This window comes from Haliotis asinina, chromosome 14 (assembly GCF_037392515.1).
Source record: "Haliotis asinina isolate JCU_RB_2024 chromosome 14, JCU_Hal_asi_v2, whole genome shotgun sequence".
In the NCBI taxonomy this organism is placed as follows: domain Eukaryota; kingdom Metazoa; phylum Mollusca; class Gastropoda; order Lepetellida; family Haliotidae; genus Haliotis; species Haliotis asinina.
Window position 1 is genome coordinate 43,789,099 of NC_090293.1, and position 260,000 is coordinate 44,049,098.

The 260,000-nt window shown below is 40.4% G+C and overlaps 2 protein-coding genes across 2 annotated transcripts in view; both read left to right on the forward strand.

Moving 5' to 3' along the window:
- The first annotated feature begins 93,727 nt into the window (after positions 1–93,727).
- On the forward strand, positions 93,728–225,678 carry LOC137261703 (uncharacterized). Its single transcript, XM_067799484.1, has 9 exons — positions 93,728–93,910; positions 148,877–148,998; positions 167,978–168,102; positions 185,606–185,979; positions 199,674–199,727; positions 215,314–215,452; positions 220,903–221,018; positions 222,288–222,381; positions 224,364–225,678. The coding sequence occupies exons 1-9, from the start codon at positions 93,872–93,874 to the stop codon at positions 224,642–224,644; spliced, it is 1,344 nt and encodes a 447-aa protein (XP_067655585.1). The 5' UTR covers positions 93,728–93,871; the 3' UTR covers positions 224,645–225,678.
- Positions 225,679–252,646: 26,968 nt separating this feature from the next.
- The window catches only part of LOC137261767 (atrial natriuretic peptide receptor 1-like), a 25,887-nt gene continuing 18,533 nt past the window's right edge, over positions 252,647–260,000 (forward strand). Inside the window, exons 1-6 of the mRNA XM_067799549.1 lie at positions 252,647–252,793; positions 253,373–253,480; positions 254,315–254,453; positions 255,222–255,358; positions 256,701–256,809; positions 259,895–259,976. Of these exons, the coding sequence (XP_067655650.1) occupies positions 252,647–252,793; positions 253,373–253,480; positions 254,315–254,453; positions 255,222–255,358; positions 256,701–256,809; positions 259,895–259,976 (722 nt within the window). The remainder of the gene's footprint in view (positions 252,794–253,372; positions 253,481–254,314; positions 254,454–255,221; positions 255,359–256,700; positions 256,810–259,894; positions 259,977–260,000) is intronic.

Consider the following 260,000-nt stretch of genomic DNA (forward strand, 5'->3'; position numbering starts at 1 on the left):
ACGACTTGCTATGTTTGTGTGCTGGCGATTAGGTGCCTGACTCTGAGGGTGCGGGTTCGAATCCCGGATGGGACTCAACCGAAAAAAGTACTAGAATTTGTACTTTACTAAGAAAGTGAAATCCCAAATATGACATATGTTACATGTTAGACTTGCTATGTTGTCTCCTGCCATGGCCCACGCGTTGGAATTTCATTCACCCTTACTCGATAGCACCAGACATTTTAGCAGTGGTAGTGAGTGATTGGTGGTACTGATAAAGCAGGGCAGAAAGAGACTGTGCTCCAGGAACCTTTGATCACAACGTCTCCTCACAGCTTTTTATTCGCTAAAATCATTTTCAAGTCATTCAGAAAGTATACTGACAGGAATTTATTAAATTTAACACACTTCTCAAGCCAGCGTGCTATGTGTCATGACCCATACCTGGAGATTTTGTTCCTTTTCTTTGTCTCCAGACATTTAAAAGGAGATAGTGACTGATGGGTAATACTGGTAAAGCAGAGCAGAAAGACACCGGATGTCATCACTACAGTCAACGATCCATGAACATTTTACCTTTCACGTCCCAGGCATTCAAATATTCAAGTCTAATTATACCTAAGTGTTGACGTCTTAAATCACTTTGTGAGTTTGACCTAACACGTGCTGCTCAACATTATTAACACTCCAAGCAGCGACCTGTGATCACCGTCACTTGTCAGACAAGGGGGTTTAGGTCAGAGACAGATTTTACCATCTCCAAGCTTGTTTCATGACAAACCGGGGCGATGGAGTAGCCTAATGGTTCAAGTGTCCGCTCGTCATGCTGAAAACCTGGGTTCGATTCTCCACATGGGTACATTGCGTGGAGCCCATTTCTGGTGTCCAACCACTTTGGCATTGCAGGAATATTGCTAAACCAAACTCACTCACTCACTTCATGACAAATCGAATTAAGAGGGTGTTCTATGGTCAAACTGGGTGTCTCACTGGTATGGCATCACATTCGCCCAGCCACAAGATCGAGCTTCAAGTAAATTGTTCTTATTTACTGCAGTAATGTAATGCTTAGTGTCACATTTCAAATGCTGATGTATGCGAGGATCCACCAAAGAAATGTTTAAATGGAACTGGGATGAATATTTCTTGTTAGTAACATCTAAAATATATCCCTCCCCTCCACCCGTCCCATCCCCCTTCATAAAGTAAGCAGCATCTGCTTGATTTTGCAATGTTCCATAAGAAATCAGCGTCCATAGTTCACGACCAACCACTGCAAAGAGGAGGCATTCAGAAGGAGATACTGCTGGACACCCACAGGAAACCCGCAATCAACATCACCAGACGGACACTAACATGGGGGCAAAGAAGGAGAGGCAGATCCCAAAACACCTGGTGATCCGACCTCGATGGAGATATAAAAAAGTAGATTCTCTTGGAACCAGCTGGAGAAGAACGCTCAGGACAGGCGAATCTGGACATCTGTAGGGCACAACATGTGCCCTGCGAAGTGTGTCAGACCTAAACGAAATCAGGTGTCTGCGTACTAGAAATATGTCCTATGTCAAATATACAGCGCTACATATCCTCACTGTACACGCCACACAATTATGCACATGATGCGTCTACTTGTTTTCAAACTTGCAATGTTGTGTAATGTTTCTGATATGATGATTAGGGCCATTATTTTACGTCCTGTTTTAGTGGCAAAAGGTGAATAAACATGACAGGATGCTATTCTGAACCATTCAATCTTTCTAGCGTAAGCCAAAAAACAGACATTTATGGATCAGTTTGACAGAAAGATCCCATAAAATTTCAAACTGTGATAAACACAAGTGATGTATTGAAGACAGCGCGGAAAACACAGCGAGGCACATAGGTGCAATAGTGTATGAAATGTAGGACAGCGATTATGTAATGAAGACAGAGGGTGCAATGGTGTATGTAATTTAGAAACAACGATCATTAACTAATATGACCGGGAAAGCAAGAGGGCGACTAACATTGAATAACATACGTTCTTGAAATGGGGAACGTTTGTCCTAACGTTCAGGTGCAACAGGGGCAATGCGCTGGTCATAGCCTTCCTTTCTGTCTTCTTTGCCCTTAGATTGCTATCGTAAGATGCGTCTTTAACACACATGCCTTCCAAAATGAATTATCTTACCACACACATGAATGTCGCTTTCTGATTGGCTAAGCGTCATTCTATTGTTTTCAACGCTGAGAATTCAGAACTCTTCTGGTGCTTCATGGTAGTACTTCTTTCTCTCGAATAACATTGAATCACGCATGGCGCACGGAAATTACCGATGTTTTGCGATTGAAACCAGTGCACGGGAGATAACTCTAAATCTGTTTACCTTGTGTCTGCAAAATGGCGATTCGCCTCGCATTCAACAGAAGTGCTTCAAACAGTTCAAAATTAAAATTCAGGTGTTCGGTAAGTACGTTGTTCACTGGTCCTCCGGGGGCCTTGCGGGCTCGAACATAAACAAACCTCGACGGTACATGAGCATATGGCCCCCTTGTGACCAGTGAACAACTTATAGTACCCCTCTTCAACCAGTGAGAGTGTTCTCCCGTGTCTTAGCAAGACCCATCACTAGAGCACGGCATGTTGTAATAATATTCAGTTTCAGAGCACATTTCGTAACTTATGAGCATCACAGTCATTGCACTTCCACACAGAACTGGAAGTTCAAAATTATCAAAGTACTTATCCTAGTCCACTAATCATTTGGTCGTCTGGTTTGCTGTTTTCTCAAAAACCTGGTGTCATTAATGATTTTCATATCCAATCCTTTCTGAAAGGATGTTCAAGAAGAACTTTCATCTTGCATCCGACATAAGACTGCGTTCACCTAGCTTCACCTGTCCTTCGTCTTCCATTGATCAATTCAGATCATATACACAATTGTTTCCCTTTTCATCAAGCGGAAAGTGTCTCTGATGATAGTCTAAGACAAGACAGAGTTTCCTCTGCACTGACAACATAGTCTTTAACACAAGTTTCGTTGTTCAAGCTGTCCCTTTAAGACATGCATTCGCGTGTGAGTACAGAAGGAACGTGTAGTATAAAGACCATCAAGGCAAATGGAACCCACGCACGTCAGTCGAACACAGTGGCCAGTCTGTACTATCTGTAACAAGAAACTATTGGATTCCTGTAACAATATGCATGTAGAATATTAATATTATTTATCTGATGTTTAATACGCTTTCAAGGATGCCAGACTAATTATTGGAAATTGTGATCGAAATAGAATCGAAATGAAAATATTTGCTGACATCGTGCAGAGGTTCATGTGTGTTTGCTCATAAAACTTGTTTAAGTTGTCTGCAAATGATCCAACTAAGGGATTTAATGATAAAAAAGCCTACAAGTTTGCTTAACCTGATGTCTATGTTATATGTGGGAACACAATTAGGATCTGAATACAAAGTATACGGCTTGTTTGAGAACCCGAGATCACGGCAGCTTTTGACGTCTGGTCTCTGCCTTGACAACTGAGGTTCCAGGTGTTGATCAACGCAAATGTCAATACTAATCCCAACCTGACACTATACTGGCTCTTCTGTTCGCAATGTATCATGAAACTCGGTATACTTCATCGTTTTCGAATATTTTGACATTATATATAATTGCACTTACTGGCTTGGTACGAATAATTCTGGTTCGGTAATCTCATATTCATCAGCAAAAAGGCTAGCTCTAGCTGCAAGTACCAGACAGGCTCGAGGTTAGGACTATGCACAGTTTTCTGCTTTGTTTTTACATACATAATATGTTTTTGCATCTTTTTATTTGTTTGCAAATTCTGCCACTTTACCTCAAATATACAACACTGCATCTGTTACAGCTTTCTAGCTTTTTGTATATGGGAAGGTCTAACCATCCGCAACAGATTCACACCACCCTTCTACTGAATTATCGCATGGAATACAGTCTCAAGGAGAGCACATGCTGTGCAACCACAAACGTCAATAAAATAAAGAATCTCTGTGTTTGGTAGACCATCACATTTTGGCAGCGCGTCAAAGCGAACTTCGTTGTATAACCTTCAAAAAACATACAGTGCATTGAAAAACGTATCCCCACAATTACAAAATCAATTACATTGGGCTCGCCTCTAACAAAACACAGTAAACATCTAATGTCTTCACAGAGTTGTCTATGCTTTTCGGGGATTTTTCAACAAGGCACACTCCCGTTTACTGACGTTTATCTAGGTCTGGATCGTTGTATCTGTCAGCCGCAGCAGAATCAAAGTTAACAGCAAATGATTGATCTAGTTGGAATCCTTTTTTGGGTTGTCTTTGTGGTTGGTATTTCAAGAAATATTCTTTGTGAGCCAGGCAAACATGGATGTCTTCTTCAGTCACACTGGAACCTTGTTCATCCTTGAGAAAAGGCACTTAAGACAGTTCATTCTTGAGGAAAGACATACAGGTAGAGCAGTGCATCCATGATGAAATAGATGGAAAGAGTCTACTTCGGCAAGCGTTATGAAATGTTGGAACACTGATATCTTTTAAACTCTGTTTAAAAGGGAATTGATATCCGCCTCTACAGAAGCATCAAACGTGTAACACCTTCCGTATATTGTGGGTGTGACAAAATGTTACTGCATTGCCTTGATAAACTACCGTTATGGAGTGAAGTCTTTCTGGAAACCTACGTAGTACAGATTCATTCATATGTGCTGAGTCAACGCTTTTCTCTCTAAGCATGAATTCCGTTACGGAATGCTAACTAATCCACAACCAAATTGCTGCCAAAGTTCAGTATGGTGCCAGCTCATCTTTCACGCAATGTAGTTAGTGAACATAACAAAAGAATTCACAACACTGTGTTTCTTTATCAGTGTTGTGAAGCATGTTTTTTTCCAGTAACACAGTCATAAAGTACGCCAGTTAAACGATTCCCAAAGCTGTAGCAAGGTGATTTTCTTCGCTGTGAACACCAAAGCTTTGCTCACAATCTATTAAACACAATGCCTCACACCTTAATGCAATAACCAGTCACCCCTTGTCTTTTTTCAGACATACAGACATACAGACAGACAGACATACATTTTTTATTCTGTATAAAGGCCACAGGCCCAAAATACAAACATAATTCAATTACAGTCGCTGAGCATATTTTAAATGGATCCTCTTTTCAGCATGAAAGAGGAAATGTCCAACATTATGGAGAGTATTTGTGTTGGGATCTTTAAAAATGTTAACAACAGACATGAGGTTGTGTGGTTTCTTTAGCGTATTACTAAGGTATTTCGTTCTAATATCTGCATATAGTGGGCATTCCAATAAAATATGGAATTCATCCTCAATGACATTTACATTATTATTTTTGCAGTGGCTACACAGTCTTAGATGTCTATCAGTATTAGTGTATCTTCCAGTTTCTATGGCAATTTTGAAGTTTGAACATCTAAATGTAGAAATAGCAGTTCTTACATAAAGAGGTAAATCACATCGTAGGTACTTTTCAACATCCAACAAAGATTTGTACGATTTGTAGAGGTAACATTTGGGTGAAGACTCTAGAGAGGAGTACCATGTCTGCTGTAAATTATCACATAACCGCTGTTTGAACATAGATATGAAAACCTTTGAATCTCCAACATTGTGACTTAACCAGGCATAACCAAAACCAAACTGGAATAGTAAATGTTTAACCTTACTAGCCCATGTAATTCTCCCACACTCATCAAGTGCCTTAAGCATCATGTAGGACTGGTATGGTATTCTATCTTTGGGTAGCTGCAATAAGTGACACCAATACTTAATAACCTTTGTTGTGTACACACGCTGTAGTGGATACCTACCACATTCTCCTAAAACCATATTTGATGAAGTGGATTTGTTGACTTTAAGAAAATATTTGCAGAAAGCAAGATGAACAGACTCGACAGTTTTACAATAGGATAATCCCCAGACTTCTGAACCATAACATAAAATAGGGGTAATCATTGAATCGAATATCTTAAAGAGGTCTGGACAGGAAATATTACCAACTTTCCTCTGGAAACCATTAATTGCTAATATTGCCTTGTTTGCCTGGGATGCTAGTATTGTTTGCGCCTTACTCCATACAAGTTTCGGAGTAAATGTTAAACCTAAGTAACGGTAGGATGAAACTACTTCAATAGGATCTCCCTTGTAGTACCATTTCTCATAAGACCTAAGTGGACCCCCCTGTCTAAACACAACTACGTTAGTTTTTTTCAAATTTACACACATACCTGTATTATTACAAAATAGTTCTAGTGCATTTATCTTTAACTGCAACTGGTTACAACTATCTGCCAGAGCAGAAACATCATCTGCAAAGATTAGGGCATACAAGTCATCTACATTGTGTGAAATAAACACCCCTCTGCCACCTACATCCTCCAATAATGTATACAAATGGTTAATGAATATGATAAATATCTGAGGACTTAAGATACAACCCTGTCGAGTACCGATATTACATGCAAATGATTGAGACAAACCAGTGCTTGTTCTCACACAGGCAGACAGACTGTTGTACATGGATGATACAATGTTGAAAAATTTCTTTTTTCTGTCAAGATCAGATGTCAGATGGCTTCAACTATCTCGATAACATTGCCCTTGAGGATGGGTAAACATGCGCTGCGCAAAAAAAGAATTTAGTATCTCTATAGACTTATAGAACTCACACACCATAGACGTCAGGTTGGAGTTTGTATGAAATCACAGAGCTTTGATGGTTCTGAATAATGAATTGTGCGTGGTTTCTATGTTAGGTTTTCAATGTAAACCTGGAGTGACCAGTGTGGGTTTTTTATATGATAGTGACATGGACAACACCACTACGTGACTGACAACCAGAGAAGAATATGAAAGACCATAATGGACGCATCAGTCTGTGACACTGACACGACAACATTCACAAGGTTGGTAGCCGTGTGTGAGTGTGAGTGTGAGTGTGAGTGTGAGTGTGAGAGTGTGTCTGTGTGTCTGTGTGTGAGAGGCCTCTCTAAAAAACGCCGGTGTTTTAGTGCTTGTGCACTAGATTGCCTTGTGGTGAGCAGGGCATCTGATCAATGTCACCTGACGACTTCTAGAATACACAGCGTAAATTTGGGTCACTTTATCGGGTCCTTTTGCCATAGAAATATATAAATAAAAGAAGTAGCTATATTTTATGAGTAGTTTTATGAATCAATGTTTATGAATTAACACCAGAAACGATATCAGAATGGCCAAATATCATACTAGAATTTAAGAGAATTTTATCAATGCAGACTAAATTCCCATGACAGCAACTTAAAAGAAATAATGGCTAATGCTGAAATCGCTTATATTACATCGTTCTTTATAAAAAACAAACAAACTGGGTCAAACAAACCTGTAGACTGTATGACCGCCATGAAAATTTAAATTCAGGTGTTCGGTAAGATAAATAAGTTGTTCACTAGTCCCTCGGGGGCCATGGGCTCATGTACCCTCGAGGTTTGTTTATGTTCCCGTCGCCCTGGGGGCTCGAGAAACATAAACAAACCTCGAGAGTACATGAGCCCATGACCCCCGAGGGACCAGTGAACAACTTATATTGGATACATGTAATCTGTTTGTTTCATTTCTGAAACTTGTATGAGAATACATATGGCTGATTCTAACGCAACATTCAAGTCAATACCACATTATCTACCTTTAATTGTTGCTACTTCCAATTACTGTTCGTGAAGTTTTGCCAAAAACAGCTACACTAGTTCACTCCGTGCTATCAGGTAACACTCATTACTGAGAGAAAACGTTACAAATATGTAAGATTAACTCTGACGTATGGTGCAGTTGAGCAACAATATATATTTTGAAGTCAAGTCAGGTGTAGAAAATTAATGTAAAGTCAAATCAAAATTACCTGTGTGTCATTGAGATTAAGACTAATTTGATTATCTTTATCTAACCTGATAAGATTTCGTGAAAACACCATATGACCATCATGTCCCTTACGTAATCTATATACATTGCAACCTTTTGTCCGGAAGTCCCACCCTCCTGAAAGTAAGTACAACGCATCATTGATTAGACAACAAGACAATGTTAATTTAAATCATCTTACTGGTAATGGAGACTAAAAACCGCGGTTTGTATGAGTGAGATGTCACACTTGACGAGTGACTGCTTTCATTTGCCATTGTACAAACTATATACTCGTTTGGGAGTTATCATGACATTGTAAAAAACTTTCAGTTATCGGACCGTTCGAACCCACAACTAAAATATCTAGAATTCTGAAAAGGTGACTACGTTGGCGAGACGCCTAACGTGATCGGGTGGTCAAGCTCGTGGGCTTGGTTCACACGTGACATCGGTTCCCAATTACGCAGATCGATGCTCATGTTGATAACTGGATTGTTTGGTCCAGACTCGATTATTTACAGACCGCCGCCACATTGCTGGAATATTGCTGAGTGCGGCGTAAAACTCAACTCAGTCACTCACTGAAAATGTGACACTTATATTTAAGTCTGCTGGTTAGGAGTTTACACTGCCTCAATCTCGCATTCCCTTCACGGAACAGGCCATTTGCTAAATGTCACGAGTCAGAATGAAAATCAATAAATGTTTTCAGATTCATGATAAACACAATTTGTCAGACATGAAACTGCATGGCAATAGTATTATTAAATGTAATATCCAGCTAAAGATGGGCTTTTTCTTTGATACAATTATGCTCTCTTCATCCTAATGACATCGGAAGAAGAAAAAATCTCCAAGAAAGGATCTTAACAACTTGGAGGCTGTCATGCGATTAATCAATAAAATGACAATATTTAAGAAGTTGGTATCTACATAGCACAGAGGAAAGTGGTTTAGTATGGAGGATTTCCACATACTAAACCAACACATTAACACCACACGGTGCTGGGCGTTGCCAAGGAAAAACAAAATACCGATCTCGACAAACTTCTTATCAGTGGTAATTGGTAAGGTACTGTTGCGAAATGTGGACTTCTGGCGGTCGTGGAGGAGCCCGGCGTTACCATATATGATCTCCACTACTCATATATCCGCTTGATGTCTCACAATCAGGTGCGCTGGAACAAGTGGGAGGTATCTGCTCATTTCGCAACACGCATGATGTTGTGACACTATGGTCAGGTTGGCTTTGTATTGAATACCTATTGTACTAAGTCTTGTATTGAATACCTTCCAGTCTGGACTTGACATTCCAGTGATCAGTAACATGAGCATCACCTGCCCATTTGGGATACGATGACGTGTGTCAACCAAGTCCGCGAGCTGGACCATCCGATCAGGACAGTCACCCTTCCGTACCTGAAGACCATTTCTAACCCGGATCTTCACACGTTTACGTTGAGGTTTGACACATGTAATAACTTAAACCATCAGTTTCATTGTAAATGATGAAATCCTAATTGAAATGCCCACACCCGACTGCTTTCAACCATTACCAGCTGCTACCTCATTTTGTGCAGCAGTCGATAAATATTTATGACAAAAGCGTAAACACAGTGTTTTAAGCCTGAATTTGGCCTAACTGTTTCATTGCAAAACTTGAAGATGCAATGAACAGTTTCAGAGCACAACATTCTGCGATTTTTCAGTTTTATCGATGTTTTCGTCTACATTATGATCTACCCCAACCGATTTCTGTAAAATATTGCAGCAAATAACACTTGTACGTGCTTTTGATCAGTAGCTATTGACAATTAATTAGGAATATAATGGCGCTTGAAGAACATCTGATTCGATCAGCGATGAACTTGGCCAGACAATGTACAAGAGTATAAAGTGGAAAATATTAAACAATATACAAGGCAAATTTAATTCATTTAAATCGAGAGTTGTACGAAAGGAGTAGAATGAAACATTATTTCAATCACTGAGTTTCCTGAAGCAATTCCATGAGTGAAAATATTGTCCCCATTTCCAGCAAATCACAAGAGTGGCATAGAATGTGCCAAGCAATTGATGGATAAGTTGATGCATGGCCAATGCATACTGAGGAAATCTGTCGATTATGTCATTTTTCCTTTGATGAAACGAACAGTGATTTGAAGCTGCATAGGATCTAGACTGTCTATGTCTAATAATGATAAAGCACGAGAGACATATTGATCGAAGTGGAGAACTCATTTGGAGCAGGTTTTGGGAGATGAGGTCACTTCTGTTAACAAATCACTCACTCCAATGTCAATGCTAACCACCTGTGGTATTTGCATGTTGAAACTAATATTCGTTTCAAATACGAATTTAAGCGGGACATAAGTACATTTTTTCCGCACTGTCATCGTGATGACCAACCTTCTCGATTATCCTTTGACCAATCTATGATTAGTGAGGCAACACCTCTATGCTATCTTTTGCAACCCATTTGAAGCTCATTTCCGGTTTTTCACTGCCGGAATACTGCTGGAATACTGCTAAAGACAGCGATTTTCCAGCTCACTGACTCCCTTGTAGATGTTTATGGTGGACTGGTGTTCCAATGTATTTACAATGTATTGCATGCTTAGTTTGAAACAGACACATGTTCATCAAAACGACCGTAACATGAAGGCTATCATAACTCACGAATCTGGAACAGACTATCCAGTGATCAACAGCATGTACATTGATTCACGCAACTGAGATACGATGATGATATTTTGTCAGCCAGACTGACCACGCGATCACGCGATAGTTTCTTACGACAAGCAATTCGTACCCTGACCTTCACGGGTCCCTGAAAGGGTGTGTGTCTATCATCAAAAGTTCTGTTTGAAAGCATGAAAGATTCGACAACAAAAGCGTCAGGATCACTTCTGGGTGTCCAGGGATATTGCATATGTGAGTATGATCTGTCAGTTTTCCAATGGCCTATCAAATTGGAAGAAAGTCCATGCTTACTCGTCTGGTGAGACACCCAAATAACGTGATGGCAGACCAAAATGTTGTTGTACTAATACAGGATTCCAATCCTTGGTTCTAGCCACCAAAGAGCTCAGACATTATTTGGCTCAGACAATATTTGCCATAGGACTTCAGTTCCATGCATACAGTAAGTGCATAAAAGCATGTTCCCTGAACATGGTCTCATGATGACGTGACGATTCGCAAATGCGGTGGGGTTACGTAACGTTGATTACAGAGATCAGTCACATGTATGATCTGTAGACTCCTAAGCATTTCTGTGTCTTCGATCCTGTCCATCGCCGAAGCATATGAATCGTAGATGGTGTCTTCTATGAAAAGTAGCATTGTTCAAATTATGCATCTGTTCACTCTGCAATGAACCTTCATCCAGGCAGAAAGTAACTTTTATAAGTGATTACGATTACATCTTATCCAGATGACATCCAGATAACTTGACACGTATGACATCCCAATAGTTTTCTGTTTTTTTTGACAAATCATTCAACTCTTTAGATTCATTCAACTAGATTCTTGAATTGTTCTTGGTTTCATAAGTCTAAACTCAGGAGGAAACTTGGCTCTTGAAAGCTTCAAGGAATTCAATCCTGAACCGAAACGAAGTACTTATGATACATGTGGCCTTACCTTAGGCAAATTGGTTTGTTCAAAATTGTCTCTGTTCACCCAGCAGGAAATAGGTGCTCGGGAAAATAAGTCGTGAGAGACGATTAACCTTCTAACGTCTAACAGGCAGTCTGGGTTATCTGGGCTAAAAATGATCAGATTGTGCGCTTTGAGCAAGATATCTAGCCTGAAAAGTTGTATATATTCTCATCATTACTTCTATATCTAAACTGGATCGTTGCTCATAGTAGCAATTGATTACAACAGGAATACACATGAATCCTGGTTGTTGCTATAGAAACCAACAAGCATGTTTAAAGAACTTAATTTTACAAGTCGCTTGCCTTCGTTGTTCGATATTTCCTGAAAGTCATCAATGATTAACTCTTCTGTTCATCTCATTAATCCACCTCATAAATCTTCCGGCTTGCTTCATGTCTGTCACTGAATTATCCTTTATTATGTCTCCTATTTATGAAGCAGTTAAAGACACTTACTCACTCGCACACGCTCACCTTTGTCGCAACCACATGACGTCAAAAATGTTTGATGTCAGTTATGTCTTCGTTAAACTGAAACTGCTACGTTCTCTCGTACATTCAGCAGCATGGTCTGGCAGATAACTGAGACGGGTTATTCAGTGGCAGTGAAGTCCAGTATACTCAGCCAGTCATGCACAATTACATTTGAATTGCTACCTGTTGACTAATAGTTCTGGAACACCCCGAAAGCATCTAGCGGCTTTATCGTGAGCATGACAGGATTGGGTAAGGAGGGGCTAAAAGTTCTACATAAAATTTACATTAACAAATGGATAGTTTCAGACCTTCAGTTTTAACAGAAACTGATATAGTCTCGGTATTTAGGACAAGACTTGAAATGCATGTGTTTTTCGTTCCAGATATTTCACACACCTATTTGAACTTGTTAAAGGACGCAATTGTTTATAGGTTGCCTTTATATGGCAGGATAACTGCTCTGTGACAGCTGGCTTACCATGTGCAAATACCTGATGCTTTCAAGATTTCGGAATATTTTCTATTTTAGTTCAAACATCATACGTTAGCATTTGTTTAGAACTTGTGCAAATTTGTTTCAGGTCCCAAACGTATACTTTGTTACACCTACGACAAACATCCATTAACTTTTGAATGTATAACGAGATGCTCTAGATTCTTATAAAAGGAGATAATGGCAGTTGCCCATCGTAAACAGCCTCTTGCCACCGCACTGCGATAATGCCGGATAAAAACGATGTCCTGTTTCAATGAAACTTTCACGCTATGCAACCACAAATGTCAATAGTATCAAGTGCCCATGTGCCTTACTGACAATCACGTTTCGGACGTGCGTAAATGCTACATCCCCGTACACTTTACAAAACCACACACTGCATTGAAAACCCCATCCTCACAATCACTAAATCAATCACACTCGCCTTTTGCACACAAAACACAGGAAACATCTTATGTCTTCACATTATGATGGATCGTCACACATAGTGTTGGCTGTGCTTTTTTGTGGTATTTTTGCAACTGGAAACATACTTACTTGTATCATTAAGGAAGCTGATCTGGGTCCAGATTGTTCTATATGTCAGTTGCAGTAGAATCATGGTGAACAGCGAATGATTGATCTGGTTTCATGTTGGTTAACCTCAATTTCAAGAAAACATTCAGCATTGGAGACCCAAGCAAACATTAAAGTCTTCTTTAGTCACGCTCGAGACTTGTTCCTCAGTGATTTACGACGTTGTTGATGGCGCAGTTCCGCTTTGAAGAAAGACGTTTTTAGACAGAACATTTCCTCTTTGATGAAAGTTATTATAGGTAAAGTAGCTACTCTTCAACATGGCAAACTCAGAGATTCCCTTCCAAGACATTCTGTTCTTATAACAAATTAGCAGTACTGATATCCTTGAAATGCTGTTCAGCTTTCTTCCAAAGTCTATAAAGGTACTAAAAGTATCAGTGATAAATCATAACCTTAGCCATATATATTTACAACTTTTCTTATTTACATTCTTTTTATATTATAGTTCTAAATTTAACGACGTTTTGTGTCGACACAAATGTTGAAACATGACTCAATGTATTTATGTGTGAACTCCAAAGCTTTGCTCACAATCTACAAAACTCAGTGCTTTCACACCTTGATCCAATAACCAGTCACCTCATAGCATTTTTGTGGAGATCAGATGGCAGATGGCTTCAAAGATTCCGATAACATTCCCCATGAGTATGGCTAAACATGCTCTACGCCAACCGTAATTCACCATCTATCGTTACAGCCTACACGCAAACAGGACGACTAATGGAGCTCACACAGCAAATCCTCTAGTTTTTACTTGGACTGAAATAACAGAGCTTTGATGTTTCCATATGATGACTAGTACGTGTTTTCTGTCATCTGTTAGAGTGTGAAAATGGCTTCTATTCATAATACGATAGTCTTTAGCGTGATCTATATCGTTGAAGAAAACCAAATATTTTCCCATTGACTTCTATAGTAACGTTATAATGTGTTTTACATGAACAAGACTCCCACATCTATAACATGTATATGTCATGTCAGTATGTTATCATGTTTATGGATAGTATCTTTGTTGTGAATGATGAATTTCATCGTACGTGTGTACTTCTAATCTAGCAGTATATTTCTTAGGAGATATCTTTTGATCTCACATAAGCAATATCTCTGTTGGGATATTTTGGATAATAAAGAATATAAGATACTTCACAAAAATTACCTGAAAGAACATTCGAGGTATCCCGTTTTATATGTTATAACGGAATGCATTGAACAAACTTTGCATGACCACTGCTATTTGCTTTGGCATGTGTCATGTTTGTCCAGTTCTCGTCATTGGCGCCTGGCTGCCGAGAACATGCGAGAGAACATGCCGATGTTTTAGCTTCCAGAAGCAATGTTAATGGCACCTACATGTACCAAAAGAATAGCCGTAACACTGTCAGACTGAAACCTCTTGTCAGAACCTTTATCAAACTGCATCCGTCAGTTATGCCCAGAAGACCTGCATGTACATCACTGTTCACATACACACGATATACTATCCTAATTTGTACGACCTTTTCAAGACAGGGCTGCGGTATCAGACAGTCATTTTGCAAAAGGAAACTCTAAAGGCTGCAAATGTACTGTATTAGTTAACTAAACGCACTGTTCCAGAAACGCATCATTTCCAACTTCTCAGCATAAGACATTTGTGATTTTCTTTTCCATATTTGACGTCTTTGTTCCTCAATTCCTCAAAGAGTAATTGTCCCGATTTTTTCTGTAATATTTGTTGTAGAATTATAACAATTTTTCCGCAACGTTTGTTGTAGAATCATAGCGATTTTTCCGCAACGTTTGTTGTAGAATCATGACGGTACCTAATTGTGGTCGGTACAGTAGGGACCTATTAAATGTACACCAGTGTGAGAATAACTAATAAAAGAAGTGCAAAAACGATCTCTGTATTGACCCATATATTGGAATGAAAAGCCAGATAAAAAAGATCTTACTCTCGTTATGATTCAGAGTGACTGGGCTTTCACTTTCACAGGTAGTCTGGGTTATCTGGGCTAAAAATGATCAGATTATCAAACTCCATTCGTTGGTTATGCTCAGAAAAACTGTTCACATATGCACTATATACTGTCCTAATTTGTACGACAGATAAAAAATATCTTACTCTCGTGATGATTCAGAGTGATTGGGTTTTCACTTCTTTGCTCCATAATCTTTGGACAGTCACACGTGATGATCACACGTGAGGGTAAGTCCCACATTTAGCTGGAAGTCGGAGCTTCAGTGCCATATTTCCCATTTGCACAGTGAAAAGTTTAATGTTGCAGGTCCAAAACCCATCCCTCCAAGTGTTTACTGATTAAAATATTAGAAATGATATGGCATCTCATAATTGACTCTTTAATTCCGAAATGTTGATTCAAACTTGTTGGATTCTCTTGTAACGTTGGTGCACAGACAATGTCATCTGTCACATTTCACAAATGGCTGTTGTTGAGTTTCATTGTCAGTGACGGAACTGTCATTTTCTGTCTTGATCGTATAGCGCCTTTCAGTCACCAGATGTTTCGTCTATAGTGAGCTACATGTCTTATATCATTGGCATGTAAACACAAATTAGCTATTGCTTGCTTGAAATGAAACACTTTCAGAATTTTATATTTGGTCCAAAGTGACAGAGTCCGATGAATGTACACGTGTACTAAAGTGAGTGGATGGTTTTAGTTTCAGCAATATTCAATCGATATCACAGCGGTGGACACCAGAAATGGGTTTCACACATTGTACCCATGTGGGAACAGAACACAGGTTTTCTGCCTGACAAACGAACGCTTTTACCTCTAGGCTACCCAACCGCCCACGTTCGTCTATTGACATATTAACACCACACGATGGTAGGTGCTGGCAAGTTAATTGAATGGAAGGCACGAGACAAAAAGTATATTTCCTTATCAGAGGTAACATGCTTGGCACAAAGAACCTTTCGATTGCCGTATGTACATGTTTCTGGTTTTTTTCTAGTGGTGGTAGTGGAAACCGTCGTTACGGCTGAGTCAGTTCCTGGTTTATAGACCCGTGAAGGTCCCGGGGTAGAATAGGCCTACAGCAACCCAGGCTTGCCATATAAGACGACTATGCTTGTCGTAAGAGACGACTAACGGGAGCAAATGGTCAGGCTCGCTGACTTGGTTGACACATGTCATCGGTTCTCATTTGCGCAGATCGATGCTCATGATGTTGATCACTGGATTGCCTGGTCCAGACCCGATTATTTACAGACCGCTGCCATATAACTGGAATATTGCTGAGTGCGGCGTAAAACTAAACTCACTCACTCACTTACTCACTCACTCGTGGTTTATATGTACACGGGGTTCCAATCACGAATCATAATGCGTAGAAACATCTGGGAATTACGTATACCCCTTCGTATCACAATATGGTCGCAGGAAGTAGCACACAATATGGTTGCTTTAAATGTCAACCCATGTACATCTTCTAACTTTCAGCGTCAAATTCTTATCGTGAGAGGCGACTGACAGGATCGGGTGGTCAGGCCTGCTAACTTGGACGACTATGTAATTGTAACCCAGTAGATCGATGCTGATGATGTTCATTACTGCATTGCTCTGTCCTGAAGCAATTATCACTGGTCGTGCGGGTGCTCAGACTGGGTAACTCCGATGATATAAACTGTTAATAATTAAGTACCTTGGGTTGCATTTAAATAGCTGGCAAGTACATTCCTGCTTGACAAAGGTACAAGAATCTTTATCAAAACGTCGCACTCTCGTAATAAAGAATTTTATTAATTATTACCTACTGGAGCAATAAGGTACAACAGGAATAAACCTTAATAACTGTGGGATTGAAGTTTCATATTCATCTTTTCCATTCGCGTTTCCATAATTGCTACCCGTATTTATTATCATTGCTTGAATTGTAAGTAGTCAATTCGTAACGTAACACGATAATTATCGTGTTGTTCAATTAATCCATGCGTTTAAATTTTGTATTTTGCGCGTTTGTTTTAGTATTATCTTACTACACAATTATATACTGTTTCAAAGGGGTCTATGTACATTATGCCTTGCTTAGAAACATCATCCGGATCGTGTTACAGCATGTATTTGTTTATTTGTTTATTTTTTCCGTTAAGGCGTTATGAACATGGCTTGAAACAGGGCTAGGACGTGTGTTACTTGACTATGAAAACACCCATCCCAAAGTTACGCACATAAACAAGAAATATTCAACCTCACATTTCCAGACTCTAAAAATACGCCACCAAATGAAAAATGAAAAACAGGACCTCTTACTGTAGGTAAACAAACGTTCGTTGACAATGAAAACAAGCATGTTCATAATGTTTTCATGAAAGAATGCTCATATTACGGTGGTATATTATTTTAATAAGGTTCTGTTTTGTCGGCTAATAAATAAAGGAAGATTGGAGTAGACAAAAGTGGGTTTATGGCTATTAAGAAATATGTTTCGAAACGCTTAAGATGTTTGTGGCGATGTACATTTCTATATAGTGTAGAAAATTGACGATCCTTCTAAACTGTCTAGCAAACATATAGACCCATGCAGTATTTTGGTGACTGATATCAGGCGATTAACGGTTTATTTTTTTTTGTAGCATTTGATGTTAATACATATTTTCTCCGAAAGTTCTTGCTGGCAAGACCCGTTAAGATCCGGCCTGCTGTGGCCCAAGCTGACTTCTAGACTTCTAATTGTTGAGGTCCCAAATACATCTACTCGTCAGATCAGTTTCTTTATTAAAGATTATCTCTTGACTCTACAAGTCCAATTATAAATGATACGATCATTATTAAGAAAATAACAGGTAATGCGGGAAGATACTGGAGCTGGTCTGTTATTATTTAATATCATCATAATAAAAATGGGGAATTTACGATGTGCCTTTCCCCTGTACACGGCACATGCTCAAAGCTCTAACACCCAATCTGATTATTTTTAACCCCGATAGCGTGAGCAGCCTGTGAGGCGTAGATGCTTATAGTCACATGGCTGCGTGTACAGGGTGGTGAAAAAGAGAAACGTGTGTTTTCATAAGATGTATGTCTTAACGTTTGTTAACGGTTATACTTCCTATTCAAACTGAAACTTCAGATTTTACCCTGTACCTCACACATCGACCATACGCGGTGTTCTCTGGAAAGAGAATACATTCACAATATGTAAATATATTACCCTGCAATGACCATCCAAACCCCTAAAGAATGTGACCGAGTTCGAGTCCCTTTCCATCTGATTAACAAGATCTGAGAACTGGTTACTCAGGAATGTTCCTGGTTTTCTTGTTTTGTAGAAGATTCTCTCAGAATCTATCATTTCTTTGATGCGCCCTTGGCTTCCCATTGACAATTCAGTAGGTGGAGAGTTAGAAAACGAAAACAGTCTGTAATCAAATATGGTCTTCAAAATGGAGAGAAATATCTCGACCCAATAGATTTCTTGAACCTTGCATTGGGAGACGTTTCATTAATATCGCATGGAGTAATGCAGCGATAAGTGGTACATAGAAAGTAAAATTAGTGCAAATAATCAACCAGGCGACATAGTTCTGACAAGCCTCATAAGCAATGACATTTCGCCTAGTCCTGGTCACACAGCGAGATTGAGGCTTCAAGTCATTACCTTTAATGTCGCTCCATGTAAATCCTTTTGTTCCAAAATTGATTTCTTGCATATCGAATATTGATCTTCGGACGAGTCCCTGCTGTGCCTCCCATGCTCAACAATGAGATAATTAGCCGGTTTCTTCAGACTCTATCGCGAAGAGCTCTGGCCGTCGTGATTGGACCTTCTAGCAACTATGTCGTCTCTTCGCCCATGGGACATTCCCTGCCCTCACACGACTCAGCCAAATGAATATTTGTTTATTCCATGTGTTTTATTTACCTATTTTTGATTGAAGGGAGAAAGGATTTTTTAAAAAAACATTACCAGATCATAGTCACAATCCTTTCACTATTCATTCTTGAAATCAATACCATCATCCTCATCCTCATCCTCATCCTCATCAACAATAACAACAACAATTGTCAGATGATTATCCGTTTACACACCAAATACTCATTCTCCTTGTAAACACGCCTGATTGTCAAAACAATTTTGTCAAAACAAAGTATGGAACTCCCAAATGCTATTTCAGAGGACGTCTGGGATCATTTGAAGAGCATTCAGGACGTTCTGACTATATTCTAGGAGTCTTCGAGGTATATGCTAGCTGTATTCCAACTTCAGTCGAAATATTCCGTTTGGCTTGGGGTTTTTTTACTATTCTTCCTCGAATGCATTCAGAATGTTTAGAATTGAGTTCGTCTGGTGATCAGAAATGTGAGTTGTGGCTGTTGACACTTGTCAAGGTCATTGTATGTATACTCAGTATACATATCCCTTAGAAAAAGTTAAGCAACACAAATTGTTAGTCTCATAACATTTTCATTTATGGAAAATGCAAATTATACAATGATGCAATAGAAAGGTGAAACATATTCAGGACGTTCTGACTATATTCTAGGAGTCTTCGAGGTATATGCTAGCTGTATTCCAACTTCAGTCGAAATATTCCGTTACAATTGGAGCATAGTCTACCAGAAGTTCAGCAGTAATCGTGATACATTCCAACTCATGCATTCGAGACATTCTGACATGATTTGGAAGTGGCTTGGGGTTTTTTTTACTATTCTTCCTCGAATGCATTCAGAATGTTTAGAATTGAGTTCGAATGCACCTCATATGCCGTTAGATATTTTGCCACTATGAATGTACCTTGAAAGTTTTGAACATGTTCAAGACATTCGGACATGTAACAAGAATTGGCGTGAATAGTTGGAATGCACTCGGAGTTTCCACTATTCTGTGTCAACCAAGTCAGCGAGCCTCACCATTTTTGCTCCCATTAGTCGTCTCTTACGACAAGCATAGTCGTCGTATATGGCAAGCCTGGGTTGCTGTAGGCCTATTCTACCCCGGGACCTTCACGGATCTATAAACCAGGAACTGACTCAGCCGTAACGACAGTATTCCGGGTCATTCCATCTCAAGTGTGAAGGAGGTATAACACACGTTCAATTCAATATCTGGCTTCCAATCAGTGTTGTTGATATTGCATGACCACGAACCGACAGTGCAAAACCAGATCATTCAATGAAGTCTTGTAACACTTGTTACTACACGTAGTCATTATCCATGTTAGTGTCTATTGCACAGAATATACTTGAGATTATGCCTGTTTCGTCGGTAATTCACGAATCACCCAATTCCGTGAACTCGACTCATTTGTTGGAATGAAAAAACAAATAAAGAAGGCTTTGGTGTCACTTAGAATGAGACACGTTCGGTAAGTCTGGTGATCAGAAATGTGAGTTGTGGCTGTTGACACTTGTCAAGGTCATTGTATGTATACTCAGTATACATATCCCTTAGAAAAAGTTAAGCAACACAAATTGTTAGTCTCATAACATTTTCATTTATGGAAAATGCAAATTATACAATGATGCAATAGAAAGGTGAAACATATGCACACACTATTAGCATATACTATTGAACAATAAAAGAACCTACAAATCATCAAAAGTGTGTACCCATGAAACAGTCGTACACAATTGATGGAGCAAAATGTTAGCATTAAAGATTGCTTGTACTCTAGGGGGTGCAAATACATAACTCACTTATTGGCATCGTTATAAACGAAACCCCGTCATTAAAACTGATATCTTTAAATACCTTAAATCGACCTTTTTGATAACAGTGCACAATTCTTAGCCGCGAACGAAATTTCAACCAATCAGAGCGGCGCGTCTCCGTGACGAAATATGAGGTATAGATATGAGGGCCTATGCAGAATTTATTTACATTTCAGGGAGTAAACTATTTCGTTTCCCGAGAAACGACACAATGTAATATTACTTGCAATGATATTGTCACCTCAAGCGCAACCTGGAAACAAATCTCAATAACATTTTCTATCATGGACGCGAGACACGGGGCGGACCATCCGATTTAGGGAACCAGAGTGTTTAAAACCTTGTTTTGAGATACACGGCCCTAAAGATTTGTAAGGCTGTAATTTGACTAATGTTATACCTAATCGTATGTCATATGGAACTAGGAAAAACATCACATATCACTGATATTGATGCCTTAAAGTACCAAAATATTGATTCGAGGATAAAAGACTTCTAAATCCAGCGGAAATTTTATTTAGTTCATGAGTGTTCGATGTGCCCCTAAAGGCATTAAAGGCGAGGAGAAACACACAGAAACGTATGCACACCAGTTAAAGAGACGTTTAAGTGTGTTTCAATAACAACGGCATGAAGAGAAAATTTGGCAAACATTGCCTTAATGATCAACATTTGAAAACATGACAATTTCAAACGGCACAACCAATGTTTGCTTCTAATAATTTGATAACCAAATTTATTAACTAAAAACTAACACGCAACATCTTTCACTTTGGATCACATATTCTGAGGTGTTAATCATCTTGTCATTCAAATGATAATCCCGAATAAAACATGTGTGCATAGTGGATATGACATGAATCTAGTCACGAACAGTCAATAACAAAAGGGTATGAATGTGCAGTAACATCAAACTGCATCTTAACATTATCTTAGAACAATAAACGTAATCAGTTCAGCTTAATGACCAAGAAAACCTCAATTTTTAACTCGCTTTTTGTAACTGTATTGGAACTCTTTTAAAACACAAAACTGAATCTTTGACTGTAACATCAGTAACATCTCATGATCTGAACAAGCCATCATTTCACTGTGATTATGAGATTACGTTGCTAATGAACACTCTGTCTGTAGGAGTCATGAGCTTTAACACTGACCTTATGTCTGAGCTCCATCATCAGAATCATTTTTCTTCAGCATCAGTTACCAAAGCTAAAACCTGATCAACGTCAAACACTTCAGACATACTTTAGCTTATACCAACAATCAACAAATTCTTCCTCGATAAAGTATGCAAACTGTGCTTCATTATATGTATCGTCCAGGCTTAGATAAAAACTGTAGAGAAGGGAAGCATGCAATATTTAAAGGTTCAGTGCAATCATCTAGAGTGAACTTTATAGATGAACTTTACTCCAAATGCCTCCATTTCTTCTTGAACTGTGTATAATTCACATTGCGGTGTTCCTGATTTTTTGCCTGATTTTATAATGATAAAATATGCATCACATTAATGGGTACAGTATTTAACAGTTCCAGATTTGGTAGACTCACAAGAAAACCAAGAGTTGAAATCGTCATGTGTTTTATGTTCAACCACCGTAATGTTTCAGCCTGCAGCAGACCTGTTACAAATATGTAATCTGTAACTGCTAGTGGGCAGTCAACTTCAGTGAATGGAATTTGTAAAAGCCTGAAATAACGTGACCTTGAAAAGAGACCTTGAATCTGAATACATGTCAGTTTGAGACCATGAAACTCAGTATCTTTCCAAATCCGTTCTGGATTAGTTCATTAACGTATTTGTGCACGCTACACACATTGAAACGTAAATTTTTATGTGTACAAAACCTCAAATTTGAATGGTGATCTCTTCCGATAGTTTTGTCAGCATTTGTCATCATTACTTCAGAACTGCAAAAGATATGAATGTATTTTTTAAAACCGAAAACGATGTTCAATGTCCCTGGTACACAGTAATACAACACTTCATTTATTTTGAACCAGAGTGTTCCATCTCCATTTAGAAAGTTTACGGGATATTTCTGAAAATATTATATTAATAATAATAATTATGTAAAGTAAAAAAAAGATTCCTGAATGTTAATTATCACTTATTTAGCATTTCCTTTACTTAATATTAATGTTTTAAGAAAACAGTGTCAAAATACTACTCACCGTTTCAAAGTGTCTAGATACGGTCTTTGGTTTAGAGTGTCTTACCTCTATGTCACGTGACAAAATGGAGCCTTTCAATTAGTTAGTGAAATAGAACACTCTGGAACTGAATAGCTGTCTTATTTCTGGAGATTGAACCTGCGCACATACGGCCAGATACGGAGACAGAATACACCCCAGTAATTATCCTGGACACCCTAGCTCAATTTTCACCAAAAGTGGAGACAGGACACTCTGGAACTCAGACGACGATATACCACAGGCTTAGACAACGCTCGCTTCGCACCCGCAAACAACCCATTTAGCACAAACTAAGGAGTCCGGTGACAATCTGTGCATAGTGACACCATCACCCGACCGAAAGGAGCAACTAACGGCAACACTGCAATTATTCGGCATGTCTTTGTTGCCGTCGAGAAATCAGCAAAATTACGAGCTTCTTATACATTTTCTGTACTACTAACTGAAAATCGTCCCTTCTATTACATCACTGTAGGGCTCTGGCGAAAGAGTTACTTAACCTGTGTGGGGTTTCTTTGGCGGGCGAGACTCAAGCAGACGACTTTTGGGCAACTTCTAGTCGCTCGGTATGCATTAACCACAAGTCTTTTTAAAGAATGAGTTTGGCTACGACTAACCACAAATCTCCCATATGAATTGGTTAAAAAAGTACAAAAAATTGAGTTTATTCGTCCTTTAAGGTTCAAGTCGGTTTTGGACAGTAAAGCTGTGTTCAGTAACGCTTATGACCAACATGAGCACAAATACAAGCTTCTTGTGCGTCTTTGCATTGACCAAATAAACCTTTAAGTTGCTGTTATGGAATGTTCTGCCATTCTCTCTTTTACGACAGCCCAAGGTCAGAGACTAGAGGGTGGGGGCGGTGGGCTGGGGGTGAACATGGTGACCGTAAACACGACTCCCAATAATGCCCTAAGCACGTTCAAGGGGATTAATATCAAGTGACTGTGCAGGACAGTTCGTATGTGTGATGGTGTTGATCTAAACGACGTCGTTAACAACTCTTTCTCGGGCATTATTATCCATGAACGGGATTATCATCCATGATATTGAAGTTAGGACCCCTAGTGCCATAGGGATGATTACAGATAGGTTTACACCAATCAGGGTGCATGTGTGATAAGTGGAGCACATTCTTGAAACTCATTTTGCATGTTGTTTTTGAGGATGGTTGTGCTTGAGTGATGTCAAGCTTATCGGATAAATAAATTTTACAGTCACTAAATGTTATGTATTCTTTCAATGTTTACGTTTCAAAAGCACCTCTCGGCAAAAATGGCTATCTAGATAGGTAAACATAATACACTGAAAATACTTGTTGCTTAATTTTGTGTGAGGAGTATGTGTGGTAATGGCACTGTAGGAACTGTATATTTAGTAAGAACCATTCAGTAATTATTTAGGTAGCAATGCCATTACAGGATCTGTATTATATAGGTAATAATGACATCCCAGCAACTTTTCAATCATCAGATTGTTAAGAACGCCTTTCCAAAACATGTGACACATGCACAAATACAACCTGATGTCACCTTTAGTATTATAGTGAGTCTGCAAGTTAAGAGGGTAAGATAGTTGCAAACTTTACTTTCACGTCATGAAACTGTCCCTTGCTTATAGTTCAGCTTAATTGCAAAGGATCACAAGCCAATAGTAAAAGCAATGTATTTTTTTCTGCTTTAGTTCTTGTTTTTTTTTTAAATACAACTATATTCTGTTATACTAAATGATTTGATGAGATACTGTTTAGCCAGGTCAAGACTCAATGTTTGTACATAACTGAAATATTGCTAAGTACGACACAAAACAACAAATAAACCAAGAAACCTATCATTCCTATATCTCAAACACAATTCTGAACTAATCCTGCTAAGAATACATTTGGCATAAATTATTTGCATTGCCTGTATCAACCAAATGGGTACTCTTTGAAAAGAGCGTCATTTAATCCTACATGTGTGTTTATGCTTGGGATGAGCCTGACATTGTGGATGGGTATCGCATTGGTAACCAATGAGCACTGACTACTCGGGAGCACAGCTTGCGAACTTCGATGTTTATTGGTCACTTACGCATGTTTCAAGCCCTCATGAGTAAAGCAACTGTATCATTTTACGAGACAGTCTTTTAGAGAGACATTTATATATTTTAGAAATTATCATTTAAACTATTAATCATTACCCTAGCGATTTGTGTAAGTCTACTGGCCACTGTAGAATGAATACTGGTGAGTGTGGCATTAAAAACGAACAGAAGACCATAACAGGAGACCAGAACGCGCTCGCTCTTATCGCGTCAGTGGTTTTCCGTTCCGCATTCAGTTAACTGACCCCGCCATTGGTAGGTTTTACATCCAGTAACTTATGTTTTAGCTGACAACCGAGATGGGTTATTATGTGCCATTTACGTTTCATATTGTTTCTATCAGCCGTTCACGTATCCAACTCAATTTAATTGCTGTCTGTATTTATTGTTTTACCTTGCCCAATAAATAAGCAGATCGTCTCATCATGGCAATAAACACAGTAACATTTGTGGTTTACTGAATCAAGTATTCATCCTATATTGGGGACTTTTGCGTAACATATACACTTAAGTTTGTGATGATTACTTTCTGGCGTCAATGGGTTCATTATAGTCAGTCAGAGTTGTTACATCCCTTTGTTCATTTCCTGTCTTTTCTATTTATTAATCTTCCTAGATTTTTTCATATCATATATATGCATACACACGCCAATTTCTTGGTGTTCAAGGAATCTTTACAAGGTTCCAGACGAAACTGCTACAACGTGGATTCTGTACACTTGGTATTGTAAGAATAGGTCAGATAATCCGACTCTAGTACTAATACTAATACTTACCGGAAAAGGTGGTGATAAATACGTTTGTTTTTTATGGGTTTGTTTGGTTTGTTTTTTGTTACTTTTTGGAGTGAGTGAGGGGTGTGTGTGTGTGTGTGTGTGTGTGTGTGTGTGTGTGTGTGCGTGCGTGCGTATTGATGGTTTCACTGTGTGTATCATGGTCATCTTATCACTGCCGTTCCGTCACATATCTTACAGCTTGTTCAGCATGACCTGATCCAGTGGATACTAATGTATTACATGACCGTATCACAACTCGTTAGGTCTATCATTGTGAAGGGGCACCTTTGTGCACCTTTGTCAGTGGACTGTTAACATGTCCCAGACATGGCTGCCGTCTGACATATCAGTTTTTGGAAATTGCAAGCAATGTCTTAATGCTCTTTAAAAAAGAAGCTACAGATGGTTTCATGTTTCCGATGTATGCATGCTTCGAACGAAATCAACATTTATAACATTCTCTGCTTCCCTATCTAATGAACTCGACGGCATGTGTAGAGAAGCACGGGTCAACCTGAACAAGCTGTATTTCTCCGTTTCACTTTTCTTAACCTGGTGAAGGAGTAATAATCTGTAAGTATGTAAGTATGGCGGCAATTAAGTTCTTCAGAGCCAGGAAGTATATGTTCATTGGCTCTGAAAACATTCCTCCTGAACCTATGCATAAAAGTATTTAACTATGCTCTTAATAAGTATGTAAATTCACAATGAAAGTTCAAGAAGGGGAGATCTTTCTGGAAGTACATAATTGCAAACAAATATTTTTAGAATGTTTTCATGAAAGGATGTTCATTCTGCGTTTCTTATTATCTTAATTATATTTTGCTTTGTGGGCTAATATCTAACTGTATCCTTGAGTAGGCGGAAGTGGGTTATAAATGCTAGACACACTGTTTACAAACGCTTGAGATATTTGTATCGTGTGTGTTATTGGTGATGCAAGTTCCCGATAGTGTTTTACACAACAAACGCCTATACACTATGTTGCTAAGGAGTGAATGGACCAATAGCTGTTGAAAGCAACTGGTTATTGGATGGTGATGCATGTGTTACGGTAAATACTTCTACTGTGACAAAAGGTGTGAGAAATCCCCTATCCACCAACAAAATATAACAAATCTAAAATAGTCAATAATATGCATTGACCAAAGAACAAGATACAATGATTCGCAATAAAGGTTCCTAGTACAATGCAGCTGAATCAAATCTTAAGTAATGGTTCACAAATATAATATCAACACACCACTGTCTTGGTTTTAAGTGAAACAGTTCTACTAAATGTAGGTTGAACGTTGACAAAGAGGCAGCCAGATGTAAGTAGGCCGAATGGTGAAACAACTGCAGTGACACTCCGAGTGTACGTCCGTGTGAGTGTCGTCAATACAACAACCAGCTTATATATACACATTCACTAACTCCTAAGCATTCCAGCGAAGTATGTAAACTTCGAGATCAGCCTGGTATTTACCAACAGTTAAAACAAACACCCAACGGAAGAGTGCCTAAAGGGAGGCAACTCTAAAGCGCTACCTTATTAAAAGCTGTGCCGCTAAAATACTATTACCGAAAATTCGAAAACTCTAAACAAAGTGACCCAACAATAACTATCACTTAATCAATGATAATACTCTCGTAACACATGTCATAGCTGTGAACATTTGCAGTGCCTACAATTCGTATAAAATGCATTGCCGTACAATAATCCTTTTTATTTGTTTTTCACAGTCTACTAATAGTTACTCACACACATGATGTGAGGAAACACGTTTTGAATTTTCAAAATAACAAACCATCAAAGAGATGAATATTAATGTTAGTGATGTGGTTGGTAAATGTTCCGTGGTAACAATGTTTTGCACAGTATTATTGTGCTTTCTCTGGAAATATACCTTCTTGTGATACCTGAAAGTTTTTGTGGCATCCAAGACATATACAGAAACATAATCATGGCATCCGTAGATGAGTATTCACAGAATTACGGTGGACATAAACATGCCATAAAATAATACTGTTTTTTATTTCTTCCATATTCAGTTAAAGTCATGCAAAGGGTATTTGCTTTCAGTGGCCAGGCAGTTTATAAAGTACCCTTTCCATTAACTCAACAGATCCGTGTTGCTATAAATAGTGCACCTAAGAGTATCGCCTGTTTCTTAGCGTTACATCTAGGTCCTATTTTAAACCATACTCTCGTGTTTCATAAAAACAGATAATGCACATCAATATTTGAACCGGTCTATTGTCCATGAACAGACGAAGCTCTCTACTTGTCATGGCTGCTCCGATAAACAGTTCCATCTTAATAAACAGCCATGTCTCTTAAACATTTCTTCATCCTAATCCCAGCTAAGATGTCTACAAACTGATTGTCATCAATCAATGCCAGTCCGCCTCTAGTTTTTTTTTCTCCTTCTCCATAAATATTTATAACAAAAGCCTAAAAAGAGTGTTTCTAAAACGTTATATTACGCTAAATTATTAACAGTTCTGTGAACCACTGAAGATGCTACCAACATTTTCAGAACACTAACATTGGGCAAATAGTAATTTTCAAGTGAATCAATATTGTCGTCTAAATCATGATTTATCCTGTTCAATTTGGATAAAATATTTAGGCAAATACAACATGAAAGTGGTTTTGATCGGTACCAACTGAAAGTAATAATTAGGAACGTAATAGAAATTGGACAAAATCCGACTCGACTGGCGAAGACGCTCGTCAGACAATCAACAACCACATAGAGTCGACTTGAAAAAAGGCCACTATAAATAAACTAGGCGAATAAAATTCATTGAGAACCGGATTTGTACTCAAGGAGCACAGTCAAAGATTATTTCAATCACTGAGTCATATGATGGTAAACCCATGCGTAAACATATTGTCCTCATTTCTGGCAAATCACACAATAATAAATGTAGGAATACGCCTCAGCGAATGCTGATAGATAGGGTGATGTATATTGGGCAAATCTGTCGAGGAAAATGGCTTTTTATTTGGGTAAATGAGCACTGATCTGAAGTCGCACAAAAGTTGGGCCGTCCATCATCAATATGGATGAAACATTAGAGAAATATTGATCGAATTGGTGAATTCGTTTGAGCAAGTCTTGAGAGATGATGTCACCGAAGCCAACAAACGCTAATTCGAATCTCAGTGTTAACCATCTGTGGCATGTGCATATTGAGTCAGGCATTCGATATGATTGGCTCCTTCCGGAAATCCCCACTGTAACTTTGGCACTGTCGTGTTGAGGAAATTTGAATTATTCTTGGGGAATCCACTGAAATCTGATTGGTAAGACGACACCTTCATGCGTACGACAATTGAGGATCACCTAGCGTTTCTTCCAGACAGCCTAGGCGTACGGGTAACACAGTAGTTCAAGCATTCATTAACGACGCCAAAATACCAAGTTCCATTCCTAACTGAGTACAGCTGATTTCTTGTGTCCCTTGTTCCTTCACTGCTAACCCCGCTCACTGACTTACTTGTAGATGTCATGGTGGATTGGTGTTTACTGGATCTATTGTCATCACAGTTTGATACGGGATCCTCGGATGTTTTAATCTTTGATATATTAGTAAGATTATCAACTAATATAGTGAAGAGTGTCACATGGAAAGTGCAGATGCATTAAACATCAACCAATCACAAACGATCGACAAGTCTAATAAACAATGGCATCCAGTCCATTCCTGGTCACACAGCAAGTGTGAGGTTTCACGTCATTAACTTAATTGTCGTTCCATGTAAAATCTCTTAGCTGCCAAATTGACTTCTAGCATATTGAATATTGATCTTCGACAGAGTCCCTACTGATCTGAGTCTCACATGTTCGATATTGATACAATAGTCAGTTTCTTCAGGCTCTAATGCAAGCTGCTCTGGCCTTCATGATTGGATCTTCCCGCAGTGATGTTGTCTCATCACCGATGGGAAATCTTCTGTGTCCTCGACGCTCTGCTGAAACTAATTACTTTTCCTTTGATATGTTTTATGTCCTCTTCATCTCATTGTCAAGGAAGAAATGAAACTTTTCCTAAAACATTACCATTTTCGTAATCACAATCGCTTCATCATCCTCAGCAGCAGGAACACAGTAGTGAGTCGACTATTTACCCCGGTACATCTTTTTATTATTATGTTTCACAGATTAATATAAAAATGCAGCAGAGAGGGTCGGGTGATCGTGGCAGAGTCAGGCTGGTTAGGCTAATAATCAGCTCATAGCACTTCCCCTTCTACATGCAGCCCAGGCTGCGAATGAGACTTCTCCCAAGAAACGCTGCCTAGCCAAAACCATCAACAACTTTCCGGAGGATATATATGAAGGTCTTCTGCATTAACCAGAGTGTCAGGAGGGCTGTATATATGCTCCCAGTGGAGAACCCGGGCATTCTCCTGATCTGCGCCAAGAGATCAGGAGGCACCAAATCAAAGGCACCGAGAACAAAAGACAGCCTGACGACAGTCTACTTGGGATGCAAGCGAGAAATTTCAACGGCGAGGTCCTGATATTTCCTGAATCTTGCCAATGACGTTGCTGTCAAAAGGGACAGAAAAGTCAATGATATACATAAATTCGTTGGCTTTATCAAATATCAGCTTCCTTGCGGGAATTCGTCTGAGGCTGTATATTGGCCTATTCCAAACAAGTTTAAATGCATCATTTTCCCTAACGCCATGGACATGTTCAGGGTGGAACCATTGATGGATCTCTGGGTCAAAGCCGCAATAGTGGAGGTGACGGTAATAAAAGCGACGGTATACACAGATCATAATAACTGAATGCAGAAAAGAGGAATCAGGTGATCAAAACAGACGAGTAAAACTCATCAACCCTCTAGGACAGCGAATTATCCAAGGAAGTGTTGCCTAGTCGAATCCAGCAGGACTTTCTGGGAATGTGAGGACTTCGCAACACAGTGTCTTTCTGCTTTACCCATATCATTACAGGATATTTATATTCACACTACAAAAGGTCATGCTTATAAGTGTACTTATTTTCAATGACCCCTTGAACATATTCTGGGTCGACGAACATCCGAGTCAAAACTGCAAACATAGCGAAGACGGAAATGTAATTTTATTGTCATGCAAGCATGTTATTCAGACACTGTGAATGTGTCCCAAGGATTTGGACAATCTCCTCAAATCGAGAACACAATCTAAATTGCATGTTTATCATTTAAAGGAAAGGCAATATTTGTACTGTTTCGAGTGTGATGTGACTTGTCGTTACCAGTAAACAGAAAGGCCTGTGTTTTCTACTTTCCAGACAGAGAGAGCAACTGGCTGCACCTTAAGTCAATGCAGTTCTTACCCTTGAGAAACTGAGTGCCGATCTTTAATGCAGCACATCGACCAGCAATATCGGGAACTACTGACAAAATCAAAACTGAGAATGAGCTTGTGTCATCGTGAGTTCTGAATTGCTTCACGTGCGCAACCGTGCACTATGTAATTCCATCAAGAACATGCTCTACACTATTCAAACCACTCCCTCTCGTTATAACAACTAAATAAAGGCGACTGGAGAAAGAGTGAGGGTGATCTATTGCCAGTATTCTTCGTGTAATGTCATAATCATAAATTTGTTTCCTCCAAGCAGCAGCATTAACATTTTATGACAAAAGAACGGGCAAAGACGTTAATGCAAGTATTCCGTTCTGAAGTCTGAGTCCTTATTTGTTATTATTTTTTTTTTCTTTTTTTTGGATTATCTCTAAACTTCATCCCTTAGTTCAAATAGGCCTGACCCTCCTCAACATGGTATATAGCTCCTCCCTAAAGTTTATTAACAGATGACTCCTCTCGCCACGCTTCAGATGAATAATATATTTTAGAGACCCCGGGATATGTTATTAACACTGAAACAGGACTCGACAGAAAGAATCATACTTTTCGTTTGGATACCACGTAAAGGCAGTGCGTAAAGTGTGTAGGCCTTTCTAAGGTGACCTAAAATGACAGACTTCCTTGATAACCTGTAAGAATACACTGACACACAGAAAAGCAAAGAACTTAGAAGGTCGCCCTGACAATGCCTCTTCATGTAGAAACGTATTCAGAGTTCACGTTTATGTGTGTGTGTGTGTGCGTGTGTGCGTGTGTGTGTGTGCGTATGTATTAGTGGCAGAGTAGCAAAATGAGGAGGGTGGAGAGTGAGGAAGATGTTTTGTTATTCTGGATGGTATCAAGTGGGATTTATTGTGTGTATATCATCGTAATTATCATTTTAAATAATATGACAGTATTGATAATGGTTCACTCTTTTGAACATGCTACAGTTGAAATTCTGATGTGTTGTATCAGACATTCGAAACATATGAAAGCTTCCCCTACGCTACATGCTAACCCGTTTAATCAATAATAATTTCCAAGCGCTTTGAATTCGTAAAGCTATACTATTATAGTGTAATCTCCGCTAGGCCTTCTGGCTATCACATCCATTACGCTGTGTTCAACGGTAAGCTAAATTAGATATATGCGTTATACAAAAGAATCACTGGTTGTCATTTTCACTATGTATCGATTGCTAATAATGCACTGGCTTTCTGTTCATCATGCATGTATGTATGCAAGGTTTATGGTAATATTATATTTCTCTGCTTCAAAACTACACCGCCTAAGGTATCAATAGCAACCAGATAAGAGGTCAGCACTGCTGTTGGATTCCTGTTAAGCCGTGTACGGTGAATGAGTGCGTTGGGATTAATGCCGCTTTGGGCAGTATTTACCTGCAACATGGTTTGTTGGCTTCGTGCTGGAAACCGTTTCTTAAGATTATCCATAATGTCAATTGCTGTACAGTCAAACACCATATGACGCGTTTTACACGAATCAGTTCTGTAGGGTTTTTTAAAGAGCATAAACAATACGGGTGGCGTTTAACGGTAATGTATTGTCTAACAGGTATCCATTGTTTGCAATTGAGGGAATTGTAAGGTACCATCATGGACGTTTTACGGGTATTCATCTTGGATGATATTTTGCGAGTATCCTACAATGAATGAATGAATTATAGTAAGATTTAACAGCAAGACTTATATGTGATTGAGTGAAAGAAATAATAAAAATTACAGATGTTAATGAATGAAAGACTAAATGATACGCCACGGTCATCCCTCCCAAAACATGTTTCAGAACGCAAAAGTTTCGCAAAAGTAACTCAGCTGTCTTTTTTCAAGAATCTATTTTGAGACATTTTGTTTACATTAATAATTAATTCAGATATGCTACTGCATGTGGGGAATCACATGGACATTAACAAAATGTTAACTGACACTGTCACACACGACTCAAAAACAGAAAGTTTAAAATTATCACAAAGCGTTATAAACACCTTTCCAGTTTTGTCAAATATGATCAACAAAACACATTAAGATCAACAAGAAAGAAAGAAGTTACAGATATATAACCCTCAAGCATCACCAGTATCAATGGCGGATCAGATCAGATCGTCATATTTTTCACACATATGACATGCGCCCCAACAATGTTTCACCTGACGGTATATTCCCTTCATAAAAATTAAAGGTGTATGTGAAAGATGTTCTAGAATAATAACTAGAAACACTGGAACAACGCAGTGTAGTATTTCCATGGCTGATCAGGTCAAATCAGCAATATGTCACATTTTTCACACACCTCAAGTACACCTTAACATGTGTTTTTAGATGATGAAACTATCACTATTACTTGCAAAAACATTTCACCTAATAGTATATTCCCCTCATAAGAATAAAAGGTGTACGGGAAAGATGTTTTTTGATGCAATGACTAGGAACACTAAAACAAGGTCGTGTAGTATTTCAATGGCGGATCAGAACAGATCGGCGATATGTCATATTTTTCACACACCTCAAACAGACCCTAACCATTTTATTAAGTCATAAAATTCACTACTACTTGCAAATACCTTCCAAACAAAAGTGTGTTTCCTTTCTAAAACTTAAACGAATGTGTGAAAGAAGTTTTTTATCGACTTATTTTAGTCTGTCTTCGTGGTGAATCGAGATTGGAAATCAGTAAGCTATAACATACCGACTTGAAACTTGAAACTACAAATCTACTGCCCCAATACTGACACTAATAACACTTATTTGACTTAAACTGAAGTGACAAAATAGTTAACTTATCTTCTACATATAGGATTTCAGTTGTCAGAACACTCAGCGAATGTAATCAGCTGTTGAAAATACACCGGGCTCAATCTTAAATACCAAGATGCCGCCATATTGTCTACACTGGTCACGTGACGAGGCGAGACATACGTTCCACGGCTATTCGAGGAGTTTCGTCTCCTCTGTATAGGCTCCCTGGTTTAATGGATGGTACGCGTGAAGGTCCGGCTTAGAATACCGCCTTCAGTAACCCATGTTTGTCTTTAGAGGCGACTGTCGTGATCGGGTGATCAGGTTCGATGACTTGACTGACACGTCATCGTATCCAATTGAAGTTCATTTACAGACTGCCGCCAGCACCCGTGACCGGCCACCTCCTCGTGGTGGGTAACGCCAAGAGTCGTTCAAACCCTAACGATTTTTCAATATGATGTTTTGAACTTTGCCGAGAGTCTTATGCCCAGAAGACGGTGGCTCATGGGCCATTCTGGTGGATGTGTTATTTATTCCTCTGCTGGAGTATATCATCCGAGTATCCTTGGTGGTGCAAGTTGGAGACACCACTTGTTTTTAGCATTGTCCTTGTGATACTCCGTGGTGGGTGGGGAGCTCGGATGATGAACCTTAAAACACTAGCCATGGCTTACGAAACCCCTATCACCAAGAACAAACGTCCTCTTGACACAGATCCTGATAATTATGAACTAAGACCGTCCACATCTATTGACTATTGGCCACGTTTTATAGTACTTGAGACCGTTGACAAGGCACCCTTGAAGTTGAACCCTTTTGCTGTTTCAAAAGGCATACAAGGTATAGCAGGAGATGTTAACGTTGAAAACGTTAGAAGTTTGCGTTCAGGTTCTCTTCTTACTGAATGCAGTAAGAGACAACAGGCAACTAACCTCCTGTCAACTAAATCTTTTGTCGGCATTCCCGTATCAGTATCTCCCCACCGAACGCTTAACACCAGCAAAGGCATAGTGAGAGACCGAAACCGCCTTTTTGCTGATATGCTGGACATTGATATTGCCTCTGAAATGAAGGAACAAAGTGTGCTAGACGTAAACGTTTCACTACCCGGAAACACAATGAGATCCAACAAACGAATACCTGTTTGTTTTCTTTCTCTGCTCCGACTGCTCCTAAATCAACAAAGGCTGGTTGCTGTCACATCAAAGTGGAAACGTATATTCCAAATCCACTGAGATGTTTCAAGTGCCAAAAGTATGGGCATGGCGTAAATACTTGCACATTGTCTGTTGTGTGTGCTCACTGTGCTGAGAAGACACACACAACAGAAGATTGTGACAGTAGTTATAAGAAATGTAATAACTGACCATTCTCCTTTTTCAAAAGAATTTTCGATTTGGTAGCAGCAGATGGAGATAAACAAACTCAAATTAGTTTTTCTGAAGCAAAACAAATTGTCAAGAGATCTAAATTAACAGAAACGTATGCTTCAATAGCTAAGAAATCATCTGAGGCGACCAGGTCAAACAGATTTGACGTGGGTGAACACTAATTCCCCACAGACGGTTGCACCGGCAATATCTACCCAAACTGCTGATTCACTTCCTGGCACGTCTCAAAGTCAACCAGAGTCAGATCGTGATCATAATGCGTCATGTCAGTCTACCACAAGGTCTCAGTTGTGTAAGGTAATTACTGAAGGCAAAGTAAACCTAGATCTGATTTTTCCCAAAAACAAGTGGCAGAGCCCCAAAAGGGGCTGAAAATAAGACTAAACTTTACAATAAATATGGATCACTTGAGGACATGGACGTGTCCATATGTCCATTCTAGGGCACACAGCTTGTCTCCCGCCAAAAGAGGGCGGGGTAGGTGCCCAATAAATCCCCCGAAAAGATAGTTTACTCCCACAATATCGCACAGTGGAATTGCAGAGGACGAAGGCATAGGACTAAGGCATAATTATAATGAGTTACAGTTATTGGTCCAGGATTGTACGCCGTCAGCAGTCTGTCTGCAGGAGGCTTATTTAAAGCAGACAGATCCTTTTGAGCTACGTCATTTTAATGCTTATCATTGTTTCTCACCTTCGGGTGACAGAGTCACTGGAGGATCTTCAATCCTAGTCAAACAGAATGTTATCCATAGCCCAATTACACTCACTTCTAATCTTCAAGCAGTTGCCGTCCGACTCACTTTACATGTTACGCTCACATTATGCTCTTTGTATGTCTCACCGTCTACAGCTCTTCAGAGGACTGACCTTCAAATCCTATACAATCAACTCCCCAAACCGTGTATTATTATGGGAGACTTGAATGGCCACAATCCACTCTGGGGTGGTACAATTACTACTACTAAAGGTAAAGTATTGCAAGAGTTCTGTTCAGATAACGATTTATGCTTACATAATGACAGTTCTAACACATATTTACATCCTGGCTCGGGAACATATTCAGCTCTTGATCTATCAATTACAGACCATGAACTATTGGGTGAATTTGAATGGTCAGTCCATGATGACCTTTTTAGGAGTGACCATTTTCCAACGGTCTTAACATCTGTAAACCCATCTGATACTACCCCATCTTCGAGCCAGGATGTAAAATTGTGATCCAACAAACGAATACCTGTTTGTTTTCTTTCTCTGCTCCGACTGCTCCTAAATCAACAAAGGCTGGTTGCTGTCACATCAAAGTGGAAACGTATATTCCAAATCCACTGAGATGTTTCAAGTGCCAAAAGTATGGGCATGGCGTAAATACTTGCACATTGTCTGTTGTGTGTGCTCACTGTGCTGAGAAGACACACACAACAGAAGATTGTGACAGTAGTTATAAGAAATGTAATAACTGACCATTCTCCTTTTTCAAAAGAATTTTCGATTTGGTAGCAGCAGATGGAGATAAACAAACTCAAATTAGTTTTTCTGAAGCAAAACAAATTGTCAAGAGATCTAAATTAACAGAAACGTATGCTTCAATAGCTAAGAAATCATCTGAGGCGACCAGGTCAAACAGATTTGACGTGGGTGAACACTAATTCCCCACAGACGGTTGCACCGGCAATATCTACCCAAACTGCTGATTCACTTCCTGGCACGTCTCAAAGTCAACCAGAGTCAGATCGTGATCATAATGCGTCATGTCAGTCTACCACAAGGTCTCAGTTGTGTAAGGTAATTACTGAAGGCAAAGTAAACCTAGATCTGATTTTTCCCAAAAACAAGTGGCAGAGCCCCAAAAGGGGCTGAAAATAAGACTAAACTTTACAATAAATATGGATCACTTGAGGACATGGACGTGTCCATATGTCCATTCTAGGGCACACAGCTTGTCTCCCGCCAAAAGAGGGCGGGGTAGGTGCCCAATAAATCCCCCGAAAAGATAGTTTACTCCCACAATATCGCACAGTGGAATTGCAGAGGACGAAGGCATAGGACTAAGGCATAATTATAATGAGTTACAGTTATTGGTCCAGGATTGTACGCCGTCAGCAGTCTGTCTGCAGGAGGCTTATTTAAAGCAGACAGATCCTTTTGAGCTACGTCATTTTAATGCTTATCATTGTTTCTCACCTTCGGGTGACAGAGTCACTGGAGGATCTTCAATCCTAGTCAAACAGAATGTTATCCATAGCCCAATTACACTCACTTCTAATCTTCAAGCAGTTGCCGTCCGACTCACTTTACATGTTACGCTCACATTATGCTCTTTGTATGTCTCACCGTCTACAGCTCTTCAGAGGACTGACCTTCAAATCCTATACAATCAACTCCCCAAACCGTGTATTATTATGGGAGACTTGAATGGCCACAATCCACTCTGGGGTGGTACAATTACTACTACTAAAGGTAAAGTATTGCAAGAGTTCTGTTCAGATAACGATTTATGCTTACATAATGACAGTTCTAACACATATTTACATCCTGGCTCGGGAACATATTCAGCTCTTGATCTATCAATTACAGACCATGAACTATTGGGTGAATTTGAATGGTCAGTCCATGATGACCTTTTTAGGAGTGACCATTTTCCAACGGTCTTAACATCTGTAAACCCATCTGATACTACCCCATCTTCGAGCCAGGATGTAAAATTGTGTGCTGGCGATTAGGTGCCTGACTCTGAGGGTGCGGGTTCGAATCCCGGATGGGACTCCACCAAAAAATGTACAAGAATTTGTACTTTGCTGAGAAAGTGAAATCCCAAATATGACATATGTTGCATTTGACCACATTCTAAAATGCCATCGTGTAATCATAGCTTTCGGCCGTGGGAGCCGTGCAAATTCATACTTACCAGAGGTGTACACAAAGTACGCAGTCTAGACTACCTGTTGTCCGACTTTCATTTTTGTGGAAGTCGCGGTGGCTGAGCGGGCTAGGCGGCTGACTTTGTGTGCTGGCGATTAGGTGCCTGACTCTGATGAGGGTGTGGGTTCGAATCCCGGATGGGACTCAACCAAAAAAAAGTACTAGAATTTGTACTTTACTGAGAAAGTGAAATCCCAAATATGACATATGTTGCAGTAAACATCTCAGAGCCGGAGACGAATTATCAACTAGTAAATCTGATATTGCAAATAAACTTGGAGAAACTTTAGCTAAACACTCTTCCTCGTCGAATTATGTACCTCAATTCCAAAAATATAAAAAAACAACAGGAAACAAAAACAATTAATTTTAATTCAGATAATGGGGAAGACTACAATGAAATGTTTTCTATTCATGAGCTTCATACCGCTCTGGAACAAGCTCATGATACTGCTACAGGAGCTGATAACGTACATTATCAGCTCCTGAAACACTTACCGGAATCATGCTTAGAGACTGTCGTAAACATGTTTGATGACATTTGGACCTCTAGAAACTTTCCTTCTTCATGGCGTAATGCTATCGTTGTCCCTATCCCTAAACCTGGACGGGATCATACCGATCCTTGGAACTATCGACCTATTTCCCTTACCAGCTGTGTTTGAAAAACCATGGAGCGCATGATCAATAATCGACTTGTTTGGTACTTGGAAACCAATAACTTAATTACAGTATTCAATGTGGTTTCCGTAAAAACAGAAGTACCTTTGAATTATTTGTTAAAAACTCTCTAATTAATAAACAACATGCAGTGTTTATCTTTCTTGATCTTGAGAAAGCATATGACACAACCTGGAAATATGGCATCTTAAAAGATTTACATGACTTTGGACTACAAGGTCGTTTACCTCGATTTATATCCAACTTTTTAAATGACAGACAGTTTCAAGTTCGAGTGGGTTCTACCCTGTCTGATCATTACAATCAGGATCAGGATGTCCCACGCGGGAGCATATTGTCTGTCACCTTATTTAGCATCAAGATTAACAGTTTATCAAAGGTTTTAACCGATTCAGATGATGGATCATTATTTGTGGATGATGTTAATATTTCTTGTCGTGGGAGAAACATGCATACTATTGAACGACAACTGCAGTTATGTTTCAACAAAATAGATAAATGGTGTCTTGAAAACGGCTTTACAAAACCTAATTGCATACATTTTTGCCGGAAATACAGACCACATAAGGACCCAGAACTGTTTGTAAATGGCACTACCATTAAAGTTGTCATGGAGGCCAAGTTCTTGGGTCTCATTTTCGACTCCCTTTTAACTTTTCTTCCACATATCAAATACCTAAAAACTAAATGCGTGAAGGCACTTGATTTATTGAAAGTCGTGTCTAATTCAAAGTGGGGAGGTGATAAAGCCACCTTTCTACACTTATGTAGATCACTTGTCCGTTCGAAGCTTGACTGCGGCTCCATCGTATATGGTGGAGCCTGCAAAAGCAACTTAAAACTATAAGATTCTGTCCATCAGCAAGGTCTGAGACTTTGTATTGGCTCCTTTCAAACTTCACCTATTGACAGCCTGTAATGTCGAGGCTGATGAACCATCTCTTGAGCAGCGACGCATAAAATTAGATTTACAGTATGTAACAAAACTGTACTCCAATCAGTCAAACCCTGCATATAACTGTGTTTTCAATCCTCTGTATGAGGAGTTATGTAATAAGATATCATCTCTTGTTCCGCCTCTTGGTTTAAGGATAAAACCATTTGTTTCTGCTACCAGCATTGAGCTGGACAATATAGCCCCTTCCCGTCTTTTTTCTTCTCCTCCTTGGCAGTTGGTTAGGCCCCAACTGGACCTAACATTGACCACATTTTAAAAATCGGAAACGAATGAATTACAGTATAAATAAGAATATAATCAATTAAAACATAAATATAGCAATTATAAATCCTTATTTACACATGGGTCCAATGACAGTGGCCCAAGCCACTGCGCCACCGTCGTTGGATCCAGAAGAATATCTTCTAGATTACCGGATAATAGCTCTATTTTCACTGCTGAAGCAAACGCCACATTAACATCTCTTAAATATATTAAAAAACACCCTAAACATAAGCAGTATACAATCTTTTCAGACTCTTTTTCTTGCCTTCAGGCTATTAAAAATATTTCTTGCAAACATCCACTTTTAATTGACATTATTGAATTGTATAATAATCTTGCTACTGGCCAATACGACATCGTCTTCTGTTGGTTACCCAGCCACGTGGGCATTTCCGGTAACTCAATGGCCGATCTTGCTGCCAAGGTAGCACTCAACAAATCTGTGACACCACTTCTTATTCCATACACTGGTTACAAAGCTAGCATTAGAACTTAAATCCGTGATCTGATGCAGAAGAAGTGGGACACCCAAGTAGGTACAAATAAATTACATGAAATAAAACCGTATATTGGTTACACCTACTTGGGCTGTCAGTCCAGATTTGAAGAGGTTATTTTAAGACGATGTCGTATTGGCCATACACGATATACTCATGCATACCTATTCAAAGGTGAGGATCCTCCGTTTTGTTTCCCTTGTGATGGGGGAGTCATATCCTGCTTGACTGTGTTGAATTCTCTATCACATGGGATAAATATTTCAATGTCAAAAGTATCAAGGATATTTTTACAACTGTTAGTTCTCATTTAATCATTGGTTTTTTAAAGGACATCGATTTCATGGTTGAATTGTGAGCACTACGGTGCTGTAAATAGATGTATTTTAAAAATTGGTAGTTTAGATTAGTAACTAGAATTGTTAGTGGTTGTACCCTCAAAGGGGTTTGAAGTACTGCTTAACTATTGTCCTCCCGAGAGGGTACGTAAGTCCACAAACATTCAAAGTAAATTCTAAATTTCCAGGTTCTTTATCGTAGAATCGTCTTGTTTATTGTATGGCTAGATTTTCCGAATTGCTGACGGCTGAGGGAATGATGTAAATCCAGCTAGGGTCCATGCAGATAGCAAAAGTACTGTAAGTCCCCATGGTCCCTAGTATGGTGATCTACCTCCAGTTGTTGGCAATCTAAATAACGCACTGGTCCGTATGTAGAAAAGAAATATTTTAGGAAGAGACCTCCACGGTTAAACACTTGTGTATTGCGCAGGCAAACAAAGAAACCGACGGAACCGTGATTCGAAGCTCCTGACGTACCCAAGGGATGCAACTCTGCAGAATGAATTGCGGTGTCTTTCACAGCTTCGACAGTAGATGTACGAAAGGTGAGTTGAACGCATGGCTTTACACATAACAGAGGAATTTAAGGAAGGTAAACATGACCACAGGAACATTGTCATTAGAAAATATACGTATTGCTATGATAATGATTGAGTTATTAAGCATTGTTGTCAGAAGAGTGATCACGGCTACAACACTGGAGGCCTCAGTAAAAGTCAAAACTGTGTTTTGCACTAGAAAGAAAAGATTTCTTCTGATTACGTATAAGTGTTTTTCCCGCGTCTGAAGCGGCACCACAAACGCTATAGATATAGACAAAAGTGTTTGTCAAATACCATTAATCTTATTACAAGCTGTTTCAAAACGTATCTCTGGACCGAAAGATGGTTGTATTCGTCTTGAAAGCACAATTGTTAAATAAAAAAGGATATTCATGCATGACTGACACGGGTGTATGTACATGGCGAGACGGTGGGGTAGCCTAGTGGTTAGGGAGTTCGCTCGTCAGTGCCAAGACCCGAGTTGTATTTCCCACATAGGCACAATGTGATATCACGCCGTGATATTACTAAACGCGCCGTAAAACTAAGCTCAGCCACTCACTCAACATTGAAGCATTATTCGATGTAGGGTCTAATGATTTCATAGGTGCATTAATACGGTGTTCAAAAACAAGGAACGCGTAGGAGCTAATGGGAATATTGGTTTTGTTTATTCATGAAGCATTCAACACAAATACAATACTTTGATTGCACATGTCAGAAACATCTTACTCACCTGGTGTTGTGAACACAAGCAAGCTTTCAAAACTTCGAAGCTTTTTCACAGCAATATGTTACACGTCTCTCCTAAAGTATCATAGAATGAAAATACAAAGCATTCTGCACGTGCGAGTTGTATTCTGCAACGGCAATGACAATACAAGGTCAAATGTCAGTCAACATGTTGTCATACATTTGCTCTCACTTTCTCAAATCTCATTTATTTAATCTCAAGTTATTAATTACGACATCAATAACTGATCAACTGTAGCAAGCGTTGTGCTATATATGTATTATCTTTCATGAAATGTGAAATGCTTTGTAATAAAAAATAAAATTAACAAAATATTTTGTCATACTCCAAGTCGACTTATTGAAATTTAGGAAGAAACTGATTTTGTTGCCAATCGCAGCTCCGACATAGGAAGATTTGAAGCAGTCTTAGTCTGCAGTTAGACAACGCTGCAGCGTACACAAAAAACACACTGCTTTGTTTGCGGGATTTGTCCTCGTGAAAATTTACGTTTTTCACCGAACTGCGTTCGACGTATCGACAAATTAGCTAGTGGAAGTGTAGCAGTGTATGAAGTCATGTACAGCACAAGGAAACTTAATTTGGATTTGTTTCAAGCAAATGTGACCAAATTTTCAAATATTAGCTTCATCCTATTACCAACAGATCAAGGTAGTTTTTTCACGTTTGTCATCCTTCACAAATAAGACGCTAGTGGTTTGCCATGGCCGTCGAGATATCCTTATTTAAATTCTTTGAATATCTAGGGGGCGAACTCCGTAGATGTCAAGGTCAACGTCAACATGTACTGTCGATATTAACACAACTGATAATGGCGTTACAAGACGCGTGGGTGTGAATTCCAATAGATATAATCCGCAGATGTATTCGCTTAGGCTGTGGAGGTGTTGAGGAGTGACAACAGCATATTTTGGTCATATCAGGTATTGGTCGGAAAGCTCCCTCGTGGACGTACGTGTCTTGTAACAAGACAGTGAGTTTTGCCATTATGTTTGCAGAAGGGAGGGTGGTGGGCCAGGCCAGCTGCAGAAAACACCAGGCAATTGATCCAGCGAGCTTGAGGTGCCGGGGTCGAGCTCACCTGATACCGCGTGTAAAAACTTTCCTGTCAACTTTGGTATGCAGACTTCTTTCAGTATTGTCACAACCCCTAGTGTTAAGCATCCTAAACATAGCCAATATATCATCTTTTCGTATTCTCTTTCATGTCTTCAGGCTATTAAAACTTCTCCTGTTAACATCCACTTTTAATAGAAATTATTGAATTATGTAATGATCTCGCTACTGGCCATTTCGACAGCGTCTTTTGTTGGTTACCAAGCAACGTTGGCATTTCTTGGAAAACAATGGTCGAGATTGCTGCTGAGGCAGCACTCAACAAATCTATGACACCACGTCTTATTCCATACTCAGATTATAAAGCTATCCTAGAATAAATATATCCGTGATCTGATACAGGAGAAACGGCACACCCAAGTAGGTCAGTGTTCCCGGCGGTTTTGACAGGGTCTGAAGATTAGTATAGTTTTTATTCGGTGAGAAGGTAATCAGTATTCATAAAGAAATACTGTTATTAAATGTTTTGCAAGGAGTGCTGTGTGTTGCTGTGGGTTTTTTTTATTTTGAGAATATGTTTATTGCACCTACATTAAATACAATCATCGATTCGATCCCATGCTGAGACAATGAGAAAACGATTTCAACTTCATTGAAGAAATGTGATCAGTATTTCATCAAATATATTGAATAATAAATAATAATAATAAATAATAATAATAATAATAAATAAATAATAATAATAATAATAAAATGATCAACAACATTCATAAAAGTTGTCACAAAAGTTGTACATATAAATTACTATGTCCATCCTTTTGTTTGGTCTGAGCTCTTGAAAACTGAATTTGTCCATCAGATTACTGTTTAACGTTACTCAAATACATGCTTGAAATACGTGTTAAAGGAACATATTGAATAGGATACTCTTTAAGACATGATCATCTTTCAAAAATAGTTTGTTCTTTCCTTCATTCTTAGCCCCCTGACAAACACAGAACTAAATTTATATATTCTTACCTTCACGTTCACTGTCATTACCACTATCCACTACTCGGGTCCGACATTACAGCGATCCCACACTATGACAGCCATCAGTCGGATACTTTTGTGCAGACTTCCGATATGGTGAGATCTTAACGTTAAATACGTAATGATGTTATAAGGATGAGCTTTGTTATATAGCATTTCAGGAACGTTGATGCTTACAGTACCTGAGTCTATATGAGCACATGGCCTTGAACAGGAAGTCAGATAAGAGTCATCCCTCTTAAATTGTACTGCTACCGTACAACTAGTAACAATAATATAATGTTTAGTGAGCCTCTGTTGGTCAGACATACATACGTTACATCAGTAATTATGACAGAGACGATTGGTTGGAAGAATATAATTTTCATATATCTGGGTACTTTCAGTACCTACTAATCTACTCGAACAATTCTTCCTATACCTGCATGTAAGAACGTCATCAATGCGCATCAATCTATGCAAATACGCAACAACACATAGCAGTTACGGGTGCTTGTTATTATTTCTTGCGAAATTAATTAGTCAGCTACATATAAACATGTGTGGCATGTGAATGTATACAAATATGTGTGCCCGTAGAAATGGATGGTTATGGACGTGGATGCGTATGTTTGTATGTGTATGCGTGCGTATGCGTTATAGCGTGCGCGTGTGTGGTGGGCGTGGGAGCGTGCGTGCATGTTTATGTTGTGTGAGTGAGAAAATGTACGTGCAAGGGTTTACATGAACGTGTGCCTTTTACCGGGTCGTACGACAGAGTGAAGTTGGTTTAGAATTACACCATATTCAAGCGAAAAAGAACACGGCGAGGGACATCAGGGGAATCGAACCTGGTTCTTCGGCGTGACGAGCGATCGCTTTAACCACTGGGCTACCCCCACAAAGCTCTCAGTGGTTCGTTGCTCCTTCGACTTCTTGATACTCTGAGGACTGAGTCAACGAAATTGTTGTACCGATCATCTTAGTCGCATGTTTTCACCATTTTGATGTAGGTTATTTATAAAGCGTATTCGTATACGGAAGATGTTTTAGTTACTTACGCTAGAGTACGGTGCTAGTACTTACTTTTCCAGAGAAATGCCTACAACAAGTTCATGTCAAGTTACTCTTCAGGTCAAGTGCCCACATGTCGTAGAATCTATTTTTCGTAGATTGGCCGGTTTGTTGACTCAACGATATTCCGCTCTGTGGTTGTCATGAATAATCAAATCTTTGAGTCCACTTCCATTTGGCCGAGCGGGCTAAACGGCTGAATTTGTGTGTTTGCGATAAGGTGACTGACACTGGGGAAGTACTAAAATACAGCATGTGTTAGAGTGAATGAGTGAGCAATATTCCACCTATATGGCTTACTTACAGGTAAGTAATCGAGTCTTGACCAGACAATCCAGTGATCAACAACATGAGCATCGATCTGCACAGTTGGGAACAGATGACATGTGTCAACCAAGTCAGCGAGCATGACCACCCGATCCCGTTAGTTTTACGACAAGCATAGTCGCCTACATGAGTTGGAAATCGGTTATGTTACAATATAGAAATGACTATATAAGTAATATAGAATTATATATATTCACTGCTATTTTCTGGATTTACATCTGACATTAACAAACTGCATTTACGTACAGTGGGATTCAAATAATATTTCTTTCTATCCACAATTCATACACGACCATAAAATACTTTCTTGACATATAGCAACATGAAATAGACATTGTAACGGATATTATTTGCAGGCTTAAAATAATGTTACGATGAAAAATGATAGAGATTGAAAAACAGATAACGGAATTGGTGATTCCATTTAGTAGATTTTGTGGAAACTTGATGAAACAGTAAAAGACTAACCAATATATATATATATATATATATATATATATATATATATATATATATACACACATACATATCTGTATATATATATATGTATATATATGTATATATGTATATGTATATGTATATATACATACACACATATATATATACACACACACATATACATACACACACATCATATATATATATATATATATATATATATATATATATATATATATATATATATATATATATATATATATATATATTTCTGTAAAAACGATTCCATCAAACAAAGATTGTGGTAAATCTATAAGAAAGCGGAGGTCACTGCTCTACAGATCTCTGCTCCTCAGACAATACATCAGCTCAGTGTTGACAAGCCTATGTAGGCGTGATGGATTGTCTCCCTTCATCTTGGACACGAATCTTCCGGTACTTGCCACGTTGATCCATTGCACTCAAAGCAGAGTATGCCCCGAAGTTTACAGTTTGGGGAGAATAATATTTAGATTACATTCCAGGTTATTCCTGAGATGAATTGGAATTTATTTTTTCCATCAGATATTCATCATGATGAAGGAACCCTCGAAAATCGATATTCCATATGATGGAAAATCGTGAAAATATTTAACACGTTTAAAGGAAATGAAATAAATATTCATAGGCTCTAATGAACACTCATATCCACCATCGAGCTGTTGTCGACTTTGTTTTGAATAACGTCGAGTTTTGGCTTCACGTGACGAACATTATCTCATGATCAAAACTCATCGTTAACTATTGTGAAATATGTGCCAGTTGTAATTTTTTCCGAAGCATCATTAGTTTTTACCAAAGTGCAGTGACATCCACAGCAAGATCCTAATTCACGCCCTGTGTATCAGGCATAAGATATGGTTTATATCTCATTAAAAATCGGATCCGTGAGAATTCGGGTTAGAATTGGTCTTCCGTAACCCATGCTTGTCGTAAGAGGCGACTAACGGCATCGGGTGTGGTCAGGCTGGCTAATTTGGTTGACAATCGATGCACGTGTCGTTGGTCACTGGATTGTCTGGTCCAGACTCGATTATTTACAGCTGCCATATAGCTGGAATATTGCTGATGCGGCCTAAAAGTATACTCACTCACACAGGACATGGATATAAACACACTTTTTTTTGCAATACTGAATATACACTTATATTGGTGGCGTATGGATATGGTTAATGGTCCGCTGTAGATTACAGTGCGTCTTCCAGGTATTCTTTCGAGAGGGTGAATATAATTTTATTTGTTATAGCGGACACTTTTATTGAGTGAGTTACTAACATTTTACCTGCATGGTGATTCGAACCTGAACCTTCGACCTGACGAAGAGACGCTTCAACCATACGGCTACCTCTAATCAGTGTGAAAGATTAATGCAGTTTTCATGTTTTAGGTCATATATCACACTACATGTGGACAATATTGAGAAAGTGAGTTTAATTGTAAGCCTACGGTGTGAATTGCATGGTTAATCTTTCTTCTTGTTAGTTCTCCACAATATATACTATAAAAAAGAAACGCATAGACGAGAAATCTGTGGCGATAATGTTGCATTTTCAAACATGTATAACTCGTCCACAAATAGACTTTAGTGCATGAAATTATGCACCAGTTTAGAAGAGGTTCATGGCTGTACAACCAAGTGGATACTTTTAGATAACGGAGACGTTGAGCACGATGGTGACGACGTAGCACGAGCCTGACGTCAGGTTTCATGGCTCTCAGACAATCTCTTTAAACCTGTTCCGTACAGTTTGACCGGATATCTTCTTGAGTCTAGGCACCTTGGCTGCTGTGCTCACATCCGTGGCAGTACGATCACGCAACTGTGGTACCCGGGATGTGTCGATCTTTGGCTGCAGTGGTAACTCGAGGTCTGCCTATACGGGGACGGTCCTTTGTTGTAGCTGCATGATATCTTGCTCAGACTAACATTCAGACGCCTGGCAACAGAAGACTGGTAATCTCCAGCATACATTCTTGCAATGGCGATGTTCCGTGTTGCAGTCAAGACGTGACGTAGTGAGCTGATCTTGAAACCCTTAAAAACGAATGCCAATTTCTGAAAGTAATCTGGAGTTTTATTGCCAGACAGTGAATGCTCTTTGCTGCACAATTTCATCTGGAAAGTGATTTCTGTTACATGTGGCGATGCCTTTATAATCCTTGTAAGAAGTCTCATCAAAATAAACACTTTCAGGTAAAATGAATATTTTACTTATGCAACTGTGTAAAATCATGTTATCAACACTTTTGTTACATATTTTTACAATTGTCTGAACACAATAAGTAAATTTAATTAATGGTTTTTAATACTAATACTCAAATGGCCTGTGCATTTTCTTAGGATAGTATAATATTTGGTGAATGTTGGGCTGAGCTAGTTGGGTGTAGGACTGAGCTAGTTGGGTGTAGGGCTGAGCTAGGTGGGTGTAGGACTGAGCTACTTGGGTGTAGGGCTGAGCTAGTTGGGTGTAGGGCTGAGCTAGTTGGGTGTAGGGCTGAGCTAGGTGGGTGTAGGACTGAGCTAGTTGGGTGTAGGGCTGAGCTAGTTGGGTGTTGGGCTGAGCTAGTTGGGTGTAGGGCTGAGTTAGGTGGGTGTTGGGCTGAGCTAGTTGGGTGTTGGGCTGAGCTAGGTGGGTGTAGGGCTAAGCTAGTTGGGTGTTGGGCTGAGCTAGTTGGATGTAGGGCTGAGCTAGGTGGGTGTAGGGCTGAGCTAGGTGGGTGTAGGGCTGAGCTAGTTGGGTGTTGGGCTGAGTTAGGTGGGTGTAGGGCTAAGCTAGTTGGGTGTAGGGCTGAGCTAGTTGGATGTAGGGCTGAGCTAGTTGGATGTAGGGCTGAGCTAGGTGGGTGTAGGGCTGAGCTAGTTGGGTTTAGGGCTGAGCTAGGTGGGTGTAGGGCTAAGCTAGTTGGGTGTTGGGCTGAGCTAGTTGGATGTAGGGCTGAGCTAGGTGGGTGTAGGGCTGAGCTAGTTGGATGTAGGGCTGAGCTAGTCGGGTGTTGGGCTGAGTTAGGTGGGTGTAGGGCTAAGCTAGTTGGGTGTAGGGCTGAGCTAGTTGGATGTAGGGCTGAGCTAGGTGGGTGTAGGGCTGAGCTAGGTGGGTGTGGGTGGTGATGTATTGATTGATTTTTTACATTATTTGTATGTGAACGCAAAGTAGCTCCTGCTTGTTGGAAATGATACATTTTCAGAGCCAGAATTGTAAATTTGGACAATCTGACATATTTCGATGAAGGTATACGTGTACAAGAGTCCATGAATTGAGTTTGACCTTTATCAACATGCCTGCAGAAGATCAAGGCAGGGGACACCAGAAATAAAAAAACACAGTGTACATAAGTGGGGAATCGAACTCGGATCTGTGGTGTAAGAAACGTCCCTTTAACTTTTAGCCTAGCCCACCGCCCCTAAATATCCTGGAATTTTACCTTAACATAATTTCACTGAATAATTGAAGGGTTGATACCTGCAACAACAACAACCATTCTGTCATTTGGTAATGTCACCCCTATTATCTTACAGATGTTTAGCTTTCGAGACAAACCCAAAACATTGTCACAATTCCCAATTCAGGTTATCTAATTTGCATAATCACGTCATGCATGTCTATATGTCACGCATACATATTTCATTTTAATGATGAATTATACTAAGTATTTGAACCAAGATATATGGGAATTAATAACATCAGAATGACCGACTCTCTAGCGATTGTTAAAACCAGAGAGGTGGGGTAACCTTGTTGGTGAAAGCGTTGGCTCGTCACGCCGACCGTGATTCGTCACATGGGTACAATGTGTGAAGACATTTCTGGTGTCACCAGCCGTGATATTATTGGAATACTGCTAAAACCGGCGTAAAACCCAATTCACTCTCTCAAGATCACTGGAGGTCGTAATACCTAGTTCAGTCATAATTCCTACTTCAATACCAATACCGTCAGTAATAACGATGTATTATATACCCAGTACTACCATCTGTTTTTACGCTTATACTATACCTATGTATAAGGAATGGGCGCCTCTACCATTATCGATCCCAGAGCCATCCGAGTGCTGCACCAGAAAAGGTCCTTCCTGACAGTGAGCGAGGATAACCTCATTGATTTGGGCTGACCATAATACAGGGTTCTTGTATGTAAACTCAATTACCCCAAATCTAAACCAATAATCCTCACCCTCAATTATAGAAGATGGTTTCGGAGTGGACTAACTCGATGCTACTCAACTAACTGGTACTACCGGTATTAAGTATCTAGTCTCGCTAACTCTGTATCTAGCCCAGCCTAAACTGTATCTAGTCCAGCCAAACCTGTATCTAGTCCAACCAAATCTGTATCTTGTCCAGTCAAATCTGTATCTAGTTCAGGCTAATCTGTATCTAGTCCAGCCAAACCTGTCTCTATTCCAGCCAAATCTGTATCTAGTCTAGCCAAGTCTGTATCTAGTTCAGCCTAATCTGTATCTAGTCTAGCCAAATATGTATCTAGTCCAGCCAAATCTGTATCTAGTTCAGGCTAATCTGTATCTAGTCCAGGCATTTCTGTATCTATTCAGCTTAATCTGTACCTGGACCAACCTGGTCTCAACATAGTCAATATCTTGCCCCAACCTAATATGTATCAGGCCTGTTGAATTCCGATTAACCCAGTAGGATCCCGTGTCAAGTCGATCATCTTCATCTTGTCCAAATCTAGTGTTTATCCCATTTATTTCCAGTCCCCACTTAAACGATACTGTCCATATTTAGTCAAACCAACTCTTTATCCTGTCTCAGATTGAACAACATAGTCTTGTCTTGTTCACGCTTGTCTGTACCTGGTTCCAACTTGAACAAAATAGGTTATGCCTAGTCCAACCAACTCTGTATCTAGCCCCAAAATTGTCTGTATCCAGTCCCAACCTTCTTCATATGTCGACCATCCTTCTCTGTATCAATTCCCAACCCAGTCTGTAAATAATTCACCCTAGCCTGAATCTAGACCAGGCTGTATACCGGCCAAACTAGGCTGTAACTAGTCCCAATTCGATTTGTATCTAGACCGACTTAGTCTATCTCTAGTCCTGAACAATCTAGCCTATACGTTGACCAGCTCTTTAGCACATGTAAACCAAACTCGTTCGTACCTATACCAACCCAGTAAGTATCTCGTTCAGCCAACTCTACATCTCGTCTCCATCTAGTCTCTATGTAGAAAACGTTACAATCTAGCCTCTATCTAGTCCCAGTCTGCAACCATGAGAACCCAGGCCGTATTTGATCAGGACAAAGACTGTATATGAAACAACATAATCTTTAGTAATAGAAATGCCATGACCAAACATTGGACTTAAGGCAACAAACAATTAAGCCGCTACCTGGTATTTCTTCACAGGTTCACGAAAAGTCTACCTTAATTCTATGAGCACCTGATTAAGATACTCGTATCTGTTACAGTAATTAATCAATTAGCAATTAAGCGACACCTAGGGGTGTAAGAAGAGTGGCAAGCTGAAGCACATGTCTTCACCTGTAGTTACCTGATAGCTGCCCACAATTGCCTATACACGCCTGTGTTCACCCGTACACACATGTAACCTCTTCTTGCTACCTGAACACACCTGTAGTAACTTGTTGTCACCTGTACGTAATCATCAGTACGCATCTGCAGTCACCCTTATACTCCTAATGCTACCTGTAGACACCTGTAGTTACCTGTAAGCACTTTGTATTACCTGTTTGTCACCTTCACTCGTGCTGAGACAGCTGCAGCTATTGTGTTACCTGTAGTCATCTGTATACACGTGTAGTCACCTATAAGGAGCCTCAAGTTACCTGTTATTTTCTGTAGACACCTTCCTATACCCGTGACGATCTGGGTTCAGCATGACATCAAACAACTCCTGCTTGTCGTCGAAAGACTCGACCCTTGAGTGTTTCTGACTTTTTATTTTATTTTATTTTATTTGTGGGGATGGGATGGGGTTATGTTGTGTTTGTTGCTGTTGTTGTTTTGTGTTTTTGCCTTTCTATGGCCAGAATCAACCACATGCACGTGCACACATTCATATTTTAATATACTGTTCAATAAATCAAACAAAATGCCGATCCTTTGCGCTAAAATGAGGGCGCTATAACGAAGCAGAACTGAACATAAACTTCAACCCCCAACACACAGAGGAAACACCAAAATTATATGTAAACAACCCAGCTTGTTAACAGGCACACCAATCAGATTGATCAACAGTGACCTTTCACCTTGGTCCTTTGTCGCCGGTGGGAACGGCAGCTCCTCACCACAGTCATCTCAACCGTAATATCCCGATCCTTTGAAAAGACGTCGTAAAAAATTAATGCCAGCAATCAAATCATTCCCCTTGAGAGAAATTTGAAATCAATAGGGATGCTCTCTGTGCTTCGCGCTGGAGCATCAACACCTCCGACAAATACATTCTTGACGTGGGATTTCATATTGACGTTTTATGGCAACGTTGACTCATAACGTCATTCGTAACTCACCGTCGATGCGACCAGCGTTCCATAAAACACATGGGCTGCGAGCTCTTTCCCAGACTGCATTGTTTTACCCGCCTTTTATGTCCGATAGTTTTATGTTCTTTTTTTCGTCTGTTTCTGTTGTGATGAGGAAAGTTTTTGACGATGGCTTTCCGACATAATTCAACACGGAATAAAATTTGAAGTGTATTTTCATAGTGTGTGGATGTTGTTTTACATCGCCTCTAATGTGAATCACGCGGAGTAATACGGGTAAAATTACATGCGTGTCTGCGTGTGTGCGCGTGTGCGCGTGTGCGCGTGTGCGCGTGTGCGCGTGTGCGTGTGTATATGTCTTTGCACCTAAGCACAGAGGCTGGTTGTCCTAAATAGGTATAGTGGCCTTGTCCGTAAGAGTAGCAATCATACCTGTAATCAAGGCTCAATAATATGCTGTCTTAAACAGGTGGTGGATTTGTCCGTAAGCGTGGCAGTCCTATATGAAATCAAGGCACAAAATGTGCTGTCTTAACCAGGTATTGAACCTGTCCATAAGCGTGTATGAAATCAAGGCACAGTAACATGCTGTTTAATAAGCAGTGGGATTCCTCTCCGCAAGCGTAGCAATCATACATAATACCAAGGCACAAGAACTTCCAACGGTCCTCCCCCAATGTTATGAACGGAAAACTAGACTCAGCAGTGTTAAATCCATTACTGTCCACAAAGTATATTTACTCTGTGAGACAAACAAGTCTCCAAACATCGCCTTCACACTCAGATGACTGCATCCTTGGAGTCCTTGGTATACCACCCTAATGTTTTGAACGGAAAACTAGACTCAGTAGTATTAAATCCATTACTGTTCACAAAGTATATTTACTTAGTGAGACAAACAAGTCTCCGAACATCGCCTTCACATTCAGATGACTGCATGCTTGGAGTCCAGAAATATGCATGTGACTGATCATCCAAGAATTAGCTCCCCCGTCAATGGCAAAAAGACCCCGATTGATCCCCTTTTCCTGACGTCACACCTGTACCTGTGTTCCATTTGGACAACGAATACCCGGATGGCAAGCTGCACACACTCATTGACAGAGGAATTACCTTTATAACTGTTACTTCCAGTGTGTTAAGCTTGTAATGGATGAGGAGTAAGAGATGTTGAATTTTGGCAAATACAAGACGATATCAATGAAAATAGCCTTGCACTGGCACCCTCTATGCAAATTTATTAAGGGAAGAATATAGTTGGGGATGCAAATATCAAAGCCTCGAACCAATATTCGAATGCTAAACTAATATTTCCTAAACAGCTTCATAAGGCAATGATCCTGAGTGAAAAAAGTTTACTTTTCATAATGTACTTGTTGGTGGACATTCCATGGAAACAGAGACGTCCTGTGTATGTGCTTTGAAGGTGATCCAGTTGGATTAACATATTTCCGGATAGTTGAAGTCATTAGGGGATAAAACATCCCAAGAATAACTGCCGAGGGGGTTGGAGGTAGAACAGATTAAGGAACAACTTGTCACTGTATAGTCAGTATGCTGATCTCCGTGGGTTACATTTTTTTTAAAATTGGCTTTAGTCAATTGGGTTTTGTTCAAGCAGCCCACTCAATGTTCAAAGGCAACCCTAAGATCGCAGTTAGTACCTCTGTTAACCTCACCACTCGTCACCTAATGATTCACCTCACCACTTGACCTCATCTCTTGTCACCTGACCTCACCTCTCGTCTTGTGACCTGACCTCATCACTTGTCACCTGACCTCACCACACGTCACCTAATGATTTAACTCCCCACCTGACACCATTACGTGTCACCTGACCACATCAATTATCACCTGACCTTATTACTTGTCACCTAACTTCAACACCCATCACTTTGGTCGCTGCTCGTAAACTGACCTCGACACTTGTCACCTGTTTCAGCACTTATCAGCTGACCTCACCACTTACCACTTGTCTCACCGTAATGTTCTGACGGGTACCTTACCACCAGATGACCCCACCACAAACTCAACTCGACACATTAGAACTCATCTGGGAAAGCTTTCAAAGGAATTGTACTGAGGTATATGAGTTTGCTGATTCCCTCGGAGTATTATAACTCATACCTACGTGATGCTGAATAATAGCGTATTGATAAACAGTACGGTTAATGTTTAAATTTAAGAAACTATTACTAGTAATAAGCTTAAATGTGTCGCCCATGTTTAATGCTTGACCTTGAAGAATGTATGTTGATACGTTTGATGCAAACGACACATACATTGTTAAAATGTGTGGATAAGGAATGTGGATAGTTCCCCATGAACTTGCAAGACTGGACATCTCGATTAAATGTTTCTAAGAGCCATGGCGTTCTGACATTATTGATAAATAGCTGATTACTGATATATCGAATTGAAATTTGTGTAAATCGGTACACCAGACGAGTATGGTAGTGTGTCAATGATCCCCTTTATAACTGCTGGTACTTCTTCAAATGTACAATTTGCGTACTGAGGCGTGGAGCTATCCGACTGGTATCTCTCCTTACCATACCAGAACGTTGCATATATTCCATATCTGCTCCTTAATGTTTCATGTTAATGGGGTTTCTCAGTTCTCCAAAGCAATTCCGACCAAACATTCAAATAGAACGTAATAAACAAGGATGCTGAAACACAGACGTACGTCATCAGTGTGGACTGCCATGTTGGCAATTCTCTGGATCTGGATTCCTGGTAAATGGTATGTCAAACTCTGGCTTATCTTATAGAGAAATATCCAAGTCATTTGAACTGTAGAGCATTTGAAACGTAAAGCTGCATCAAGACGTGGAGAAGATGCGCTTCAGCGATACTTCACTCCCTCATCACGTCAGTTGTTACATACTGAAGCAGAGATGCAATTGGCCACACGCCTACTCCAATGTAAATGTAACTGAAGACCATACTTGTGAAGTACTAATTCATTGCATTCGGCTAAGATCATGGCTTTCCTTCAGCAATAAAAATGCTCCACCAGGAGTGCAACCACGAAAAAGGTCAACATCCAGCTGCGTTGAATGGTAACATCAGATAAGAATAATGACTCTTTGGTTTTAAGGAGAAAGACATTCATCACGTTCCCAGTCCATGTTGAAAGTTGGAGTCAGCCATCACGGCTGTACGTACATTTTCATCTGTATGTTATGTCTTTCACACTAACGTATTTTATCAAGGTGTCTGATGAGGCACGAAACAACAGTTTAACAGAGATTAATTCATACAGAGAAACTTCCACTGTCATAATGATTTTATTAACATCCAAACGAATATATCAACACAGGACACGTCTTTATGAGAAATGTTTGAGGATACCATCAAGAGTAACATCGGAATGTCAGATTGGAAATTGCGTCTGTTGCAGTAATTATTTTTCATTCAAACAGACTTAAATACTTCAATTTAAATGTGTTGGTTTATTATTATTATTATTCGCCCATTGAGCCAATAAAAGTCTACTTTATTTCCACGTAAAGCGTATTGCTTTTGGGGTCATTCAAGCAGTTTTACAAATTAGTAAGATGGCCACTACTTTTAATGATCCAGTTATTTGTTTCACATGAACTGCAGTTTCAATCCATTGATGTGAAAATCGTTAGCTTGGCGTGTACATGCATGTCTGTTAGAAATTAATAAGATGGGCAGTGCTTTGGCTAATCCACTTTTTCACATGGATTTCAGTTTCAACCAAGGGAGATGAAAATCGTCAGCTCAAACTCTACAGACATGTCTGTCAAAGGATGTGACAGCCGCACTCTTTCTGTAGGTCAAGCAAGCGCCAAGAGTATAATCAGTCTATTGACAAAGCAATGATTAGTGGCACATTAATCGGAATGTCCGGATTCGTATGTGTGTATTTCCAATCATAGCTGGAAACTGATGATTACTCTCAAACCAAAAGTAGCAGGCATTCAACCAAAGTTTGACTTTGTTGACCAAGCTACTTTCATTTCGGAACTGATGAAAACCTAACTTCATTACAAGACGTCAGCATAAATGTGTCGTCAACACTCTGAGGAAGCACTGTAGCGTACCAACTTGGGTCATTCGGATCGGATTGAAGTTCATAAGGGTTTTAGGTCAGAACATGTGACCGAGAATTCGATACGCTGTGTGGTGTCAGTTGATTAAGATAAGACGGCCAGTTCTAAGATACGAAGGAGTGACGATTCTGACCAATGTCTTTCCTAAAATTGATGTTGTTGACATGATCTATTCCACCTTCTTGTGTGAATATACCAAGCTTCGAACAACTATGCTTCCCGTCAAAAGTTTAAAATCACAAAAAACACGCACTATATGTTATGTGTGTGTGTGCGTGTCTGTGTGTGCGTGCGTGTGTGTGCGTGCGTGTGTGTGTGCGTGCGTGTGTGTGTGTGTGTGTGTGTGTGTGTGTGTGTGTGTGTGTGTGTGTGTGTGTGTGTGTGTGTGTGTGTGTGTGTGTGTGTGTGTGTGTGTGTGTGTGGTTACATCGAAGATTGATTTCTCCACTAACTTGGGGGTACCAACTGCAAACCTTAGATTTAAATGAAATGCACGCCGATCCTGCATCATGTCTCTGAGATGCATGTGCAAATATCGTGCATTGAACAGTTGCGTTTTGGTGTATAGTGTTAATTATTACCAGATGGCAAGTTTTATCATTTATTGATAAACTGATGACAATAGGCTTTTCAACGCTACGAATGTGTCTTGCATTACATCAGTTCATATGTAAACAGTACCTTTTAAACGATATGGAATATTTTGCAAAATTTAGTTTAGAACTGCTGACCGAAGTATTAGATGGGTGGTATATATTGTTTGAGGGTTTGTTCTTCATTTAAATTCTAGAGAATATTCGAGATAGAAACCATGCTTGTTGTCAGAGGCGTCTGTCGAGATCGTGTGGTCAGTCATCTTATCACACTTACTAACGATGCTATTGGCATTTTCCGCCATATTACAGGCTCTTATCATCCAAAACTGTATTTCACAGGAGATATCACTTGTGTGAGATCAGACGATATTTCCTACGGCAATGCTATGACGTCATGAAGTTGATGACGTCACAATGCTTTGATCTAATCTCAGTACTTTGTTCAGAGATGTACATTTTTCATTGAAATCTATTGAATGATTTTGGAAGATAAATAGAATCTCACCCTCGAGTCTACTGATATCAAATATATCAACACTCGCTGATAAAGGTAAACATATCCTAGGCAAGCCTCAGATATTTGTTACTTTATCAACTCGTGTTGATACATTTGATATCAGTAGACACTTTCGTGAGATTCTCTAATTGTCTGACGAAGCATTTAAGAATAGAAACATTTTTTGACGCTGTAGACATCCTTTGTAATCGTAGGTTTCGAGGGGCGGGTGGAGCCTAATGATTAAAGCGTTCGCTCGTCACGCCAAACACCCAGGTTCGATACACCACGTGGGTACACTGTGTGAAACCCATTCCTGGTATCCCTTGCCATGATATTGCTGCATTATTGCTGTATACTAGGACATACAATCACAGTACTTTGTCCATGTTTACTGCATGTTGATGTACCCGCAACTAGGTATCTGTACGTATTCGAATGGCCACCTTCTGGTCATATACCAACGGATTCGTGTGCTCTTTTCCTGTACACTATGGATTGCGACAACACCGAAAGAATCTGCAGACAGTTGACTCCAAGGTTTCCACACCCGGTCACAGGTGGGCTCGATCGCGACACCTGTCTCGCTCGATCACTTGTCTTAGCCTTAGCCAGGTCACCCACCATGCATGCGTTGTCCTTGTTTCATCTTTCAAGGTGCATCACAGGTTATCATCAATCGCAAATTTACGTCAAATTTAGGGTCACGTTGCGTCTGAAAGTAATACTGTTATACTGTTAGGGGAATGACCGTCTTCAATCCAATCAAATCCTCCTTCACTCCTGGAGATTTGTGGGTCTCGGTTTGACTACATATTCAGCGTCACCCTTCGAAAAACATGGGCTGATCTTGGCATGAACATTTTTTCAACGGACCTCATAGAACTACTATTCCCAATTGTCGTCTTTGAGTATAACAAGATTTGACCGACAGTAAAAACGGTTGGTGCTATGCACGCCCAGCGCAGTAAATATCAGAACGAATATGACATATATTCGATATGTAGAATTGCCTGGCATAAATAATGACCTAGGTTGTGTGGGCGATCCCCGACACCATAGGATTTGCTCATTACCGAGATAGTTTGGAAGGCCCGTTAAATCACACTGGTCACTATCGAGGGCCTGGTTTCATTGTAATATGATCACCGAGTTATATTCTGTCTAGGTCTGACATTCATACCCTCAGTTCATGTTTCTCAATGCTCGATGGCGATCACACTAAAATATTCAAGCAGAACGTCATAGACGCGGATTTTGAAACACAAGACTGGTCAAGTACGTCAACGTAAGGGTCAGATTCGATTCCCGACATGGGTAAAATCCATTATGTTGTTTTCCTCGCCATGATATTGCTGGAATATTGCTAAAAGCGGCGTAAAACTATACTCACTCACTGCATCTTTCACAGCTGTGTATTCCAACAAAGTCGTGTATGAGGCAGTAGATGCCAGTTAAAGGGAGACTATATCACACGTCGAACATAACCCAAAAGAAATTACAAAGGAGAACCCGTGAGTCTGTCATCCGGGAATGTTTATTTATTTTGCATCTATCTGTGTGTGTGTGCTGGGGTAGTCTAGTGGTTAAAGCGCTGGCTCGTCAAGCGGAAAACTCGGATTCGAATCCCCACATAGATACAATGTGTGAAACCCATTTCTGTTGTCCCACGCCCTGATATTGCTGGAACATTTGTAACCGCGGTGTGAAAAGACACACACTCACTCATTCATTCTATGTGGGTGTTTATCAGTGGATTTCCATATTCTGATATTAATACGATTTGTTTTAATCTGAGACAATCGTTTAATGAGAAGTAAACAATATTATAAAATCCTGTAAATGAGTCAATAATTCACATCCTCAAGACAATAAATATCACCTCTATTGCCAGTTTTCTTCAGCTTCAGAAATACTGTTTCTTGATTCATTGAAGCGGTAAACAAACTTCAACACAGTGACGCTTCGTGCGTTTTATTGGATTTGGGTAAAGCGGAAGGAGGTTAAATTCATTAGCTCACACTATTATATCTATAGCTGTCATCGGAAGTGGCAGGAGCGCCCCCTAGAGGTGCAACAACTGTCAAGGGAGGTAATCTGCCTAATACCTCTGTTGACCAAGCACTGATTGGTATAACGTCAATCGACTGACAGAGTGTATTCTTTTCTGCTCACACTCTCTACTCGATGGAGAGCTAGGCGTTGAAGACCAAACTACCTTCAGTTGGTGTTTGATAAAACTCACTTGATTATATAAAGTCTTCATGAATTGTCATTGATTTAACATGCTAAAGAAGACGTCACCCGAACACGGACCGAACGTGCAAACACAGGCAACAATCAAATATAGTTGGTATTTGTGTATTAGATTTAGGTGCTAAAACGAAATAGGTCAGAAGATTTTACCTTAAATTCTTGACTGTAAATTATACCTCATCGATTTTAGGGGATTTACGGTCTAGAGTGATTTGCTTTTTTGTGTCCTTTTGAAATGATAGAGCACCTTTAAAATATGTCTTGTTCTCATATTACAGGATGGGTGACATGGCTGACACAGGTCATCGTATACCATCGTAGATCAATGCATTTTGATCAAGAAGTGCATTTTGTCGGTGCCAAAACGAACACAGAAGTGTACTAAAACAAACTTCCATCACAAATTAATTTCATATCTTTATGGGACGGATTCCTTTCGTAGGTTCCTGCCTCCAAGGGGGTGCAGGCTTTGATTTTAGCAAGATTTGACTGTTCACGAACAAATAAATGAGTGAATTAAATTTTACGCCGCGTTTAGCAAGATTCCAGCAATATTAGGTCGTGGGACACCGGGATAGGCTTCACACATAGCACCCAGGTGAGGCATCGAACCGGTCTCCCGCGTGACAAGCGAACGCTTTAACTACGAGGCAACATAACCGCCCCTAGAAGTTCAAGAAAGTGGAATGTGTAGAATTTCGTTTTCTGTATACATATATATCAGAATGCGTTGGGATTTGGTTATAACTAGGATAGTTTGGATGGTCAATATCTGTATTGACCACTGGTCAAGGGAGGCGTGGCGGACTGGTTTAACTGTTGCTTTTCTCGGGGTTATATTGTAGAAAGGTGTTGACCTGCCTTAATGCCCTTTGTTAATGGTGTTTCCCTGTTCTCCCAATAAATCAAAACCACACAGAACATACTAAAAAGAACATAAGAAACGCATATTTTGAAAGGGGCCATTGGTAATGGAAGGCATGCCATCCAATCCCCCGACTCTGGGGTTTCATTAACTGGTGCGTGAAACTTTGCCTTCTCTTTCAGAGAAATGTCTATTTTACCTGAACTGAAAGCCTTCAGAAATTTAAACCTCCATGAAGAGGTTGAGACGATAAGTTACAGCATTCATTTACAACCTCTGCAAGGTTGGTGGGGTAGTCTAGTGGCTAAAGCGTTCGCTCGTCCCCCTGAAGACCCTTGTTTGATGCTCCACGCGGTTACAATGTGTGAAGTCCATTTCCAGTGTCCTCCTCCGTGATATTGTTGGAATATTGCGGCGTAAACCTAAATTCACTCACTACCTCACAACCTCATCACATCGTTTGTCACATTTGAACCCTTTCGCTAGTCCATATAGTCACTGCGGTGTAGATATAACAGTACATAATCAAAAACTAAATTAGTGACGCATTAGTTGATAGCATTAGTTCATCGTTGTTTTCCGTCAGCGACAAAAATACTACACAACGAGCGCCACGATGGGTAAGGATTTCTCGACAGGTCGAGATTGCCCTGCTTTGAATGGAAACATCACATGAAAATAATGCATTTTCGTTTTACGCAGCTAGGAACACATTCATCACGTTCCCAGGGAGTGTTGAAACGTTTCATGTCAGCGTCCACGGCAGTGTGTAGTTTTTCATCTGAATGTTATGTCTTTCACAATAACGCACTTCAACAAAATGTCTGACGAGGTACTAAACAACAGTTTAACAGAGATTAAATCAGTCAAAGCTATTGTAACAACTGAGGCTGCTTCTAGCAAAAGAATGCAGTTCACTAGAAGCATGCCGTCTGGATGTGTTTCAACAGGGAAACTTCCACTTTCGTTACAGATTCATTACAAGGCCGGGCAGTTGCGATGGCTAGTGGTTGAAGAGGTCGATCGTCACGCTGAAGACCCTGGCTCGATTCCCCACATGCGTACAATGTGTGAAGCTCTCTCTCTCTCTCTCTCTCTCTCTCTCTCTCTCTCTCTCTCTCTCTCTCTCTCTCTCTCTCTCTCTCTCTCTCTCTCTCTCTCTCTCTCTCTCTCTCTCTCTCTCTTATTCATGGGTATTATGAAACTATAGAACAATTAAATTACATGGTCGATGATTTTGCTGGAAGATTATTTTTCACACACGGGCACGAGTTACCGTGTGCGAAGAATGAATCGTTCAAAGTATATATACTCTTCAAAAAAGTAGGGGATAATGGACTTTCAGTTTGAATAGGAAGTGTAAACGCTAACAAACGTTTTAAGGACAGACATCTTATGAACGCACCACCATATTCCTCTATTACCTCCCCTTAACGCATTAATATCGACGTGAACAACGCAGCAGCCCCGTACACGTGCATGGAGTCGCATTCTTGATTTTCACGTTTTTTTTCAAGGTCGAGAAATCACTTAGAACATAAATTTTGACACTCATCTTGCATGACACATTTGTAAGTGTTTGTTTCTAGCTGTTTGTTTTATAATGAAAATCGTATACATGCACATTATATGCCAGACACCAGTCATCTTTCATAAGCGACTACATTCAAAATAACTATGGTTGTAAGGAAATGCAAATGTTGATGCACACTCAAAACATTCAATAATGTCATATCAACATTGATTGACTCCGATAAATCTCATAACTATTTTTAATCGTAAATATTAAGAAATGAAGATCCCCTACATTTTTTAAGAGTATATATTGCTATGGCCATTGGAAGCAGGAACCGCGCCCTCTGGGGGTCAAACAGTTGCAATCTAGAGGTCAACAGCCTGACCCTGCTGTTGACAAAGCTAGTATTCGTACTTCAACAATCAGACCCGTGAAGGTCCCGGGGTAGAATAGGCCTTCAGCAACCCATGCTTGCCATAAAAGGCGACTCAGCTTGTCGTAAGAGGCGACTAACGGGATCGGGTGGTCAGGCTCGCTGACTTGGTTGACGCGTGTCATCGGTTCCCAATTGCGCAGATCGATGCTCATGTTGTTGATCACTGGATTGTCTGGTCCAGACTCGATTATTTACAGACCGCCGCCATATAGCTGTAATATTGCTGAGTGCGGCGTAAAACTAAACTCACTCACTCACTCACTTCAACAATCACTGTTCCTGAGATCACATGTGTGTATTTCCAATCATAGCCGAACACTGATTATCTCCCTCTATTCAATGGTGGCAGGTTTTCAACCAAAGTTTGACTTTGCTGACCAACTTACCTACAGTTTAGGGCTGACAAATAGCCTTACTTGATTACAAGACCTTCACATGAGTTTGTCATCAATCTAACACACAGACTAACAGACAGACAGACAGACAGACAGACAGACAGACAGACAGACAGACAGATAGATAGATAGATAGATAGATAGATAGATAGATAGATAGATAGATAGATAGATAAACCGCCCGAAGATATATGCTTTAGATATAACTTCAATATTTGGTGTTCACTGATCAAATCAACTGGGATGAGACTGGCTGCCGACGGCTCGACTTGCACGTGTTTGCACGCGCTAACCGTGCCCTGCACGTGAGCTGTCCGCACTACTCGTCTAAGCGAAAGGGTTAATATTAGGGTTTGAAACCGGATACCGGCACAACATGTTGAAAACTGTCAAAAAATGCCATATTTTACGGTCATATTTACTAATGGCAAGACAATCTTCAAAGCAAGCATTAATTCAAGTTCAGGAGCACTATCCAAATAGTTGCCCGAGGAAGCGAGATTGTATCAGATTTGAGGAATATTACGAAAACAAAAGTGCCCCGCCCCTCCTCCACGAGAACAATGGAGTGACGCCACTGTAGGTTTATGATTTCAGAGAATACACCATATATGATTCATATGCTTCTGTGATGGACAGGATCGAGGACACAGAAATGCTAAGGAGTCTACTGCTCTCTGTAACCAACATAACGTAACTACATCTCATTTGTGACCTGTCACATCATGCATATATATATCACTCACTTTGCTTTGTATAGTTTTATTCTCAGTTAATTTGGAAGTGTGGGTAGCCGTAGGGTTAAAGTGACTTAGATGACTGTTCGTTTCCCTACATGGTGAGTAAGTGATAACATGTTCCAGTGTCCCCATTGTGACTGAGTTATGATATAATTATGCTACCATTGTTACAAAACTACACACCGCCATACAATATCGCTGTATGAGGCGCGTCAAACACCAAAATACAAAGAAAAAGAAAAACATTAAAACACTGACAGGCTCACTCACAGTTCATGCGTGACTGTATATGTGGTTCAAATTCATGGTACTAATTGTATGTGTTATTATCACCTATCTTTGTAAGAATATAATAAAGTTACAAAGGTAAAACGCGTACGAATTGGAAACACACAAACCAATACAACGTCTGATTTCAAAAGTTGACTATATCATCATCCTAACAATTCTGTGATGCTTACAAAATTATACGTGCCCCACTTTTCAGTCTTCAACCCAACCCCTCCTCTATCACTCCCAGAAGACTGGTGCATTTCAGTCGATCTTAATGACCGTCACCCCTCAAAGCACATGGACTGATTAAGGGAAGCCCGCTACTGCAGGGATGTCATAGGACCACAATTCCCATTTGGAGTATTTGATTGTAACCACATCTGACTGTTAGTAAATAACGCTGGTGCCATGCACGCCCAGTGCGGCAAATACTAGAATGAACATGGCATATACTCGATATGTAGAATAACCGTGGCATATATAAATGACCTTGGTGCTGTGGGCGATCTCTGATGCCCTAGGATTTGGTCATAATTGAGATGGTTTGAAAGAAGCGTCAGTTATCAGCCTGAATCACATTAACCATTATAGGGGGGCAGATTTTCCCATCGTTTGATTACCAGGTTGTTTATCAGGATGTTGACCTGCTTTAATGTTAATGGCGTTCCACAGCTCTCCCTAGCGACCTTACCTTCCATTCAAACAGAACGCACTAAACATGGATTTAAGAAATAAACGGGTCATCGCAATACGAAGAACTGTTAGATAACCGATCCTAGCAGTCTCAATTGTCATAGATATGTATTTTTTTCGTTCACAGAAATAACTACACTATTTAACTGTAGGCTTTCTAAATGGAAAACAGATTCAAGACGTGAGTATGCGTTGCAGGAATAACTTCATCACATCAGAAATTACATACTGAAGCTCTATCGCAATAGTTCATATACTCACTGCGGTGTAAAAATAACCGAGGGGGAGATTAGTGGTAAAATCATTCAGAGCATTCGGTTAAGATCGTGGATTTCCGCCGACGACTAAAATACTCCATAACGAGTAATAGGAGTTAGCCGACAGGTCGACATATATATTCTTGGAAAGATAACATGAGATAAAACTGATGACCAAATATGATTTCTTGATACAAGGGTTATATTCTGTTTTCCAAACAACCAATTTAAACTACTTCAAGGTGTTTTGGGTTTTTTTATTTGCTTGTTTGAGTGTTTATTTCATCACCCCATTTTATTTACGCATTGAATCAAACACGACCTACTGTATTGTATAATTGCTGCATCACAAAATCCTGTAAGTGATGTAAAATACATACTATTTCTATTTTCAATGCCATTTCTCTTGCTCACCAAAATGTCGCTGTTGGGTTCAACATTTAATAACATGGCCTCTGCTTTTTCTGGTTGATTATTTTACATGGATTACAGTGCAGATGTAAGTAACTAGTGTAGGTAGATTAAAATCAGCTCATGTTAACATCCATACTCCCTATCGAAAGTGGCAGCAGCGCCCTCTAGAGGTCAAACAATTCCCAAGGAGGTAATCTGCCTGATCCTTCTGTTGATCAAGCAATGGTCAGTACAACTATAAGTCGAAATGACATAGATTGAAGGTATACTTTTCCAATCACTGCCGGACACTGATTGTTACCCTCTATTCGTTGGTGGAAGGTTTTCAACTAAAAGCTTGGCATTGTTGACCAAACCATCTTCACTTCCCGGCTGATAAATAAAAGTATCTGATTAGAGGATGTCAACATGAGTTTGTCACCAATTTACCACACTGAAGAAGAGATGACTCGTATTTATGCAGTAAGTGTCAAACGCTCAGTCCAAATTTACGGCGAAATGTGTGTTAGATTTCAGGCAAACATGGATGACGGTCGGGGAAGGTGACAAAGAAATCTTTATAGCATCTGATTTCAACTCAGTTCAAACAATTTTCAAAATTACACCAATGTGGTTAATTGATGTGTTTATTCAGTCGTGAACTGATTTTCAGACATTGTTGACTGCTGTCTGCCGTTTGTGTGCGTTACTTGTAGGTGCTCAAGTACGTGTTTTATGTTAAACACACAGTTTTACCCTCATCTGCCGTGTGGTGTTGGTGGTGGTGTGCGTGCGTGCGTGCGTGTGTGTGTGAGTGTGTGTGCCTGAGAGATAGTGCGTGCGTGCGTGTGTTACGTGTAGGTTTTATAGTAATTAACACTAAGATACCCTGCAGTAGTGTAACCCGGATGCCCCAGTTAGACAAGGTATACATGCCAGGCAGGGTAAATACAAGTGTAACGCCATTTCATGGGGCTGGCAATCGAAATTCTGGTGTCAGTGCAATAGACACATGCACTAGAAGTCACGACAGATGCTGCATCAAACATACGTGGCGGCTGATGAAGCATTCAAAGGAGATACTGCATCCACACGACGTCCAGAAAGATGCAACGTGCACAAGACGTCTATGAAGATGATGCATGCACATTAAGTCAAGGCAGATGCTGCATCCTTCAGACGTCAATTGCATGACAGGCGACAAAGTTAACACTGACGAACCACGTTCAAGAATAATTATTACACTTTAACAAATAAAAAAATGAGTATGATACATTTTTATCCACCAAGTAAAACATTCGATATACGTTCTATTCAATTTCTTCCCACAAATGTGGGAACATAAAGTTTTACCATCCCCATTTTGAGAAGGCATGTAAAAGATGCAGTGGTAATGTTAGCTAATGTATTTCTTTTTTGTCCATTTTTTTCTTCCTCCTATTTAACTTTCCACGAAGGAATTCTTCGCATCTACGGAAACGCCAACTTAAGAAATACCATTTCCAGATTTATCTCTATGGAAATAACATCATCAGCATTATCAAGCACTCCAGTTTCACGACATCAATATCTTTGCAGTGAAACGTCAAAGGGGTTAATGATTACACTATTAATTTACTTGGCGTAATGGTGAATGCGTACCAGGAGGATAGGTGTAGTCCATCAGATAACATTCCTCAGAAAAGCAGAGCTAAATGAGCTGTGATATATGTATATAATTCTATATACTTTTTCTCAAAAGGTATTTATAAAGAGTTCGAGGCTATGGTGCACAAAGACTGCAAAGCAAGGGGAGATGACTGACACATAATCAACAATGGCTATGGCACAAACATACTTTCCTTTTCGCATCATACATTGACATGTAATTTCATTAATAGGAAATGTGTGTGTGTCCGCGAGTGTGTGTGCATGGACGGGTCCGTGCTTGTTTCTGTTTTTTCGTTTGTTTGGGGGCGTTTTAGAGGGGAGTTGTTGTTTTGTTTTCTTTCTCATATGTTGTTGTTTTCAATTCTTTGTGTAATTTTTAATCATCAGCATCGTCATCGGTGTTGTCGTCGTCAGCATCAAAATCATCATCACCACAATCGTCGTAGCAGCAGCAGGACTTCTACGTCTCGGATCATATTAAAACTGAAAAAATCACGCTTCACCGTGGATAAGATCAAGAAGGACCAAATGCTATATATTATGGAATTACTCTTTGTAGTTCTTACATACAGAAGCTCTATTGCAGTAGTCCATATATGTGGTGTAAAAATAGCCAAGTGTGAGATTACTGAAGAAATCATTCGCAGCATTCGGCTAATATCGTGGATTTCCGCCGACGACTAAAATACTCCATAACGAGAACAACTATGAATAGGAGTTAACCGACAGGTCGACATATTTATGCTTTGAAAGTTAACATCAGATAAAACTGATGAGACTTGTTTTTAAGCAGAAGCACATTTGTCAGATTCCCTGCAGGATGTGTTGAAACCTGTCGAGTCAGCAGCCACCACTGTTATGCTCACTTCTTCTGCTCTTATGTTTCAGGTGGGGTACTAAATAACAGTTTATTTGAGATTAAATGTATGATATACTCTGTGAAAACAAATAAGAGTTCAGGGCAAGAATGGGGTACACTGAAAACCTACAAACCAGGCATGATTTATTCCGGGAATATTAATGACGTCTGGGAATATTAATGGTGTCTGTGCCATTTTAGGTTCACATACAAGAAGCGAATCGGCAAACGTGTTCATGCGGTGTTAAGCAATATTCTTTCTGTTGCTCACTCACCACACATACAACGGTCAATTGTTCATTTCACACTTTTCACGAAATTATTTTGAATTATCCTTGGAATCAACAACAATCATAGACATATGTTTGCCTCATATTTTGTGTTATTTAATATATAATGAACTCACAAGTCTATTGTAGAATGCATTTTCACTGTGATTCGAAATACACAACTTATTTAGAATTAACAACCAGATTTCAAATATGCTTTATTGATACAACAGTTATTATATTCCGCTTTCCAAACAACCATTTAAACTACACCTAGACCTTGTTTGGTGTTTTCGTCTATTTGTTTATTTGTTTGTGTTATTAACCCCACGCTATTTACACACTGAATCACAACCTACTAAATTGAATAATTGCAGCATTACATTACCCTGTAAATGAGGCAACATTTCACGCCCTGATGAAAATACATTCCATTTTTATTGCGATCCCGTACTCATTAAAAATATTGTTGTTGTGTTCACTGAGGCGGTGAAACAAATTAAAAACATAGCTTGTGGTTTTCTAAGACTATTTTTAAATGGATTTTAGTTACAGTGGCACGTACGTGTTTTACCTATTTCACAGACATATTGTAAGTAAGTATTTTATTAGTGTAAGTAGGTTAAAATCAGCTCAGACTTTACATCCATGTTCCTTATCGAAAGTGGCAGCAGCGCCCTCTAGAAGTCAAACAATTCTCAAGAAGGTAATCTGCCTGATCCTTCTGTTGACCAAGCAATGGTCAGTACAACAACAGGAATGCCATAGACTGAAGGTATACTTTTCCAATCACTGCCACACACTGATTGTTACCCTCTATTCATTGGTGGAATGTTTCCAACTTAAGGTTTAGCTTTGTTGACCAAACCATCTTCACTTCACGTCTGACTAATATGATAATTTGATTAGAGGAAGCCAACATATGTTGGTCACCAATTTACCACACTGTTTTGTCACCAATATACCACACCGAAGAAGAGATGGCTCGTATTTATGCAGTAAGTGTCAAACACTCAGTCCCAAATCATGTTTAGAGTATAAAAGACTCAGAATTACATCAACGTTTAATCAACAATTTTTACTGACTGATAACACGGCGTTCTTATATCCATGTTGCTTGTGTTTTTGCATGTTTAATGACACTGTGTGTGTATTGTCTCTAGATTTTGCTGCATCCACTGGACACTTAGGCAGATGCTACATCAATTAGTCGCCATGGCAGGTATTGTATCCATTAGACGCAAAGACAGATACTGCATCCACAAAACGTCAATGCAGAGGCGGCATCCACTTGACGTCAAGACGAATGCTGCATCCACCAGACGCCAAAGCAGAGCCTAACGTAAAGGCATATGCTCAGAACAACTAGACGCCAAAGTTTAAGCAGATCCTACATCAGCTAGACGTCATGGCAGATGCTGCATCCAGTACACGTCAGGGCAGGGGACGAACCTTGATACGTCAAGGCAGATGATGCATCCACTAAACATCAATGCAGGAGACGAAACTTGAGACATGTCATTTTGAACACTTCAAGTAATAAAATGCCTGTAATATTATTTTAATCAATTTAATCATCCAGGTGCATCATTTAGCCGGTTTAATAGTGTGTCTTATCATCGCCATTTTGAAAAGGCATGTGGAATATGCAATAGTATTAGCAGCTGAAGTGTTTCTGTTGTTGTTTTTCGGGTCCCTATTTAACCTTCCGGGAAAGAATTCTTCATATCAAAGGAAACATTCCACATCAAGAAATACCATTCCCAGTTTTAGCTCGTTGCAAATAGCATCATCAGCATTATCAAACACTCCAGTTTTACGACATCAATATCTTTGCAGTGAAACGTCAAAAGGATGCTTACTTGAAATTAGTTAATGATTACACTATTAATTTACTCGGAGTAATGGCGATGCATACCGGGAGGATAGCTGCAGTCCATCAAATATGAAAGACATTATTTCTCAGAAAAAGAAAGCGAAATGAGCTGTGAAATATGTATGCAATTCTAAATCCCTTTCTCAAAAGGTATTTACAAAGAGTTCCAGGTAATGCTGAACGAAGAAGGGGAGATGACTCTGGCACATACTGAACAATCGCTAAGAAACTTATACGCTTTGGTGTTTTTGCACCGAAACTATTTTTGTTCGTGTGTACTCCTGCGCGTTCCCCTTTCCTTTTTTTGTTTGCTTGTTTGTCTGTTCGGTTGTTTGTTTCGTGCGGGTCTTGGGCTTTTTAGGTGGCTTCTTTTGTTGTTGTTGTTGTTGTTATTGTTGTTGTTGGGGAGGGGGTTGTTTTCTGTGGGGTTTTTTGCTTTTATTTTTTGTGGGGTGGATGGGTGGTGTTTTTTTTATTATTATTCTTGAATGTTCTTATTATTTTTTGCTTATTGTTTCTTACCGAAGCGCTGAAGGGACCTGATGAAATATAATTTATCTTGAGCGCACGAGTTAGTATGTTGAGCGCACAAGTTAGTATGATGAGCGCGCAAGTTAGTATCTTGAGCACACTGGTTAGTATCATGAGCGCCTAACATCACGTTTAGCATCTAGTGGTATTACAGGAACGCACGTTTGCTTGCTTGCTGGCTACATTGTACACACTTATATCCTTTATGAAAGATTTCAGACGATGGAAAGTATGGTCGAGTTAACTAGTTGCTTATGATGAGACCATGCAACAGTATGCATAATTCCCATGAACATTGATAAGGTTTATGTAAATGTAACTTTTTGCCTAGCAATACTTTTCTTTGTAACATAACTGGTTTTACCACTTTTTTGCTTTCTCAGATAAGGCAGGTCGAGCTATTTGTAGTGTCATAATAAGACACACATACAGCACACATACAGACTATATTTCTTACTAATATACCACATTCAACACCATTCGGGTCTAACACTCTTAGCAACGACCGTGCAGTATTCTGTTTCATGTTTAAACCACACCGGATACATTTTTTTACATCAAACGATGACTATGTTGTCCGCAATACAGTCTGAGAGACAAATTTGGTATCTGGTGCGAAAGAGGTACATGCACCTCAGAATACACTTCAAGTGGCATACTAACCGCACTGTATCATTAGCTTTGACAAGATGATGTGTTACACCTTTGTATTGGAACTCAAGACTGAAATAAGCTTGAATAAACTCGCGTCTCCGCTCCTACATTGCTTCGACATGAACTGCTTATTCAGCAGTGTAGATACTAAGTTGAGCGCTCAACAAATTAACTTGTGCGCTCAGTATATTAACGTGTGAGCTCAAGATAACTAACTTGAGCGCGCAGTATATTAACTTGTGCACTCCACATACTAACTCGTGCACTATAAATAAATAATATTCATCACGGCCCTTCAGCGCTTCCGGAGTTTCTAAATATTCTGTACTGCATTTTTGCAATAATTGATTCTACCAAATATTCCATAGTGCAATATATAGGGCAACATCAACATGAAGCCTCATTGCAGACAGTCACTATCAAATAAGCTTAAATTCTACTTTCATCATCTCCAGGTGACCCTAGACTCAGCTCAATGCTATAATTTGACAGCTATAATCTGGTTAACGATCCGCAATATAATTGCAAACCACAATGCGCCCAACCTCTGGTGTTAATTTGCCCAGCGCTAGTAGGTTCGGCTAATAATTGTATTTACACCTGACTGCAGAACACATGGTCTGCAACGGCGGAAGGAGGATCCAGTAGCTCCATTGAAATGCACTCAACATCAGAGGCTGACATCACAAAACTATTGCATCCTTGAAGGCGCATTGTCGAGTTGTCGCGTTGCCGCTGTGTCGTCTTCACTAAAACAAGCAAAAAGTGTCAAAATTAAATTCGAAAACGTACATAGGATTTCAAACCAAAATATTTTTAGAGCTGGTTTTGCAATAAATATTCATCATCGTCGTCGTCATCGTCTTCGTCGTTGTCGTTGTCGTTGTCTAGTAGTAGTAGTAGTAGTAGTAGTAGTAGTAGTAGTAGTAGTAGTAGTAGTAGTAGTGGTGGTGGTGGTGGTGGTGGTGGTGATATTAGTGCTGGTATTAGAAGTACACCATTGTAGTGAAGAATGCTTTTTAGCAATACGTACGAGAGCACTGTATTTTAGTTCACCGCGTGGATGAAAACTATGCTTAGAAAATGTTACATTTTATATGCATGTAATACTGACGACACCAAGAGCACATGCGAAAGCTGGGTTTGTCCTTTTTTTGAGGGGGCAGGGAGGGGGGTTATTCTGTTTTGTTTTGTTTTGTTTTTGGGGTGTTTTTAAACCATTTAAGTCGACGTTTATTCAGAACTGTAAAAAGGGACGCTTTCCCACGGATAAATTCAAGAACAAATAATGTCTATGCCATTTCACAAGCATCCGTGTGTTTGACTAACTTAGACGTGGATTTGATATCACCTCCAAATGTACCCTGTGTAATCAATGTTCACAGGTCGTGTAAACATGTGTATCAAATACAAGAACGTGTTATTTAGATGATAAAGCTTTAAATTATTACCATACAGCAAGAACGTTATTCCGACTCCAACTCGAGCTGTTCCGAGGACTGAAATAAGGCGAAACCTGACTGGCTGACGCCGGACTAACTGTCCGCTAAGATTTGTTGTTAGTTGACGATGGATTGCACGCTTAAAAAGCCGACTCACTTGAAGCTGAGAGTTTGGGAGCATTTCGGCTTCAGGAAGCTGATGGAAAAGATTCGAAAGTGTTATTCTGTGTTTATACATCAGAACCACTTTTTTACATTCCTGATTTCCTTGTCCAAATTTGGAAAGGGTTTTCAATGTGATATGTTATGTTTAATATACTCTGAGGGGTCAGTCAAATCTGTTGTTTTTTACATCTGTGAAGAATCGAATCGAAAATGATCGAATTGAGCGTCCAGTATCACACATCGACTAGAAAGGAGGTCTGGACGAATCGTTGCAACCATAGTTTAATGTGGAAAGTTTGCTCCCTTTGACGATATTGTTGAAGTTAAAGAGGCGTGTAACCCATATCGCTCACTCGCTCGCTCACTCGCTCACTCGCTCACTCGCTCACTCTCTTCAGAGCATTCTTTTCTTAAAACAAGACCCCCTTTTCTTGAAACAAAAAGGCACCATGTTTGTATCACTTTCATTAATCGCAACACATTGTCAAAGTCAGCACTGGCTACCATGCTCTTTAAAAGATCTTCATATCAGCCTATGTGTTCATATGTTAGGAGTGAATGCTTGATTTTCCCTGGCAAGTGTTTGTGACTTGTTCTGCCGGCGCGTCAGGCTACACGCAGCGACACCTGCCAGCATCATGTCATAGTGTGTCCTAGACACAACCTAATCATAGCGTTGGAACAACCATGATCTTCGCCTTTCCAAGACATGATTCATTACTTTTATCGCTCTATTTCTGCTCTGACCAGATTAACTCCATACTCCACAATAACGTGAAAAAACACGTCCTTAACATTCGTTTCTGATATTATCTTAAGTTAGTTTATTTTTTAACTGTATGACCCGTGAAGATCCGCGTTAGAATTCATCTTTAGCAACCCACGATTATCGTAAGAGACGACTAACGGGATCTGGGGGTCCAGCTCGCTGAATTGTTTGACACGTGTCATCGTATCCCAGTTGCGTAGATCGATGTTCGTGCTGTCTATCGCTGGAGTCTCTGGTTCAGACTTGATTTTACAGACCGACGCCATAAAGTTGGAACATTGTGGAGTGCAGCTTTAAACTAAACCCACTCACTTTTGTCTGTATATTGTTTAAATTATCACTTTGCAATATTTGTTTTTTCGTGAGTGGTTTTAAACCAATGGTTGATAGTATGAGCAGTGCACCATGGAAACAGCCAAGATGACATGGAATTGGTCATCTTTATAGGTTACAATGAACTTATTCATTGCGGATCCCGGATCCCGGAGTGACATCTCCCATCATCTATATTGATGCTTCATCTCAAACATACGATATAATAATCACGTCAGAACAAAAGAAACTCGATTTATAACGCATACATACACAGTCCATCTCTTCCTAATATCAAAGTCAATAAAACATGAATAAATAATACCTCGGACTAAACCAAGCATCAAAAGTTCCATCAACCGTAATAATGACTGTCTGGAAACGAGTACATTCCGTTTCAATAGGACTGGCCTGAAACAGCAAAGAGACGTCAACATGTTTCACGGAGCAACCTGGCAGCCTGCTCAAGTCCTGAGTGGGCACATTCTCCTGTGAAAATTAGGGCCTGAAACTGACCCCTTTGTCAAGACAATGGTCAGAATCAATTGGTAAAATCATCAACATGATAAGCTCTTTGTTAGCACAGGCAAATGGCGGTAGTCGCCGGAAATGACCATACGTCCGGTTAATTTGGCGGGTCACCCTACAGTGCCAAAGTGCGTGTACAATGATTGGCGTGCTGCACGATAGTGATCATCTCTGACGAACGTCTTGGCAGTGGAACAGAGGGAAAGGAATATACAACAGAGGGTTTGTGAATAAGTAAAGACCTTCACTTTTAATCAGACAGCTGTTAGAGGTCACGAGCAGGTTTTTATTTCATTTTTTAAGCTGAATTAGGCACATGCAGACAGTTTGATAATTGGGAAATATAGTTTGTGAATGACGTGTGATACGTTAAACAGTAATGACTTTTAATTATTGTTTTTGAGAGAATCAAAAGGGAAGCAAGTGAATGTTTTGAGAATTGCAGAGACAAGTGTGCAAGGTGAAACAAGATTGTGTGTGTTTGTGCCTCTATCTGTGTTAGTTTATTTATGGACTTTGTTTTGTTGTTTGTTTAATTCTGTTTCTAATTTAAATGATAAATGAGTCAGTACTTCGTTGCCTGTGTGTGAATAAGTGTGAGTCGGTGTTTAAGAATGACAATAAATGCATAAGCGGGTATCTAAGTGAGAGTATTTGTGTTGTGTGCGTATGCATGCACACGTGTGTGTGCGGGGGCGTATAAGGATATGTATGCGTATTTATGCATGCGTATGTGACGTTATATCTTAAATGTGTGTATTTATATTACGTCAGCTGATAATTATGCTGGAAATGGTACTACTGTGCATTTCGACTCTGAGATGAGTGATTTGTCAAGACTGAAAGCGGTTTCGTCTCACTGAAACAACCGTACATAACTATTCTCTAATATTTTTTTGTCCACAAAATATATGAAATACTTGTTATGTTCAAATCGCGATATCGAATGACACTTGTGCTCAAGAATTGAACACACGTCGACCGAACTCTATTAGTGGTCATTAGATGATGGTACAGAAATCTATCCACAAACAACCGAAGTCGTCTGACGAGGTTCCATCATTGTAAAAAGTCTCAGGGATGTATGGCCTTTCGGAAATGAGCACATCTAAGAGACACACAGTACCCTTAATGGTTTCAAAGTGAGGGTGCGAACTCAGCAAACATCGTAAATTCTACTCCTACATTTTGGGTTCGCTATCTCAGATGCCATAATCACATTTCTGCGCATTATAAGATAGGTAAATAGTTCAACAGTCGTTTTCTGATCCACGACTGACGTATTTCAGCGTCATAGTTATAACGATACGGAAATAGGCGCCAGATCGATGGTGGTCCAGATATTGGACTTTTCGATTTAAAAGTGTTCCACTGAATGATATATTCGCTCTATGTTTGTACTGCAACAGTTGCAAAATTTTGTTTCATCTTATTATTTGAAAGTATACGAAATATTTTTTTAAAGCATGTAATATTTACCTGATGTTTCAGTGCCACTGGTGTTCACTGAAACCACTGATTGTACTAGTCTGGCGTCAACATAACATTCAGGTGCCAGATAGCGTTTCAATTTCATCATGAAAACAACAACATATGACGTAAAGTCGATTATTCTCTACAAAATTGATACTGGTCGCGTTAGATGTAAATGAATTAAAATATTTGTGAGTCGTTTCTTTTTTTTTCATGTATTTTCTGCCAAAATACAATGTGTTGAAGGAGAAAGTTGGAATCCAGTTAATAGTAATAACACTTTGTATGTAAATCGAACAACAATCTGAGGCAAATCCCTGCCTTAGCAGGAAAATGTGCAGTGGAGAATTATAATTTTAAGCTTTCCCAATCTGTTGTAAGAAATTGCACTTCGGTATGGGTACTTATCAAACTGAAAGATTATCATTTTTCCTGTAATTTAAAAATATCTGCTTCATCAAAGTGTTTTTACACTGACGACGGGCACCCTTTGTATAAAGCTGACGTTCAAATCTATCTAGCCAAAACCTTCTGTGGTAATTTTGGCACACTTCCCTAAATTCTTTATCTATCACAGACAACCTTGGTAATAATTCATCGTTATTCCAGCATGGGTAGAAAGTGCGTTATACAATGTCTACAAAATCAATAATTGTCGATCAAAACTTGATTCATCATATGTCAATTGTACTGTCACTGATCGCTACTGGGGACAAAAAGCCAAACGCCATTGGAGATATTAACTATGCATTCTTCATTGATACAGTTTACTTCACTGTATACGTAATGAGAATATAACCGCAAACTGATTCTGAAGTCCATACCATACTCAATAACGAACACAGAATATGCTACTTTTATGTTAATATACCAGTCCTCGGAACGAAAAGGGTGGAGCATGGTATTACACCGTTCAATTACCAATTTATAGTTAATTCCAAGAATATGACACAGTGATTCAGAATATTAATAGCGGTGCTGTGTTTTCAACCACTTGCACGATAGATCACTTCTCATGTACTGACGAGGGCTATTTCGAGATTGCTGAAGTAAAACCTTAAGTATGAAACCAGTGGCCCAATCCAATAGAGTGATTTCCCAAATACTTAAGAGGTACTTCGGTAACAACTGTACACGTCTTCACCGTCCCCGGTGGCGCACTGATGGCAAACAGTGATGAGTGTTTGGCCTGAAAATCTCCTGATACTTAAACGGGGTTAAGATTAAGATTGGACAAGGGTTTTTGCACCTTTGATCATAAATGCGACACCATTTCAAGATTTTCCAGTAGCGGTCGCCTTGAGCTCTCTCATACAACAGGTTAAACTTCGAGATCAATAGAAAAGCTTGAGAAAACGACACCGAGAGCTTATTAATGATAGAATGACTAGTTCTCCAGCGCCCGGGGCTACATTGGAAGGCAGCAAAACCTTCCAAGCCTTGGGGGATTTCAAAAAGACTCGTTATTCAAATTGGGTGATACACAGCCATTGAACGGCCTATCAGCTGGACTGTTTCATTTTCTGGCAGCCGTCGAGACCACTAAAGCAGATTGGAATCTGGTCACGCTATTCTGGGTATTTACGGGTTATTTTATAGTCATCTTTCATTAAATTCACTCCATTAAAGAAGCCTTCGTCCTTTATCAATGCATAGTTTTAAAAATTCTCATTTAAAATAAAACCCGGAGTCTTAAGTTTACTTGAATTTAAAGAGATACAAGTCTGTATAAATGTCTTTTAAAGAGATCGTTGTGATTGAGGTATTTCTACTTCACCTGAGATAGATTCTGGAAGGTTTGGAGTATTTTTTCCATCAACGTCTCAGATCTCAATATTTGACTCATCTCCAAATATCAGAAATGGCAAAAAGCAGGAATATATGTTTGTACAAAACAAAGGCGTCTCACATATCCATAATTCCATTCCGCTGCTGTTTAAAAAATAGCTTGTATATTCTTTGGGGATCATCCACATAGAGATTTTTTTAAATTATTATTCCATTCTTAGGGTAGGCAAAGCACTTTTACATCATTTTTTCCCACAGTGTGTATGTGTGTGTATGTATGTGTGAGAGGGGAGAGGAGCAGGGTGAAAGGGGGACTTTGCCAGCTTCACCTCACTCTTACCATCTCATAATTCGTTTCGACAGAACACACGAAAAGTGGATCCCGTTTGTAATCTAAACATGTTCCTAAACAAGTCGACCCGTGAAGGTCCCGGGGTAGAATAAGCCTTCAGCAACCCATGCTTGCCATAAAAGGCGACTCAGCTTGTCGTAAGAGGCGAATAACGGGATCGGGTGGTCAGGCTCGCTGACTTGGTTGACACATGTCATCGGTTCCCAATTGCGCAGATCGATGCTCATGTTGTTGATCACTGGATTGTCTGGTCCAGACTCGATTATTTACAGACCGCCGCCATATAGCTGTAATATTGCTGAGTGCGGCGTAAAACTAAACTCACTCACTCACTCCTAAACAAGTCCATTCGTCTATACTCATTTCTTTCAGTAAAGAGAAAGGAGAGTGTGTACCCTGAATTCTCGAGAAAGAGCATGTGATCGAAAGGGCAATGCGGAACAATGCATTGATCGGCACTAATTAAGCACGCTGAAGAGTCAGAGGTGCGTATGTCAACTGCCGACTTCAGCTGCAAGAAACCTATTGCCTAAACTAGAGCATTCCATAACGTGACGTGACCTAGACCTTCGGATTTGAGAAGGTCAGAACACGATGAAGACAGGAGGACTGACATTAAGCATTCATAAAATCAATAAGTGTTGGATTTTAAGCATTCTTTTTGTTGGAACACCATATATATGCATGTCACAAGGATTGCAATTTATGGAAGTTTTCGACATTTAAATATCCAGTGTTGTATAAGGAAAAGAGGAGTATGGTATCTTAGTGATCATATATATCAGATATTGCGTTTTGTGCACCATGTAAAGCGTTCAAAATTAAATTTCCCTCAGGTTTATTTGTTTGTTGTTTAACGCTATATGACCGCGGTCTGAATATAATAAACCTGCATGCATCAACTATATACATACTCTATCAATATTAATGAATACAATATATTATAACTGAAGGTCATCTGGACTTGTAGCGTCATTGACTACTGAACGCTATATATGTATACCACTTCAAACTCTAACGAGTGAGTTTAGCTTTACGCCGCACACAGCAATATTCGAGCTATATGGTGGCCGTCTGTCAACAATCCAGTCTGGACCAGACAAACCAGTGATCCACAACAGGATCATCGATCTGCGCAAAACGATTGCGTTAGTCGCCCCTTACAAATATAGATTACTGAAGACCAATTCTAATCTTGTTGATATGGGCGTATACATCAAAATGTCAAAAACGGAAAAGGGAAAGAAGAATTTTGTTAATGGCTTCCTTATATCCTGTTTCCAAAGACAGAAAACGCCTGATCTGGTTAAGATTAAAGGTACGCTGAGTACTGAAACAAACGCATTTATAATGCACGTACGTATGCTGTCTTATTTACCAAACACAATCGTGTAATCAGGTTTGTTTTATGTGTTTGATTTAATCACTATCGTGTAACATGCATATCTATACATACCATCTCTCCCAACAACATATGTATTAGCAAAAACGTTTACCACACCTCCTTGTCTATGTGTCTGTTGCTTCTTTTTGCTGTCTGCAGTTTTTAGGATGTGATCTTGATTATCGGGTTTAATATTGAACATGGGAGCTTTCATAACTCAATAATACCAGACCGGTGGGGTGGCCTAGTGGTTAAAGCGCCCTCTCGTCACGGGAGTTCGATTATGGGTGTAATGTGTGACGCCCTTTACTGGCGTCCCCAGCCGTGACATTACTGGAATACTTCTGGAATATTGCAGGAATATTGTAAAACCATTCTCACTCAGTCAAACATGCCAGGGTTGTTTTTTGTCGAACCATTCAACGATACCTGGAAGAACGAATTCCTCTGCCACGCAAGATAATTTATGATGTCGTATAGGAAGAATGTCTTTAACCCTATGATTTAACAACGGAATTTCGTTTGTTTCAAACTATGTTAACTCGACTGTTAAAGCCGATCTTGAAGAATTTTGGTCCAGGAAGTATTGCTGTAACATGGTAAGGTAGGTAAGTAATTAAAGTAAACAATTTACACATACTTTGGCACACACAGTACACCATACATTCACACAAGTGAGCAATTACGTAAGGAACTGAGTAAGTGAATGGGTGATATTTCACTGTCAGGGGTAACGTGAGTTGGGGGTTGCACTTAACGCGGTTACAAACCCTCGTTTCACACAATATGAGGCTCGAACCCGGGGCTTCAACTTGAACTCAAACCTCCCCAGCTGTGAGAAACTAATACTGTGGGCTTCACACATTACTCTCACAAGGGAATCGAACCCCGACCTTCAACCTTTAACCATTAACCGCCCTTACTACGCCAGACACAGGTACAGGTACATCCAAATGGAACTTACAACAGTGATCAATATAGAGTTGTGTCCCTTAACCATTAAGATCCAAATGTCGTGAGAACGAATACAAAATTCAATCTCATATTTCAGACTTGGCTTACAGAACCATAACTTTAAAGCTTGTTTGTCGGTTTTACCTAAATGTGCATACCTCCCTCGAACACGTAGTCATAGCAACGTATATGGTTCAAGGTCATATGTGGTTATGTATGATTAAATCTACTGGTTTTGCTATAGATAAAGCTCCGTTCATTCATTCCAATAAGCTGCTGAGTCATCAACATTTGCCAGACTACATGCCAAATATATACAATATATATTTATTCAATGGCTATGAATACCCACTGAGGTTTTTGACTGGCAGTGAGTGGTTCGTGATTCTCAGATTCAGAATGCATGGGTTCAGCTTCGGTGACCTTTAACAATCTCAAATTAACCTGCTGGCTTGTTTTAAAAGGAATAATTCATATATCCCTCTGATGACTGCATGGGATCTATCGAAAATTGCGTTACTCATTTCACTCGATCGCTTTAAAAAAAGCACTCAGTGCGCAACTGACCAAAATCTCGTAAACTCTCACGCAGTACGAGACTTCAGATTGACAAAGATTGCAGACGTGTTTACAACTAAATTACCTCTACAATATTTCAACTGAATTATTTTTGGAGCATTTTAAGGAGCTTTCCGTTAATCATCAACCACAGACATTGCCTCGACCCCACGTTTATTCTACTTTTAATCTTCGTGTAAAGTAGCATCGCTGACATTTTCGTAGTTTATGGCCAGAATTTAGAGTGCAGTATTCGTGTTCGTATGTTTTTACGTAATTGTAGTGTGCATCTGAGTCAATGCCAAGCAATGTTTATGGAATTATGTCTTTCCTAACAGGTTTCTCTTAAGTTTAAACACGGTGTATGTTCCGAATAATTTTGAATGATTAAACAAAGAGGGATGTACGGGTCTTGTGAATGTGAGTTTAAACAGACAAGGCCCTATTTATTTATTATATTTTTAGCAAACCATTTCATTTAGGAGAGTCACGCATCAATACTGTACAAAAAAGAAAATCCACACTTGATGAAATGAATTATATATATTACGTCCATCAACTAGATTTTTCCATTAGCAACACTTTGTTCTAATGGTATTGCTGGGACTATAAACGACACATGTGAAGTTTCTTTTGTTGTTCAGTATACTACAGCATCACGTATAACTAAACCATTACTCAAATAAGCCTTAAACCCAACTTACTCACGTCGTATAACTAAACCATTACTCAAATAAGCCTTAAACCCAACTTACTCACGTCGTATAACTAAACCATTACTCAAATAAGCCTTAAACCCAACTTACTCACTCACTTACCTATTTATCCTTAAACTCACAGTCACTCATGCAGGTTGACCCATAACATTATACAAGGCCGGGGCGGTTTCCTAGTGGGTAAGGTGCTCGCTCGTTTCGCTCTATGCATTGGTTCGAATGAAAAAAGAACGTACAGAAAGGAGATCGTCACCCTTCCTTATCTGGAATTGCTAAGAGACTCAGCATGTATGTATTTGTTTGTTTGTTTGTTTAACGCTCTCAGAAATATTCCAGGCATATGGTGGCAGTCTGTAAATAATCGAATCTGGACCAGACAATCCAGTGACCGACATCATGAGCATCGTTCTACGCAGTTGGGATATAATGTCCAGCAAGTCAGCCAAACTGACTACTCAATCCCGTTAGTCGCCTCTAATGACAAGCCTTGATTTCTGGATAACCAATTCTAAAGAGGATCTTTACAGGTCCAAATGTATCTATGAAGGTCCGGGGTAGAACAGGTCTTCAGCAAGCCATGCTTGCCACAAAAGGCAATGATGCATGTCGTAAGAGGCGAATAACAGGATCGGGTGGTCAGGCTCGTTGACTTGGTTAACACATGTCATCGGTTCCCAATTGTAGAGATCGATGCTCATGCTTTTGATCACTGGACTGTCTGGTACAGACTCAGTTATTTACAGACAACCGCCATATAACTTGAATATTGCTGAGTAAAATAAACTCACTCACTCACTCACTCTTAAATTGAATTATCCTTCACGTAAGCTATAGCACCCTGTGTTACAAGACACGTAAAAACTCCCCGACCCACAGAAAAGTCAGTCGTCTAAGTTCGTCACGCAGGATTGTCTTGGAGGGCTAGGGTCAATTCTGGTTGATGTTTGTAGACGTCTTGCCATCTTCCACTCTCGTGGCGCATAGGCATATCTTGTTTTGCCCAAGTTTTCGTTTACCTCATAGGACTGTATGTAGTCGCGTACGTGCAGGAGCCAATGCATGCTGCGCGAAAATATACACACGTCAATATTACACACCCACGCCTTTGCTGATGTTTTTTTATGTCAGTTTATATAACACTATTAGTACATCCGCTCCATCAACCACGTTCAAGATATCAACCGATAAATGGGTTTACTTGTGCCTTCGTCAAGCTATTAAAAATATCACCCAATTTAGCAGCATGTGGTGCGGTTATTCTATCAACGCCTGTATCATTTGCTTCGCATAGTCTGTAACTATGAAAACCAATAAATATTTATTTGATTCACATGGGAAGAATTTTGCAGACGGCTTCTTTCGGTTTAGTGTAAAGTGTGGAATGGATTTGGAATGGTGTTTGGATTGGAATGATGGAATAAAATTTGGAATGGAATTGGGAGTGACTCAATTTTTTTCTTTATAAACAAGTCTTCATTTTAATATGCTAAGACAGTTTGTACACAGCTGGTCACTGATATAAGTTAAGTGACATGGGTGTCAGCTTCTCTCTTCAGCTATGGCCCATATCCATGGCCACCAAACGCTCAAAGGGAATAAGTTTAAATTATACTTTACAGATTACGTAGATAATAAGAACACGATGTCCAAAATTAAAATGGTTTACAGATCGTGTATGTGATTCCTGTGTTAGGCTTTTAGGTGGACACAATGGAAAATAAGACGGTTGAGGGACTGTGAGACAGGCTATTGCCACACCTTTGCCTGCCACTAGTCTTATCCTCTATCTAGAGGGGTGTGAGTGGGAGGGAAAGTGTCTCCCGAACTGTTTACTTTTGGTTTGGAGGCCGTCACAACTTTGTTTAGTGCAAAATGAATATATTCCATTTATTCCCACTCCAAATTCCATTCCATCATTCCATTCCAAAATCTATTCCATTCTTTACATTTTCTTTGCTGCTTCTTCTTTCCTTTTGAGGTTTCGTTGTGTCGAAATCGCCAGTGACGAAACTTTGACAGTCTATGCATGCGATTTCATGTGCAACTGTATACAGTGGGTCGTCTTTGTAACGGGTGAGCAGTGTTTGTAATGATAGTTGGATGTGTAAGTGAATGAGTATGGTTTTGCGCCACTATTAGAGATATTCCAACATATCAGTGCGGAGGACATCAGAAATAAACTTCATGCATTGTACCCATGTGGGGAATCGAACCCAGGTCTCAGGCGTGACGAGAAGAGGACGCTTTAAACACTTGGACGTGTAAACGAGAGAGTGTGGCTTTTGCGCAAAATACAAACATCTCGGCGATGTACCCCTAATCGGCATGATACATTGTACGCATATAGGAAATCGACCCTAGATCTTTGGCGTGGTACCTACCCAGCTGCTTTAATATAGCACGAACACTGTTGAAAATGTGTTTAGTTCAGTGGTTGTCAAGATACAATGTAAGGCAAGATATAGTCAAAGGTTAGAGTGAGTGAGTGGATTAATATGTCCGTGAGTGTATGAGGGAGGACAACCGTGACTAATGCAGATTTTATACGTTTAACGTATTGGTGAAACCAACGAGAAATTTGCTCATCTCTCTCGGCAGGTCAGACTCGCTGACATGGTTGACACATGTCATCGTCTCATCTTTGTGTAAGAGGCGACTAACGCGATCATGTTATCGTAACCATTTTGCGCAGATCGACAACCATGCTGTTGATCACTGGATTGTCTGGTCCAGCTGATCTTAATTAGGCGCTATGTGGTAGCCTAGTAATGTCTGCTGCTGATCTTAATTAGGCACTATTCGGTAGCCAAATAATGTCTGCTGATCTTAATTAGGCACTATTCGGTAACCAACAACTGCCTGCGGACACTAGCCTGGCACTGTTAGATAAGAAACAACTGCCTGCCGTTTCTAAGTAGACGCTAATAGGTAACCAGTTTCTTCTGACTCTAATTGGGAATTAACCGGGAATTAATTACGGTCTACTGACAGTGATTACGACATATCCCATGACAGCTAACATCTGTTGAACTATGCGGTAGCTGCTACGTGTCATGGACGCAGAACTTAAAGGCAACCGTAAATGTCCTTTCACTCTCAACAGTAGCAATGAAGCAGCGAATACAGTACGTTGATTCTAATTAGGAGCTATCCAGTAAGGGCTACTTTCGTTGGACTTTAATTTGCACTTATTCGATAATCAGCCAGTACTTGCTGCCTCTGATGTGGATCAATTAGATAGCATCTTCAGACAGATGCAACTCCTCTACTGTTTGTCTTGATTAATGAAGGTGATAAATGGCGGAACTGTCTTCTGAAGATGGAATAGTGAGAAAAGGAAGCGACTGTACAGCTTTATCCTCTCATTTGTACATCTTTCTGTACCTTGCACAGCTGTACTGCACTATATTTACACTATCCCCTTATTTGTACAGATGTCTATGTTTGTACAGTTGTTCTGTTAATCTATAGCCGTCTTTATATTGTACAGTATCGTCTCAATTGTAGTGTGTCTGTATCTTGTACAGTTGTACTCGCAAATGTTCGACTGAATATTCTGAATAGTATCCATCCACATGTGCATCTGTCTGTATGTTGTACAGTTGTACTCAGTTGTCATTCCGCATTTACACCTGTCTATATACAGTACAGTATCCTTAATCTGTACATGTATCTATTCTATATACAGCTGTCATTCCGCATGTAAACCTGTCTATATACTGTACATCATCCTTCATGTGCACATGTCTCTATTCTTCATACAGTTGTCATTCCGCATGTTCACCTGTCTATGTACTGTACATCATCCTTCATCTCTACGTGTATCTATTCTTTACACAGTTGTCAATCCGCATGTACACCTGTCTATGTACTGTACAGTATCCTTCATCTCTACATGTATCTATTCTTTATACAGTTTTCATTCCGCATGTAAACCTATCTATACACTGTACATTATTCTCTCCTTCGTACATTTACCTTCACAATGTACAGTTGTCATTCCACATGTACACCTGTCTCTATACTGTACAGTATCCTTCATCTCTACATGTATCTATTCTATATACGGTTGTCATTCCGCATGTACACCTGTCTATATACTGTACATTATTCTCTCCTTCGTACATTTACCTTCACAATGTACAGTTGTCATTCGCATGTACACCTGTCTATATACAGTACAGTATCCTTCATATGTACATATATCTATTCTTTATACAGTTTTCATTACGCATGTACACCTGTCTCTATGCTGTACAGTATCCTTCTTCTGTACATTTATCTGTTATTTATATATTTGTGTTCCCAATTGTACAGTTGAACATATGGTGACCAGATGGCCCAATACCGTTATCTGCACCACTTGTTTTGCAATCTATTCATTAGTTAGCAGTTTCGACTTCAGCAACGTTGCAATTTCCCGTCTGTTCTTCAGCACAGTCGGTTAGACACGGGCACAGCAATAATATCTACAGGCACCTGCGCTGCCACTTCCACTAGACCTCCATGGACCTTCAGCTTCAGAACACATGAGAATAGCACAGCCTCATCTTCGCCACGTAATGATAACAAGGACTGTTTCGATTCACACGTTCCCATTTGCGAGCACCTGGTATCATCCAGCGTGATAGAGATGCATAAACACATGACTTTATCATAAATATATAATGGACTCCGGGTTTTAGTAGACATGTCTCTCGATTTTAAACATTGTTTTGGTTGCTTGTCTTTATCTAATACTTACATCTCACCTGTTTCACGTAAGTATAACGGAAGACGGAAGTGTTCGTTATTGAATCTCTTAAACATTACTCAGCCCACATTGCAAAACCTCAAATCAGAGGTAAACGAAACCGGATCCCAGAAAAATTACAGTTACGCGGACTGTTTCAGAATCTACTTCCTCAATCTCCAGCTGTTCGTCATATTTACAAGAAACACCACAAAAACTGAAAACAGGAAGGAAGAGTCCTTCTATTTCATAAGGAACATTTCGTACATCATGCATATGTTTTATATCATAATTTGTCGGTTATCTCCTAATCAAAACAACTATGTGGCCTCTAAATGTAGTTACAGTCTCTGGCGTAACCACAACATATACACCAGTCAAAAAAACTAGGGGCTATTGGATTGACAAGATTGATAAAATACAAATGATGAAGCTAAGGAGGAAGCAGATGATGAAGAGAAAATAACGGAAATGTGACAATTTATTCCATTCTTTGGAAATGTTTCATCTGTATGGGTATGTATACTTCTACTCACATGCATTGGCATTTCATAGTGGTATGCTCGCAAAATGGAATATCCCCTACTTTTTAATGTCACATATAACTGCTGAGATACTGTACTTTAGACATTTTACATACACCATTCAACAAACACTTTGGAGTAACGCCCATGGTTTAAATGTCAATCCAATAATAATATTTGTCAATATATCAACAGATATTTATTAAGTAACATCTATTTCAATTTATCAAATTAAAAAAAAGTGTTGTTTATCTAAATGTTGGAGGGGTTTTGTAAACAGGTTTTCTTGGATAGTTTTGGTCGATGTTCATGGTTGGAAAATAGCGCGTACATCGATAGCTCGTGGCGGGCGGGACCAGTCTCTGACGTAGAAAATCTTGAAAAGCTATTGCAGTTAGTGCGTCGGAGACCTTTAGTAGTTGGAGAGCGAAATAACGAATCACCGGGAGATCATTAAAGGTACGACGGACAAAGCAATAGCACTACTTTACCAGTCATAAATAACTCCCCCTTGCCGCCCAACACATGTACAGCATCCTTGATGTTTTCACAGAAGATGAACGCCGGGGGAAACATGCATTATTTCGTGATTAAATCACTGATGTAAATAGGCGGAGATTTATTTTAGTGAACGTAATTTGCAGTCTCAGAAAATGGACAATTATCGGAACAACTAGTAAATATATCGGATGGTGATAGCCATTGTTCCTGTCATCACAGCGGTTTGAATCCAGAATTAAAAATCAGCATGTTGATGTGTTTAGTATGTAATAAACACTATGAAAGCTATGTATTTCTAGCAAGCTTGGTCTGTGGCTTCAAACAAATATAAATAAGTATATATTTCACCTGCTTGCGTAACAGGAAATCATTGTAGTGATAATTGTGGTTCTTTGGTGATATACACTAAAAACAAAATAACGGGACATACAGCACGATTTAAGTTTACTGGTGACCAGAATCTTTGCTACTGGACATAGATATTGATATATTGCGATGAGAATTTTCAAAACATCTGTTTCTATTATGTTGCTAATTGTTGGTACTGTATTACCAATCATGTGTTAGAAGACCGTGCCTTTCCCAGCACACGAACATAAACATCGCGATGAGAATTTTCAAAACATCTGTTTCTATTATGTCGCTAATTGTTGGTACTGTATTACCAAGCCTTTGTTAGAAGACCGTGCCTTTCCCAGCACACGAACATAAACAAATCTCCTGGATATAGAATAATCTGAAGAGGATCAGACTAATTGGCATTTCCAAATGCCGGTAGGTCGACGCAAATCGCATTTAACAGGGTTTATACGGACTGTTCCCCAAATACCGCCGTGCGAGGTTTATGACGTCACGGCATTGCTCACGTAAGATTGGCGTAGTACATGCACTTTGGCGGCCACTTTTTTCAACGTACCACCCACGCAGTATTTATTCGCTTGCTACCGACAAATTGCTCTTGCAAGTAAAATCACATATTACTTCATCCCATGCTCAATACGCGTAGTGGCGTATATCTACGATGTCCGTATCCTTACTACACACTGTCTACGATGTCCGTATCCTTACTACACATTGTCTACGATGTCCGTATCCTTACCACACTGTCTACGATGTCCGTATCCTTACTACACAGTGTCTACGATGTCCGTATACTTACTACACACTGTCTACGATGTCCGTATCCTTACTACACAGTGTCTGCGATGTCCGTATCCTTATTCCACAGTGTCTACGATGTCCGTATCCTTACTACACAGTGTCTACGATGTCCGTATCCTTACTACACAGTGTCTACGATGTCCGTATCCTTATTCCACAGTGTCTACGATGTCCGTATCCTTACTACACAGTGTCTACGATGTCCGTATCCTTCCTACACACTGTCTACGATGCCGTATCCTTATTCCACAGTGTCTACGATGTTCGTATCCTTACTACACATTGTCTACGATGTCCTTATCCTTACTACACACTGTCTACGATGTCCTTATCCTTACTACACACTGTCTACGATGTCCTTATCCTTACTACACACTGTCTACGATGTCCTTATCCTTACTACACACTGTCTACGATGTCCGTACCCTTACTACACACATCTACGATGTCCACGCGTACTGTAATCTCTTTTCTACGGTGCCTACGCTTTCTTGCCCTTAAAGGTCCGAGGTAGAATAGGCCTTCAGCAGCCCATGCTTGCCACAAAAAGGCGACTATGCTTGTCGTAAGAGGCGACTAACGGGATCGGGTGGTCTTGCTCGCTGATTTGGTTGACACTTGTCACCGATTCCCCATTGTGCAAATCGATGCTCATGCTGTTGATCATTGGATTGTCTGACCCAGACTCGATTATTTACAGACGACCGCCCTATAGCTGGGATATTCGACACTTCCTACACACTGTCTACGATGTATACGAATACTATACCCTCTCTTCTATGATATCTACACGTACTTTAATCCAACGTCACTGTCCATGAGAGCTTCGCGTACTTCACGCCCTATGTACAATCTATACTCGCGCTTCACACTCTACGATGTCTACACGTAGTTAACGCTATCTATGTTCGATGTCTGTACGTATTACACACACATGCTACGGTGGATACACTTACTTCACACTCTCTGTCTACGATGTGTAAACTTACTACACACTATCTGTATAGACATCCTTTACACTCCCCGGTGTATATGTGCTCTCCACAATGAACAAACGCACAATACACACTCTATCTACGATGTACAAACCTTCAATACACGCTCTATCTACGATGTCGACACGTATTTTACGCTCTCTATCTACGTTGTATACACATACGACACACACTCTATCTACGATGTACAAACCTTCAATACACGCTCTATCTACGATGTCGACACGTATTTTACGCTCTCTATCTACGTTGTATACACACACGACACACACACTATCTACGACGTACAAACGTACAATAAAAGCTCTATCTACGATGTCGACAGGTACTTTACGCTCTCTATCTACGCTGTACACACGTACGACTCACACTCTATCTACAATGCATCCACATACAGCCCGTGCTCAATCTAGTGTATATGCAAGTACTAACTTCGCTTTATGCCCTATGTATACGCCATGGACTGTACACTAAATACTCTTTCTATACGACATGATCCCTTTCTGTTCTAATCCCAGAAGCACTATGTTCTTACAGTCCATGTAAGACCCGCACTCAGTCCTAAAGTTGCTCTCTTTATGTCCTGTTTCTGTCCCCCATCTGTCCCTACACTGGACACATGACGTTCATGCTCTGTTTACATATGTTCACGTTCTGTTAAAATGCAGTTCACACATGGTTCATGTTCAGAATCTATTCACGAACAATTCTGGTTCTGTTCATGTCAAGCTCGCGTTCTGTTCACTTATTGGTCACATCATATTGATGCATTGTTCATGCTCTGTTCACGTACAGTCCACGCTCATCCTGCCATTGTCCATGATATAAGACTACGCTGCCCGCGTTCTATACTACCTACGGACAGCCCCCTTAATGACACATGACTTACCCAAACACTATTATCCACATATCGTTCCGTACACCTAATAACTTCTTCGCACGAACTGAGTTGAAATATTCTCCTCTTCTTCCAAAGCAACGCCACTGATGCCAACAAACGCTCACAATAGCATAGAGAACAACGTTCAGGTTCTAGAGAGAAAGATGGGTTTTCTTAAGGCTAATGTGTTATTCCATGGAAGTCATTCCGTTTAATGACTTATCCATCTCGAGGATGAGGAACTACCACCAAGGTGATAATCAAGTGAACTAGAGAATTACTCCGCTTTGTTGTGAGGAAGGAGGATGAAGAGGACCTGCGAGTAGATTGGCAGTAATAGTGTACAGGTGTTTGGAAATCGAGATAACAACTGAAGAATCTGTTTGAGCTTCCGAGTGTTGCCACTATTACTCCAGGAAAATCGCGTTGATTTCTGACATATGTTTTGCGAAACGTTCACGTGACAGAAACTGGATATTATAACATGACCGTACCTCGTCGACTTAATTTCGTTGTGCTTAGCATTGCTAGCAGTATTTGATATGGTGAATATTTCTTACCACTGTTACCATTCCCTCATATAATACGCATTCTAAAACATTCCTTAATATCGTTCGCATTTGTTTACTTTGTTAACATTCCTTTATATGGTTAGCACGGTTCATATGGTCTTTAACATTGTTAGTCTTCATTAATGCTGTTAGCCTTCCGTGATATTATTAGCATTCTATAATATGGGTAGCATTCATTAACGATGTTAGCATTTATTCATATGGTTAGCATCCCTAAACATTGCTAGCCTTCGTTAATGCTGTTAGTTTTCTTCAATATCGTTAGCATTCTATGATATGGGTAGCATTCCTTAACATTGTTAGCATTCCTTGATATGGCTAGTAGTCCTTAACGTTTGGTTAGCAGCCCCTAACGTGTGGTTAGCAGTCCTTAACGTTTGGTTAGCAGTCCTTAACGTTTGGTTAGCGGTCCTTAACGTTTGGTTAGCGGTCCTTAACGTTTGGTTAGCAGTCCTTAACGTTTGGTTAGCAGCCCCTAACGTGTGGTTAGCAGTCCTTAACGTTTGGTTAGCAGCCCCTAACGTGTGGTTAGCAGTCCTTAACGTTTGGTTAGCGGTCCTTAACCTTTGGTTAGCAGTCCTTAACTTATCCAGAATTCCGTGATGTGGTTTGCGTTCCTGAACAGTATTAATTAGTATTCCTTCATATTGTAAGTATTCCTTGACACGCTTAGCACATCTTGATTGTGTTAGCGTTACATAACACGTGTAATGTTAGCAGTCCGTTAGCAGCGTATTTTAATAGTGTTATATTTATTACTGTTCCCTGACAGAATTAATGTCTCGAAATAATGTTGAGATTTACTTATTTTTTTAGCATTCCTTAATATTTTCTTATCCGCCTTAGTATTTACAACCTGCTATATGGTTTACAACAAGATAGTGCTAATATTCGAATGAAACCTGCAACATATGCATAATGTTTTAGAATTAATGTTCCCAAGAAAACACCAACGAATGCATTTGCACTTAACGTCCCAATGAGAAACACCAAGAAATGAATATACAATTAACGTCCCAATGACAAACACCAGCGAATACACATAGTCCTAATGTCTATGTGGCAAACGCCAAAGAATGCATATTGTGTTATAGTTAATATGTACGCGACGAAAATCACCACAGAATATAGATAGCTTATCGATCGTATCATATTTACTCACAGGATGCTCGCCAATACACCCCTGCATATCTTTTCTTATTTACCTAAGCACCGAGTTTCCTCTGAAATCAGAAATACACGGGTCGAATTCAACATCAAATTGTGCAAATGATGTAACTTTTCTTTGTTGTTTCCCCCAACCAGTCCCCACATATGAATACCCCTATCCCATCGCAAGTTTACTTACCATGAATGGTTCCTCAAGGAAATGGAACCTTTACCGGTTCCAGAATTCGCAATCATATCACAGCTTATAGTGACCGTTATAAAACTGAAGGATAGAGTGTATTTACAGTCTTAACTGCTGAGTACCTTTCTTAGACAAAACAGCGCTAAAACGCTGTACCAATGCCCGTTTCACCTATACTGTGGCGTGAGATTAGCCAGTGCTACACTACACCTAAAGACATCTGCGTTAGCCTGCCCAGTATGTCCCATGTTGAAGGATCAATAACCAGTTGCAACACAGTCCTCTCCCTAGTAGTACAGCTAGTCGCTCCGGTCCAGCCACCGATGATCACACGAGCCCAACGTAGCTACCGAAGAAACGCGAGTGCTCCTGGAATCGTGTATAATGTCTGTTGTTGAGGAGCGAACAGTGTCTTGAAGTTAGGTTTATGAAATATGTTCCTTCCTGGAGGAGGATATCAGGTTACATTTCACCCTTCGAAGGAAAGTGGGAATTACCTTGAAGTTCTCCAAGGTGTTTCCGTAGATGTTCGATTTGATGGTTCCAGGAAGCAGAAAAAGCGCCAAGCCTTATCAAATTTTATAACAGATTGTAAAAACACCTACCAACGTCAGATCCAGGATCGGAGGATTTAGTCAACAGGAACTGATGTGAGAATTCCCTGCTGATTTCCTTTCAGGAATTGGAGAATTGAAGCGAGCGTAAAGGTGCAGACGTCTTCCACCTGCAGAGAAGCGAAACAAAATGTTTTGTTTTGTGATTAGGTGGTCAAATTATTCTCTTGGGCATACTCACTGAGAGGAATTCTGTAGCGTCAGTATATATGTGAAATGTATTGCAGCTTTATGTGTGGATGACACGTGTTGTTTATCAGTGTTCCACCCACCCGAGTATGTAACAACCCACGGTCACGATAAGAGTATATGTTTGCTGATCATTCCGTCACGTCTGTCGATTATTTTCAGATCGATTTTGAAGTCTGAGGTCTCCTCTTTGGATGAAGCAATTTCAGGGATATCGTTCATGCACAACTGTCTGATTAAGTGGCTGTAGTTGCAGGGATTAGTGCTTCTGTGTCGTGTGGATTAGTGCTGGATTAGTACTATGCTCGACTACTGAGCTGTCGTGGGAATGATCCACTGGAGTTGGTCTTTATCGTGTGTTTGTGTGACTGTACGAAGCGATAATGCCGCGATATGGAAAAAGGAAGGACAGTGCTATAAGGGTAGGTAACATACAGCTATTCATGATTACCATAATATCATAATGATATTCATGATTTTGTTCTGTCACACATTACAGTATATCTGGAGTCAACTGGGTAAACCACGTCTGATAGACGTCAATCCAATACAAAATATATGTCTGAATACATCAATGTGAACTAAAAAGAATGGTGCTACATCTCTGTCTGTAGGACGAAACATGAAGTCCTTCATAAAGGCCCTTCAATTATCATTCTTGAGTGTATGGGACTTTTTCTAGTTTAATCAAATACTATATTTTTACACATACGGGGGCTTGAGGCATCGTTCCAAGGCCAGTAGACGAGTATTGATCCACATTTCTTCTACAGTGCCGTGGAAATTCAAAATGAATGACTCTATTTGTTCCTGGTCCTTTGGTATTTACAAGCAATTGTTCAGCATTAAGAAGTGTTACAGGTGATTAGGAACATCGACCTGTATTTGTATGCGATTGTTTATACAAACATATATGGTCTTCTTTGTTACTATTTCTGTAATTTTAAGAACAGCATGATAATGTTGATCTTCAACACAAGTGACCAGGAACATTATTGTTATTGTTGGCGAGATATTAGCATCATAATAATTCCTTTTGTTCCATACAAATGGCCAATTCAATGCCGAATCAGCATTTATTTAATGCTTTACATAATCTTAAAGAAATACGAAAAATGAAACTAGGTTTGATCAAACGCAACTAAAAACCAATCGTCTGATTCCACATAGCTTGTCTTTGTGAGCAAGCTCTATATTGATAATGAAAAATCAATACCGATGCTTTTCTTTCTGAAATGATGAACACAGTGCACAAGCACTATTACAGACTTGGGTGGTGGTACGATACCTTGAAATATTAATACACAGATAATGCCAGAGAAGCTTTATTTCTTGTCTAGTAAGCTGAGCTCCACCATTGATATTGCACAACCTTTCACCATCCAAGCTGCCTCCATCGCCTTGACTCTTGTCACTCATATTGATACTGATTAAAATGGATTATCCAGCATGTCTCATTATTATTTTACGAAACGAAACCATATCCACTTCCTTTGAAGTTGAAATGTGTGTACACAATACACATAAATTGTTAATACGATATATATTATATATGCACGTCTCCTTAACATAACTCCGTTTTTAAGTCAGTTACATGCCCTGTGACTATTCGGGTTAGAAATGCTTACCACTGCAGAGGGTAACATTTTCACTTTATGTTCCAGTTCGTTTTTACTTTAAAACGTCACCTGTTATCATAATTCAATAAATATTATAAACAAGACATGTATTTTATAATTCCTGAATCTTTAAGTAAATCCCGACAAAGCTTTTGTGAACGTTAATAGAAAGTATGTATCAAATTCCTTAAATCAGTGAACAGGATAATTAGATGTATCTGCTTTCGATAAAATGGGTTAATGCCTACTCAAGCAATATGATCACAGGTGGGAAATTTATTACGAAATTCCTATTTGCCCGGTGTTAGATCCTATATCAGTGCCATGCATAGGTGTACGTGGGTTGAGAGGTGGCAGCGAGTCGGCACTGAAGCGGTTCTCTGTATGGTAGCAATTTTATAACAGACATATTGACATGATGAATGCGGTGATGGCGAATGAGCGAGCTGGTTCTACGGTATTACTAACTATCACGTTCCTGTAGGCAGATAACCCTGTTTTGCCATGATTGATCTGTCGAGAACTATATCACAGAACAGCGTCTTCATAATCAGCTGAGAGGATTCAACAGCTTCTATAAGGCATTCATCATACAGCCTCTTACGATGTGTGACGCATGTGTTACTGAATTCGCGAATCTTGCGTAATTTTATTTAGATTGTGTCAGAAGAAAACGTGTAAATAAGGTCAGGCTGACCCAAGACGATGACGTAGAAAGCCGTCGCTGCTGTCTCATCTAACGCTTTGCTTGAGTTGTCGCTCTCAGTAGAGAAGAAAATGAGTCGTCTAGATCTGGAAGGCCACTGCGTTCTTGATGGCCAAATCACGTCAGAAGCCAGCAATTGTCAATGCGTCGTTGTGGGTCCGTGATGATGGTGTTCTTGACGTTGTTGTCTGAGTTAGAAACCGATTTAGAGAACAAACAATCCAAAACTTCGGTTAAGATCTATTTATCCCGAGTAGTATAAACACCACTATGTTTACTCTGTGGAACTCGTGTTCCATGAGTATGGTTAAGAAGGAGGGATGTGTTTCGAAAAATTCAGCCCATAGCCCAACATTGCAATTTAGGAATTGGCCAATGGCCAATACTTGAGTCGACAGTAAACCATTCCAGTGGTGAAATAGACCCTAAACAATCTACTGCTGCTCACAATACATTTGTCAACAGTTCAACTGATAATCTAATGCTGCCTCCAAGACACTTGTCAACATTCTATAATTGTAAGGTAGAAATGGTCACTAGATAATCTTCCGTTGCTCCCAAAGCTCTTGTCAGCAGTTCAATGGATAATCTACTGGTGCCCCCTCAAACTCTTGTCTATAGTCAACTATTCCAATATCGAAACTGAAGCCAGATAATCCAGTATTGTCCCCAATACTTTTGACAAAAAGTCAAACATTGAAACATATAAATAGATGATAAATAACCTAATTGTTAGTCCAAACACTTTTACCAACTATCAAACATGACAACGTAGAAATCAACAAAACAATCCGTATTTGCAGCAGAGTAAAGATAATGTGCTTGACCGAAGATTTGTGTTGAAAATCAAGAAAAATAAAGAAACACGTTCACTAAGTTTAGCACCAGAACTTGAACATGCCAGTGTTTGAGATAAAATATTTATGTAGGAAAATGTTATGCCACCTTACCGGCGTTCCATTCCGGTGTTATAATGAGGAGGTTCATTCTTTCCGCTCACCTTTGTACTGTCAGGGTACTTAATCCTTGAGAAATGTCTGAATTATTTACGAAATCAATGCTGCATACCCGATCAACATTATTCAGGGTCGCTTACCACACATCGTGTGTGTTAATACAAAAATCATTGTGCAGACTACAAAAAGCTTGGAGCTTGGTAGGACTTGGATGAAAAAACAGAGCTAACCTCGGGCTGACTACGTATTGACAAGACAGGATATGAGAATGTGCATTTTGGATAAAAACAAGACTATAAATAGATCGGCGTGACGTCGGGTGACTATTTCTGTTCCCTTTGCGTCACTGACATCTGCAGGACAGTATCAAAGAAAAAATCATTTAGCTATGTCATATATAGCGCACTGAACCTATCTCTGTTGTTTTGAAGCGAAAGGTCTTTTTGTGTCAACCTATTCATTTCCGACAGATACAGTAATGGCACAATTAGTGTCTTTCTGTTGTGTGGACTGAAGATTGATGTGCTTAAGCGAACTCACCGTGACTCCTGTCTGACGATCTTCTGAAGCAACTGTCTAACATACGATGATGTCCATGTGGTTAATTACTCTGGCTCTAAATACATGAGTCCAGGCACATGTGAGCTTTTCTGTGGGGTTAAGGAGGCAGGCTCATGGTCCCATCTATCATAGCATGAAGTTGTCTGGACGAATGCTGTTCAGCTGAAACAACTTTACTGCAGTACCATGCTTGTAGTAATTACACATTGCTCACAGGGCATTGCAGATCTTACATTCAGAACAGCCAAATACCATTTATTTTTATGACAGATCATATTATCATGACCCTGCTTAGTTAAAACTGGCCTTCTATAGGATACTGATGAGGTCAGGTGGTCAGACTCTCTGATTTGCTTGATGCAGGCCATCGTATCCCATTTGCGAAGAGCGATGACCATGACGTCAGTCACCGGATGGTTTGGTCCAGACTCAGTTACAAACCACCTTCATGTAGGTTGAGTATTGCTTGAATGCGACGCTCTACAACAAGCAGTCATATGACATTAGTTGTATTTCACTGCCAAAGTACCACCAATATCTGATATAGGACGGATTCCTATTCTTCTATTAGAAATTTACAATAATTATTTACAAAAATTACTTATTTTACAACAATCATTGATTTACTTTACAGCAATCACTGACTTATTGTACAGCAATGGCTGACTTATTTGCAACAATGACATATTCTACATCAATGACTTATTTTACATCAATGTCGTATTTTAAAAAGAGGTTCTTCATGTGGTTGGTGAAAAGATTGAGATGTTATAGGAATGCTCATATCATGACTAGAAAACTAATGATTGATAGAGTGAGCATCGATCAATAACAGTGAAACACGTAGCAGACGAGTAACACTAGTCAAAGCATAATCCACAATCCTATTTCCACTTCGATGTGTTTGAAGTTGGACAAACATTAAAAACAAGGGAGGAAAATTGATGAATTAGATGTGAAAAATGTGAATTTATGGACCTTGAAACATGTCAGTAAAATGGATAAAAACCTCCAAATGATTACCATATAACAGACTTATAAATACAAAATGGCTCCTGGGTACCTCTTCGAATCCATTTTCTTCATTAACACCAATACGGTGAACGTGTCAGTAGTAACTACATTTTATAGTATCGTGTGTAGCAATCGCCAAACCTCTGCCTAAAACAAAAAATATCATAACAGAAACTCTGTTTATGACATCCGGGGAAGTGATATTCATATCGTTCAGAATTAATGCTGCAATTTAACGCCTCTGGCCTATGGAACCTGTATATTATAGATATTCCGGGACTACACGAAGACATTTGTGCATGTTCCATTGCAATCTTCTTGTATTTTCACGGTAACACAGTCTCTCCTCTGTTGTGTTTATTACCATGTAATCTTGTGTTCCCTCTTCATCGTTTGCTCGCTCCCGTTATGTTAGACAGGTGATTAAGACGCTGGATGACAAGCAGTTATCAGCGCCATAGTGCCATGAGAAGCTACACAAACCAGCCGAGAAGCATCTTGGTGAGAAACATCAAGATAACTGGCATCACGATCTGTACAGTTGATCCATCTTGGAATCAGTACCATTAATTTACTCATTATATGATTGCTGTGAGCCCTGTCTTGTTTTAATGAAGTTGTTCATTACTTAAGGAATTTTACTTCACACTGAAGACTTCGTTCGACCCCGTAATGAGAAAGTTTATTTTTGACCCTTTTCGTCTTCAAAAGCTATGCTCATGCATACTGGTCGGTTTATTGGGTCATAATCTGACGCGCAGAGTTACGTCCCTTGGTCATGAAAGCAACCCGCGATTGTGGGTTCGGATCCTTATTCTCCTAGATTGCGTTTCTAGGTTTGATAGCGCCGAACTCGTGCTCGAAATCGTAACAAAAGAGGTAAATACCTAGGGTCTTCTTTTCTTCGGGCTCTCGTCAGAAAAAATGTTTAAACAAACCCATTTTGCTCACTTTGCTTAATGGCATGCGTAATAGCAACGGGGGATTAAGGAAGATCATATATGACCCCTTATTCAATAATCACTTTGCATTCGATATATTCCGAGACCTGTATACCAGGATCGTCATTTAAAGGATAATTTGAAAATGTGTTTTTAATTCTTGTCATTTATTTGACATTTCATTTCTTTGACGTTTCATTTCATTTCTCTCAGAGCTGTAAAGATGAAGGCTTCGAGCATAATTTAGCCAACATTGGCTAACTGTTAATATCACTGCTGAAGAGCTCCCAAACGTGATGACTATCAGCATTACCAGTATCTCTAGTTGCCATGGAGACGCTAAAAGGAACTTAATCTATTAGTAATAAGAGAAAATCAGGAGGCAACTAATATACAACTATAGTATCCATTTCAGTTCCATCATCCTTCCTCTGAGAAATATGCTGTAACCTATTTGATTATCTGGTTGTCGGGATATTTACATAAACGAGCAAGCGAAGTCAGGGGTGGAAGAAATTACTAGACATGGTCTAAAGTATGTTCACACTCTGGACTCGCAGTGGGATGATACAGAATATAATAAAGTGTTGGAGAATCGTAGAAAATTAGATTCATTGGGTACTGACGGAGTTGTTTAATATGCTTTTTCTGTTGTACATTTCATTTGATTTCATTTTAGTACATTCATGATTGATGTGTTAGTATTACAGCATTTGGGAAAAAGCATCGTATGAGTTCCGCCAATCAAAACAAGCAATTAAACGCTCTTTTTAGCATTTTTTTCAGTTGTATGGTTTCCTTTAATTACACAAGCAAACCAAAATGTTGATTTTCTAAGTGTATAGGCGCCTAGTATTATTGATTGTGATATTTGTGATTGTAATGTATGATTGTTGTGTGGTGCTGTAGTGCGTGTGAGTGAATGAGTTGTTGATCACTGGATTGTCTGGTCCAGACTAGATTCTTTACAGCCGCCACCATATAACTGCAATATTGCTTTGTGCGACGTGAAACTAAACTCAACCAGTCAGTGCGTTCTCTCATTCTCTCTCTGTACACATATGAATATTTGTTAGCGTGCGTGTGTCATTGAACTATTTTCGTTGTTGAAAAGTCACCTCTATCTTTTTCACAACTGGGCAAACATTAATAGCACCTCCCGTGAAATTAACGATATATCTATATTTACAACAACCTCCAACAAAAGCCAAAATGAAATATCCCCGCCCAAAACATTTTATAACTGAGAATGGGTTACCCGTGTCTTTTTCTCAATCTGACAAACGGTAAAAATGTGACACAGTATCTCATAAGTTAGTAATGCTCTCCAACACTATGTAGTGACGTTGAAGGACCAGCAACATCACCTGTTTCCTGCAGTACAGACCAAGTACAGACCAAGCTGCCAACTGTTATGCACGCATTCCGAAATCACAACAGACTCTAACGGTTAAATCAGAATAAAGTAAACGCGAGTGTTCCATTATCACGGTAATGTCATGATCAATCTCAGAACTCCTCTGGGCAATAAACAGTCTCCATATATCACCCGTCATACTGCACTCTCAGAGAACATGCCAAACACGACGGGTCTTATACACGAGCTCCTGGGTCTATCTTGACGTTTCATCACGCTCTGCAGTAACACCCTGCATTTCGATCAAGGCACAGAGTATCCAAACCAGAATAAAATATATGCTTGTGTAAAAGCCAATGGTCTATTTCCATTGTCCTCCTGGTCAAGTACCAAAGAACAAGACTGTTAAACGCAAGATGTTTACAAGTCTATTCTTGTCCAGCTCGTCTTGTAAGATGAGCACCTGTTTGGGTGTCTCCGATGCGGCTTTAATGACGATTGACTATTCTTCCCTCGCTGCACATGACCCGTTGTAGAAGTCGCTCCACACCATGTTGTCAAGGATGCCGTTCCTATCTCAAGGAATGAGTTGTCTAGACGAGATGCTCCAATTTCTCTATTGCTTTATACACAAGAGAAGTGGATCTCATTCCAGCCTTACCCGCTGACATGTTTCACCTTTGAGTGCATTTTCAATCATAATGGAAGCTTATTGGGTCGTTTTCCTGCTGATCGATCGATTTCAGATATATATCTTTAATACAGCGCTGTGTGGTCACTGCTTGTAAATTGTGCTTAACGTTAGTTGGTTCCGTCGGTTTTTGTGGGTTCTAAACCTCACACAATGACAGGGAAGGGAAGGAACGTTGAGATAGTCTTTGTATCGTTAAACCTGTAATATTGTTTTGGAGCATTATCCGATAGTCCCTATGATAGAAACGTCGAGAAAGTTAGAAGGTTTTTGTGAGTCTTGTTAGTTCTGTTCAATTCCTACTTTCCCACCCTGCCACGATATTGGTGTTGGCAGAGTAAGTGAGTCTTTTTTTAAACTATGTCCAGCAATATCACGGCGAGCGATACCAGAAATGAGCTCCACACTTTGCATCCGCCTGGCCGGCCGTCCCTGTTGTTGGTGGAAGCTGACTCAGATACAAGCATGTCTTAAATGCATTACTTTGCCCCATTCATTTGCTCAATGAAGATTCTATTTTCGTGTGAGTAAAATGAGGTTCGGGTAAAGGGCATGTGGTGACGTTTATAATTAGGATGGTAAATGAGGTTCGTTATAGAGATCTGTCACAGCAGTTTTAAAGACATGCCTGACAATAGATTGTTTACAGACGTACACGATTCCATGCCAACTGCCATTAGGGAGAGGGATGAATCATTAGAGGTATATAAGCGCGTTATATGACACGCTTCATTGATATAGGTGCTTTCATTGTTTCACAAAAACTTTGTAAGAACGCTTTGTCAAAACAGGTGAGTTGGGTTTTAATATTCCAGCAATATCACACGACGCAGTACACCAGAAATCGGTTTCAAACATTGTACCCTTGTCGGGGATCGAATCCGGGTCATTGGCGAAGATATATATAATTATATATATCCAAAGACACGAGTTTGACATTATATTTAGCATACAGGATCGCGCTTAATTTGCCATTCTTAAGTAAGGCCCCTCATGTATACAGATGTACGAACTTACAAATAAGAGTAATCAGCAAAGTTTGTTTAATTACATTCACCAGCTAACACAAAACGTTTTCGCAGGATTGTAGATTGGTAACGTTTTCACACAAGGTCGTCACAAGGTTAGTATTACGTCATTTCTGAAGTTGTCACAAGGTATTAACAACGTTGCATATTTACGTTTATGATACGTCAAGTTTTGGGCTCCTCGCAAAGTTTCTTACCACTTGTCACGACACAGCTTTCTGTAAAACGTTTCACGTGAGATGCCTTCTTCCCAGTGCAGCTGCACAGCTTCAGATGACACACGATCAAAAAAACATGTATATTGGCGAATCGACAACAAAGTGAATTCTCTTTCTTACAAACTGTTCACTACCGGGAAAACTCTTCAACCATTAACGTTAACTAGACCGTTAAGACAACGAAAAATACGTTAGCATTAAACAACTTTAACGTCTGGCAACGAAAAAATAAAGTAATACAACGTTAGCCAACAACGTTATGACATGGTAGTTGGGAGTATACAGAACAACGTTAGATGTATCAACAAAGGCATGACGTTGTGATAACGTGAAATTGTTAGCTGAGCCTCAAGGTCACCGTTCGGAAGGTAAAGTTTCATTATTGACGAAGTCCGAACAAACGCCAATTCACTGTATATTTGGTGCACACTTCATTAAATTGTGCAGATCGATGCTCATACTGTTGATCACTGGTGTGTCTGGTCCAGACTCGTTTATTTACAGACCGCCCCCTTATAGTTGGAATATTGCTGAGTGCGACATGGAACTAAAGTCACTCTCACTCATAAATCAACATCTTGAAATTGTCTGGGGTTTGTCAACAGAAACCTGAAGTAATACAGCAGCTACTGTCCATCGGATTCGGTGCCGTGAATCACGCTCATATTCACTTCAATGAAATGCAACAGTGCCAAAGTTCAAGAGACTCCCGTGCATAATCCTTTTGTCGAGATGTTTCTATGACAAGTTTTTTGCGTGTTGCAGAACATTTTTCCAATCAACATTTAAAACTAATTACTCGTCAAAGACTTTTTCCTTAAATGAGAATCCGGCATTGTAAATGTCACTAATGCATTTTCTGGAAGCACACCATATCGTGCTGTACAGTTTTGGAATTGTATTGATCGGTGTATCACATTTAATATCACGATTACCAGAAAGATGTAAATTAAGAAATAAATCCCTAAACATTAGGACTGCTCTTCACTTGAAATGCCCTTGACCTGGAGAAAATCTTCTGGAAATGCAAGCTGTTTACGCTTTTCTTATTGCAAGACGTTTGGATGACCTAATTAATAGCACATGCTCGTCGCTCTGGTTTGATTTCCCTTAAGAGTATAATGTATGAAACTGTATGTTTCGATCCTCGAGGTGGAATTCTTCTGAAAACAGCAATACGGGCGGTGAGGTGGTCCAGTGATTGAAGCGTTCGCTCGTCACGCCGATGACCCGGGCTCGATTCCCCACAATGTACAAAGTGTGAAGTCCATTTCTGGTATAACCCGCAGTGATGTAACTGGAATACTGCTAAAAGTGGCATAAAACTAAACTCACTCATTCATTCACCTTCGAGAGCATTTTCGTTACATTTGGAAATAACTGGCTATTCATGATCAGAATTCATGTTTGGTTTCCGACTTGTTCCGACAAGCATGCGCTTGGCTCAAAGACTACCGTTTCGGGTCCCCATGGTAGAACGTAGGCTTGAAATTCTTCTGCTGAAACACATTTCAAACGACGCAGTTGCTAGATCGTCAGGAGCAATGGTGAATGAATTTAGTTTTACGAAATGTGGAAATACTCCAGTAATATCAGGGCAGGGGACACCAAAAAACTGACTTCACCTGTGCCCATGTGCGGAATCAAACACATGCTGAATCAAACACATGTCCTCACTTTGACGAGCGAACGCATTACCCACTAGGCTACCCATCAGCCCCCATGAGAAACATATGCACCGAGGACAGCAGGTTTTCCCATACAATAAACACATCCTGCTCTACTCTTAAAACCGTCTCGCATATAACGGTGAAAGTTGAGATAGAGAATACAGCGTGGATGCTATAGTAGTCGATGGCATCAAGCATCGTGGGGATAGCGGACGCGTAATAGTGATTTCCTCTCACAGTTCTAGACAGACTTAACATAGGTGAAAAATTAAATGCCAAGTGCCTCTCATAAAACCTTCTCAACACTCGCAGCCCACACATATTCATTATATAGCTGCGTGTACGTATTTTAACAAGTGCACGTATACCAGAGGATAAATACGTGTATAGATACTGAACAGGAAAAAGAGAAACGCACCTCTGACTTTTTTCTCAGGTTTTTAAACAGAAGATAAAAACATTAAATTTTACTTTTGTGAGATTTCACTTTTTTTTAACTTTTGCTGTTTCTTCCGTTTCTTTTGCTGTCCTGTATATTTGCTTGTAAATCGTCACAACGATTAGCATGTACATCGTATGATTTAACTATGTTAAGCTTTTGCGTAAAATCAAGCCTTCCATGACAACGTAATTAAAGTCACCATGGTGACGCAGTTGTCATCATGAGAGCATCGCTCCCGAGTGAGTGAGTGAAGATGGTGCCCTCTGTCCAACTCAGGCTCTGCCTTTCTCGGATTGCTTAAAGTTTATAAACTGGGTTGAGCTTATGGTCCGAACTTCAGGCATCGATATAAGAAAGTTCTGTGTAACTCGGATTGATGGCTAATTGGGACTTCTTAGTCGGTCCCAAGTCGGCCCAATTTGGGACTGCTTAGTCGGTCTCAAGTCGGTCCTATTTGGGACTTCATAGTCGGTCCCAAGCCGGTCAGAATTAGACGGTGGGGACACCAGAATTGAGTTTCATCTAAAGCACCGGAACTGAAACAGGATCTTTGAAGTGACCAACCTATCCACCCGCTGTCCCTCGTTGTTTTTGTAATGGCCGTAAAGGTACAAATTGTATTGGCAGCACTGCATCATGGTAAAACCCACGACAGATGTCTTGTTGCAAGATTACAAAGGCATCTAGGACAGCAGCCTGAAAGCTTCTGAGCATAGTTACGATGGACCACGGGGGTGGAGTTTGTTGTTAATTAATTTTTAACTTAATCTTCTCCGCGGTCTGTCAAGGACGGAGTGCCTGGAGTACATTGGTGTAAAATGTTTTCGTCTATTAGTTTAAAAGCTCACCTACCGCAGAAAGGACGTCGTTGTAATAGGCGTCAAGTCTGCCTGTTTGTTTGTTTGTTGGCTTTGTGTTTGTTTTTTGTTTGTTGTATTTGTTTCTTTGTGTTTTGTTATTTTTAGGGTGTTTTTTTTTTTGCTTTGTTTTTTTTTTTTTTTTTTTTTTTTTTTTTTGGTTTTTTTTTTTTTTTTTTCCATTTATTTGTTTTCTTTTTTTGTTTGAAAGGTGGCATGCAGCCATGGCGACAACCGACGTCTTCTCTGGTTTATTTCCCTTTGTTTGGACACATATGTATATCTTGATATTCTCCTGCAGTTGTTTAAGGGAATCAATAGTCATACTGATAGTCAGACACCTTTGACACCTCACAACACCGAAGCCATCACATATGGAACATGCTTTCTCTTTCATTTAATAGGACACTTCTGCTGTTTTGACAGTCTGTTAGTCTTGCAGATCGAAGTGAACCTAAGATTCATCCATGATCACAAATCATACAAGATCAGGCGTCCTTATCAACACGAAGTGAATTATCAAGGGTGATGATGAACATGAACCTTTAGCGTTTCCGATCAGAAGTCAGGAATTATGCAATTGTTGAAACATTTGTCATGCCTATTTCATACTGAAATCTCCTCACCTTTGTGGAGAGATATCGATCAACCATAATCATATCACGTATTCTATCCTTAGTGGAGGCAGCTTAATGTCGTCCTGATCTTGAATCATCTTCAAGATTTTCTTCTCTTCCTCACGTGACCTCAACTGGCCAGAAGGAGCATCGTCTTCTGATGTTGGAACTCTGCCCGCATAGATGAATGTAGGTGTTCGCCCTTTTGATCGGTCTGAGATTTGTATGCGGTATTCAATTTTCATCTATATTCATCAACAGAGTTTACTGCAGCTGGTAACTTTGATGTATACAGAAATATGCTGCTGTGTGTATATGGTTCACTTTGGGTCTCTAAGCATGAAGCTTATTGTACTTAATTCAACCGAACTGTTACGAGCTTACTCACACTTTTCGCAGTTGACCCCAGAACATTTCAGCTACCCCAAGTACATATCTACAAACTGTTAGACATGCGCAGTATATAAACGTCGCGTTTGTTTGAGTTCCCACCTGTATAGGACGATTATAACGGAGTCAGACACATATGCGTGCACGGATACTTCATATATATTGTCAGAAGTTAACTATGCACTGTTCGTTTAATCTCATTTCTATCAGTATCCAGTTTAGTGGCACATCTGAGTAAGACCTCGGATCGCCCAGTTTCAGTGGTGACTACCGCAATCCCAGGAGTCTGGGACACAAACAATTAGGTTGGCTCTGCTCTATTCCTCCAATGGGGTAGTAACACGCTAGGTAAAACTGCATCACTGATATCAGCCTTATGGTAGAGACTTTTAGATTGCCCATATAATTCAACAGCCGTTTCATGTCTAAATGAATAAATGCATTATCTATTATATGGAATGGTTGTTCTTCCGAACATGGTGATAGCATTAGTGACCCAAGGGAGGTGTCCTTTGGCGGGTCTAAAAAGAAAGTTGGTCAGACAGATCCAGCCGAGGTCGCTGCGTATATCGCAAGACATCTGTCTCCAGCAAGATCTGTCTACAGTTCCCTTAACCTCATTCAGATGTTGCGCTTTGGAGTGAGTGAGTGAGTGAGAGTGAGTGAGTGAGTGTTCCAGCAATATCACGACGGTGGACACCAGAAATGGACTTCAAGCATAGTACCCATGTGGGAAATCGAATGGGATCCTCTTCGCGACGTGACACATCTTTACCCACGAGGCAACAATCGCTGTGTTGTAAGAAATGATCAGCACATTAGAGGTTAATGGTCAGTAACTTGCAAAATCATTGAGCAGTTGTTTTGATTCCCTTTCGTAGCAATGTCACCTATTCACTCTAGCCCATTCGGCTTATGAACCCTTGAGAACAGATCATTAACGTTGAAATGAAGCATGTTTTGACTCAAACATGTTCCACTACATTTTGAAATGACAACATGACATCGCTCTGCAAAGATCGGAGGGAGGGAGATGCATGTGTGCGGTGGAGGGTGGGTAGGTGATAGAGGCGTTTTTGTTCAATGTTTCGAAACAAACTCCGTTTGCTGACATTGCTATGCTGATTTATGTTTTTAACCAAAACAAAAAAAACTTTTAGAACAGCTGGCCCTTATTATATGTTTTAACAAAGTGGTATCGTTTAGGGTGTTCCACATCAGGCTAAGACACTTCGAAATAAATGGGAAATGGTTGAAAGTGGAGATCAAGCCGACTTGACAGAAATGGGAAATGGTTGAATGTGGAGATCAAGTCAACTTGACAGAAATGGGAAATTGTTGAAAGTGGAGATCAAGCCGACTTGACAGAAATGGGAAATGATTCAAAGTGGATATCAAGTCAACTTGACAGAAATGGGAAATGGTTGAAAGTGAATATCAAGTCATCTCGACAGAAATGGGAAATGGTTGAAAGTGAATATCAAGTCATCGCGACATAAATGGGATATATTTGAAAGTGGCATTAAAGCTAGCCTGACATACTTGAGAAATGGTTAAAAGTGAAGTTAAACCCAACTCGACATAAATGTGAAATAGTTCAAAGTTGAAAGTAACTCGCGCCCTCGGAAACATCATAGACAATGAACATCATATTCTAGGGATAAAGCCTATGAACATACCGGTTTCTTGTGGGAAAAACACGTGATCGGTTCCTGGTAATGGGAAATAGTACAAACTGGAGTGCCTGCTTGTCGAGATAACTCGTTTCATGTCTAAGTGAATACATTCATTATCTACACAATCTGAAGGTTTGCCTATGACTTTGGGGAAATGGTTATCAGACAGCTTCAGACGAAGGCTCTGCACCCAATACAAGAGGTCCAGTTCCTACATCGATTGTTACAACCCAATTCAGCTCCTGTGTCCTGTTCGACAGAAACTATTTCTATGTTGCAAGGTTTGCTTCTGCCCTGTAGGTCAGACCTCTGTCTGTAATATTCTTTAAGAACTCGCTTGTGGTGTCGTTGAACTGTCAGCTCGCGTTTAGATGATCTGTATTCCCCGTGCTCATGACTAGGATATCCTGATATATAGGTCTACTCCGCCATGTTGTTTCACAGTATAGTGTGTTTGATAACCGCAGAATCTAAACTCCCCAATGTGACATCGGATTTGCAAAGAAACACGCTACCTCTTCGATCTGAAAGGCGTTAGAGCAAGCAAACAGAATACAAGTATCCGTTACGTTATACTGGAGATAAATGGCAGTAACAAGTATGGTGCCACATACTGTTCGCCCTCTTTAACGCAAATCCTTTGGGAATCACTAAACATCGAGTTATTGTGTCAAAACAAGAGTCTCGGAGACAGAGAGTCACCAGAACACGTAGCGTTATAGGCACAGCCTTTCTGAAAAATGAAAACTGAGCCAAATGCAAGAAATATGAGCCCCATGAGAAGGTAGAGTCAGGGCGAATGGAAAATAGTGTAGTTCAGGACCTGTGAGACACCGTAGTTTTTAAGATGCAAATTGATCAGGGCAGATCGATTTAGTAAGGTTCGTTTTAAAGTACATTTTTACAGCTTTGTTAAATGCTTTGGTCAAAAATCAGGAAACGGGTAATGAATATGTTACATGTCACGGCAGGGACACCAGAAATTGGCTTCACGCATTGTACCCAATCTACCCAGACGTGAGAGTTCGTCGTGACAAGCGAACGCTTTAACCACAAGACTACCCTACATATTAGAGAAACTGCCCGTGATTAGTAATGACAGCTTATGATCGTAGGTTTCCTTCCAGTACGAAAAGTGCACCGAAGGAAATTACAGGTACACATCACCACATGAGGTTTGTATGTCATGTGGTTATTGAGATAAGATTATATTTTTTGGCATTTATACATGGTATTTCTAAGATAATGTCTTATCTCCAAGATAGATACTTGATCAGAAATGTTAACTTATCTATCGCTGGAGAATGTTAATTAGGATCAAGGCCAAGTTCGAAAACGTGATCTTGTTGTCAGGATTGTTTCACGTGTACGGACGGGCAGTGTGGTAGCCCAGTGGGTAAGATGTGTCAAGCCCATTTCTTGTGTCCCTTCTTCATATTGCTGGAATAAACAGCATAAAAGAAGGGATGTCTGGAATGGGACTCACAGGTTGTTCGCTCATAAAGCTTCATATTAGGTCCCATGGCCAAATCTTAACCATTAATTTCCCACCAGTAGTTCAAGTCACAAATACACGGAAAGGCGAGTCAAATACTTACCTTTACAAGCACGGCACCATGATGTAAATAATACAAGGAATTGCACCGGGCACTATCTTGGTAACCGATGTCAATATCGGATATGTCCTCCACGTGACCATATGTTTTCGAGGGTTGGAATGAGTTGATCCAACTTTTGATGTATGACGTTCTTTGAAAAATCATACTTGATTGTTCATTAGAATATAGACATCATACTGTGTAGTGATTATTTCTTCTTCTTCTTCAATCAGCACAAGGAGACCTAAATCTGACAGACTAAATGGTTTCTTGCCCCTTACTGTCTAGTTGTGTGTTGTAGGTGTGAGGATGGGTGGGGGTGAAAACCAGTGGGGGACGAGGAGGTGGGTCTTTGACCATTTCAGAGTGATACCAGATCCGATTACCCACACAGAGCGATGTCTCGTCGTTGTCAAACAACCACGGGGCGATGGGGTAGCCTAGTGGTTAATGTGTTCGCTCGTCAGGCCAAAGACCCGAATTCCATTCCCCACATGTGTTAAATGTGTGAAGCCCGTTTCTGGTGTCCCCCGCCGTGGTATTGCAAGAACATTGCTAAACGCAACGTAAAGACAAACTCACACACTAACTAAAATAACCACATTGTGTTCCATTTCTTAACAAGATGGTCTTCAAATATTGATTTGTTTAACCTTTTGAAAGATAGGTGAAAATGTAGTGTTTGACGCATGGTTAATGTTTGACTCTATAAGGGACATGGAGTAAGTGAGTAAGTTTAGTTTTACGCCGCACTGAACAATATTCAAGCTATATGGCGGCGGTCTGTCAATAAATCTGGACGAGACAATCCAGTGATTTATACCATGATCGATCTACGCAAAAAGGATACAATGACATGTGTCAACCAAGAAAGGGAGCGAGACCACCCGATCCCGTATAGTCGCCTCTCACGACAAGCATGTGTTACTGAAGACCAGTTCTAACCCGGATCTTCACGGGTCTAGGGACAAAGAAAAGCCGTTTGTAGCCAACAATGAGTAATTGTCATCACACAATATATCCACATGCATCTTTAATGCTCCAGGGTGTACAATGTACACAAATCCAAAACTTCCATTCCAGTAATTATCGTCACAAAATCCCCCAATCCCCTTTTGTTTTGAAACATAACATGTCCCAGGTTTTACATGTAACATGGAGAATAATTGACACCATTGACGCAACAAAACGACTTAATTCCAGTAATGGTGCTCCAAGAGCCCGTGTATATTCTGCACTAGAAAATAATATCCATATAAGACAAAACTCCAAATCAATCAATATTTCAACATTTCGTTGCTCTCGGTGGCTCTAGCTGAACATGAACGCAGGCATTAAGACAATTTGTAGGAAATCAATGAATGCGGTCTATCTCCAAAAATCTTCATATACTGTTACGCTTTCAGATCGTTCATGCCCGTGGAGGCATCTCTCTGTTATGTTAAGGTAATTTGTGTTGGTTCACTACGGCTGTTTTACTTGCCCTAGTTATTGCTTACAAATGCTGTTAGTAATTGTCCTTCTGCCCTGCAGTCAAAACTTTATTACTGGGTCATGACTGACATGCACTTGCAGAATGAAGGATTTGGTTGTATTTTGTGTGTATTCTTTGAAAATGGTCGATGTATAGCTAAGGTATCCGTTTTCTTTGGGAGTACAGATGGATGTACAACTGTATGTCCATTCGGATGAACTGAAGAAGACGCCATTTGTTTCTTCGAGGAACTCCCGCATGTTATGTAAGTCAGTCCACGTCGTTGTTTCGTTAAGACTCTTGTTATGGGTTCGAATCCAACATTCTACCATAATGTTTGAAATTTTTAAGTTAAATAAGCTGACTGATCCATCTCAAGTCAAGAGCCCAACCCCTCGCACATATATTTAGCATCATCCTCCCCATCTCCATCTTCCCCAACCTCTTTGATTCTCCCCAAACAACCTTACCAACGCCCACGACCACGACCACGGCCAAGACCACGACCACGACCACGACCAAGACCACGACCACGACCACGACCACGACCACGACCACGACCACGACCACGACCACGACCAAGACCACGACCAAGACCAAGACCACGACCACGACCACGACCACGACCACGACCAAGACCACGACCAAGACCACGACCACGACCACGACCACGACCACGACCACGACCACGGCCAAGACCAAGACCAAGACCAAGACCAAGACCAAGACCAAGACCAAAACCACGACCACGACCACGACCACGACCACGACCACGACCACGACCAAGACCAAGACCACGACCAAGACCAAGACCAAGACCATGCCGTCTCACCCCACACCTCACTTCATCTCACTCCAGCCCTGAAGTTATGTCCGTTTATTCCTTCCATGACATATACTGATGTGAAAAAGAAAGCATACAGGTTATGTTTTTGAGTGAAGTTGAAACTGGATTCTTTTTCTTAAACTTGATATTGTGTCTAGTTAACCATCACTCGTGCTAGCATTAGTTAATGAAAAGTAACCTGCGGCTTTGCCACTCTGTAAACATATATAGATTTCCTTACGACTCGGGTAAAATGGATCTGCGACCATATTACCCACTAACACTTGCTGAAAGCCGTAAATGTTTGATCAAACTTATTGATTTTCAAAAATATGATGTCTAAGATATTAATCAGTATTTGCATATGCGATTGTTTTCTATAATTCAAAAAGTATTGAATAAACAAGTTTAAAACATAACCATTGATTATAATTCATTGTTAGGTTCAAAAACACAATTGCAGTTTATTTGTTTGGATACAGAATCACTGAACTTAAACCTGAAGATATTTTCAACTGAATATCGAACATGATAAATCAGTTTAGGGGTATACTTTTATGGAAATATGAGAAGTGCAGAAAACAAAATATCCCAGTTTCAGCATGGATTCAACTTTTTGCAGTTTTATTTTCATAGGCGCTGAATGAATGGCCTTTACTTCATTTCCGTTCTCTATTTCTCTTATCGTAAATCGAAGATGTGGAAATGCAAGGTTCTTTATGACAAGCATGACTTTCATGACATGAGTTTGCTTTGCCCATTATCTGATGTCAGTTTCCCACGAATCTTTTGCAAAGTCATGTTACAAACGGTCCATACATCCACACACCTGAAGCCATTTCGAATTGAAACCAAACAACAAAAATCCATTAGCTTGATCCACGCTTTACCCCTGTAGTTATGCCAATAGACCATTACATGTTCGGGCCGTTAGTGGAGAGTACTATATTCCGGAAGCGGAAATGAAGCTGGATTCTAGTCTGCAGCAAATGTTAAGTTTAGTCTTAAGATCAGAGAGATATTGATTAACTAATTTATAATATTAAAAAAACACTGACTGGAAAAAAATTATTCATCATTTTTGCGGTTATTCCCGGAGTTCAGTTCACAAATTTTACACGGATCAGAAATCGGTGAGGAAATTTTAGGGTTGCAGTTATATGATTTCTCACATGGGACAAATAGTGACAGCCTAGCGCTGGTGTGCTCGTAATGAGATGACTGGAACTGTGTTGTCAGCAATGTCCTACATATCACTCAAACACCATCTATGTGAGTTGAATTCTCCAAAGGGTTTAATGAGACTTTTATGGAATCACCGCTGTGGATTTTGCTGTGGTAGTGGTGAACAAACATTGGCGTGATATATGAGAGTCGATGTTGATTAACAAAGGAGAGTTTGATAGAGCACGGTGGAAGGGTCGGCCGGTCATACAGTTTGAACACCATGCGTCGTGTATTTCAAGCAAATTGTTCAGCAGGAATCCTATATTTCCGATTCCAGAAATGCTGCTTTAAGTCTTAATTACGCCTCTTGTCTCAGGACCCGTGAAGGTCCCGGGGTAGAATAGGCCTTCAGCAACCCATGCTTGCCATAAAAAGACGACTATGCCTGTCGTAAGAGGCGACTAACGGAATCGGGTGGTCAGGCTCGCTGACTTGGTTGACGCATCGGTTCCCATTGCGCAGATCGATGCTCATGTTGTTGATCACTGGATTATCTGGTCCAGACTCGATTGTTGACAGACCGCCGCCATATAGCTGGAATATTGCTGAGTGCGGCGTAAAACTAAACTCACTCACTCACTCTTATCTCAGTATCTCATCTCCTCCATATTATTAAAATTTAAATCCCGCCTTGTCTGTATTCCATCTCAGCGTAACGTCTCCCAACGTCTCCCAACGTCTACATCAATTCAACGTGTTCCCAACCTCATCTCAACATCAGACTATCGTAACAGCAACCTTGTTAATGCAGAAACCTCGACTTGCGGACGTCTGATTTGTTTATTCGATTTTTGGTCAGAGAGGATGGTGTTGCAGTTATTGATAAAATTTTACAGTCCGTATGCTACTGATCAACAAAGGCACATTTGAGATATCCATCCCCGGCTTTAAATGTACAATAGTCATCATATAGAGCCGTGAGTTTCCTCGACTGCAGACCCGTGAAGGTTTGGGATAGAATAAGCCTTCGGCAACCCATGCTTGCCACAAAAGGCGACTATGCTTGTCGTAGGATCGGGTGGTCAGGCCCGCTAACTTGACATGTCATTGGTTCCCAATTGCGCAGATCGATGCTCATGCTGTTGATCACTGCATTATCTGGTCCAGACTGGATTGTTTACAGACCGACGTCACATAACTGGAATATTGCTGAGTGCGGCGTGAAACAAAACTCACTGACTCACTTCATCGACTGATCATTTCGAAGTAAGAGGAAGTTGATGGCCACTCGCACAGAAAGTTTCGGTAGACGATTAGTCATCCAGACACCTCTCCAATGACGGTTTCCAAGGTAGTCTTGATTTACATCAGATCACGATATTTTCGCATGCATCTTATTGAAGCATTAAGCAAGTACAGAATCGAGGGTCGTCGGCGTAGGCGTTTGAGAAGGTCGTTGCTGAAGCATCGAATTCAGACCTAGTGCCCTGACTGGCGCCGAGGGGTTAAATTTCGTCACCTGCCTGGTTATTAAAGGGACAGCTCATTGCGGTGCCTTAGACGTATAGCTCCTTCAATCGTTAGATAATGATATTGCTAGACGACCTATATCCTGTTGTATGTATTGGTAATTAAATGAGAGCTCCTAGACGCTTGGTGCTGTGCGATATACCGTTACGTAGTAGAGTAGTATATATACTCGTCAAATTAAGTAGAGGATCCCCCCGCCCCCCTCCCTTTACACCTCTTTTTTGCAATATTTAGTAATATCACAGCGGGGGACACCAGAAATGGGTTTCACACATTGTATCTATGCGGGGAATCGAACCCGTGTTTTACGCGTGAAACGGTGAAAATATGAATACCAAGTAATAAATGAAAGTGTTACGCGTGCCTGAGATGTCATTCCCGAATTTAACACTTTCAAATAAAGTCGGTAAAAGTCTGTGTGCTGTTATTTCACCAGAAACAGACTTTCACACATTGTACATATGTAGTGAATGGAACCCGGATGTCCGGCATGACAAGCGCACGCTTTAACCACTGTACCCCACCTTTCCAGTAACGAGCCAGTTGGCAACTTGCAGCACCAAGTACAATACTATCGGGAAAATCTTTTTGCAAATTGTCAGTATACTGAAACAAATCAGCTTGGCCTACAAAACTAGCTGGTACGAAAAACACATGGAAGGATCTCTAGAAATTGATGTTGACACCAGGCGTGCGAAAAAAATAATATTATGACATTTTCCCTAGCTATTCGTACAATTATCCTCCTAAAGGTAAATGCTACTGAACAAGGTGTCAGTGTGTAGATCAAGTAATTGGAGAGTAGCATACTTCATTTTGACGACCTGTCCTGTTTAGTTTTCTCCTGGCCGTGTACAAATCGCTAAGGTAATGATTAATAGTTTAAATAAGAATTTCTAGAAACAACTGACAAAATTAAATAACTGACTGGAGTCCTTGATGTACTGTCCGCTTATCTAGACTTGCCCCTTTGAAAAATAGAATAACAATTCATGCATGTGCTCCGCATTTAGTACAGCCTTAAACAAATATAACTAGTGTATTCCCTGAATGGCTGTCATATATAGACGTGACTTCAACTGGTTTTGAGATGAAACGCTGGCTTGTTGCTGTTACCATGGAGTGTTTCGTATACCTGAATAAAGTGTATATGCTCGAGACTACCTGTGTGATTAAAAATGTGGAATCTATAAGCCGGGTCTGATACAGGTGTTTTCGTCTATTAATAATCGAGACTAAATAATCGAGTGATTGACATCATCAGCATCTCTAAATGCAACTAGCCACGTGGTTCTGTCAGCATGGACTGCTGAAGACTAATTTATAGCAGTAGCAGATTAGTAGTCTAATCTTTGAATATATAATTTTGAATTTAACAAGTAAAGTTAAAGGAAAAAGGATACCCGGGAAGGCCAGAGAACCCGAGAAAACTACACTTGGTTCATTTAGAGTTTTAGCCTTGCAGGCAGGGATAGGTTGTAGGGAAAATAATGTGGTTCTATGAGAGACACTACATTGTAGGGAGGGCTGGGTTCAAATAATGTGGGTTCAGGGACTGTGAGCCAGACTGCATTTCAGAGAGGGGTGAGCAGTAGGGAAAATAATGTGATTCAGGGACTGAGAGAGACCATAGTAACATCGGTAGCTGTAGTTATTCCTTATCATTATTCCTATTGTTAATTTCATCGTGATAATTAATGACGTTTTAAACATTCCTTTGTTGGCAGTGGAACTTTTCCGAGTGGGGATTTTGACCCGAACCATCTGCCATAACCTCTTCAGATCGTGTCTTTCAGAACAAGTGTGTAGGTGTGATCTAGACATCAAGACGAGCGCAATCATGTTTCACATCCTAAACGCGTTGCAACATGTTCCGATATCCCACGCTGAAGCAAGATTGCTTTCTTGAAATGAAGAAACGGTAAATAGTCTTGTTGCCATGGTTACCACGAGACCGTGTAGGTGCATCCACCCACCCCCAACACCGTTAGAAACATAAACATCCGTGCCCAGATATATCACATCAGTCTTGTTGTCACGAAAGCTGAAATCAAAGATGGCGTCAAGAGGTTTAGCCAGATAAGCAATTTAAATGGACACAGCTACGTTAAACCCACGCCTAATCAATTAGTCAAGAACGCAATACTTTTTTCAGACAGGAAACTTTCACATGAAAGTAGTCGCGAAGAAAGATGTTGTTTCCCGCCAGGTTAAACTGATCACCTGTTTGCTATTGAGGATATGTCCTCATGAATGAAATTATAACAAACCATTGCTGCACGAGCTTACATATTTGCCAAGGTGTCAAGGGGTATATTCATATGGAGAGCAGGTCTGATATATTTCGTATAGACAGGATAATATGTTTTCTCAGATACATCAGTTCTGACTGGAAGCCTCATCCATCACCATCACCATCACCATCACCATCACCACCACCACCACCACCATCACCATCACCATCACCATCACCATCACCATCACCCCTCGCACCTCACCCCATTCCCAAACGCCCACCCTTTCTTAGTCAGATCCATTGATACCTGAAGTGTCTGAATGAGCCAAACCTCTATAGCCGTTGAATATTGTGCAATAGACAGCGGGAAAAATCCGTCGGTACGCAACCATTGCACCGTTTGCACTTACAAATGTACCTTTGCTGTTTTTCATTTAACTAATCAAAATGTATGCTTGTTTTAGTTGTATTCTGTAATGCTTCGTCTTCCGTAGAGTTAAATATGGTCGAATCTGATCGCAGTGAACGTATCGTAGAAAATGGAAACAACAAAAGCAACAATTAAATCCAAAACAATAATATTGACAAGAAATGCATTCTTACACGGGACAACCGATAAACAGTTCGGTGTGGTAGGGTAGCCTGGTGGTGAAAGCATTCACTCGTCTCGCCGAAGATCCGGGTTTGCTTCCTACCATGGATACAATGTCGTGATATTCCTGGAATATAGTTAAGAATACTGTGAACACATGGCCTTAGGATATACTGATCTATTAGTGAAAATACGCATGCTAAACCAGCCTACCACATCATCCCAGCCTACCGGGTACCCACACAAGGATGGATGAATTTTGAAAAGAGGCAAATCTCGAATTTACGTAATGAGCTTTAACATGGAACGTGAGCAAAATTACTGAAAGACACTCATTCGTGCCCCTCCAATTCTTATCTAAGTCCTTAGGTTAGCCTAGCTTAGTTTCTGTGAGCAATGAACAGTGTCACGTGTCACCACCATCTCCATCCTCTGTGAAACTCATTAATCCTACCTATCTATGTTCTCCTCTGATGCAAAATGATTTTTGTCTCGTTTAATTCGGAATTCGCTCTCCATGTGATACACCATATCACTGGCATATCCCATATCTTTCTCGCGTTGACATTTATAATATAAATATTCAAATCATTCTCCAGCACCTGTTAATTTTGCGATAATGAAATGAAGGCAGATATGATTTATGATAAATATGACGGTTAGAGGACCTTGAATTCAACGCTCCACGATGCTCCATGAGTGGTCTGTGTAAGCTATTATAGCGCTGATAACTGCTTGTCATCCAGCGTCTTAATCACCTGTCTAACATAACGGGAGCGAGCAAACGGTGAAGAGGGAACACAAGATTACACGGTAACAAACACAACAGAGGAGAGACTGTGTTACCCTGAAAATATACCAACATTGCAATGGAACATGCACAACTGCCTTCGTGTAGTCACACAATATCTATAATATGTAGGTTCCGTAGGCCAGAGGTGTAAAATTGCAGTAAAATGTGAATATCAGTCCCTGGATGTCATAAACAAACTTTAAATTATGATCAGGTTTTTTAAGGCAGAGGCTTGGTGTTTACTACATCCTATTGTTGACCCTGGTGTTCCTTTTGAGATATTGTGTTAATAAGAAAATGGATTTGAACAAACGCCCAGCCGCTATCGTACCAGTGTATTAGTGATAAGCTACGCAGTTTGACACACATGTATGGATGTTTTCGAACACTTGTCTGACACGCTTCTTTAAAGAATGATGACAATTTTATGGGTATACAACTTCTTTATTCTGTGAAAGAAGGCGTTTCGACATAGATTCACCAATTGCTTGACAAAGACATTTGAATATATGTTGAAACGTCGCCTTTTACAGGATAAAGAAGTTGTGTAGCCATAAAATTATCATCAGCTTCTAATGCATATTTTAAAAATTGGATTTGTCAGTTTGTCATAAAAACAAGGCAGAACTGACAACGAACATCTAATGAATAAATTAGTGGTTCTGACTCCAGGATTGTTATGATGTGTACAGATCGTAATGTCAGTTATCTCGACGGTTCTCAGGAAGATGAGGATGGTTGGGTAGCCACTGGTTAAAGCATCCGCTCGTCACGCCAAAGACCCGAGTTCGACTCAGTACATCGGTATAATGTGTCAAGCCCATTTCTGGTGCCCCCGCCGTGATATTGTTGCCTTATTGCTAAAAGAGACATAAAACCATACCCACACACTCACTCACTCACTAAGAGGCTTCTCGGTTGGTTTGTGCAGGTTATCATGGCGCTGATAACAGCTTGTTATCAAGCATCTTAATGATCTCCCTAATATAACAGTAACAGGCAAACGGTGAAAAGGAAGCAGAAGATTACACGGTAACAAACACAACTGAGGGGAGATTGTGTAACGGACGAATGTGACAAAAATATAGCAAGGCTGCAGATGAACTAGCACAACGGTTCCAGCTAATCTCTACAATATGCATGGTTCCTTGGCCTGTAGTGTAAAATTGCTACATAAATGTTAAAAGATATGAATACTAATATTCTGGATGTAATAAAGAAGCGTCTGTTATAATAAAGCTTTTCAGACCGTTCCTTGGTGAATGTTGCATCATAGTGTTGTCAGCGTCAATATAATGACTACTTGTAGCTCGGAGCACCACTCTGTACGAAAATACAATCTTCCTTTCACTGTTTAACGGCAAGGATTTCGCAACGAAGTTCAAATTACTGTCGTTATTGCTCACGTGGAGTTAATTATGATTAAATATTTCCTTCATTGTTTGGTGCATGTTATCACTTTTTGTGTAAGAATATTTCTTACGAGTCTTAGTCGGGTTCGATTTCCCATATGGGTACAATGTGTGAAGCACATTTCTGGTGTCCCTAATCATTAGTCTACTAGTCTACTATAAATTAGTCTTCAGCAGCCGAAGCTGACAACCACGTGGGTAGTTGCATTTAGAGATGCTCATGATGTCAATCACTCGATTCCTCACTCTCGTACAATGAGAGAGGCGTAGTTTCAGAATACCTCCAGAATGGTATACTGTAATCAACAACTTAACAATATAATCACTCTCTTATACCTCACATACTGAAAATAACATCGAAGATAAGCTATGAAAATCTTAATTTGTATAAAAATGCTAATTAAATTTCGATCCGTTTAAACTGAAAACATCACTAACATCTAAGGAAACCCTATAAAGCTATACTCAACGTGATAAAAAAAATTTCTGAGTTCAGACAAACCCTTACTCAAAGTACATAAGTTGCTTAGCAATCAAATACCAAGGAAAATTGCTGTCTGTTCATTTGTACATGAACTGAAACGGTGTTAAAGAAAACAGCAACTTTGTGTATCATTCACTCACTCACTCACTCTCATCCACAACCATCCCCACCCATGCCCATCACCAGTCCACTCATTCACAGCCACACCCAACCCCAACTATGCCGGTCACCAATTCAGGTCGGTTTCAGTCCCTTGTTTACACTCCACCACTCATCCACTCAGTCTCATCTGCAACCGTCATTACAACTTCCCGTCACGCTTCTAGTCCGTCCCCAACACATCAGTCCCACCCATTCCCGTCACCTAGCCTCTCATTTCCGTCAACAACCATCGCCGCCTATACCCTTTACCATCCCTTGACGCAATCCCATCCATAACCATCTCGAGCTCTGCTGGTCACCCATCCATCCACTCAGTGCCATCCACAATTTTCACCGATGCCCATCATCCATCCATCCTCTCATTCCTATCCACAACCATCCTCACGGGGCCTGTCATTCACCCATCCAATCCTCCACAGCCACAATCACAACTATTTCCACCTGTGTCCATCATCCATCACTCTCTATCCCAGCCACAACCATCCACAACCATTACCGTCACGCTCCCTCTAAAAAGACATCGAATCCACAGTCATCCCCACTTCTGTCCATGATTCTGGTAGACGCCAACACTCCAGCCTCTGCCATACAATCACCCATCCACTCACTCTCAACCACAACAATCCCCACCCCTGTCCGCGCAGTCGATCCCCGCTGCGTCCACTCTAATTTCAAGCCACTAAGCGCTCGATCCTCAACAATTGTAGTCCAGCCTCGTACAACGTGAAAGGTAAATCTTGGAATTAGCCGTAGACGCTGTAATCGCCTTAGCCAAATACAACGTCTCCTGCTCCGTCGTCGTCGTGCTGTCAGCATCACCTGCTACAGACAGCAGTAACTGACATTTCTCTGACTCCCAAATGACTCTATGTAGGCCAGTGATGAAAGTCGTCATTTCTGAGAGGATTTACAAGCACTATGATCGAAAATGTCATCGAGGGCTGGTCCTTCCGGGGTACTTGAACGCCACTACCACAGGCTAGTGGGAGGGTCGATTGCCTGAAGGGATAGAGTAGGGAGGAGTAGAGTGATGAAGGAAGGGTTGTGTGTGTTGTGTGGGTGAAGAAGGGATAGGATTTGTGACCGAAGTCCACTCAAAGGAAAATGGTCAGGAACACTCACTGTTGCAATTTCTGGGAACAAAGAGAAGTATAAATGGGTTCTGATGTGACCTGTTATCACTGTCTGTTATTACAGGCACGTCTCTTCAATGTTATTGATTGCAATGTTAGCAAACAGCAATGTCAGCAGTTTTGTGTAGGGTTTGAATGTTCCTTTATATCAGTGGTATTATAAGGTTGAGGAAGTGATTTTACGGCAATATCATGGCGGAGGACATCGGAAATGGGCTTCACACATGTCCCATGTAGGTAATCGAACCCAGACCTTCGGCGTGACGAGAGAGCGCGTTATCCACTAGGCTACCCCGCCGTCACTGGAATTATTGGAATGAACTTCCAGTTGTGATATTAGGTGCGATAAGGTAGCCACGTGGTCAATGTGTTCGCTCGTCACACCTTCGGCATGGTTTGATTCAGTACTAGAATAAAAGCATGACGTAATATATTAATAATTAAACATTCATAGATTTGAATTTGGCAGAAGTATCTTTAAACATACTCACTCACTGAACCACTCACAACCGTTCCACGAACCACCCCAATCATTCATTCAACTACACAACCATGGCCACTCCATCAACCGCTCTGTCACGCAACCACGACTGCGTTGAGGATATCAAGTGTCACTGTCACGTGAGTGCGTTAGTATGCTTTTACGCCGTTTTAGCAGAATCCCAGCAATATCACTGCTGATATGAGCTATACACATAATACTCATGTGTTGGATTAAACCTGGGCCTTTGGCGTGACGGGCGAACGCATTAATTTGCAGGCTGGTTAACCTTGCAGACTTGGTTGACACGTCGTCGTATCTCAATCAGTGGATTGTCTGATCCATAATCGATTAGTAACAGACATCCGCCACATAGCTGGAGTACAGTGCGGCATAAAACTAAACTCACTCACAAACACCGAGACACCAACACAACGACGTGTTACACGTCAAGTTATCCCAACCAGTCAGTCCAGCAACTGATCAGAATGTATCATCAAATTCCAGCTTCCACAAAAATCAATTTCGTATGAATAAAATATGATTGTTACAAACATCACTGATACGGACATAACAGAATGACTCGAAATGAGCCTAACTAGATGCTACACATATATTCACGCTATATACACGCTACACATGTAGCCAAACTAAACTCGTCTCAAAATATCAAGGGGAATTCACACAAATACGTCTGATATATAAAGAGGCAATGGAGTTCAGATCATTACTTGTCCTTGATCGCTAGTTGCCCGATGGCCAGAACAGCTCATCTAAATAAGCCTTAATTGCAAGGCACACCACAGAACGGGGGTAAATATAATTATATATCACCATTACTCACGTTCTGGCAAGGATGGACTCTTCAAGAGCTCTCCCTTCACAATGATAGCTCAACGAGAACTTATCCAGCGCGTAATGTGAGACATCTGGATGATAAATATAATCAAGGTAAACACAGGGTGTTATCGAGTCAGAAACAGTGTATGTCTTGTATCGGCGCTGTAGTTTTCAACTGCTCAGTTTCGTTTTCTAAATAATGGCAATTCAACCTATACACGAGTTTTCAATATTTTTTGCATTCTTTATGTGAAAACAAAGTTACTTTATTCGGCTGTATACCTGGCCTAAAAAGCAATTTCTGGAAGTCACAGACATCGAATTACTTTTTAACGATTTTCGCCATTCCAGTGAGTAGCATTAAAGTAGCATCAATTGAGTGACATTTTAGAGTGAGTGAGTGAGTGAGTATGGTTTTGCGCCGCTGTTAGCAATAGTCAAGCAACATCACAAATGGGCTTCACACATTGTGCCCATGTAGGGGATCGAACCCGGATCTTCGGCGTGACGAGTAAACGTTTTACCTACTACGCTACCGCCATCGGCATTTTAGAAGTTGGAAAATACAATAATGACAAATTTCGTAATTGCGACGGTTCGATACATATTAAGCTCTATCATTACACTGGTACAATCTTTGTAAAAAATGTTTTAGGCATCTAAACCTATTTTGTCTGTAGGTACTATACGAGTCGCTGTAATTGTATGTCTGAGTTAACTGGACTGGTCAGAAGTTTACTAGACTCGCGCTACATAAAATTTTCAGACCGCTGACATAGAAATTGTACAGATATCTTGTTATTCGTACGTCAATTAAATTCATAAGCTATTCATTTTTAGATTAATAGTTTGAATGAGGATTTGATTTCGGCATATATAGGCAAGTCTAATGCATTGCTATTCTACAGGTACTGTAATTGGAATTCAGTTTCAAACTTTCTATTTGACCTAAAATTTGTCCTAAATGGATCTCTTCTTCGAGATACGCAAATGTGGACAACACGGCCTCACGAAATCCTAAATGTCATTTGAACGAGATCTCGCGTTAAGAGTTCGAGTTACGAGGTTTCATTTTTGCAATGCTCCTCCTTTTCAGCAAATATGCGTTTCGTCTGCCACCTTCTAATTATGTAAGTAACTCCTATGTGCAGCACCTTGCGATTCCTTAGCGTAATGTCCGGTTGAAGGCAAGCATCAATACAGGGTGCGTGGCAGTGTGCAATTACCGTTCCTGGTTTCACAGAAAACTCCGTAAAGTGAGCTATGTATTGACTGTAACTGGGTGATTCACCTCGGGAGTCAGTTAAGTCAGACAGAGAGGGCAGGGGTCAGAGGGGAGGGTCAAGGGTGAATGGACTTAGATCGAATTAATAGTATACAGGACACGTGTTTGGAAACATCCCAATAAAAGCCAGAGATTTTTTTCATAAATCGTTGAATGGAATCAATATGAATGGGTCTTGGAAACAACAGAACAATACACTTGTTCTAATTTCGAAAAACAGCATGCTCTGCAACGTTCACCGTTTTTTCACATGGTTGTTTGTGTTTTGTTTTCTGCAATGTCCAATGTCCCATTTACAAGCAGCAGATCATCCCAGGATATACGTAAGGAGGATATTTCATGAGGATATACGACTCTGAATTATCTGGAGCAACGGGGATAGCCAAGAGGTTAAGCGTTCGCTCATTCGAAGGGAACACCAGAAATGGGATTCACACATTGTGCCCATTGGGGAGAATCGAACTCGGATCTTCGGCGTGTCGAGCTAATGCTTTATCCACTAGGCTACCCCACCGCTCCTAGTGCTTGACGAAACCAATAGCGATCGCACACCTTCCAACAAAGCGTGGATAAGGTTGGAATCAAAATCGGGACTCATACGTGACAAGCGACTTTTACACGCAATCAATCAGTCTTTACTCTCTTTTCAACCATCCACACTCTACAAGAGCAATGAATATATATTGCGCATAGATTTGACTATGTTGTTGGAAGGCTGTTACATAATTTACAGTCTCTGCGTAGTTTTAACACGATTATTGGTGAGAGATATAGACTTTGATAATTTCTTAAGAGTAGACAGTTTGTTGGATGCGAACAATGATTTCATCTCATACAAATTACCGAATGTACATCAGTGTGGATTTAGACAATGAGATCTAATTTGAGCAAAAAGAGAGCATTTTGATATAGAGTTGAATTCATCAGCTGTTGAAGGTGATTTACACATATCCCAGGTTTCATAATTTTGCAGGATGCGTTTCCAACGGCCAGTTTCGGGAGATATTTCGTTTGGTAATAAGCGATAAGTTTCAAATGATGGGGAATCTTTCAGGACACCATAATAAAATCCTTTGAACTGCTTATGTTGTCACTTTGCCACCATTGTAAGAACTGATCGTTATGTACATTTTCAAAAGTTAGAGAAATACATTTCGTTGTACGATTAATCGGGTTTTCAGGTAAGTATGTTATACAGCTCAAGATAAAATGTGTAAAAACATGTGTCTGAAGCCGCGGTGTCAACCGCCGTGATATTGCTGGATTATTGCTTAAAGGGCGTTAAACTAAACTAAATGAAACTAAACTAAATTATCTGTCCCTATGATTCTGAAAGAAACGCGCTGAAAATACCGTTTAATTCTTATTTTGCCATGAGTTTACAATTTACTCGATTACCAATTGATGTCACCTCTGTGTATGTTGCTTACTGTATACATGCACCTAGTGCACTTTGCCTGCCATTCTATTTCAGGTTATAGATTGTATTACTGCAATGTGTGCTCGGCAAGTCAGAAAAAAAATATACATTAACTTTCGACAAGGTGATATAATTGGATTGCTGTATGGAATCCACGAAATAGTAGGTCTAACATGTTCTGTCTAAAGCACGTCCTTTGGAAAAGGTTGTTATAATTTTGTTTCCTCAATTTTAGATGGTTACGTATGGTGGATATCAAGTTGATTCAACACGTTGTACCTTGTGTGATCCAAAAGGGGTATTTTTTTTATTTTTTTTGCGAGAGGCGAACGCTTTAACCGTTCGGCTTCAACTACTGCTGCCTTGATGAGCGAAGACAGTAGCTTGTCAGCTGTTCCGACACTGCTACTTTACCGTTGGAATGCGAACGCATGTTCCTTACTATGTGCAGTAAACGACCTTTATAACGAGCATGCGTATGCCGAACATACGGATAAAACGAACTCTTGTTGTCATAGCTACTTCGTGTGGAATTTAGTCGTTATGTGTATCACGAACAAAGGTCGTTACGAGCTAGACTTACTCGTCCCTTTGAGTTCGTTATGAGTGTTGTTTATTCTCTACTTAACGTAAGTGACATCCATGTGCTGGTAAATGAATCTGTGTGAATGTAAACTACGTTCTCAAGACCCTGGGAAGTACACAACCCATTAGAACACAAGCCCACATCACCGCATATGTCTGATGCAAAATAGTTTGGAAAAGTACAAGACAAGGAAGAATAATTTAGAGTAATATCTGTCGTGCAGTACAAAACCCTAACTAATAGTCTGGGAATCCTCACATCCCTATGTGTTGACATAATGCAGGGGTATTATTGGCATTTTTTCCAAATGGCCCAGGGCACTTTGGAACCAGAGAGGGATTTGCCCTAAATGCTACACAAGCAGGAAAACCAGACCGTGATAGAGGTTTCCTAACCCTTGGTCTGGACCGTCAGGTTGAGCTTGTCCCTTCCAGTTCAGAACTGCTGTGGAACCTTCTGGTAATCAATACCTGGATGAAGAACCCTAAGCTTGAGAATGCATTACGACACTTGAGGTGATATGCTCTGTTCGTACCTAATGGCCTTCCAACACTTCAGTGGGTCCCATTTCAGCTTCTCATCGCGGCTCAGAGCTAGTCAATATGGCATCTAAACTAGTAATTTGGCTTCACCATCTAGCCATACACCTTCTACAGGCTTAGGGGAATATCCCCATTTAACCCTCAGGTCAGGTATGGAGTCTTGCGTCAATGAAGAGGCTCTCTTCAGCTTAGGGCATCTTAATGTCTTGACTTTTCGTGTCACCTTGCTGCTGGTCGTGTGTTGGTGCGAGCCAGACTAGAAATCAATGATGTGGTGCTGAAGGTATTGACACGGGGATGTACTATTCTCATTGGCTGGGTCAGTTTCAGCAACAGCATCACGGCTTCGGGAGTCGCCTTCAGTCAGGAGAAGGTTGACACGGGAAGAAATAGCCTTAAGTTAATTAAGTGTAGTACGACCCCCCCGTGTCATGACCATCTTGTGTTTACAGAGAGAACACCATCAGTGATATAGAGTACTTAGCCTTGATTGACATCTACCCTCCGGGCTAAAGACCAAGAATAAAGCATTTATTGCAATCTACCCTACTGGAGAAATATTGACCAAGGACTTAGGGTAATGATTGATGACATGGCAAACAATGTAACTTATGATGGATTCTTCGGATCTGAAACCAGATAAAAAACATTTAATAGACATGTTTTTGCTTCACGATCAGGTGCGGTAACAACGCAATGGATGATCAATTATACCTGAAAAATTTAACTTTGGTTGAAAACATGCTGGATGATTGCGAGTGCTCATTCCAGGTGCAAAAACCTGGTGCTGACCTGACCGATGACCGACTACCGCTTTCTACTGACTGATTGGACGGTGTGGCAGCCAAGTGGTTAAGTCGTATGCTCGTCACGCCTTGACTTGATGATTCCACACATTTATTCAAAATGTGAAACTGATTTCTGGTATGCCCAGATATTCCCGGAATGATGCTAAAGGTTTAACAAAAAACCAGTTCACCCCCTTTCATTCCCCTCTGTTATGTTGCATCCATGTAACGGAAGGTGTCACGACCTTCATGGTACCAGTTCTGATGCAGCGTTCTTACGATTGTTCTGGATCCAGGTACTCTAAGCTTCCTACGTCCCCATCTAATGACCGACATGAAGAGAGTGCCTGGATTCGTTGGGGAATATTCACATTCTATGAAATATTCTTGGTGGTTTCGACTTGGCGCTTCCCGGGAGTCCCATTCGTTGTCCAGAGCTGACCAGCGTGTGAAGTGGGTGCCCTGAGACCATGAGCCTAAAGCAGTCTGACTACCCCTGGATCTCACGAATCCACTTTGCTTCATATACATAGATAGTAATCATTTATATGTCGGTCCCTTTTAACAGCAGTGGGATTGGCAAGATTCAGGGGAAAAAAGCATGATAAATATTGCATATGCGGACCTCGCCTTTGAAATGTCTCGCTTGCCTTCTAAGTACACTGTCGTCAGGCTCCCCACTGTCCTCGCCTCCCCCCCCCCCCCCCCCCCCCCTTGGTGTGGTACCTCCTGGTCTCTTGGTGCAGAACAGGAGAGTTCCCAGGTTCTCCATCGGGAACACAGCTCTACCGGCACTAGGTAATGCAGAAGGATGCACTGTTTAGGAATCTTCTTATTCTACTGAAAGTTCTTGGTGGGTTCGACTTGGCAGCGCTTCCTAGGAGAAGGTACCTGACTTGATGATAAGCCTTGCCCACCGGACCGTGCCAGAATTACCCAAGCTCCCTCTGCTGTATTCTGTGTTTTAATCTGTAAACCATGATACGTATAATGACTTCGGACTGTTCGATACAATTAGTGTGCGTTCCAATGGTGATGACGAGTTTTAAGCCTCGGTTAAGGGTTAATCAATCGAACATTTGACAACCTTCGAATCCAATGACATATTTCATGTCCTCCATTTCCTAATTGAAGATGACAGATTGTGAAGATTGACGCAAGTTCTCGCAAGACCGCTTTCATGTTTCAAGGTGTGTTCCAGTAAATTGCCAAGTAGAAACCCTCCATGGTAATTACGATAGTAATATTAACCCTTGTAAGACTTAAGTTATCACTCATGTGTCAGATATCTAAGCAGGTAGTGATTAGGGGGAAAAAATCATATTCCTAAAACATTTTTGGTTCTTAGCAAATTGGCTTCATACACTGGCTACACTATTCTATTTCACAGTATCTATTAGTGGGCAATATGTGTGCATTTTCCTTCGCTTGTTTTTTGAAAATTTCACGTTTATGAAGTTTCGGGGCTCTCAAAATTTTCCCCAGATCATTGACATAGGTTGGTCGTTGTCAGCTCTATTTTCCGAATTCTGACTTGAAGTAAAGACTCAATTATTTACAAGCATGACGTTCTTAATGGTTGTTACCGTGAGGTAACAAAACACCAACCCACCTTTATCGGAAGCCGATAACAGTTGCTTCATCTTTCAACCACAGATTAAGCGAGTGAATAAGTTTACTTTCATGCCGCGCTCAGCAATATTCCAGCTATATGTCTTTAAATAATTGAGTCTGAACCAGACAATCAAATGATCAATAGCATAAGCATCGATCTACGCAGATGGGAGTCGATGACATGTGTCAACCCAGTCAGCAAGCCTGACAACCCGATTCCGTTAGTCACCTCTTACGACAAGCATGGGTTAGTGAAGATTAATTGTAACATGGATCTTCATGAGTCGTCATTTTTCATCACCAACCCACGATTGTCAAAAGAGGGAAACAACGGGATCGCGTGGTAAGGCTCGCTGTCATGGTATCCGAATTAATTGCGTAGCTTGACGTAACGTTGGTGTACTTTAACACACTTACCGGCAAGGACAAATGTTGTAGACATCAAATTTTTAATTGTAGTTGTCTCTCTCGAACACGGAAAGCAGCCTGTGTCACAACCCAACAGAAATCATGATTAAGTCTATAATATCTCGACAAAACATTCACATACATGAGAGATGTCATAAATATGTTGTTGTGTATTCCACTGTTATGAGCAGTGGCTCATAAATCCGAATGGTATATGTACCTGCGTCATGTCAGTGAAGGTGTCTGGTTCCATGTACAGCTGACGGGTCAAATCCAAGCCAAAGTCAGCAACGCTGGTTCCATGTCGTCTTCGGCTGAATGGGTTTGTTCGGCATCTTGGCTCCAGAGAGTGCCAACTTGGCTCCAGCGAGCGGCGGCTTGGCTCCAGGGAGATTCGAGGCAAGGGCAATGATAAATAAGCTTTGAAGATGAAATTTTGCGTAAAATGTAATAATCTATACAAGTGAACAAGCGTGTGCATTATTCTGAAACCCATTTACAAATGTATTCAGACATAGCAGCGGACATAATAGGGCGTGATGGCAATTTCCATTTGCTTCAAATTTTAACGATAATATGAATTTTTACTTTACTTAATTGCAGCATTATAGCATTTAAGCTGCGTCTTTTCGAGGAATGGTTAGAGCAATATTGCAGACGTTTTTGGAAGGATGATCTTGGCAAAACTTCACCATCCTACACCTATGTAGGAGAAAGTGTGAAAAACAGACCTTAGCTCTGCCGCTGGACCAGAGTTGCTGTCATTTTGTCTTGAGCATCAGTTACCTCTATGTCGGTCAGAACAAGCCGGACACCATTCGGGTTCATGGGGTAGTCACTACAGACCTACGTCAAGTCAAACAGTTTCATAACTGAAACAGACAACATAGTACACACTTGTCATCACCTGTACTATCGACAGTGTCCGCCACAAGACATATTTGATCATAGAATTCTTTCACGCCTAAGGAGGTAACTTAGGTAATATTGACCAACAAGTGTGTAATAAGTTAGTTTAATGCTTCTTTGAACCGCACTTACATGACCGGCCATTTAGTCATCAAAGATATCCAGTGTGAGACTGTCTACCATGTACCTAAATTCAGCAGGCAGAGCTTTGTACTCTTACCATGGTCTTAAATACATTTTCCATGGATAGTGCTCTGATGAAGGTGGGCTTTGGTGTATACTGTCTTTCATATATTCAGGTGAAAATGAAAACATTACAGTCTGATGAACGTCTCTCACTGGTGAAGAACATAAGATGCCAGTCTTTTCTTCTCGAGTGTGGGCGGCTCCTAAAAATCCACTAGCTTGTCCTGTCAAGATAGTAAAGAACAAAAATACTAGGCCTGGTGATTACAACCATTCAAATATTTGTTTTATCGTGCCACGTCGTGTAAGACGCAGCCGAAACTAGATCAGCGTGGGCTGAAGCGCGTGGCTGCTGCTATACCTACTCGTGTTTCACACACGTAACGTTTGCTCAAACATTTCCAGTCTCAAAGGTCTCACACACTAATTTTGTTCGAAGATATCTTCAAGAAAATTTGAGATTTTTCCCTCACAGATTGTACCGAAGATATCTTCAAGAAAATTTGAGATTTTTCCCTCACAGATTGTACATATGTTTCAGCGTATGTTTGTTTAAAGTATTGACACCTATGTCTAAGTTTGGTGAAGGATATTTTGAGTGACCGTATTTTGAATAACCTCGACCCAAGGGTGATTACTCCAGCCTTGTCTTCAATTACACCGCCAGCTTCACACCTTCACTTTATAGCACACAATCACTTACTACTGTAAGTCCGCCATCCAGGCCATGAGTAGCTCCGCTCTCTCTTCTGTGGATCAATACACGAGTCTCCAACATTATTGTCAGGTTCGGCAATGTCACTGCCACACACAGAAGGGTACAGGCGTCCTCCTAACAGAGACATAGATAAGAAGGGTGATAGACATGCATGCACACAACACACACACACACACACACACACACACACACACACACACACACACACACACACACACACACACACATTTGAGTGTCCTCTAAAGTTTACCAAACATTGTGTACCGTCTGTATATTTACATGAAACAACCAAATGTTCTCTATCAGAACAGTGTTAATTGCAAATTAGCCAAATCATTTGTTCCTTATAAACTAATTAAAACTTGTATTTCAGTCGTGAATATCAGATCTTATGGTTTTAGTGTTAGGTGAGCTATAAAGCTTTCTGGAGCCATGTTTTGTTGCGAGACATAAAGTTATTGATTTAGACTTCGTGTTCGGAGTTCTGTCCATTCAAGAGGAAGCATTTGACAAGGGTTGACTCATTTAATGATTTTATGCGCTTCAGTCAGTTATCATTTGTTGACTCAGCAATGTCATTTTGCAAAAGCCATATTTATCACAAAGAAATGTTGTATTTGCGGTACAATTTTTATCCCATTTATAGACTTAATATCCTGAATTAACCTAATATCAGTTCTTATTCCTGACCTAATTGGCAGTTTCTGACATTGAGCAATTATTTATAACTAGACCCATTATTTCAGGAACCATATTTTTCAAAAGTTTATTGGTCCTGTTGCACACGATGGGGAAGCATTCCGGCAACTGATTGTTACCTCTTTAACAACAGTCTAATAACATACTCAACACATTCCGTTCTGGTCCATGGAATGTATTTGCAATGTTCGATATTTAATGACGTCAGAGGTTTTAACTTACTTAAACAACCGCGTCAATCATTTGTTAAGTCTTTGTTGGGTACACTGCACTGTGTCAGCTTATACGGTTTGCATTCTCGTGGCAAGAACAAGCAATGCAGTCTCTTTAATGGCCAAGCAAAGTGTAATATTGATCGTTGGATTCTTTCAAATCAAAGGGAGATAACTTATGGCAATATTGACCAAAAAGTGTGCAATAAAACTAAGTTCAACCGAACCCACATTTTGTCATCAAGGTAGGTATTTACGAAGGTAGGATGATACAATGTATTAAAAATCATCCCGAATCTGTTATCTGAACAAGCGACCACTGCGAAGATAAAACAAAACATTAGTAAAAGAATTATACAATCCAAATGCATGGTTATAGATGTACAGACATGTACAAAGTAACCACTGCTGTCAGTGTATGTATGGTGTGAGAAGAATACTACAGAGCATTATTCAATAAGGATAGACCACTTAACATGGCGCTGCGGGCGGAACCTGCCGCCCTGCATGATTGGACATTTTAGCAAACAGGACGGGTGAGACGACGTATCCACCACCTCAGCTGGACTGTCTGGGTTTTAGTGTTTGGATAAATCTGATCAGATGTGTTTTGCCCTGACTCTCTTGCGATCTCCAACTAAGCTGGAACATTGCCCCATACAATCAATACATTTGGTCACTTTGATAGACGTCATTTCAACTGAGAATCTCCTGATTATGTAGAGTACTTATCGGTGGCGTCAGTGAAGTTTATTGAAGGCAGTGTCTAGCGTGCATGGTGCATATATTTACGTGTGAATCATGGCTTGGAACTGCCGCTTGCATTGTGACCTATCCGCGTTATTACGTCATGAATCCAGTATCGATAATTTGCTTCAGTTCCCGGCAGACATTACCCAGTCATCCAAGTTGATCCAGACAAGAAATGCCTATATTCAATTTGATGGTCACTGGTGATCATCAGGACTCGATGGCAACTATAGTCTAACAACCCGTAGGGGAACTAGAGGAACAATTGGTCACCAACGTTAATACCTTGGGCCACATTCCAGTCATTGGTCTACCACTGATTCCGGCAGTAACGACATGGCAACAATTCCCTATCAAACATACATATTGCAGTATTGTAACACCAATATTTCATTACTGATACCTATTGCAGAAATGTGACAATGATTCTTCATTGATACCTATTGCGGCAATAACACAACAACGCTTCTTCATTAATATCTATTGCAGCAATGAGATAACAATGATTATTCAATAATGCCTGTTGCAAGATAAAAACAACGGTTCATCAACCATATCCATTGCAGAAAGATGACAAAAATTGTTCACCAATGATAGCTGTTATAGAAATAAAACAATGGCTCATCATTGATACTGCAGAAAAATTACAGCAATGGATCATCATTGATACCCTTTGCAGAAAAACTACAACAATGGCTCATCATTGATACTTATTGCAGAAAAATTACAGCAATGGATCATCATTGATACCCTTTGCAGAAAAATTACAACAATGGATCATCATTGATACCTTTTGCAGAAAGATGATAACAATGGTGATGGAACAAGTTTTATGGATGATCAGCTTCTTTGTTTTCACAATGGCGACGTTTCGGTATGAATTCCTATACCTAAACGTCGCAATTGTGAAAATAACGAACTTGATCATCCATAAAACTTGTTCCTTCACCTTTAGCTCAGCAACTTCTAAAATGTCTCTAAAACAGTTCAATAATAACAATGGTTTATGAATAATGCCTATTGCAGAACGATGACAAGAATGTATGAATAATGCCTATAGGAGCAAGGTGACAGCCATTGTGCACTGATTCCTTTGGCAGCGAAGAGGCACGAAAGGTTCATTAATGGTACCCGCATAAGTAGGAAGACAAGAACGTCTCCCAACTGACAATGGGTGAGTGAGGACCATAACTTTCTCGACAGGAGAAGATATCATCAAGATATCTGTTTTATGAGGGTAAGATGACAACACCGGTTTATCGGTGGTACCCATAGGGACAAGAGGGGAAGAACGGGTCATCAGTGGTACCAACATCAATGCGAAGGTATCATTGCTCCAAACATGGACAGTATTGCCCAAACGGAGGATCACATCATGTGTTTCAACTACCAAAATGATGGTGATTTTTTCAAAGAAATGGCCTATCAAAGAGGAGAGATTTTGGCAAATTGATTCCAGAAATATTTGCTGGTGGTTGAATCATGTAAAAGCACCACAGCCTTTGGAGGCAGAGCTTGTTTGGTAAATACTGTACAGAATGGTAACTAATCACAGGATGATTAAACATCTTGAGGTATTAAGAAACTAATTTCATGTGAGATAAAATGACTGTTAGAATCGAACGATTGCCTGTCAGTCTTGCTTCTGGACTTTGGACGTGAAAGGAATCAAACACCATTGAGGTCAGAACATAGAGGCTTGATCGTTTAGAATTCAGTTTGGGCAAATCGGAGCAATATTTCTGATTATGTTCTATGGTAAGAAATGCCTATCCCGCTTTTAGTTGCTTGTTTATTTGTTTGGTTTGTCGCTTGGTTTATCGGTTCGCTGGCCGGTTGGTTCGTTGATTGGTTCGTTGGTGGAGATGTCGTTTCCTCTTCATTAGTAAACCCCCAAGAAACATACCAGCTGTATGAAACCCGCAGTTTATAGAATCTGGACCATATATACCAGTGACTGACATCAAGAGCAAAAATCTAAGTATTCGGGATGCACACCCTAGCCATAGAAAATGATCCCGATATCCCGTCAGTCGACTCTAGCAAGCACGGTGTCTTACCCCTTCTTCAAAGGGCACTGGCAAGTGAATTTGTTTCTCTAAGCACGGTAATGATAGCTGACAGGGTTGTTGATATACTACTGGGGAAAAGTAAATGTGCTCTTGTAAGTGAAATAAATGAAAATTAATAGTAAGTTCGACGATATGGACTATACGGCTCGAAGGATTAATCAATACTCTGTGTACACATCAAACCATTTGTCAAGAGGTTTTGGGTCTATTGGCAATTTCTACGCGTACTGGGGATGCATCGATTTTCACACTTCTGACATTTCTTTCCCACTTAGGTTGCTGTATATCGGCAACTAGAAATAACTGGAACTGTCAAGACACATGCTATTGAAACATGTCCAAAGTTTGCAGTTTTTTGCTAATATCGAAAAAGCTAATAACATGCATCTTCAGCCCAGCTGAAAGTACAAATAACCTGCCATCGTATGCATCTAATAAAATGAATGCATGAAATACAGATATGGCATTGGGAAGTTTATCATTAAGATTTTCAAGTAACAAACAGTTCCAGTTACTCAGAGATTTTGGTCATGCGTGCTTCATTGTTAATTTATCATATATATAATGATAAAAATGCCTTTATCATGATACTTATTACCTATTCATAACATAATACGCTACTTACAGTGTTTGATTGCATGAGGTCAATATTTCTTTAATAAGGTGATGTTCGATACTGTGTAGGGATACAGAAAGCTAAAGACATACTGAATTTCACACTGGTAAAGTTAGACACTGCGTAGAATTACACAAAGCTAAAGACATACTGAATTTCACACTGGTAAAGTTAGGCACTGCGTAGAATTACACAAAGCTAAAGACATACTGAATTTCTCACTGGTAAAGTTAGACACTGCGTAGAATTACACAAAGCTAAAGACATACTGAATTTCACACTGGTAAAGTTAGGCACTGCGTAGAATTACACAAAGCTAAAGACTTACTGAATTTCACACTGGTAAAGTTAGACACTGCGTAGAATTACACAAAGCTAAAGACATACTGAATTTCTCACTGGTAAAGTTAGGCACTGCGTAGAATTACACAAAGCTAAAGACTTACTGAATTTCACACTGGTAAAGGTAGACACTGCGTAGAATTACACAAAGCTAAAGGCATACTGAATTTCTCACTGGTAAAGTTAGGCACTGCGTAGAATTACACAAAGCTAAAGACATACTGAATTTCTCACTGGTAAAGTTAGACACTGCGCAGAATTACACAAAGCTAAAGACTTACTGCATTTCACTCTGGTAAAGGTAGACACTGCGTAGAATTAAACAAAACTTAAGACATGCTGCATTTCACCCTAGTAAAGTTAGACACTGTATAGGATTGCACAAGCCTAAAGGAACCGCCCGATTTACGACATAATGCCAAATGATTTACAACCCTGTTCTTTTACAAACATACTCACATACCGGCAAACAACTGTCTAATCATTCAGGGAACCGTTTGTAGTTTAAACTACCACACTCGTGTTCAAGGCTTACTAATGTAATTCTCGGTAGGTGTCCTGGTCACGGCTGCACAAAGTGATCGTGGCGCTATAACTGTCGAAGGTTTTACTGCACTAAATCAGAATGAGTGGTTTTACATGCAGTTTTCTTTGGGAGCCCTCAATGCAGATGGTATCATCTGGCAATTGTGACTGGATGGTTAGTGCACAAATTTTAGAGCGGTATTTTTCAAAGTTCATAGCATAATTAAAAATCACCATGCTCTATAATACGTACAGTTCACAACACGCTGAATGTGACCACAGATATTTTCAAGTGTGCGGAACTAGTTAAGCTAGTCATTTCTATTTATAGCTGATTTAACACCAGAGTGTACATGTAAGTGTTCTCACTGTTCCCTATCAAAATAGAGCGTCGATATCGCTTGACTGCAATTGATAGTTTGTTGTTTATCCCAGCTATATGATTGTACATAATCAAGCCTGGACCAGACAATCCAGTGATCAACAGCATGAGCATCGATCTTTGCAACTGGGATATGATAACATGTGTCAACCAAGTCAGCAAGCCTGACAACCTGACCCTGTTTTTCGACTATTACGACAATCATGACTTACTGAAGATCAATTCTAACCAAGACCTGGAAACCTGGGTCGTTAATATGTAAGTAAATAGCATATTTTTTGTGTGACCTATATAGCATGGCAGTTACCATGAACTTAGCGCTACGATAGCTTAGTGCAACCGGACCCATTCCTGTATCAGGTTTATTGTATTTGTAGACTGTATCGATAACGTTTTCCATTGTGTGATAAATCAGACGTTAATATGCTAACTATTCATGGACAGCAAATAGTTATACATCTGGAGGACCAATCCAGTATCAGATTACCTGTTCGTGAAATGCTTTAGAAAACACACAAAATAGTGCATGCGCCCTTAAAGTTCTTTAAAATTTAGATTTTACATATTAATTCCATTAATCTTGCTATTTTTTGTCACGGGAAGGATATCGAAAGACCTTAAAGCATGTGATTGCCATGGCAATGTGTATGGGTGTATGGTATTGACATAAGATCACGGAGCCGGCGAGATTAGACGAGACTTTATGACAGAATACGAAATTAATGAATATTTACTACTTTATCAGTCTACTTACACATTCAACTGAAACACGATAAGGTTTTATTGTAGCATTGCATGGCGGGCGTGAAGGATGGCTCAATAAATTATTAATTGATCAGTAAAGTTCTTTAAATTGAAGTGAGGGTTGTCATGATAGCTTACTGACCTATGCATCAACATGGGTCTTTTGAAGCAGCGTTGGAGGGACAGCATCTTCGTCAGTTTTACGCTCTCGGATAGTAAACTTTTCATAGTGTGAGAAGAAGGAAGGCAAGGATGGTTGATTTTACGTTCAAGGTTCATGTCCCTGTTGTACGACTGTGAGGCCAACTGCAGGAACTATACTGCTCGTAATCGATGCCAGTTTTCTTACCAAGTTTCAGGAAATGAACTTAATTGAAGCTAGGCGTGAAAAAGAATTCTCCATGAGACCACCAGTTGTGCAGGATATGACTGAACACACGGGCAGCACCTAACATCATCACGTTGTTGATTATGTTTTGTTTCTACCGCCCTGTAGATAATTTACCTCACATTAGGGAAATATTGCAGAATCGATCGGCTGCATCAACACCCAACACCTGGGTCTTAATTCCGGAAAGGAATTGTGTTGCTGTGGTTGTCGTGAACGTATATTTATATATGGGAGGTACGCAGGTCACACAGAATGGAAAGGTACGACAGTGCTGACCGTGTTTTCGTGACGTAGCTTGTTACTCATGCAGTCTCATACAGTTACTGTATGTCATATATGAGTGAGTGATTAATAGAGTGAGTGAGTAGAGGGGCAGAATGAGTGAGAATGATGGGTCAAGAGAGTGATAGAGTCGGTGACTGGGTGAAAGGGTTGACACATATGAGACCAGAGTGAGTGAATGCGCCAGTGAGCGATAGAGTGACTAAATGAAGCAAAGGAAGGAGTGAGTAAGTGAGCGAGTGGGGAAGAATAGTGACTGAGTGAAAGAGTAAGTGGATGGATGTGAGTGAGTGAATAGATGAGACGATGTATGAAAGAGTGAATGAGAGGGATTAAGGCTGTGAGTGATAGAATGGGTGAGTGAAAAGGTGACTGAGGTAGGACGGGTGAGCATGTGACAGTGAGTGAGTGAGTTTAGTTTTACGCCGCACTCAGCAATATTCCAGCTATATGGCGGCGGTCTGTAAATAATCAAGTCTGGACCAGACAATCCAGTGATCAACAGCATGAGCATCGATCAACACAACTGGGGACCGCTGACACGTGTCAACCACGTCAGCGAGTCTGACCACCCGATCCCGTTAGCCGCCTCTTACGTTCTACCCTAGATTTTCACCGGTCATGTGTAAGAGTGAACAAGAGAGGAAGAGAGTGACATATTATATCCAGTAACTAAAAGCGGGTAAAGTAACTCTTTTGGGTTTACAATGTTACATCATATGTTTACCAGGTTAGAATCGGGAAAGCCAAATGACACCGGTCGCAAACGTGTAGCACACGTGCCATACCTTCCGGAAATTGAATTGGTGATAAATACTGAATCGGCATTTAGTTCACCCCATCCTCTTAAATCACTGGAGGAATCCAAACTGGACAGTTTGTTTCACTAGTTCACGTGACAAAAGACAGTCTTAGAACACAATCCAAACTGATGGCACGTGTGACCTTGTATACATATATTATTCTGCTATCATTTTGCATACCCACACTGTGCACCAGTTTTGGAAGTGTAACTTTGTCATCAACGGTTCCGCTGTTTGTTATGGGGGAATGATGCTCCTAGGCACAGGGGATACCTACGATTGTAGGTTCGAATCCCGGTTCAGCATGATAATGTGTCTTTGTTTTTTGAACACCATATCATCGTAGATTTCGAAGTTGTAAACGACAGACACCTATATCCCATCAGGCGTCCCTCACATGATGACAAGGGAGACAAGGTAGCCTAGTGGTTAAAGCGTCCGCCTATAACACCGAAGGACGGGGTTCGATTCCCACATGGGTTCAAAGTGTGAAGTCCATTTCCATTTCTCCATTTCTATTGCTAAAGCGGCTTCAAACCATACTCACTCACTCACGCACTTATTCACTGACATACCGTTACTGGAAAACTGTAAAGGCGTCTATAATTTCAGGAACCCGCAGACACATTAACGCAAGGCTGTGGACCATATGGCTGTAGGTAAATGTCCATTTGGGCGATATTTCGCGAACCCTGGCTTGGCTGACCAGATTTTTCATTGTTGGCTGCACTTAGTTGTTGGTTAAATGAGGAGACTGCATCACGTAGAGGTCCGTTGTATTTACAAGTGATAAAAATGCTCTTAATTTCAGCGGTGATTAATCATAAAGTAATACTTCATTAAAAATTCATCGACATTTTGTTCTAGTTTTGACTCTTGAACGGCATCAAAGAACAAACACATTTTTGTCAAATTGGGTTTTGTCGAGACATACCGACGGCAAAACGGGTTTTCCCTTTTCGCGAATGGCTGGTGTCACTATGGACTTTCACTGATCCATTCAAACCGATGAATGGATGAAACGTTACTACAAATTCCGTTTCAGCATATTGATGTCTGTTTCAAAGAATAATAATTGCGACTGGTTATTTCCTGGCGCTTACTTTCAATTTTTGGGGCACGATCTGGCTTACTAATCACAGTGACACCACTCAGTGTCAGAACGCAAGCGAATCCGAATTGTTAAATAGCCTAGGTGACGGAGAACATCGAGTGATTCTGAATGATCAACAGCCATATTGAATCAGCAATTATCTTCTCCTTGACAACTATTTAAGATAAACTAAGAACATATAATACATACTACGTAACAGATTTAAAGTAAATGATTAATAGATTGCCATTTAACCGTGTCATTCGTCAGTATTAGATTTTTTCAATGTCGTTAAAATACAGCAAAGACAGATATATTTTTTTCCTTCAGAAAGGAACTTGCTCATCGATGCTCGATATGATTCCTTACTGGGTATATATCAAGTTATTTGACCACAGGGGGATTAGTTTAGTTCAAACATGCATAATCGTTGAAAATGAGTTCAAACAGAAAGGGTTTGAAGCGAGAGGTGGGTGTTTTGTGTCAATACTATTCCCTCAGATGTCCACAGATGTCTGTACAAGTGTTTACTTAACCAGATCCCGGGGGTTAACAACCTGACCATCGAGAATACTTCGGTGGTGGTACCGTTACGGTGTTAGTTGAGGTCTCCCCAGAGGAAAACGAAAACGCCAACGCCTAAGAATAATCGGTCTGTAATGAACAGACAAACAGATACCACAGGCTTGATAAAATAAGATTGTCCATCAACTGCGAATGAAAGCAATTTTATTTTTTTAACAATAAAAAGGATGCGTAATTTTTCGTGAGCGAACTTAGTTTTACGTCCCACTTGACAATATCAGAGCGATTTGGCGCCGGTCTGTAAACATCAACATCATGAGGATCGATCTATGCAGTTGGGATATGATGGCATGTGTCAACAGAATCAGCCAGCCTCTTACGACCAGGAAATGTGAAGAATATAATGGTTAGAACTGCGCATAATACTCACTAGTGGCTTATAATATCTAATAATGAGTGGTTGAGTTGAGTTTCACGATTCTTTCAATAATATTCCAACAATATCACGGCGGGAGGATACCAGAAATGGGTCTCACACATTGTAGCCATGTGGAAATCGAACCTAGGTCATCGGTGTGATGAGCAAACGCCTTAACCAGTAGGCGTCCCCACGGCCCCGTATAAGCTTTTACGGTGCGTGCGTAGGTGAGTTTTAGAGGTGGTTTTACTGCCGTTTCCAATCACACCGCGTCCTGTCAGCAAACGACGGGACGAAAACCCTGGTGATTAAGATTAGTGAGATTAGATTTACACCGTTTCCGAATTATTCCAGCACTATCAGAAAGAACACCAGAAATAGGCTTCACACATTGTACCCGTATGGGAATCGAACCCAGGTCTTTGGCGTGACAAGCGAACGCTTCGGCCACTCGTAAACCATCGCCCCGAGGAAATGCAGATCTCAGATATTTATCTTATTGAAACCATCAAGCACAATTAGAAACACTATCAGATCGAAGTGGGATTCGAACCTAAGAATTGGCGAGCGCAAGACCTGCATCTCTGAACTGCATGTTAGAGCACTGTTAGTCATTATTCCTCTGAACGTCTACGAAAGGTCTGAAAGTACTTAACCAGGAGATTCATGGTGGGATCGTGATTGAAAACCTTCGATGTGAGAGGTCCAAATTAACTTGGATTACGTTCAGGTTTAAAATAGGGGGCTTTTAGCAATGTTTAAGTCATTGGGGACATCAGAAATGGGATTTACGTATTTCAGGAATCGTTCATTCGGCAATGGGAGTGAGGAACGAACGCTAAAACCACTAGGCAACCCCACCACCTAGGCTACCCCACCACCCGTTATCACTAATAAAGTTCAAATGGGCAAGCGTTGTAAGTCAAAAATCAACTACACAAGATCTGAGTAAAAACGTTTTAACAGAATGTTTGACATATGGTCGGTTACGTATCTCTTTTTCAGCAGCACCAGCTTACAAATAACCATACAGTTGTTATTTAAATGTTTTAAACATGCATAAAGAAAATCTCACGGTAATCAATATTTATCATCATCGGAAAGGAACGTTACAGGGCCGTATCCTCGATAGTTCTTTCATGAAGGCAACTCCTTTTGTTTTCTGCCTTTACCTACTTTTCTGAATTTCTGTTCTACCTTTACCTACTTGGAATAAGAAATAATGAGTAACGTATGTATAATGCATTTCGATACATACATTACTATATAGTTATGCTGTTTCACACTACAAAGACCCATGACTAATCCAAATGTTATTACAAACGTACTATGTCTGATAAGCTACTAAAGTACCTTTCAATTCTATATCAATTCTTCCATACCATTAAACAATCAATCATTCATTTCAATATTAATATCATTGAGAGAGGAGGCCTTCTCCTTACAAACTCATAGCTCATTTTGTGAAAATAAAACATCATTAAATAACACAAAAAGCAGATATAGTCAAACATCAATTATAGTGTTTTTTAACACTTAATTCCGTACTCTCTACTCACGTATGTATCGGGTACGTATGTTTATTTTCAATGGTTTTCATTTTCACTTTTGCTTATCTGTGCACGCTACTGATCGCGACATAAGCTGTTTTACAAGTGGTTAAAGCTTTCGCTCTTCATGCCGATTACAGAAGGAACGATTCCTCAGATGGGTGTAATGCATAAGGCCTATTCGGGTCTCCGAATAGTAAGTATGTCATTTTGCTGAAATATTCCAAGAAACCGCGTAAATCCATATTCACTCACTCGCTAAAACAGGACCGACATTGACAATGGTTTGCTCACGACAACGGTTTTTGAGTTCCATCACTGTCACAGAGCTTCCCACTTTCTAAGGTTTGTGCACCTTTGGTGATGCTGAGGCAACGATACCAGGGTTAAACCATACTCACTGACTCGAAATATTCACCTTCTCTCATACCGACATGTTCAAGTGGGACTACTTAGTGTTAAAGAGTCTTTAGATTAGCATCAGCGTAAGAGCCTTACATAAAACCTTCCCCCAGGCAGTACAGGTCACTTCCTAATACCTAGACTACGAGAATTAAAGTAAAAGCCATAATTACTCATTACTGGCACAAACAACCCTAGGAAGACGACCCAGAACTGAGATATATGCATTACGGCTTTAATGCTGATTTATTTTGTATCATTAAGCAAAATAAAAAAAGACGTTCACAGACTGGGAATTTCAAAAGACGTTGTAAAAGCCTCTTCACTTAATTTCAAACCATGTTTGAACGAGTACAATGGGACTTCCGGGTTTCAATGAATCTGCAGAATGATGAAACGCATCATCAAGTTTGAGTAAAAAATCATCTTAATTACCATTCTCGAAGTAAGCCCTTTCGATTTATGCTACAAGAGGCCAACATTTGCATCCCAAATGCACTATCTGCTGTTTTTAGATATGAGCCAATTACGTACCTGCCTGGAATTCTCCAAGTGGATTCACTGGAACTGGCTTGTAGTGAATTCTCCTTGTGTGGGGGTCGGACGAGTGTAAACTCGTTGAGCCTATGGCGGAGGAACCATTGGATAAAGAGCTGTGGCAACTCCCAGAGTTGACGGTTTCCGCGTTCCTGGCCTGGCCTTTGTGGTTGAGGGACGGTAATGAGGTGTTGACAAGAGTTTCATCTGCGGTATATTTTCCCTTAAAGGATATTCCGGCGGGCATTTCGAGTAAGACGGAATTGACCCTCATCTCTGCAGCGACGTCCGTTATAGTAGCAACCTCTTTTATACACCCCTTTGGTAGCCATCCCTTCTAGGATCTCTTTAGTAGCTGACCCCCACTGGTTTCATCTCATTGGTAGCAGCCTCTTGTAGCATCACTTTGGTGGCAGCCTCTTCTAGCATTCCTTTGGTAGTCAGTCCCCTTTGCAGCATCCCTTTGATAGCAACTCCCTTGTGGCATCCCTTTGGTTGCACATCCCTTGTAGCATCCCTTTGATAGCAACTCCCTTGTGGCATCCCTTTGGTTGCACATCCCTTGTAGCATCCCTTTGGTAGCAACTCCCTTGTAGAATCCCTTTGGTAGCAAAACCCTTGTAGAATCTCTTTGGTAGCAATACCCTTGTAGCATCCCTTTGGTAGCAACATCCTTGTAGCATCCCTTTGGTGGCAACATCCTTGTAGAATCCCTTTGGTAGCAACACCGTTGTAGAATCCCTTTGGTAGCAACACCCTTGTAGAATCCCTTTGGTAGCAATACCCTTGTAGCATCCCTTTGGTAGCACCATCCTTGTAGCATCCCTTTGGTGGCAACATCCTTGTAGAATCCCTTTGGTAGCAACACCCTTGTAGCATCCCTTTGGTAGCAACATCCTTGTAGCATCCCTTTGGTAGCAACATCCTTGTAGCATCCCTTTGGTAGCAACATCCTTGTAGCATCCCTTTGGTAGCAATACCCTTGTAGCATCCCTTTGGTAGCAACATCCTTGTAGCATCCCTTTGGTAGCAACATCCTTGTAGCATCCCTTTGGTAGCAACACCCTTGTAGAATCCCTTTGGTAGCAACATCCTTGTAGCATAATAATTATTTCAGGATTAATAAAGCAAAGAGAACCCAAGGAACATTGCAGTATTAAACAAATTTTAAAAATAACTTGATGTGATACCTCTATGCTGTTAATACCTAACGCATTCCCTGCCCTTGAGGTATTTCGTGTCTTGCTGAGTTGTGGAATTGACCTGATTTTCACTAGAACTATTGTTAGAATAAAATCTTGTTTGCTATTCTTGTGTCAGTATTTACTGTTAACAAGATCATTCCAGCTAAGGTAAGGTAGGTTTGGTTGGGTTGTTCATACGTAGTCACCTCGTGGAATTCCAGCTAGGGATGGAGGGTTTTAGAACTCCATCAAATGAAGGAGTAATTCCAAAACCATAAACATATTGCAATTTTCCGGAACCAGATAATTCAAAACATCCTTCTGTCACCATTGAAAGCGAACAACTGACTATTGGTGCCTACATGAAAAGCTGTTGTTGTAAACGCTTCATAAGCCCATCTTACATACTCTGTAATTTAACTATAAAATGCTTCCAAGATAAACAAGCACCTTTTTTCACGTTACTTGAAGACGCTTCAATCCAGTATCAATGCTAACAGTGAAGTCTTCATGAGATGTCATGCGGATTCAATTCCCGCGAAACAAATGAGTTCTTAATTATGGGCCTTAGGAACAAGGAAGCATTTACGGTTTACATGTAGCTACAACTGCTTTGCGAAATTCCAAAACCGTTGATGTTATCTTCAGGGCTAATAACATACATTAGATGAAAGATTTTTTTCTCAAAAAATCTTGTTTGCGCAGGTGTGGTTTAATAGATAGAGTTACCCTACTTTCACTGGCATCAGTTCCAACTTGAAACAGATCGTTTGCATTTATTGATAAAAACAAATTCCAGTCAGTCAAAAGAGGAAAATTCATTATTTGAACAACTTTTAAATATAAAAAGGTTTGCAATTGCAAGTAAAATATGCTTAAAATATCCACATATAAGGTTCTCATATTTAAAGATTGAGTAAAACAGAGTAACGTTGTTTTTATGCATCCAGATCATATATTTTGCATTAGAACCGATGTATTATGGTTGCTAAGGTGCTAAGTCAGTTCCAAGAGGAAAATTCATTATTTGAAAAAGCTTTCAATATAAAAAGGTTCGCCATTGTAAGTAAAATAAGCTTAAAAAGTCACAAATAAGCTTCTCATAAACAAGATTTAAAAGTAACCATCTTGTCTTACATAGCGATACATCTGACAAAACGTTTCGTATTAGAGATATTCTTGTGCATGCATATGGCTGCATTACATGGCGTCAAAAGCAAACACACGTTGCTCGCCTCCTTGTCTTCAGACTGAACATCTAGGTAGAATGGTTCCAGTCCTCGACCTCTGATTGGCTGAAATGCACCGTGTATCACGTCTAAATTTGGTAATGTTTCTTTGAAATCACTGGAGGCAGCGTTAAGAAAACTAAAGACTTCGGGGACGGCGTGGGATTTTATTTTTCTTTTTTAAATTCACTATCGATTTATGTTTTAAGACCAGTCTGACCAGAATCTTTGAGGGAAGAGCATGCTTCAAGTTTGGTCTGTAATTAAAGAAAAACACAACTCATCTGACTTGGTAGCATTACACTGGCGACGGTGAAGTTTTTCTTCAAGAACCCAGTTAACATTGAACTCAGAACTGTTCTACAAATATTACCCGGACGCCTAGCATCACAGATAACTGGGCGGTGAATCAATGTTGCTTTAGCTTGGATTGTATTTTTCACAGGATGTTTTTAAACTGTTAGCGGTGCTGATAATTACTTGTTAACGCCAATTACATGTGTTTTTATGCTGTTTTTTTAATCCCGCACAAAAACAAGACACCTCGCAGCTGTTCAACCAAGTGACGTTAACAAGTGATAATATGGCACACCCGATTACCGAGATTCGTTTTTATCAAATCGTTGATTAATCACACTTCTTAGACATCTCCAAGCTCCTCTGCCAATCGAAAGTGTGAGTGAGTTTATTTTTACGCGCCATTTAGCAAGCTTAAACAATACCACGGCTGGGACACCACAAATAATTGTTTTACCTATCTGGGGAATCGAACCCAGGCCTTCGGCGTAATGGGCGAAGGCTTTAACCACAAGGCTACAACACTGTCCCTCGGGCCGTAGCAGGCTGCTCAGTGGATCTGGTGGTCAGGGGGCGGTGGGGTAGCCTAGTGGTTAAAGCGTTCGCTGGTCACGTCGGAGATCCGGGTTCGATTCCCCACATGGGTACAACGTGTGAAGCCTATTTTCTGGTGTCCCCCGCCGTGACATTGCTGGAATATTACTAAAAGCGGCGTAAAACTGAACTCATTCACTCACTGGTGGTCAGTATCGCGACGTGCAAGTGATTCATGACGAGTCAGCGTATCCTGAAGACTAACGTAAATAGATGCTCATAACATCAACCACGTTGCCATGTAGCTGGAATAATGTTCATGTACAAAACGTCCACCCCGTCATCTTTAACACCTGCCATTCCAAAAGCAAAAGACGGCTGTTAAACATGGAGAATGAAGATGCATTCACGAAGAAAAACCTTTGTACTTAATCAATGTCCGTTGTGAACTTCTTTACCCACCTGTCGACAAGAGATAGACCATGGACCGTTAAACTGTCTCTATCTTGCCTTCTGAGAGAGTTCCAGCACTCAGCCTGCCATTCAGGAGTTCTTTATACAGGGTCCCCATTTCCTGATGTGTTAGATGATGTGTATGTGCGCCCCGATGAGGGATAATCGTTCACAATTAAGTCTAGATTCCACCGGGGCTGAATAAATGCTTGTTTAAAACTCACCAGTTTCTTCATTTCTCACAAAGCTGTTAAAGGTATCAGACATGTATCTTTTTTTGCGAAACCCCAAATGACATGTCCTTGTCGATTTGCAATCCTTCCAGAACACGCGACTGGTCGTTATCCTAGCGTATTTTAACCCTTAATGTCGCTATTCTATGAGCTGAGATGCTAGGGTAGATGTCCGTTCGTTAATCACTATCAGTCTGTGCTGAGATGCAAACGCGGATCACTATCAGTATGAGCTGAGATGCTAGCGTAGATGGCCGTTCGTTAATCACTATCAATATGAGTTGAGATGCTATCGTAGATGGCCGTTCGTTACTCATTATCAATATGAGCTGTGACTCTATCGTAGGTGCCTGTTCGTTAATCACTACCAATATGAGCTGAGATGCTAGTGTAGTTAGCCGTTCGTTCATCACTGCCAATATGAGCAGATGCCAGCGTAGATGGTCGTTCATTAACCAGTATCAATGTGCTTACATTTTAGCATAGATGGGCATTTGTTAATTACTATCAACACATGATCTGAGATGCTAACGCGGATGAACGTTCGTTATTCGGTAGCACTATGAGATGTGACGTCCACTTTCACTGATATTCTGATATTCTTTTCATTCATTAGCAGTGCGAAGGTAGCCATTGATTACTTCATGGGCTGTGATCACAATGATGATGGAGCTTCATCACTGGACCTAATTTCTACAGTCAATACAGTCCGTTTGGGTTCGAATATGAACGATGAATGATTAAATAACTAGAAACACGGATACGTGCACAAAGCATACATAAAACACCTGGTCTTGAAACCCCTGTACCCTTTGATGCGATCTCACCTGTGTCAACAGGTACATCCTAATATTTGTTCAAGGTACTTTTTCAGACATCACGCATCAAACTCTTCAGCAAAGATGTGGTTACGATTGACATCATAGTAGTATATGTTGTTAAATAACCCACTGCGTCCTATGGGTTCGGGGAGCGATGGGGTAGCCTAGTGGTTAAAGCGTTCGCTCGTCACGCCGAAGACCTAGGTTCGATTCCCCACATGGGTACAGTGTGTGAAGCCCATTTTCTGGTGTCCCCAGCCGTGATATTGCTGGAATATTGCTAAACCCATTCACTTACTCCTATGGGTTCAGGAGATGCTACGTCTTATCACCGTCCTCACCGTAATAATGAGCGTTGATGTTGCAGACCCTGGTAGCGGAGACTCTGGTTCTGGCAAAGACTCATGGGTATGTGGAGAAGATCGAAAACGAACTCGAGGAAGAGCTCCGAAGAGATCAGAAGGAGCCACCGAAACAAATCGTAGCCAGGTGAGCTTTATTTCTTTAGTCAGATAGTCAATATTGGTTTTAGCCTGTAATCAAACTGGAATACAGCAAATAACCCGTTTGATCATTGCAAGCCTAAAGGCTATCAACCCTGAGAAAAATATGTCAAATAGATCTACATTGAACATGCCTGAACAAGTGCCCACCTACTTTGGAAATACCTTAAAGAAGCCACACCAACATTCAAAAAGTGATCATTTACGTTGAAAAAAAATTGAACATGTGACATCCACATTCATAAAAATTTGAGCAGCTGATTATCCATATTGACAAAAACCTGAACAGGTGACCATCTGTACTGACAAAACTTGAGTGTGTGAATATATACATTGACAAAAGCCTGAACGTGTGACAATCCGCATTGACAATCATCCAGAGCAGGTGATCATCTATATTGACAAAAACCTGAACATGTGGCCATACACACTGACAAAAACCTGAACATGTGACCATCCGCATTGACAAAACCTGAACAGGTGACATGCACATTGACAAAAACCTGAACATGTGACCATCCGCATTGACAAAAACGTAAACCTGTGACCATATACATTGACAAAAGCCTGAACTTGTGAATATCCACATTGACAAAACCTGGACAGGTGACATCCACACTGACAAAAACCAGAATAAGTGACCATCCATAGTGACAAAAACCTGAACAAGTGACCATCCAGTGACAAAAAAATCTGAACAGGTGACCATTCAGTTTGAAAATACCGAAGTTTTTATGATTAGATCAGACATCAAGGTATAAGAAACGTCCCCCACATTTAACAATTAACTGGAAAATCAATCATCCAGAATTACGAATCTCAGAGCAACAATTCTCCGTGTCTGGAAATTCAGAAACGGTCCTCAACGTCTGAAATCGCTTATGATGAAGCTAGAAAAGCTACACCTCGCTATATCTTGGTTCTTCCATGTTTTGAATACACATCGCTTACAACGAAGTCACGATAGCTGATATACGCAGTTCAAATGAATATACAGTCTTGGCTTTCCAGAGAAACACATTTCAGTTGGTGTAAAGGTCTACACTGAAAACTTTATTCGTGGAAATCTTAAAGTCCGTTATGACAACGGGTCTTCCGGGGTAAGCAAGCCCTACACTGCTCTGTCCAGCTGGTAGCACCTGACACAGTTACGTTTGCCGAGCAGTATCCCCAGAGTCCGATGGCTCACAGAAGCTTGGCTATCTGTACCAGACCAGATAACCAAGTGACGGATGTACTTCGGACAACACTGTACACATGGTAACGAATTTGTCTCGACGAGCACCCTCACTAAGCGCATTAAACCTCGACTGAAAGAACGAGACAATCAAAATGGCGACCGATTGTGTCTGTATACCTTTATTTAATTGTGAACGTACAATGTTTTGGTTCATACCATCGTATTCAGCACGAAAGGTTCGGTCTTGTTCCGTGCAACGGTTCTTGACTGAAATAAAATAGTCACACAAATTAGGCAAAAGGTTAGTTTGAACGGTCACGTCACCTCGTGCAGATATTCCACCTTAGATACGGTGCAAAAGTTCGAAATCCACGCTGTCATTCATTGTCAGACTTTCTGTATGAAAAGGAACTCTCAAATAACATGTAACAACGAAGTTAACTATTACTCTGTTAACATGAAACTTTCATCAACCTCGGGTTACTCGAGGTTTGGTCAGCATGACCTGTACTGGAATGCACAAACCTCGAAGACGACACTCGCATCAGACTAAGCGAGGGGTTACTGTGTTTACTGCAACCGAATGTGACTGGGGGATTGTTTATGGTACACTGTTACAGAAGTGGTATTTGTGGCCAAGATGTTACAGCATTTCTGTCGCTGACACGTCTAGGTGGAAGTCAACGCATCGGTCGTAATCGCCGCTTGCAAGTGTCATGCCGGACCGCGAGTCCAATGGGAGAAGAGAAGGTGTGTGTATGGTGAGTATGTATACTCTCCTGTGGTCAGCGATAGTGTTGAGCTGCACCGAAGCGACACCTCGGCGATACAGTGGCCCCTGTGGTATGGACAGAGTGATTTTTGTGTACTGAGGATAGATTGCATCTCTTGTTTGGCGATGTTCTGGGTTTCTTGAGAGTATTGACTCCAGCGGGAACGTTGCAATACCAAATTGCTACAGCGTCTTGTGTGTGTTTACAAACAATGCAAACAAGGGAGATAACCCTTGACAATATGGTGTTACTAGGGACGCGTACCCACGGTACGTAACCGGTTTTCACCAACGGGTAGCCTACATTGCTGTGCAAGATAATGTAGTTTTTCAATACAACCTCATGTATCCATGGATCCTGTGGACGATTACAGACTGACTGGCGGTAGTGTTGGGTTTTTTTTCATTTAAATCATATACCCTGGCATGGACGCACTACACCTAGGGTACTATAGAAAAAAACTAGCTTGTTTTATGTGATTGGACATTGAAGGAATTGTTTTCAAATATGAGCATTCCTGATTGACTAAACTGACGAGCAAAAGAAAGTTCACAGGCTGTGTTTGCACCGTTAGTATAAAACCAACAAATCCATTTCATGAGATGAAAAATGTATATTGACGCACACTGCAATACACCTGTTTTATCGGCAAAATGGCATTGTAACAATAAACAGCGATAGTCACTGCAGATGTTTCCTACGATGCTGGAAGGTCAAGTACGAGTACATTCAGCGCAGCGGTCGGTGGGTTCATATGCCAGCAGCACGAAGTCGTCTTGTCACTGTGAATAGGCTCTCGCGAGGAGCCAATGATGTGACTGGTGATGACGTCACCGCCAACATCTTGTTGCGTAGGTGAATAAACCGCAGATAGCGATCCTCTTGGGGTGTTGTGACTCTGGGACGACCAATTCTGGGTCGATGACATGTCTGGCCTGTCATATTGAAACGGTTAATCAGATGAATTATGGTTTGTAGTGTGCAACCCAAATACCTCGCAAAATGACTGTTGGCATTTTCTTGTGAGACTTTTGTCAAGTGATTATTCTGCCTTTACGAGAAACACGATTGATACCCTCTATACGCAAATTCTTCGTGCATAGGACAATAATCACAAATTTTCCAAACAATTCATGCAAAACACGTACACATGTTGTCGGTTGCATTTTGGCAAATTAAACAATGTGTTTTTTTTAGTTAGAACGCAAATTTGTGATTACAGCTACAATTACACCTGTGCACTTTCTTTTGCTCGTCAGTTTATTTCCCATTCCAGCATGGCTCTAATACGCGGACTGGGACTGGGAATACTGTCTTAAAATATGTTCAATTAAAGACTGGTGTAAGAAATTCATGACAACCACATGCCCTCTGCAATGTTTTAAATTCAAATTTCTGCCAACAAAATCTGCTCCATCGCGTTTTACAGAATCACTCATCCACGATACCCGTGACCTGTGTACTAATATTAAAACACACGTTTTCAAAATGATAAATAAAAATGTGAAAAATAAGCACAAATACAAGCTTTTAGTGCTTTCAGTACAATTTGTTAACAGTTTCAACTTTCAACTGCTAATCAAATATAGGAGGAGTTGAAGTCAGAGGACGAGTTGCCCCTCAGTATGTCCCTGCTCTGTAGTCATCAGTATCGTTTTATCCAAATGGAAAATCGGCGTCTAGACTTATGAATCTTTTGTCACACTATCCAATAACTATCCAGTTATTTCTATTCGATGGTATTATAATCGGAATGCCAAGATAATGGAATTATTTAATAAATACTTTACTAAATGCATCACTTTATAGATCCTTTCAGAATTGGTCTGGATCATGATGAAAGTCACTGTGTGATAACTCCGCGAAACGTACAGGTTGCTGTCATGCACCTAATGTAAAGAAACGAAATCTTTAATATTCTGATATTAAATATAGGCGAAATACCGTTTTCCATATAAATCAGAAACCTTGTTCCTACTGTGTTATTCCCTGTACATATTAACTATGCTTAGTAACCTTTGTGAATAGTCATGTGCATAGATCTCAAGTTACAAATCAGGTGAAAGTTGGGTGCGGAGAGTCTTTGGATGGGTGATGGTGTCAGGCAGATACATGTTGTGCCATGCAGGCAAGTAAGTGTGTTCACACATTGCCTCTGTTCACCCAGCAGAAAATGGGTACCCGGTGGAACAAGTCATGAGACTATACACTTCCAGCACCTAACATACAGCTTGGGTTATCCTGCTTAATAATACGTTACGACAAAAGCATGCTTACCAGCTTGGATGCGTGCGCAGTATGATATGCGATATTTATTATTATTTATCAGTGATGATACCAGATGACCGTGTGAATATGCCCCAACATCACAAACACACGCACAGGCAAGTCAAGCGTTCACTTGAACAAACCTAGAAACATATTAAGAAATAAGTTCAAAAGGGATGGGTCATCATTCTGGTCACTGATTTGTCAAATATGGAACGTTAAATGTAACCTGCATCAAACACTCTGCCTGGCATCTTTAAATCTAAAAAAACGTATTAATGGCGTGCTTTAGAAGGAGATTAATGGAGTATGGCAAGAAATATCGGATGATGAAGCATAAACCTTGCCGCTCACACCCCATAACAGAGCAGGACTCCTTGACCCCGTTGCAGCGGCAATGTTAACTTATGTACAATACAAATCAATGAAACCTCAATTTGGATGATGTGCAGACTGTTGAAAGAGCCCATCACCTTCACCTATGTTGCGCTGTCGTTAGGTTTACACGGTGAGAATGGAGACGTATTACAGCGATGCATGGCATGGGTCGAGAAAGTACTTTTCCCGGGTCCTCCATCGAACGTGTTGGCCTTTGGAACCGCAGTAGCAGTTAATATTGATCAGACAGCTAATGCTTCTCCGCCATCCGGAGACTACTAATTTTTTGTCCACAGAGTCTTTTCATCTCGGAGTCGTATTACGTCATTTCTAACCTCGGTGAAACAGCGACAGGGTCTAAATCAAAAAGAAATCCCAATTCCTTGTTCAACTTTATTCAAATGCATCAATACCGTCCAATATTTTTGTATGAATATTGAAATAGAGTTTTACTTGATCTCACTACGCCATATTGATGTATTTCTACACGAAGACAGGATGGTGTTTTTGCAGCGGTGTTTTGACGTGGGACTTTGGGCCATGTATAAAACTTTGCCAAAGCCAGGTTTAAGCCTGTTTGTTCAACGGAGTTAAGCATTTCATTGCGTCAAGGTGATTATTTGTTATTTGGGTTGAATGTTGACTATTGGTGTTATACTGGCTTTAACATGTTCAGTGTTGACAAATGCGTTTCTAAATGGCCAAGATGAACAGATAAAGAGACGCGATGTTTTCACAGGAAGCTGAATTCAGCTTCATGTGTTAATGTCATGAATCCGAACTGCCCTTCATTAAGTCTTCATTTTGTACGCTGGAAATATGTACTAACGCAGAGCCAAGTGCCTCAAGACTCTGCATTATGTTTGGCAGATGTTTGGCCTCCCCTCAGTACGTTAGGATCCAATGACTGCTCGTTCAAAATTTAGAATTTTTTCCGATAATGATGGTTGTTTTCTCACTCTTCTCGACCTGCCCCCGGTTCCTCCCTCTATAAATAAATTAATAAATAGTAACCGCCTGCGGTATTGCTCAAACACTGCCTCGAAAAGTTTCATTTTTACTTTTAAAAAATACATAAAATATTACCCGAAATGGATTTTCTCAAGGTAAAATGCTGTTTCAAGACCTTTCTATTTCAAACACGTGTAAGTGTGGAATCCTAGAAGGAACGTTGCCAGGGTTCCATATAAAGGATAATATATAAAGGATAATATATAAAGGATAATATGTAATGTACGATCAATTACAGTAGAGTAACCTGAACAGTTTTGATCTAAACCTACATGGCATGATGGTATGTGTTGCTGATGCAAGATGCCAATAATCCCTGTGCAAGTTGCTCATGTAACTGAAATTTCTCTACACACGTTTGTGGATCACCTGGCTGTTCTACCAGCAAGTGGTAATAAACTCATAATAAACTAGCAAAATGTGACGTCAAACTAATGCTGTTAAACAACTATCCGGGTGTCCAAAATTATAAGACAAATAATCAGAGCTGGGTTTGTCGATTCCATGTGAAGCTGTGGTTGTGTTGCAGTTATTAGACGTTTTGTTTGTGAGAAATTCATCGGTCTCTAATGAAATCAAACCGACTACAACTCGACAACGTTGCTCCTTAGTATTACTATCAGGCCTTCTGAAGAAAGCCTTCCCACTTTCTGCAGAAAACCACAGAAATGCTCTCATTAATCGTGGAAATAGCTGCATAAACGCATTACCTTGCTAGTGAAACAGCCAAAACGGCAACGAAAGACTATTACATCTACTGCACATGCGCATTTCAATCCGCGTGTCTCTCAATTCCAGAGTAACCGTGCGTCGCCTCGCGCAGAAAATGCACTGAATATGTCAAAATGTGTACTGTCAATCATTTTATACGGATGGAACGTGAATGTATCAAGGTAGAAAGCAAGCATGATGATCATAACTGCCAAATAACACAACAGAAATGCAAAAAAGGAATGTTTAAACTGGAAAACAGCAACCTGTGGCGGAAACTTTCTCTTCCATGTGCGCATGCGCAAAATCGAAGTCCCAGGTTTTTTCGGGTTATTTGCTCCAGTTTTAGCGATTTAAAGCTGCCGATTTTACTGTTTCAACAGAGAGGTATTATTTCCACGATTATTATTTCTACGTTTATCTGCACAGTGGGAGAGTTTTCATTGGTGGGCCAGAACATTGGACCATTGGGCCATTGGGCCATTGGACCATTGGGCCATTGGGTCATTATTGGTCTGATCTTTGACAACCCCACAGCAAACATGAGTTGCTAATGATCAATTGCAACCCGGACTGTTCAATATTAGTCATTTTACTCTCAAACACTTGTAAGTGACGTGTCTTTCGTCACTTGAAACCCAGTCTAATGTATGTTTATATACACGTGCGTATCCAGCGAAGATACACCACTTGAAATCAATGTAACAACGTTATTCGCTTAATCAATATGTACATTATGTTTAAAATATCAGGAACTTTACCGTATGTATTAATCTCCCATTATCTCCACGGTTTCGGAACTGTCTTGTCATCTTAGGGTAAAGGTAAACACGATATTCGATTCAAGGTGATGGGGACAATACACGGAAGATGCAGAATAGTTACATGATCAATATTTTCTTTATAACATCCATTATCAGCGTTATTTATGTGTGATATTGTTCTGTAAGGTAAATAGTACATACGAATGGAAATGGTAAAGTTTACATCTTGATCCAAAGAGGGTTGCTTCAACTGTTCAAGCGGTATTGAACATATTCACAGGACTGTGCATCCCAACAGACTTGCCCTAGTGCATTCTCTTAATTGCAGCAAAATAATCAGACATGGTTATCTACCATCCAGTGTGAAACGGTTGTTTTTGTTGATTGCCATGACTCAAGTTTTGCTACGATAAAGTGAAACGTTCGTGGCCTAACAGGTAATGCTTTGTGCAATGTCAGTTTTCAGTATGTGTATTAGGAATGTTCAGCTTGGCTTCTTGTTCAACGCAGTCTAAGTAAACTTAGCCCCAGCGTTATTTGTTACACTCCTACACCTTTGAGCGACCTATGACAGTCCAGTCAAATACGAGACTGCTAAACGGATTTAACCAATCAGACAACGGTAACTGTTTAGGGTTTGGTTGGACTTACAAAACACACCGGTCACTGACAATGATCTCTCAACAAACGAAAATCCGCATATAACACCGATACTTCAGCTGGAGCATATACGCTTTTTGGTTTCTGTTGACATAGTTTAACTTACCATTAACTAATATTTTCACCAGCTGACGTCCTTGAACCTTTCCAAAAACGCTATTTTCAGCGATTGTTTATTCACTGTATTGGCATGCTCTATGTGCATTACCCGGAAGCTATCGTAGGGAAAATAGCTTTCGGAATCGTTCGGGTACAAACTTTTGCGTGAGTAAAAGTTCAAAAGGTATGTGCGAATGTCCACTTTCGAAATTCGGTAAGATGTGCTCTGATTGGTCAATCTCAAGGGTTACCTGATGCGACCATCTACTAGGTTGTTTAGACGGAGTGTTGGAGTGTAACGAATAACACTGGGGATAAGTTTACTTAGACAGTTGTTCAACACTCAGCAATATTCCCTGCTATATGTAATAGTCGAGTCCGGACCAGAAAATCAAGTGAACAACATCAAGAGCATCGATCTACAAAATCTGGATATGATGTCATGTGCCAACCAAGTCAGCGACCCTGACCATCCGATCCCAATAGTCAAGTCTTCCGACAAACATTGGTTGCTGGAGACCAATTCTAACCCGGATATTCACGAGATATATAAGGAATGTAATTATTTGGGAGACACAACTTTGGGATGTCAACGAGACAAATACCTTGATAGGAGTGAGAGAAGAGGGTAAATTAAACGGAAACCTAACAACAGGAAATAACACATGAAGATATGAGAACCATTTTCGGACGGGTCAAAAGTTGTTTTGGGCAGTTGTTCCAAAATATCGTCCACAAAACATTTCGATAATATGTACGGCCAATGCGGAGCACCTCAAAATCTAGGTAGAGCTACGTTGAACTGCTGACATGAAGTCTTGTAAAGGTGGCACCATCTTCGTCCTCCCCTCTTCCACTCTCTCTTCCTCCTCTTCTCCCTATCTTATCCCTCTGATCAGTTGCCTTCTTCTTCTCCCTTGCTCCCACTCTCTCTCTCCGTCTCTCTCACCTGTCTCTTTTTCTCTGTGTCTCTCTTTGTCTCTGTGCCTCTGTCTCTCTCTCTGTCTCTCTCTGTCTCTGTACATGTCTTTTTCTCTCTGTGTCTCTGTGCTTGTCTCTTTCTGCCTCTGTCACTTCTCTGTCTCTCTCTGTCTCCCCTTGTCTCTGTCTCTTCTCCATCTCTTACTCAGTCCCTGTCTCTTTATGTCCCTCTCTCTCTGCCTCTGTCTCTCTCTCTCTCTCTCTCTGTCTTTATCTGTCTCTCTGTCTTTATGTCTGACTCTCACTGTCTCTCTCTTTGTCTCCCTCCATTATCTCTCTTTCTCTGTCTCTTTCTTTCTCTGACTCCCTCAGTGTCCCACTGTCTCTTTCTGTCTCTCTTTGTCCCTGATTTTGTGCGTGTTTCTCTTTCTCTTGTCGCTCTATCTGTCCCTCGGTCTCTCGTGTAAATCGTACTCTCTCTGTCTCTTCTCTCTCTCTCTCTGTGTGTGTGTGTGTGTGTGTCTGTCTCTCTCTTCCTCCTCCTCCCTCTCTATCTCTCCACAATGACTCTGATTAAACCTATCCACCACCACCCTCAGAGAAACAGTAACTGCTGGCTTGTAGACTGAAAGTGATGAATTGCAGCGCAGCTTACTCACAGGTCAGTCGTAATCAATAGTGGGTGACTGAGTTAAGTCCAGTCCACAAGATAAGGAGACTTCACTGTAATTATTATCGAAAGAAAACCTACTCTAGACAATAGATTCATATCATATTATCCAATTATAGCCTTAACGCCGATGTGTCTCTAACTTCATGCAGATGTATGTTTGTCTGATGGTAGGTTTGCACAACACAGACTTCTCGATTTGAATCAGTGACTCAACAATAGTTCATTCACCAACCAGAACTTAACAGGCAGACAGGCAGACAGGCAGACAGACTCACAGGCAGACAGGCAGACAGATGGACAGGCAGACAGACGGACAGACGGACGGACGGGGTGGGGAGCGGGCGGAGGGAGAAGCACACAGATAGAAGGACAGACAAGCAGATGTATACAGAGACGGAAGACAGACAGACACACACTCACACAGACAAACAGACGGACAGACAGTTTCATTCAGTAAAAGGCCACTGGCCCATAATACCAGTCAATAACAAGATCACACATCACATTAGTATTACACATGAATTTACAAAAATGGTCTGCTCTTAATTTTAATAATACAGTAACTATACAGAAAAAACTGTCATTCGTAATCACATCAACATTGACATATTGCATGATATCTATAAAGTTGTTCATCGCAAGAAACTTACTAAAATATTTCACGATATACTTCTCTCGAACATACCAAATGTCAATTGTGACTATCTTTATCAGTGAACTACATTTCCATGTGTGTCCACACTTGCACATTGTGTATTTCATATTATGATTTGCTTATCAGAAAGCTATGAACAGATATACATGCAAACGCTGAACAATGTGTATGTCAAAGAATGGGTGATTTCTTTAAAATGCTGTGAATAAAGTTCAAGCAGACACCAAGAAAGGACATTTGCAGGAGAAGAGATCACTCCAAGCTGTAACCAGTGCTTATCTTCACCTTGACACCCTGTTACCATAAGCAGTAAATTACTTCCTCTTAGACTGTCGAAGGATTTTAATAAATATTTATAGACTGCGCACCGTGTTTATCATCAGCAGTGAAAAGCGTTAATTTCAAATTTTGAAAGTAAATATCTTTAAGTGTGCATGTGTATCAGAGCTCATCTCCATTTGTGAAAGTGTAAATAGTTTCTATGTTTCGCAATGTGTAGCGACTTTGTCCAAGAATTAAACATGTGAAGTGACATAACATCGAACCGCAACCTTCACAAACAACCACTGCGAAACAGTATCTACCGCGTTGCTGAAAGGAACACATTGTGTCAACACTGATTTTTCTCTTTTTCTGCAAAATATTTTTCAAACTTTCTCAGTGATATCAAAGATTTACAGCATGTCATGGGAGCTTTAAATGCGTATAACACAATATTGGTTGAGGGTGTATTTTTGATGACGCTTTCAGTCACTTTTGCTTTTTCACACAGCAAATTCTTCCACAATATTGATCCTTGCTTCTTGTTGACAACGATAATACCTTTCCCCACAAGACTGAAGCGAGAGATGCAAGGTTGCACTATCAGCCATGGATCGTCATCCACATCTGGTTTGACAGTTCCTAGTCAGCGAAACCAATACAATTCCACTTCCTCCTCTTTCAAGGCTTGGCCATTTTAAGAAACGATTCTGCTTTGAAAAAAATAAGTAAAAAATACATCCTGTCCTTGGAGGGCACTGTTTTCCGATTGTTCCTCTGCCATTACGATTATGGTTTATGAGAAGATCTGGCGTTAGATTGCCAAAGGATTTCCCCATGTTTGGCAAAGGTTCAGAGGATGTCTTTCTCCTTTGTTCAAGTCCTTCTTGTACCAATGGGGCCGTCATCAGAAGAGAGAACTGCCATTGAGGATTAGCTGGGCCTCGTTCACTGTCTAACTGCAAGGAGTTTCATCCTTTGTGATTGTATTGAATTAAAAAACAACTCCCATAGGGCGGCGGATAAAATCAAAAGGAAATATGTGATGGTTGTGTTCCACGGGACTCGGTGGCGTTTATGTCGATAATCTAAAACTTAAAAAGGAATTATAGATCTGCAATAAGAAGAACGATCGAAGCACCTTGGTCGTATTTAATCGAAAATGAAACATTAAGACTGATCCAATTCATGAGAGTGTACATGGAATTTGAAGAAAAAATGGTTATTTTGGAAGGTGTGAATGTATACAAGTATTTAATGAAGGGTCAAAGCGGGATAATCGGAAACTACGAAAGTCAATTACGGTCAAATGATGACTGATTGGAATTGGTTCAATTCATAGGTTAACAAGCTGAAAATATGTACACGGCTTAATGCTTTTCCAATATACATGACATTTGGTGCAGTACACACCACAACATGTCAGAATTTCAGTGTTGCCATTACTTCCAAATGAGCTGTTTATGGTTTGCGGTAAATCAATCTTGAATACACAGTCTTGCAGCCATTTCTAAGTTACGAAATCTAATTTCCGGTGGTCTTGTATGAAAGCGTAGATTTGTTTCTGTATTGAACGAGCAAGAGTGTGAAAATCATCACCACTCTGCTGGATGCCTCCACGCCCAGCTCACCCCACATCTGAGGGAGCCAGCACTACATTTTAATCCTGATTGCTTAGGTCTTACATCGTAAATTACGGCAGTTGTTACTTTCGTGATTTTCCGCTGACAAAACTCATGAATATTGTACCTAAACGATTAAAGCGTCGGACGTCTTAACACAGTCTCCAGTCAGGGACTTCATCAACGGTTCGGGACAGAAACAGGGATCAATACTCGACCACCCGCCAAACGTCACCCGACCAGAAAAACAGATCAAGGCAGCTCTTAGTTCAGTGTGAGTTATTTTTAAAGAAGCATGAGTCTGAATGGCGGCTTGTAGATGTGTGATGCAGGAGGCCAAACCGAAAGGTGCTGGATGTTAAAATGCAGTGTTCGGAGCCTCCTCAAGTCGTCCTATCGATCTTCGTTCAGGCTTTATACTATCTATGACGATCGCCAGTACTCGTCACTTCAGGGCTCCAACCATCATCGGTCCTAAAGGGGATTTAATGGCAGTCGGTGCTTCAGACACATGAAAGGGAGTGGTTAACTTGGTGAATATTCCTAGGTGATTCCTGGAGTTCCGTCCCGTAGCATCATCAAGAACAGCCGACATGAAAGACTGGGATACCATCAGTGTGGAGATTGAAGCCTCGGACGAAGTGTATGTTATATTTTATGTAGCTTTACAAAAATCGTTATCTGTATCAGTAATTGTTTTAGCACCGACATCCTGGCTTCTGCTGGATCAGTTTTTAGTATTTTGAGAAACGAAATTATATATATTTAGCCTGGCTTCTGTGGTTAACGTGGGATTTCGTTCCACCATCTCGGGGCGAGCCCTGAGGTCAGATGCTTGTGTAGTCATGGTTCGTTTTCAGTGTTGCTTGTGAAATATTACGACTCCAAATAACACGTTTGTCTTGCTTACACAACATCATGTCTCGTAATAACACTTTTTGTGTTATTATGCGTATGTTTTGTTTTGCGCGTGTTAGATTTACTATAGAACAATGACGTATGACAATATATCTCTATGTCTAGCACACAACACAGCAGCAAATTACAACTGTTTGAGGCCGAGTCTTCATGATGTGCATGAACTCATGTGGTTTTTCTTTCAATTGTAACATTGATTTAAGACGTTGAGGAAACGTGCCCTGTGTGCTGCTCTTCTCACACAAGAGGAGAACGAGTGAGTTAATAATCTAAAGAGATGCAATTCTTTATCCAGAGTTACCTCCCTTGGGCTCAACAGGCACCCATGGGTTCGAGTCCCGAATGTCAGCGATTATGCTGCTAGACTTGTGAGCACCATGTCTATATCCTCTGCATGCTCGAGAGGTGAGCTGAAGCATTACTTCGGGTTTTCCTCCCACTTGTTCGAGGGGTGAACCAATCCCTCCCACATCAACCATACATGCTGTGATATAATGGCCAAAATCGTTGAATTAATTTTCACTGATGTATAAATTCAAGAAGAACACTGTTTATATCTAAGTGGATGTACACTACATGGGTGACACCACCCCACGCTAACAACGACAAGCACTGCACTTATCTGCCTAATGCATATCAGTAATTGCATAAAAACATGCTCATTTTGTATTGTTATGGTTGTGGAATTTTATGCGGTACCTGACATCTGATAGACACAGTGCACGTAATGGAGTAGTTACTGTCATTGTGTTGCCTTCACAATCAGTTGATTGAATTATTTATCTACCTCCTGGAGCAATCAAATGAGTCATAACATTTGTAGACGGTGCCCAGTTGTCTAAGGTCGTGTAATGTGCTACGCAGCCCTTGGTAACCCAGAAACATGTGATCGTGGGTCGAATCCTTGTTTGTTTCGATTATGCATCCAGGTCGAGGCCTGTGGGTTTCACCAAGGTTATAAACGACTGAGATATGCATTACTCCGGAGTTTACTCCCACTTTAGCTGACACCGTAATATAACTGAAATATTGTTAAAAGCCTTGTCCAGTGCCTTGTTTTAATTCATGTATAGTTAAGACGCCTATTCAACTACATCATCCTGTGACCTCTGGTCACGTCCGCTGATGTATCTTTAGTTGTGAGATGTTGGGCTGGCCAAATGGTGGAAGCGTCCGTTCGTCACGCCGAAGACATAGGTTCTATTCCCTACATAGGTACCATGTGTGAAGCCCATTTCTGGTGACCTCCGCAGTGATATAGCAGGAATGTTGCTAGGAACATCGTTAATCGAAAACATATATTATAGTAAGAGAATCGTTCTATAAACCAACTGTGATTATGAAAGAAACTTAGAACAATACACCGATATTTGTCAGCATTGGTATTTTTCTGTCTTGATAACTGGTACAACCTCACTAATTGATATTTTCCCATTTAGTCTTTTATGAATGATCGATGTTTCTTAACTAGCCAAGCCTCCATGAAAGAAGTAGGTTTGGTGGGCTTATAATCAATAACATACTATGATAGATGTGCTGCTTTCTGCTGTTTGGACGTGACTTGGCATAATTGATAGTACATGAAAAGCATCGACTAATTGCTATATTCGATAATGGATCGTACACAGATTAGTAAGTGTTTTTTTTTTTGTCTGTGTGGCTCACATTAGTGACAAATAAACAACTGACGTTATTACTTTTTTCCTTGGATAATTAAATAAAGTATGTGAAAGATGAAAGGGCAGTTGTCGCAATACAACCACACTGAAACCTTTGTACTCTTACAGTTCTTGCTTAAACTAGCAACTCCAGATGAAATGATTCAAAGAGTTAATAGGTATTTCTTTAATATCATTATTTATTCATCTGACTCATCGATTACATGATTGTTTGGTGTGTTTACATGTGCCGTCCCATGGCAGGAGTGAGTGGGAGAGCTTGGTTTAGCTTTTCGCCAATATTCCAGCAATATCACCGCGGGGACCACCAGAAATGGGCTTCATAAATTGTACCCATGCGGAGAATCAAACCAGGGTCTTCGACGCGACGAGCGTTTTAACCACTAGACTGCCCCACCTACTACAATGCTGAGTCAGGATATAAATGTTTTGGGGTGAACACCTGATTTGATCACTAATTTGCATTTTAGCCATTTACATCATTTTCCCAGCTGTTTTACACCAAATGGAAGTTGATTCTGAGGACAGTGAAAACTGATGATTTTTTTGCACTGCAGATCTATTGTTTGCCAGACATACGTCAGATCCACCTGTATGATGACGAAACTTGGGCATATTTTGAAAGAAAATAATTTGAAGATGTTTGTGGTTGGACCCGATTGTTTGTTTCTTTTTATGCCAAACTCGATTTCTGAGTGAGTGAATGAGCGAGTGAGTGTCTGTTGGTCAGCAACCGGTGCTTAATAGCTAAAGGGATCGGGTAGTGTTGCTACCGATTTTGTTAATGTATATTATATGTAGATCGATCCCCCCTTTTGTGATTTTCTCCAATGGGGTACCTTCCAACCTTATGGTTAAAGCATTCGCTCGTCATGCATGTCTTAGGCAATTCTTAGGTTCGAATCCCGGTTCGACCTTACAGTGTTGCTTATTGTGCCTGAAGATTTCACCAAAGTGGTAAATATCTGAGATCTGCATCAGCTATGGTTTTCTCAGAGCGGCGAAGAAGCCCGGTGGTTAAAACGTTCGCTCGTCACGCCGAAGACCCGGTTTCGATTCCCCACATAGGTACAATGTGTGAAACGCATTTCTGGTGTCACCCTCGTCATGTTTCTATACTATTTCTACAAGCGGCATAAAACTAAACTCATATAGTATCACTGAAACGCCGTGACGTTACTCAAATACCGTTACTAAAACTGAAATTAAACCCCAACGTATTCATCCACGAAACCCCTGAAACTATTTGCAGTCGGTCGTTAAAAATCCATCAACGTTTCATTATTTCTTACTTGTTTTTATTCAACCAATACAAATACGGCTCATTAATAAGGCAGGTTCGTAAGATAGGTCGGATAATTGATTTTGGAACAACGTTATGCAAACAGATCAAATAGCACAGGTTCCAGATAGGTCAAAGCTCTGAGAGATCCTTGAGAGAATATATAGAAATAATGATGTAAAATTCTATATATTGCATCATTGCGTCATCCTTTTCTTTTAAGCATCGTTATTGGTATTTGTATTTGATATTAGATTTGAGAGAGGTCACTGCTTCCTCTCAGCTGTAATTGGGAAACTGTGCACGTATTCACTGGAGAAAAACGTCATCGGTCAAACGCAGTATCTCTGGAAGACGCCACTCCACGCGTAGATATTTGTGTTTGGTAGAGGTCAGCCTGATCGAAGATTAGTCTTCTTGAGATCATGTTTTGAAAATTTTCCAAATTACGCGACTTCATGGAATGTATTTACCTTTCAGACCCATCCAGACAGTAATCATACTAACCAAATTTATATTTTGAAAATCAATACGATATCTCTTCAAGAAACGTGTAGGGCGTGGTTGTCATGGGTTTCCGATTCACTCTTTATTGCCTTGTTTTAATTCATGAATAGTTAAGAGGCCTAAACAACTACATCATCCTATGACCTCTGGTTACGTCCAATGATGTCTCTTTAGTTGTGGGGTGGTGGGGTAGCCTATATTTGTCTGGTACAATCTCGTTAATTAATATTTTCCCATTTAGTCTCATACGAATGATGGGATGCATTTATCTATCAGACCCATCCAGACACTAGTTATACTACTCAGATTTATATTTTGATAATCAGTAACATATCCCATCAAGAAACATATAGGGCGTGGTCTACCACAGGTTTTTTGGGCGACCCTAGCAAAATTTGAGTGATTTAAATCTATCATGTTTTCCTTTCCGTGATTTTTTATTATGACCAAGATGCCCAGTATTGTTTGTATTTTTGAATGCTGTGTGTGCATGTGTATGCGTGCGTTTGTTTGTATGAGTGTGCGCGCGCACGTGTTTGTGTGTCTGTGTGTGTCTGTGTGGCAAGTAGGTCGTATGAGGACACTAAACATTATATAAGGTTTCATCGAGGACGTGATTTTCAGGTGAATAGTTGACCCGCCTTTGCATGAGTTTATGACGAGTACGGGTGTGGCAGGATACGCTCCCTCACATGCACGAGCACATAGTGACATCACCGTTTGACAGTGAATCAGAAGCACATGTTCATAACACAGACAGAGCTCTACTCCGCTTGGAACAGATATCTTTTCATCAATGTAGAAAAATGTGGATTGCTTCGAAAAACACCGAACATGTAATTTTACACATCAGCTCACGGCACTCTGTGAACACCATGGCACAATTTGCAATATTTCAAATACTTTGCTTTGCAAAGACACTGTTGTTACGGTTAAAAGTTTACCGTGACAAACGATGCAAGAAATCCCCCAGCACCAGCAAAACCAGCGAAACAGAACAAAGACAAGTCATAAACGTTCAGATTATATCATTATGCAGTGAGAGCAAGGTATACAGAGTCACAAGTCAATATAACAATGATGATTACAAATACAATTCAAGAGACAAAGTCTGAGGCAATAGGTCACAAGATATATATATAGTCGCAAACTCACCAAAGTCTTGGTGTGAGACAGAACAGCTATGCAGAATGTCAACACCGTGATCGGTGCGACAGCAGATATGTAGGTCAGGCGTTGACGGGTTTTGATGATCAAGCGTTGGCAGTGATGTAACGCCAGCAAATATGAATGAGTGTCGCCCTCCACACGGCAACCAGCCTTTTTATATATTGATAGTCATTTCCCGAAAGTTCGGGCACTTACGAACATCGTCAACACTGTAGAATGCCCTCGAATAAGTCTCCCGGAAGTAAAACATAGAAAACTAGGATCAGATAAATTCCGGAAAACTAAAAGTGTTGACCATCTATTAAACGAAATGAACCCATCATATCTAATATTCAACACACTAAACATTGTGACCCAATAATAATTGTTACTGAATTAATAACAAAATATACAGAAAATACACACTCGTAACACTAAGATGGTCAATTCAAACACGTCATACACTTTCCCACTTTAAAAAATACTGCTTTAGTTCCGTGTCTACTATGAATTTGGACCGTCCCATGCTTTCTGACTGTATCGGATGTACAACATTACGACGGTGTGTCGTCGTGCCCATACGAGACTAGTTATTGTCCATTCTATTCACGCACATGTTTGACTGGTCCAGGGTCAGCTTCGTACAAGCTACCATAATATATATAGAATATGACCTCCTTCTATTGCCGGCAGCATGTTCACGCGATCAGTTTCATAGCCTAGATTGACTGTTACAATGACATTTAACCTAGTGCATACGTACATTGTCTCCTACATTGTCACTTGAACTTTTTTTATGCCCTTGTTGCCTCTTAAAGTGACATTTGTCCTATTTCATTCATACATTGTCTGCCACACTCTCATGTGACTTCTTTTGTCATATGTTGTCTGCTGTAAAGACATTTGACCAGCTGCATAATACTTTAACCCTAGATTGTCACATGATTTCTTTTCTGCCATATAGTGTCCTCTTCAGACATTTGACTAACTGCATACATACATTGTGACATGTACTCCCACGTGACTAGTTTAGCTTTACAAGACCAATTTCACGTCATTTATTATTTACTATGTAAAACAGTCTCAGGTGACCTTTTGCATGCCTTAGGTTGCCTTAAAGATTGTCCATTGCCTTCTTTGATGCTAAAAGTTGACTAAAACAGCGCCCTTGACTTATTCTATGCCTTTTCGCGAACACCCGGTATAAACTCTGCTTTTTAGTGCTCCATTCATAAAATGTTCACATAATTTTCATAATCTGTTAGGATAGTCAAAACGTGCTACCCGTTTGAAATGTCAATTTAGGCGTACATTGTTGCCTACAGCACTGTTGACCTCACAATGCCTCTTGGAGGCAAGAACTTCTATCTCCAACGAAGTAATAGTCTGCATTGCCTTCTCCATGCCTTCATTAAATATTACAAGACATAAATACCTTATGCATTCTATTGCAGATGGCGAAGAGACGGAGAAAGAATCCTCAAAAGCAAGTACATGCTTCTCACCGTTGTGCTATTCTGTGTCACAGACTGTGCCCTTGTTCTCGGAGAGCTCATCCTTGACCTTCATAAGGTCAAAGGTAAAGGCCAGCCATCTTTCATTATTATTTTTCTTTTTAACTCCATGAATGTCTTAAGCCAGTTACTGCACCAATATTTAATACCCACATTTAATCGAAAAACAATGATGTTACTAGGAAGAGATGTATTAGTGCAGTGCATTACTCTGAGAAAAGATATCCATGTTGTTTAATGAACCTGATGTACTGCAATGTTCTTCGCTAAACATCTCCAATTACGTTATTAAAAAGCAGTTTTTCGCAAATATCAGTCAAGGATTTAAAAACTGTTTGAACAGGTTTTATGCCCAAGTTGCAGTTTTGTTAACTTAAGGGCCTGATAGTAGGTGAGTTTTGTCATAAATATTTCAACCAGCCTCAATAACGTAATAGTATTGTATTGATTTCTCTATAATGTGTAATATTTTATATGATTTTGTTCGAGTCACGCAAGTGTATTCATCAAATCATGTCTGAGAAAGAGCAAAACGATGATCTGGAAATTGAGCACAGTTTTCATATACAGTTGGCCTCCTCACTGACGAAAAGTGTTCCTTCGTTCGTGCTCATATTGGATTGACGTTCGACTGGGATTGTGGTTTATCAGACACGCATATCGCCGATCATTGGGGGCAGTGAGCTCAGAAAAGAATGTATTACTTATTTTTAATCTAAATCACACCGGTGAGCCAAAGCTGTAGACGTCAAAACCTTTAACCCTTAATCCGATGACAACGAACTCAACCCCCTTATTCCCCTATTTATGTCTGTTAGCCTGTCTGTGCCCAGCCTGGTTCCCGAGGTCTGCCGCGCTGACGATTCGACAGCGACGAAGCGTTAGCGCAGCAGACCACGGGATCCAGACTGGCCAGTGAATTACTAGTTCGCTTCAGCGCCGGGTGTAGTTACGCGTACGAATCTGATTGGTCACATTAGAGGTTTCAAACTGCAATCACAAAGCAATGCTATACGTATGATTTTTGTTGGAATTCCTATTTTGGACACCATTTAATGCTTTCATTTCAACAAATCAATTAATTGCTTTAAACTGACATTAATGCATATATTGGTCCATTCATCAAAGAATCACCACGACCTCACCCATCAGGAACATGGATCGTCTTGTTCACATTTAGAAATCTTAAAGGAAGTGTATTCGTGTGGATCAATGACATATTTCAAATCGTGCTTGCTATTTGTAATATCAAGAATAGAAAATCCTTTAGTTTTGATAATTCTAAACGATTTGGCGTCGAAAGGGTGAGCTCAAAATACGGCAAGTTTTTTTTTCAGGTTTTTTATTTGATTTGTTTGTTTTGTTGTTTTTTTTCTTTTTATATTGGAACTGTTTATGTAAGAAAACACTAGTTTAGTGTAGGCAAAGATTTTTATAGATTTCTTGTACTGAATAAACAAATAAACAAACAAAAGGTGTTATCACCAGTTACAGAAGTTACCCTTATAGTTTCTAAGGGTGAACATACTTGATCGCTAAGGGCGTTACCTGCTGTTATCTCCAACAACAATTTAGCTGAACTGTATTCCGATAAACCCCCAGTCACCATCTATTATAAACTAAAATTATAATGTTTTCATTTCTGCTAGTTAGACCTTATTGCATCTATTGATGTTTTAATGTAAGTATTGATCCCTGAAAGACAATCATACTGCATATTTTCCGACAACCTGAAAGCGAAAATGATAAAGGAGTCTTTTTGCACAGACTATTCTTTGTTATGTCTTCGTCTATGTCTTCCATTATTTAGTTGATTCACCTATTGGACGCTAGTGATGTAGTGTCAACTATGGGTCTCGGGTTTGAAAATCTATACTCTGTTCAATCAGGACTCATTGTTTGGACGCCTGTATGACAACGCCAGCTTGTTAATTGCTTCTGGGAAGTTATACAGTCTTGTATCTGATTCAACTGTTTATGGGTCTGCATGAAGCGCTGAAATTAAGGAATTACAGGATACAATAAATCACCCCGAAACAATAGCTACCGCTTAAACGACAGTGTCTGGTCGATGTCTGTTTTCATCAGATATGTCATTGCTTGTGTCTGTGAGAATGAGGACAGGTTCCTCAGATGTGCGATTTTACTTGTTCGTCATTGCCTCAGAACCTCGTTAATTTCTACCTTCCATACTAATATTTCAGCGGTATTTTTGTGGAGCATTCAGCTTAGATAATCACCTTTAATCCTTATAATCCTCATCAGCATGTATATATGCACATATATGCACAGAGAGAGAGAGAGAAAGAGGATGCAATGCGCAATAAGTCGTGTTAACAGGAATTCGATACAAACGTTTCACTAATCAAGCTTACCGATTGCTAAAACCAGTAACATAATGGTATGTCTTTGATCTGTTTAGTTAATACTTCGATGTGTATGGGTGTTTTCATACCTCATGTTTTTCTTTTTACTCGTTATATATTGCTGATTGACCCAGCAAGAAGCCGCAATTGCAGCTGAATAATGTTGCAAATATACAATCTATCAAGACACTGAAGTTGGACTAAATGACATGCCGCTTCAAAACAAGACAGCTTTTGTTAACTCTGATGGCTCCAGGGACAATGGTAATAAATGGTTGCTGGAGGTGCCCAGTTGTTTTCCTTTATCGAGACAGGATCCGCTTGTTGTCAGTTCTAATCCTCCTCCATCCAGTTGTCCCGCTTGATCTCAATAAAATACACTCTGTAAGTAGAGTCAAAGAGTCCCCAATTGGTCTTCAGCAACCCATGCTTGTCGTAAGAGGCGACTAACGGAAGGACTTGGTTGACACGTGTCATCGTATCTCAGTTGCGTGGATGGGGGTTCATGCTATTGATCACTGGATTGTCTGGACTAGATTCGATTATTTACAGACCGCCGCAATATAGCTATAATATTGCTAAGTGCGGCGTAAAACAACTCACTCACATAAGTATCGTCGTTCTTATCATTGATATCGTCTCTGTTGTCTTGTTTTCGCATTTCTACTACTTCTTGCGGATTATAGTACGTCAGACTTCAAGCCCTCCCTCAAACATTAAACTGTGCAATGGTGCTTCTGCCGACGTTGACGTCAACTGTTGATGCAATGACGTCAGTGACAGAGACCTCCCCCATCTCGTATTGCATGGCGTGAAGCACAGACCATTAATAATGCTCTGACGTGGGGCTAAATTCTTCTAAGAATTAACAGAAAAAAATTCGTTTTGGAACGTAGCCACAAATAAGTCACGATAAAACACATGCTGCTAACGAATTGGAACTGTAAATATGAAGTATTTATCTACAGCCCGTGCGAATGCTTTGCAATATCTAGTTAAATACTGAAGCGATTAGTTTTTCAAATTAATATTTCGTTTCGTTCTTTTTCCAAGGCTGCCTCACAATCCATTGGTAATAAATCGACACAAGCCTTGGGATTAGAAATTATAAAAGCTAGCCAAAGTACCGTTCCATTTTAATTACTGTCAATTTAGAATCATGTGATGGTTATTCATCAAACCATGGAAACTTTTCATCAAATCGATATGCTCTTGCATTTTGGAACTGGTCTGCAGATCTGACACTTTCAATCCAGATTGCAATTTCTCCAAGAGTATAGAAGTATTCTATTTCTGAATGAAAAGTTTCATCCTCCTTGAAGTCCAGCGCAATCGTCTTGAGATTGTAATTCGTATAGGGCCATGTTAAGAAACTCTGATTTATTTATCGATTAGTTTTGTCTTGTTATCGATTACTGCCACATCGTGCCCAAACGGATATTGCCGCGATGGTAGTGTTCCATCGTCCTGTAACAACCACCGCCTTGCACAAACTAGGAAACATGGCAATAAGCGTGAATCGTCATATACTTCTACTGTAAACGGACAATTCTCGTAATTCCTGTTGGGTTTGATCGGAGAATCGATCATCACGACTGGTGACTTGTGGATTATGACTTTAGCTCAACGATAAATTATTGAAACCCCATACCGAGGAGGCTTCTGCGTTCACACGCAAATGCAGCATTCATTCTGTCAAAAAAAATCATCGTTTTGATCAGAGCTTTCTTATTACTGCAAAAGAAATAGCATCCACTCGAACCAAGAAGAATGTGGTCTTCAGATCTCGGATTTGGTGGTCTCAATATATTCCCGTGGAGGTTCTGGAAGAGTGTAGGATCTTTTGTGTTGTGTTATTTATAATGCGTTGTCCAGGTCAACACGACACCGAATCTCTTGTAGTTAGATCAATGCAGACATTAGGGGACACAGTGACTGCTAGAGAGGTTCTCGAAGTCACCCCGGTAAAGTGACTATGTGACGCAATATATGTGACACTGTATGAATACACGTGACTTCATGTTGCTATCTATGACTGCATGTGGCTGTGTAACTGTATGACTGCATGTGGCTGTGTAACTGTATGACTACATGTGACATCTTCACTCTATGAGTACATGGGACGTAATGTTACTTGATAGCACAATATGACTCCATGTGACTGAATAGTGGATCCATGTGACTCCATATGACTGTATATTTCTTCGTGGATCAATATGACACGGTGTGACTCTGTGACAATACCTCTGGCTTTTATGAGACTCTGTCAGTCCAAGTGAGGCCGTGTAACTGCAAGGCGCTGGGACCATATCCCAAATTGCATACGTTGGACCAGAAAAAACGCCCATAGCTCCATCTGACAGTTTGTAACTATGTGACTTCAGGTGAATTCTTTCATCCCAATCAGCAACTTATTGGAAATACATTCTCAACGAAGTGAAGTGATATGCCTGTGTGGGGTTTTTTTTCCTATTTCACAAATTATTTGATATCTCGTGTGAACCGACATATCTGACTTAAAACAAACAGAAAAGACACCACATCCATGAAATAGTAATAAAACAAAACAGCAAAATGCTGAAATTGGAACGACTAACATGTCACTTCCAAAATGAAGGAGTTAAAAGGCCTGAGTTGCAATTGAATCGATTGGTCGTCAAAGTATTGAATTTTTCCATACGAATGCAGAATGTATGCAGAATATATCCTGACAACGTGCGAAATAGCTTCCATTTTTTCTGGCCAGTCAGACTGGCAATTCCTGAAGGTTACTAGCCCACGAAATAATTCACTAGTCCAAAATTTGATTTTAGAATCGAAGCAAAAGATTACAAAAATATTGATGACAATAAGGTATTGTAATAGGATGAAAGTTTTATCAGGCCATAACCTTGCTTGATTTAAAAGAATATTACACCAACATATCAGGCAACGTGATATATTTGCAAACTGACTCCAAGGCCATTCGGGCCAGTGACTATGAAGATCTACTGGCCCAACTGGATTTTTACCAGCCACGGTCAAGCGATGCCTGTTTCGCACAATGTAGTCTGAGATATTCATCAGTCCAGGCTTTCCTCCAACGTCGAGTTGACGCGGCTGAAAATCAGCCCACTCACTCACTCACAACAGTGACCAGGATGCGCTGATTCAAGATGGACCTTCACCCTAGTGGTTCAAGCGTTCGATCGTCTCGTTCGGTTCCCCACATATGTACAATGTGTTAATCCCATTTCTGGTGTCCCCCGCCGCAATATTGCTGGAATATTGCTAAAAGCGGCGCAAAACTAAATTCACTCACCTGACCTATCATTACTATCCGTAGTCAACATCCAAGAGGAAGCTGCGTGTTTTCACATTTACATACCGTTATATACCAAAGAAAAGTTCAAAGCAATGTTAAATCATTATGTAAATATTTACATATAAACATACACTGGGAACACTAACACTAAAGCATTTTGTTCCACAAGACGAATCACGTGCGTGTGGGCTGGCAAATATATACAAATGCACTTCATTCCAAAACAGACAATAAAAACAGCAGGTCTGTACCCAAACGAAACCAACACATTCATTATCACCATTTCGGACTTCACAAAGAATGCAAAGAATGATTTATTTCAACGAGCTAAAAATACTGTTGGACAGGTTTTTCACGACAAAAAACTATAAGTATTTCCAAGACGGTACCACGGCCTTAGTGTTCCGTCCTCTGTTATTTCCGGACCAGAGTGCTTGTAATAAAATGGGAACGGATGGTAGTGTAAACTGTTCCCGCTAATCAACTTACTACCTTCCGAAGAGTCAGTCAAGGCGATAATTTCATTTGGAAATGTGATAAATTTTTCGTATTGTTTAAACCTAGACTCGATGTCTCTGCAGATGTAGCGTGCCATTGTCCCGGCAATTGGATTATGTTGCGTGAATATTTCATAGTCTCATCCGAATGTCACGTGCAGAACAAAAGCAGACGACAAGAAGTTGCCCTCATATCTCACTTATTTTCAAGTCTCACACCAAACGCATCAAAGAAACGGGTGTGTGGTTAGCATTACTTATTAACATCCCATCGCCTCGACTGGTCATTGCGTTGGTCAGTAATTACTGTCAGGTGTCCTGGTGTGAATGGTCAACCACTGACGGCTCATCATCCACGCGTTCGTCACACATGTCTAGGTACACATGCACCATAATTACTGGCCCGTGTGAAGGTTACAGTTTGAGATTATTAGATCTAGTTTGGAGGCATCATAATCCGAGTAGGCTCAAGCTTAAGGTACCCCAGACATGTTCTAATCAGCGTTTGATCAGAAGAAACTCTATACTTGGATAAGTAGTTAATAGAACAATGACCTGAGTATCCCATGCGTTTCCAAAGCAATGTTGATGGTAGTGTAACGTTGGCACCCCATACATGTCCTAAGTAAAGTTGGCAATATGACCTGAATACCCTATACTTCACCAAAACCCATGTCAGTAGGACAAGTTCCATGTACAGACTAGCTAAAAGTCTCATTTTCCTTAATAGCTATACTAAGTAATACTGATGGAAGAAAACTCACTTGGCTTGTTATATTTTAAGGGTGTGGTGTGTTAGGTTTTTGTTTAAGAAATCGCTACACCAATATTACCTCAAATGATATTTTGGAAAATAGGATCAACAAGCTGCCAGTGTACCAAGTGCCTCAGGGTCGTTAAACACGGTCAGCAACATCTTAGGCTTGATAACGGTGTTAGAATCTACACCGAGACGTCGCATCCACTTCAAGAAAGAAGTTGTCTATCCATGAAAGTCTTCATCCTCATCACACCAACTTCTAAAATGCCACTTAAAGAAACGGTCAGCATCACCTCGCAAGAACATTACTACCTCCACCAAATAAAGTCTACAAAATTCAGTAGCACCAAGTGCTATCTTACACCCAGGTAATCATACACGTAGTATGGTAGTTCTATATCAATCCCGCATTTCGTTGGCACAAGAAGCTCAAGTTTCGTAATAAGCACCTATGTATACAGCAATGTGGCTGTGGTCAAGAAGCCTGGACTCGGGGAATATGTGTCGCAACGAGGAATTATGCTCTTTGCTTTGATATCAGATTCCAGTCCATTTTTAGACGTACTAATTAACACCTTCTGGCAATTTGATGCAATGTAACCAGTAGCCATGGTAACCAGACAATCAGGTCTTAATACAGTCATTAAACTTTCAGTTTCATTTCTAATGGTGTACCACATGGTAACATCTAAACGGTGAAAGGTACAATGGTGTTGCAGGTAGTATTGCAATTAGAGAAGAAGTAGTGAGAGAGGGTGAGATTAAGGAAATTGTAATTTATCTGTAGAAACAAGAATAATTACCAATGACTAGTCACCTCTCCATCTGAATGATGATGATGATGATGATGATGATGATGATGATGATACAAAAAATACCATAACCATTTACAAGTTGTGACAACATGAAGAAATGAAGCGTTTACTTATGACAACATATTTGGCAACGACGTTTATGCGTTTATTCATGACAACATATTTTGGCAACGACACTTCGTCACTTCGACAGGCGGATACTGAGTCACCAAATGTATGTATGTATGTATGTATGTATGTATGTATGTATGTATGGATGTATGTATGTATGAATGTGTGTGTGTGTGTGTGTGTGTGTGTGTGTGTGTGTGTGTGTGTGTGTGTGTATGTATGTATGTATGTATGTACCAAAGTACCGCTATCTGGGAGCATACCAGCATGATCCATTATTTAATTGACAAATGAGAAAGCACCAAGGTAGGATTTTCACTAAACTATGTATTAATATGTGATAAACATGTCATAAATGAATCCGAAATCGACGCTCTTTAAAATGAATGATAAATGACCAGTTCTTCGCGTCAAAATCATCTCTCCATTAGCTGCAGTGTTTCTAAGCCTCATGGATACGTCACAACTACTAATGCATTGAACTGCACTGTTACACCGAAAGAAACATCCGGTTGAAAAGAATTTAAATCGCAGTTACGTTTGCACAGTTGATTGAGTGCTTACTATTCTTTACACGATGTGGGATCTTTCTTCCAATCAGCATAATTCCATTGATATATATTACACCAATCATTGATTAGTTGGGAAGGGGTTTCAGAGGCTGGTGCCAGAACACCGTCAGGAAATGGATGCATAATACAAGGCTAGTCTTGGGAACTGACATGAGGAGTATCGAATGTTGCCAGTTTTCGCTACTCCTCAAATTAGCTAATAATCGCCCTTGGCTTCCGTTGGCAGGAAGCATTTTGGTAAATTCTTTGAGATTGGAAACCAGGCGAGTCCCATTTCGTAAATTTGCTGATTATGCCTTTTAGCTTGGATTTACAGTTTCCGGGAGTGAGTACTTTTCCATTCAAAACCGATAATGCATTTATGATTTTTTGACACGAAAAAGTCAGCTGCCTCAAATCTTACAATATCGTGAGTTGTAATGTTAATAGATATGTGCTAATAACTTGATCAATGAAATCATTGCCATTCAGATAATGAATAATGTAACGAGATCCCAACTTCTGAAAAATCAAATGGCCATCATGGCGAACAAGTATGGAAGGAGCTTAGTGCCACATTATGAAAAAATATAAACGCAGATGATAGTCTCATAATGATAGATATTTTGGGGGCACGTGTTTCCTCTTAATAAAATTGACCAAAAAATCGGCAACGATCTGCAGCCTATGTTGCAACATGCCACAGCCATTGCTGTAGCTGAGTTGTTCAAGTGTTCGTTCGTCACAACTGATAGACGGGTTTGAATTATAAAAGGTTAATGAAGTCTACTCAGCGTTAATTGCCGGAAAGGGAATCGTAAGTAGGACTTGGGGTCTCTCGCTATATGTGCTTTTTTAGGTGGTGTCTGAACAGTATCATTAAAACCAGGTATTTAATCATACCTTTGTTCAGAAGTTTACGATGAATCATCAAGAGTTCTACAGTATGAGCGTGTAATGTTACATATTTGTATCAGAACTTAAGTACACAACCAAAGTTGAATGAATGAAACTAAATTATTTTTATTTTTATTTCTTTTTTTCATTTTTCGATGCTTTCTCCCTATCAGAAATAAACTCGTAGATATCCTAGCTGGAACTGGCCATCACTAGATTGCCTCTTCAAGACTCGATTGCTCACAGACTTCCTCTGGAATATGTTTTAGTTCGGCGTTAAACAACAAACAATATATATCATTCGCCCTTGCAATGGAATGCTTTTGTTGTCTATTGCACTTGTCTGTTAAATAGCTCCCCTTTGATCTTCCCACTCATCTCAAATATCAGTTTCGTTGTAACGAAGGTACTATTGTTACATCAAGATGGGCGTAACCTCAATAAATCTAAGTATCGAGTCATGAGCAGAATAAAAGACTTCCGATTATGAAGGGAGACGCCCTTTAACATGTGTGAGATGCAATGTGGTATAAGTACAATGTGATACAAGGATACAGTTAGTACACAAGTATCATTGTGTTTCACCCACGTTCGATAGAAAAAGTATGGCTTTGAGTCGGTATGGTTTCAGTAATGTTTCAGCATTGTTTCGGCTTCGTTTCAGTCATTGTCTTCCTGATTGACCCGGATTAGAACTGGTCTTCAGTAACAGGATCCGGTGGTCACACTTGGTGGACACACTTCATGGTAGTGTTGATCAGTGGATTCTCTGGTCAGGACTCGAATATTTGCAGATCGCGGCCATATAGCTGGAATATTGCTGAGTGCGGCGTTAAATAACAAAGAAACCAATAACAGCTTCAGATAATGTGCCCCTACTGGGAACCATACCGCTTCAACGCGACCACCACAGTTTTACTAAGAAGAATGGAAACCTGGCAACTTTTATTTCAGAGCAAATGAGTTTCACAACAGCCGTTAATACTGTAGAAGGAACTTGGTATCTAGCAGGCGCCATGGAACGTATTCACGGCTCCCTAGTCATAGCGGATGTCTGTGTGTCGTGGTTATATCCGAGGTGACCTTGACCTTTCCATAAAAACAAGTTATTCTTATTTTTATATTTCTGTCAGCACAACCGCCCCAAATTAAGTAACGCAATCACCTTTGGCAATCGATTGTGTATTATCAATTTATCCAAGCTCAAAGATAAAGCATTATCTTTCAGATGTGCTATTGTCGTGTCGCCTGGCCATTACAACAATCTATTTTCTCATATCACATTCAGTCTGTGCTTCTGTAACAAGTTCTAGTTATTATTTCTCATAAATAAAACAACGTTACAATCACATCACATCGTTAAGCCGAGTTTCTGATCGCGATGAATAAATGTATTACACCCAGTTTGGTTTGATCAATAAGTGGACTGGTTTGACTCTGGGTTTGACACAGAGTGCAGTTTGCAATTTGTATCGACCCGGCTTCGAGGAACTGGGCTGATGTCTTCACATTAGAAGTGACATTCTATTCGAAGAGCGAACAGTTTCCGTTCCGGGTCAAGCGGATGTCATCGGCGTGTCAATCACGGGACCTCATCGTTTGCCAATCAGCTGATTCGCTGTGACACGAATATGGTGATAGGTTTGAAAGCTTGCCGAATGTTGGCAAATTGTTTTCAAAATTACACCGATATGAAAATACTTCACAAGCACTAGAGTTTAAAAAAATACAAATTCACATCAGTAACTTTCAAAGCATGAAAACATAGAAAATGTGTTTTTTATGATTTAAACTTTCGGAAGACACGCAAATGAGCCATTATGGTTTTAATGTAATTTATCTGTCAATCATAGAACGAAACTAAACACAGCTGTAGAAGTGCAGATAACAGTCTGGTCAGTCAAACATGAGGGTGGATGAGGAACTCTTCGATTCGTAAACAATGATCAGTTGCCAAAGTATATCAGGAACCAACAATACAGGAAAAGATTTCGACTAAATGGTGTTTTCTAGTCTTGCCGTCAGTTATATTCGTCTTTCTCACTACTGGACAGATGATATATTTAAGTTTAATGCTTGCTCATCAAAGAAATGCTTGATACCGTTAGTGATTGGGTGTCTCTTTTGAAGGGTTTATCTGTCCAGCGTGTTGGTACCTGGAAATATATTCACTATGAATCTGTCACAGACACCTGGGGTGCCAGTCCCACCTATAATGAGCCTCATTCTATACTGAACAACAAAAGAAACGCAACAACACTTTTTGTCAAGTATTAAATAGAAGACATAAACATGAACCCTTACTTTTATGAGATTTCAGTATACGCTGTTCAGCCTGATCTGGTGAGAGATAGATGCCCTTCATCACGTTCACACCTATCGAGAAAGATAGGCTGTGTATTATTTGACAACCATCAGCGGGAGGTAACCACTGTCATCATGTGAATTCATCTTACGAAATAAGAGGGTTTGGCGTGTCCTTTCGTAGCGTGGAGTTCAGTAAATATTCCTGGTAAGATTTCCTGAAATGTGTTCCTAGTAAGGGTTTCTGGGAAGTGTTTCTGGTAAGGATTCCTGGGAAGTGTTCCTGGTAAGGATTCCTGGGAAGTCTTCCTGGTAAGGGTTCCTGGGAAGTGTTCCTGGTAAGGAATACTGGGAAATGTCCCGGGAAGGGTTCCTGGGAACCTTTCGTTGTCATAAGAGACGATTACAGATAAGTAGGTCACGATAATCAGTGGCATCAATAACTGGATTGACCAGTCCAGATATCATTATTTAGAGGCAGTGGTCATGCAGTAATTTCGTTACCATGTTAATATCGTAGTGCTTTCAGCATGGTGGAGGTACCTAGCCCGGGTCCCTCGTTGTCTGGCATCTTGTCTGGTGTCTTGTTGTCTGTGTACCTTGTTGTTTGGTCACCTAGGTGTCCAGGACCGGTCCGGTAATCCAGTGGTGAAAGCGTTCGCTTGTCACGCCCAACACCCGGGTTTGATTCCCCTCAGGATATTATTGAAGCCCATTTTTATTGTCCCCAACAGCGATATTGCTGGAATGATGCTAAAAGCGGCGTAAAACTAAACTCATTCACCTCTTTGTCCAACTCTTTGTCTCGTTGGTCTCATTCTCAACTTATTCGTTCGGAAGTACATGTCAGTTCCTGTGAAAAACAAGCTGCTCACAATATGTGAACTTGAGGGCAAGGTGGTGCTGTAGTTTTAAAATACACAATGAACTTACTCAGTGCGTGATACGCCCAAGAAACACCAGTCTTGAAGGTCCAGGGAAACAATTCGGCAATGCAAATTATATGACTGGATCATTGAAAATATTTCATGACACCAGGTGTCCGAGAAAGTACAATAATAGTAATCGGCAAATTTTCGAAATGAGAATCGCCTAGTTTCCATACACACATCCATGGGGATTTCACTAGCCATGCAAACATGTGGCACGATGGCTCACTTGTTAAAGCGATTTCACCATCTTTTTAATAAATATGTCACCAAGATGTATTTGATATGACAAGACTCGAGGGTGAGATTGTGTTTATCTTCAAAGGTTACGCATAAGATGTCGTACAAGGGAAACTAAAAATGAAACGTGACCTGTAACAAGTTCTTTTCCAGACATGAGTATGAAGACATCCAATACAACAGGAGTGACGGAAGAGGAAAGGAGAGACACCATTAAGTCACAGAATTCTGCAATGCACACGTATCACCATTTCTTGGTGGCATTTTAACTTTCATGTCGTCAGAACAGTGTGGTCTCTCTAGTTAGGGACACAAGTGGTGTTGGAATCTTATGCCATGGACAGACTAGGTTTCCCCATTCCCGTTATGTCAGGGTGCCGCTGCACACACACACGCCCGTGCGCGCGCGCACGCACGCACCCACACATACCCTTGCCTCGCTGGTGGGAGATGAAAGTAGTCCGAAAGACTGACCAATCAATATTTAGTTTAAACCTTTCCAAAACGATATATCCTAGGAGATATCGCTTGATGTTCATTAAGCGATATCTCTCTGGAGTGAGTGAGTTTAATTTTACGCCGCACTCAGCAATATTCCAGCTATATGTCGGCGGTCTGTAAATAATCGAGTCTGGACCAGACAATCCAGTGATCAACAACACGAGCATCGATCTGGGCAATTGGGAACCGATGACATGTGTCAACCAAGTCAGCGAGCCTGACCACTCGATCCCGTTAGTCGCCTCTTACGACAAGCATAGTCGCCTTTTATGGCAAGCATGGGTATATCTCTCTGGAAACCAGTATAGGATGATAAATATAAGTTCAGATCCGACATTTATACAATCATGACGTAACACCGGCCTCTGTCAATGCATTAATGCATTAATCATGACACGATTTTCAGGTCATGCTGAAAGAGTTTCAGCTGTCATTCCTCTACCGAGCAACATTTGGAAAACAATCCAACTCCATGGCTTGGATCGTTGTTGATCCGACCGGATAGCAAAATGTTTAATTAGTGGAAAAACCAAATCAGACAGTGCTTCAGGTCTGATTATGGCCAGCGCGATGACGCGCTTCTCTTGGGGAGTGGTACTGCCTCTTGCAACGCCGTCGTATGCTGAAGCCGTTGGGTGCTTTGCAGCTCCATATTGCAATGGAATCCTTTATGGATGATTTGATCAAGGTGCTCCCCACTGGACCCTGCATAAATGGAAGAAAACACTGCCTTGAATGGAGTTAACTGATAAATGGATTTTTAGCTATCATCCATATGGAAAAATAACACCTTCACTGAATTCGCCCTGTCTGCTAAATTGTGTACTGGAAACAATATCAATTTTCTTGTGGGTAATTATTTTCTACAGCAGTACCTTCTGATCATTTGACGGGTTGGGGTGAATTTGGGTCATTTGATCTGATCATTTATCGGCAACAATTATTGTTCGTAATAGAATTTGTGTGCAGTTATTCATCAAGCATCGCTAGGGCCGTGGTAAACACTCCCACGATACGTTGTTCTGAGTTTCGTTTCGCTGATTTATAATTTTTACCTCAACTTCAATAATGAAGCCAGCTCCTGAAGATCCAGGCTGGAATTGGCCTTCCCCAACCCATGTTTGTCGTAAGAGGCCAGAAACGGGATCCGGTAGTCCTGCTCACTGAAGTAGTGAGGACATGTCATCGCATACCATTTCCGAAGGTCGATGCTCGTGCTGGTGATCACTGGATTGTCTGGTCCAGATTCGATTAGTTACAGACAGGCGCCATATAGATGAAATATTGCTGAGCGCGACGTTAAACAACAACCATCTTGATCATGAAACCCAGGTGGGTAAGTGAACGTGCTTTTACGCCGCTTTTAGCACTGTTCAGGCTATATCAAGGCGGGGGACGCCTGAAGTGGGCTTCACGCGATGTACCCATCAGGGGACGCGAACATCGGTCTTCGGCGCGACGCACGAATGCTTTAACTCCCCCACCGCTCTTCACCCAAGTGAAAAATGTCTTCCACTAATATTTTTGTTTTCTTGTTTTAAAGACCACGCTTTGACATTAAAAGTCTACCTTTTAAGGCTGAGTTAAACCAAATTCATGTACTCATCTGAGTTTAGCTTGTTCCAATAAATTTACTATAACATCATTTCATTTCCATCGCCCTCAACGCCAAATTAGAATACACACGGTTTATGTCATTTTGGCTTCCCCGAAATTTAATGCAATCTCTCTCCGGACTCATGGTCGAGAAAGAGATGTCATATAAATATTGGAAATACAGAAAGCTACTCATAGCAGGTTTATATGGATCACGTTACGAAGACGCTGCTTTCATGATGCCGTCTAGCAGTAATGACGAGATTGATGTTCATCGCTCACGGCGATGTCGTTATGCGATCACGTTGGGTATATTTATAGAACATTAAGTGTACTGCAGACGGTTAATGAAATACTGCAAACGAATTTCAAACTCTAGTATTTGTCTGTGTTGCAAGTAAGCTAGATAACTGCTAACAATGCGTAATTGTACGATGGCCTTTCTGGTTCTACTGAAAGTTGAAACAATTGTGTTCAGCTTTGTGTCTTTTCATGCTGCATATTTCGGGATGTTTTTCATGTAAACTTAGATGTTGGAAAATAAGGTGTTTCTGAGTAAGAAAGAGTAAAAAAATAGTATCTTGGCATTTTCACTTGCACGAGTCAGCTAAATAAAGACAGAAGAGCTTGAAATGGAAAGTTTTATGTTCAAAACTATATCATGAGGTTCCCACTTTGTATGTTCATCTTTTAAATTAGAAAATCTGTAAATACTTTAATGGTCCTAAAATGTCTGGGTATACCGAAAATAGAGGTCACCGGCTTTCTACCCCCTTTGAAACTTGGCCATGTTTGTCAACTCGTGCATTTCAGTACTGTCAGTATGGCAGTGTCTCCTAAATTGGAAAATCTTCAAGATGTTTTAAGTGTAATGTTTTTGCACGGGACCATGTTTTCATACATAACGTCACAGCTGACAAGAATGTTAAATGGACGACCTCTAATCAATCGATGTCAGAGGAGAGCCCCTATTGGGAGAATTTGGCACAATTAATATTTTTTGTACATTATCAAAAGGTGATTTCCAAAACAACCCAAAAAAGGTAACCAAGATATCCTTTAAAACGAACCTAAATGCGACATCAGTTAAGAGCCAAATAGGGTCAGCCAAGGAATACTGAAAAATAGTGATAAACTTACATTACAAAATGCTACACAATGGGTCAGAGATAACGGTAAAGGGTAACAAGTCCTACAAAACGTGTCTGTATATTCTCGAATGTCTAACATTTTAAGTGCGGTAGTTCGAGAAACCACATTACTTCCATAGTCTTCTAGTAGCTATCCCATCCCAATTTATCTCAAAGACGCCATGTTTGAAAACAACGCCTAAGAGCGGTAACTCTAAACGCGCCTCTTGTTGAGACACGCCGCCTGCTGGTAAAAAAACTAGGGCGATAGGGTAGCTTAGTGGTTCACGTTCACTCCTCAAGCCAAAGATCTGGGGTGTGTTCCCTTCATGAAGGTAATCTGTGAAGCCTGTTCCTTGTGGTAAAACCATTCTCACTCACTATAGTTTTTCAATCTTTGGCAACCAACAAACAAATACAAATACACTTACAAAAGTCACTATTACCAGTTAGCAATGTAAATGAAGTATGGGGCATATACAGTCTTGGCAAGGCCAGTGCAGAGATCGATAATGCCAATACGATACTAAATTGGTCACAGTAACAAGATGGAATAGGTGGATTATTAGATCTTATCAGCGGTAAAGATTTGACAATTAATAGTGATTTATCACCAGTTGGTACAGACAAATAGAGGAGAAAGACTGTTCCAAATGGAGCCTAACTGATTAGGTTAACCCATAAGTCACCGGGTTGTCATTTGGATAGCAAAGATATAGGTATGGTTCAAGGAACAATTGTGCACAAAGCGAACTTAGCTCAAAACTCCCAGACTTACGATGGTCGAAGCGCTAAGATCGGTTTGTACAAGCAGACCCGGATTGTATACCCAAACTTGGTCAGTGTTCACGTGATGGGTGCATAGTATGGTCAAAGTAAGACCAACGAAGGTCATAGATCAACTTAGGTAAAAAACCAAAAAGGTGAAAATTAACTAAAATTTAACTACACGGGATGAACTAAACTAATACTGTTCAAAGCGGCTTAAAATGCTATACCACTTCACTGAAATAATCTACATACTTGATAAAGACAGTAAACATTTTCCTTCAATTCGCATCCTCTCCCTTTGATTCTGAGCGTACCCATCACATTCATCTCCGAGTCCATCGATCTCAGGAGAATCCATTAATTAATTTCTCCTTACGACCAATTTGTGAAATTCGATTTAGCTTTTTGCAAATGGTAAAACTGTTATGAGATGATGGCCTGGACAAGAGATTTCGATTGATTTAAGATAATATATTGAACAGCAAAAGAAACATAAGTTTCGAGAAAAAATGAAATGTCATGAAATGTCAGGCGTTCATGTATATTTCTTCCATTTAATGTCTTGACACAAAGCCAGAGGTGTGTTTCTTTTGCTGTTCAGTATAAAATCAGGCTCATTACAGGTGGGACTGGCACCCCAGGTGTCTGTGACAGATTCATCGTGATTATGTTTCCAGTTTTTTTAAGCATCATTCACTAATAAATCCAACATGTTCATTTACAAACAAAACACATCTTTGAGCTGAAGATCCTTCAAACCAGGCTGCCTTAATAAATTCATTTTCAACTGTTTCAGATTCACTGGAAAGGTCGGAGGGAAAGATAAGCGAGTTTGTTCGAGAGTTACAGAAACAATACCCGGATACCATTGCTGAAGAAGAGAACAATGACCATATTTTTGAAAAACTCCTTCAGTCGAATATTTATTGGAATGAAAGGATATTAAACATTAGCAGTTACTCTACGCCTGCATATGTCCCGAGAAATGTCACTCGGGTAAGGCGGGCAAGTGCACGTGGGAGCTATACGGTGCATACAAACTCCTCAGCATGGCCACGCACCAAGAATAAGAATCATTCACGGAACTTAACGGAGCATCGCGTGGAGGACGATATCGCCCATGCATTCCACCTCGCCAGCATCACGATACTGGCGCTACTGGTCTTTGAGGTAAGTCTCTTGGTGGCATGTTTCAGGGGTGGCCTGATGGTGTGTGGGTGTTTGGTAAAGGGGTGAGGATGTAGGTGTGTTAGATTCGGGAGTGAGTTTGTGGTTGTATCTGATAAGCATATGAATGTGTTTGGTGAGTCTGTGTTTGTGTCTAATGAGTGGGTGAGATTGCGGTTGTATCTGATAAGGATATGAATGTGTTCGGTGAGATTGTGTTCGTGTCTAATGAGGGGGTGAGATTGTGATTGTGTCTCATGAGTAAATGAATGTGTTTAGTGACATTGCGCTTGTGTCTAAGGGGAAGACAGATTGTGGGCTTATCTGACAGAGTTTGGTTGTGTTGGATTGGGGATGAGATTGTTGTGCATGGGTGCGTGGGTGTGTGTTTAGGATATGAATGTGTTGGATGAGGAGGGGAGATTGTGGGCTTGTCTGACGAGACTGTGAATGTAATGGGTGAGAATACCACATTGTGGGTCCACCTAAAGATGGATAATCACTGTCTTTCTTACAGAAGATGAACAAAATATGGGTAGGGGTAGGGGATGCGTTAGGGGCTGGTTGTTCATGAAAGACCTGGAATCTCAAAGATGGGGTAACATAGGTTGCATAAGATAAACAGGTCGATGTTTCCTCTGGAACAGGAGATCATGAAACTGACTGATAACATCCACGTGTGTTGATGGAGAGATGCTTGATGACGTTCAAGTGTTTTGATGGTGGGGGTACTTGATAACGTCCATGTGTTTTGATGGTGGGGGTACTTGAAAACGTCCATGTGTGTTGATGGTGGGGATACTTGATAACGTCCATTTGTGTTGATGGTGGGGATACTTGATAACGTCCATGTGTGTTGATGGTGGGGATACTTGATAACGTCCATGTGTGTTGATGGTGGGGATACTTGATAACGTCCATGTGTTTTGATGGTGGGGATACTTGATAACGTCCATGTGTTTTGATGGTGGGGATACTTGATAACGTCCATGTGTGTTGATGGTGGGGGTACTTGATAACGTCCATGTGTTTTGATGGTGGGGATACTTGATAACGTCCATGTGTGTTGATGGTGGGGATACTTGATAACGTCCATTTGTGTTGATGGTGGGGATACTTGATAACGTCCATGTGTTTTGATGGTGGGGATACTTGATAACGTCCATGTGTGTTGATGGTGGGGATACTTGATAACGTCCATGTGTGTTGATGGTGGGGATACTTGATAACGTCCATTTGTGTTGATGGTGGGGGTACTTGATAACGTCCATTTGTGTTGATGGTGGGGATACTTGATAACGTCCATGTGCGTTGATGGTGGGGATACTTGATAACGTCCATGTGCGTTGATGGTGGGGATACTTGATAACGTCCATGTGTTTTGATGGTGGGGATACTTGATAACGTCCATGTGTTTTGATGGTGGGGATACTTGATAACGTCCATGTGTTTTGATGGTGGGGATACTTGATAACGTCCATGTGTGTTGATGGTGGGGGTACTTGATAACGTCCATGTGTGTTGATGGTGGGGATACTTGATAACGTCCATTTGTTTTGATGGTGGGGATACTTGATAACGTCCATGTGTGTTGATGGTGGGGATACTTGATAACGTCCATGTGTGTTAATGGTTGGGATAAGCCAGACTTTCTCGTTTAGATGAGGGTTCTTCTGAAGATACAGTACATGCTGGTATCCGATCTGAGCTTTTTCACTCAGTTGAGAAAACGCACATACTTACATGCGCATAACCTATGCATTCTTTACCTTCACCTTGAAAATTCACAAAAAAAGGATGACCCAGAATATATCAAAGTGATGAAATAAAGAATGCTATAAAATGATAAAAATAGAGAATATTTTTAAACACAACACGCGTCTACTCCATGCCTGCTTTAAAGCCATGAAATTGCCGTTATGACAACATTTATGGCGCCAATAAACATATGCCATTTTTTAAACCCGCGCAGCCAGCAAAACCTGCCGTTCCGTGTTAGATAGCCCTTCAAGTCTTGCGTACCGTCAGCAATTGTGATTAAAACCTTAGGACCCGCGGTTATAAAAGAGCCCACAGTGAATGATGTCAGGGCATCCCGTGAGTACAGTCTGGCGCCATCGAGAAGACCTCGAACATTGCTTGGAAGGAGTCCATCTCAAGGCGGTTGCTGAGCTATAGCTTGAGAGGTCTAATCCTTTGGAGGACCACCTGCCGCCTCGGTGTCTACAAGGGATGAAACACACCAGGATCAATATTTAGCCATTTACAAATTTACACATGATTTTTCAATCAAACATAGCTTAGCATCCAAGTGCAAAAACCTAATGACATATATATCGCATTGTGTAGCTACGCTGTAATGTTTCCCTTATCCATGTTCAACCGTACGGGAAATAGGACTGTGTTACGAGAACTGCAACTAAAATAGTCATAGGAATATTGACTGATGTCGACCCTCACAGAACACCACGGCACTTTAGATTTGATGCCGATGGCATTGTAATCAATGAAACTAAATCTGAAGTTGCAAACTTTATGGAATGTTTTAGCTAGCGTGAAAACCTCTCACATCGCCTCTTTGGTGTCTGTCAATCTTTGATAATATCATTAAGGAACTTTCTAGAAATGTCGATTTCGGTTTCTTGATTTGGGAGACCTTCTTAGTCCATAGGGACATTTTGGACCTGTGCATTCCATCTCTGTAAACAGTGGAGACATATGTGTCAGCAAGTAAATGAGTCGTTAGGCCTAAGGCTGTTTCATTATGTAATTTTGACGTTATGCGACAAAAGAGCTGAGTTAATGTATTCATAATCGGAAGACCTGGAAGGATTGCTTTGAAAGAGAGATCAAGGGTTTTCTATTCTTTTATCTTTAAAACGTTATTAAAACAGTGATATTTCATTTTACTTTCCATTGGCACATTTAAGCTAAACAGCCGCGAGAAATTGATCTTTCTACACAAATCAGTGACTGGGTACCCGGTAGTTTAGCACAATTGCTGTTAAGTTTGTTGATAGTTTGTTTGAAAGCAATGTTACTGGTCGAGATAATATGAGATGGTACGTGTGTGTACCACGCAAGAACACACGAACAGACATCGTCTTCAAAACCGTGGGCCACACATAGGTTGTGAATTCGTTGGCTTGGCTTGAAGTCTGTCAAAGAGCCGATATGACGTGTCATTGTGTCCTACACGGATCGTTGTTAATGTGCCACACGTTCACCTCTGGCACATTGGACTGCATAAGTGAAGCTTTCAGCGTCAGACAAACTATTCTAAAATGGAAACCCTTTCAGCAGGAGTTGTATCATACTTACTTGAACTGCCTCGATGTTTACAGCAAGGAAATAGGTTCTCGGGTGTAATCGTAAGCGAAATACGAATCATCTGCAATAGAAATTTTAAGATGGGGCATTAACGCTGCCCCTACTGTGTTGCGATAGGAACATGTTTCTTAAACTATTGTTTCACTTGCCACTGGCGTGCACAAGTTAGCCTATCTTATTTGGATTCAACGTTAGTGAGTGAGAGGTAGGTATTACGCCGCTTTTATCAATATTCCAGCAATATCACGGCGGAAGACACCAGAAGTCAGCTTCACACACTGTAACGACTTCGGGAATTGAACCCGGATCGTGCGAACGTTTTAACCATTAGGCTACCACATCGACCCTCAATATTAAATGCGCTATGGTTTCATATGATTTTGGGACAGTGGGGTAGCCTAGTGGGTAAAGCAGTCGCTTGTGGCACCAAAGACACGGGTTCGATTCCCCGCATGGGTACAGTGTATGAAGACAATTCGTGGTGTCCTCTGCTGTAATACTGATGAAAAACTTGCCTTTAGTGGCGTAAAATCATAATTATTCACTCACTCATGTGATTTTCTGACCACCATCATCTTGTCTGCTTTCATTATAGACCGGCGTAGTTTGGCAGGGGTACAACCGAATGACGTCAGGCAACACTCTCATGAAGTTCGAGTAAGTTGCGCCTTCTCCCGACAGAACAACACGTGTCATTGTTTACTTCAGTAATCCGTGAAATTTTTACCCCAATTTGCCCTTTACGCCCAATGAAAGTTGTTTCAGCGGATAGTCGAGATTTGTTGTAGCCTCAGTTCGTTGTAACCGCAATTTGCTGTAACCGTAGTTCGTTGTAACCTTAGTTCATTATAACCGCAATTCGTTATTATCGCAGTTTAATATATCCGTAGTTCCTTGTAACCGCGGTTCAATACAACCGCAGATCCTAGTAACTGTGGGTCGTCGTAAGCGCAGTTCATTATAACCGCAGTTCGTTATAAGCGTATACATGTGTATTACTCTGTTTATCTGCCAATGACGTTTACATTACATTGTCTCAAAGCACCATCTGCATGCACAGCATCCAGCTACCACATCGATCCAAGGACGTCGTCCTCTTGCTCAACTTCCTCTGGTAATATTCATCATCCATCTTGTTCGATACTGCAGGACAAGGCCCAATAAACACGCCATTAATCATGCTTCCAAAGACACACATGATAACTTAACCAATAGCAGCATTACATCAGAACACACAAGCCAAGACGCTGACGAATCAATGAACAGGACACTCTAACTCGTGGATAGACTTGGTCGGTAACCAGGCAGACGCGTACTGAGATAGGTTACAGGTTGTCATTAATACGCGATGACCTAACCAGATTTAGACTAATAGTTGACGCGCCGAACTATGTGTGACCTTTCTGGTGGTCATAATTTGGCCATTAAGCATGCGGCGTGAGACGTCAATTTCAACCAGTAGAACGACCTTGAGAACAACCCAGTGGATATTAGATGGGAATGGGATCTTTGAAAGTTACCTACTTTTAGGTTCAGGGGACTGCAGTTCTGACAAGACTCATTACAACTCCTCACCCCATAGCCCCATAACCAGCAACAGCTTTAGCCTCCACCCACTGCCAGAGATTATTGCATTTGTAAGATATACCAGGGATAGCGCTGCTGTGCGAAATCACCCAATATGTATGTTCATGTGTTGTATCTCTGTAGCTTGTAGCATCACCCTCAGTTTTGGACATAGCCCACCCCTTCAGCGCTCCCGTCCTTGGCAATTTGTTTGTTTATGCATATCAAACGGAACTGGCAAAAACGTGAGAATATGTTAAAATTAAGATTCATATATATCAGGTGTTCTGTTTGGAAATGGTCTGATGGCCAATTTCTTTTCACTAATTGATTCATCTGAATAAGAAGTATTGGAGACTACCGAAACAGACTCATGTAAACTCATTAGCAAAAGAAAGTGAACACTTTTTATTTTGCATTTTAGGAAGATTGTTCAAGTTAGTAAAATCCTTTTAGGCTGAAAACGGTTGGCCCACTCACTGACTAATCATGTGCCCAGACGCAGGATACTGCCTGTGTAGAAGCACGTGAATTTGCGAAAATTGGCAAAACGTGCATCTCGGAGATTTTGCAAAATGCTTGTCGAAAACTTTTATAAAAAGAGTGCTCGCCATACATCGAACTGACAGAAAACCACGGAAATTATGTCACGGCTGACAGTGTAAGAGAGAGAGGTGGGGAAGGGTTCAGGGGGGAAGGCATAGGGTGTTCACTTTCTTTTGCTCACTAGTTTATTTCGCATAACATACATGCATGGAGCTTCAGAGTGACAATACCTCTCCTCGAAGCAATGAACTCTCTCTGTTTGTCGAGCACTAATCCATACTGTGGTGGCTACATTGCGCGACCTTCGACGTGCAATCGAACATTACCTTTCTGTGAAGAATTCAAGGAATGTCGAGTGGCGTGTTGCCTCGTCAGTGAGTGAGGATGGTTCTACGGCAATATTACGAATGGCAATATTCAAACAGTATCATGGCGGGTGCACCAGAAATGGCCTCCCTACGTTGTACCCATGTGGAGAATTGAACCCGGGTCTTTGGCGTGCCGAGCGAACGCTTTAACACGAGGCTACCCCACCGCTCTTTGCAGCAGCTAATGCAATGTAGTCCAATGCAATTCCTTATTTTGAGATGTTCGAGTGAACACTTGCCATGCCTTTGTGTATATGTGTGACGAATGCATTGGTTTGGCTGGATGCGCAAACACTTTGTGTAATAAATGCATTCATTCTTTCACTCACTCCTTCTCACAACGTGTCGTTGCTGTCAGAGCTTCAAACATATATTCACCTACATATCATAATGTGCAGGCACTGTGCACATCGTGAATATAACTGAGACATGAGGAAAGAAACCAAGAATGCCAGTGTGTCAGACCACGACAGGAAAGGTTGACTTTTTCATATTTGTTGCTCCAATCAATCACCACCACACAGACGCCCGTCATACTAAAAACACAACCCTTGTGGAGGGACCACAGTAACTACACATTAGTGTAGAAATCGTTAGAGGGAGAGCAACATCAAAAGACGCCGCACAAAAAGCCGTTACTACACTGCCAGCCCCGTATGTTGGACACCTTAGCGACGGCGGATCTTAACGCCTACAGCATAGATCACTTCCCTTGTTATCAGCTGAACACGATACAAAGCCAAACAAGTTGCGCAAGAATCGATGAATTCGCCAAGTCAAAAGATGCTTCAACATTCTTCACGTAACTGGCAACACGGCCTCACAACAACTGCACAGAGCCACGTCACTCTAACTCTCCATCGTCAGCAGAGGACAATTCCTTCAAATCGAAATCATTTGATTCATCAATACACCGAAATAATTAGTATTTATATTAATTCCACGTATCAAGTTTTGTTGTTAGACATATTTTGCAAGGTGTGCTTAAATCGTGCATGTATCCTTGTATCGGTATAGGTGCTTGTCTATGAGTGTGCTTAATGCAGACTTTAGAGGTAGTCCGATATAAAACATGTCGACTTTCGGTTAGACATTAGTGACGTGTGAACGAGTGCGTAGATGAAGCCATTAAACATTGGGAACAGTCAGGAACAAAATCGATGACATGTTTTCCAGGAATTGTGAGTTAATTCATTCCACAAATAAAATATAACTGAGTTAAATTAATCCCGGGATTTCCTTTCATTATTCATTTAATATTGATTGGTACATATCGTACTTGCATGGTCTATTTGAGTGAGAATATCAACAATGTAAAGTTTCTTTAAATTATAGCTTTTCAGTTATTTGCATAAGATGAACAAGTTGTTGAGAGAGTGACTGAAGAGGATTATCCACTTTAAACAGTATCTCGGTTATAGCATAGTGTGTAAGATGCATAAGTTGTTGAGAGAGTGACTGAAGAGGATTATCCACTTTAAACAGTATCTCGGTTATAGCATAGTGTGTAAGATGCATAAGTTGTTGAAAGAGTGACTGAAGAGGATTATCCACTTTAAACGGTATCTCGCTTATAGCATAGCGTGTAAGATGCCTAAGCTGTTGAAAGAGTGACTGAAGAGGATTATCCACTTTAAACAGTATCTCGGTTATAGCATAGTGTGTAAGATGCATAAGTTGTTGAAAGAGTGACTGAAGAGGATTATCCACTTTAAACAGTATCTCGGTTATAGCATAGTGTGTAAGATGCATAAGTTGTTGAAAGAGTGACTGAAGAGGATTATCCACTTTAAACGGTATCTCGCTTATAGCATAGTGTGTAAGATGCCTAAGCTGTTGAAAGAGTGACTGAAGAGGATTATCCACTTTAAACAGTATCTCGGTTATAGCATAGTGTGTAAGATGCCTAAGCTGTTGAAAGAGTGACTGAAGAGGATTATCCTCTTTAAACAGTATCTCGGTTATAGCATAGTGTGTAAGATGCATAAGTTGTTGAAAGAGTGACTGAAGAGGATTATCCACTTTAAACAGTATCTCGGTTATAGCATAGTGTGTAAGGTGCATAAGTTGTTGAAAGAGTGACTGAAGAGGATTATCCACTTTAAACAGTATCTCGGTTATAGCATAGAGTGTAAGATGCATAAGTTGTTGAGAGATTGACTGAAGAGGATTATCCACTTTAAACAGTATCTCGGTTATAGCATAGTGTGTAAGATGCATAAGTTGTTGAGAGAGTGACTGAAGAGGATTATCCACTTTAAACAGTATCTCGGTTATAGCATAGTGTGTAAGATGCATAAGTTGTTGAAAGAGTGACTGAAGAGGATTATCCACTTTAAACGGTATCTCGCTTATAGCATAGTGTGTAAGATGCCTAAGCTGTTGAAAGAGTGACTGAAGAGAATTATCCACTTTAAACAGTATCTCGGTTATATCATAGTGTGTAAGATGCATAAGTTGTTGAGAGAGTGACTGAAGAGGATTATCCACTTTAAACAGTATCTCGGTTATAACATAGTGTGTAAGATCCATGAGTTGTTGAGAGAGTGACTGAAGAGGTTATCTGCTTCATGCAATATTTTAGATATCTCATGATGCATAAGATGCATATGTTGTTGAAAGAGTGACTGAAGAGGATTATCCACTTTATACAATATTTTAGATATCTCATGATGCATAAGATGCATGCGTTGTTGACAGAGTGATTGACAAGGATTGCCCACTTTAAACTATATTTCTGTAACATCAAGGCTTATCTGGTCTTACAATCAACTTTGGATGCAATGTTTGCATTGAACATGACGGCATTTAGCCAAGATGTCCAGCCCAGTTAAAAGGGAAAGCAATCAAATGTTGCACGTGTATCTTGCAATAGCACGAACGACTTCAGTGCGATCATTTTACACAAATAAGAACACACAATTATTTCACCTCTACATATTCCCCAAACATGGCATAGGGATTCATATTACCGGCATGCCTAAGTTGGAGCTTCAGCCAAAATGGCAATCCCGGCAGGGTTTTCGGAAAACAATACATTCATCACAAAATCGCCTTAAAGATTATGCAGTGCGTGTTCAGTTCTCACCAGACTACAGAATCTCAGAAATTGCGGTGAAAACGGAAACCCACAAAACCATAGGAAGTGAGTATTGAGCGACAATTATGACTCATATTACGACTATTAATATTTCCCTGCTTTCAAAGATGCACACAATTGGCTACTTTTAAACTATGCTGAAGTTATGAGTATTCTTATGTTCACAGATAAACAAATCAAATAGTTTGACTAAGGATGCAATTATAGAGACAGTGAGTATTGTGCTGTTAAACACCAAAATTGAACACAAGAGAAAAGTTGGATTCAAACCTCGAAGCAGTTTCTGACGTATACAAGGGACGTAACTATAAACTGTCACTTTGTAAATTAGGTCTCTGAGCGTGTCGCCCCTCGTGTAATAAAAGAACGGAAAAGTACACTCTCGGGAGTTCTTGTCACTTTCGATTTCTCTACAATGAGATTGTGTATTGATCATTTGTTAGCAAATCACGCTTGATATTTGTATCGCTTGATCATGTTTTCCCTACAAATCGGTTTATTTATTTTTTTTCACATCACCAGTCAATTCTGTATCCGATGACACATTGCATGTTTGGCCATCAAACAAAGAGAGCCTCATGCACTGTTGAATGTTAAATGTAAGGCAATAAAACCTAACATTAAAAAAACGAAACAAGGTGCCTTTGATACAGCAGACTGTCTTAATTGAATGAAAATGTTCTTCCACCTCGTGAATGACTTTACATTAACCGCAAACAGTGATGAGGAAGGTGTGGTTGTTGTCATATTAAAAAAAATGAGTTATGGAGGACATATCAAAACCGGTCTTTTGTGTTGATTTGCAGTCGCCGTGAAACAATATTGTTGAAGTCGAACTCAAGGGGCGAATTAATTTCACTTGAAATCGGAAAAAGAATCTTACCTAAAAAAGTGAGTTTAATTTTCTGAAATTCCACATCATATTTTATTTTTATATGGACCTGGAGTGAACTGACATTTTCTGGAGAATAATGTGTTTTGGGTCCCCGAAGGAAAACCTGTTCGTTCTGTTCATCATTGCTGAGAACAATTATTCAACTGAAGGGCTCACTGAAACAAACATATTTTTCTCTTTCACACAAACATCCAAGCCCTTCATAAGCATTTTGTGTGTATATTGGGCCAGTGGCAAACGTGTAGCGTGGATGGCAGATCCTTGTACTTCTCTGTCACAACGTTTTGAAAATTCCATCCACTAATAATATACAGGCCGTGCAGTCATTACCCACTATATGCACTAAAGTCTAACATAACCAAGGTCAGAAGCGAACTCATCTTCAGCAACCCAAGCTGGTCGTAGGAAAAGACTAACGGGATCGGGTGGTCAGGCTCGCTGACATGGTTGGCACGTGTCGTCATATCCCAATAGCATGGGTGGACGCTTATGGTGTTAATCACTGGATTGTCCAGTCCAGACTTGATCATTTACAAACCGCAGTCATTCACCTGAAAAATTGCTGGTTACACACACTTTATCTTGTGTGCGTCAGTTTAGTTTCTTACACAGTGAATTGCTTTGGTTAACGCGCGTGACCTTTATATCACGTCAAACTAGCAAAGTTACAAAAACCAATATGGATTAGATATGCATGTTCCACATGAGAATTTTCATCTTTCAATGTAAATATACCAATAGAAAAAAATGCATGCATTTGAAAATAGTCCTAAGAATGCAAACATGTTTATACAAGTATGCATTTGTACAGTGAGTGTGAAAGACGGTTTAACGCCGTTTTGAACATTCTTCAACTTCTAGCACATCGTGTCAACGTAAAGGCACTATTTCAAACCACACTTCTCTGGAAAAAAAATAATACATTTCTGTCGATAATAATAGTTATCAGCCCTCAGGACATTCTCTTCCCACAGTGGTTACTTGTCACATCTTCCTACGTAACCTCTGTTCTAATACGACCCTTTCATGGTGCGAGTGTTCAAGACTCGTGATTGGAGGTAATCAGATTCAGTAGTGCAATCAGCGACCTTGTTTCAAAAGTGATCGTTTGCAAGATCTCGGTAATTTCCGGATGCATCGTGAAAACTAGAACCTATTCCCGAGCGCGATACTCAAATGTTTCTTCTAGACAGAACTCAGTCATGTCATATTTGATTCTCCACATTGCTTATATTTGTCAAGTTGAATCTAAGACGTGGTAACACGTGTTCTGATTGGACAGAAAAAGGGGAGATAAATCTGCGGCCACTTTAGCCGCTAGGGGATTTTATGAGAACCGCGAAATATGGCCGTATTAGAACAGAGGTTCGTAGGAAGATTTGGCTGGTAACCACTGTGGGAAGAGAGTGCCCTCAGGAAGGATATGTAGTGTATTCCAAAATATGTACGTATTTAGATTACAGCATTAAACAGAAAAACACTGAAGTGACACTGCGTTGCATCTCGCGCCCTCTACCGGCCGAACATTACTTCAAGCGAACCCTATAGAGTTATGTCCCTTGGGGCGCTCTTTATGGTTATCCTATCCCAAGTTTGTGATTGGAATCAGTTTGGCAAGCGCTGACAACACCGCATGCGACAATGTTCGATGTACGGAGCAATTGTTTACGTTCCATTTATATTCTCTGCGCGGAAGCTGTTCGCATTGTTTACATTCCATTTGTGTTCTCTGCACGGAAGCTGTTCGCCTCGAAGTTTCAATTACCGATTTGTTACCGTAAGTGACAATAGGAAGCTTAAGTGGGTGCATATGCCCCGATATATCTAATATAGACAAACATTTTGTCGAAAATGTGTGAAATTGTACCTCATAGCGGAATGAAAGCCCGAAGTGATATAGCCCTCAGACGTGTTCCACCAGCTAGCGTTGTAGTGGTGCTAAGGAACCAAAAATTATATAATCGAGGCGAACCGAGATTCGCGAACACAGTTCTACATAGCGAACTGTATCGCATCAGACAGCAAGGTCACCTGTGCGCCAGCGTTGTACATCTGCCAAGGAGTTAATGATTACCCGCATGTTATAAACAGTTCCCCAGTTTCACATTTGGCGTTAAAGACGACATCAAAAAAGACGTCGTTATCGAAAAAAAAATGTCAAACATAGTTCCTCTATAAAAGTTGTTCCACATATACGTGGTTTCCAAAGCTAAAATCACGATGTTTTATCAAACACACTCAGTAACCCTTGGTTATTTTTGGCGGTGTCTGAATGTATGTTAACGTCATTACTCCGTAGCAACGATTACTTATACTGGAGATTTGTTCGTGCGGCGATTTCATTGGGAACGTTACGTCCCAATTCGTATGGTTTAATTGTTTTCCTTGAACCCACTTGCGTATTCATTTATTGAATTCCTACTCAAAGTGTTTCATTACAGCAGACTAATTAGAGCTGTGTTTACATGGTGTGAAAATGGAATTCTCACATGCATTAAGAGCACTGCCTTATTGGAATAATGTCCCCAGTATTGACGAGCCTGGTGTGCGAGGACTTTGAGTAGCCCAGTGCACTGTGCGACTGTTTGTCTGGGGATGGACTTGCGCTGAACCCATTGAGGTCAGATATAGAAATCCCGATATCCTGGGTCATTCTGCGAGATATTTGGCGGGAACTGTATCATCACCTACCAACATCACTTGAAATAGTAACATTCACGGTGACTAAGATAAGTGAAACAATGATGACGATGACGATGATGATGATGATGATGATGATGATGATGATGATGATGATGATGATGATGGTGGTGATGATGATGATGATGGTGGTGGTGGTGATGATGGTGGTGGTGGTGATGATGGGGGTGGTGGTGGCTATAACGACTACGATGACGACGACAACGATGATTACTGTTATCATGAAAGGAGATGACTATAGGAAAGGATATCGGGGCTGATTTATATTTGATGATGTGATGGCGATGATGAGAATGACGACGACTATGGCCTCTATCATCTTAAACAAGTAATACCATAAATAAATGAGTGAGTGAGTTTAGTTTTACGCCGCACTCAGAAATGTATCAGATGATGAAGATGACGACGACGATCAGTATTTTTTTCAAACAATGGGACTACTATAGGGAAAGGATAATATGACTGACATATATTTGTTGATTAGAAGGAGGATGACATCGATGGCAGTTATTATTATAGAAGGGGATGTCTGTACGGAATGGATAATATGGGTGATACTTAGTTCATGATGTGATGACGATGATGAGAATGACGACGACTATGGCCTTTATCATCTTAAACAAGGATGACCATAAATAAATGAGTGAGTGATTTTAGTTTTACTCCACACTCGGCAATATTCCAGCTATAAGCCGGCGGTCTGCCAATAATCGAGTCCGGAGCAGACAATCCAGTGATCAACAGGATGAGCATCGATCTGTCCAACTGGGAACTGATGACATGTATCAACCAAGTCAGCGAGCCTAACCACTCGATCGTGTTAGTCGCCTCTTACGACAAACATAGTCGTCTTTTATGGCAAACATGGGTTGCTGAAGGCCTATTCTACCCCGGACCTTCACGGGTCACCCACAAATAAAAGTTAACATGGGTGATATATACAGGATGGTGATGACGATCTTGATTTTCATAATGTTCTTAACATTTCTTTTACGTCGCATTCAGAAATATTCCAACTATATAATTGAGTCTGGACCAGTGATTGATATCATGAGCATCGATGTAAGCATTTGGGATACGATGACATGCATCAACCAAGTCAGGTAATCTGACAATCCAACCCCATTACCAATTCTGTTATATTGACTTTTCACTTACCTATTTACTCAATACGTGTCTTATGTATTTTCAGACTTTCCTAAAGGCAGTATGTGTCGGCACACCGTTCTGTCATCGCAAATTAGAAGTAAGTACATATCCGAACGTTATCTGTAGATTCTCTTCACAGCAAGACAGAGTGGATGAGTGACTTTAGTTTTGCACCGCACTCAGCAATAGTCCAGCTATGTGGCGGCGGTCTGTAAATATTCGAGTCTGATACAGGCATTGCACGAGCATCGATCTGCGCAAATGGGAACCGAAGACGTGTGTCAGTCAAGTCAAACCTGACCACCCGATCCCATTAGTTGCTTCTTACTTCAGCCTGGGTTCCTGAAAACCATTTCTAACTTGGGTCTTCACGGATAGAGCAAGACAAAAAGCAATTCAATGAGCAGGCTCGCGCATGCATGCAAATCAACACATCCGCTGAAACATGCAGGTAAACTGGCACATGCATGACTGACGCGACTCGGAATCAAACATAAAGAGAGACAAGAGACTGGGTATATTTCAGGCCATGCAAGTTTGGTTAACGCCAAACCAACGTGTGTTAAATCAAGCGACATAAGCTTATATTATTAGTTTTATTGTTCTTTTCAGTAAATGTAACAAAATAGGGACAGAGGTCTTTCCTTCTGTCTTATTTTGGTGACGTGAGGATACCAACGGGGATTCGCTCGTTTCTTTCAGTGAGTAAAGTTATGACCCACCAAAGACTACGATTGTGGGTTCGAATCCCTGTTGGACCGGTTTAACAGCACCATACCTGGAAGCATCAGAAACCTACATCACAAAGCTTTAGCTGATGGGCGGTGGAGTAGCCCATTGGCTAAAGAGTTCGCTCTTCAGGCAGAAGACTCGGGTTCAATTCCCCGCATGGGTACAAAGTGTGAAGCTGGTTTCTGATGTTTCCCGCCGTGATATCGAAGGAATATTGCTAAAACCCAACTCACTCTCTCACTTTAGCTGACAAAACTTGAATGCTGTTGAATACGGCGTAAAACAATACTCAGCCCCTGCTAACCTCTAATAACAGTTTCTAATGCTTAATCGTGCATTTGGTCTTTTTTCTTATTTATGTAAATATGTTTCAAGTGTCTGTTATTATATCAAAGCTAACTGTAAAAAAACCATCTCTATATAAACTGGCGGGCAAAAGAAAGTATAGGTACACTTTCACAACCCATAAAACAAAGACAAACGAAAATAGTTCAGTTTATATTATTTTATCGGATTCAGTGATGTTTAATGATATTCTCAACATAAAACAGAAAACTTTTATGTTTGCATTTATGCCATAATGGCCCAGTAAACACACAAGGGTTGAATTAGCACATTTTGTTAAAATGTCTCGTTACACCAAATGTCAGTAGCACACTACAATGAAGCATGGTCACTGTCAGTAATGTGTATGACCTCCTGCCACGTCAAAACAGGCTCGGATACATCTCCTCATTGACGTAGTCAATCGTCTGATGACGTCATTAGGTATCCGTTGCCATTCTTCTGTAAGTGCGCGTTGCAACTCTTGACGATCATGTGGAACAGGTCTCCGAAATCTAATTTGTCTGTCCAAGTGGTCCCATAAGTGTTCAGTGCAGTGTGAGGTCTCGCATTATCATGTTGGAAAATAATACCCTGTGGCTGAGTTTGTAAAAATGGCAGTACAACGGGCTGAAGAACTTCTTGAATATACCGATGAACATTCAGGTTTCCATTTATTATGACCAAAGGTGTTTTGATCTCCCCACAAATGCCACCCCATACCATGACACCACCACCACCGTAAGGATGAACTTCCCGGATGCATGGACGTGCTAGCCGCTCACCACGACGTCTGTATACACGTTCTCTACCATCATTGCGATACAAGGTGAAACGACTTTCATCTGTGAACAGAGCCCTTCTCCAGTTACGGACTTGCCATCTGTATACTCGTCGTGCCCACTGAAGTCTGTTACGCCGATGTTGAGGGGTTAATGTCATGCCACGGAAGGGCCGGTAAGCACGAATTCCTGCTGCACGCAATCTCCTTGACACTTTGCGTCGACTAATGCGGTGACCAAGTGCTGTTTCTGCTGTTGCTGTTGCTGTCACAAATCTGTTTCTGAGATGAATTGTCCGAATATAGCGATCTACGGGCTCTGTCTCGAGTTGTACCAGTCTGCAGGTGACGTTGTAGAAGTCTGGACACTGTCAGGGGTGAGCAATGGAAAGTCCTCGCAATTTGCACATGTGTTGCTCTCATCTGTGCCATTCCAACAGCTCGCTCTCTTTCTTCCTGGGTCAAACGTGGCATCCTTTTTGTGTGTTTTCAGTTGCTGTGATATTGCAGCATCGGAGAAGTCAATTTATACTGAACTCCTGCACGAGCATTTCATGAAATTGGACTTCTGTACATGTTTTACCATTTTCTTGAATTTTTCCAGAATAACGACCATAAGTTGCGTTTTGGCAATAGAAACCATAAATGGGAACTTAGGCAGTCATTATTATACAAACTGTCATCACATTTTGTCACAAATGTACAAAATGTAATATTATTAAAAACCTATACTTTCTTTTGCCCGCCAGTTTATCAAGCTTTGCTGTTTAGTATCTGTATACAACAAGCCCTCTGTATAACGGACACAAGCACAACCAGATGAACTGCTAGCACACTTCGTTTCGTAATATAGATATTTAGACAATACAGATTATAGTAAAGAGCTGATATTCATGGAGCGAGTCCGATTCATCCATACGTAATCTATAATCATTTTCAAGTAGTGAGTGAGTTTAGTTTTACGCCGCTTTTTAGCAATATTCCAGCAATATTACTGCAGGGGACACCAGAAATGGGCTTCACACGTTGTAACCATGTGGGGAAACGAACCCGGATCTTCGGCATGACCAGCAAAGGCTTGAAACACGATGCTACCTCGACAGCCAGTGGTTAACTCGGTTTATCGGTCTATGACTTAGGTAGCTCATTTGCGAAATTCAGCAGAATGTATGTGCCATACAATAATCAGTCTACCAATCCTGACATTATTTCTTATTAATTTCTGTTACTGTCCTGTCTGGCGGCTTAAATCCAGGGCCTCCTTTCGCAAAGCACTAAGGTGATCGTAAGTCACTAAGGTAACCTTAGTGTAATGTTAAACAATGGGAGTTAAGGTTAACCTCCGTAAAGGTTGCTTCGTGACTGGAGCCCATGGTGGCGAAGCTGTCAATGATAAACGCGTTGATCACTGAAGACGTCTTCCATGACGACATCTCCCCCAGCTACGACTTCGTGATCAGCATCCTCCCATCTCTTAAAATCATCGAATAGTCAGGCATCAATAACAAAAACTACCGCTTCCGCAAATAAAACCTGACTTTCGTTATCAAATACTGGACAATCAATCACAAAGCTGGAGGAAATGTTCATTTTGTTTCGCCTGACTGTGCGCGGTGCGGTGAACCAAGCCGGAGACGTGTGTGATGCGCGGGGGTGGAACCTGGGACAGCCGGGTTAACGGCCATTCTGATAATTGCGTATTGGAAACAACGGGCGTGTAAGAAATGCTCTTTGGGGCACTTTTGTGGTAATTTATTCACATGTTTATGTAAGAAGCCTTGAAATGTTTTTGCTGGGATGTTGACATTAATCTCCTCTGTAACTGAGCCGTGAAGGTCCGGGGTAGAATAGACCTTCAGCAACCCATGCTTACTATAAAAGGCGACTATGCTTGTAAAAGGCGACTAACGGAATCGGGTGGTCAGGCTTGCTAACTTGGTTGACATATGTCATTGGGTAACAATTGCGCAGATCGATGCTCATGTCACCAAGATGTATTTGATATGAAAGGACACGAGGGTGAGCTTCTATGTATCATCCAATATCTTACTTAATTTGTCGTTTAAGAGAAATTCAGAACAAAACGTCACCCGCGACAAGTTGATCTGATGAACATTTCAATACATCCAAGTGAGCAAGAGTCATGGGAGAGGGAACGGGAGACACCATGGTTGTTTCTAACATGCTCTATAAGTTTCGCCCCCCTGTCGTGATATTGCTGGAATATCGCTAAAAGCGACATAAAACTAAACTCCCTCAATATGTTCCTTTCCCGGGGTACAGGTGTATCTCACAAGTGAATCCTAGTACTATTCAAAGACAAGTAGAAGCGTCTTCGTTACCATGAGTGTACAGTGATCTTGACTTAAGCGGCCACTTTAGAATGAAATACCCAAACTCAAACCGGTGAGATGTTCCAGACAGAGTTTCCCGAGTGCAACAAAATAAACAACGTCTATATCAGATAGCTGACAGATCCCCGACAGGTCAACGTGACCTTGTAAATAGTACACATCCCTACTGACAAAATGAAGATCCAAAACCTTCGTTTCGAAAATCTGTAAAATGACGACTTTTTTTCCAAAACGACTTTCATTAATCTTTAAGTGTTCTGTAAGATGAAAGGTGCATTTAATAACACCAGGTTGATGTGATGTAAGTAATAACACTTCCACGTGTCATCGCCCCCTTGAATCCTTGTCTGAAGAGATGTTGAGAGGAGCCGATGGGAACTCTGTGATAACATCAGGAATACGTTTTAACCGCGCAGTTAAACTGATTGCACTGATTTTGATGGTGTCAGCTAAATCGTTATTCCATCTTCCATATTTCCCAGTTGTATAGTTGTACACAAAGAACTGTTACAAAAATGTTGTATTAACAAAAACGTTATATTCAGAGAACTACAAAAGTCGAATAAAACTCTGCCGCAAATTAAAACGGTTTTAAAACCTGTCCTGTCGGGAGAATGTATGAAAACACTCCATTGTCAAGCATCTAATGGACCATTGTAAAGCACCTTCTGACACGAGAAACACTATTTATTTCCCTGTATTGTAATTCCGTTTAAGCACTGTGCTTTTTATATGTAGATCAAGGCCACGCTTTAACTGTAGAGAACATTCTCTACATGATTCATAGCCCTTGATTACGGTTACATTTTCTGTGGACAGAATGAAAGGACAGTGTTAACAGGCTACAGCTGACATCAAAGGAAAACGTAATGAACTTTGACAGCCCATAGAAGGCCTCGGCTAAATTAAAGTGATCTGAAATGTTCTGTTTTATTTGTAACACAATGGACAGGCGGAAACGCATGCTGGGAGTGTACAGTCCCTGATCGGAGTGTTATATAACCGACCTTTGTGTTATCAGAGAGTTGTTTGTGGAAGCTGTTGTTTAAGCAATGAATTTGCAGTCCTAAAACACAAGTAGTCTGTGTTGCTGTTCAGTGTGGAATGCTCTTATTCTCTGGCACTTATGGTAAATAATTTGCTTCACTTGTCCGATGAGGCATCTAGTATTGACAAGCCGTGTCTCCCAAAACAAGCAAATACAAAGAGACAACAAAAGAGCAAACCGAAAGGGGTTGGAAAACCAATAGTTCTAACCAAAAAAATTAATATAGGTTAATGCGAATTCGAAACCGTAATCCAAAACGCTTCACACGGTTCCCAACTGAAAGAAGTGAATTAATTTTCGTTTAAGAATCAGCATTTAGCCAAGCACCCCGCGAATAAATCCGAAAACATTATTATCGAGTGCATGAAACAGCATCCTTAGGACAAGTGATTGTTTTTATTGCTGATTCAATTGTAAAGTTTAAAGACATACATTCAGATCAACGATGATCAACAATGACGTTACCATGGTTACACCTCACCACGCCCAAAGACCACAGAATACAGTATAAACACAGTATCTCCACTGATCAGCAGAACCAAGACTTCAAACAGTTACTGTCTAAACAAATGGAAACTCGTGCCCATTAAAACCATCTTGATAATTCACAATCATCCATTAGCTCCAGAAGGAATTCCGATATATTTTTTATAAAATTCTCGCTTCAACAATGTACTTTCCCGGCTTGTTCCCGGCCTTCACCAGTAACCCTTTGTTTACGAGCGTGCGCGCGCGCGCGCGTGTGTGTGTGTGTGTATCACAATGTATATATGACGCATATATCACAATGTGTTATCGCTGTGGTGTTAAGGCATTAACAATGCAAGAGCATAGCTAAGGGCTGTATGTGATTGCCTCTCGCTCTGTGAACACGAAATCAAATCGAGCAGAAACCGATTCGGCTCGTATTGACTAAAATGAACAAAACAGATATTCTCCATCCTTGTTATTTCTGTTTTTTCGTGAATAAAGTGTTTCTCGAGACAGTTCATCTCAGTAGTCATTTCTTATTCTCTTCTGAAAGATTTTCAATGTAAATTGAACTCCACAAACCGATGTTCTTGGAATGCATGACCTCAAGGAAGGCTTGTTCCCAGTGAAGACCTTGCTAATTTTGTTTTGAGTATACTAGACACCTATAGTTTGGCTCGGAGATACGGTGAAAATTTGTCGTGGGGAAAATAGTTTATTAGCCATCGGCATCTTGAATCTTGTGGCTGCCATCTTGGTTAGCTTAGTCGATGGAGTGATACGTACAGGAGGTAGTCACATGATAGCAGTTAGCTATTTAAGTGCCTATCTGGTTCTAGAATGAAGCTAATTTCAATAAACCCAAATATATCCCTTTCTGCTATGAATTTGGGGCTGTAAGGATATACTTAGTGATTCATTTGAATTGTTCAGGGGGTAGATTCCCACACTGGTACAAAGCATGAAAGCCTGTTTTTGCGTATTCGTCTGTGAATGAGTGAGTGAGTGAGTATAGTTTTACAGTTGTATTGCACTATTCTAGCAGTATCACGACGGGGGACACCAGAAATGGTCTTCACACATAATACCCATGTGGGGAATCGAACCCGGGTTTCGACGTGACGATCGAACTCTAAGACCACCAGGCTACCCCACCGCCTGACTCTTCTCAAAAGACCACTGTGAGAATCGTTACAGGGGCCTACACGTCATATCCGGTGGCACGATATGAGTCTCAGGAGTCGAACCTCTCTTCGTCCCTAATCAGTGCAAGGATCCGTTTCTGATGCTTCGAATTCGATATCCATTGCACTTCTTAGCCATTTGGGGCGGTGGGGCTGCCTATAGGTTAAAGCGTTCGCTCGTGCCGCCGAGGACCCGGGTTCGATTCCACATATGGGTGCAATGTGTGAAGCCAATTTCCTGTGTCGTCCGTCGTCATGTTGCTGGAATATTGGTAAAAGGACGCAAACTCACTCACTCTCTCACTCTCTCACTCACTCACTCACTCACTCACTTGTATCCATGTGTAACACCTGTGCCCTGTTCCAGTGTTCGACCAAAATGGCAAAGACCTTCGCCGCACTGTACATCTTCATTATTTATATGTGGCGCGGTGATGTTCAAAGCTGTGTTAACTAAACTCACTGAAGGAGATATTTTCCGCTTGAGAGTCTTGGTGATAGAGCTACAGAAGGACCAAATTATGAACGCAATGCATGATTACATCAGTGTGTCTTCTGCTGCAATAACGCAAGCCAGAATTTCATGCCGCGTGACGTCATGAGATAAGACCAGCGATTCCATCAATATTTTGGCAATTCCACACAAGTGCTAAATCAGGCTTGCAAAGTGATATCATTTCATCTGATGTTATATTTTTTTTCTTATTTTTTTGTTTTGTTTTGTTTTGGGTTTTTTTGTTTTGGTTTTTTTGGGTTTTTTTTATTTCCAACAAAAATCATAGATCTTTGGGGTTTAATCTGTGAAATAGCTTCTAACGTCTAGAGTGACGATGGGAGGTTTCCAAACCCCTGGGATCTTTTGCGTTAGGTGCGCATTCGGTTGTCTGAGAAAGAGAGAGACGCGTAGAGGGGATGGTGGGGGCATGGGGTTGGAGAACAAAGAGAGAACGTCGTTAAAACCTCATTTCACCTCTCCTAACCTCACAGTGTATCCAGATCTATTGTACGATAACCGTATACACTGTGTAATTATCTATAATTATGTCTATTGTCCAGTAATCGTAATTGTTATACAACAGCCGCATTCATCTCCCAAAACCATTCATTGTACAATCCCCGTATTAATTTACGATACCCTTAATCATTGTGCAATGCCTTTATTCATTGTACAAGTATCTTATCCCTTTGTGGAGTAGCGTTATTCATTGTACTTTATCATTATATGTTGTACAATATTGGTACGTATTATGTGATATCCATTTTTATTGCGCAGTGTCCTTGTTCTTTGCACTGAATCCTTACCCGTTGTACAATGTGCTTATCTGTTGTACAATATCCTTGTTTATTTTACAGTGTGCTTATGTGCTGTACTATATGCTAATTCATTGTATAATATGCTTATTCACTGTACATTGTGCTAAGTCATTGAACAGTATGCTAATTCACTGTACAATATGCTAATTCGTTGTATAATATGCTAGTTCACTGTATTCTGTACAAAGTGTACAACACTGATATTCGCAGAAACAGGGACACATTGAAAGCAAATTATCAACATTTTCTCTGTTCTAGTATAACCTGCTTTACATGTAACTCATCCATAATACGGGCCAGACAAAAAAGAAAGTTCTTTTCTACCTGACAAATTTCTTGAAGCTTTGACAAGGCTCATTTGGTACCGACAACATGATTCATTTACATTTCTAAATCTCGTTAAATCCAAAGCACATTGATTAATCGAGCCATCAGTATGGTTATTCATATCATGTATTTTTTGGTGTGAAAAATGTTAGTGTTTGAATATTGCTGAATATTTGGTAGCTAGCCTTCTACAATGATGAACGCGGTCCGTTTCGCTGAAGTAGGCCGTGTTTCGCGTAGACCCATCTGAACACATGTCGCCATCATTAGATTAAGTGCATTTCAGGAAATGGAGGTGCACACTCTTTTACCACGTGCATATTGGCACGAAAAGTAATCGCATTTTTAGCGCGTATGGTTAGAAATAAACTCCTCATTTAGATCGGAAAACTTAGACCAAACTTCATTGGAATTCTAAGTCTTTTGAAAGAAATAGCCAAACCGATGAAAACATCACTGGATACCATTTCTGAATAATTACATTTGCACTTTTTAGAGTAACTTGCATGGCAGGCCAGCTGGGCCCCAGAGCACGCGTTGTTCCAAGAATGAAGTTTGTCCTGACGTTTTCAAGACAACTTTGTTATAATATGTCTGGCTTACGATATCTTTAATCATACCAACTTTGGCTTTGGCAATATTTTGTCATTCTTGTTCGAATAAGGTATTGATTGTTATGCCTGTCAAAACGGACTTGTATACAAAATTGAAACGCTTCCCGTGACTACAGATACGGGGACACGTGGTTCATTGCAGGTTCATGGTTCCACTCAATGTTCAGCTTCGTAATAACAAATTAAGCCACCAGGTGTCTTCCAATGTCTATTTGCAACTGGTTTATCTGTTTTTCTTCGGAGTATATGCAAAACATGAATTAGGTAACGATGCCTGTTAGCAACGTGTTCATTACTTACATGTATATCTGTACATATCCTAATCAAACTTAATATTTACCTATTCTCGGTTTTCGGATAAGTCGAAGTTTCGATTCTGAGGTGAGTGCAACAACGATTAACTGTCCGCGTATGTTTATGTATATCAGAGGTTACAGAGAGAGAGAGAGAGAGTGAGAGAGGAGGCCGATGGACAGAGGGAGGAGAGTAGACAAAGAGAGGAGGAAGAACATATTACGGGGGATCTGTGTCACCTTTCCAAACCTTTGCCACAACGTGTTTCTTAGAACTTGTGGGGACTCGAATGTCTCCAAATAGGAAGGGCGCATTTTTCTAATTCATATTCATAAATAAAGGATAATGGGCATAAAGGCCGAAGATCATGTAGAGTAAGACCCTTTCGGGACGCCAGATACCTATAATCCTTTAATGCGTTTATGGCCCTAAGTTTTAATTACCAGGGTAGTACTCAAGGCAAAATGAGTGAGTGAGTTAAGTTATACGTCGCACTCAGCAATATTCAGGCTATATGGCGGCGGTCTGTAAATAATCGCGTCTTACGAAAGGCATAGTCGCCTTTTATGGCAAGCATGGGTTGCTTAAGGCCTGTTCTACCCCGGGACCTTCACGGGTCCCCCAACAAAGTGATACATCTTCGACGTACAGCAGCAACACCGCAAAATGAAACTATCGTTCAAAGCGTTAAACCCAACGACTCGGTGTTTGGAGTCGGTGGCACTCAATCACAGCACTGAGGTACCGCACTTAATCAAAGCACTGAGGTACCGCACTCAATCATAGCACTGAGGTACCGCACTTAATCATAGCACTGAGGTACCGCACTTAATCATAGCACTGAGGTAGGTACCGCACTCAATCACAGCACTGAGGTACCGCACTCAATCATAGCACTGAGGTACCGCACTCAATCAAAGCACTGAGGTACCGCACTTAATCATAGCACTGAGGTACCGCACTTAATCATAGCACTGAGGTAGGTACCGCACTCAATCACAGCACTGAGGTACCGCACTCAATCATAGCACTGAGGTACCGCACTCAATCAAAGCACTGAGGTACCGCTCTTAATCATAGCACTGAGGTACCGCACTTAATCATAGCACTGAGGTAGGTACCGCACTTAATCATAGCACTGAGGTACCGCACTTAATCATAGCACTGAGGTACCGCACTTAATCATAGCACTGAGGTACCGCACTCAATCATAGCACTGAGGTACCGCACTTAATCATAGCACTGAGGTACCGCACTTAATCATAGCACTGAGGTACCGCACTTAATCATAGCACTGAGGTATCGCACTTAATCATAGCACTGAGGTAGGTACCGCACTTAATCATAGCACTGAGGTACCGCACTTAATCATAGCACTGAGGTACCGCACTTAATCATAGCACTGAGGTAGGTACCGCACTTAATCATAGCACTGAGGTACCGCACTTAATCATAGCACTGAGGTACCGCACTCAGTCATAGCACTGAGGTACCGCACTCAATCATAGTACTGAGGTACCGCACTCAATCATAGCACTGAGGTACCGCACTCAATCAAAGCTCTGAGGTACCGCACTTAATCATAGCACTGAGGTACCGCACTCAATCATAGCACTGAGGTACCGCACTCAATCATAGCACTGAGGAACCGCACTCAGTCATACCAGTGAGGTACCGCACTCAATCATAGCACTGAGGTACCGCACTCAGTCATAGCACTGAGGTACCGCACTCAGTCATAGCACTGAGGTACCGCACTTAATCATAGTACTGAGGTACCGATCTCAGTCATACCACTGAGGTCCCGCACTCAGTCATACCACTGAGGTACCGCACTCAGTCATAGCACTGAGGTACCGCACTCAGTCACACCACTGAGGTACCGCACTCAGTCATAGCACTGAGGTACGAGGGTTGGCTGAAAAGTTCTAAGCCTCACTGTGAAAAAAAGTTACAAAGTCCACGTTTGTAATTTATTTTTCTACATAGTCCCTTTTCAAGTTCACACACTTTTGCCAGCGATGCTGCAAGGCCCGAATCCCGGTCAGGAAGAAATCTTCTTCAGCTACCCTAAAAAAAATCACTCACAGCGGAAATGACGTCATCATTACTTGCAAAATGGCGACCGGCGAGTTCCTTTTTCATTTTGGGGAACAGGTGGAAGTCAGAAGGAGCCAAATCAGGTGAATAAGGAGGATGGTCAATGAGTTCAAAGCCACAATCACGGATTGTTGACATGGCCACCACCGATTTGTGAACAGGCGCATTGTCTAGGTGGAAGAGGACACCTTTAGCGATCATCCCTCGTCGTTTGGCTTTGATTGCTTCTCGCAACTGGTTCAGTAGATCAGCATAGTATCTGCCGTTGATAGTTTGACCTTTTTCAAGGTAATCAATGAGGAGAATACCCCTGGAATCCCAAAAGACTGATGCCATCACCTTTCCAGCTGAAGGAACAGACTTGGCTTTCTTCGGAGCTGGTGAATCAGGATGCTTCCACTGTTTTGACTGTAGTTTTGTTTCTGGTTGAAAGTGATGTATCCAGGTCTCATCCATGGTTACAAATCGTGCCACAAAGTCATCGGGATCTGCTTCAAAACGACGCAAATTGTCAAGGGACGTCTGGAACCTGACACGTTTCTGTTCTGCTGTCAAGAGCTTTGGCACCCATCTTGCAGAAACTTTAGTCATTCCTAATTCGTTGGTGATAATATGCTCAACCCTCTCATGAGATATGCCCACTACACTAGCAATATGTCGAGTAGTCAATCATCCATCAACATATCGAGCACTCGCGTGATGTTTTCTGGAGTGGTTGCTGTTGAAGGCCTTCCTGAGCGTGGGTCATCATCAAGGCTTTGTCTGATACGCTTAAATTCCGGAGCCCACTTCTTTACTGTGGAAAATGAAGGAGCATCATCCCCTAGAGTGGAGACCATGTCAGCATGTATCTGTGTTGGGGACATCCCTTTCTTTTGCAAGTACTTGATGACTGCCCTGTATTCAGTTTTGTCCATTTCTGATGATTTCAGAGGGTAGGTTCACCAAAAGAGCTGTAGTTGAGATAAAACTATTAGTACGTTTGTAGTTCTTGTGTCTATGATTCACTAAATGATTGTTCTCATTGGTGGCAAACACCTGTCTCTACCTGGTGGGGAAAAACCACTCAGGCTGAGAACTTTTCAGCCAACCCTCGTAGCGCGGTGCCATTTACGGATAGTCCAACTCAGAAACTCTATAATGGCACTGAGACGTCTTTGTTTGGTCTCCCTTAAGCCGAGCACAGGCACAATACCATCTATTAAGCCTTTCAGAATCCAACCATCATCTATCCGCTTTCCGTTGTAACCACTAGACCACTAAGCAGGTCATGCATGTATCGAAGCCCGAATACGCCAAATATTAAATTAACTATTTCTTATAAATCCCACAATGATCAATAAGTGTGAGGTCATATTTGCCAACGTCATAAAAAGTAACAGCAAAAAAAAAAAACACCAACTGAAGCACCAGGAACTGAAAGGACATGACTTTAATCCATTTAATTCCAGTGCCAGATATATATTGATTGAAGGATGTTTGTTAGGGGTAAAATATCCATTTTATCATCTTGTTTGGAACCGACATAGCCGTTCGATAACCACGCTATGTGACTTCAGAGATTATTTTCTCCATTTCTCTTTCATTTTTTTCAGTAACTTTATGGGAATCTTTAGATATATGAGTAAATCTCCAATGCTCGACTTCTGTAACGGCAGGAAGATTCTTGAAAATGGTGTGAAGCACCATTGGCCAAGTGATGCAGCTTTGTAAATATGTTCTATGGAACATAAAACACCATGATATTTTATTCCAGACCAACTTTTTCATCAAATATAGGTGTGGCGTTGGAAGACTGTTGAACACATCAATAATGTCAATAACATTATTGATAAAAGCTTTTTTTTCTCATTTTAAATATTGGACGCACGCTCTGAGGAAACTGTCGCTCTGTTTTTATTACCGGTTTTGCGAATATAAATCGTGTTACAGAACGTAGCTGTGTTTGAAGTCAGCTGCTTTGTGTGTATTTATCTAGAAAATATTCGATTTAAGTGGTAGTATCTTGATCCGATGACGTATGCGTACTATGATCTTAGGGGATCTTTACAGGAACACGTGGTTGAGTCGAATTTGACAATTCGAGTTATCCGATGTTCGATACAATCGATGGTTAAATACCGAACACGCAGGGATCAAGGTTTTGGTTCGAAAAGTAGGTTCGACACATCACATTTCGACACAACGAGGTTGAAGTGCACGTAAGAAAAGTTTCCAGTCAAAATAGGCATTTTTTTCTGAAACACTGTCTTTGACCATACGGCGTGAGATCGCTTGGAATGGCCATAGGACAGGGAGTTTTTGAAGCTCTACCCCCACTTCACCTCCGTGAGGATTTTGACAAACTTCTCATTAGCTGATTTTTTTATAATGTCATGTCCTGGAGGCGTGACTGTGGCGTACTTATGCTTGTAAGTGTGAAATTGAATGAGTTTAAGATCTAACTACAATTATATCCCACTGCCAGGGTGTCCTTTGTGAACATGAACTTTTAAAGCAGCTCCATCTATGTGGAGTTTAAGTTCACAGCTCTTGAGGAAGAATCTTCACATTTGAAAAGATTTCAAAGGGAGTCAACACAGTTTAATCATGATTACACCATTCCCATATCATTTATGAAAATCTGATAATATTGTGTATCGGTGACAGATATTATGTCTATGGCGCCCCCGTTTAAATAACCCGTTTAAATTAAACACTTTGACCAATCGATCTCAACAGAAACTCACAACATCGAATTAAAACTCTGAATCAAGGACGTGCATTTTCTCGTGACCTGCCTGTGCGTGTGTTAGTTATGGGTTCCACTGAAGTGCCTGGATAGGTTCGTTTTGGGGAACACCTGAAATCATTGCTATTTTGATAGTGAACTATAATAAAGGATTTTCGATGTAATCGGACTTTGGGTGAATTTCGAATAATTATGAAAAATGTTAAGTTGGTAAAAACTGGTAAAGGGGTATTGATTATCCTGTTGAGACGCCTGTCGTCAAACATTGAAATTTGATTATCTAGAATTAGAGGAACGTCGTGACTGTGTTTACAACATACGTTTTAGAATATTATGTTTTAAAAGTTATAACCTAATACGATTTAGGGATGTAACACTCAATCATTTTTACTGTTATGTCTAACATGTCTTAAGAAATTGCATTCGTGTACTTACGTTATCGTATTTTATATCTTTTTGAATTGTCGATTACGAATCGTTTTGCTAATAAATCTATCCTAACTGACCTAACACGGGTGCATCTGGACTAGAGTGTGTGCTTAGGTTAACCCTGTTGGCTTTACACATGTGCATATGCTGTGCTATGATTAATCAAATCTACTAACTTTACACGTGTGTTTATGAAATACTGAAAGAGCTGCATTTAACCCTCCTAACTTTGCACGAGTGTTTATGAAATACAGCATGTGCTCTGATTAACCCTTCTGACTTTACACGTGCGCTTATGATATACTGGCGTCTCCTGTTCTCGCGGTACTTACGGATATTGGCTGAAAATATAGTACAAACAGTTCTTTTCGTATGTATGCATGTTGTTTTTAAATGAAGAGATTTCCCCTCTAAAATGTGCATCTACCAACTGCTTGATCCATCAGGTGTATTTTCCCACTTGAGCTCGATGAAAAACATGGTCGTCCGCCGCCGAGTTTTTGAGGCGTCTCCCATTCTCGCGGTATAATGGGAAAGTAACGTCATTAGGTGTAAGGAAGGGGAATCTTATCGGGAAGGGCGGGAAAAAGTTACGATTTTTCCAAGTTGGTTACAACTCACGTTTATTTGTTACATTGCAAAATTTTGATAATTCACAGACTTGGTCCACTTCCTAGTTACTGGTCAATGGTGTACACAACCGCTAAGTGTCACGCATCGGCGATCTCGGCAGAAAATGTGTTTACCGCGAGAATAGGAAACCCGCGAGAATAGGAGACGGCCCTATACATGATGTGCTATAATTAGCCCTGTTGACTTAACACGTGCGCATCTGAACTATACTTGATGTGCTATGAATACCCCTGTAGCCGATGGAGTACACTATGTGTCATAATTAACTTATGCCATGAGGCGTGTACACGTGACCTGCTACATGTGCCATGATGTAGCATCTGAAAATTTAGGGTTGTGTGTTTCAGGTGTTTGATGCCTTTATCGTCATCGTGTCTTTTGTCGTGGATCTGGTGTTCCTCAATCGCCTCCCCAACTACAAGATCCAGGACTTTGTCTTCATCCTGGCCTTCCTCCTGCCTTGGAGGGTTATACGAGTTGTCAACAGTAAGTAGACATTACGAGTTGTCAACAGTAAGTGGTCATTACGTGTTGTCAACAGTAAGTAGACATTACGATTTGTCAACAGTAAGTGGCCATTACGATTTGTCAACAGCAGGTAGACATTACGAGTTGTCAACAGTAAGTAAACATTACGACTTTTCAACAGTAAGTAGACATTACGAGTTGTCAACAGTAAGTAAACATTACGAGTTGTCAACAGTAAGTGGCCATTACGACTTGTAAACAGTATGTAGCCATTACTATTCTCTCAAAAGTAAGTGGCCATTAACAGTGAGTGGCCATTACGAGTTGTCAACAGTATGTAGTCATTACTATTCTCTCAAATGTAAGTGGCCATTGCGACTTGTCAACAGTATGTAGCCATCACTATTCTCTCAAAAGTAAGTACGACTCTCTCATTACGACTCTCTCAACAGTAAGTGGCCATTACGAGTTGTCAACAGTACGTAGCCAGTACGACGTGTCAACAGTATGTAGCCATTACCATTCTCTCAAACGTAAGTGGCCATTACTATTCTCTCAACAGTAAGTGGCCATTACTATTCTCTCAACAGTGAGTGGCCATTACTATTCTCTCAATAGTAAGTGGCCATTGACAAGTTGTCAACAGTATTTAGCCATTACGAGATGCGAATAGTAAGTGAACATTACAAAATGTCGACAGTAAGTCACGATAGAAAGTGTCAACAGTAGGCTGTGGTTACATCAGATGTTAACAACAATGAGTAGAAATTACTTTACGAGTTGTCAACAGAATGTAGAGATTCTATAATTAGAGAGTACTGATAACATTAGACGTTGTCAGCAGCATGTGAGACTAAATTAGGCATAGTCAAATGAAAGCAGAAATTACATTATTTCAGATATTGTCAACAGTAAGCGGAGAGTACATAACGAATTGTAGCTCATGTTGAATTACCATCAACAAGCACAGTTGATGTTGACAATGATCACAATTCGAGTGTAAGATGTCAACAGAAATGCGAGTTGAAAAGATATGTACAAAGTAAAGATTTCAAGTGAAGGAAAATGCCACTTAAATCACAAAACGAGACCAGTAGGATAACTATGCGGTGCAATAGATGACATATAAGATTAGACGACTTTATCAGGGTTAATTCCAAATGCACATTTGGGGTTCGAAATGCTACACTGAGTTAATAGTTCTATCTCTCAATCAGAGAAACCCTCAACACTGAGGATACAAACCAGACTTAAATCTAACACACTTCCCCACGTTTAACCAACACAGTTTTACCTTTCAGTAACATTTAAAAATATATTTCTAAAAGTCCCATTGACATTAGCTATACAGTACCGGAGGTGCCAAACCGTCCATCTTGTTCCGCGGAGTAACTGACATACCATCATATCATTCGTTGTAATTACATTGCGATATAGAGACTATCCTGTCGACAAATATGTACGAACAGTAAACACTCTGTAGCCAATGTTGTTTGTCTTATGTAGTGACGACCATACGCCGCTGTTTGGGTAAGCCGCCTCTGATGAATTCTGGCATCAACATAATGGAAACCTGTAAATTTCCTCCGAACGGATTTCTCCCTCCTCACGACACCACTATTTCAGAGGGATGGGCTAAATTCTGCTTTTAATTACACACGAAACTTGAAGCAAGCTCGTATCTAGGCACATGGACACAAATCAATAGAAAGGTTTTGAAAAAACACATCTTCAAGACTTCATTAGTTTGCTTAGCAAACTTTAACGACTTCCCAGAAACGGATCTGGGTTTGATCATAATGCGCGCGCATATTTCAACCAATCATTGACAGCCCACTGCGGCCAATTCCAAATTTGGACCCAGAGGTTTGTGTCGTTTCTCTCTTCGGCCGGAGCAGTTGGATTGTAAAATCAATAATAGGTCCAAATAGGTCAGTGATATTGCTTGCCTAAAAATTGAAATGCCGCTAAGAAAAGGTTCGGCTTCTACATCCCGAGATGAATTCCAGTGTATCACGGGTTTAAGGAGCTTGGAAAGAAGAATCTGTACGACACGGTTGAACGCGATATTAGACGTCAGCTCATTTGCATACGGTGTCACTCCTGGTCACTGCTCTGAGATATCCCAGTTGCTCATAATGTCAATCACTGGTTTGTCTTGTCCAGACATTATGCATAGATTGACGTCCCATGCTTGGGATAGCCTTAGACAATACACAGTCACTAGAGTTTTTGGTTCACGTTATCGGATCCCTCGTCAGGCGGGAGAACTGCTTCGATTCTCACATTGGTACAATGTGTGGAGTCCATTTTTGAGTCCCCGTCGTGATATTCTTGGGATATTGCTGAAAGCGGCGTAAAATTAAATCCATGCTATCTATCCCCAAACGTCCTGTCTATGTCTGCATACAAATGTAGTTCTTAATTCTAAGGTTTTGAAATACTTAATAATGTTTTTGCAATGTCAACTACACCATCACTGAAAATAGAGACGCGGGCGGTTTGGTAGCCTAGTGGTTAAAGTGCTCCTTCGTCACGCCAAAATATAGGGTTCGATTCCCATATGGGCAAAAAAGCCAACACGTCATTCGAAGTGTGTCAGTGAGGTTGATTTTGCTAACCATGCAATTAGCATCATGAACGGCGTTGAAACGTAAATCACAGAAAAAGTGAAAGTATCTGGATGTCAACTTCACAACGTTTCGGAGTATAATTGTTCGTTCGTCTTCAGCATTTCGAACTACTGGTGTCATTCCGGCAAACCAGATGACATCTCGTACCCATCTCGTGGCCATGTTTTCGACTGGGCTCTGTCTAAGCGCAAACGAACATGGGGAAGAAAAAAGGCTAGCACGATTACCAAGGAAAGATAACTCTGAACTTGCAAACATGGCTACTCCTAGAATAGCCTATATCTTATAGGAAAAACAACAATACAGTCATTCCTATAGTAAATCTTTCAGTGTGAAAAGTTGCGGACCCTTACCTCAAAGTTTGAATTGTGCTTTACATATTTTATAGAAGCTGAAAAGTTCGACAGTGTCGCCATTTTCATGCTTCGAAATGCGCTTTACTAGACGAGATTTGATTGGTTTGCAACGGCAACAATACGATAAGGTACGAGTATTCTTGTAGGTCTCGGAAACAGGTAAGTAGTTACGAATGCATCTTCAGGTAAATGCTAATCGGGTCATTCAGCTCATATGGAGGAAGGATATACCTCGAAGCGTCGTGTTCCTCGCAATAAAGCAGTAGATATCCATACATTTTCTTCTTTTAATTCGATTTACTATTGATTACACTGTGTCACTATAATTAGAAGCTTTTATTAGACTTAGGAAAACAACAGCCCAGTGTGTTAGGCCCATTTCTGACCCCCCTTCCTTTGTATTGATGGAAAATTGCCTAAAAGAGGCGTAAACTAAACTCTCTCACTTATCCCCGAATCATGGTGTTTCTCCAAAATAAACAGGAACAACCGGTCAGAGTTTTTGCTCGTTAGGTCGCGAAAATGCGTCAAAGGGCGGAGGGATAGCCTAGTGGGTAAAACGCTCGTACGTCATGCGAAGACCCGGGTTCGATTCCCCACATGGATACAGTGTGTAAAGCGCATTTCTGGTGTCCGTCGTCGTGATATTCATAGTGCTGGAATATTGCTAAAAGGGGCCGAAAATTGCGTGAAAGGACACAGGTATTAAGTTAAACTAATTCTTGATGTCCATTCTCTGATGACAATGAAACGTCATGCTACAAGGCATCACAATAATGCCTCCTCGTTCGGTTATATTAAATTCAAATTTCGTTGTTTATTAACGTCACAGGCATACTATTCTCAGCTCATAAACTTCCTTCACTTAAACATTAAAAGCTTTGTTACCTCTGTCACTTTCTGAAACAAACGCGGAATATATCCATAATTTCATATACCAAGGCATTGACAAACGGTCCAACGCTACACTGAAACTATCGGCCATTACTAACGGAACTACCACGTCTTTTCGTATGAAAAAAAACGATTACGTTTGTCATTTACCAAAGGGCGGTATCACCGTAATGCCCTACATGATGAACTAAGGAGGTAATGAACAAAATAATTGAAGACAATGTAATTTGTGAAAATCGATAGCAAAATCTCTATATTTTAATAAATATTGCAATGGCCATTTATTTTTTAGCTATGTCTAATATATATTTTTCGTCTATAATATAATATTTGGTTCGCGATTGATTTTTCCCCAAAAACAATGCATACGAACTAAAAACAATAAATCTGTGGGTTTTTTTAAAAAAGCAATATAAAAATCGTTGTCTGTGGTGGAAAGAATGAAAAGATGAAAAGGGATTCAGTTGCGACAAGAGAAAGGATGTTCGTCTTAAGCAAAATCTATTTTAATTAGAAAAAATCGACGAAAAACAAGACTAAGTGTTTTACTGGAGATCTGCACATGATAAAACAATAATAGCACACAATAAAAACCAATAAACATGGGATTAAAATACTTCGACAAATATGACATTAAATAAAGACACCAGAAACGAAACATGGACGAATGTAGAAAGTATATTTGCCGCTATTACAGGTATACGAAATGCCGCGCAGGTAATCAGGGCTATAGATTTCTGTCAAATAACTGTCAATTGACAATCACATCAATTAATGGCATATAAATGGACTAGGGGGCATAACACATAAGAAAGAGCGTACTGAGGTTTTGTTGTTGTTGTTGTTTTGGGGTTGTTTTTCTGTTTGTTTGTTTGTTTTGTTTTGTTTTTGTTTTTTTGTTCAGTTTTGTTTCTTCTTTAATATTTTTAAGTTGCTGACAATAGAATGGCAGATAATGGCAGAAAATCGTTCACGTTGTGATACAAGCAACAAATTATGCAGGCATGTTCACTAATGTTGGTCACTCAAAATTCCAAATGGCCGCCATTTTTCAAGACGGCTGCCATACAATTACTGTTCATGTTTATGTAACATCGGCACAGTATCAACCATTTAGTAAAATCCACAGAAAAGTATGTACATAAATGTACATATGTAGTTCTGTGTGGTCTTCAGCAAAGAATAACAAAGTAAATGTCCTAGCCACCGACACTATTTCCATTGGGCAGAAAATGCAACAAAACCGGGGAAAGAGAGTATACCCAACGCGAGTACCTGAACACAATATAATAACAGGGCGGGTAGAAGTCTGATCGGACGTGCCCTTTCCAAATTTTAGCTTAAAGGAGCAAACAAGTTATCATTCGGACCCACTCGGCTCGTTCCGTTATCATCACCACCAAAGGGATCGGGTTAAGCTGAATGACGTTTCGGTGTATATAATCTGGTCATTGTGATTTGTCTCAAAGCGAAAATATCGATGATGCCTTAGATATTGTTGTGTTATGGTTTGTGTAAACGTTATATCAACTGATGTTATCTTGTGCTTTTTCAGTTTTGTTTACAAATTGTCCTGTCGTTTCAGGTTTGGTGGTTGCTGTGAAAGATCACGAGCACTTCCGGTTGAAGCTTGTATATAGCCGCAAGAAGAAAATACAGAATAGTCTAAGAGACACAGAAATAAAACTGCAAATATTTAGGGTAAGGTTTATATAGATATCTAGGGGCGGTGGGTAGCAAGGTGATTAAAGCGTTCACTCGTTCGATTACCCAGTAATTTCTGGTATTTGTGATATTACTGGAAGAGGAAAACAAGTGGGAAAATGTGCTAAATCCTTACTTATATAGTAATATAAATGTCAAAGATTTAAACTTAGACAAATGGCCACCTCTTGGAAAAAAGCACAAAGATATATGCCTGTTTGCAAAGTCCAAAGTATGGATACATAAAGTTCATTGGAAGCAATTCCTTGTCAATACTCGTAATAGCCTCTGGACAGTTGTCCATGATGTCATGACATTTGTCCATAGTGTTATTATACCTTTAGATATTAGGACGCATGAAATCCCAAATACGTAATCCCGAAAGGCGTGGTATCACACGCTTCACTGCCTTCCCAATCTGCGCATTCTTGACCAACTTGTGTTATTCCCGGAGATGCCGAATGCCTTCTTTGGTGTAAACGGAAAAATACGAGTGTCCACGAATGCCAGTCGGTGGTTTATGTAGTAAGGGAGGTAATTCTTTTTCCTCCTTGCGGTGTGTGCACAGCATATGGTTCATATGTGTTTGGGTTTTTTCTGTGCATTAAAACATGGCAGAATATGTTATTATTAATGAATCTCCGCTATCGAAGATACCACGTAAACAGCCATAAACATCAAAACACCGAAAGTTTTGACAATACTGGTATTTCAGCTACCATGGTCTAATGAAACGCAATATTGGATCAAAGGCACTGAAAAGTGAATAATTTACATAAAGGTTCATTTTACACTTGAATGGACATCATGATCCTGGAAAGTGTAAAAAATACTTAAATTTAAATGTTTGTTTTATTTCTATCAGTTTCTGTCTGGCAGTTCCTAACCTATATCCATCGTCTCGAGGCACGGTGCAACAAGTGTCATTTGTTTCAGTCACACTGCAACGTTACAGTGTAGTTATTTCCTGCAGTTAGTAACTAATCTGGCACATCGACGTATTTGTTGTATATGTATTTCGTTCCAATTCAACGTGAAACAGCAATGATGTATGTCTGCTGTATCTATCAGTCTCAGTGCAACGTGGTTTAAGATGGTATATATGTTCTGCGTCTTTCAGTCTCAGTGCAACGTGACACAAGATGATATAATTGTTCTGTATCTTTCAGTCTCAATGCAATGTGGCACAAGATGATATATTTGTTCTGCGTCTTTCAGTCTCAGTGCAACGTGACACAAGATGATATGTTTGATCGTATCTTTCAGTCTCAATGCAACGCTTTACGTAAACTATGCATCACCGAGGGGGTGGATGAGTGGAGGGTTGAACAGCTTCTACGTATTGACGAATACGTTGTTAGTAAGTACCACTTCTTAATACCTTACTCCTTATGTCTTTACGTCTTTACTCCTTAAACCTTTCGCCCTTACTCCTTGTGTCTTTACATCTTCACTCCTGAAACATTTCGCCCTTACTCCTTATGTCTGTACCTCTTTAATCCTTAAACCTTTCGCCCTTATTGCTGTCTTTACGTCTTTACTCCTGAAACTTTCGCCTTGTGTCTTGACGTCTTTACACCTTAAACCTTTCGCCGTTACTTCCTGTCTTTACTTCTTTACAACATAAACTTTTCGTCATTACTTCATATGTCTGTACGTATTTACACCTTAAACCTTTCGACCTTAATCATTATGCCCATACTCCTTAAACCTTTCACCCTTAATCCTTATGTCTTTATGTCTTTACACCTTAAACTTTTCGACCTTAATCCTTATGCCCATACTCCTTAAACCTTTCACCCTTAATCCTTATGTCTTTACGTCTTTACACCTTAACTCTTTCGCCCTTGCTCCTGTCTTTACGTCTTTACAACTTAAACCTTTCGCCATTACTCCTTATATCTTTATGTCTTTATTCCTTACACCATTCGTCGTTAATCCTTATGTTCTTACTCCTTACTCCTTATATCGTTAAACGCTTATCCCTTAAGTTCTGATCTCCTTACCCCTTTCACCTTTACTTCTTATTATCCTTCTCCATACTTCGTATGCCTTTATGTCCTTAAGTCCGTATATCCTTACTCCTTTTGTTCTTACTCCCTAAGTCCCTACTCCTTACCTATTATATCCTTACACCTTATGTCCTACCTCCTTACGCCTTATAGTTTTACTCCTTACGTCGTTGCTCTTTACTAATTGCTCCTTAATCATTACTCCTTAATGGTATCTTAATGTGAAAAAAGTGTTTCAAAGTCGTCTTTATTGTACTTTGAGACAAACGTTAACAGTGGAAAACTTTCGTCGCGTATGAAAACACGACAGGTAGACACGACGTAAAGTGCTGTTCCCGACACCGACTGTTTACTGTTCAAACTAATCCCGAGGTAAATGTTTTATCTTTGGAATAGGCTGAAAGGAAACTCTGAAACAATATTTATCAACGATATGACGTTCGCCCCATACATCTGATGAAGCTGTCGTAAAATATCTCCCCCGGGCACAGTTGGAGTTGAAAACGAGATTCCGCAAGCGTTGTTATTCAGCACTGCTGAGGCCTCCCGCACTTGGCTTCAAGAACGAACATTCCTGGTTCGATCCCATAAATTTAAAGTTACAAGTCATGTTTACCATTTGGACTTTACATGAAATAATAAATGTTTGAATTTTAATGTCTACTACGAGGACATATCTCATGAATAGACGGTCATGCCCAACAGAATATGTTCTGTTTATTACGAGGACTTCTTCAGATTATATATCGAAATATATGAAAATTTGAAAATTTAAATGGAATAGTAATACTACTACTGCTTCTACCACTACTGCTACTACTACTACTACTACTACTACTACTACTACTACTACTACTACTACTACTACTACTACTTGTCATGCTTGGTGACTTGGTTGACACATGTCATCCCAATTACGTTGATCGATGCTTATGCAATCGATCACTGTTAGAATTGTAAGTAATAACAACTTCCAATAGTATATTGGGTATGTCAGCTTAACAGCGCTGTGGGTTTTCCTTCCTTATGCTTTATACTCAAGCTATTATGAAATTAATCTTCATAGAAAAGCCAACTTCAAACCCTTGAAAATTCGGGTTAAAATGAGTCATTAGCAACCCATGCTTGCTGTAGGAGGCGGCAGACGGGATCGGCTGGTCAGGTTTGTTGACATCGTAGACACCTAGCAATGTATCTCAATAGCGTAGATGGAGGTTCATGCTATTGATCACTAGATCGTCTCGTCCATACTTGATTATATGCTGACCCGCGACATATAGCTGGAATAAAGCTCTCTCAAATACCTGACAATGTATGTCCTTCATTTCAGACAAGGCAGGGAAGAGCAAGTGCAAGATTAAGATAGACAATGCCTCTGTGATACTCTTGGATGACCGGCGAGACTTCCCGCGGTTATCTCCCCGCCCGTCACTCTCCAATCTCTCGGAGGCGCGCCTGCGCGGTAGCCTCGTTCCCACCATCGAAGAAGAGGACTCCCTCAGCCCAGATAAGTCGGAGACTGAAGAGATAAAGGAATGCAAGGAAAAGAAGGAAAAATCTGGAAAAGAGATGAACGGAATAGGGACAAGTGATGGCAAGTCCAGTGTATAATAAATGCGAAACTCTAGCTACACACGTGATATAACCATGAGGGCTGAATCTGTGCCCCTTGATTATCCGAGGGACCTATTCACGCGATGCAATAGACGTGACTCGCCATATTTCAAGACTTCTTTGTGTATGGACAATCACTCTGGGATCTTTAAGCTCTCCAACAGATACACGTTGTAAGCCTTCAGTGAGTGAGTGAGAATGGTTTTACGCCGCTTTTCGCAATAGTTTTGCAATATCACGGCGGAGAACACGAAAAAAGGACTTGACATATTGTCCCATGTGGGGAATCGAACCCGGGTACGTCGAGCGTACGCATTATTCACTGGGCAACCCGACTGTACTGGAGCCTTCAGAAACTGATTGGAAGATTCGCGCGTTGATGGGTATATAAGGATTATCTTCGTGGTGGCGGTAGCGAAGAATGTGTGTGGACAGCTAGTTATGTTCATCATGGCAGTTCTTGGAGTGAATGGGATCGAACTGCTGCGCTTTGGATTTAACCTTACTGAGTAGTGGTGTTGTGTTGGAGAAGGCCAGTATGGACCCAAGGGATACCGGATGTTATTGTGTTAAACACGAGATAAACATAACTGGATAAAGAACATTTCATCTCGACATGTCGGTGTGACGTCATAGGTGACGTCATAGCGATATCATAACTCGACGATATCATCCTTTGCTATTCTCACTATGTGTTTTCCATACATTAGCACCTTGGATCGTACCTTCAACTGAAATCCGGCATCCACACATTTATATAAATTGAATATCGCAATTTGTTAGATACGTTATTTATTCATAGTCTATTATCACACCGGTGCACCGCACCTAATGCAGAAATGTGTCTTTCAGCAGTTGTATATATTCATATCAGTCCACTGAACATTGAGAGGCTTGGCAGCACGGATTAGTAGTGTGATACAGACGGCTTTTTGCGTTACTTTAAATGGTGTCAAAAGTGTAGATATTGGCCGAATATCCAGGTCTCTCATAGAGGCTAGGTACCTGAGCTTGGTATATTGCAGTGCATAAGGACCTCCTACCGTCTGTATTCCTCCACCCTGTGTGGTTGTTGTTGACACGGCACCCTCGTTGTGCACGACGATCCCATGCAAGGGAGGTAATCCACTTCATCCAGGGGAGACAACCTGTATCGATTTAGTTTGTGTCGGAAGTTTCACTGACGTAAATGCCTTTGATAAAGTATGCTAGCCTACGTAAGGCTGGGCAAACATTATATTCCCGATATTTACGTGTACAGTCTTCTTAGGAGCCCTCAGGGAATCCTATCCAATGTACATTTATCTTTAGTCGAGGTTCTTTGTAGAGTCTATCTTGTTTGTGTAAACAAATCTGTTTATGTTGTTATATTTTGTACAAGGACCCATAGGAGCTGCAATCAGGAAATTCAGTGAATGCGTGCGGAGTAGGATCGTCTCAAGGGTCCACAGCCTGTGTCCAGTGTATGCCCAGACTGTCTTCACGGTCTAGAGCCTATTTTCAGGCGTATGCCCAGATTTTCTTCATGGTCTAGTGCCTGTGTGCAATCTATGCCTAGATTACCGTCACAGTCTAGTGCCTGTGTTTAATCTATGCCTAAATTGTCTTCACGGCCTTGTGCCTGTGTCCAATCTATGCCCGGATTCTCGACACGGTCTAGTACAAGTGGCCAGTCTATGCCTGGACTGTTTTCACGGGCTAGTGCCTGTTTACAATCTACACCTCCGCTGTCTTCACGGTCTAGTGCCTGTGTCCAGTCTATGCTCAGACTGTATTCACGGCCTAGTGCCTGTGTCCAGTCTATGCACAGATAGTCTTCACGGTCTAGTGCCTGTGTCCAATCTATGCCTAGACTGCCGTCACGGTCTAGTACCTATGTACAGTCTACACCTTAGCTGTCATCACGGTCTAGTGCCTGTTTAGTCTGTGCATAGATTGTCACCACGGTCTGGGGCTTGTGTTTTGTCTCTGAACAAATTGTCTTCACGGTCTAGTGCCTGTGTCCAGTCTATGGCCGGATTGTTGTCACGGTCTGCTGCTTACTTCCAGTCTATGCTTGGAATGTCACCACTATATGGTGCCTCTCTCTCTGACCTTTGCCTTCGTTGTCTCAACAGTCCAGCCTGCCTCAATGCATTAAACACATTGTTCACAACGCAGAAAATACAGTTATTAGTCCAGGTTTACGATAAACAGATTAATACAGTGTGTAATGTTTCCGGCGACTAGCAACAATCATTTTAGCACCCAAATTTCCGACCAAACTTCCACATAAAGAAGGTCAGTCCAGATACACACATGTATGTGATATATTGTGAAAAACCAAACCATCTCTTATTAGAACAGAAAGTTTCTGTGTTTCTCATCACCCGACTGACCCTCCTAATTTTGCTGCCGACACCCACACAGCCAGGTCAAATAGCCCATCCCATTCTCTTTTTTTTCAGTCTAACGCCGCCAACTCGAACCTGAGACGTACCTGCCATGTCATATAAACAACAAATGTTTTAATCAGTGACTGCCACAAATCCAAAGAACGCTAGAAATTGCGTTGTGAATTGCAATATTTGGGAATCAAGAACATTCTTCAGATAATTTTATCTTTACTATTTTCTTATCGTTATTGATGGGTTTTTTTTCAGAAACTGGTGGCTAAGAGAAACGCATAAACTCTTCTTAAACTCTCCGATTCATACAAACACAAATTCTTGAGTCAAAGTGGTGGAACGATATGGTTTAAACGTGCTGGCTTGCCAGATTTAAATAGTCTAGCACCCCCTTTAACGACATGATAGCATAATTCGGTATCTGGTTGAGAGACAAGTGCCTTGTAGCAAAACAACGAATGAAAACACATCTTTATTTCGACAAAGAGCGCAGACGGGTCATTCTTGTACAGTGTCCAAATTTATATGTTAGTAGTTCAGCCTTTTTTCCTAGTATTTAGGTTGTTTCATTTCGCAGTTCGTTGGCGTAGAACGCTCCGTGAATATTTTGAAACTAAGCCGGGAAAATGTGCTCTATGAATGCAGTTTAGATGGGTTTTGTAAACGGTAAAGTATTATATTGTGAATCAGTTACCTCATTGTAACATCAATGGCCTATCGCTCTTCATCTTTCATTAGATATACTTTGCACAACGAGGTTGTCGTGTTGTACACAGCTTAGAATGTTTATGTCACGTGACTGCATGTGGGTCACTGACAAGCGGAAGTGACATGACGTCACTTCCTGAGACAAAGCCACGCCGCTGATTTGAACATATTGATGGTTTTATATTTTACGACATCTCGTTTATGTGTGTTATGATTTTCATTATGTAAATCTATGGCAATAATTGGAATTTTTTTAACAGTGCAACAATATAGACTGGTGAGACTCAGAGTGAATGTACATTCCTAGTCTGTTGTGTGTGACCTCTTTGAAAACTTTGTTTCAGCAATCGTTTAGCGATCACGTATGTACCCTCAACAATACATGACTCGGGTCTCGTTGTGTTGCACCTCAGCCCTGATCCAGATTTCTGATCATCCAGTCATCCGAGACGCACCACAGTCAACAGTGTTATCTGCCAGATGGTTCCACAATAGGGTTCCACTCAGTCGTTACCAAAGTTTGTTCCTGGCAATGTTTTTATAAAGACGTACTCATAAGACTTGACCATTCTTTTAGAGTATTTCTCAGGCTCGTGGGAAAAGATGGGGTTCAACAGAATCTCCTAACTGCATTCAGCCTGACCCTAAACTTTATCAACATGTTTGAAATTGAATATTTTCTTCACCCCGCTATCCACTGTAAAGAGAATAAGCTGCTAATAAAATTCAGAGTTAATATAAATATATGTATGCGAAAGTTTGGATATAAATACGTTTCAGAAATCTTAAGTTGTTCTGTCGTTATGATTTCCACTGAAGAATCGGAATTCGTCCCCCGCCCCCCCCTCCTACCTCCACCCCATCAACGCCCCACGCCCTACATCCTAGTCGCGCAGCTACCAAATATATCTTCCTGGTGTCCCGCTACGAGAGATTCTCCCAAAGGCCGATGTGCCATGCCTAAAAATTCTTAGAACACCCATTGAAACTGAAAACCCTTGAATTATTTTAAGGGAGATCTGCAGATATGAGTTATGTATATTTATGAATACAAGGCTGCCGAGAATTATCTTCCCTGTTTGATAAAACAATAGTCTGTCCTTGTCTCTGAGTTTGAATTGGTTTTCTCCCTACTGGATTTTTTTTCAGTGTTTACAAACTGAACTACAAATTAAGACGGTTGGGGGTAGGGCGGCTATTTTCAGCCCCAAATATCTGTCATGTAATAAGTATGTTTCATCTGAACTAATCATGCGCATTTTAATTTTAGTTGCTTTTTTGTAAAATGTAACACGTGAAATCCATTTTAGTACTGGTTTCCAGTGGAGATAGGGTAACTGTCATGCAAGAATTATTGTACTAGGAATTGACAAAATGATAGATTGTGTTATATTATAGGTTTCGGAGTGAAAATATGACAGCGAAAGATGGGGGCGCTAAAATTTACTTCAATCACCTTTTTAGGAGTGTGCAAAAATGACAGCGCCCTATTTTTTCAAACTTGGAACAATATTTTGTGCAATCGAGAAAACTGATACAAAAAAGTGGGAGGCTTGCAACAGTGTTGTTTAATAACAAGTCTGAAAATATTATACAGAACAATCCTTCCCTTTCCTCCACCAACGCTCCCACCTGTCCCCAAAATTAATAGTTAAAATAATTTTCTAAAATATTTAAATGCCCAGCACCAAGTCCAGGGAACAATGTTTACGGTACAGACACAATCTACAGTACTTTTCAAGCATCACCGTGAACAAATACTTATTTACAACTGAATGTATATTTATATTTAGAAGCCTGTGAACATCTTTGGACGCATGTAAGAACATCTTTGGACGATTGCAGCATGAGAGTTCGAGCGACAATTTTGATAATTAACGCAACCACGATTGGAAGTTACTATAGAAGAGGGAAGCCCGGAGGCGAAGCAAACTGATGTGATATACTTGCAGAAAGAAATATACCATCTATTGCAATAGTGTTAAAACAATAGCAGTATAGACAGAAATGGTGGAATCATGTCAAGAAGTTTCCATGTCCAGACTGTTACGCATTATGAGCCATGATACTTTCTACCCTCCATTAAGCCCTAAATTCACACATTATTGGGAAACGTGTAGAGATTCAAGGGAGATAACTCTTAACCGTATCTGCTGTAGCCACACTAACAAGGGGGTGTGGGGGTTAGAGAGGCGGTTGTGCGGCGAGACTTTCCTCATCTAACGGAATACATTGCGTCTTTTAAAGAAATCCATTATAGGAAGACAATCTATCAACTCATAGTTTCATTTCGAAAAAAATCGAAAAAGTTTATAATTCGAAAAGTATTTAGCCTACATGTGAAGCTGACTGGCCCCAAAATTATTTAATTAATGTTAGACGTCAAGTTTTCATTGACCATCAGAACATCGACGGTACAATTTGTACGACCCCAACCATGACGTTTCCAAACAGTATGCTGGGTCTGTAGCTCAAATTGTTCTTCTTTTCTAAACAGTGAGGGGCTAGGTCTGGTTTGGCCGTTGTAATATCGGTGGTGGAGGAGTTGTTCAATAACAACAACCAAATCATGGTTTCATAATAGGCAATGCTCCAAGAGAATGTTATCAGATGTTTAAAAAAGGGAGGGAACAACCCTCGTGGCTCGTCATCAGTGATCCAGGTAGTGTGGTTGGTCAGCTTGACGTTGACGTTGACGTTGACGCAGTATGACACTTCCTACTGAGCAATACATGCTACTTTTTGCACTACTCTAAATATGTACACAGTGTAAATAAACTTGGTTGCTGACGATAGTTCTGTTTGTTCTATATCGAGATGGCGAAATGCAAACGTCTTTTAAAATCACAAGACGTGACGGTCGATTTCGCCAAAATATTATCCTGGCCATCAAGAACGTTTTAACGTTCCACGTTCACCATAAACATTACATTAACGTTGCCTTGGATGACAACACGTTGACATTACATTAATGTTGCCTTGGATGACAACACGTCGACATTACATTAATGTTGCCTTGGATGACAACACGTTGACATTACATTAATGTTGCCTTGGATGACAACACGTTGACATTACATTAATGTTGCCTTGGATGACAACACGTCGACATTACATTAATGTTGCCTTGGATGACAACACGTTGACATTACATTAATGTTGCCTTGGATGACAACACGTTGACATTACTTTAATGTTGCCTTGGATGACAACACGTTGACATTACTTTAATGTTGCCTTGGATGACAACACGTTGACATTACTTTAATGTTACACTGGATGGCACTACACGTTGATATTACATTAACGTTGCCGTGGATGACACAACTTAATGACTGTCATCTTGAATGTTTCATCACTTTGAAATGTCAATTTCGTGATAATGGTGGAATATTGCTAAAAACGGCTTCAAACCATGCTCACTCGCTTGTAATAATTTTGAATTACTCTTTCACTAAGACAGAGGCAATGACGTCATGCAATGATGGCAAAGCATTAAACACCATAGTTCCAAATCGATGAGTATTAAGTGCAATGACAACGGTGATAACACAGCGAGATTAGTTAAATGGGCTTTTGCGCTCTCATCACTAATGCATGGACACGAGGCGGCGGACAGAGAAGTCAGTAGATAGAAGAGAGAGCAGTTGCCATTGACCAACATCAACTTGCTAAAGAATTCAGGTGACAGCTGACAATTCTTGTTGTCAGTCATCCAGAAATAGTCCATATGCGGCTGCCATGATTTACTTTCGATCACCAGCTTAGTCAAATGTTGCAATAAGATACAAATATACAGTAACTAACATACGGTATACAGTAACAGACGTTGCTTATGTATGTGAGTTGTTTTACGCCGCACTCAGCAATAGGCTGGCTGTATGGCATCAATCTGTAAATAATGAATTCTGGACCAGACAATACAGTGATCAACAGCATGAGCATCAGTTTACGCGATTGCAAAAGGATGACGTGTCAACAAAGTATGAGAGCCTGACCACCCGATCCTGTAAGTGAATGAGTGAGTGAGTGAGTGAGTTAATATTTAACGTCACATCGGTAATATCTCAGCCATATCGTGACGAAAAAATTGCATATAATAAAAATGAAAAAAATGTTGAAGAGTAAAACCTGTCGACAATGGACAGTAAAAGAACTAGAATATCACAGATATAAACCACCATTAGTCGTCTCCAATGAGAAGTACGGGTTGCTACAGACAATGTTTTTGGTAGTTGAAGAGTTCATCCACTAGAGCCGTGTTCAGTTCATCAAACGGGTACAATACATCAAACGGGTACAATTCATCAAACACGTACAATACATCAAACGGGTAGAATACATCAAACGGGTACAATAACTGAATAACATTTCTTGCCCACATCTGCACCGTGGTCTTCTGAGCTAAATTCGTGTTTAGCTTTCGCATAGCAACATAACAATTTCCTTCGTTTCCTTGACAACCGACATGTGGAGTTAATGGAATTGGTAACTGATAAATCCTAAACGTAACTGAAAGCTTCATCTTGATGATTTAATTATAAACGAAATGATAGGAAGAAGAGTACCAAACTCTGAAGACAGACGCAGATATTCATCAACGTTTCGTCGACGTATGTGTGATAGCTCTAAATGGATTTTGGGCGAGCACGTGTCACAGAGGATATATCCTTGTCCATTGTAAAATAATAAGGATTATTTTACTTTGAAAAAGTTGGAATAAAGGAAATATTGATAAAATTATATTACTAACGACAATATCAATGCACTGGAGAAAAACCAGCAATGAAATTATATCTTCTCGGAAACTATGTTTCGAGACTTTTTATTGTTGTGAACGAATTTACGAAATGATTGATATTCTGAATAAACAGTTTAAATGATGACCTAACATGATTAGGTTACATGGATGTAATATTCGGACGAGAGCGTTAGACTTCTGTTTTGTGCTCTCCTTAACATACGTTATATTTTTGGGATTACACTTTCTTAGATTGACTCTCCATTGCTCCCACCGCTCACACACTCTCTCAACTTCACTCCATCTTTGGAGCTGGTGTCTTTAAAATTGTCTCTCCCCTTTCTATCTGTCTATCTGTCTCTCTGTAACTATCCCTCTATCTCTCTGTCTATGTCTCTCTCCCATCTCTCTCTTTCTCTTTCTCTCCTTCCTGTCTGTTTCTTTTTCTCTGTCTCGTTGGCACCCTTTCTTTCGATTTCTATTTCTCTTGGTGTCTTTACATTGTCTCTCCCCCTGTGTGTTTGTTTGTCTCCCTGTGTTTCTGTCTGTCTCTCTGTCTGTCAGTCTCTCTCCCTCTATTTCTCTGTCTCCCATCTCTCTGTTTCTCTCACACACACACACACACACACACACACACACACACACACACAGCTGCAGTGAGCGCTCTGATATAGTTTTCGCGTCAGTCTCCAGTGCGTCATTACATTTACAAAGTAGAAAGACGTGTTATCTAAATTACTTTATTAAACCCCGAGTCCCAAATGACCAGCCTCAAGTCGCATTATAATAACTTTGTCACGTCTTTTCTGCCTGCGACTCTTTGATAATGGTTTTACACAGGCACGAGTCCTTCTGGCGATCCGACCTCCTTGTCCCGAATGTCATGACAGGACAAGTGATTGTGATATTTCATGATGAAATTCCCTCGGTCATGGCTCTAAGTCTGACAGGAAGATCATTGTCTCTGTTGAACCTGCCTCCACCATGTTGTCAGTCATTCCGTTCCATTCCGTCTTGACACGAGTAGGAATCCAACGTGGTTGTTTATTGATTATAGCGGTCCCTCGTGTCACTAAAAACCCGGTAAGCACTCACTCACCCACCCACTCAACCACTCGCTCACCCACTCACTCAAACACCCACTTACCACTCAACCACTCACTCAACCACTCAACCACCCACTCAACCACTCACTCAAACACCCATCTACCCACCACTGACTCACTGGCCGACTGACCGACTGACTCACTCACTCACTCACTCACTCACCTACCCAACCAACCACCCGGTGATCAAACATGGATCCAAATGTCCTTAGAAGTATCTTTTGTGTCGATGTGTCTACAAGTGAGTGAGTTAGGTTTTACGCAGGCGAGGCAGAACAGAAATGGGCTTCACACATTGTACTCATGTAGAGCATCGAATCCAAGCCTTCGGCGTGAGGACCGAACACCTAAACCATTAGGCTACCCCATCGCCCCAAGTGTCTTAAAGATATGCCTCAGTAACAACGTTATTAACACCTACAGATATGTATATTAATATATGTGGTACACGTCTTATGTAGAAAACAAAATAATGCACTAGAGGTGAGGTCAATATTATTTTGACTGATAGTGAATGAGTCTAGCTCTTAGCAATATTCCACCAATATCATGGTAATCGACACCAGAAATGGACTTCACACATTTTGCCCATGTGGGGAATCGAACCCGGGTCTCCGGGGTGACAAGCGAACGTGTTAACCACTAGGCTACCCGTGAGATACTCCAAGCAAACATTAGACATCAAACATTAGACATGTCACAAATATTTATTATCTGTTCATTGATTATCGCCAGCAACATTAAAATAAAAGTATATGACAGTATATGACGGCGGTCTGTAAATATTCTAGTCTGGAGCTGACAAACCAGTGTTTGACATCATGAGTATCGATTCAAGCACCCTTTATGGTCACGGGTCACAAATGATGAAAGTAGGGATGGTAGAAGACAGAAGGTAGAAGGTAGAGTAAAAGGGAGAAGGTGCGATAACTGACTACTGACACACAGCACCACCAGTCATGGGAGGAGGCGATAGATGAAATTCAGTATTCCGATACTTGCACATGTGTTTACTTAACGGTATCAAATAGTATCAAATAGTATCAAATAGTATCAAATAGTATCAAATATTTGAACAGCTACTTGCTTGTTAAGTAGGGCTAGACACAAAACCTTACATGGTCCGAATCGGTTGCCATAGATACGACAACTACTGTGATCTATCTAGAATCAGGGACTTAGGTAACACTTACTGCTGCACACTAATGAGAGCCAGCTGCCGTCACACTTTCCCTTGATTGAAACGTTTCGGAACGAGTTCCTAATTTCAATATTACCAAAATGTTTTTCCCTTTTTACAGGAGTACGGAATGTCCATTTGTAGCCGAAAGTTTATGAGGTGGCCACCGTCGTAATATAAAAATAAAGAGATATATGACTTCAGCCCAGAACATTCACCTTTAGTTAAGATTTCTGCCGTTTAAATGCGCATTTTGAACTAAATGTGGTTAATGGGATTTTTTTGTTTTGTTTTATTGTTGTTGGTTTGCTGGGGTTTTGTTGTTGTTGTGTTGTTTTTTGTTGTAGTTGTTTTATTGTTGTTGTTTTGTTTTGTTTGTTTTTTGGGGGGTGTTTGTTACTTTGTAATGTTTTATTTGTTTGTTTGTCTTTTAATTTGTTTTATTTTTTTTATTCATTTATTTATTTTATTTTATTTTTGGGGGGTGGAGGGTTGGGGTGGGGTGGGGGGGTCGGAGGGGCCATATCTACGTTTATCAGAGTACGCTGTACGACAGAAATTTCTTTACCCTCTGCACCGGAGTACGCCATGTCCATTTCTAACCGAACGTTTAGGAGGTAGCAACTATAGGAGGTAGCAACTATCGTTTTCGCGAGGGAAAATACAGATATGATTTCAGACCAGAACATTGATGATACTTTACTATGCTTTACGATGCTTTTTAAGCCCTTTACATAATTATGTATTTTTAACCAAACCTGCTAAATGACACGCGTGAATTGGCTCCCGGACCATAATCGCATTATAACCGACACTCAATGTAGACATTTAAGATAAGTTACTTTGTTTTGCTTTCTTGTCAATCCTAGCGATAGAAACAAATCGAAAACTGGGCTTTTAGACGACATTATTGCATATTTCATGTTTCTTTAAAATACCTCTTTTTTCTCGATAATTTCAGTATAAAAATCAGCCGTGAAATTATATCTGCTCGGAAATTGTATCCCCAGAAGAGTCTTCTTATTTACGAAATCCTGGATGTTCCGAATAAGCTGTTTAAACACGAACATAATTAGATTACATGTATGTTATTTCCTTTGAATCAATCCGTAGAACATATTTCGGACAAGAAGTCTTGGGCTCCTGCACTATCATTTTCATTCTTACGTTCACTCTCTCATTCTTCTTACTCTCATTTGCACATAATACAAATACATAAAATGGTCATTTCCTAAGGGACAGTTTAAGACCTTTATTTGTCCTCATATTGGAATATCATCTGAATGGTACTGTTTTTACCATCAGAAGTTGCTCATTTCTCAAGAGTCGTTAAGCACTAACACATTCTAAGACAACGTTTAAGGGCCTTCGATTCGTTATCTCTCTTCCTTGAAAACTATGACGATTTAGGTAGGTCATTAACTGGTAAAGTGAGTCATTTGGGGCATATGCCTTCAATTCAACCATCCCTTGTGGGTCATAAAGGAAGACACAAGAGTCGAAATATAAGGAAATCACACATTTTGTCAAAGTAATAGCAACAAAATTGCTTATCGAAGAATAAATCTCTTACAAATGGCATCGGACTTGGCTTATCTATACAACCCATCCACCGTTCACTAGACTCACTACAGTGAATGCAGTCGCTTCCTTCAGTCAATTGTTCAAAATAGATTTTGCAAAATAGTCCATACTGTTTGAAGGTACTGATGTGTTGTAAAACAAAGTCATAACTTTGGAAAGATTATTATCACGAGTTTAATAAATGATGAAACTGAGTGAAAATTGGTGAATTTCTAAGAAAGCTTTACAGCAAACCATAGCTGTTCACATGCAAGATATGCGCAGCAGCATTTACAACAGTTTGATGTATAGTCCTCCAGCAGTTCATCTACGTAAAGTTTGCATTTGGTCGCCCAAGTCATAGTTAGTGGAGGCGTTCGTCATGGATGTAACCAGATAGATGGATGGATGGATGGACGGACGGATGGATGGATGGATGGGTGATGGATGGATGATGGATGGATGATGGATGGATGATGGATGGATGGATGATGGATGGATGATGGATGGATGATGGATAGGACTGATGGATGTTTGGGCGGATGTATGGATGATGCATGGATAGACGGATATAGATATACAGATAGATAACATATAGCGAGTCCTTTGTGTGAGTCTAAACATTTGATGGGTGGTATATAATCTTATAGGTAAGCAAAAGGTAAGACTGAGATTTTGAATTGCAACCACAGAGACAGGAAGTTTATATCGCAAAAACAAAAACATGTACAGTGTTAAAACAACTACTAATCAGGTACTAATCAACGTCTAAGAATCGAATTATGGAGGAAAATGTGGCTGGGAAACTGTAAGACAGTCGTGTCAGTAGCCCGTGTCATGTAGACTTTTATGTACAGAAAATACATGACCATGAAGAATGTCGCATTTTGAACTTCTGCACAAATCACAAACTATCGTATTCGGCGAAGATTAATGACAACCAAAATAAATAATACTCACATATTTTATTCTGATCGAGTCTATAAGTGTAAGTATGGACTGTTTACAGAATTATGAAAATGTGGAATATAAAAGGTTTGCTGATGTTCGCATAGACTCCAATATTAAAAGTCTTATGTAATCAAGGAATATCCAACACTCCATATCTGAAGAAAACCTATAGTAATCCTCGATTTTCTGGGCTGTGTTTAAAACATGACGTTCGGAATATGGTTTAATATCAGTCATATTACCTGCAAGCATCCTTAAAGATGAATCTTCTTGGTTGACGCACGCCATCTCATCCCATCTGCGTAGGTCAACGATCATGATACATATGGTGCTCTTCTGTCCAGACTCGATTTTTGAGATAAACATCATGTGTTGGCCAATTTCCGGGTGTTATTGACGCCGTCGGTTCCAAATGCATTCCCGTGCTTCAAATACTCAATAACACCCGGAAATTGGCCAGCACATGATGTTTATCGACATTGTAAACACAAAAGTAAACCAAAGGGGTTTTACTGTTTGCACTCGTTTACATCGAATACGGACACAGCAGTGAAGTGTCATCAGCTGGCCGTTTCAGCTGGTTCCCATGGTAGCATCTGGAGTTGCTCATTTGTGACGTCATTCTAACTTTACGTCACAATATGATTTGAATGACGTCACCACTGTTGATGACACAACAAAACAACTGTTTACGTGTCAATACATGGTGAATAGTCTTTCAGTTTCCTGGAATCTAATACCATTTAATCATGTTTTTCAACCAATCAGATTACAGAACACAATAACATTTGGTTTACAATGCGCCGTAAAACAACAAATCAAACCCATACCAAATATACATATGTGATTCAAACCAAATCTTTTAGTATGTGTGTGTGTGTGTTGTGTGTGTGTGTGTTTTGTGTACTTCCGATTAGAGTGCTCCGACGGTTTCTCCTCAATGAGGAGACATTTTTTTTAGACCGTTAAAGTATCCCTAGTGTAGCAGCATGATACACATCTATCGTCTTGATAAACTGCACACCAACTCTATTGTATGATTAAATTAATTTGTAATTCACCCTGAAAAGCTGCCTGTCCTAATGAAACAGAACCATACAAAGCTGTGGGTCATGATCAGAATGTGTAGGCCCTATATTTTAGCCACAGTGTAAATAATTCCCAACAAACAAAAATGTAACAACTAACAAACTGAATGAAGGAGTTTAATTCAACTCTCGTGACTGACTAGTCTTCATTAACAAAATCACCATTCATGTCAGGATCCAAGTCTTCTGAAAATCTGCATCAGAATGTTCAAAGAGAAATATGTCAGTTATTGGGATAAAAAAAGCTGTCGGCCATAAGGACCAGCAAAAAAAACCAAAAGCTGTGGGTCCGAGTGGTTTTCAGTCAGCCTCGGGAATTAGGACCGACATTAATTTCGAACGCTGCAATTTAACAGGCATCAATTTGACTCGGTGTTTGTGAGTGCAAGTGTATGCGTACCGCACATGCAATTTTATTTTATAAAAGTCCAATGATGTCCAGCTGTTTTCAGTACTTTTATGTTTTTAGGTTTCGGGCACACATAAATGCAGTACAGACGACAACTAAGTTGTAGATGACCCCGATTCAAATTGTAGGTATCATTCATGTTCGTACTGTATTAGTGTTTATGATTTTCAATCATGACACGAAAATTCATATACCTGTCGATCCTTGAATAAAGTGAGTGAGTAAGTTTAGCTTTACTTATTCCACTTATATGGTGACTGTCAGTAAATAACCGTGTCTGGACCAAACAATCTAGTGATCAACAGCAAGAGCATCGATCTACACAATTTGGTTACCATGACGTGTCAACCATGTCAGCGAGCCTGACCATCCGGACCGAGTCGCCTCTTAACTTCCGCCAACGTAGTTCAAAATCGAGCAATGTATGCGTATTTTCTCATGGGACTGCGGAAATATTCCCCAAATATTACAGTCACCGGAGACCTGGCCTGGATAACACCTCCCCACCCCACCCCTCCCAAAGTTCGACACTGGGTGAATGGCATGTAGAACAATCGTCTCATGAAGCCTATTTAGGTGTTCTCACCGCTGTGTTGAAAATTAGAAGAGAAACGGGAACTTCAGAACACGTTCTAGATAGTACAGAGATCTTGGGCTCCAGTATTTTACTCCGACCGACAATCCATTCCACACCTGAGATATAAGATCTCAGGTACGTGGGGCTGTGTTTACCGTGTTTAAAGAAGAGTGGACGTCAGCTGTGCAGGCCTCTAGTAGTAAGAGAAGAAATGGCGGGATCAAACTTTGAGTTAATATCACATTTTACGAGACAGTCTGTCTAAACAATACAAACGCATCATCATGGCGAGATCTCACAAATTAGCTCTGCTTGTATTCAAGTGTGGAATTGCTCCAGTCGGTATAGAGACAGGGCGGTACAGTGAACTGCCAGTACATGAAAGAGTGTGTAATATTGTGAAACCAATGTTGAGTATGAGTGCAAAGTTATTTTACACTGTAAACCAAACGTCACTGTGTTCTGTAATCTGATTGGTTGAAAAACATGATGAAATAGTATTAGATTCCCGGAAACTGCAAGACTATTCACTGCGTATTGACACGTAAACAATTGTTTTGTTGTGTCATCAACAGTGGTGACGTCATTCAAATCAGATTGTGACGTAAAGTTAGAATGACGTCACAAATGAGCAACTCCAGATGCTACCATGGGAACCAGCTGAAACGGCCAGCTGATGACACTTTACTGCTGTACTCATACTCGATGTAAACGAGTGCAGACAGTAAAACCCCTTTGGTTTACTTTTGTGTTTACAATATCGATAAACATCATGTGTTGGCCAATTTCCGGGTGTTATTGAGTATTTGAAGCACGGGAATGCATTTGGAACCGACGGCGTCAGCTGTATGAGGGTACACGTGAGGTTTTATTTGAAAAATGCAATTCTTTATGGCAAGACTTCAATAATGCAATAGACTGATGAGTTAGGTTTTATCCTTTCAAACACTGGTTGCGCCCAAGCATGCAAACGTATTTTACATAAACGTAAAAGTATTTTATATGAAAGTCATTTGTGTTTATGCTTATTTTCATTACCATCGTTGTTTTACACAAATCTCCAAAACTCCAAAAGGTGTGGCTCTAGGTATTTTGGTATATATAACTTTTAATGCAATGTAATTTTTGTTCTACAGTTGATGTAAAATTTTATATTAGAATACCTGTCGGTCTGTCTGAATGTCCGATCCCGTTAGTTGAATCGTACGACAAACACGAGCTACTGAAGATCAGTTCTAACTCGAATCTACGCGGGTCCCTTTAATAAAGCCATTAGTGAGAATGTTCTCGTCATATCCCAGTAGGCACTCTTTCTATGTGTTTGTAAAGTCTAGTGTATATCGGCGCCTCGTAATATCTGCATGTTTAATGCACTTGTACTCGTGTAAATAATTGGAACAAAGAACTATTGATTGACATTTAAACAATTCCTAACCAGCACGCCATGCGTAGAGTTCTGCTCAGTGCATAAATCACGGTAATAAACCAGATTGGAAATTGAAAGCCATTATGTTCTACTTTTGCATAAAATTGGTATATGGAAGCGATTCTATGGTTATTCATTGCGAAGTACGCCCTTGATCATTGTTGTGACCATTGTAGTCATTTGAAAGATGTAGTTCCCTTACTTCTGTTTCTGTTTCAGCAATGATGGAATGCAGGATGCAGACGTTTGAAGATGAACTTTGGTTTATGGAATAAGGAAAAGAAGCGTGAAACGAAGATGGCGGTCATAACGCGCATCAAAAACCAAAGATGCTGCAACAGTTTCCTAAACATAGTATTGTCTGAGAACATGTGCTCTGTTTTCACTCATGATGTCATTCGCAAACACCGACAACATGCACTAATTCCTGCTTTGTGCCATCGTTAAACCGGCATGCGTCGGTGTGACTGATCTAATAATCTAGAATGTGACTGACACAGTTTCGATGACTTCTTGCTTTCTTAGTGTAAAATGAAAATCATTCAAAAGAATACATTTTGTCGTTATGACCTGGTCTCCCTGCGGTGATCACCCCCAAATGTCATGGCTGTCAGACGCTCGGATCAGCTCGGCACATTTCGGCACAGTTCGGAATCTTGACACTCATTAAGATTTTGCTATCCATAAATTCTATTCACTTGCATTTAAATCGCATATTTTCATCATGTATTATTTTGTATGTTTTAAATGTGTAGGCAAACTTACCCAAGTACTGAAATTGTTTAGTAACTTAAGCCACGCATAAAGCAGCGGTATCAAGCATTTTAGCGATATTTCTCGTGTATTTACGTTAATATTAGTCATATTATGAATTGAACATATGTCGTTGTTAATGTTTATTGAGGCATTTGGGTAGCTCAAGTCAGTCTTTTGTTTTGATACCTACATGTCCCATATTCATTAAGTAGTTATTTTGCGTATCGTGTTTTCTTTTAGTAAACTGGCGAACAAATGAAAGTACACGGGTTGTGTTTCTTCCAGTAAGGTAAAAATAATAAAACCTTTTGATGAAATGGAAAATGGATGCTGAAGCACACTACAATACACGTGCTGTATCAGCAAAATCGCATTGTAATAGTAAAAACGTTATGTAGTCATGAATACTGCAGATGGTTCCTTCGATGCTGGAAAGTTAAGGTCATTCTACGCAACGGTCAGTAGGCCCGTGTGCCAGCAGCAAGTTGTCTTGCCATTGTGAATCGGCTCACGCGATGACCAAATAATGTGGCTGTTGATGACGTCACCATGAACATCCGGTTACGTAGGTGAAGAACCCGTAGACAGGGATCCTCTTGGACTCTGAGATGTCCACTTTTGGGTCGATCCCATGTCTGGTCTGTCGAAACGGTTGTGAACAGCCGAATTAAGGTTCGTCTTGCGCAACCCAGTGCCCTTGCAAGATGGCTGTTGAAAGCACCCTTTTGTCTGTTCCTGTGGTCTGTTCTCGTTGCGCTGACGTCGACGTTGGTGTTATCTTGTGATATGTTTGTCAAGTGACTGTTCGGTCTTCTTGAGAAACAGGTTGTATACCCTCTGTACGAAAAGTGCTCGTGTAGTCGACAATAATCACAATTTTGAGAAAATTGCAAACAACGAACAAATGTTTTAGGTTGCACTATGGCAAATGGAACATGATGGTTGCTTTCTATACAAGTATTGTGTTCGTCAATAATTGTACCAGCTAGAAAGCAAATTTGGGATTGCAGCAACAATTACACCCTGGTACTTTCTTTTGCTCGTCAGTTTAGAAAACCAAATTCTGGTTAGGCTCTGTGGTATTCTGGGAATCCTGCTCACAAGCACAAAGTGCTTTCTCTGACGTCCGCGCGCCGAGTATAAGAAACCTTGGTCGTTTCAAACGTGTGTTACACCGACTGTGTTAGAACATTACGGATGGTAATGTTACTGAATTACTTCCGATATTACATAGCTGAACTTATTGGCTATGCTATTACATTTACATCTATATTCTAAAATTACCCGTAACCAAGGTTTTCCAGACGTACATAATTTAGCCAAGCACCTGAATGGTGTCGGAAGTCAAGAATTTCCTTTTTCAGCCCAAGCAAATATTCTGTCAGCGTAGGTATCTATAAGCGTATGTTCGCAAAAACCTGTATTGTCTGCGAGACATTTTTAGAGCTGGTTCCTCAGCGCCAGTTTCTTTTTTTTTTAGTGTCTTTATTTTTGTTCCGTTGGTATGTTGTTGCATATATATGTTATTGTCTATTTAAACAGAAAGTAAAAAGATGACCAGAATTTAGTTAATTGGTTAAAATGTCTGTACATATTTGTTGTGCATTTCATAAAGCAATCAAAGCAGGTGAGTTCCTCATGAATCATATCAAAATTTATTGATTTTTGTTATATACTGGACAAGAAAGGTTAGGGATATATATAAATTTCGAAATTTTGAATAATGATGCATTCATTCGTTGACACACTGATAAAATATCAGTCATAAAAATACCAATATCCCTAACTTGTTTTGTCCAGTATGTGTTTTATTTTTCAAATATATTGTTTACATACTATTATTAGAATATATATTTTTCCAAAATTGGATAGCGAAAAAGGGAAAAAGTATATTTCTTGTTTCTTATAATAAATAAATCGGTTTTGGGTTGACCCATTCTTCTAAAGGGCTCCAGGTGGAACTCACATGGTTGCAATACCAAACCAGATGATCCACGGTTTCACGTTTGTTATTACAACAACCATATAAAGTGCGTTCACATTTTAAAAAGTAAGGAATTTGTTGGTAGGATATGGGGAAGAATTTGGTACACTAATCGTTTCCACAAATCCCATTTTGTAAAATGATGATTTTGTAAACTGAGTTTGAAGACGAGTTTCATATCGATTTCCAATTAAGGGCCCATTTCTCCCTAAGAAACCGGCGAGGTTACCACTAAACAGAGCATTTATAGTTAATTCCAAGCAGATAATTGCTCACAAGCGACGTAGCCGGCTGCCAAAGCTTAGCATCGACTGTAGATTCAGGGAGGGGCGGAGGGACAGCCCGATGGTTAAAACGTTCGCTGGTCAGGCCGAAGACCTTGATTCGATTTCTCATACGTGTACAATGTGTGAAGCCCATTTGTAGTGTCCCCTGTCGCGATATTGTTGGGATATTGGTAAAACATACTCTCCCGACTTACTCACAGGTTAAAATGTGATGCCTCAGTTCTCTTTGACGTTAATATGCGTAATAAAACAATATTGTTCTGTATGAAATATTACTGTGTTTAAACGCTACAGAGTTATAGTTAAGCTGCTGTAGTCACTTTTTCAGGACTGGAAATCTTCCCCAGGGCCTTTGCACATGAGATCTCTTGGTTGCCTAGGCGATAGCGATCTCATCAAATTGACATAGATTCTCGTAAACGGAATATGTACTTCACACCGAACACTGCTTTGGAGAGAATGAATTAATCAAAGATAATCAACATAAAGACTATAAAAAATCTGCGGTCATGGCGTGGAGTGATGCTGTGATGGCCCCGCTGGGCATCCGTACACTCATCAGATTTGCCAATCCCACTGACTAAAAGTATCCATTACCATTGCTAATTCTGACATCGCAGTATTAACACTCATTTGTAAATTGCTGATATTATATGCATCTTGGAGGGTAATAAAAAGGCCATCTAATGAAATAAAAGTATTACGATAAAAGCTGTTGTGACACGATGATCGAAAAAGACTGTGCTACAACAGCCAGTAGACGCCATTCCGTAGACATTAAAACAAGACACATCTGTCATCTTGTACGACCCGCCTCAATCAACTGGACTGGTCGCAGCGGTAACTAAACAACGCTGGATATTGGTTAACGACAAACTGGAAACTATTCACCTATATATGGTCCGCTAAAGAAACGCTGGAGCAGTACTGGATAGGAGAGACAGAGTGTAAGGCGTGTTCGGGGATGTTGGTAGTGGTCGTTGGGGTATCCACTGGCTAGGAGACACACAGTGGAGGACGTGTTCGGTGATGTCCCTGGTATTTGTGGTGGTGTCGGTGTTGTTGGCGCTGTGTCCGAGCGAGGGTCAGGATCTCAACCTGGTGTGGATGGTACCAGACCAGTATTACCTCCTGAATGCTACGTCCAGTGTTGGAACTCTCGCGTTTGCTCTGTCGACAGTGATGGAGAGGAACTTGCTCCCCGGGTATACCATCAAGTAAGTGAAACAGACGCACGCACGCACGCACGGGCTTGCGCGTATGTGTAATATGTTTTGAATAGAAAGCGATAAGTTTTATTTTTCTCAGGGTTTTGTATCTTATCAGTGTACTGCTTGACACTTTATCTGTTTTTATCGTGAGAGTAAAGGAGCATGGTAATCGCTTTTAGCAATATTCCAGCAATATCACGGCTGGAGACACCAGAAATAAACTTCACACGAGGTACCATGTGGAGAATCGAACCCGTGTCTTCAAGATAAGCGGGCGCGTTAACCACTAGACTACCCTACCGCCCCAAATAATCGAGTGAAAGGTTTAAACACTATTCACGGGGCGCGTTTCCAAATATGTATTGCTTTTGTTAGTTTTACTGATTTTATTATCATATGGGCGGGTAGCTTAGTGGTTAGAACATTCCCTCGCAATGCCGAAGACTCGGGTTCGATTCCCCACATGGGCACAATTTGTTAAGCTCATTGTTAAGCCCTGATATCGGTGGAATATTGCTAAAAACTACACACCATTATACATCGCCCATTATACCATGTATCTGAGTCCATCTGTGTTACGCTGAGAAAATTAATTTAAGTTAAGCCTTGACTCATAGACTTTGCAGTCAGGTGTCAGATATGTCATGAAAAGTCTGCGAAAAGTTTTCGTATTTTATTTTACCTAGATGTAATTTTTGTGGAATAAAACGTCGTCTTTTTCATGGTCGTGTGGTTGATATTCCCCTTCACGTGTATTTGGTCACGCAAAGACCAGCTTTTACTATGATTCCATCATGTGTGTTATAATGATTTAAGAAAGAAGTGTCAGAATGCTTGACTTCTCAGAGCCAAACCGATGTAAGGCAAAAATTGTTACACGAATTGTTAGTGTGCTACATGTGAAAACGCGAGAGTAATACTGTCATTAGTACCCATTATTTCTTAATATTTTAAGCTCACAAAATCCACTGACCAATTTCTGCCATCCTAGAAAAACACAGTTGTCAAATAATGTCAAGAGTTTTAACTATGACGCCGTTTTCACGGCTACGTCATTCAAACGTTGCGTCACAGTTAAATTTGAATGACAATCCCGTTGACGTAAACAATAGTATTACACTGAAAGGCATAAAGTGATATTCACACAAGAGTACGATTATCATGAGTGAGTGAGTGAATTAGAGAGTGAGTGAGGGAGTGAGTGAAGCTTGAATTTACGCCGCTTTTAGCAATATTCCAGCAATATCAAGACGGTGGACACGAGAGCTTCAAACATTGCACCACGATCACCATGAAATGATATTTCTAACTCTATGTGTATAAATATTATTACAGCCTACTAATATATACTGACCCACAAAAGAAACTTCACATACCTTCTTCGGGGCACTATAAAAGAACAAGAGATGGTAGGATGGTAAAATATTTATTGTTTCATTGCTGAGATCTGTGTGATGTACTCGATACACTGAGAGTGCCACAATCAGTTCCATTAGACTACATTCCAAAACATGTGTATACAGAATGTTAAGTCACAAGAATACAAATTCGAAATTTCTTAGTTCGGTATTCTGTATGGCCGCCCCGCCACGCGACTGCCTGATGCTTGTGAACACGTGGTTAGGGATTCTGCGCCATTGCTCTTGCAAGGCAGCGCCAAGTTCCTGCAAATTCTCCCAGGTGCATCCCAAAAGTGTCCTATTGGATTAATGTCAGGGGACCCCGATGGCCAGTCCATGACGTTAATTTCGTGGAAATTTCGTGTCAACATCGCAATATGCAGCCGAGCATTATCCTGCTGGAACTGTAGACCTGGGCCCTGAGCCGCCATGAAAGGAACGACTTCATAGGTGAGCACCTGGTCGCGGTAAGCAGCAGCTGTGAGGTTTCCACGGATGAACAGAAGTCGGGAACGGTTGTTCCCACAGAAAGCACCACACACAATGCCACTTCCGCCACCGAATCTGTCTACTTCCTGTGCACGACATTCGGCATACCGTTCACGACGTCGTCTGAAGACTCTATACCTGCCGTCCGCGAATCTGAGGGTAAACCTGGATTCATCGCTAAAGACGACTCGATTCCAGTCTCTCTGGGTCCTTCAGAGGTGACGTTGGGCCCACAGCAGACGTTGACATTGACGAAACGGCGCCAATATTGGCCCACAATATGGACGTCGAGAATGGAGAATGGCAGCCCGCAACCGATTTCGACCGCAACTGTGGTCTGTGACGACAGTCGAACTCTAAACCTCTCAGCCGGCAGAAATCTGTCACGTAGGTGACGTAGGACGATTTGGCGGTCTTATGCTCGTGACGTCACACGTGGACGACCCGACCTTGGGCGATCAGAGGTGGTACCGGTTTGTTGTAGACGACCTCGCAAGTCACACACAGTACGACGGTTGCATCCCATTGCTCTTGCGACGTCAATAACTGATCTTCCCTCTTGCAACATGCCAACGGCACGTTCACCTTGCACATTTGACAATCGTGGTATTTAAGGTACCGTTAGAACTGTGGTTTAGAAGTGTTTTTACTTTCATTCTTGAGGCCAATGCAAACACGTGCAAATGAAGAAAACTTCGATGCGAAGATCACGTCACGTGCAAAAGGAAATTTGGCACTAACGTCATTTGCACGACGAATGGATGGGTTTGAGTGGGTTTGGCGAACGTTTTTCTAGAGTCGAAAGATAGGGATCCCATTTCGGATACATAGATGTATCATCAGCGAAAAATTATTCATTATTTGTAAAAGTTACATTTTGTGAAGTTTCTTTTTTGACTCACTATATGTACATGCACATTAGAGAATTCACGTTAAATTCGGGGAGCCATGGATTTCATTTTAGAGACGGAATGTTCATCTTTACCAATCTCTCCAAAACACAGAATTTTCTTCAGTATGCGAACAAGTCGAATAGTGAGATGCTGTTTTATTTTCATAATACACATTTTCCTTATTATATCCCAAAATGAAATCTACATGCGTTTTTTTATTAAATTCTGAATTTACAACAAAATTCAAACTGCGCATCTTCCGAGGTCATCACGAATATGCTTGGTCAGTTATGTAACTGCTGGTAGAGGATGTCGATGTCGTTATTCCAGTGTAACTTGGATCGATACAGCTTGCAACAGCAAGCAGAGTATTGGGCGCCTCGTGGACCTGATGTTCCAGCAGCGGGTTGATGTCATCATAGGACCACCCTGCACAGAAGGTAACAGTAGCCTTTGTTCTGTGTTGTACCAGTGAGTATCCGGGTTGGAATTCGTCAACCCTTGCTCGTCGTAATAGACGATTAACGGGATCGGGTGGCCTGGCTCGCTCACTTCGTTGATGCATATCATCGAATTTCATTTGTGCAGATCGACGATGCTTATGACATTGATGACTGGATCGTTTGGTTCAGACTTAATTATTTACAGATCGCCCGCATGTAGCTGGGTGTTTTAGAGCGGTGTTAAATAACAAACAAACAAACAAAATTGTTCTGTGTTGGGGTTGTTTATGCTCTGTGCACTCCGCCCTTGTCTCTCGCATAACATGTCTTTCGTACTTACATACCCCGCCTTTGTTATTCACCAACGGCCATGATAGGTTCTCCTGATAGACCTGCGTCCAAAATAGGTCCTTCTTGTTGATCCGCATTCATATTAGGTCCTTTTCAGAGACCTGGGTCCATGATAAGTTCTTCTTGTACACCCGCGTCCATGGTAGATGCCTCTTATAGACCCGTGTCCATGACGGGTTCTTCTTATTGACCTGCGTCCATGACAGGTCCCTCTTATACACCCGCGTCCAAGAGAGGACCTTCTTATACACCCGCGTTCCCATAGGTCCTTCAGAAAGACCTGCATTCACGGTAGGTCCTGAAGACAGACCCACGTCCATGATAGGCCCTACTTAAAGACCCGCGTCCATGACGGATCCCTCTCAAAGACACGCGTCCACGATAGGCCTTTCTTATATAGGTATACATATACACCTGTATCTTCTGTGGGTCCTTCTTACAGATGTATGCAATGACAGGTTCGTCGCATAGACCCGTGCCCTCCGTAGATCGCTCTTAAACACACCACTTTGTATATAACTGTGGGATCAGCATAGTGGTATGGATACATCTATATATTTTACAGTGCAGCCCTTCTCATGCACGCGTGTCCTACGCCAGTGTCCTCGGTCTCTCGGTTTCTGGGTGTTGGGTAGCCTACATTCATTCATCACGCCGCGGATCCGGGTTCCATACTTCACATAAACTGTATGAAGCCCATTTCTGGCGTCCCCGCCGTGATATTGCTGGAATATTGCTAAAAGGGCATAAAACAAAACTCATTCATTCACTCCTATGCATCCTGTTCTTCAAACTCCTTTCAGCTATGGCTCCTGTTGCTGATCTGGCCTCCTACCGCGACATCCCCGTCTTTGGTTGGGTGTCCAACAACATCGGCCTCGACAACAAAGACAGATTCTCCACTCTCATCAGGGTCTTGCCGCCACTATCGTCTCTTGGTTAGTACTGATCAAATGGCTCACTTCATTACCATGCTAATAGGGTCTTTTCTTCTCAGACCCGTGAAGGTTCCGGGGTAGAATAGGCCTTCAGCAACCCATGCTTACCATGAAAGGCGACTATGCTTGTCGTAAGACGTGACTAACGTGACTTGGTTGACACATGTCATCGGTTCCCATTTGTGCAGATCGATGCTCATCTTGTTGATCACTGGTTTGTCTGGTCCAGACTCGATTATTTACAGACCACCGCCATATAGCTGGAATATTGCTGAGTGTGGCGTAAAACTACTAAACTCATTCACTCACTCACTTTTCTTCTCATCTGTAGCTGTCCAAACATATTGTTGCTCAACTAAGAGCTGTTAGAAGACACACGCATTTTAACAGGAGAGACCGTTCTGTGTCCAAAACACTTAATATGTTTCTATTTTGGGGTTTTGCTCATAAAAGTAATATCTAGGTAACAGTTTTCAAAATTACATACGTTTACAACAAGATACGATGCAATCAAGTTAATTTGTTTATTCATTGTAAAGGTCATTAAATGTCAATGTCAATGTCAGTGTCAATATTACAAGCAGACCAGATTCTGTGAAATGGAAGTTGATAGTATATTATGTTCAGCCAGAAAGCTTTACACTATACCAAGGGTAAGTAAATCTTGAGATTTTTTAGAGGCATTTAGAAGATGGTGAATATATCAAGAAAGTATATGGATGGCAACTTATTCTTTGTATAAGACAACATTTCTGGAACACTTCTTGCCACTTCTCTGGGGTCTTTACTCTAGTCCCTGTAGTTGATAACTGAAGAAAGTGCAAGATGTGTTATACAATAAATAATAAGTTGTTTTCCATATACTTGTCTAATAAATAAATCCTGTTTTCATTGAGCGAGTATTAACGTTTGCAGGAGGCATCTTCGTGTCCTTCTGCAGAAATATGAAGTGGTTGAACGTCGTGATGATGTCGACAGAAGGACTGTATACGAGGCAGCTGGCAGAGTCCATGCTGTACACCTTCAACAGCGACAAAAACACCGACTTCACCCTTGTGCGACATTACTACAACATCCCAACAGCAGCCACTGACGCTCTTCTGATTAAACACTTCACCAAGATTCAAACAGAGACTAGAGGTATGAAGAGATGGCGCGTTGTCTGCTGATGCAATGGTTGTGAGTGTGTGTGTGGGGGGGGGGGGGGGGGAGGAGTGGGGGGGTTGACTGCCATTTTGAAGATTGTTATTCATGCAAATCAGTAAGTGAGAATACTTAACCGTGTCCCGTATAATGCCATATTTATGAAACGAGTGTCTAACGAGAGATACCAATTCCATTCAAAGACTCGATACCAATACCATTCAGGAGTTTCATAAATAATTACTAACCCAACATTAGCGAAATAATATCTCAGCATTCAGTTTACAGAACGGGTGCTTTACACTGTCATGACCGGAGCCACGCGTGTGAATACATTTAATTTACGATCATCAACATTAGTATTTAATTTTATTTATTTTTTTTAGAAATAAACAAGATGTATTAAAAAGGGACCAAATGACTTCAACCAACATAATATTTTTATGTATAAATGCTGTTACACACAACCAAGCACAGAATAGTTGAAATTTCTTTCCGGAGAATTCAAAAAGTGCATTACGCCCGCTTAACTAGGTCATGCAGTCATGTGACCGAGTGCAAGTAGTTCCGGCAGCACGCGATGTATTTACCCATTATGTAATAACACTATAGAACAGTGATATCTTCAACGGGTGAGCAATAAAGACAAGTATCACACAAAGTGTTGAGTTACATCTTCGGTGTGCCTCACAGGTATTATGCTCACAAACAACAGACACATATCATTCTTGCGGATCCAGTGCGGTCTTCAGCGCTGTTCGTTCCAATTTACGGAAGCAAATCCCTCCATAGATAAAAATCCATGAACCCACAAAGACATATGGCGCTTCTATTTGCTGGTTTAACTGAGACTTGACGTTAACTTGTTAGCCAAGTATACAATTCTCGGGTGGTTAAAGGATAGTTTTGTACTTGGTTCCAGTTTTGGATCCAAAACTGTGTACAAGGTTGCCTCTCATTTAGAGTGCCAGGTTCTATCAAGATGTCAGCTGTTTCACTAAGAGGCGACTAGCGGCATCGGCTGGCGACGCTCGTTGATTTAGTTGACATATATCACGGTGCCCAATTGCCAACATCGAGCTGTTGATCAATGGACAGTCTGGTCCAGACTCCATTATTCAGATACTGTCACCATACACCGGGAATTTTGCTGAGTGCGGCGTAAACCAACAATCAAACAGAAACAATCAATGTATCAGGGTGAGTGAGTTTAGTTTTACGCCGCACTCAGCAATATTTAGGCTAAATGGCGGTGGTCAGTAAATAATTGAGACTGGACCAGACAATCCACTGATCAACATCACGGGCATCGATCTACACCTCTTACGACAAGCTGAGTCGCCTTTTATGGCAAGCATGGGTTACTGAAGGCCTATTCTACCCCGGACCTTCACGGGTCCAAATAATCAGGATGACATACAAAGTTAGGTCGTGGTGTGTCAGTTAAACTAAACAGGACATCTCATAGTGATGCAGATATCAGACGTTTACCACTTTCCTGAAACCCAAATTCATGGGTTCCTGGCTTGCCCAAGGGAGGTAACTCTGTACGGCAAATTATGGTCTAAATCGACTGAGCAATCCCAGCATCAGTTTAACAGTTGAGGGCAGCAACATAACAATTACTAGAAATACATAGTCACTGGCGTTTCGTTATTTTGATCGTATTGCTTGACTCTCTGAAACGATGCCCGTGGTATAGTTTCAAGTGTACTAGCATCAACGCGATCGGACTCATTATCAACATACTACCAATACACACCAGAGGTGCGTGCGCAACCCTACTTTTGTCCAAAAAACATTCCCTGAGGATCATTCCCCTCTAACCTTTGGGCTTCATTATTTATTTGCAATCCCCCTTCTCCTGGCTCCGCCCCTGCACAGTCACTCGTTATCGTTACAGTAATATTCCTGGTTATCCCACGAGTCCAACTCAGACGATACCTGCTGATTGCACACAGTCTGCGCATGACCGGGGGAGACTACCAGTTCCTGTTCACAGAGCAGACGATCCCCGGACGATTCGAGCTGGAGCTTCTTCAGGGAGAGAAGACATGGAAAGTAGGGGATGGACGTGATGAGGAAGCTAGACAGGCCTTTAGAAACCTGCTGTTTGTAAGTCAATACAACTCCTTCAGCAAGACTTTCCATACATATGGAAAGACATACACCGAGTCTATACATATTTTATTTGAAGCTACAGTTTAAAGTGTGCTGTCACGAGAAAGTTGTACGGAACGCATGAAACTGGTAAGGTCTCGATAGCGTCCGTTTCTTTTTATAGGACAATCAGTTTATGACATCCGTAAAGGACCGGTTAGAACCGATCTTCAGCAACCCGTGCTTGTCGTAAGAGGCGACTGGCGGGATCGGGTGGTCAGGCTCGCTGACTTGGTTGACTCATATCATCGGTTCCCAGTTGCGAGGATCGATGTTCATGCTGTTGATCACTGGTTTGTCTAGTCCAGACTCGATTATTTACAGACCACCGCCATATAGCTGGAATATTGCTGAGTGCGGCGCAAACCAACAAACAAACAGTATTTAGTGACGGTCTCCCATTCACGATAATGTGTCAAACGACGGTGTTCTAGCAAGTATTAAAGGTGTTATTTTTACATAGCCAAGTCATTCTATCATTTCATATAAAAATAATTCCCGTCTTGACACCACTCTGAATCCCACTGTCCTCAGTTCACATTCGCCAGTATCCTTGAGCTTGAGGTGATAAAGACTAGGACGGCCGATGCCTATGAGAAGGTGTTTCATGGGAGAAGCGACATCCCAAGTTATTCTGAAAAGGTATGCAAATAAAGTGGAGGTTATGGTGGCAAGTGATGTCCTTTGGTTGCTAAGCAGTTCTGTTTAGACTGTGGCCTTTGAACGCTTCAAATTTAATTAATGGCGATGGGTTAGCCTAGTCGTTGAAGCATTTGTTCGTCACGCTTCAGCGATTTGATTCCCCACATACAGTGTTCAAAGCTCATTTTCTGGTGCCCCCCACCTCACATTTGCTGGGATATTGCTAAAAGCAAAGTTTACTATACTCACTGTCATAGTCACTCAAATTACACAAGGTCATGACATTAAATGTGTGCTTTCGCTGCGGCTAAGTAAGTAAACAAAAGGAAACGTATACTGTTGAAATTAGTTTTGAAATAATATGAATAGCGTTTTCATTACTAAAATGCACACATAAATGGGGGAATGAATGTTGTTTTACTCCGTTTTCATCAACATTCCAAAACATTCACTGCAGGTGATATTTAAAGACATTTGTGACATGAAGTGATCATACATGAATGTTATGTCGGTACATAATTTCGTAAATTTTCATTAGTAAATGTGATAACGTTTTCAGTTTTGGAGGGTGTTTAAACTCGATAATAGCGCTATAACGTAGATGAATGGCGTTTATTCATATTTCGAATGGTCTTCTAACGTGATCCGAGTGCAGCAACCCAGTTTGTCATAAAAGGCAACTATACGGATTACGTGTTTAGATTCCGTCGTATCTAAATTTCGTTAATCGATGATGATGATTTGAAAAAATGGGTTGTCAGATCCGAAGACGAATCTTTACAGATCGATGTCATAAAGCTGGATTAATATATCGCAACGATTCCTCATCCACAGAGAGACAGATATTCATCCTTTCTCTACGATGCCGTACTTTTATACTTCATGGCACTCAACGTGACTTTAACGACCAAAAACAGCACCACAGGCACCGATATATTTAACACCATCTCGCGTCCTGGAATTACGTTTGAAGGTAGTTTTTTGTTGTTTTTTTCTTTTGTGTGTGTGTGAGAGAGAGAGAGAGAGAGAGAGAGAGAGAGAGAGAGAGAGATGTGATAAAATTTGCAATCTTTGGGTAGCCAAAACTTGTGGGTTCGAATCCCAACTACGCCTAGTTTCTTGATTTCCTTGATTTCTCGGCACCATACCTCTGTTGGTGGATTTCAGGAACGATCCGAATTGAGAAGATCAGGATTAGAATTGGTCTTCAACAACTATCCTTGTCGTAAGAGGCGACTTACGGGATCGGGTGTTCAGACTCCCTGACTTGCTGGGTGCGGCGTCAATCAATCAATCAACCAATCAACCAACCAACCAATCAATCAACCAATCAACCAATCAACCAATCAACCAATCAACCAATCAATCATTCAATCATTCAATCAATCAATCAATCAATCAATCAATCAATCAATCAATCAATCAGGAACGACCAGCATAATTTTCCTCATGTAATTACTCCTAGACTAATATCAAACATAAAAGAAATTTCATCCCTGTCATGCTTATCCAAGCGAAGATGTGGTGTGGTATCGTTTACATTATGAGTACCAGGACTTTATTTTAGACTCGACCCATCTTTTATTTTATAAAAGTGTAATTTAACAGACTGTTTCCGATTTTGAGATTATTTGGAATTCACTGTTCTCATTTGGAGTCAAACTTACAACCGAATGCTGAACCGTGCTCCATTAAACAGGTGACGTGTTATGCTACTTTTATCCATACCCGTTGGTTACAGCATTGACTGGCGACGTTTACATTGACAAAGATGGAGACCGACTGCCCAGTTTTGTTGTATGGGACATGGGACCCAATGATCGATTCCGTACAGCAATCACAATCGTCTACTGGATGTCGCCAAACGGTGTCAACACGGTATGTGTGCGATATATGTGTCACCAACTGTTATCAACGCGGTATGTGTGTGATACATGTGTCCAAGTATATCACCAACTGTTGTTAACGCGACATACGTGTGATATAATAATGTGTCACTAACTATTGTCAACACGGTATATGTGTGATATATGTGTCCAAGTATGTCACCAGCTGTTGTTAAGACGGTATGTGTGTGATGTATGTGTCACCAACTGTTGTCAACACGGTATATGTGTAATATATGTGTCCAAGAACACGGCATATATATATATATATATATATGTGTGTGTGTGTGTGTGTGTGTGTGTGTGTGTGTGTGTGTGTGTGTGTGTGTGTAACGACGAAGACACAGGTCCGATTCCCCACGTGAGTGCAATGTGTGAAGCCAATTTCTGCTGTCCCCCGCCGTGATAATTCTGGAATATTGCTAAAAGTCCATTCGTAAAACTAAATTCACTCACTCCAAGGCTTAGTATTCGGAAAATATTGAATACTGAATACCGCCACTTGCGGGTGCATTGCGCTTTAATGTTACGTTCGGGGAAGACTTACCAAGTCAAAGCACACTATAGAAACTCTAATATACACACTGGGTGAAGATTAGATGACTTTGTTTTTCATTATGATTGTATATCTACAGTATGCCAGATCATCAATTTTCACATCAGTTGTAAATCCTACAAGAAACGCTAATGCGTGACGTCTTACATACTTTATCAATTTTACAATTATAGCATAATTATTACTTTCCAAGCTTATACCTATAATTGTCTTGTTTCTTGCCTGTGTATTCATATTACATATATTCCACTTCCATGATACCATCCGACAATGTCGGACGTGCAACAATTTATCATCACGAGCGAAACTAATCGACGGATTTCGGACTTTCTCCTACCCTTAATCATTCACACACTGTCTCAAGTGCAATTCTACTACTTTAAGTTAGTATGTGATCTGCTAGAGGAAGTTTATATTAAGCGGTCGCGAGTTCTTACTAACTGAACAAAATGCTATTACTATGTTTATGATAAAAATATATGCATACTAGCAACGATATAGATGTAGAAAGAATACATGCAGGGAGGGTGCTTACTCGTGTATTAACAAGATTACGACGTTATAAAATGTTGCACGTCAGACATAGTCGGGTGGTGACATGGAAGTGTCATACGTCACCTGATTTGGCGTTTAGCCAAATACGGGAGGCACGTACAACTTTCTACTTATGGGCAGTGGAGAAGCAGCCTTCTAGCGAAATAAAAGGGAATTTAAAGACTGTCGGCGAGAGATGAAGAATAATTTCTAGGGTAAACATACACTTGTAGTTATGTTTCAGACACTTGAGGACCATGCTCCTATTCTGTGGGGTGACGGACGCAGCAGGAAGTTTTACACCCCTCCCGACTCGCCGCCCTGTGGCTTCTTCAACGAATTTTGCCCACCTGGTGAGTGGTTTTCATTGTCACACTGTAGACAGTGTTTCAACAGTGTTTCGGTGACGTTCCGAAGAGCTAACCTAACGGGATCCCTGTACTAACGTGGCTTTACTGCCTCTGTCGTTTCACAAACATACACTGTACACATTCTCTTTACACATTCACTCATCGCGCTGAAGACCCGGGTTCGATTCCCTTCATGGGTAGAATGTGTGGAGGGAGCCAATATCTGGTGTCACCCGCCGTGATATTGGTGGAATATCGCTGAAAGCGGCGTAAAACCAAACTCACTCACTCACATTCAGGGTGGACAGGTGGTTTATGCGAAAATACGTACATTCGGGTGGACAGGTGGTTCTTTTCGTGCTGAATCATCTTGACTGACAAATCGCAAATCACTCCAGCTATTGGTAAGGAAATATTATTGTAGCGCGATATCAATAACTCACGCCTTTCGTCGATTTCATAGCGCTTTCATTCATAATTGATCACTCAGCGCGGCCTCCGTGTCACGTGACCTACGATCGCGGTATGGCGTCCCCTGATGCCATGGAGAATCGATACAGCTAGTTACCCGTCATACACGTGGAAATACAAAATGGCGACATAAAATGAAAACACTGTCCACCCTGTTCGTGAAGCACCTGGGATTTTACCTGTAAGGTGAGTTACTAGTTGCCATGCTTTTATCCAGGCAGCACACCATCTCACTATAGACCCCGTGCGATATATGCTTAAGGAGTATGAGCTGCAGAAAACGATGCTTTCCGTGAGAGCTTGGAATCTACGAAATGGATCTCACGCAGAATATTCTTGATTACTTCGCCTCTAATACGAATCACGTTCTTGCAATGCATGCTCAGTGCATGGTGATTGCAAATAACATGCATTATCGTAATCGCCGAGTTCAGTCTTACGATCCTCGGGGGAAATTAACCGTCGGTGTTTATCGGATGAGTAATTTGTATTTGACCCAAATGTCGACAAGTTGCATTTGGGATCGGGGTTTTCGGTTTCATTCCAGTTCTTTTCAATTACATGTATTCACATGTCATGCATCAGTAATGTCGTTCTGCAGTGCCCGAATACAGCTGTTTAAGAGTTAGTACTTGTATATATAAAACCAACCATATATAAAGTCAACAGTTGACCGGGTTCATGCATGCATCAGTAATGTGGTTTTCGGATGCCTAAAAGTACTGCTAAACAGTTAGTATAACCAACGCCGAAATCAACAAGTGACCAGGTACATTAATGCGCAGTACTGAACAAACGTCATGAGCGAGTTAGAGAGATGGTTTTTACACGAGATTGCTTTTAGCAATATCCCAACAATATCACGATGAGGGACACCAGAACTGGGCTTCACAGTTGGGGGATTCGAACCCAGGTCTTCGGGGTGACGAGCAGGAAACTGGACATGTATATATACTGAATGAGTGAGTGAGTATGGTTTTACGCCGCCTTTAACAACATTCCAGCACTATCACGGCGGGGGACTCCAGAAATGGGGTTCAAGCATTGTACCCATGTAGGGAATCGAACCCAGGTATTAGGTGTAATGAGCGGGTGTTTTAATCACTAGGTAACCATCACCGCTTGTGATCGCGAAATAAATAGGTTAACACATGACAAAATTAGAAGCAATAACAATTCTAACAAGTCACTTCCCATGACAACTCAGGTTCGTTTCATATCAATAACGGTAATCTTGTAATAAAAGTGAGTTCTCTTCACGCATGCGCACAATATTGATTGAAACTTTGATAGAAATTAATGAAATTGAATTACCTTCCTCCACATATACGATACCCGATAAACAAACAGGGTTGGGGATTGGTTTGACAGAAGATTTATTTCCCCAGCCAGTTGAAAGAAATAACCGGTGTAAATTTGATTTGGTTTGTCGGGATAATTAAAACTAATTTCAGTTTTACATCATCATAAGACCTTGTGTAGGATTTGCAACAATTTTGAAATGACAGTGAACTATTGATGGAAGAAATACAGGTTCCATATATTTGTGAATGTATGTTCTATGAACGTTCGTGTTTGTTTTGAATTATACAGAATAAGGAATTAGATAAACAAACATCGCACGTATTTCATGAATTGTACACGCTGAATGGTCTAACATCTATACACTGTTGGCGATACAAGCGCAAGGGAGATAATTCTAGTGAGTGAGAGTGAGTGAGTTTAGTTTTATGCCGCACTCAGCAATATTCCCGCCATATGGCGGTGGCATGTAAATAATCGAGTCTGGACCAGACAATCCAGTGATCAAGAGCACGAGCATAGATCTGCATAACTGGGAACCGATGACATGTGTTAACCAAGTCAGCGAGCCTGACCACCCGATCCCGTTAGTCACCTCGTACCACAAGCATAGTGGCGTTTGGGAGATAATTCTAAGGATATATATGACCGGTGGGGTAGCCAGGTAGGTAAAGCGTTCGTTCGTCACGCCAAAGGCCAGGGTTCGATTCCCGACGCGGGTACACGTGTGTGAAGTCTATCTCTGTTGTTCCCGCCGTGGTATTGCTGGAATAGTGCTTAAAGCGGCGTAAAACTACACTCACACATTCTAAGGATATACTCCAAATTGCGTGGATCGATGCTCGTTGTGTCTATCAGTGGATTGTCTGGTACAGACGCGATTATCACCAGGCTAAAACACAATGGATATTGTTCATTACAATCAATACTTCATTTCGACATTTATTGGAATGCAGCAGAAATAGAGTTACCTCCCTTGTTCACCATTACTTGTCAATGTCATTGAAAAAAGTCAGTTTGTCAGTTGCAACGTGCATCATGAAAATTAGGCCATACATAAGAATGATTCAGTCAGCTTCTTTCTTGAGAGGGATGTGGGGTAGCCGTTTGGGTAAAGCGTTCGCTCGTCACAACGAAAACCCGGGTCCGGTTTCCCACATGAATACAACGTGTGAAGCCCATCTCAGGAGACCCAGTGATATTGCTGGGATTTTGATAAAATTGGCTTTAAACCATACGTATTCATTTTTTCCACAAAATACAGCGGTTTAGAATTATATTTCGCTACTGACGGAGCATTGCTTTGTTGTTCAAGATACACAGCACCAGGTAGTCTTGGTGTCAGCCTTAGTCAGCACCATGTTGGCGTTTGCCGTTGGGGCACTCATCTTCTACAGGTAAGTTCGGTATACGCGATCCGC

Excerpts from the sequence above, each read along its gene's own strand:
- LOC137261703 (XM_067799484.1), top strand. The coding sequence starts at position 93,872 with ATGCCGCGATATGGAAAAAGGAAGGACAGTGCTATAAGG. Across the intron at positions 185,980-199,673 it reads TGGCGCTACTGGTCTTTGAG|ACTTTCCTAAAGGCAGTATG; the intron begins GTAAGTCTCTTG and ends ATGTATTTTCAG. Across the intron at positions 215,453-220,902 it reads GGTTATACGAGTTGTCAACA|GTTTGGTGGTTGCTGTGAAA; the intron begins GTAAGTAGACAT and ends CTGTCGTTTCAG.